The sequence below is a fragment of the Zeugodacus cucurbitae genome, chromosome 3 (assembly GCF_028554725.1).
Source record: "Zeugodacus cucurbitae isolate PBARC_wt_2022May chromosome 3, idZeuCucr1.2, whole genome shotgun sequence".
Classification (NCBI taxonomy): Eukaryota; Metazoa; Arthropoda; class Insecta; order Diptera; family Tephritidae; genus Zeugodacus; species Zeugodacus cucurbitae.
In genome coordinates, this window is record NC_071668.1 from 4,703,806 (window position 1) to 4,992,163 (window position 288,358).

The 288,358-nt window shown below is 34.9% G+C and overlaps 8 protein-coding genes, 1 long non-coding RNA gene and 6 other non-coding genes across 27 annotated transcripts in view; 6 read left to right on the top strand and 9 right to left on the bottom strand.

Annotated features, from left to right (window-relative positions):
* Positions 1-52,814: 52,814 nt before the first annotated feature.
* On the bottom strand, positions 52,815-52,887 carry Trnar-ucu (transfer RNA arginine (anticodon UCU)). Its single transcript has one exon. It is a non-coding gene; the product is annotated as a tRNA-Arg (tRNA).
* Positions 52,888-55,037: 2,150 nt separating this feature from the next.
* Positions 55,038-55,111, bottom strand: Trnar-ucu (transfer RNA arginine (anticodon UCU)). Its single transcript has one exon. It is a non-coding gene; the product is annotated as a tRNA-Arg (tRNA).
* A 12,814-nt stretch (positions 55,112-67,925) lies between these two features.
* Positions 67,926-199,284, top strand: LOC105214210 (uncharacterized). Its single transcript, XM_029041600.2, is given in 12 exon segments — positions 67,926-68,741; positions 83,691-83,825; positions 86,869-86,982; positions 96,859-97,055; positions 97,627-97,747; positions 98,985-99,122; positions 101,804-101,935; positions 108,181-108,324; positions 120,700-121,033; positions 121,036-121,387; positions 139,480-139,646; positions 198,955-199,284. Coding segments are annotated over 12 exon segments (2,277 nt in total). The 5' UTR covers positions 67,926-68,369; the 3' UTR covers positions 199,026-199,284.
* Trnar-ucu (transfer RNA arginine (anticodon UCU)) lies at positions 91,816-91,888 on the top strand. The gene has a single exon. It is a non-coding gene; the product is annotated as a tRNA-Arg (tRNA).
* Positions 199,285-203,340: 4,056 nt separating the features above from the next.
* On the bottom strand, positions 203,341-204,480 carry LOC105214154 (U-Kazal-Dg21.2-like). The gene is made up of 3 exons (XM_011187400.3): positions 204,061-204,480; positions 203,822-203,998; positions 203,341-203,478 (listed from the first exon to the last, which is right to left on the bottom strand). The coding sequence occupies exons 1-3, from the start codon at positions 204,290-204,292 to the stop codon at positions 203,441-203,443; spliced, it is 447 nt and encodes a 148-aa protein (XP_011185702.1). The 5' UTR covers positions 204,293-204,480; the 3' UTR covers positions 203,341-203,440.
* An 879-nt stretch (positions 204,481-205,359) lies between these two features.
* On the bottom strand, positions 205,360-205,441 carry Trnas-aga (transfer RNA serine (anticodon AGA)). Its single transcript has one exon. It is a non-coding gene; the product is annotated as a tRNA-Ser (tRNA).
* Positions 205,442-206,032: 591 nt separating this feature from the next.
* On the bottom strand, positions 206,033-206,114 carry Trnas-aga (transfer RNA serine (anticodon AGA)). The gene has a single exon. It is a non-coding gene; the product is annotated as a tRNA-Ser (tRNA).
* Positions 206,115-207,455: 1,341 nt separating this feature from the next.
* Hydr2_4 (abhydrolase domain-containing protein 2) lies at positions 207,456-216,647 on the bottom strand. 9 transcript variants are annotated; one of them, XM_054227042.1, is made up of 9 exons: positions 216,489-216,634; positions 216,363-216,411; positions 215,943-216,288; positions 215,539-215,884; positions 209,915-210,084; positions 209,689-209,856; positions 209,431-209,617; positions 208,972-209,321; positions 207,456-208,501 (listed from the first exon to the last, which is right to left on the bottom strand). In XM_054227042.1, the coding sequence occupies exons 4-9, from the start codon at positions 215,829-215,831 to the stop codon at positions 208,317-208,319; spliced, it is 1,353 nt and encodes a 450-aa protein (XP_054083017.1). In that variant the 5' UTR covers positions 215,832-215,884; positions 215,943-216,288; positions 216,363-216,411; positions 216,489-216,634; the 3' UTR covers positions 207,456-208,316. The 9 variants fall into 9 exon arrangements, with proteins under 9 accessions (XP_054083017.1, XP_028897417.1, XP_028897416.1 ...); XM_029041584.2 differs by lacking the exon at positions 216,363-216,411 and having other exon boundaries at positions 215,539-215,768; positions 216,489-216,645; XM_029041583.2 differs by lacking the exon at positions 216,363-216,411 and having other exon boundaries at positions 215,539-215,852; positions 216,489-216,645.
* Trnas-aga (transfer RNA serine (anticodon AGA)) lies at positions 208,687-208,768 on the bottom strand. Its single transcript has one exon. It is a non-coding gene; the product is annotated as a tRNA-Ser (tRNA).
* Positions 216,648-217,034: 387 nt separating the features above from the next.
* Trf (TBP-related factor) lies at positions 217,035-218,078 on the top strand. Its single transcript, XM_011187404.3, has 3 exons — positions 217,035-217,194; positions 217,254-217,342; positions 217,403-218,078. Exons 1-3 carry the CDS (start codon positions 217,135-217,137, stop codon positions 217,920-217,922), a joined length of 669 nt encoding a protein of 222 aa, XP_011185706.1. The 5' UTR covers positions 217,035-217,134; the 3' UTR covers positions 217,923-218,078.
* A 162-nt stretch (positions 218,079-218,240) lies between these two features.
* Positions 218,241-227,579, top strand: LOC105214155 (protein MON2 homolog). The gene is made up of 22 exons (XM_011187401.3): positions 218,241-218,540; positions 218,882-219,013; positions 219,162-219,587; positions 219,648-219,773; positions 219,831-220,031; positions 220,093-220,327; positions 220,390-220,531; positions 220,602-220,728; positions 220,794-221,100; positions 221,163-221,464; positions 221,530-221,724; positions 222,517-222,905; positions 222,971-223,133; positions 223,193-223,618; positions 223,685-223,906; positions 223,972-224,126; positions 224,818-224,980; positions 225,044-225,328; positions 225,406-225,590; positions 225,663-226,136; positions 226,824-226,906; positions 226,970-227,579. Exons 1-22 carry the CDS (start codon positions 218,418-218,420, stop codon positions 227,164-227,166), a joined length of 5,058 nt encoding a protein of 1,685 aa, XP_011185703.2. The 5' UTR covers positions 218,241-218,417; the 3' UTR covers positions 227,167-227,579.
* Positions 227,580-247,452: 19,873 nt separating this feature from the next.
* On the bottom strand, positions 247,453-258,188 carry LOC105214162 (uncharacterized; the record flags this gene model as incomplete). The annotated part of the gene is made up of 7 exons (XM_029041621.2): positions 247,453-250,255; positions 250,333-250,527; positions 250,598-250,705; positions 250,834-250,994; positions 253,016-253,136; positions 255,800-256,957; positions 257,975-258,188. Coding segments are annotated over 7 exons (2,094 nt in total), but the record flags the coding sequence as incomplete, so codon positions are not given.
* LOC105214161 (uncharacterized) lies at positions 251,153-252,109 on the top strand. Its single transcript, XM_011187414.3, has 2 exons — positions 251,153-251,504; positions 251,582-252,109. The coding sequence occupies exons 1-2, from the start codon at positions 251,403-251,405 to the stop codon at positions 251,858-251,860; spliced, it is 381 nt and encodes a 126-aa protein (XP_011185716.1). The 5' UTR covers positions 251,153-251,402; the 3' UTR covers positions 251,861-252,109.
* Positions 258,189-282,349: 24,161 nt separating the features above from the next.
* Positions 282,350-288,358, top strand: part of LOC105214163 (CD109 antigen) — a 13,855-nt gene continuing 7,846 nt past the window's right edge. The window contains exon 1 of one of the 5 annotated variants that reach the window (XM_054227559.1): positions 282,350-282,489. The gene's annotated coding sequence lies outside the window, so the exon portion shown is untranslated. Of the gene's footprint in view, positions 282,490-285,966; positions 286,143-286,245; positions 286,464-287,763; positions 287,902-288,220; positions 288,349-288,358 lie in introns of those variants that run through there. The other 4 variants (XM_054227555.1, XM_054227556.1, XM_054227558.1 and 1 more) reach the window with 4 other exon arrangements.
* On the bottom strand, positions 286,340-287,616 carry LOC128920392 (uncharacterized). Its single transcript, XR_008470444.1, has 3 exons — positions 286,937-287,616; positions 286,569-286,872; positions 286,340-286,474 (listed from the first exon to the last, which is right to left on the bottom strand). It is a non-coding gene; the product is annotated as an uncharacterized LOC128920392 (long non-coding RNA).

A 288,358-nucleotide genomic window follows, 5' to 3' on the forward strand; every position in this document is an offset into this window, starting at 1 on the left:
CTTGTAAGTAGCTGTAGTTGCTGTCATGTTGTTCTTGTTGTCTTAATTTAAATGCAAAGCGTCATGTTGTATGACATGACTTCAGCAAAATTCAACAGCTCAAGTGTAGAAATTGCGTGCTCACTACTCGCCTGACTTGTAACTGTAAAATGTAAACTGTAAACTTAAAACAGGCAATTTAGCAGCAGTCACAATAAAGATACTATATTTAGTATTTAGTATTTACGTGTGTGTGTGTGTGCTTGGTCATTGCATTGTAAAGCTGAAGCTCTAAATGTGAAATGTCAGTTTTGCGTGTATTTATGGGCGTTTGAGCATCGGTTTGCTGCTTTAATGCTTTAATATGCTTAAGTAAGACGTTTGCCTATCTAACTAGTTTGTGTTAAACGTAAACAAAGTGCTTTATTTAGTGTATAATTAATTTATTAATATTCCGTAAGTGATAGCTGCATATTTTATGTGTGTAGTTGGTAGCTCTCATACTACTTAAAATGGTTTATGTTTGGAATAAAGTGAATGTGCATTTCTAACTACAATTCATTTGAGCAGAATTAGATAATAAATAATATATAATAAGTCAAGTAATAAGTTCAAGTGACGTACATACATCCGTATAAATGTTAATAAACCAGCATGTCTTAAGGTGGAAAGTCTAGGTAAAAGCCTAAAAATCGGCAATTTCTAGAAAATATTTTTACATTTAATAAAGTAATTTTATTGTTTTTAAACTAACTAAAACACAATTTTATTGAATTTTTCTAGAATTAGGTTAGATTAGATTGTAGCGCTGTTCCCCAGAGGGAAAACATGCAAAGATTTTGAAAGACAGTGAAGTAAAGATGTGCCTCTCGATTAAATATTACGATTCGATAAAGCGCACGGACCTGCAACAAATCTGTAAAGATATTTCACTTCTATATCCGCTATTTCGTGCGTTTGTACGAAAAAGTGAGATCCGAGAAATCTCTTCAAAATTTTCAACATGGACGCGGAGAGACTGATGGGCCTAAAATCCATAAAAAGTTAGATTGAAAATTACTAAAAGTGCGTTAAGTCACTAACGGAAAACTTTATCACTACGATTTTTCTAAAAACTACTCTGCCTATTTCAATGATATTCAGTACATAATACTTTTTAGGCACCTTGATGACACGAATGTAAAATGAGGGCACCTCACATCCGATTACCCCACATCCGGTAACATCATATCTGGGTGACCCGGGAATAATATTTCGGGTTCCGGTTATCTTATATCCGGTTCCCGTTGATCCATTTCCGGTTCCGGTATTTCCGGTCCCGGTGTTATCATATCATAGCTACGGGAGACACACATCCGGTTGTCCAATTTCCGTATCCGGTTTGTTCCATTTCCGGTTGTCATTGTGTCGTCCCATTTTCGGTTTCTCCATATCCGGTTCCGGTTGCTCCATTTTCGCTTCCGATAACATCATATCCGGATGTCCCATATCCGGTTACCCCACATCCGATTCCGGTAACACCATATCAGGGTGCCCCAAATCCGAGAAAATATTTTCGCTTGCAGCCGAACTTAGCTTTTCCTTACTTGTTTCTCTCCAAATGGCGGCTCAGCATATTTTTTTGCTTGCTACCTTCGATGTGAGTTCTCAAACTGCTCTATTTTGCACTCATCAAGCATTGATTTGGAATTAAAAAATTTAAAGAAATATACTTATGTATAAGCAAGTATAAAATTCCATATACTAAAAAACATGTTTTGGATAAAAAAAAATAAATTAGGTCTAAATTTTTGAATTTTTTTTGTATATTATTAACGCGAAATACCTGAAGTTATAGGTTTATCCATCTAATAGTAATACAGCCTCCACACAAATCGGTACCAATATCTTTTTTAGTTACCAGAAGAGCCGGCTTTTCGAAACACAGTTTCGATATAATCACATTTTATTGGTATCCTGGTCCACTCCACATTAGCTATAACTTCGTGAAAATCTGAGAATTTTTTTCTCTCCTCAGTTCAACATGCTCAACATACTCGGTCAACATTCTTTTTCTCGGGTTATCAACTAAAAAACGATTTTTTAATTTAAAATTTTTTTGGACTTCCTTCCTTAAACTGAAACAGTCTCATTTTGTTAGAATTATTTATTCATGCCTAAGCTATAGATTGGTTTTATGTATGTGCACTTTTCTTCATACCCTCCACAACCTTTTTGAAGTGTTAGACTCAGTACAACTTTAGTGGAATACATAGACTAATCATCCGTAACTGCAGTTTACTGACAGTAGTAAGCTCTTTCTCATTAACTAAATGATTACAGCAAAACCACTTTCAAGTAAAATCTATCTTCAGTTGAATACGGAGAAACCTAAAAGCTTACAGTGACTTAAAGTCATTAACAACACTCTCAGATGATTTAATATGAAGCCTTAAGCAATATAGTTATATAATAAATGTGTTACCTTGTATATATATCATACAAACTATATCTTCAATATACATATAACATAGTTACCTTTAATATTTCATGAAAGACGCACATTTACTTTTGTACTAAAGTCATGCATTATAGAAGAGTATCTTCGACAACAATTAATCGCCTGCAAACACCAAAATAAGTAAAAGCCAAACACACGCATACAAACAAATGCATGCTATATATGTATATTGTACGAATATATAAGCTTGGCGTGCTTTGCGGCTGTTTGACTTTGCCGCTTACACTCTTTGCCTAATATATTATTATCATAAACAAAACATCTACAATCCATGTATATTGATACATGTGTTTACCTTTGCACACTTAAAGTCTTCTCTGTATATGTGTGTGCTTGAATGTGTTTAAAGTTCAAATAGCTTACTACTAACTTATGTCCATGGTAAATTAATGACAACTCATTTCTTATGATGGCAAACATTTTTGGTCAAAACGCTTGACTTCCGTTTAATGTCCGGAAAGATAGTTCGAATGCGACTTTTTGCTTGCGTTTGTCTTCGAGTTTTTCGCTTCGAAATAAATATATGCAGGCTATTGCTTGAAGCACTACATATATGTGCGTGCTTAAGTACAGGAAATGGCTGTTATTTGTATGACTTAGGGTGTTCACATATTGAAAGCTGACTTATGTTGTGTAGTGAAGCACTGGCTCCTTTTGGTGGACGCTCTTAAAGGATTTTTGTATGAGAATACTATTTTAAGAAGATCAAATAATCCAATATTTTTGTTGTAGATGCTTCAAATTTTAAGTAAGAAATGTTTTATTGCTAGACATATTGATAATTTTCATTTACAGTGCCTTTAAAAACAGTTTAACTTGTCTTTGGTACACCAGTGCGTATACGTAACATTTGACTTTATAGAAATATTAATACAAAATCAATATTTTTCTTGCAAATTTGTTATAACAAGACACTTAATTTTGAGCTAAAATATTTTAAATCCATATTAAGATCTAATAAGCTTTTAAATTTTAGGTTATATTAAGAAAATTCATTTAAATAAATTCATTAAATTATTCACCATTTTGTAATTACATGCAGATATGATTATGCAAATTACATTACTACTTACATGTATTGATTGTAATCACGTTGTAAATACTGCTCTCTCACTGTGTTTAAGTATATATATGTGTGTGCATGTTCATCTTTCCAACATGATTGTCATTGCCAATAGCAAGCTTATCACTATCGCTGACTGACTGGTTGACAGCCCGCAGTGCCTGCATTAACACACACACTAGCTTGGTAGTTCGCATGTAAATAACTGTGCATACGTGTGCGTGTCAAAATGCATTTAACACTGACGCATTGCTCTTAATAACCATTATGTTGGCATCGTACTGTAATTATGAATACTGCCGAGGCTTTATAGCGCCAAACTTTGCTGGTTTGCTGGCAGCTGGCAGCAGCATAATGGCATTAAAGCACTTTATAGCATAGTGCAACATGCGTTAAAACGCAGAATTAAGCGACATAAATGCATGACGTCTTATGGCGCCGCAAGGCATGTGTGAGTGTGTGTGTCTCCTTATAATATAGAACTACTTGTACATATTAAGTGCAAGTGCGAGTATGTGTGTTTGGTTTAATATACTGAACGTTAATGTGCAGCTTCTTGCGGCTGCTTTAATTGCATTTAACTATTTGTGCTTTTCGCTACTTTGCACCCACAGGCATGCGAATACGCTCAACGACAACGTTTCAGTATATTTAATAAATGTAAAGCTGCAGAATATGTCAGCTTATACTCGATTGTGATTCGATTATTCAAACTACTGCTGAATATATGCTGACATATGGAGAAGTGCAGAGACATTTCCAATACTTTTCTTCAGCATTATCTTGCTGCTCCGCCAACAAATTGTCCGATATTGCCTGTCAACAGTGCAGCTGTTGATGGCCGCCGGCTTTAAAGTTGTGTATGCAATGTAAAAAATTAAATAAATTAACAGCAATTTGATATGCAAAATTGAAATACATTAAGCGATTACAGCAATTAAAAATTATTTAAAAATTGTGCAAGTGTGGCAGCTTTCGTTCGCTTGTCGCTGGCTTAAAACACTAGTAGTGCAAGAGCAAGTGCGCTCAGCTGCACTTAAGCCATTGCAAAGTGCCTTAAGTATTAAGCTTTTACACAGAAATCACTTGTAATTTCTTGTAAAAAGTGCAGAGGATGCCTGGTATGAGGATGTTACGTATACGACATGGTGGCCTTCAAAGCACTTGCAGACTTTATAACGGGTGATTTTTTTGAGGTTAGGATTTTCATGCATTAGTATTTGACAGATCACGTGGGATTTCAGACATGGTGTCAAAGAGAAAGATGCTCAGTATGCTTTGACATTTCATCATGAATAGACTTACTAACGAGCAACGCTTGCAAATCATTGAATTTTATTACCAAAATCAGTGTTCGGTTCGAAATGTGAAAATCCGCTTTTTTATCGACAAATTTTGTTCAGCGATGAGGCTCATTTCTGGTTGAATGGCTACGTAAATAAGCAAAATTGCCGCATTTGGGGTGAAGAGCAACCAGAAGCCGTTCAAGAACTGCCCATGCATCCCGAAAAATGCACTGTTTGGTGTGGTTTGTACGCTGGTGGAATCATTGGACCGTATTTTTTCAAAGATGCTGTTGGACGCAACGTTACGGTGAATGGCGATCGCTATCGTTCGATGCTAACAAACTTTTTGTTGCCAAAAATGGAAGAACTGAACTTGGTTGACATGTGGTTTCAACAAGATGGCGCTACATGCCACACAGCTCGCGATTCTATGGCCATTTTGAGGGAAAACTTCGGAGAACAATTCATCTCAAGAAATGGACCCGTAAGTTGGCCACCAAGATCATGCGATTTAACGCCTTTAGACTATTTTTTGTGGGGCTACGTCAAGTCTAAAGTCTACAGAAATAAGCCAGCAACTATTCCAGCTTTGGAAGACAACATTTCCGAAGAAATTCGGGCTATTCCGGCCGAAATGCTCGAAAAAGTTGCCCAAAATTGGACTTTCCGAATGGACCACCTAAGACGCAGCCGCGGTCAACATTTAAATGAAATTATCTTCAAAAAGTAAATGTCATGAACCAATCTAACGTTTCAAATAAAGAACCGATGAGATTTTGCAAATTTTATGCGTTTTTTTTTTTTTAAAAGTTATCAAGCTCTTAAAAAATCACCCTTTACTAGCCGATGTGTTATTTATATATTTTTTTGTGTCTGTGGACATTATTTGTCATCTGGTATATATATACTTATGCATATATATCTAGTAAATATATATATATATATATATAAATGGGATTTGTCTATTATATTATACCAGTTTGTGAAGTTTATACCAGTTTTTCGTTCGAGCCGCTACTTTGCATAAATATTATCGCACTTTTGTATGAATTAATCAATCCTGTATAATCTGACTATATTTTATTATACCACTTTATGCCATTTATACCAGTTTTTCGTTCGATTCACTACTTTTCGAAATATGTCAAATTAAAGACAGCAGTTTGTTAAATTAGCTGCTATCATTTCACTAAAAATTAAGCAAATTTTTTGAAACAATAGCTTAAAGAAAATCATGCCACAACTTTCACTTGCGCACATATCAAAATTAATTAAACACAAAATTACAGTTTATGGCTTCATAACATGTGTATGCATTTTAACTGCAAAAATTAAGAGAAGCTTGATAAACAAAGCAATAAAAACAACAATCCACAACAAATCGACAACAAATCTTAAGTGTGAAAAACTGATGTCTTCAATTATTTCACACACTCTCGTGTATAGCAATAATATTAATTTAATTAAAATTTGTAATTGAACTAACGGTATACCACAAAAAGTACAATTTATACAACCAACACAATAGAGAAGCTATAAAAGTTGAGCATATGTAAGACAATTTTAGCTCAGCAAAAGTATTTTATTTATTAGATAATAGTTGATTGCTTGGCAGACAACAAAGCGTTTCTCACTTTGTCGAAATAATTTCATGCCACAATCGATACCGATGAAAACCATATAATTTAAATTAATTTTGGTATTTTTAGCAAGTTGGCAAAAGAAGCCAGATTGCTTTGAAGACATACAATTTTATCAGAAATTTGAATAAAAAGCTCTACAATTGTAAAATACGATATACAAAAGTGTAAGAAAATAACTTGAATAGAATTTGCTGAAATCGAAAGCTAAGAAATAAATGCCGTATTACTAGATTTTAGTAAATTTAGGTGAGTAGAATAATATTAAGAAAGTGGTTAAAGACAAAATGTGAAAAGCGAAATTAATCTCTATGAGATTTTGATAGTTTCTGCAAACCGATTGTCTAAGCTTTTAACAAAAAACTAAAAATCTCAAAAAGTAGATAAAAAATCTGAAAAAGTAGTTTAAAGAATTAGCAAAATAAGCTTTCTTCAGAAAAAATCAATTCTATCGAAAATACATTTAAATACAATCGATCAACAAAGCTAAAATTTTTGAACATTTCCAACACCAAAAAAATGCTTTACAAATTGCCAGCAATAAAAGCAAGCCGCAATCCCATACAACATACCAACAAAATTTACAAATTCACTTGGAAAAACTGCCGAAAGAAATTGGCTAAAACCATTTAAGCTAATGTATCGATAAGAGTCGGCTTTTGTTATCAGCAGCCATGGCAGTAAACGGATACAAATGGAAATGAGTTATACAGGCAGCTAAACCCAAAAGCGCTTAACCGAATAGGCAACGCGCAAAAATACAGCAACTAAGCCAACAATGGGCAGGGCAATTTGCGTTCGCACACTAACACACACACACACATGTATACATAAAAAGCCACGTGAAGAGGTGTCTCGAAGGACAAGTTAGAATAAAACGAGTCTCCAGTGATGAGTGAGTGAATAGCTCAATAGACAATACAGACAGTGTAAAAAACTTTCAAACGTTTGTATGTAAATTGCAAAAGCATACATATACATATTTGCACAAGTGAACGGCCGCTGCTTTGTGTGGGTGCTGCATTTGCATGACTCACTTTTCGCTTTGGCTTTACTATTTCAGCGCTTTTATCCAGCGCAACACATATAGTGCTCAATAACACCATCGCAATCATATCCCCTCTAACACCCTCCAAAAGCTTGTGCGACCGTCGCCGCCGCCTAAGCTCATCGAATCCCTCCATTGAATCACGTTCATTGAGTTTTCAATTACCAATTGCCATGGTTAAATATAAAACATTAAATAGCCTCAATTGATTGGAAGGCAAAAGCTGCGGCTATGCTTCCTTTCAGTTCAATAAATGGGATTTCTTTTAACAACTTTTGTGTGCTTTCTTTCTACGCTTTTACTTTATTCACTATATTTTTCATTTTTTTTCTTATTGAATCTACTAGTACTTGTGTGACTGCTGAGTGATTTCTATGACAAATAAATCCAATGCAAAATAATTCTAAAGCGAATGCGATTATACGGATATGAAGGGAAATTAAATTAAACGCTCTTAGCTCTTAGGCGCAATTAGGTGGGTAGCTTGAAGCCGTGGCAAAGCTAAGTGCAAAGCCAGCAATATATTTACATGAAAATATATTTACTTTTGTGTGAATGTGTGTGTGGCGCTTAAAACACATTTGGTGTTAGTTATTGGAGAAATCTAAAAATAAAAGCGCGAAATCGAGATTGGCAATTATGTTTTAAAAGGAAGTAGGAAATGGAAATGGAAAAGCATTAACTTTGGTTAACAAAGCACTTACTTTACTCGCGTATAATGTGCGGAAGCCTTATTAATAAAAGATTTTATTATTATTACACCACGTGCTGGTTGGGTTGGTGTATCAAGTTTACTTATTGATTACCAAAAAATTGGTTTTGGGTGAAATATCTCAAATTTTTTTTTTATTATCATTTGTTCTATATGAAATATTGGTATAGAATAATCATATAATATGCTCTTAGTAAGCTGGGAAATAGGTACAATTGGATGAAATCCACTCAAACTTTCCCTATAATAGTTTTTCTAACTCAGCAGCCAATCTTATTTAGCAATAGAGCGCTAGATAATCAGTTATATATCGAAAATTATACGAGGAGTGTTCAAAAAATAACGGGAATTTTCTTTTTTTTTTTTTTTTAAAAAAATCATTCGTCTACACTAATGTTGATAGCTTCAAAATAGCCCCCATTCGCCCCATATTAAGCATTAATGTCAAAGCTTCGTCAATCGTCGAAACACTTCTCAAGCCCAATATCTTGGATAACCTTTATGGATAGGTTCGCCTTATTTTTGGAAATAGAAAAAAAGTCACACGGAGGCATGTCTGGCGAATATGGAGGCTGGAACATAGTTATTCGTATTGTTTTTCGTAAAGAAATCAGGAAAAAGTAACGAAGTGTGACCTTTTCACAAACGAAATGACATCACAGCCAAACCTTAGATCTTTGGACTATTGAAGAATTGGGATTTTAAAATTCCCGATTATTTTTGAACACACAATTTATAGTCTCCTTAACAAAAGCAAATGCTCTTCCAGATGTTGTCGAAAACTGTCTCTAACTCTCACCAGCTTTCATGTAGCGAATATCATACACTCCCAGTTCATATGAAGTCTCTCAAAAAAAACTGAAAATTATACACGAAGACATCTTTTTTTTTAAATCCAATCAATTTCGAATAATTTCATAAAAAATTTGTATTTACAGTGCCAACCAAAATATCAATAACATTAATAGTGTATGCATCACTGCTAAATTGAAGCCTTAGCAATGACTCACAAAGCAACAACCACAAAGCCAAAAGAATACATGCGCCTTTTGGCAATTAAAAGGCCACTCAAAACAAGTCCAAAGAAGTCTGAAAATCTCATAATATACAATTCAAATAATTACAAAAGCCGCTGCGCATTTACCAGCTACACGCGCTACACACACACACACACACTTACGATCTCAAACAGACACTTATCTCTCTTTTGAGTTTCGCTTCCACTTGATTTCTTTTTAAACACCATACCTTGCGGCTTGTTAACACTTCTCCAGCGCCGTATCTGCTTGCAAATCTACATAGAAATGCTTCAGACTTTAATTTCCCGTGAAGTAACAACATACAGTCGGTCAAACAACTACACACGAACCAACAGTTAGAGTGTGAGGCTTGAGCTAAGAGTGTGCTACTGTTGGTGGTTCTTGGTGCTGAGTATAGCTGTTGGTAAACACAAATTCAATTACTTATTGTCAATTTAATAAAGCAGCATATCGAGTGGATAACAGGATTATGCTGTGCTGAATATTTATTAGAAAAGTTCGCCTCAATGGCTGCTGCTTGCTTGCTTGTATGCGAGGCGGAGTTAGTGTAATGAGGCGTAGGCAAGTAAGTAAGCGATACTCGTAGGCAAAGATATCAGTAAGAAAATCGTTTACAAGCTTGTTAGCCAATGGAGGTGCACAAGCTGGCGAACAACAACAACAGCAATAATTTGTTGCAAATTTAAGTGAGAGAATTGCTGAGTATATTTTCTACATTATTGTTTGCGCTTCAGCATTTTATTAGTTTGCAGTGCACCTTCAGTAAATATTTGCGGCAAAAAATATAAAAAAACAAATTTTTGTATGTTGGCAGATAATATTTTATTAAAAGTTTTTTGACAAAGAAGGTTGTTGCCAGCTAGACTTCATTAAGAGATTTACTTAGCTTTTTAGAAAAAATATTAAAAATTTATAAAACTACTATTCAAAAAAAAAAATATCACTTATTAAATGATTGACAAGCTGAGTGCTTAAGTTCAACCCTCAATTACTTGCATACACCTTTATATACAAAAAAATCATATAGTGACCCTTATATATGAAGAGAAGACAACACCCACCCCCACAACTATTTGCCAGACACATTTATTTGTTTATCATATAGTTATTTTATTAAGCCACTACAGACTTCCCATACAAAAGCTTATATGGCGCATAAGCTTACAGACAGTATCGGCAAACGAGTATCAAACAAATATTTATCAACAACAAAAAACTTTCGCAATCAACACAAAATTGAATATAAGTATTGCAATAAACTTTTCTCACAGATATGATATGATGAAAAAGTTTTGATCGGATTAAGTCTGCTTGGTCAGCGGCTGTAGCTTCGTGAGCGGGCATACAGTTTAGCCCATTGCAGTATACTCAGTATGACTTCGATTGCTGTATCAAGCAGATTAAATAGCGCTCACTCCACTAACAAATTAAAATAACCAATGCGCAACTCATCAAATTCGTGGTAGCACTCACAATTGTCTGAGTATGGCAGCAGAGTCTCAGTTGAAACCTGAAGTTTGTTTCCGACAGATGTGATACGAATTCCATATAAAGTCATATACACATACCCGCAGAGAAATATATAATATGTTCATTTGTAGTGCTAGGGATTTCCCAAAAAGGCTCCTCTTCTTGCCTCAAATTCAAAGTATTTTAATCGCAACAACTATGAGCGCTGCCCCCGCCACGATGTCAAAATCGTGCTTGGCGATTTTAACGCCAGGGTGGGTAAAGAAGGTGTCTTTGGCACAACAGTCGGAAAATTCAGCCTCCATGACGAAACATCGCCAAACGGCCTGAGGCTGATCGACTTCGCTGGGGCCCGAAATATGGTTGTCTGTAGTACCAGATTCCAGCATAAAAAAATTCATCAAGCAACGTGGCTGTCCCCTGATCGAAACACGCGCAATCAAATCGATCACGTTGTGATAGACGGAAGACATGTCTCCAGTGTTTTAGACGTGCGTACGCTCCGAGGACCAAACATTGACTCGGACCATTATCTAGTAGCAGCAAAGATACGCACTCGCCTCTGTGCAGCAAAGAACGCCCGTCAACAAACACAAGGAAGGTTCGACGTCGAAAAGCTGCAATCACAACCGACAGCCGAACGATTTTCTACTCGACTTGCACTCCTGCTCTCGGAGAGCACTCATCAGCATCTCGATATAAGGGAGCTGTGGAACGGCATCTCAAACTCATTGCATACCGCTGCAGCCGAAACAATTGGTCTCCGGCAACGCCAAAAAACCAGTTGGTACGATGAGAATTGTCGTTCCGCAGTGGAGAGAAAACAGACTGCCTACCTCGCAACGTTGCGATCGACCACAACACGTTCGGGGTGGGATAGATATCGAGAACTGAAGAGGGAAGCGAGACGCATTTGCAGACGTAAAAAGAAAGAGGCCGAAATGCGTGAGTATGAAAAGCTTGAAAAGCTGGCCGACATGGGTAATGCTCGAAAATTTTATGAAAAGATGAGGCGATTAACAGAAGGTTTCAAGACCGGAGCATTATCATGTAGGGACCGAGAAGGTAATCTGGTAACGGATGTCCAGAGCACACTGGGATTATGGAGGGAACACTTCTCCGACCTGCTCAATGGCAGTGAAAGTACAACACCAGGAGATGGCGAACCCGATTCCCCAATCGATGACGATGGAATAGATGTTCCATTACCCGACCATGAAGAAATTCGAATAGCAATTACCCGCTTGAAGAACAACAAAGCGGCGGGGGCCGATGGATTACCGGCCGAGCTATTCAAATACGGCGGCGAAGAACTGATAAGGTGCATGCATCAGCTTCTTTGTAGAATATGGTCGGAAGAAAGCATGCCTGACGATTGGAATCTTAGTGTGCTCTGCCCAATCCATAAGAAGGGAGACCCCACAATCTGCGCCAACTACCGTGGTATAAGTCTCCTCAATATCGCATATAAGGTTTTGTCGAGCGTATTGTGTGAAAGACTAAAGCCCACCGTCAACGAACTGATTGGACCTTATCAGTGTGGCTTTAGACCTGGAAAATCTACAATGGACCAGATATTCACCATGCGCCAAATCTTGGAAAAGACCCGAGAGAGAAGAATCGATACCCACCATCTTTTTATCGATTTTAAAGCTGCCTTCGATAGCACGAAAAGGAGCTGCCTTTATGCCGCGATGTCTGAATTTGGTATCCCTGCAAAACTAATTCGGCTATGTAAGCTGACGTTGAGCAACACCAAAAGCTCCGTCAGGATCGGGAAGGACCTCTCCGAGCCGTTCGATACCAAACGAGGCTTCAGACAGGGTGACTCACTATCGTGCGACTTCTTCAATCTATTGCTGGAAAAAATAATACGAGCTGCAGAACTAAATAGAGAGGGTACAATCTTCTACAAGAGTGTACAGCTCCTGGCGTATGCCGATGATATTGATATCATCGGAAGCAACAACCGCGCCGTTTGTTCTGCGTTTTCCAGACTAGATAAAGAAGCGAAGCGTATGGGTCTGGTGGTGAATGAGGACAAGACGAAATATCTCCTGTCATCAAACAAACAGTCAGCGCACTCGCGTCTTGGCTCCCACGTCACTGTTGACAGTCATAACTTTGAAGTTGTAGATAATTTCGTTTATCTGGGAACCAGCATTAACAACACCAACAATGTCAGCCTTGAAATCCAACGCAGAATCACTCTTGCCAACAGGTGCTACTTTGGACTGAGTAGGCAATTGAAAAGTAAAGTCCTCTCTCGACGAACCAAAATCAAACTCTATAAGTCGCTCATTATTCCCGTCCTGATGTATGGCGCTGAAGCGTGGACGATGACAACATCCGATGAGACGACTCTTGGGGTTTTCGAGAGAAAGGTTTTGCGCAAGATTTATGGTCCTCTAAACATTGGCAACGGCGAATACCGCAGACGATGGAACGATGAGCTGTACGATTTATACGACGACATTGACATAGTTCAGCGAATAAAAAGACAGCGGCTACGCTGGCTAGGTCATGTTGTACGGATGGAAGAAAACACTCCAGCTCTGAAAGTATTCGATGCAGTACCCGCTGGAGGAAGCCGCGGAAGAGGACGACCTCCACTCCGGTGGAAAGACCAAGTGCAAAGTGACCTGGCTTCACTTGGTGTTTCCAGTTGGCGCCAAAAAGCAAAAAGGAGGAATGAGTGGCGCGCTCTGGTGGATTCGGCTATAATCGCTTAAAGCGGTTCCTACGCCAAATATATATATATATATAGTCGCAACAACACTTGTCTGATACCATTTGATGATTTTTTTCTAGTTTCTTACCTATCGATTTTCGCTTGGCTCACTTTTTCCTACCGGGTATTAACACTCCTCACTATGTAATCTCTATTATTGTTACTTTATTAACTCATAAATAGCAATCGATGGTGTACATATACTCAAGTTAATTCTTTTCCACTTTTTCGCATTAATACTTCATTTGAGCGCCGGACTCAATTGCACTTTTATCTTAGATAATTATGCCGCTGAAGTTGTGAAATAATTGAAATGGACGCTGCGAAAGCTGTGGATAAGAATAACAAAGCATTAAAGTACTTTTGGTTATAAACAAAAACAACAAATAAAATGATATATGTATATACTTGCGAAGAAAGATTTTTCCACGAAAGAAATTATTGTTATACTATACGAGTATACCCACCAAGATAACCTTTCTGTTGAAATATCTTTCACTTACGAAATGGATTTTCAGACCTTGGTAGCTTATCAGCTTGATGATTTCACTGCTATAAATATCTTGTGGAATAAAATATTTGAATCTGTACCTAATATTTGAAATTTAAGTTTCAAGTCGAGCTCAAACATAAAATTTAGCTTAAATAATCTAAGACTCAGATCAAGCCCCATAAGTCTAAAACCACACACAATCCGTTTACGAAATTAAGACAGGTCAGAAATACATAAACTGAGACTTTGATTCAGGCTCAAACACAAGCTTAATCCAAACTGAGACTTAATCCAGACTCAACTTCCAAAATAAGTTAGCTTTGTAAAGAGTTGAATTTTACCCAAGAAATTATGAACACCTCACTAAAGTGGCATCACTCTTGAATGCTAAAATGTTCTTTTCAGCTCTCCAGGATGTCTGTACAACTGGTATAATGTGTTAGATTCGCTACTCTCCAACCCATGGCGAATCGAATACAACTTTTACCCCAGTAATTGGCACTGCCATTCAACTTTCGCAATCCACTAGTCTCACCTCCACATTCTCACAACAAATTAACATAAATTACAGAATAAAAATTGCAATGCTCACATAAGAATGCTTAATTACTTATATATATATCTAGTATACTATACTCGTTTATACATATTTAAGTATAATATAATCCATTGCATTCGCATTAGAAGTAATTTCACACAATTTGTTAGCATAGAAATTAACACTTGTAAAGCAAAAGCAAGACGCTTACGCACACATTTTCTGAATTTATTATTATGTAAGCCAGGAGTTAAGCACTAATACAGCCACATACAATACATACATACATATATATATGTATAAGCATAGCATTAACATGCCATTCGAAGCCATAAACCACCTTAATGTGCTGCACATTTCGAGTGACATATGAAAAGAACAATTTTCGCCACAGACATCTTCAGGGAATTGAGATAATAGTGCAAATATACAGAAATGAAAGTGTAAACGAGTGTAGTATAAGACTAGCAACGGCTAAATGGAAATTGGCGCACACTAAACAAACACTTAGACGGCACAGAAATATGCAAACTGGCAAACCGACAGTCAAGTTGAATAGCGCAGCCGGCAGCTGTGGCAGGCAGTTGGAAGATGGAGAGGAAAGCCACAGTTCACAGACAGTGTCTTTCATGCCTGGATAACTATAAATATAAATATATATATTTATAAGTGTACATATGTATGTCTGGCATGTAATTAACACGCCTTCGCACTGCCGTCTGTCGTTTGCTGCCTGGTTTCACTGCCGCTCACCTGTTTCTGGCGCATTTTTACAGCTGAGTCTCTCTCTCTGCCACTGTCATGGTCCATTTAAATGCGCTGCCTTTGAACTCGGCAGGGCATATGTTTGAGACCGTAATTAAAACTTTAGTCATTAGATGTGTGCAGCGACGTCTAGACAAATGTGTAACACACCGGCAGTTTGTGACTTTGACACTTTACAAATTCTAGACTCTCTATATATAGGTACCCACATGCATATATAGTATAAGCAGAAATAAATGTGTGTAAAGTAACTCTTAAGCTCACTGGTGAGTAATCTTGAGTTCTTTATATACATATATATTTGCACGTGACATATCTACAGTAAGTGCTAAGCTCATTTTCTAACCTCAGTATAGCAGTTATAAGCACTCAATATTGTAGAAAAAAAGCAAAAACAAAATATTTTTATATCGAACCAAGGCCTAAACGTCTCTGATGTTAACATTATTGTCTTTATTATTGTTATTGCACACATAAATAAACATGAGCGCTAAAGAATTCTTGTGGCATGCTTCTTCTTCTAAGTAGCAAACATGCACGTGTAGCCCCGTAGGTGTCTGCGTCGCTAAGTTTCCTTTTCTGTGTGTATGTAAGTATGTGTGTGTCTGCTATGCGTGTGACACCGTCTGAGGTGTTTATTTTTATCCACGTCCGCTTCTCTTTTGTAATGCTAATGAGGCTGAAATATGGCAGAGCTCAATTGTTTGAGCTGCCGACGACAGCTTCCTCAAGTCAAAACTCAACGGTACTTCAATGTATGCGTGTGTGTGTGTTTGTTGCGGCGCGTCAACAAGCAACTTAATGCCATCAATAAAGATAAGAGATAACGTTGGTGCGTAGTGAAAAAAAGTTATCAGCAGGAAGTAGCCGAGCAACTGCTGCTTATTTATTTAGTTAATAAACTTAAGCGACATTTTGCTCTACATTAGAGTACTCATAGCAAATGTACATTATGGAAATGAGAATGCAATAAAAATTTGTTTTGAATTACTTTCACATTAGCGCAGTGACAAATGCATGTTAATGTGTTCTTATTTGCAGCGAAGAAATATGTTTGCTTGTTATTATGCTTATTTGAATTTAAAAGTTAATTTGTATATGGAAAACATTTTTTTAAGTTCGCACTTGACATCGTCTCGGAGTGGCGTTCTATTTATATTAGGAATTATTAAAACATTATTTTTATATTTTTAGCTGTCTATTTTGGGCTCAAATATAAAAATGTTTATTGCGGAGTATAGGAATAGCAGTGACACAGCAAAAGCCTTGACTTTTGATTACAATTTTACATATTTGTCTATAAACAGAGTGCACATTCTTATATGTCAGTGTATTAGCTCAGAAAAATAAAGAAAAAATAATATTTTATTTTTAAAGAAACGAATATTTAAACATTTATAACTTTTGCTAATATTTTAGGGCTACTAATCTACCAAGCAGCTATAAATAGTGAATATGAAAACTCTATGTGTATGTACATTCTCTACTTGTATTAAAACTACCTGTTAAAACCAATAATTTTCATAAATAATACATTCCAGACCTTAGCAACATGTTGCGCAACATTTTTTACAGCAACATTTGTGTTAATATGCAACTGGAGCATGAAAGGTGAAAGCAAAATAATCATATTATACATTATTGATGCAAATCAAAGCAACATGTTGCGCAACATTGTATGGCAACATCAATATTTGTGCAATGAAACTGGAGCACGGGAGGAGAAAACAAAATCATCTCATATTATTCATTGATAAAGCAAATCCAAGCAACATATTGCGCAACATTGTATGGCAACATCAATATTATTGCAATGAAACTGGTGCACGGGAGGAGAAATCCAAATCATTTCATATATCATTTCATTATTCATTCATGATGCAAATCCAAGCAACATGTTGCGCAACATTGTATGGCAATATAAATATTATTGCAATGAAACTGTATGGCAACATCAATATTATTGCAATGAAACTGAAGAAAGAAAGGAAATTCAATTCACATTATACATTAGTGATACAAATGAAAGCAACATGTTGCGCAACATTGTTTAGCAACCACATTCATTGTACTATGCAACTGGAGCAAAAGCGGTGCAAACAAAATCATTTCACATTATACATTGAAGATTTTTTCGGCATATGCCCCCCAAATTCAGCACATTGCAATGTAATGCTCGCCGACAACAACAAAATGTATAACACGTGCCACATTTTTTGGATGTTAAACACACCAGTAGAGACTTCAATTGCACAACTTGCATTCTTGTGGATGCCATGCGCCAGGGAAATTACCCCTAACTGTGGAACGACGAGTATGCACGAGTGCTTCGCTACTGGCACGATTACCGTTACACACAGCGAAGACAACAGCATCAGCAACAAAGGCAGCAGCAAGCAGCAGCAGGATATTACGGCATGTTGAATGTTGGTGCGGTAGTCCTAAACAGCTGCTCGTGGCGTACGGTACACGTGAGAGCGCGGCAACGCTAACGGTAATAGTAGCACGCGTATAACGCTGAAGTGACGCGCGTTGAAGTGCGTGCAGGCACGCGATCGGTGCGAGTTTGTGTTTCTGTTTTGTCGTGTTGTTGCAGCAACAATTAACGCCACATATGGCTTTTGTGTGGCGCGCGGGTGTGTGTCTCAAATGCATACAATAACGTTGCAATGCAATTGAAATGGCATGCAAATTCCGTTATGAAATGCAATATGCGTTAATTTTTTAATTCAAACAAACACATTGTTATGCTGGCAGATAGCGAACAGCTTTTGTGCGTTGGCGCTAGCTGTGTAGAAACAATTGCTTTAATTGCAAAAATGTGGCAGCCAATAAAATTCGATACGCAATGAATTAATTGTGTATATAAATGAAATGAAAAAACAAAATTATTTAAAATTATGAAAAAAATAAATCATATATTTCACGCTTAACAAAAGGTTGCGTATACGCCGTGTGCAACATGCGCTTCACTGCCTCGTAACGCGTTAAAATGCTGTTATTAGAATGCAAGCACAGTCACAAATGAAAAAGACAAAAGGCACTGCCTGCTTGCCGTTTGCCAATGCAAACTGATCTGCGCCGGACAGCAGCAGTGATGCAGTGAAAACGATTGTTTAACAGTGTCGCGGTTGTGGCAGTTGCCATGTGGGTGTTGCCAATAGCAAAAGTAACTGTTATCAATGCAATGCAACTGCAAAAGTGTGCGTCTGTATGTGTGTGTGTGGAAAATAAATTGAAAATATAAACGCTTATCGGCAGCAATCGAGCACAAAACGCAGCTAGCAACCCATACATACAAACAGAAACGTAGTTACCACGAAAAGCTCTGCTGCGTTACATGACAATGCGCATTGCGGTCACAGCTGCACGTTTTATTATCAAACGCACACAAATACACACAGCTAGCAATCGCCTGATTGGCAAAAAAAATCTGAAAAAATATGAAAAATAAAATAAAAAAATAAATAAAAAATATAAAAGTGAAAAATATAAATGTAAATTTGTGGAAAAAGTGGCCTACCGAGGCAAGCCAGAAAGGTATTGCAAAATAATAAATACGAAATGAAATGGGTTTGCATTATTTATTTATAAGTTTGCACAAGAGAAAACAGGTGCGCGCCAACGAGAAAAAAAAGGCAAAAATTCATTATACATGTGCATGTTAACCGCAGTGTTTTGTAAATAAATATGTAAATAAATACACACACACACACAAGCTTCTCAAAAGTGAAATTTATATACATACACTAGATGGAAGTGAAAAATAGCAAGCAAATATAGTATATATGTCAGCCTCTGAGTCTAAATAAATAGGCTCGTTTGCGTTGCTCTTGTTTAACGCTGATTTTGCCACATCAATATTGTGGCCTTGTCGGTACACAGCACACCGCAGGGACTAGACGCATAAATTGCTTGTGTGTTTGTGTTTCTCTCACATTTTGTTACTTTTAACGCCTCGCTGGATTGCGCATTTCAATTGAAAAACACGAAATCAGCTAACCAAAATGTAAGCAATACCAGCCACAGACACAATTACTTAAAGGTAACCACACCAGTAGCAACAACAACAGCAAACATATATTTATTGACATCACACTGCTGTTGGTCGCATGGCGCGCCACTAGCAACACGTCGCAGGCAAATAGAGTGCTCCAACACACGGTTGGCACAGCGTTGTCAGCAAATCATTTTCAACCGAAGCCAAATATTTACCGACAAAGCGTGTGAATTGCGTTGGTGCAACGTGTCGGCACGTTTACCGATTACCTTTAACAAACGGCGGCAAGCAAGCACACATATATATATGCGTGTCGCTGTGTTTATGCGCTTAACAAGTAAAATATACAAGCGTAACGGTGTCTCCATTCATTTGGTATGCAAAAATTGTATAACGTAAATTTTGTTATGGCGGCGTACAAAACGCGAATGGAATACCGATAACAAAGCGCGAGCAACACAGCTGTTTGCATGGTGTAACTACAGCAAATAAATGTGTTATCTATATATATATCTGCATATATATAGCATATATCATAAATTAAAACGCATCCCATTATGTAAATGAATGTTTCAATTGGCGTTTATTAATGTGTTTGCCTTCACGCGTACATATTAGTGTTGTTGCAACATATTAGTTGGCGAGTATTATGCCAATGTATGCATTCAGCAATGTGTTGAGCATTCGCCAATACTAATATGCGGTGATAAATCAGAGGTAAGTCTTAATTTCCTTTTATAGTGAATAATATGTTGATATGCGTACAAAAAATGTATGTTGCGAATACGCCGTGGTGTTGCTTTCAAATGGGCACTGTGATTAATAGCGCTAAATGAGGGTTATACTGATGAATAGCGCATTTTAATTAAAACGAATGCGTGGCAGAAGTAAAAAATGTTAGAGAAAATAATATTAAAAAATTCGAAATTTATGTTCGAAAATTCTAAATAAAATTTTCTTAAACTGCGAAACTACAGTAAAAAAATAAAGTAGGAATAATAATCAAAAATACGAAACTCGGAATTTAGTCTCCAAAATTCGAAGTAAAATTTTTTTCGAAACTTAAATGCATGTCAAAAGTTAATAATTTAGTATGAATAATATTAAAAAATACGAAATTTACATGTTTACGAAAATTCGAAGTTGATATTTTTTCTAAACATATGTAAACGAAACAAAAATAAAAAAATATACGAAGAATAATATAAAAAAATCGAATTTTTAATCGAAAATTTTAAGTAATTTTTTTTTTCAAACTTCAAATGCGAGACTAAAGTAAACCATTTATTAGGAATAATATACAAAATTTCGAAATTCAAAAATACAAGACTAAAATAAAAAAAATTATAAGGATAATTTTAAAAAACTCGAAATTTATATTCGAAAATTCGAAACCAAACCTTTAAAAAAACGTAAATATGAAACTAAAGTAAAAATATTTAGTAAGAAAAATATTAAAAAAAATCGAAATTCATATTCGAAAACTCGAAGTCAAAATTTTTTCAAACTTTAATGCGAATTTAAAAAATTCGAAATTTACATATCTACGAAAATTCGAAGTTAATATTTTTTCTAAACATAAATATGTAACTAAAATAAAAAAATTTTAAGAAGAAAAATATAAAGAAATCGAAATTTATATTCGAAAATTCGAAGTAAAATTTTTTTCAAAATTCAAATGCTAGACTAAAGTAAAAAAAATGTTAAAAAACAATGCTACTTGAAATAAGAATGATTTCAAAAAATTGCTGATATTAGAAAATTCGAAGTAAAGGTATTTTCAAAAACAGCACTGACCTGTTCAAAACTATTTTTTTTTTTAATTCCAATATTATTCATAATTCAAACCAAATAACTAACAATTTTAATCCAAAGTATACACCGTGCTTCCACTCTTTTATTTCGACTCACTTAATTACATTTCCAACAACCGTAAATTTGCCGGTTATTCACTATTTCCATATATTTAATAATTCCCCATAATCCCAGTATTATATGCGCATTGTCGGTTTTAACTGCAAACATACTGAAGTCCACCATTTTATTTAACTGATGGCTGCACAACAGCTTTATTTCCTATTAAACTGCAGCTGAGTGTTTAGTTAGCGGCGCGCCATATGCGTGCTAAATATTTGTGCTAATGCTTAGCTATACATGCGCAGACATCTGCGCTTTTAATAGCGCACAAACACAGCTTACGCATAAATCCACATATCGTATTGAAATCACTGCATTTCGCTTGTTTACAAAATGGATTAAAATTCGCTTGCTCGAACATTTCCACTTTGACGCGCTAAATCGCATGTCAGCTGCTGTGTGTATGCCACATGCCAACCCATTTACATGCCACACATGCAGGGTATGCTCAAATTTTGAAATAGGATTAACATATTTACGCAAATGAAGGTGGGATTTACAGATTTTTACTTTATTATATTTAGTATTTTTTGTATTGCTGGTATTTTTAGAGATTTTTCAAGCCTTTTTGGTAGTATTATGGAAAGCTATACTATTTTTTTCTAATTTTTCCACATACTTTACATCTGCTTGACTGTAAATTTCTCTTTCTACTTCAAATTTCCATAATTTTTAAAAGTGTTTGCTATTTAATCCCACCTAAATAAACACACATGGGGTTTGCCACCTATGCAAATAAACATTCCAGCATCATTAAAATTTGCATAAAACACGTAATCAATTAACACTCGTGGAAATTGCTTAGCATTTGTGCATCAATTATTAATAGTACCGTTATGAATGCGCCAAATTTAATTAACGAATTGCAGCGCATATTGATAAGTTATGCATATTAAATCGAATAATATTATGTTAACGGAAATGTAAATGTTTAAATAATGTTTTACACCATCGAAAACGAATATAAGTAGAAAGTGCGAATTGATTTGTGAAATAAATAAACATTTTATATTTTTACACAGTAGAAAACATTATAAAAATTATTTAATTTTATTATTTACTTAAAATATTTTTTTTTATAAAAAAATATATTTTTTTTTTATTTCTATATATTTTTTTTTATAAAAAATATTTTTAATACATTACATCAGTTATACTTTTTATTTTTTATTTTTTTTTTGGTTACTATCACTATATTATACTTAAGCAAATGGCTTTGGCCACGAACCTTTCAAAGTCAAACCCACGCTCTCAAATTTACTCACGAATGTCAATACATCACTTCCATCATTATAACCAATTTTGTCTCAGCTGTATTTTGAATTAACACCCATCGCATGGTAGTCATACAGTAAATTCGCATACCACTTCTATGCTTGCATAAATTCTCTCAGTAATACTCATGTATATTGGTATTAAGAATTGCATTGCCTACATTTAGGATGCAACAGAACTTTAACTGTTATACGGAAGCAAGCTAGGTGTTACCTACATTTAGGATGAATCAAAATTTCAACACTTCAATAGAAAAACAATGTATTGCCTACATTTAAACTGTCATCGAACTTCCAATTTCTAGAATAAATATATAAATTAAAGGAGCCTACATTTATGATGAAGTAGAATTTCAAAACTAACATAAAACAGCTAGGCATTGCCTACATTTAGGATGTCATCGAAGTTCCAATTTCTACAATAATTCTTTAAACAAAAGGAATACGAAAAATTCCTTTAAAATTCTAAATCCTGATAAATAACAGCCCAGTTCAGGAATTATAGTCTTCCAAAGTCTAAAATTGTTACACAAAAACTTTTTCTAAATAGTTTCCTGAGTAAACGTATACCCACAACACCATAATAAATCCATATTAATAGATAAATGCATCGATGAATTTCGCTGTATGAATCAGATTGGGAAAAAAAATAAGAAAAAGAGAGTGCAACACAAATCTTCCAACAGCAAGTGGCACTATGTAGCACTCATTTTTCATGCCGGATATGTACACAGTGAGACAGTGCGCTCATTTATCAAATCAAGTTTTATTGGAACACAATTTTTAGTTTTCTTTTTTTCTATTTTTAAGCTGTAGATTTCCTTTACTTTCGTAGTGGTTTTTCGAGTGTTTTTATTTAGCAATCTTTGGCACATGTCATACGTCATTTACAGCAGAGGTGTATTAAATGACTTCTAGAGGAAATCGAAAAGCAAATTTAGTATACTGCTGTCAAGTTTATGGCAAGCAATAAATAACTAAAATTTCCGAACTCGTTTTGCTGCACAAGTTTAATATTTATAATCTCATATCTGAAGCGACCATCTCTAAGTGTTAAAGACAAGCAAAGTATTTCTAATTTTTTATAGTCTTATGTGATTATAAAAGTTTAAATTCATTAAATAATCATTTTATGGTACTTTCTTCTCATATTAAAATTAATTGATTCGTTTTAATTCAAGTTTAAAAGTGTGAATTGAAATTTCTTTTGTATTTCCATACACACGTGTGTATGTCGCCAACTTGAAGTCATAATAAAGTAGTTAAAAACAATAATAAAAAGCAAAAACAAAATACGCATTTTATGCGTCTTCAAACACATGTAGACCCCCTCAACAACTATACACACACACGCATTGTACACATGTGAGTTGACATCGTGAGCCGCCTGGATGCTGAGAGTGTGAATGTCTAAGCTTTATTTTTTTTTTTCTACACCGCTGCCTTTGGCTGTTTTATCGCTTAGATTTCTCTTTTGTTTCACACTTTTATATACTATAAATTTTTTATTGTGCTTTTCTCCTCGCTTCCTTGCCTCAGCAGCGCCTCGTCTTTATGGGCTTTGTTCTGTTCGGTAGGGCGGTTAAACCGGCGTTAATGTTGACATTGTTTTGACAGCGAGCGACAATTTGAGTGCAATATTTTTAATTTTGCTGCTTTTTTACGCTTTTTTCTGCTTCTTCTTCTTCTTATTCTGCTCATTGTTGCGGCTGTTGTTTTCGTTTTCGTTCATTTTTGTTGTTATTGTTTGCTTCGGGGGCACAAGTGCGACATTTTTATGATTCTATTGTTTGTTGTGCTCACTCCCTGTGCGCGTCGCCGTTGCTTGCTGGCAGTAATAATGCTTAGTAATAATTTTTTTCTGTGTTTTTGTTGTTGCACTTGCTCATTCATTGTGTTCCCACGCTTGTAATGCACCTTTTCATTCGTTTCATTTATTGTCGTATTCAGTTTTTCTTTAGCGTTTTTGTTTTCGTTTTGTGCTTTTCAGTTTTCTTTGTGTAATTGATATCGCCATAGCTGCGGAGATAAGGAACTTTTTAATTAAATTTTATGTGTTGAACTGTAATAATAATAATTTCATGTTGTTGGAGAAATTTAAAAATTACGCAGAATATTATATCAGACTTGTCTGAGAAGAGTGTGCACTTGCGTTTAGAAATGTAAGTGGTGATGAATTGGATTCTTTTCATATTAATATCAGACTATTTATATTTAATAATAATTTAATGTAATAAACAAGTGCATGAAGGGCTTTTTGAAAAGAGAAATTTTAGGTCTTTACTCAAAGGGAGTAAGTCTCAAAAGAGAGTAGTTATGCTGTTATATGCAGACGATTATGGTTAGAAACATCCCTTTTTAATTTTTAATAACCTCTGGAGGCCTTTAGGTACTACATTAACTCCTTTATTTATGTTAGTTGTTTCTGTTTTTATTACGCGTTTAGATTTATGAGCGGTCACTTGTCTATTATTTACTAAATGATGCTTACAAACTTTATAGCGTTAGAAAGGCTTAATTCAGAGGACTGTATTTTCTATAAACGATGAATGATATTACATAATTATGAAATTATTCTCTACTAATTTATGTTATGAACCGAACATTTTATTAAAAAAGACAAATCTGTTAGTTTTTATAAAATTCAGTTTAAATTTAATACGCTAATGTTATAGTTATGAAAATTCACATTCATATGACACCAAGATTATCAAAATAGGATCTATTCAAAGTGTTAAAGTGATCCACACAGAAGCTCTGCTCTGCTCTGCCGGGTTACCGGAACCGGAAATGGGACAACCGCAACCGGAAACCAGGACCACATATAAGTTAACCTGATATGATGTAACCTGGCTAGGAAATGATGCAACCGGAACCGGAAATTATTTTACCGGAACCGGATATAGGTTCACTGGATATGGGGCACCCGGAACTGGATATAATGTTACAGGGACTGGAAATGGGACAACCGAAGCCGGAAATGAGGCAACCGGAACCGGATATGAGGTGGCCGGATATGGAGTAATGATGCTACCGAAACCGAAATGAGTCAACTAGAACTAGATATGGGATAACCGATGGAACCAGATATACGATTTCGCTCATTTTCATTTTCATTGAAATCGGTCGAGTAGTTTTTGAGATGTGGATTTTGACCCATAAGTGGGGGCCGCCATGCCCATTTTTAATTTTTTCTGAGTTTCTGCACTCTTCTGTCATTCCTTCTGTAAAATTTTGTGTTTCTGACGTTTTCCGTTTGTGGGTTAACGCACTTTTAGTACTTGTTAATCTAACCTTTGTATGGAAGGTAAGCGTGGTTATTTTCCGATTATATAATTTGTAATCGTGTGTAATGGGGTCCGTAAGGAAAACGACTGCAGAAAGTTTGGTTTATATCGCTTTACTGGTTTCCGAGATATTCACAAAAAACTTTTTAAAAAGGGGGATCGCGCACTTTTCTCACTTTTCTAAAAAAAATTACATCCAGATATACTTCTTCCTAGTGCGATCTTTTATACCAAATTTTACTTGTATAGCTATATTTATGACTTAGTTATGACATTTTATAGGTTTTCGGGTTTCACCATTTTGTGGGCGTGAGCGTGCCACCTATACTTCGCCCCTATTATTTATACAAAGCAAGCTAACTACTTAGACAAAACAACTTCAAAATTTTACTCCAACAAGTAATGAAATATAAACAATATCATTACCATAACCTACACAATCGCACAAAATCGTTTTCACACCTCATTCTCATGCACATTAATATGAATTTAAATGACATTTGGAAAACAATAAAATAGCGCCAAATTATATTGAAACAAATTTGCCATTATTATGAAGTCATATCTCACTTTTATTGCCCGACACACTTACCGGCCGACCACACAGCCGGCACGCATTTGGCTTTTATCACTAGCACGAGTGAGTTATAGCCTTTGAAAGAGAGCGCATTATTTATACATCAGCATTTATCAAAATTAAGTGAACAACAACTCAGCACTTGAACAAAAAAGTGCAAAGAAAGAAAGAGAAGATAGCGCAAAAGCAGCCACAAGCATGCACACCTAAGGAATTATAAAATCAACTCGTAAATAAATAAAACCAAAATTCCTAATTTTATTACCACAATAATGGGCGACAACAACAACAGTATCTAGAGGAAAAGGAGTAGAGCAGCAGGGATTTCGAACAGCTTAAATGCCAAATCCCATTATCATTGCCATAATCAATCTTAAATAAATGCGTTCCGCAACTCATACATACTCACGGTTTGTTTTCATATGCAAATAGTCAAACGAAGCCAATAAAGCCCTAGCATGCCACCAAGGCAACCCCGTGCAGCTGTTTGAGTACCGAGCTTAATAAACTCTAGTACTACCACAAGCTGAGTGCAAGGTTGACAGGCAAAAGGCAAATAGACTGCCGCTGAATCAACTAAGCAATCTGCAAACGAGTATTTAACTCAAGCCAACAACAACAAGTACGCAGTCCAAAGGAAATTATGTTAACAACCGCCGCAGCAAAATCGCTAACAAGTACCGCTGCTTGTACTGCGAGCACTGGCAACTGATCATTATTCAACCGAAAGTAAGCACAAAATAAAAACAGAGCAACGCCTACAACAATGCGCAACACAAAAGCAATTTAAATATTTATAGCGGTGGCTTGAATGTGTTGTACAGTGAGGGGAGATAGGAGAGCGCAGCGAATTTCTAAGAAAAATAAATAAATACGCAATCGAAACGACTCAGCGCCCGCAGCGCCGAAAGCAATAATAAAATAACAACTTCAAAGCAGATAAGCGTCTGCGTTGCGTATACGCCATGTATCACTCGCACGCTGGATTGCTGGATTTGCCCAAAACAGCGCTGGGGCGTACACGCCGCGCTTAATGTGCGGAAGCAGCGTGAAATCAGATTACGCACAGCGCTGAAACCGCAAAACCACGCTGCAGGCATAACGCCCGGCCTACCGGCAGCAGTTGAGCGCGGAAATGCGAAAACAATCAGAATATAATTTCGCGTCAGTTCTATATTTTCTCAGTGGTTTTAATGGCATTGCTGTTTGCTTACGTTTTACGCTTTAAGCGCGCGCATAATTTTTCATAATGCCAGTCAAGTAGTTAAGCACCACACGGCCACACTACAGCCGCCGTCGCTGAGCCAGTCAGTCAGTCAGTCAACCAGCCAAACGTAGACGCGTCCTTCACCGCGTGCGTGTGCGTACATGTTGCGCCAGTCGGCGCTTTCGTTCGCACTTATTTTTCATGGCTTTAGCAACTTTCTATGTGTCACATAAATAAGCGGCGCGTTACGGACGCTTTAGAAAACAATGAAAAAATTTGCGCAATGTTATAAAAAACTTGAAAATTGTTTGATACCCAAGCGCAGACAAAGTTGTTAGGCGGCATAAACAATTACCGTCGCGTTTGTTTTTATTTTTTATTTTTTATATTTTTGTTTTCTTTTTTTTTTTTGTATTTTTTCTAGCGTAAACTCAAGCATTTATGGCATGAAAAACAAAGCAGAATGCGCGAAGACAAATGATTATATCTAACAAGTAACGCATACAATAAAGTATAAACACATATATTGGCTGGGTGTAACAGCGTGACGGGTGTCAGCTGCAGTTGTAACCACCGTTAAGCAGCTGTGCCGTAAATAAAGCTTTAAAATCCAGCAAATGGCAAATGATTTATTGAATTCTCAAGTGAACTTTAGTCATTTGAGTTGGCAGGTATTACTTATTTAGTATCAATTTCTGCAAGAATTGCAAGTCAGCGCGCTTAGTGAGGGAAGTTAGTGAGTCGAACTAGAAATAGTAAAAAGTTTTTCAAGATAATATAATGATCGATTGGATTTTACTATTTTTTATTCTTTTGCAGGTTCTCAAGGTAATATAAGTATATTAAGTACATTTCTAATTCAACAAATAAACTGAAGGCTAAGCTCAGACAGAAATGAATATTAAATTCGCTCGCAGTTTGTAAAAATAAGTTTAATGTGGAAAATATCAAAATCGTGCAACCGAAATCTGTGTTATTTATCCTTTATTATTTTTAATATTTATTTACCGAAGAATTATATTTACTTTAGGTTTCAGCTTATTTCATATTCATATCGTAGTAAATTTGCTATATTTTCTTTTAGTTTAGAAAATATCTTCAAATTATCACATACAAAGACTGACCTGTACAGTTTGAAATCAACTGAATGACCAATCAAAATATTCGATAGGAAAAGAACCTACAATATCCAAATTTATTATTCAACTTGATAACTATGGTGGGTGTTGTACGGATTATAGTATTTTCCAGCTTTCCAATGTAATTTCAATGTAATTTTTTGATACATGGGATTAGACTCGATGATGTCTGTGCAGTTTTAATTATATAAAAATGGAAAATAAAAGGACAGTAGGTCACATTCGGAGAATAACGTGGAAGCGAAAACTATTCGAAGCTCTTGAAAGTTGAGTCATATTGACTGTCCATTAGACGAGATATGTTAAAAAAATAACGGGAATTTTCGATTTTTTTGTTTAATACTTATCTATACTCTCGCAACAAATGTTGCTAAAGAGAATATTATAGTTTTGTTCACATAACGGTTGTTTGTAACACCCAAAACTAAACGAATTAGATATAGGGTTATATATACCAAAGTGATCAGGGTGAAGAGTGGAGTTCAAATCCGAATGTCTGTCTGTCCGTCCGTCCGTCCGTCCGTCCGTCTGTGCAAGCTGTAACTTGAGTAAAAATTAAGATATCTTGATGAAACTTGGCACACTTATTTCTTGGCACCATAGGAAGATTTCTTTCGAGCAAATGAGCAAAATCGGACCACTGCCACGCCCACAAAATGGCGAAAACCGAAAACACATATATATGCCATAACTAAGCCATAAATAAAGCTATGGAAATAAAATTTGGTATGAAGGATCGCACTATGAAGTGGCATATGTGGAGGTAATTTTTTTGGGGAAGTGGGCGTGGCCCCGCCCCCTACTAAGTTTTTTGTACATATCTCGCAAACCAGTAGAGCTATATAAACCAAACTTTCTGCAGTCGTTTTTTTAAGCCACTTCTTAATACAGTCCAAAAATCAAAGAAATCGGATAATAACCACGACCACCTCCCATACAAAGGTTAGGTTGAAAATTACTAACGAAAAACGTCAGAAACACTAAAATTCACATAAGAAATGGCAGATGAAAGCTGCACTCAGATTTTTTTACAAAATGGAAAATGGGCGTGGCTTATGGGTCAAAAACCATATCTCAGGAACTACTCGACCGATTTCAATGAAACTTGGTTTGTAATAGTATCCTTACATCCCAATAATATGTTGTGAAAATAGGCCAAATCGCTTCACAACCACGCCTACTTCCTATATACCAGAACTTTGAAGACAATCTGAATCGTTTACATTACAATATATAAAGTAAGCACTAGTGAAGATATCGGTGCAGAACTTTGCACAAATACTACCTTTACATTGTGGCAGCCCCATTCTAAAAATCGCCAAAATCGGACCATAGGTTTTCAAGGCCCCATATATCGCATATATCGAACACGAGGGCCTCGGTGCTTCTAACCTAATATTATGGTTTCCAACTTTCAATGGACTTTATACAATATATATGACGAATATGTGGGTCAAATTGTATATTATATAATATAAATAAAGTTAAATAAATAAATTATGAGAGTATAAAATGTTCGGTTAAACCCGAACTTAGCCCTTCCCTACTTGTTTTTTCATTAATTTACATTAATTTTGTCGCCTTCAAATCAAATCACCATTCGATAATAGGCACTTATGCCAGCGCTTCGTCCAATTGTCCAAACACTCCTCAAACTCGATTTTTGTGATAACCTTTGGCTCTTTCAGCGATTTCTGGTATGTATGTAATACGACGGCCTCTTAAGGTCTTCTCTTTTTATTTTGGAAATAGAAAAAAGACACATGAAACGATGTCTTGAGAATAAAGAAGTTAGGGCAGTATTGGTTTTTTAGAATTTTTTCTCGACCAGTATGTATATACAGTGGCGTGCACAAATGAGTACATAATTCATTTCTTTACTTTTTTGAACGATAAAATAAGTAATAACACTGAAAATAAAACCAAATTTTTTTTCGTTTATTCGTTGCTTCATTCTAAATAAAACAACAAAAAATTCAAAACATAAAGCAACAAATTCATAGAGATAAAAAACCATAACAAAAATAACTCGCATGTACTCAATTTTGCACTTTTGTATGTAGTCAGCATAAAACCAGTTTATACCGTTAGTTTTGAATTGTTTGCTATCTTCTTCGACCAGTAATGCAAATTTATGTTTAAAAACGTGTGATTAGTAATAAATAAAGTGTTATATCAAGTGTGCCGCAATAATATTCTGTATTTAAAAAAAAATTAAAAAGTTATCGCGTGTGGGGAATGTGGGGAATAATATAGTTTCCTTAACAAATAATGGTGCTTCATCTCGGGAAATAGCCAAGGAGTTAAATATTAGTCAATCTGTGGTCATTCGCGTTCAAAAAAGACGACATACTGCTCCCAAAGAGCAAACCAGAGGCCGCCGCAAACTGTTGACCGACGCGGATGCACGTTTTATGATGGCAGAAATGAGGCAGAACAAGACCATTACACCGAAAAATACTTTAGTTGCCAAAAATAAGCACGTTAGTGAATGGACAGCACGGCGAGCGCTCCACAACATTGGCTATATTTCAGACGTTAAAAAAATAAACCTGGATTGTCCAAAAAGAACAAAAGGCGCGAATGAAATTTGCAAGAGAGCATACAAATTGGACTATAAATGATTGGCAACGAGTTATTTGGTCAGATGAATCAAAATTTAATCGTTTCCAATCATTTATAGTCCAACGTTTGAAAAACACAGTTTTGAGAAAAACGCATTCAAAGTTTTCAGCTACCAGTTCAGCGCTCGAACAGCTCCTTCTTCTAACTGCTGTATCTATAAATCTTTATCTATTCTAGACATGTTAAAAAAGCAATTTATGAAATAATACAAATATCGATTTTGAGCCCATCACATGGGATAACCCCCTTACGTTTCTACAAAATCTACTGTAGTATTATAACGGGTGATTTTTTTGAGGTTAGGATTTTCATGCATTAGTATTTGACAGATCACGTGGGATTTCAGACATGGTGTCAAAGAGAAAGATGCTCAGTATGCTTTGACATTTCATCATGAATAGACTTACTAACGAGCAACGCTTGCAAATCATTGAATTTTATTACCAAAATCAGTGTTCGGTTCGAAATGTGTTTATCGACAAATTTTGTTCAGCGATGAGGCTCATTTCTGGTTGAATGGCTACGTAAATAAGCAAAATTGCCGCATTTGGGGTGAAGAGCAACCAGAAGCCGTTCAAGAACTGCCCATGCATCCCGAAAAATGCACTGTTTGGTGTGGTTTGTACGCTGGTGGAATCATTGGACCGTATTTTTTCAAAGATGCTGTTGGACGCAACGTTACGGTGAATGGCGATCGCTATCGTTCGATGCTAACAAACTTTTTGTTGCCAAAAATGGAAGAACTGAACTTGGTTGACATGTGGTTTCAACAAGATGGCGCTACATGCCACACAGCTCGCGATTCTATGGCCATTTTGAGGGAAAACTTCGGAGAACAATTCATCTCAAGAAATGGACCCGTAAGTTGGCCACCAAGATCATGCGATTTAACGCCTTTAGACTATTTTTTGTGGGGCTACGTCAAGTCTAAAGTCTACAGAAGTAAGCCAGCAACTATTTCAGCTTTGGAAGACAACATTTCCGAAGAAATTCGGGCTATTCCGGCCGAAATGCTCGAAAAAGTTGCCCAAAATTGGACTTTCCGAATGGACCACCTAAGACGCAGCCGCGGTCAACATTTAAATGAAATTATCTTCAAAAAGTAAATGTCATGAACCAATCTATCAAATAAAGAACCGATGAGATTTTGCAAATTTTATGCGTTTTTTTTTTTTAAAAAGTTATCAAGCTCTTAAAAAATCACCCTTTATATACACTTTAATCGCACAATTTTATTGTAGCAAAAATAGTATCTGAAATAATCTCATATTTAATAAAATAAAATATTAAAAAAGGAAAAAATAATATTTTTTTTAATATTTTCACTTTGCTAACTTCATTAAAAAATAGTTTGAGGTTATTATTCCATATTATTGCATAATTACTGCCAGCCAATGAAAACATTGTGATAACCAAAACAAATATTTTTGTTGACCAAATATTGTATTTGCCGTTTTTTTAGTATCTTCAGCTATTAAATAACGGATTTTTAAAACGCGCAATTGTGTAGCTTTATTGCCAAGCAATTATTGCGATTGCCACCAACACTCATTTTGTGGCTGTGTTAAGCTGCTTTAGCAGCAATTAAAAGTCATTTATTGCCTTTGTTTTAAATGTTTCCGCATACATTTGAATTTTTTTCCGCAAGCTGTAAATTTTTTCAAATGTTTCACTTTGCTGCATTAATTGTGACTATTGGCACTGGAAGAGGCTTGCAGTAGTTTTGAATGCCACAAACCAGCTGCAAAGCGCTGAAATACAATTGCAGCTTTTGTTTTAACTATTTTTACCAGAAAGATGATTAGCAAAAAACTGAGTGTAGTAAATATATCTGTATAACATACATATAAAGCTTTTTATAGAACATCAATATTATTTTTTTCTTACCATTGCTGCACTCTTCTCCACACATAAAATATTCAAATCTAATATTTTTTTACTTTTTTTCGCTTTTCATTCATTATTTATGACCCAATTTAACGCCATGCAAATTTTATGAGTCGCCTCGATTAACCCTTGCACAATAACTTTTGTAATGCAATTAAGTTTTTATGCTTTGGCACGAAAAAGTTTAATTCAAATGGCGTGGGTTTAATTTAGTTAATGCACCAACGCAGCCACACAGCTCAGCAGCGCACTTGTAGAACGGAAATGTAGTCTCAGCGAGGGCGGCACTCGAGCAGATTCACTGCGCATTCAACTCACTCAATTCTCATTTAATATATATTTACTTGCGTGTGTATGTGTGTGTGTGTGCCATCATTAACATCTCCGAAAGTGGCTTCATAAATAACCCTTGTTTAAATATGTAACTTGGCGCCTTATCTCCTTAGGCAGCGCACATTTCACGTACTTCCCTCGAAAACACACCCATTCCGCCCATCATTGCTGTCAGTCAACGTGCTCGGGTGCTCACATTAATACTGCTTGACCGCTTGTTTGTTGGCGAAAAACAACACTCCTTTCACTACCCGTCCACGCTACAAGAGTGAAAATCTGCCAACCAACCGACCTTGCCGCCACTTCCATCCATCTGAGCGACAGTTAGGCCGCCACTTGCTCAAAGCATATTACGACAAGCAATCATAATTTGTTTCCTTATTTATTGCTGGCTTCATTTCGCTGCCACCACAACTTCTTTATACTCACTTTGTTTACTCGTTACTCATTTACTTCGAGGTTGTAACGCCCCTCCCGCTGCTTGTTGTTTTCGCGCTTGTTTGTGCAGTAAACTGTTAAATAAATGACAACACTTGAGGCGGCAGCAGCAGCAGCGTCGTCCTTCAAGCGGCCGAGTGCGGGTGAAGGCCCTTGGACGACGGCACTCAAAGCGGTCGCGGTTGACAGTCAGCTCGTTGCGGAAATTGCCAGCACGCGCTCGTACAAGACGAAAGAGCTCATAATATCCTGTGTCCGCGCGCACATCTTATGAATAATACCGTGCTCATACCTTCAAGACCACGATTAACGACCATGTCGCCAGCGCAGCTCGAGAGCTCAGTGTTCTCAGTTTCCACAGCAAGCAAGTGGACGTGGCCATCAGCAGGTCAAAGTTTCGTGTTGGCGGCCATGCGCTGGCCAAAGCAAACTTTGCTACTTCGGCCAGAACGTGGTGATTTGTCGCGCATCGCTGGTCCCCAGCATGCACGGCGGCTCCGTTACTCGCTGTTATGAAAAGTTTATCTAGCGCACAGAGTGTCTTCTCTTGCTTTTACCTTTTCATAAGCATTTATCTGTATTATTTACATTTTTTATATTATTTACTTTGTATTTGTTTCGTATTTGCCAAGCAACGTTGTTTGTTCAATTGGATTGCAATATTTAGCGAAATCAAGTACAAGCACAAACCGTTGCTAGAGTCTGATGTCATTTCCGCTGCTGCTCACCGCGGCAAAATGTGCTCATCACAACAACAAGAGCAATTGGCCTCCAGCAAAGCGGCAGAATGCAATCAAACTTTTCGAATTGTCCATTTATTGCCTCTCGTGCGCTTGCATTGCAAGCGAACGTGCAACTTTTATATGCCAAAACGACAACAAAAGTTCCCAAGTGATATCATGTTTAATGTGTTTATTATTCTTTCGAAGCTGTAAAACCGCGGTGCAGTATATTGAAAGAGGCTGCAGTGAGTGAATATATAGTATTTTTTGTTGAAGTGGGTTGAGTTTTTTTTGCCACTTGTTGGGTCAAGGGTTCTCAAAATTACAGTGATGGAACCTCACATTATTAAAAAAATTTTTGAGGCGAACGTCCCTAAGCACGAAGTTGGTCGTCTTTTCATGTAGATCTCATATTTTCTCGATATATTAGTCTAGATTATGTCAGACTATCTAAAAATATCATCAACGAATACATAATTAAACGAAGGCCTTACTTGAAGCCCTCCCTCGACTCATCATTTCTACGAATAGGTTTGTTATTAAGGTACTTCATTGTTCTAAAGAAATTATATCTGACAGACGGGTTCTTCTTTCTAAGCAGATATCTACCCCTAAGTCATAATGTAATCATCAGTGGTATCACAGATCCATATGAGGACCTATGGCGCCATTTTTCGTTATCATTGCGAGATTTAGGTATCGAGTTGTTTAAGAATATCTTGGAACACTTCAATAATATAGATCTTATGATATTATCTATAGGGCTGGTCCTTTTAATATGCTAAGGATAATTAGTAGTCTACCAATGGCACCAACGCTTAATAATTCTGGATAGAGAATGTCACCTGAGCTTTGTGATGATATTAGACTCCTTGGATAATACTTTAAAGAGCTGAAAGAATTTACTAAAGGTCAAAGTTCACAGTTTCTCTCCACCGCTCGTTCAAATTGAAAATCAAGTGTTATCGCCATATGGCTACATTTATAAAACCTCGAAATCGCTTTAAAGTATTTAATTGCATTTCAAAATTAACATTTACTCACTTCGTCACGACAGCCTAATTAAATAATGTGCGCCAACAAAAAGTTAAAATCAAATCAATGCCGAATTACACTTCAAGGTTCTATCAGCGACTTTAATCCGCTTAAACTTTAACAAATGTTGCACTTAGTAACAAAGCAAAATTTAATTAGATCCCTCTCCAATATGCGAGTAAAATTGCCAGCGATGCACGTGTCTCCCCCACCCCCAAAAGGCAGTGCGAAATCAAATTCACGACAGTCGATAGCAAATCCGATCGTGTCATTGTTGTAGGAAAATCAATACAAATGAGTTTAAGCGCGCACAAAGCGAAATCCAGCAGCAAATACAGCGAGTGTTAAGACAAAAGAAACGAAGCAGCACAATAAAAAAACGGTGTATAGAAAAGTGCGAGTAAACGCGGCGATTGGGAGACATTGTCTGCGAAGCTGCTTGGCTGCTTGGCTGCTTGGTCATAAAATGAACTGCCGATTTGCGATTAGATGCCGAGATAGGAGCGCGAGGTGTGAGCCGGAGCGCTGATAAAAGCGAAAAGGTCGCTGAAGGAAAACAAAAGTAAAGCGCAATGGACCATGCAAGCGGCAAATGGCAGGCGAAAAGCTGGTGTGCGGTGAGAAGCGCCGAAGTGACACAGCTGTTAAGGACTCCGAGTACAATGTGCGGCATTTGGCGGCGGTTTTTGTTTTGTTTACCAGCTTTTTTTTAAAAAGCAGTGTGAGGGCATATATATATATATATAAATATAAGGACTGGAATGAGAATGAGGCTAGTCTGTGAATTCTTAAGAGTGTATGTATATGTCTAATAGTAGTTTCATGTTCGCGTGTCAACTCGGCATTCTCGTTCAAAAGCAAAATGCTTGATAATTTGCGCGTATTAGCGCTGAACAAGCCACTACAAGGCTGTGGATTTCGACAAATTTGTAAATTCCGAAATAAAAATGGTAGCTCAGAGCAATTTTTTTTGTTGGAAAATTTTTTAGACTACTGTAGACTATCTCTCACAGTTATTTGTAAAAAAAATTTTACTTTTTTATTTCATGCTAACATTTCGCTTTGTTTCCCTTATTGCGCTTTAATTTAAATTATTTTCCCCTCCATTTTATGTCTCCAACTGCGTTCTGATTATTGCTTGACACGCGCTTTTAATGTCTGCTACAACATTCGCGCGCCCAACCAAAACTTGTCAGCCCCTGTCAGTCAGCACTCCAGTGTAATAATGCTAATAAGTTAAATTAATAAAAAGCGGCTGAATAACGGCGGTCGTTTGTAAGCACAAAGGAAATGTGTGACAGCACTTGAAAGTGTTGTATGTATTTGGTGGTTGTGTGAGAAAATGGTGATTTTACTGAAAAAAATATGTATTTAAAGCTGTCAGAAAGTTCAACATCAGCATGAAGTCATCGAACTGAAAATTGTACTAATTTTTTTGACAGATGATAATGATAATTATGTGTTATTGATACTTATTTTTCTTTCAAACATGAGTTAGCATACTTGAGGTCCAATAAATACAACGGTTAGTCGACTAATTGTTATCTGTTTTTAAGAGTATTACTATAATTTAAAATACTTAACCCCTGAAGTCACCTCCCTGCCTTCTCAGATTGACTCTGTTCTTTCACTTAAAAAAATTCATCGCTAGGTGGCGCTGAGTTAAAATTTTAACCAAAAAGAGATTTATAGCACGATTTGACCCAGTTAAACTTGAAATTTTTGTACAAATCAGTCAAAGAAATGCAATAAAATTATTAATGCAGCTTTTAAGCTAATTTAAGCTTTTATTTCGAAAGCTCTACTATTCAAGCAATTCTGGAGCACAACGAAATGGGTCACTTACAACAAAAGAATTGCTTCTAGTGATCAAAAATTCTTTAGAATTCAACAAAACACCCAAAACTCGTCAAAGAAATCGACCCCTGTCAGTGATGGCACCGGCAATGACATTCTCAATATTTCACTTTTGCTTTGTTCGTTTGAAATCTTTAAGATGACATTGATCGAAAGCGGCAGCGCTGATGGCACAGCATTTATATATACCAAAGACGACGCTAAATTATGCGGAGGAAAGGAGCAACAGCCAGCTGGACGAGTATTTCACACTTGCCTGTGCTGCTGCCACAGCTGCCACCGCGTTTGTTGGCAATTTATGTAAATCACATGCTTTTTCGTCAGCGCACTCTTCCCACCGCTGCTCATTTACATACCTTATATACAGAGTGAGTTTTATAAACAAATGAACGAAAAGGAAAGCGACAACAACACACCAACCAGCAACAACAACAGCAATAGCTACAACAAGCAACAGCTATTGCTTAGAAGCAACATTGAAAAATAGTTGAAAAATGCAAAGTGAAAAGCAAAAATTCAGTTTGGAATTTGAAAAGCACGGTGCGTTGGAAATTAAGTTTATGCATGATGTCCCTTAAACCTTAAACCTCAAAATCGACAAAAAACGAGTGTCTAGCATTAGCATTGCTGAAAAATCGATGCATAACTTTCGTGTAAAATGTTGAATTTTGGGGAGAAGCGGCGAAAGTTGGGGTAAAATCAAGGTTTTGCTGCAATTGCTGTTGAAAAATTGTGGCAGACAACGTGGAAAGTGAAAAATGTTCGAGCGCTTTGTTATTTATTATTATTTTTTTTTTAGAAAAATTGCATGAAATGCGTGGCTTTGCTGGATCCACATTTTGAGGAAGCGCGTTGTTGCTGCATGCCACATCAGTGAAGTGCAACAAATGTTTCGTGAAATTGATGTCACAGCGCTTAGTAATGGCTTTAGTGTGTTGCTTGTATTGCAGCCAACATCAATATTTACATTCGGCTTTCAATCCACGCATCCATGTAACGGTAATGATACTTTAGTTGTTGTGCTTTTGAAAGCGCTTTAAATTGTTGTCAGCTCGGCAGGATAAATGAAAACTTATTTCCGGCATATGAAAATATGTTGTGTTGGTGATTTTAGTTTTCGTTTTGTTCGTCAAAGCCAAAAAAGCTTTATAAAGCACTTTTTGGGGGATATTGATTAGATTTTTGATTCAGGTATAATTTGGGTTCGTATAAACTATTGATGACGGAATTTCAGTAAAAGTTTTGGCCTATTTCAGAAGATTCGGAATTGTTGGCAATAATATTAGAAATCAAAGCATACATTTTGGCGGATTTATAAAATCCGGAAAAAGCGGAATCTAACTGGAAATTATAATGAAAACTTAAATTTTTCAAATGGAAACAATTTTGCTGATAAATTGTACATCCGAGTCTATTCCGATTAAGCAAGTCCTTAGCCCGAGTTCTGATACTGTCTGTCAATTTCATCTACAATATGTTTCCGTGAATATTCAATATTCAAAATAAGGCCTCATAAGTATAATACCATTTCCAATCCCCAGACATGGTAGTGCCTTTCAAGACAGCTCCTCTCCTTATAGACTATTTTTACCCACAACACAAAGAACTTTTCCAAGATGTTAGTAATAAAATGCAAAGCCAATTAAAGATCAAAAGTAATTAAGTAAAAAGCAGTAATAAAGCAGACATTAAAGCAACAAAACAGTTAGCAAATTGAAAAGTAAACAACAACATACTAGTACTCACGCCACGAGACAAGTGTTGGCAAGGCAGACAAGCATGCAGACAGCCTGCAAAACAGCGAACAGTTGACGATAGAAGCTACTACAAAGCCAAGTACATGTAAACGTGTATTTATAAGAGTGTCTTGTCTACATGCGGCATGTAAGTTGGCAAAGATCTGCATGCAGCCGCAACATGGCCAGTATGCCAGCCTGTTGGCGTGAAAACATGTGTTGTCAAATAAACGAACGACTTAACAGTCTGTTGCAAAACAACAAAAACAACTGGGAAAATGTACAAAGTACAAATACAATATAGACTAGATGGCACGTACACCTGGCAGGTAATACTTTGTAGCATTTGTCGACCAACTTGGCCAGTTTTCACATGCATACATTCATAAGAATGTAGGTGTGTTTCGATGCAAAAAGTTAAACAATACAATTACGCTTGAGGTGTACCAGAAAACATTTGTTGGCGGTTGCAGAAAACAAATTATCAAATTATCAAGTGTAAAATTTGTTAAGACAGTGCTAGTGGCTGGTTGGAACTTGAATATTCGTTTGGAATTCACAAATTATCTTTCACACAGTACAAATAAGATCATAAATATTGCAAAAAGAAACTCAATTAATGCTATTGTCTATTCAGAGATAGCGAGAGCGAAAGAAAGAGAAAGAGACATCTAGTTCCGATAGAGAGTGAATGAGACAGTGACAATGAACTAATTCCGATAGAGAGTGAATGAGTCAGTGACAATGAACGAATTCCGATAGAGAGTGAATGAACCAGTGATAATGATCTAGTTCTGACAGAAATTGAATAAGAGAAAGAGACAATGACCTGGTTGAGATAGAGAGAAGAAAGAGACCGTGGCTGATATATAGAGAGAGGAGAAAGGGACCGAGACCGAGACAGATATCTATTTCCGATAGAGTGAGGAAAAAGGGACCGAGACCGAGATAAATATCTATTTCCGATAGAGTGAGGAAAAAGGGACCGAGACCGAGACAGATATCTATTTTCGATAGAGTGAGGAAAAAGAAACCGAAACATATATATATTTCCGATAGAGTGAGGCGAAAGAAACCGAAACATATGTCAAGTTCAGATATAAAGAGGATAAATAAAAAGTAAGAGAACCTGTCTGACACCTAATTCAGGTAGAGAGAGGAGAAAGAGTTAGATGAAAGAGATAGAAAGATATCGATACCAACATCTAGTTCAGATAGACAGCAAAAAAGGATAAGAACCCGAAACAGACATTTAGTTCAGATAGAGAGAGAGAGAGGGAAAGAAAGAGACAAAGGCTGACATCTAGTTTAGATAGAGAGCCAGAATGAGAGAGAGACAATGAGAGGTAGAGTGAGAGTTTAATTTTAACAAATTAAATTTAAATTTTCTTAGAAATTTTTTTTTTCATAGCTGAATGGATATATAAACGGTAAAACCACTTGTCTTCGAAAGAAAATAATACCAAGTTGTTACCAAGTTAGCTTCAAAATTCGGAAATAGTTTAGAAATATTTATTTAATTTTCCTATAAAATTCCTGACTTCTGACAAAGCATAGCGACTAAATAATGCAGACACAGCGATCATTGCACCAAAAGAGTCAAGAGCCCAACATACCGTTATTTTACGAAATTACATGAAAACTCGCGCACTTCTCTGTGCACTTGTGAGTGTGTGTCATGTGTCAGGTTACCAAGCCGTACAAAGTTTTAACTTAACCCCCCGCATACTTTCGCTTGCAGATTTATCTAGCACTTAAACTTGATGCCCGTTATGTTGCCGGTTTCTAAGGAGTTTGTTATCATAATAACGCTTTGGAGAGTCATAACAAACAATGTGTACACAGTAGGTATATACATATGCAGCGAGCAATTTCGTCTAACAAGTGGAGTTGCAGTAATTTAAGTAGTCGCATGTTGCATGTAAAATTGCATACATAAACTTGCAACAGCAGAGGACACAGCACTCGAAACAGTTATTGCTACTAGCTGGCAATGTTTTGAGTTGGATGCGTGTGTGTGTGTAGCATTGATATATTGTTGTTGGTTATTTTGGTTGCAGGATTTTCATAAAATTGCGTATGAATTTGCATATTTATAGCGTAGCAGATATGTGCCACAATGCGCTTATGTGGGGGTCGCAAGCGAGTCATTAAGCCAGAGCAATGTCAAAAATTGGCAATGGCAAAATTACAAGCGTACAACGACTTTGCCTACTCTTTCTCTTCTTTCATAATTTCTTTTTTCGCTTGAAATTTTCGGCAACTTTCACTGAAGTCTTACTTTTGCTTAAATCGCTTACGCCGCTAAGCGCATCTTCATGTGAAATCCACGGCTTCTTGGCGCAGCATGGAATTCACGCACGCGAGTAATATTGCCTACGCTGACAGAAGCGTAAAAGCTTATCATGTCAAAATAAATTAATATTAGCCCGATACACTTACAAGTGCTTGCGTGAAAGCAGGCGAAAACTCAAGCGCAACTCACACTGAGCACAAAAGCGGCACAGCAGGCGGTGCGGGGGTGTGCTACCACTGTGGCATAGAAATTGCGAAAAGCAGCCAAAAAGTGTGTGCGCTCAAATCGATTTGCTTAAATATCACCTATGGCGTGTCTGCGTGTGTGTGTGCGTCAGCATTAGCTTGTAATCAAAGCGACAGCCTCACATGTGCGCTGAACTTTGTTACGTATACGCCCCGTGTTATGCTATCTGCCCGCAAGGCAAAGCAAGGCAAACAAATAATGTCTATGTTGCGAAAACAGTAAGCGAAACATGAAATTTTAGTATTTTAGCTGATTTTTAGTGTATTTTTTGGATTATTTTTTTTGGTTTTTATTTTTGTGATTTTTTCTTTTTTTTTTGTGATTTTTTTCGTATTTTTTGGTTTTTTTCCTTGGCTTATTTGGCCGCTCTTCCTTGTTTTTCATAGCCAAGTTGAAGTGTCTACTTCGGAAAAAAAAGTTGTTGTTCTCATTTTGTTATTTTACTTGTATCTGCCACACTTTACATGCATATGCATATGTACGCTTGTCTCCCTTTGCTGTCTTCTTATTTGTGTACTCACATATTTATAAGTGATTTTTACGCGATTGCTCGCGCTATCGCGTTGTTATGTTATGTGTGCTGATACTCGTATCGATGTGTCGCTTTAGTTGAATATATTTACATACAAATATGTCTTTTGGTGGCGCTATAAATGTTATCGTGAACACTTGAATGCTTCCCCGTAGGAATATAGATAAGATGATAAAAAACAGCTTAATTGGTCCGCATAGAATAATATTAATTTTTTAGAAGAATATTTTTGATATATTTTTTTAATCGTTCTTAATGCCAGCGCGGCAACGCTAAGAAGAATAGAGAACTCTTCATTCCATGTCAGTTGAGTTTGTCTAATCGGAACGGAACCGAACATAAGTACAATTCTTCATCTAATCAGGCACTGTCACACGTGAGGATATCTCAAAATTATCTATAAATATTTCCAGCCGCCACAACAACAATAATAGTGTATATTCCCCAATACTTTATGTTGAAATTTGTCCCTGAGCTGTTAGTAGTACATATTTTTGAAGACTTTAGAAACCGAAAACTCGTGTTTAAGAGGGCTGCTATATATATTTCTGGCCTAGGCAACACTAAGTGTTGCCAGGTGCAATCTGACATTTCCGTTGGAAAGTTTGACATTTTTTAGCATAACATCACTCAGAACGTTTTGTCATTTAATCGTGAATTGTTTTATTTACAGGGAATTAAAAAATTAATCTCGGCCAAAAAATGCAATTAACTGGTGAACATTTTCGTGCGATCATTTTTCACAACTTTCGACGTGGATTATCGCGACAAGAGTGCATCGATGAACTAAAATCTTTGTATGGCTATAAAGCACCATCCTATAGCACTGTGAAAAACTGGTACAACGAATTCAATCGTGGCCGACGCTCGCTCAAAGACGACCGTGAAGGTCGTCCAAAAACAGCCGTTGTGCCAGAAAACATCGATGCCGTACGTGAACTGATAATGCAAGATCGTTGGATCCCGCACAATTTGAAAATCGCTCAAAAAAAAGGCTCAAAAAAAGTGCTTCGAAAATTGGTTTGAGCGCATGCAAAAGTGTATAAATCTTGATGGAGAATATTTTGAAAAACAATAAAACCATTTTCGTTGATAAATATTCCTATTTTCATTATTCCTTTCCATCTTATACCCTTTTTTAGCTATGTTATATTTTTTTGCAATCTATGCTTTTATGCTGTTTATGAGGTGTGTTCAAAAAATAACGGGAATTTGTTTTTTTTTATTATTATTTATTTATTCGTTTATTTTAATGTTCAAAATTGACCTCTTTCGATAATTGAAAATTTTAAAATTCCCGTTATTTTTTGAACACAACTCGTATATCTCAAATTTATTTGGAAAATGTTTTCTGACGCTACAACAACAACAAAAGTATATTTAAAAAAAAATTATATTGAAATTTGTCTTTGAGCAATGAAGAAACTCTTTAAATACTTTTGAGTTCAAATACATTTGGTTCTCAATGTCAGAGCTACTAACAACAAAGTCACCTTTGACTTAACGATACAGTATATCCATTTTATATGGTATATAAATAATAAAATTTAATGTTCTATACTACATAACCAATTTAACCTATCTATACTTTGGTACTGTGTATATACAACCTTTTTCTACCTTCTTTTATAATATTATTGTATTTTCTAGTAATCTGTAATCTAAATAATTGCTGATATATTACTGTATATCTTAGTAATTAATTTGCAGCGAAGCAAAATAGATTACTTGAAATCACTTATAAGCAAAAGAAAACAGCAAAATTATGTAAACATTTCATAATATTTGTATCTGTAATATTTTCCTGTTGAGAATATGGAACAAAGATACATATATGACACGCATGGCACACACGCAAGCACGAAATTTGCCTCAGGCGTACATTTTGGCTGCTTGTAACAATTGTTTTGCTTCCTGCCTGCCAACAATATACTTGCTACACAACAACAACAATGCCAGATTTTTTTTGCAAGCAAATACTGTTGTTGTTGTTACTATGCTCTTGGCAGCAATCATTTTTTCATCATCTCCTGAAGCAGCGCATTGATAATAATCAGCTGTTGCGTATACGCCATGACACCGCGCACACATAACACAGCTATCTAATCGAAAAAGTTATGTATATGTAATGCAAAAATCTTGTCAATCACCATGGTGACACACACACACACACACACACTTAATGCGCACGTCAACAATGTTACAGTGACACATAAGTAGCATTAGTATACAAAAACAATAACAAAATGTGTGTGATGATATACATCTAAAACGGCGAGGCAATCAAAAATCGTGCGCATTGAAACAAATGGGAAATCGTGTATTTGTTTGTGCACTGAAATGTATTGATTATGTATAAAAGTGTATTTTTGGCGCAAAAGATGATTACTTTTCGCATTGACGTCAATAATGCAGAGCAGCAGCAGCAGCAGTACTGTGCAACGGCTGCCAGAGAAATCAAAAATATCCGATTTTGTATGAGTTGATTGCGCATATCACACAGCACTGTGTTTGATAGGCAATATTTATTGGCTCACTTTTTCATTGCCACACACGCTTAATTTCAAATATTTCACATTGTGGCCTTTAAATTGCTTTTCTCACATGCACAGGGCTGCATATGTGTGTGTGTGTTTATGAGAGAAATTGCTTTTTATAAACACATGTAGACTGATATTAATAAGCACAGACATGCAAGTATGTAAGCAGCAAAATTCATCAGACTCAATTTCGTCCTCGGGCGGCTTGTTTGTCTTCAGCTCTTAATAAGGCACACACACATGTCTATATGTATATATGTATGTATGTACACATGTCTTCACTGATATTTAAATTAAAATTTAGATTGGAATTTTAACTAATTTGTTACATTATATAATCTGCAACCGATAATCATAATTACATTTTCTTATATTTTGTGCAAAATCTTAAGATTACAGCGCTACATATTAATTTCTTATCCTGTATATCTGCAATATTGAGCTGCTCTCACTCACGCTAATTGTCAGCGTGAGTCCCAGTGGAGCACTAGACGCGCTACAGCCATTAGGAAAACAGGCACAAACTCATAAATATAAATCGTCGCGTCACTTGAGTCCAATTAGTCAAACACTTTGCGGCGCCAGGCGGCACACACACACACTACAGCTAACTACACATGTGTGGCAAAGAGGCTGCAGACGCTATTGTTTGTTTCTCCATTAGCACGTTTAGTGATTTGGCTCTGCTTTTGCTTGCTTTTCAATGACTTAGAACTAGAAGTTGTGCTGAGAATACACATAGGAAGGTATGTGTTGTTGACAGTCGCTGGCACCTCTCAACGCCAACGCGGTCCAAGTAGCAGCAACACTGATTTGTCGTGGTTTAATTGTGTTTTTTTTTTGTTTTTTCGCTTTTTTTGCGGTTCTCGAATAATGTTTTCAATGCCTTCCATTGAAAAACTTATTTACCACCAATGCCGGGTGCTTCCGTTAAGCTATAAATAGCAGTATTCATAACGCACACTCAAACACATTTCAATGAGTACATCCTGTCGATTGTTTTTCCTGACGATTGTGCCTTTGATGAAGGTTTGTGTAAGAAAAAAAAAATATAAAAATTTACATAGCAACGCGTGTTCGTGCTCATTATGCTGGCACGAGATTATTTCCAGCGCTAATGGTGTGTGTAAAATGTGGCGATTGTAAGCTTGAGGGGCGCAAGGAGTGTGGTAATTGTGGTTGTTGATTTTAAAAACAAAACAAAAAATAGAATATTTTAGTTTTTTCTTTGTTTACCATTAGTAGGCGTCACCGTTGCGGTGCTGTTGTGAAAATTAAAACTGTCAGAAACATACCGTTAATCGTTTGTTAAAACCATTGATTAGCGCTCGACTCAAGTAGTTGTTGAAAGCTTACACCCATTTGCTGAGGTTGAGTATATTTATATAAATAGAAACATGCATTCGAGGTATGTTCAAAAAATAACGGGAATTTTCATTAAAAACCAGTGTGACACTTTCAAACAATCGATTTTTTTTATTTTTTACTTATTCGATAGTTTCAACATTGAAAAATATCTTGGTATCTTGGATAGTTTGAACAACAGCGTTCTAAATAGCGACCGCTCGTATGTAGAAGCCGCTCTAGTCGAAACTTTATACGCGTTTTTCTCGAAATGAAATTTCTCAAAATTGATGACATCATAACTCAACTAAACTTGACCGATCGACTTGAAATTTGAACTGAGTATTCCTGAATATATTTGCTATACAATGACCTACTATCTTTTTGATTTGTTGAAAATTGTCAATTTGGCATTACAAATTTCATTTTTTTTTTTCAAAACTACGCTATTTTGTTAAATTTTGATATTTTTCGAAAATCGTCAGTCATTGTATAGGAAATATATTCAACTTGAACAATATTTTTAAATTTTTTTGTTTCAACAACTCATTCGGCCGGAATAATGGCAGAAGTTGGTGAACAATTTTTTTGGCACCTCCGAAGACAGCACATAACTCCGTTATTTTTCAATATTTTTGTAAAAAAAAAAATCTTAAAATATACATACCTTATTATATCCAAAAAACTTCGAAACTTTCGATCGAGTACTTTATCTTAAAAAAATTCTCGAAAAACTCCTATTTTTTGATGTCTTACACTGATATAGCTCCTTAACGTTATCCCTTTCAAAATAGTCCTCATTTGATATTTTGCATTTATGCCAACGTTTCTTCTAATGGTCGAAATACTTCTCAAACTCGATTTTTGGAATAGTCTTTGGTTCTTTCACAGATTTGTTGTATGTTTATAAAGCGTCTGTAAGGTCCCCTTTATTTTTGGAAATAGGAAAAGTCACACGAAGTAATGTCTGGCTATTATGGAGGCTGGGGCATCGTTACAGCATTGTTTCTGGCCAAGAATCCACGAACAAGCAATAATGAGTGAAACATATTATGGATATCATATGGATATAATATAATAAATTTGACTGAAACCATCCCTAAGACCATTACTACCTTAAAACGCTATTCATTGAAGACATTAAAGGTAATCTCGGCCACTGCTGTGCTTCCGCTAATCTAAAAGGAGACTATTTCATAGGCTGCAATGAAAATTTTACGGAATGGTTAATTACATCCCATATATAAAGCCAGCCACTTTCACAAAAGCCTTCAACTTGCATGCAATGAGTCCAAAAATTTTCAATACTAACCGCACTCTGATAATGAAGCGCGTGCGTTTTTGTTCCCGAAAAGTATGTCAATTGATTTCACGTTCATTGAAAGCGAAACGCAAACAAATCTTTTCACTACAAAAGCCACATATGCGGGCGAGATTAAGGAAAAGCTATTGGAAAAATACCGCCCAAATGATTATTTCATGCAAGGCTGTCGTCAAACAAACAAGCCAACGAGCAGCAACAACAACAACGACAACAAAAACATTGACATACTTGTGCGCTTTGTGCACGGAACGGAGTATACGAGTATATAGAGCCATGACATTTTTCATCTTAATCAACGTACTTGTGCCGTGAAAGCGGAATTCAGGAAAACAAACAAAAAGCACAAACACAAAGGATTACACAGCGACAACACACACACATACACTCACGCATACTCACCCACAAGCACGAATGTGAAATCGTATTTTTCAGCCGCAAAACAATCAGTTATATAAAAGCTGGAGGAACAACAACGCCTACTTATTGTGGCAGCCGCCGCAACATGTAACGGAACAAGCCATAACGACAATAACAATAACAATAATGTCACTGAAAGCGTTGGAAGCGAACAAAACACAACATGGACGTGCTGCGTCACCTGAGCGGTGGAGAAGGCTGTGTTGTTGTTTTTGGAAAATACTCGTGATTTAAAGGATATAACAAGTGTGGGAGGCTTGTATACATATCAGGTGAAGGTGTTTAGGCCGAGCTTCGAATTCCACAGAAATTCTCTTTTTCATAGCTAAAAATTGGATAAATAGTACGCTGAGCTCTTATATGAAAATGATATCAACTTCAGATAATAACTGTAATTTCGAACACAGCATGCTCTAACAGTAAATCAAGCACAAACACACTTACATCGCTATTGTTTCGGCGAGACCTTTCCAGAAACACAATGCCTCTTCATGATGTATGGCCGCCGAATTTTGAAGAGTACAGCTGTATTCTGCCATATTGAGTTATATAAAATATAATGTAGAACATAATATCATATAACTCGCAGATTGTACGGGTACAGGGTATATTTAGCTGATGTACTACGCCACAGGTCGTAGGTATTATAAAAATAAATATTTGCCACATGTGACATGCATTTGTCTACAATTTTTGGGCACCCAGGTGTGCGTCTGACACATTTCAATTGATTGTGATACATTTCGTGTTATCTGCTGGCGATTTTGGTTTCGATTTCGTTCTCATTATACTATATGTCATGTTCCACCAATCAAACAATAACATTATTGTGTGATGTAAAATGAAAGAATAAATTCGAAAATTTTTAAAAAGAAAATGTCTGGATATTATTCTGTGTGGTTTAAAAGTGTGTTGGGATCTTAGTATAATCCAGATTAGTGGGATTGGAAGTTGACTTTGTTTGCTTATCTTTAGTATAAGAGACCTTTTGAGACGATGATGTTTTTAGAATCGGCTCTCTCATACCGAAAAGTTACATCTAGAGGTGGCGAAGTCGAATACAAATACAAGTAAGGAAAGGCTAAGTTTGGGTGCAACCGAACATTTTATACTCTCGCAATTTATTACTATAGTTTTATCAAGATAACACGCAATTTGATCCATATATTCGGGGCCATAAAGTCCAATAGAATAACGAAAATCATCATATATACATAGTATATGAGGGCTTAGGTAATTCCTGAACCGATTTCATTAATTTTCACCAGCAAGGTGCACTACATATCCACGACTATACGCTCACTTAATTTTGCTAAAATATCTCACATATTAACCAATACATATATACGGAATAAAGCACACCGTATTTTTATTTTTTTGAAAACCCTATAATTAGGTATATGGGAGCTAGAAGATGTTATCACCCGATTTTAATAATTTTGGACACAGTTCACTATTAGAAGAAAACAATTTCCTCTGAATTACATTAAATTATCTAAGAGATTTACCCATATTTTCGGTTAAAATTTACCCTTAGGCGCTGAGTTCAACATGTTCGATATCTGGGGCCTTGAAAAGTTAAAGTCCGTTTTCGACAATTTTTTACAAGTGATGCCCCTCAGATCTTATACACTATTTGTGTAAAGTTTTATTCCGCTATCTTCATTGGTTCCTTATGTATACATTATAAAGTGAAGGAATGAGATGGAATTAAAAATTGAGTTCTATGAAAAGTACCGTGGTTGTTAACCGATTTTGGTCCGTGTTATAAGGGTGTCTAGAAAATATTATATACCGAATTTAATTGAAATCGGTCGAGTAGCTCCTGAGTTTTTGACCCATAAGTGAACGATGCCACGCCCATTTTCCATTTTGTAAAAAAGTGTGATTGTAGCTTCCTTCTGCCATTTCTTCTGTGAAATTTAGTGTTTCTGACGTTTCTCGTTAGTGAGTTAACCCACTTTTAGTAATTTTCAACCTAACCTTTGTACTTCAACTATTTTCATGGTGTGTGGTGGGGTACGTAAGGAAACCGACTGCAGAAAGTTTGGTTTATTTAGCTGTATTGGTTGATTGGTTTAGCGAGATACATACAAAAAATCTATTTGCGGGCGGGGCCACGTCCACTTCCCCAAAAAATTACATCCAAATATGACCTTTACTAGGGTGATCCTTTGTACCAAAATTTACTTCTTTCATAGCTTTATTTATGGCTTAATTATGACACTTTATGTGTGTGATATTTCGGTTCGTGTTTCGCCAATTTGAGGGCATGGCAGTGAACCGATTTCGCCCATTTTCAATAACAACTAACTCACGGTCCCAAAGAACATTTGACTCGGCTCGTCATCCTTACCATTTTTGTATATATAACCCTATATCTAAATAGTTTAGTTTTATGACTTACAAACAACCGAACAAAACTCTAATACTCTCTTAGCAACTTTTGTTGCGAGAGTATAATAATGATTTTCGGAATAATCGTCAATATAAGAATATCGATCACATTCAATGTGCTTCTTAGAAGGTATCCAGCTTAAATTTCTATGTCATCGCAATAAGATGAGCTACAAAGCACTTTCAAGGTAGCCGAAAACAATACTATGAACAAATCACCTAAATGATTCCAATGTCTTTCGGGGAGAGAAAGAAGCAGCATTGAATTCATCCATTTAATCCATATAATCAATACAAATTCATCATCGCATTAAATAAATCCATACAACAACACTTCTGGTGTACCGTTAGTTTATGTATATAAGTATATTCTATATTATATACCTAGCAATCGGCACCCAGACTGTATAAGTCTCCAACTAATCGCAGCAGCAGACCGAACAAACTGAAACACAAATGTGTTTGTTGCCAAAAGCTGCTCGATAACATAACAACAACTGTACGCCAAGCAAATTAGAGAGCACACAAATCGCAAATGTTGGAAGCAGCATGTGGTAAATACACACAAATATATTATATAATTATTGAGAAATTACTGCGGCAATAGACCAATTATGGCGCTGAATATTAATGTGACCTTAGGGTTATATATTTATGTGAATGTGTGAGTTTATATATGTATATGTGTGTGTTAAGGTCAAATATGTATGTAGGTGCAAATTAGGTGGACCTCACGAGCGTCTTATAGAACATTACAGATACGATGACATATATGTATGTATATTTGGGCAAGTCATTGATTGCCAAGTTGCGGCACAGCTTATGCTCTCCTCTCTCTCTCTCTCTGGTCGATTTCCTTACATTCTTCATGTACATATGCTTACTAATGCCTGCGGAGAATACATATGCAGTCTCATTTGTTGTTCGTGTCGCTAATGAAATTAATTAATTACACACAGGTTTCACAAATGCGTGAATTTTCTGGTGCCACATTGGCATAGTGAGTGAAATGAATTGCAACTGGTCTACATATACAACAACCACATGTGATAATTACTAATAATAATTATCGATTTGTTGTATATTATAAATGTACCCAAATGAGCTGTTCGCCTACAATTGAAGCACAGATATGTCAAAAATGGATTTCCATCGAATAAACTCCTTTCGGCCTGCAAAAAATATATTTTTTTTCTTCCCACCACTCAAACTTCCCCCTCCACCGGCGATTGGTTGCGCAAAAAAGTTCGTCGTCGACCTTTGGTTGCAATTGAAAAGTTCACTGCAGAGTTTAATCGCCATTTTACTACTTAATGGCTGGCAAATCAATACGCAATTGAAAGCCATAAAAATTTGTTGTTTGCACTCACACAAGGGGGGGTTGTGAATAATACCGAAAAAGTATTGAACTCAGCTTCGGCTAAGTGGTCATGGCCGTATTTTATAGTTTTCCAGTGTTAACTGTGCTGCGGCTGCTACTGTGCATGTTGCTATTGTTATTGTTATTGCATACTGCAGGCTAAAGGTCAAGTCACTTGTAGTAAAATGGCGCATTTAAGAGAAAGTTCTGCCATATATTTTACGAGTTGGCTCACACTGATTGCCTCGTGCGTGTGTGTAATTGATTTCGTTGTTGTTTATTTCACTTCGCTCAATGCCAGCGGTTATTTTAAATTATAGCGAAAGTTTTGTTTGCGAGTTTCCAATTGATACATGTGTTCGAATGTGTGTTGCGGTGTGTCCAGAGTTTTAAAACTTCCTTAAGTTATTGATTGTCTATAAATTGTGTTTAAATTAGTTAATGGATTGCGGTGATTGGGAAACTCATGCAACAGAGTTGCGCTGAATGAATTTTGTATCGTTGTATAATTATCGGGATTCCATTGTAGCCTTTTCGCACAGGAGTTAATTGTTCAATTAACCGATCTTTGCTCGATTAATGTACAAATTTAGATCGATTTACCATACAAAAGAAAATGCTTAATTTACTACATTAATTTTTAATCGAATACAAATCGAGTTGAAACCCTAAATCAGTGTGGGTTGTTGTCCTCACTGTAAATTTGTTTGTATTTATTGAGGAAATAACAATCAGCTGATAAAACTTACCAACTTTTTATGAACAGCGAAAAAAATGTATCTCAGCTGGTCGTTAATCCAGTAATCGGCAGTGCGAAGGGCAAAAACTAATTTCTCAATTATAATCTTATTGTACTAAATTTATTATATTTATTCATGTGCGAAAAGGCTATTAGGATCGTTACAATTTTGTACTTCTGGTCCCACGGGATGTCATGTAAAGCTGCCATTAAAAGTCACTTGTGCTCTCTAATTCATAAATTTTATAACAAAAGAGCTCTTTAGAACTTTAATACACAATTTATTTGTGTTATCATATAAAAAATATAATCTTCCAGCAGAGCCCTTGCGGGGATCGAACCCGCGACCTTTGGATTAGAAGTCCAATGTGCTATCCACTGCACCAAAGAGCCGTTGTATATGTAGCAATGATATTCGAAATAAAATTTTAGAAAATTCGTTAGTTTAAACTATCGACTGTATACAAAAACTATTGTCCAACTGTTTAAACAACCGAAAAGAGACGCATGTTCTTAAATTTGTATCCAAATATGTACGCAACTTGTTTACACAGCTTGTATTATATGCCATATATATACATACACACACTGTCTTCGATTAGTCGAAATTAGTCTTCGTCGAAAGTTAGAGAGTAGCGAATCGAACAAACTAAGCAGCTGAACAAACACTCTTGAAGTCTTACCCTAAGCGTTCATGCCATACGTCTTTTGATCAACAAAATAGGTTTCAGTTTAAGTCTTAAGTTATTAAAATCAAAACATAATTATTTTTTGAAATGTTAAACACTGTATTGGAGTTTTATACACATACTTTGCAGATCACTTAGAGAGTTCGACTTAGTAAAGTTCATACTTATCAATGAACAGTATGAAAATTGATTAAAGTTTATTCATCCTCTGACGAGCAGCTTGGGTCACTTAGGCACAATATTCGAAGAACGCCTCAACCTTTTTTTCGTGAAATAAAATAGTTAATTCATCACATAAATATTCCGCTATTTTACCAAGTATAGACCAGTTCTTAATTCACAAACTTAGCAAAAATGTTATTCATTTGAAAGCCACTTGAATAATAATGCTATAAATCTTCGACCACAAATCTTTACCAAAATTTCTCTCTTAACAAATGTTCGAACACAAAAACTGAATGCAAATGTTGAATATCATTTCAGCAGCAGTCGCGCATAAATTGACAAACAAAGAAAAGTAAAAGCGCCCACAAATTTGCCCCCCTTTTCTATCCAGCTCTATCTCTAACTCCATACAACATTCAACAAATGCAAATCGAATCAAACTTAAAGTATGACTACAGTAGCAATTTGAATGTACTTACAGCGACGCTAACAAGTACATCATGGTCGACAAAAGAAAGAGGCGAATGAATATTTCGGTAGGATGGACACTCAAGGCGAATTTATGAAGCACTTAAGCAAGTTTACAACAAATGTCCATATTTCCAACCCACCAACGAATCACGAATTACCATATTATTTGTCATACACAATCATAGACATATAATATTATGTCCCGAACATATGTGCCTCGTTAAATAAAGACTCACTCGCATTCACATGAAATTTTCACAAATTGAATTTCGTATACGCCAATAATCGACAGAAAAATGTTTGGTAGCGTAATGATTTCTTAGTAACTGATTTTCAATTCAAATATATTGGCAATCAAAGCTCTTTATCGTGCCACAAGCACTCGTATCTATGTGTGATTGCTGTTGGTGACCCTTCAGCACTTCGCACGCTTGAGCAACTGGCGGCCGGGTGGTCTTGATACGCCCTCGGTCGTACTACGTGCAGCAGGAAAGAGCCGCGCCTCCCACAGCCACTGTGGCTACATGCTGGCGCTGGTGCTTTCTTCTGCTGATTGTTATCAATATTGAATATTTTGATGTGCCAACGAAGTAACTGACTTGACAATTTACACTCACACATTTTCTGTGGAAACTCACTCACTTCGTCCTTTCATTTTAGGTTCGTCAAAAGTTTTTATTTTATGCGCGTGGGGGAGGAGTGTATGTGTCTGGTTGTGGGTGTTTGTGCTAAGTGCCGCGCCGCATATCATTGACCAACTTAGATTAGCATCGGTGACAACACTTGACTTTGGCAAGTGGCAACGACCATAGAATTAGTTATCAACTTAGTGGGGTTTTATATTCCAGCCGACGTGATTACTTTAAAACGCAATGCGGGAAAAGTTTAACGCTAAAGTTTTTGTGACGAACTTTAAAGTTAATCGGAGATGATGAAGGAAAAAAATTTGATGGGCTAAATTGCATGAGATGTAGTTGGAAGAGACTAGGTTAACATAGGTACGGACCGTCTCCAAAAGAGTATCTGTCTTAAAATAGCGTAATCCAACATGTGTAAATATTTGGTAGTTTTAATTTTGAAAACCGGTGATGAACCCCTTTACTAGAGTACGCTCTCTACAACGCCTATTTCAGAGTTGTCGCACATTCTTACACTCCATTCAACCCACATATTATCGTAAATGAAGCAACCAAAAAATTTATGTTTAGAAACATCTTCTGAGCCCTTGCGGGGGTCGAACCCGCGACCTTTGGATTAGAAGTCCAATGTGCTATCCACTGCACCAAAGGGCCGGTTAATTATGTTTCAAACATCTTAAAAAACATTAAAATTTTCGTGTCTTAAGAACTACGCACATACTTTGAAGCCAAGCCTACTTTAAGCCCAGCTCATATTGAAACAGAAAAGTACACAGTACATCAGTAAAGTCATACGCACCATCTGTGTAAAGGTAAACATAAAAAGTTGTCTTCTACTCGAATCTTGGCTCGGTCTACTATTTGCATGGCCTGAAATCTGAAACCAGCTGTGTAAATAAGCTTAACCAAGCCCGACTACACTACATGGTAATTCACTTTGTTTCTAGCTATCTTCCTTTATTCTTGTATTAAGTAACTAATATTAATATTAAGCCCAATTTATAAAAAAGTTTCAATGAATTTAGTGACTTAAGAGTACTCCTGCATTAATTTTACGTATTTACGTTTGACATTGCTAAAGTGACGTCATTGCAGCATACTTTTAGCCGATTATATTTGAGTTTGGAACATTTGACTATTTATCAGACAAGGTAAATGCTTTATAAATTTCTCTTGAGTTAAGAAACAAATGCTGGGAATACAATTGGAAAGCTCTGAGAAGAGTTAAAGCTCTCAACTCAATTGAAAAGCTCTCGGAAGAGTTAAAGAAGCTATGAATATATGATATGTATGTATGAAAACTTAATTACTTTGAGATTCGGACCAAAACTGACACATTCAAATATCTACTGAGCAGTAAAGGTATATATGTACTCACTGTTATTAACTCGATATGACTTAATATACTTAATAACTACCAAACATACTGCTTTCCTAGTGGGACACGCACCACAAATGTCATTGATCTTACGCATACTCTCAACATTTTAGAATGTCTACAAACCAACGCCAGTCTGTCCACCACTCCGCCGCTGTTGCTTAACGCGTGTATTATGAGTCTCTCAAGTGTACATTGCGATTACTTTTGTTGGTCCATTTATTCAGAGATCGTGTTTTGATTTTGCCAATTCATGCGACAGCACATGTTTACTTGAATGCGTCCCTTCTCGGTCACCACAAGCGTCAGCAACAACAAACATACAATAAACAAAAAAAAAAAAACAAATACATCCATAGAAATATATTTTGTTATGTGACTCGGTTATTGTGTGCGCCGTTGGCAAAAGCAATAAATTCATTTTTTCGTCTCCGTTTACTTTCAACTCAGTCCAGCACTGCGCGAGCGCCCTCCCATTGGTGGACGCCTTTTCACACTTCCTGCCATTACTCAGCGGCTTTTTTTGCTCCCCAATCACTTGCGTTAATATTTTCCTTTCGGCTGCGCACACACACACATGCATCAATGTAAATATATAAATTTTTTTTTTCTTATTTTTGGCCGTTGTTATTTGCCGCCGCCGGTCAACTGTGTGGTCGTTTCGTACACATGCCGCTGTCGCTAACAGTCACATGTAGTCTTTTATATAAAAAAGAAAGTATTTTCGTTTGGGTCATTGGTGCCACGCATTTGCTGCTCGATGTCAATGATGATTATGTCAATAATATTCGTAGTCCAATGACAACAAGCAAACAACCAACCAACAACAACAAACAGCAAATGGGCAAAAAATCGAAGCAAACAAATGATTATGCCATTTTGATTAGGCCTTGTTTCTTATTTCATTTCCAGCACTAGTAGCCAGCGCTTGGGACTCCACAACTGTCTCAAAGTGTTTACATGTTTTCTTAGCTGTCTGTCGACTCACTGATCTGAGCGAGGCGGACGGAGTGAGTGGTTGGTTGCTTTTCAATAGCTTCACATCAACATTCGGCTGCTGTCTTACGTGCTTCCTCGCGTTGAACTTTTTACATTGCTTCATAATGTCTTCTATGATTCCAACTCGCAGTGGTGTGAGTACCACAGTCTTGTCATTCGCTTTTCACAAGCTGACCACTCGTTTCGCGCGTGCAGCGCGCATAACATTCGGATTTGTTCTACAACATTTCATTACATATTTTCATTTCATTTTTTTACTGTTTTTTTCATGTTTTTTCTCTTGTATCTATTTATTTAGGCATATATTTCATTTTGCCAAAGCATATTTCATGCTTGTCATCCTCGTATTTGTACTGGCTTGGCTTAGTGATACGCAAACGATTATTTATGATTAATTTGCCGTACAAACATGGCGCGCAATCGTGCAACAGCGCAACTTTTCTATTTCGATTTATTTCACTTGACTTCATGTCATCCTTTGGGGGATTTTCGTAAGGCAATACATGCACGCACATACATATATACACATTGATTCGAGCTTATTTGAGACTTGTTTGTGGTAAGGCGGGCATTTCTATATGTGTTTGTGTGTGCTCTCTAGTACAAATATGAATTTATGCTGACTCGCTTTTAACTTTTTCGCATTGATGCGAGTTTCATAACTTAAATTATCCCTTCTTCTGCATCATTAAGCGCTTAAGTGTCTCAATTATAAATATTCAAGGATGCATATTTTTGAGAGATTATGTTTAATATATTTGCCTGAGTTGGTGAAATTAAATACAGATTTACAAAAATAATTCACTAAAAATATTATAATAATTTTTTTATTAGACTCAAAATTATTTGAAAATACTTTTTGCATATAAAAAATGGTTATTAAAAATTAATCAACTTGATATTTCCTATATTACTATTTGAGTTTCCTCAATTATACAGAATTCATTCACAATCGATTTTTTTACTCTACGACACTACTTATTGAAGCCAGTTCAACTGAAAGCGCTAATATACTCTAGCAACGTGTTGCACAGAGTACAATAGCTTTGTTCAAAGAACAATTGTTTGAACACCTAAAAAATACACATTGATATCATGAAGTATGATCAGGAAGACCAGAGGAGTTAAATTCGGATATAAAATTTGGACTATAACTTTTGGAGACCCAGATATCGATCATTTTTTTTTTAATAAAATATTATTAAATCCTCCATTTATTCTATAGAAGTTCATTTAAAATATTTTTCTTCTAATAATGTGCTTCTGAATCAAAACGCGTTGAAAGAATCTACCGGATTGCATAACCACAAAGGTCATCTGCAAAGAGGTAGATCTGAAATACACAAGTTTACTACTATCACTTGATAGAAAGGGCTGTAGAACCATGGTTGGCATGCTAATTGGTCTCAGACTAGTAGCGGCGCACGTCAATAAGATGGGGCTGTCAGATCGGGAGGAATGCCGGAAGTCTCAAGAACAGGGCACCAACGAAACAGTGGAGCATGTTTTCAACGATTGTTCTGCGCTAGCGAAAAAAACGCTTCAGGTATCCAGAGGACGCGCATTACGATAGGTTGAAGGAGATCGCGAGGCCTCATAATCTCTTCAAATTCGCGTCAAGCGCTGACTAAACGATGACTACTACTCAGGAAATACGTGACGCCACTTCAACTAATATCGCTAAGGACTATAACTGATCTATGTATGTGCGGCCTGTTGGCCCACCAGAATAACCTAACCTAACCTAATGTGCTTTTGTGCCAAAAATGGGTAAAAATCGTGTCATAACTTCCCCCGGCTCCCATATATCTATATAATGTATCATACTTCCAATAAGCTTATATCGACTTAGATCGATTAATGTGTGAGATATCTTTGCAAAATTAAGTAGCGGTGGTGAAAATGGAGGTGAAATCGGTTCAGGAATTATGTCAGCCCTCAGGTATTCTGTACAATGATTCTCGTTATTCTTGTAGACTTAATCTGAATATATGGATCGAATTCTCTGCTATCTTAGTGCAATCATATAAACCAATTGTAAGAATATAAAATGTACGGTTACACCCGAAATTCGCCCTTCCTTACTTGTTTTTTTTTTGCTGTTGTTGTTTATTTTTCAACCTACTATTCTTTTCCGTGTCGGTAAAAAGGGGAAGAATCTCTTACTTTGTGTATTGAACCAAAAATCATTAAGTTCACCAAAACTTGTTCCCAAATTCATTTCCCAAGGAATAAATGTATACGAAAATCTTACAAAAACAAATAAAAACGTGTGTTAAAGCTCCGAATTTCATTGTATGAAACAGCATATCATATGCTGAACGCAACTTTGGTCACTTTCATACCACCGAACACGAAATTCATTTCACTTTGGCGAATAGTTTTCATTTCGCATTGATGCTGCATGCCACAAACGTGAAGCAAGAAATGCCAAATGAGTAAAAGAAGACACACGCGAAATAAAAGAAAACAGGTATTTTGCGTGCCACTAATACTTGCCACACTTTGAAGGCACACACTCACCACCATAGCGGATGAGAACACACACACATACATGTAAGAAGAGACATGATATTGGGTCAGCGTAGGCAGCAGCAGCAACAGCAGTTATTACGCTGATTAGTTGGCTGTCGCATAAGCGTTGCATGTGGCATTAAAAATGCATTAAGTACGCCAAATGGCAACAACAACAACAACAACAACAAGCATACAAAGCAAAAATGGCACAAAAATAAGCAAAACGAAATTGGAACAGAACAATTTGAAAAGCAGTGAAAGCACGCTTGTGTAGGTGGCATGCCGTTTTGCTTGCATACAACAACAACAACAAGGACAACGCTGACAATAAAATTTGCGCGCTCAAACAAATACTGACCCAGAAACAGTGCCCTGGCCATTGAGCCATTGAAGCTGGCTCAAAGCGAGCCAACTCGCTTTCGTACAATTGGCATTCATCATGCGCTAAGCACCTCCAACGACTGAGCATGTAGGCCAGCATGACAACACATGACCACTTGCCGTTATGTACCGTTATGCAAGTGCTTGTGTCATTTGCATTAGATAAGCGCGCTGGATAAGCCATTTCGACGGATCGCCTGCGTATATATCAGCATATCGCTTGACTAACAGATAGTCACACAGACAGACTGACAGACAGCTATACACGAGCAGTTAGTCCAGCCGTAGTAGTTTAGTGTGGCATGCAAGTTGTCATTCACTTTGTTAGAGTGGCAAATACAGCAGTCGATGTGTGTCACACACCACTCTTTTTCTCCATATGTGTGTGTGTTGTTCTTGATGTTGTTATTGCGAAAAAAAACGCTTCGACACTTGGCCACTGTCACTCATACGAATTGTTCGCGTGCCAGCAGCTTTCTCTTCAGCACTCCACTTCCTCTTCTTTCACTGACTACTAGCTACATACCCCTCACCTCATCCGCCCCGCTTCCACTTAAACACTGCTGCTGTCATATGCATGACATTTGCCTTGCAAAAACTGCTTGCCCTCAAGCTTTGCATTTTTTTGTTTCACTCGCTACTGCTGTACTGCTTTGTTTATTTATTTGTGTCTCATGTTTTATTTGATGTTTCAGTTTCACTTTTTTCCTTTTGCATTCCTGACAAATGTCATTTGTCCATGCCTTAATTGCAACAAAGCACACACAATAACTAACACTGCCACGATTGCGCTCTTCAACTGCCAAACACACACACATACACTTGCAGAAGCTGTCACATGCCCACTTGCGCATGTGTTTGTGTGTGCTTTTTATGCGCTCATGGCTGTAAATTTTTTATGACTTCGCACAGTCAACAGAGTGAGGTTGCGCTACAGTACAGACAAGTGTAAAAAAGTGTGAAAAGAACTGCAGCTTGCAGCATGCAACATGTATGCTATATGTGGCAAGTGTTGAAAAAAATATCTTGAAAAAAACTATTTGCCAAACGAGCTCATGAAAGTGTTTGCCGACAGAAGTGTGTCGTTATAAATTATCTAATATACATATATGCAATTCTACTCTCTATTTTTTTGCCAATTACACTTGCCATATGTTGGCATTACTTTTTGTTTTTAATTACTCGCCTAATGACAGACTCTGTTTTTTTCGCCATTGCTGCTACTTAATTAATTTTTTTCCATGCTAAATTAAATTTTTTCAACTAAAATTTTTTCATATTCAAAACGCCAGCATATTAAATGCTTTGTTGCAATTACGCTTTTAATGGCTCAAATTGTATGAACAATTAACTTGAGAACTAAATAATTAATTAATTGTGCAATGCGAGCGGCTTTTATTGCCACATAGCACAAAAGCTTTACACTGCTTGAATAGCTGAGCTTTCGATGAGGTTACTGCAAGAAAAAAATATTGTCGGTCATAGAAAAACCTGGATTTACATTAAATTGAATATAAAAAACTCATGCTCCAATTACAATGGCATTTTCTGAATCGCTTTCCAGCATAGAACTACGCTTGAACAAGTTCAACACCTTTAGATGTCAGACTCCTCTCCCTTCCGCCTGTTTGTCTTTTGAATTTCGCGGCTATGTATAAAGCGCTACAGAGCTCGTATCTGGCAATACTATACATCTTTGAAAGGTCTTGACATAACCTACAAAACGACGCTATGCATGATTAGTTTTAGATTTTACGTTCAACAGTTATAGACGTGTAAACATGGAGTTCACTAACGCCGAAATTCGCGCTATTTTAAAGTCTTCCTTCATTAAAGGCAAATCCGCTAGAGAAAAGTTCCGTGAGATTAATAGTGTTTTGGGGGACGGTACTCTATCACTTCGAACTGCGAAGGAATGGTTTCGACCGACGATTCAGAGCGGGTGAAAACCATGGATAAGCCAGCCGGCGGAAGACCTGTGACGACCAATACCGATCAAACCAAAGAAAACATCGAGTTAGACCGGTATGTGGCATCTCGTAACATCGCCAAGAAGATGGGAGCTAGTCACCAAACCATTTTAAACCATCTGCAGAAGGCTGGATACAGAAAAAAGCTTGATGTTTGGGTGCCGCTTTTGCCCATTTTTGAAACGCATGGTGACTGGCGACGAAAAATGGATCACATACCACAATATCAAGTGAAAACGGTCGTGGTCGAAGGCCGCTGATTCGTTTCAAACAGTGGCGAAGCCGGGATTGATGGCAGGCCGGGATTGATGGAGGAAAGTTTTGCTAAGTCTTTGGTGGGATAGGAAGGGAGTCATCCACTATGAGCTGCTCCCATATGGCCAGACCCTTAATTCTACCAGCTTCCGTTCACTTTAACACTCTTTATAAAGCATTGAATAAAGAGCAAAAAAAACAAAAAGGAAGGGAGATATTTGCCAAACTAATATTAAACAAATTCAAATTTTTATTGCTTTTAAATAGATCAAAACAGAATGTACTGCAGAATGTATGAAGCGATCCATAGACTGTTTCAAATCCATATAAACTTGGATTGATGTTTCTAGTCCAAGTATAGTAAATCACTAGAACATTGGGTTGATTTGTATAGTAAATGAAGGGATCACTTTAATGTATGTAAAATATACTTTTTTGCATTGAAAATTCTTTCAATTAAATAACAAACTCAGGAGAATAATCCTTTTTACTATCTCACTTAGACAGTCAAATTAATTGATCAATTAAAATTTTCAATGAGAAACCCTTTTTTGTCTTTTATACTGCCGGCTACTCTATAACCAATCAGCTGTTATACATTTTTGTTTTTGCTTTTCATAAGAACTTGCTATTATCAATTGAATAATATTTTTAGCAGCGACATCTACCGTCGTGTCAGAGTTGCATTTCAATTTCAAGTCGATTAAAATTCAATTGAAATAGATTTTATGGTAAATCGATCTTAATTAGCGTTTTAATCGAGCAGATGCCGGTTAATTGATCAATTAGCTCCTGTCTAAAAACGCTATTACCTTCTTTGCACTCGTGATATTCAAGAACTAGCAATATGAAGAAGCTGGATTCTCACCCGCTGCCGCCAAGGGAGTAGCAACTATGGGGGGTTTTAGTGTTCATAAATTAATCGAGTGAAATTTTTAAATTATAGAAAAACTACCTATGGAGAGCAGAGAGTTGAACCCTAGTTCTGACTCTGACATTAATCATCATCTGGCATTTAGAGTCGATTTATTACTCATAGAAGTGACATTTAAGATGCTTCCTCAAACAACAACAAAAAAATGAACGGGAATTTTCCAAATAAAACAAATTTCTTGTGACCAATAATGAAGACATTCTACAGGTTTTTGATACTGTTCATAAGATAGCTGTTACCTAAGACATCAAAATACACATACGAGTATATATAAATTAATAAATTTATAAATTTAAACCTTGAAAAGAAAATCATAAACATTCCAATGCTGTCAAACTTCCCTTCCCTAAACAAATATTAATTTAAATATTAAAATATAGATTTTCCAAGAATGATAGCAGCAAAAAAAACTTAAATTCACTCAATTAAATTAACACTGCGAAATTCTGTCCTCAACTGCTTTAAAAAACAACTTCAAGAACCGCAAACTTGCCTCTCCTTTCTGATGTCCCTTCGTAGTAAACACCTTTTCCATGGCAAACAACATTACGGTATATTAAGTAAAATTTCACCACATTATGCGTGCTATCAAACGCCGGCACAAAGGACAAACAAGCATTAACGAAAGTAACAACAAAAACAAAAAATAATAATAATAAATAAAATACAGTTCAACCCACACAATTATCAGCAATATGTGTGAGGAACACACACATACACACACTGCCAGGAGAAAGTAGAAAAAAGGGTCGCCGCAATCAAAGTGAAAGTGTCAGGCCAGCTGACAGGCGCACAACAAAATTGACACTTTGCATACGCTGCAATCGAACGCTCAACACCCGGCAACGAGATGAGTAATATGGGCAACAACAACAATAAAAAAGATTGATGATAATGACATTTTAAGCGCCTAAGCAAACCCGTCAGTGAGTGGGAGTGAGCAAAAGCCAAGGGTTAACTAGCACGTTGTCGGTGACGACTAAAGGCGTCTTAAAGCGGACCGGCTTAGCTTTCTTACTTGTTAAGAAGGCGCAACAACAAAGCCAAGGCGTGAAATAAACGCAAAATTTTCAAGAATAAAAATATGGATCTATTGAAGAACCGTAGCAACGTATTTGTAACCCCTTCTTTCTTCTACTTATTTCTTCTACTTATTTTGTATTTGCATTCACTTTTCTCCGGTATTTTTTTTTTTTTTTTTGATGAAGTGAAAAGGTGCTTTTGTGCGAAACTTTTACGCAACACAGCAAAATTGAAAAAGTTATAAAATAAGTTCGGGAAACCGTCGTCTAAGCATTGCGTGTGCTGAAGAAACTAGTGAAGATAGTGAACTGTTGAATACACACACAGCTGAAGAATCACATAAAGAAATATTCAATATAATTTTATTAACTTATCAATATGAAGGCGAGAAACGAACTACAAAACTGTATTGAGTTAGTTGTAATATGAATATATGGAGATACCCCAGCAGAGAATTGTACTAGTGCAATTTCGTTACAACTAGTACAAATCATAAGCTCAACTAGTCAGCGGTGTTTTTTTATATAAAAACAACTGGTGGTTTTACACGAGACTACAAAATACTCCTATATATTCGGTCTACAAATTTGCTTCCGCCGTTTTTTTTTTTAATTTAAGGCTTTTTTGTAAAGAAACGGTTACAAAAATGTTATGCAAAGTTTGGCCGTCGCTAGCTACTACTTTTGATCATCTTTCTGACAGCATGCGTATTCCGTGCAAATTTCGAGAGTAACATTTTCACTTAAGAATGAGTTTGGGATGCAAACAGATCTCTACAAATATTTTGTTGAGTTAATGTTGACTCAAATGCTCAAGATCGATATAAAACGATTTGATCGATTTAATCGACCATTACCGCAAATGTCGAGAATTCGGCTCAAAAAGTGACATTTTGAGTTGAGAATAAGTTTGGGATGCAAACAGATCTCTTCAAATATTTTGTTGGGTTAATGTCCAAGATCGATATAAAACGATTTAATCGATTTAATCGACCAGTGCCCAAATTTGAGTAATATACATATACTAGTCTTATACCAGTTCAAGATTTTCGTAAATCAAATTCCATTACTTACAATGACTATAAGTTGTCGAAATTGAAAAATATAAGTAAATTTATAGTATTTTGGTAGTTAATATCATTTTTCGGAACACCATTTTGATACAATTTTAAAATCAAATTGGCCAACTCATTACTTATTTTCGAACAAACTGATTCTTTTTGAACTAGTTCATTTTCAGTTCGAAATTTTACTCTCAATCTGGCATACATATTGTATATTATATCTTCCATGTTGCCTCTGTCCAGTTTATATGTACCTATATATATCTGTAAAGTAAATATGTATGCTAACTTTTTGCACACCATGCTAAATATGTTTTTGATTGAAAGTATTCGGTGTGTATTGGCGAATTTTTTGCTCACAGCAGACAGCCAGATAAGCCAGGATAAAGTTGCATTATGTTACACTCTTCTGCTTTAACTTCTTGTCTGTTGCCTGTGGTGGCAAATTATTTGCTGAAAATGCTTTACATTTTTTGACTACTGTCGTTGATTCTAACCACGTTTAAGGCAAAGTGACAAATAGTTATTAATAAGACAGATTTAAATAATCTGACTTTAATTCACTAAGCTCTAAAAAAAAATCAATGAATATTCGATATTAACGATAGTGGTATAACCCATTAGTAATCCGTGCTGATGAGCTCATATTGAACGCTTCAAAGAAAAAAATATATTAAATGTTATATCCAAAAGGTATACAGAATTAGTGGTTAGGTGTCTGTAAGTTATTTTATATTATTTCTGCAGAAAAGAGGACTACCCACTAAAATATATCCTTAAATATATTTTAGGCCTTCACTTTTACTATGGCACAATTTCTATCCAAATTCTCCGTCCCACAACCTATATTTTATCTCCACCCCCAAACCTATACTCTTCACATTACTTAAGTACATAAGTTTCGCCAATTCTTCAACTTAATTTATTTACTGCACACAATAACAAGTCAATTTAGGTTATCTAGGCGATTGATAAGCTCCCACATATGAAGCTAGCTAAGCACGTACGGACATTTGAGAAAATTTGTTTCACTCTCACACATGTTTATAAATACTTCCGCATAGGCGTAAAGCCACGCAAGCTTAGTAAGCTTGTTGCTTTAATGCCTATTCCTAGCCGCGAAATTGTTCCCCAGCGTATAATATTCGAACTTTTAATGTCAGTGATTTATGTGTAGCGAACGCACGCACCTCCATATGTATAACGGCATTAATATGTTTAGTTCAGAGAATAAATAGAATTATGTTAAAGTAACGGTTGGAAAAAATCAATGAAGATACCACTCTCCTTATCATGAAATGGAATATTTGCTCAAATTGTTTAGCGGTCAGAAATTTTTCGACTCGACTCTTTCCTCTCTCACTCTTGCACTGATTGCATATACTCTCAAAAGCCTCAAACTACTCTCTCGTTGGCTATGTATTAGAATAGTTTTGAAGTTTGATCCCCCTAATCAAGTAATTTGAACCGTCGAAAGTATGATTAACTTAATTTGAAGAAAAAATAGTCTAAATTGACTCCGTCTCCCCTTATTTTCAACACATGAATAATCTTAAAATGACCTCAACATCTTCCATAGCCGCTGGGATACTTTAAAATTGTTCTAACCCCTCTTTGAACCACAATTCTGTAGCAATTTCTCCCCCTCGACCACAATTCACGCGCAGCTACTTAACATTTTGGCTATCAAATTTCATGCTCATTTTAAATTCCATATGCGTAAATTTAATTTGAAAGCCACGACAGAAATCACTACAACTCAACAGCAAGAGTCTCACTGACTTGCGAACTGCCATTTCGCCACCACCAGACCAGACCAGACCAAAGCAGCAGCATTCCTCAGTTCCTCACACTTCCCAGGCAATTGTCGATGTTGAGTGCTGTATGCGGTGACTTTGTGGCTTTCTGACCGAACTACTTATGTGCATATGAAATTTATTAGAAGACAAGCTTTCTGTATTTACATACCGTTAAGCGTATGTATGTATTTGTATTAAATATTTATTTATTTACATGAATAGATTTCTACATGTAAAGGCGTCAGCTTATGTTATTGCAGACGCTTTAGTACATCAAAGTAGACGTTGAGGCGTCTTTAGTAGCCCTTTCCGAGCTTCTTATCTGTATGTATTTCTACAAAGCTTGTTGCACGTGCTTCGCTCTCTTTTATTTACAGTTTATTTTTAAATATTCATGGCCTAAAGGATTAAAGGATTTTCACTGATTGCGGCAGTTCTGACTTGTTGATTACCATTCCCCATTTACTGTTTACGTGAGTTGTTTGAGAAGTGTCTGGTTAGATATATATTTTTATGAATTTAACTAAAGAAAGGATGTGTCTTTAAAGCAGAGTAGTATATTTTCCATTTTTGTAAACAAGCAATCGATAAAACAGTCGGCTAACAGATTAATAAGTATAGAAAATATGAGTCTATTCAGAAGTTTGATTTGATTTCAATTTCAGTATCCGACAGGTGGCGCTGTTTGCTGAGAACAAGTTTATCCTTACAGATTTATTGACTCTTTTTCAATTTCTGGCAGATATCTTAAGATGTTTCCTTAGAATTTATAAATTTAAACCTTTCTCGCAAACTTTCATTAAAAATCAGTATATTCTTGAATCCGACAGATGGCGCTCGTGTCAATAGAGAGACGAATCATCATATTGTTCTTTAAATTTCTTATATAACAAGCAAATGCGACTTTTGAACTTTGTTAGCAAGAAGTGGTTTTGGTGACACTGAATATTATAGTATATAAACTTGTTCTAATAGAACTTATTCTGTGTTGAAGAATTGTATTTATGATGGGGGGTATGGAAGAATAAGGGACATATACTAAAATAAAATTAATTGAAATAAAACAATTTTCAATGAAAATAATATAAAGTTCATATTCTCTCTATTTGCAGATGTGTTGAACTTCAGCAGAACAGCTAAAAATTCTCAGAAAATAAAAGAAAATTTCAATTAAAAATTTAAACCGAAAAACAAAATGTTGATCAGAACAAATTACTGGAAAAGCACTCAAAAACGGATTAAATAAAACATGAATGCAATTTCAAAAGTGAAACAAAAATATACAAACAAGAGCAACAATAGTGACTAATTTAAAAAAAATTAAAGTGAAATTCTGAAAATATAAATCGAAAAAGAAATCTCGAAATTAGTAAAAATGCAAATTTCCAATAAATCTTAAAAACAAAAAAACACACTCCTGCGCGAAATCGGAAATATCCGTTCTCCCCCACGTCAAAGATGACAGCACACCGGTGCAAGCGACACTTGAGCACATATTTCAACGCCCGCACATGTTGTCGTACGCCATCAATATTCCGCCAGTAAACACAAATGTCCGGCCAACGCGTCCGGACCCTCAACCAAACGTGACACATGGCTATGTACTATTATGCTAGTAAAATATCGGCAATCGCTTGTGGTACACGTTGCAGACAAACAGTGTTACAGAAGTCGCGCGGACAACGCGATCGCGATAAATATGTCACGGCGGACGATGACAACAATGCTGGCGGCTGCGGCGTTGGCGCCACGGCCACGGCGTTGGATGAGCATGGCGATGTTGTTGTCGTCGTGGATGGTCGAGGTGCTGGTGTCGGCAATGATAGCAACGCAGGTATGACCATATATACGACGGCGGCGGAGAGCGCATTCGCGGCGATGTCAGGTGATGGTGTACGACATCGGCGTAGGCATAGCGAACAGTTGGATGCGTACGATCTGGAGTTGGGGTTTCAGAAGCTCGAGGTGAGTAGTGGGGTATATTGAAGGGTGGAAAGAAGCTTATCTGGTGTTCGTGTAGCTTTAACTGGAAATTTTTTTTTTTTTATTTTTTTTTAATACCAAAGATGGGCCTACGGAGCGTAGAGCTTAAATTAGAGCTTTTTTGAGCTTTTTTATTTATTTATTATTATATTTTGTAATATCCAAAATGTCACACATTTTCAAGGAATAATTTGAACATTATTATAATATTGTATTCACAATAGAACCTACCAAAGCAAATCCAAACGAAAACTTGCACCACAAACTCAACTCAAACTCCGCTCAAAAGCTCCAACTCAATATTTGTTCAAAAGCTCAGAAAATGTCGCTACATACTTTTAGGCAAATATTTGTGACTTTGTGGGTAAGCTTGCTAAGTTCATTACGAAAATTTCCGACCACTTTAAATTTACATTCGGAAAGCACATACAACATTATGTACGAAGGTAACTGCGTGTGTGCTTTGGCAGGTTTTTCTGAACCTTTGCCAAAGTAGTTAGTGGTGTGCGAAGTGCCGGCACTCAACTTGCGACGAAGGAATGAGTTTTTAAACTGTATTTTAAACTGTGTACTTTTCGACACAAAGTTCCACAGCAGCCAGCTGTGTAAATACCAGAACAGTATTTTTGCGTAAATGCATGCTCATTCGCTCAATTTATGCACGAATCTGTGTGTGTTTGACGTGCCACATATTTGAGTAACTGCAACAACAGTAAACAGCAAACAATATGAGAAAATATTTACAAATTTCAAAAGTTACTCAAGTACTTGCTCTCGAACTCATTTCATATGCACTTTTATGTTGTAATAAACATTTTTGGATGGAAAAAGTAGCACATTTGGCTGTATATAAAATCCTCATATTTACTGAGTACATACATATGTGCAACATAAGTAAATTTAATTGTTATTAAATTGTAAGCAGTTTTCTGTTCAACTGTTCATGTATTCAGCACAGTTATATTTGTATTTATGATGACGGTATGTACGAACAAATATGAACTTATTCAACGTTTCGCACTTATAGCAGAACTTTAGATTATGAAAGTGCACATACAAACATTTAAATGGCAACCTTTCTGCCAATATGCGCTTATAATCTTAGTGTGTCATTGTGTTTGTGTGAAAGAAAACACGGAAATCTTATTTAGACAACGTTCTGGAAGGAAAAATAACTTAAACATTTAAGTCTATTTAATTAAAATTAAAATTAAAATTAAAATTAAAATTAAAATTAAAATTAAAATTAAAATTAAAATTAAAATTAAAATTAAAATTAAAATTAAAATTAAAATTAAAATTAAAATTAAAATTAAAATTAAAATTAAAATTAAAATTAAAATTAAAATTAAAATTAAAATTAAAATTAAAATTAAAATTAAAATTAAAATTAAAATTAAAATTAAAATTAAAATTAAAATTAACAGAAAATTAAAATTAAGATTAAAATTAAAATTAAAATTAAAATTAAAATTAAAATTAAAATTAAAATTAAAATTAAAATTAAAATTAAAATTAAAATTAAAATTAAAATTAAAATTAAAATTAAAATTAAAATTAAAATTAAAATTAAAATTAAAATTAAAATTAAAATTAAAATTAAAATTAAAATTAAAATTAAAATTAAAATTAAAATTAAAATTAAAATTAAAATTAAAATTAAAATTAAAATTAAAATTAAAATTAAAATTAAAATTAAAATTAAAATTAAAATTAAAATTAAAATTAAAATTAAAATTAAAATTAAAATTAAAATTAAAATTAAAATTAAAATTAAAATTAAAATTAAAATTAAAATTAAAATTAAAATTAAAATTAAAATTAAAATTAAAATTAAAATTAAAATTAAAATTAAAATTAAAATTAAGATTAACAGAAAATTAAAATTAAGATTAACAGAAAATTAAAATTAAAATTAAAATTAAAATTAAAATTAAAATTAAAATTAAAATTGAAATTAAAATTAAAATTAAAATTAAAATTAAAATTAAAATTAAAATTAAAATTAAAATTAAAATTAAAATTAAAATTAAAATTAAAATTAAAATTAAAATTAAAATTAAAATTAAAATTAAAATTAAAATTAAAATTAAAATTAAAATTAAAATTAAAATTAAAATTAAAATTAAAATTAAAATTAAAATTAAAATTAAAATTAAAATTAAAATTAAAATTAAAATTAAAATTAAAATTAAAATTAAAATTAAAATTAAAATTAAAATTAAAATTAAAATTAAAATTAAAATTAAAATTAAAATTAAAATTAAAATTAAAATTAAAATTAAAATTAAAATTAAAATTAAAATTAAAATTAAAATTAAAATTAAAATTAAAATTAAAATTAAACTTTGGAAGCAGATAATAAATCTCCTAGTAATAAGTGCTCCTAATTCCAACTGGGTTGCCTTATACTTCAATTACTTCCATTCCAAATTGAGTTATAATTTATTAAATCAACGACATAAAGCACATGGCAACAAATTTCAGTTTATTATTTACACAACCTTTCCACTTCATATTTCAAAGATATGTATGTATGTGTATCTGGTACATATAAATATTTATAAAACATTCATAAAATGGCACTTAACGCTGCAAAATAAAGTTTGGCGCTTAGCAAAGTTAAACATCACATATGCGAGCATATACTCTTATATTCATATGTATGTAATTGTAATTGTATTTGAATGTACGAAATCCTTGTGTGTATGTGCCTTAAAATATTTTGTACATTTGCCAAGGTGATTTCCAAATGAAATTTAATCAGCTTTATTACTTTTATATGCATTGTTGGTAGAGAATTATTTTCATTTTATATTTTAGAAAGTGAAAGCTTGAGAATTTAAAATGAAAATCAAATGAAAAGTCATGCTTTAAGAACAAGGGAAATTTATGGATGTTCATATAGATAGATATTTATATGTAGGTCGGAAGAAATTCCTGTTCAAGTTAAAGAAGAAAGATTTTATTGTTAGAATTTTGGCACTCGGACTTTCAGCTCAGTTAAAGTAGTACAAATACAAATTTAAGAAATTGAGTAACTTTTTATAAATTTTTATAGAAAATTTCTACAAAATCTCGATTTCGCACTCTCGAAGTTTTTAAAAATTATCAAAATATATAATATTCGTCTTCAGTAGAATTTAGAGTTTCTTTACATGATTTCTAAATATTTTTTTAACTCAAAATAAATAATATATTTACCAAAAATTATTAAAAAAATACTTTGTTGCCTCAAATATTTCTTTTAGCAATAATTCATAGATGCAGTCCTTACTACTATTAAATTTACATAAATAAAGTATATATATATATTTAGCGTAGGAACCGCTTTAAGCGATTATAGCCGAATCCACCAGAGCGCGCCACTCATTCCTCCTTTTTGCTTTTTGGCGCCAACTGGAAACACCAAGTGAAGCCAGGTCACTTTGCACTTGATCTTTCCACCGGAGTGGAGGTCGTCCTCTTCCGCGGCTTCCTCCAGCGGGTACTGCATCGAATACTTTCAGAGCTGGAGTGTTTTCTTCCATCCGTACAACATGACCTAGCCAGCGTAGCCGCTGTCTTTTTATTCGCTGAACTATGTCAATGTCGTCGTATAAATCGTACAGCTCATCGTTCCATCGTCTGCGGTATTCGCCGTTGCCAATGTTTAGAGGACCATAAATCTTGCGCAAAACCTTTCTCTCGAAACCCCCAAGAGTCGTCTCATCGGATGTTGTCATCGTCCACGCTTCAGCGCCATACATCAGGACGGGAATAATGAGCGACTTATAGAGTTTGATTTTGGTTTGTCGAGAGAGGACTTTACTTTTCAATTGCCTACTCAGTCCAAAGTAGCACCTGTTGGCAAGAGTGATTCTGCGTTGGATCAAAAGGGGGGTTTCTCATCCGAGGCTCGGTGTTTGTTTTCATTGGGGAAATTTTTTTTATGTGGTGGGTCCCAAGCCCTACGCACAACCGCAGAAGCGGGCTTCGCCTTCTCACTTTAGCTCGCCTCCAAACGGATGTCTGTTAGCTACCCAGGGGATACTTGGTCTAAAACCGGAAGTCGTGAGCTGCTTGAGTCATATGCAAAAGAATCGTTCCTGGCCACTCCCAAGTGAATGGCAATCAGAAACTTTCCTCACTTGCGTGAACTTCTACATATGACCCCATCCCCCAATAAATAAAGTAATTCTTCTAAAAACTGATATTGTTGTTAAGGCAGTAGTCTGCTTTAGAAGCCGAAAAAAAGCGTTTTTTAGCAATTTTTTTTTTAAGGGAAGGAAAACGGAATTTTTTAAAGAAAAAAATGACTTTAAGCTGTAAAACAAGTAGTTTAAATAATACTTTTGTCCAACTTTTTTAGTTCAAATAGAAGATAATTTAATACTGAAGCCAGATCACTTTGGTTCTTTTCGATCGGACATATATTCGTTTTGCTATCGCCGGCACCGTTTTCTAACACTTGTGAAAACGAAAACTCGAGAAAACGCGCTTTTAAGGTCTGCCTGAGCATTCGCACCTTCTCGACGCTCGGCCACTAAAACTGCTCTAGCTTCGAAAATATGTCGAATTGGTCTCTGGAATTATAAAGACATAGTCTTGGATATAGCTTTGGAAGAGATTTAAACCAATATATTTAAACACAATTTGATAAGAATTTAGTAAGTAAATTTTTTTACAAATAAAAAAAGCAAAAACCAGCAGCCGCATATTTTCCAATTAAATGCCACCTTTCAAGATAGCGCTTGATTTATGACCGCAACAACAACAAAAAAAAAATAAAAAAAATCCGCATAAAAATTAGCATCCGAAAAAAATATGAAAAAAAAACGCATGACATTAATCAGTGGCATTTTGTGCACCCTTTTGCGCTGACATTTTGCTACTCATTAATTCATTAAATGCAACATAATTAAAAGTACAGTAATAAATTTAATTTACAACGCCATCACCACAGTGCACAGAGAGAGAGCGCGAGCGATAAATGCGCGCAGGCATGCGATAAACGCCGAATGATATTAATTTTAAGGCATGTGTAGCATACATTTAGGCGCATTACAGCGTGAATCAGCTTTGTGAGCATGTGTTGTTGTTGTGATAACATTTTTAACACTTTTGCTGGACATTTGGAGCTTTTGCTTAATGTAGAACAATTTATTTAAAATGGCGCAACGCTATTAAACAGTTATATAAACAAATATGGCGGAAATGTAATAGAGAGAGAGCGGAAGAGAGAGAGGCAGGATCGCAGTGTGTTTTCATTTGCTATATAACCGCAAAAAACCAACAACAACACAATGCGCTTTAGCAACTTTAATGTGTTTATATAAAAATATAAAAATTCTTTGTTGTTGTTGCTTCTCTCGTTGTTGTTGTTGTATGCATAATAATACCGAACGAAATGCAATAAAACACTTAAATGACTTTTTAATGGCTAAAATGTAATTATTGACATGCACTTAATTATATTTAATTGAAATTGTGGTCGAGCGGCCGAGCAACAGCATTACAACAACAAAATTTTCTTTCGTTTTTTCACTTGTTGTTGTTGTTGTTTGCGCATTTTCGCGTTAATGTGACATTGTTTGCCGTTGTAAGCACCAAATGCGTCAATGATATTTTAAATGCTGCCGAGGAGAGAAGGGGAGGGGCGTTATGTACATACTTTTATAGAGTGGTGTTGAGCTTTAATGAAGTTGTAAGCAGAAAATCGGTGGAAATTTTATTTTCTTTAAATTTGAAATTTTTAAGAGAATATAGAGTTGGAAATTCCATTAAATCATGCATTAATCATTCAAAATCAGAGCTTGGTACCCTTAATTTATAATTCCAAATCCCCAAATAAGCTTCGAAAATACTTGAAAATATTTAATTCTCAAAAGTAAGCTTGCCATACCCATTTACATTCTTTCAACTACCAAGTATGCGGAAGTAGGAAACCTTCACTGGACCATTTTTACCTGTGCCTATATATTTATTTCTATATACTATATCTGTATTTACATTTAAATGAAAATGTCGAAAGTGCCTTATATACAAAAGTCAAATACGAACTTGCGGCAGCAACTGTTGTACCGTTAATGCAAATACTACTTGCAATACAATTTGGGTTATGTCAATAAAACTGTACTAGAGTTGCTAGAGCGCACAGCTGTAGCCATTAAAGCACTAATTTGGCAGCCATTACCGGCTGAAACCAGCACAACAAACACAAACACAGAGTGACCCAAATAAGTTGAATGTCAACAGTTGGACTTTTAAAATCGCATGAAAAGGTAATTTAAAATTATTTGGGGAAATTTGTGTGGCTTAAAAGTACTTGATTGGTATTTAATAATGCAGAGTTGAATTTCGATAGCAGACTATTGAAAATTCAGTAACTATTTTTGAAATAGACCAAATGCAGTTCAAAAGCACGATTTTGTCGGAAAAGAGATTTGGAAACAATAATCGAATACAAAATTCAATTTTTAGAAAAAAAAAAATATTTTTTTTTATAATTGTCCTAGCACCCTGTACCACCTAAATAGATTTGAATGTATATAAGTGTATTGCAGTTTCGTACTTGTATTTAATGCATGTAATTCAAATATCAGCACTAATGTCCAATGAATAAATGAGTCATTAAACAAAACATGCTAATTCGCTGCGTTTTAGTGTTCTCCTTTGTATGCGAGCTCATTCGATTAAAAGTGAAAGATTAGCTCGAATTCTATGTATTTAATTACTCAAAGTATACACGTAACTAATTCAACATGTGAGAGTATTTTTAAATGCAATTACATTAAACTAGCTGCAGCATGTTGGAGATTGAGTCAAATTAAACGGATTGACACCTATTTTCGTGCTTAAATTCCATGAATGATTTTCTATTCAAGGTGCTAAAAGCCGAAACAATGCTAAAAAGTATTGCTATGTAAGGTAATGTAAGAGTAATCATTACTATAGCAAATACTAAAATGTAAAATGTAATGTAAATGTAATCATTACCCACACCATTACATTTATTTAAATCGAGGTTATGATCATTACTATAGCAAATACTAAAAAGTAATGTTATAAAATGTAATGTAAATGTAATCATTACTCACACCATTACATTTATATAAATCGAGGTTATGATCCTTACTATACTAAATACTAAAAAGTAATGTTATAAAATGTAATGTAAATGTAATCATTACTCGCGCCATTACATTTATGTAAATCGAGGTTATGATCCTGTACTAAATACTAAAAAGTAATGTTATAAAATGTAATGTAAATGTAGTCATTACTCACACCATTACATTTATATAAATCGAGGTTATAGTCATTACCACACAAAATACTAAAAATAATGCTATGTAATGTAATATAAATGTAATCATTACTCACACCATTACATTCATGTTAATCGAGGTTATGAAAGCCACAAACCACAAAAATTAATTTCCTTCTTAATTAAATATTCGATAACACAAAAAAGCGAGCATTTAAATACATTTACACATTCCTTCAACCCAACTAATTGAGTTTTCTTAACCACAAAACGCATAATCATAATATCCACCACTCCCTTGTAGTTCGCATATCAGAGAAAGAAGAGCAGTCAAAAAGCGCAATGTCGGCAAATACTCAAATTAAATGCACTTCATGCATATCAATGAGTAATTGACTCTTAAGTGGTTACGTGTTAATTTTGGCGTAACGGTTTTTTTCCTTCTTTTCTGCTCAGCCCACGTTTTTCTTGCTCATTGCACTTACAACTTTTGCGGAAAGGCCAAGACAAACTCAAAGTCAATTTCTGTATATATATATATAGGTATATAGGCATAACGTTGTAAAGCGCTGTCGCACATTAATTTGCGATGTTGATTTCCATCTGTAATTTTCATTTGCCTTTCATTTCATTTGAAGTGTGCGCAAGAACAAAGAATAACAATGAGTTTGGGTGGGCAGAAAAAAAAAAAGAGTTTTCGTCGCATAAAAGAATTGGCGGCACAACGATTTGTCGCCAAATTTTTATACACCGAAAAGTCGAGTGGAATTCAGTTAAATGAAAAGAGGAAATTTGATAGTACACGCTCTTAATTGCCTGAGTGACTTGTTTGAATTGTTGCCGCTCACAATTAGTTAACTTCTCTCGCTTTATATTTTGATTGTGCAATGACTTCTCGATGATTGTCCATGATTGTGGGGTGGTTTAATTCGAGTGAATTGCATGTACGCCTCGAGCGCTTTTATAATTTTCTGTTGAACTGTTGTCAATTCATTCGTTTTCCTCTGTTTGTGGTCATACATACTTGTTCAATTAAATTGGCTAAAATACAGTTTTGGATTTTTGCTATTTCTGATAAGCTACACAGAGTTAGAGAGTACTCTAGAAATTTTATTTTTTAATAGTGGAGTAAATGTTTGACAGCAAAAAGTAAATAGACGAACAACATTTCTTGGTGTCAGAGAATTGGAATTTTAGAAAAAAATCCTTTAATATACTATACCTACCTAATAAGAAGACCTTCCTACTTTACTTTTCAAATTTTAGTTCTATAAATGATCAACTGCCTCAATAAAAATATATGATTAATGAAATGCGCCGAAAGGTATGCTTTAAAAAGTCAGATCTAACCTTTACATGCAGAGAGAAAAGAATAGCATACATTGCAGCGCAAAGTGTCTCGAAGTAATTTCAAAAGGAAGATAGAAATGGAAATGCAAATGTACATTTCAAATTAGTTACTATATATAGTATTTAGTATGAGTACTGAACACATAGACTCAATAAAAACATCCATACTCTCCTTATCTCAGCATTATTACTTCTATAAATGTTCAATGGTTTCGAAATAAGTAAATTATTAATGAAATGCGTCTAAATGTATGCTTAAATAAAATTTGGATTTTTAGTTATCAGCTACAGTAGCTTACTCAGTTTCACGTTATGAATGCAAGCAGCAAAGAATAGTCTGCAATTCAGCGCAAAGTGTCTAAGAGAAATGTTGACCAGAATATAGAAACAGGTGTCTAGAAGGCAAAGGCTTACTTATAAATTGTTGCTAAGTAAAGAAAAATAAGCATGAATACTGAATTATTAATTTTTCTTCTTTCTCAGAATAAAATCAGTCACTCATATTTAAATTTTCTCCTGACAAATTTTCGAAGTATGGATGAGTTTATACATCCCACACCTAAGAATCGAGTATATTTTTGCTACCAAAATCAACCGGTAGTATATTTATAATAAACTAATCTCTTCAAATTCACTCACGAACTTAGCGGGCACATCATTAATTTTCCACACAAAAAAAACATCAGCCGTATCACACACATATATGACATGTGAGCGAGCGCGGCACATATGAGCACTCACATATTCAGCATTCGCATGAAAAATGAACACAGATATTCGTCAAATGTCATGCCAAGTGGCGGCGGCAGCAGCGCAACAAAAAGCGCAATGAATGAATAGTGAAGACTTGCAGGAAAGGAAAGGGAAATAACACAAATCCACTGGGTTAACGTTTAGCCATATCATTTGCGCTTGATACACTGCTTGACAGTTACACTATGCACAACGCAGGCGAAGCGTCTTTAAAATCCATTTGCCTACAAATGCTGCCGGAAAATCCCCGTGTATTAGTTTTGCCAAGCGGATTGACAAAGTGGCGGCATAAGCGTACAGCTGTGCGCAAAAAATTAGCTGCATACCAACAGATGTATGTATATATAGAGAGTAGATTTCTTACAGTTTTATCAGTCAAGGGTGTGTGTTCGTTTTGCTGAATTTATTTTATTCATTGCATGATTACCATTAATTTCAATTTGTCAAAGTGTCAGAAAAGTGCGCGCGCACACACACACACTCACACGAATTTTGACATATTCGCTTGCTTTGGTCTCTGCGCATATGGGAATAATGTCGCTCATACACAGCGTACGTCACATACAGGCGCAGCGTATACACGTCTCGTCTGCTCGGTGTGGCAGTATCACGTTGGTATGCTTGCGATGCCGACACAAACGCTGCTGCTTTAGACACGCAAGCGAAACAAAGCAAATGCAATTTTGCACAGACACGAGTGCTTGCGTGTGTATCCTTTCGCAGATAGGTTCATATATATATATATATGTGGTTGTGTGTGTATTTTGACTTCAACCAACGGTATTCCTGTCACATAGTTCGACGTGCAACAACAACACGCCACTGATTGCAAAACTATTTCATGAATATATATGTATATATATGTAGATATATATAGTAAATCTCCTTCGAATATGCTGCTCATGAGCGTCGACAACGCTCACATTTCGTTATTGTTGTTGTATCGCCTGGATTTTGTTATCTTATTGCCATGCTTGTCTGCCTGCCTTTACTGTTGTTTCACAAGCTTTTTCATGCAGCGCGCGCTCAGGTACACATACATACATAAATACATACCTACTTACATATATATAAACACAAGCCTTCGAATATGAAGTAGTGTTTAAGTAGTTTTTTTTTTGTTTTCTGTTTCGCTTGCCACTTCCGTCATAACAATTTTGAGAAATAGCAGACATTTGTCTTAATGCAGTAAATTATTCGTGACATGCCAGCGCCAACATCCAAACACATCAACACACACATACACTCACGCGTTCGCTCACCTACATAGCGCCGCTATCTCTGGAACAACAGCAACGCTTGCTGTCATGCAAAATATGTTCAAGTACATGCATATACGCTCGATCAATTTGTCAGCCATTTGCCACACGCACACACCCCAACTCATTGCTGATTTCTAGCGCTTTTGCTTGGCATGGCACATCAACCGGCGCTTAATTTAGTTACTCGCATAGTACCAGCAACCGGCAACTAAGACAAAATCAAAAGCGCGTCGAATTCCTGCAACAATTTGGTGGCGGTGTGTGTGCCCCAACTACGTTCCGTTACATTCTAAGCCTGTCATGCAAATTATATTTTAGTTTTCATGCGCGCCTTTTGTACGTGACTTTGCCGCTTTTATTGACTGCTGTCGCAACAATTCGCTTCGGTGTATGTGTGTGTTTTTAGGCGCGCACAAATTTGTCTGTCCCTTACGCTGCTAGTTGGCATGTTGGCACTTTGCACGTTCGTAGCGTGAAATCTATGCTTAATTTATACTAAAAAATGGATTGCATATTTTTGGAAATAGTTGATTGAACTCACTGAATTTTTGCATGTAAAGAATTATTTTTCAATGGCGGCAATTTCCTGTTGGATAATAATACCACGACTAATCCAGAGCTTTAAAGGTGACTTGAATTAATATTTTTGGGTTTTTTTGTATGTCACATAATAAAATCTGGGAGATAAACTTCAAATTGGAATTCATTTCAAGCGAAAATATTATATGAAAATATATGTTCTTTAAAGTCAGACAGATTGATGAGTAAAGATATGAGCCGATTTTCTTGTAATTTATGGTATAGGTATCATTCTAAATTATATATTATCGCTAATTTTATTAGGTTAGGTTAAGTTAGGTATGAAGGCTGTTTCCTTAGAAAGGGAAACCCACTTAGACTATCAAGAGCTGTTTTCTTTTGTGATGCCATAAATTTCACTTATATTATGAATTGACAAAACGCTTAGGACCTATCACAAATTAACAGAGGTATCCGCTAATTCGCGGGGGTGCCCAAAACGTGAGATCCAAAGATTCTTTGTCTAGATCTCGCAAGGCGGGACATTCCAAAAGGAAATGCTGGGAGGATTCTTTTGCAGCTAGCATCCGTTAAAATTTTTAATTTGACCGCGTGAATCCCAATGGGACAATGGCCAGTTAGAACATCTATAACTTGAGAAAGATTGACCTTGTTTAGGGCAATTTGACCTCTTGCGATTGACTTTGGGCCAAAATGATCTTACGAACATCATCATCAGAACAGGTTCTAGTGACTGACCAGCGCCTGCTCAGCTGAGACCCATTCATCCAGAAGCAAGTTACAAGAGGACAGCGGCGCTCCTATTTGTTCTAATTCCCATTCCCATGTAAGTGAGACCGAAATGCCTAGCCTAGCAAGCTCATCATCCAATCCTTTACCAGCCTGGAGCGCGCAGTTATTGAACTTAAGGCTAATATTGCCGCCCTACTATCAGAGTGGATCGTTACCTCTCTGAAACCAGCTGCACTCCGCAGTAGTGAATCCGCTGCAACCTTTATGGCCGCCACTTCCGCTTGAAACACGCTAGAGTAGTGCGGAAGTCTGAAGCTGAATTTGATGAAAAGTTCCGGACAATAAACTCCTCCCCCAACCTTCCCCGCTAACTTCAACCCATCCGTAAAGAACCTTACCGCGCCTCTCCTCCAGCGACTCCTACCCACCCAACCCTCTCTTGATGGTATAAGAGCAGAGAAGAGATCGCCAGAGTAGGGCTCGTCGACATGATGGTAGTCCAGTAGCCTCGGAATGAAGTCGAAACGCTCGAAGATACTAGAGTGTCCAGGCACGCACTCTCCTATATACCCAGCCTCTTTCAGTCTGATAGCGGTTTTCGCCGCCATACACCTTCCGGCTATGTCCACGGGTGCTAATTTTATTAAGATATCTAACAATTTAGAATACAACTGAGATTAGAATATCAGTATATGAAAGCTAATAGCATTTATACACAGGCCGGTGATCAATTAACCGGCCTCTGCTCTCGAATAAAACGCTATTAAGATCGACCTACCATAAATAAAATAATTTATTTCAAATTGCATTTAAATCGACATGAAATCAAATCTGCGACAAAGACGTACGATAAACGTTCTTTGTCTCTTATTGCTGATTTTTTTGATTAAAGAGAGCTACGGTAGATGTCGCTGCTAAAAAATATAAATCTGCTGATGAAACTTACCAACCTCTTATGAAAAGTAAAAACAAAAATGTATAACAGCTGATCGGTTATCGCGTAGCCGAAGGCAAAAAAGGGTTACTCAATAAAAATTTTAATTGATCAATTAATTTTGCTGTCTGAAAACGCTATAAACCACTTATGACCAAGTTTTATAATTTTATTGATAAATGTATCTATCTCATTAATACGCGGTATCACCGCATCCAAAGGAGTGGAAATCATTTTATTGAACTCATGACCTTGCATATATCTTTCCATCAGTTTAATCATTTATCCGTATTGCTTATCCTTTAATAAATATTTGAAAAATCATATCTTTCACGCCAACATTTCCGCTATAAATATGTCGACAGCGGATCTAACACTTGAAATATTGTATAGAAGATAAAATCACTACAACCGAAATTTGTGGAATTTGCAATTATTGCTTTGATGGTTGGAAAAACTGTAAATAACGCGCTCTTCCTCTCTTTTCCACTCTGTAAATGTGCTAATGGCCCAAAAAACTAATAAATATTACAAGCAATTGAATGTTTGTGGTTGCAAATACTAATTTATCGCATGCAATTTCGGTTTTACTGTTGTGTAGGCAAAACAAAAAAAGCATTTAATTATTGACACTTATCTTTTTAAATAAAGCTATACATTTTTTACAAGTATTTTTCGTACATATATTTACTGATATTTATTTTTTGTTAAACAAATGATTAAACCATTAAGCTGGGCACATAGTGAACTGTGAGACAAAAGTAATGAGAAAAAGAAGCAGGAAGTGAAGTGAAGTGAAATGAAATGAAATGAAGAAGTAGACTTTAGCAGAGGCTTTTAAGCCCTCTCAAATAGATAGTGAGATATCTTAAAGCCAAAGTTAATTTTGTTTTTAATTTTTATTCTTTGTGCACTTAGCCTTAGGATTCATACAAGCAAACAGCCTCCAACAATAATAATTTAGAATAATGAGAATATTGAGAAGTCGCATGAAACATTATTTATTATAAAATACCTAGAAAACACTTATCAAACTTCCAGAATTTAAAAAATTCCTGTTAAAAATCCCGATAAAGAGTTTCTCCATGAGTTTCACAAGCTCCCAATCATCATTTAACCACAGTGCATTGAATATTATATGTTCCCAGCCTACAGCTATTCAGAAAATATTAATTTGAATGTAGCAAGAATTTAATATATTTTTCTGCAGTATTGCCAATTTTTTTTCGCTAAATTTACTAAAATAAATATCTTCAATGACAGTTAAAAAATGTAAAAATAAATATTTGTATCATAATTTTATATTTTTTCATATCAAAATATTCTAAAAAAATTCATATTTTTTAAATCAATATCCTACTTACATAACAGTACACTTCGATAATAAAAAATATTCGCTTATTTGTTTAACACTATGTAAGCAATTTTGTATGTACAGATCTATATTTTTTTGCAGCGTTTTCAATTTATATGATACATATAAAAATAAATTTCATATAAAGGGTGTTTATCACAATCAAAATAGAGAAAAATTGAGATAATGTATTTCTTTGGGTTATTTAGTGTTCGAATAGAATTTCGAATATGTAAAAATTCAATTCTGGATCTTTTTTTTTTCAGAATAACTTAATCAACAATAAAACGCCGAATGTCAAAAATTGGTCAGTTGTCATTGATTTGTCAGCTGTCACTTGTTTGTCAGCATAGACCATTAATTTAGCAGACAGTGCATTTTGCTGAATGCCAGAAAGACTAGGCCATTTTTCACACCAATGCAGCAAGCTTTCTTATTTTTCTAACCGATTTTTAAATATTCTTCCAGTGTAACTATTTGCTAGTATACAGAAATGTCAAGAACTTTACTTTGACAGCTGTTTTGACAATTTATTTGACAGTCAATCTGACAGCTACCAAATTATATGTTATACCCCTAAAACAACACCCTTTATTACTTACTATGTCATGTAGTTTTTCATATGCATTAAAACATAAATATTTATTTTACAAACGTTCCAAATGTTCCCTTTCAATTGCGACCGAATCGAAATTCATTTCTCTCGTATTAATTTCACACATTCTAAATAGACAAACAATTTCAATTTATTTTGCAGGTTTCATTGGCAAAATCAACAAAAAACACATTCACCGGTTATGGCATCGGCAGCGCCAATATGGATGCTGATATTGTGCAATATGACATACCGAAAAACTCCTACAAACGAGCCAATTCGGACATCAATTACGAGGTGATTCCATAGATTAATATTTACACAAACACAAACACAAACACACGAGACAGAGTTGTATTTAAATATTTAAATTGGTGCAAATTAGATTTTGCATTAAATATTTGCACGCCGGTATTCTCAGCGGAGATTTGCTGTTAAATTTTGAATTGATTTGCAATTCAATCAATAAATGCCATTTAAAAGCATTTGACATACATAAATTTCGCAATTGTATGTGGAGATATTTTACACAAGTCGAGGGAGGAGGGAATTTTCGCACAATTTATGTGATTAAATATTAAGCAAATATTGGGAAATATTGAAGAGTATTCTATTGAAAAAAGGGAGCAAATACGGAATGCTAAATTTGAAAAAATAATAATTTTTTTAAATAAATATTTATTTGAGTAAAAAATTATCAAAAAAAAAATATATTTTTCATTCGAAAACACTTTACATACATTGTAAAGCAACATTTACGCTTTTGCGTGTAATTAAAATTGTTTTTTTCTGCAATAAAAACTAAACATATCGAACCGCAAGCAGCAATATGTTGTAAGCCGCAATATTTGTGCGAATTTTACACAATTCTCTATTTGTAGTCGCAACCGAATTTCAGTGGTGTACCAGTGAGAGCAAACTGCTTGCATTTAATTGGCACTTAAACTGACACCGCACACCACTGGTGTTTTGGCAAATGTTAGCAATATTGCATGCTGCATGGTGCATATTATGCAACGGAAATAGACATTAAAAATTCATGCAAAATTAATATTTCGCCATTTGTATGCGAATTGCCAACCTCAGCAGTGTAAAGTGGGATTTCCAGCAGATTTACATAATTAAATTTAAATATTTTACGAGCGCATTTAACAAAACTTAATTAAATCTCAACGTTAATGCATTAACTGTAATTACCAAACAACAAATACAAATACTAGTGCAGGCATTAACAATTTAATTGCACATGAGCATAGAAGTGCATAGAATAATTGCAAAAAGTTAGTGTTGCGCAAAAAATATAGTTGTGGAATATTGTCGGATGTCGAAAAAATATTGCACAATAATTTTTTCACCAAATTAATTAGAATCACAGCACGAATCGCTATTGCGTTTGGCGTCCCGAAAAGTTGTGCAAATGATATTTTGATGCGAGAAGCAGATAGTTTAATGATATTAAAAAGTAGGCGTGGAAAAATTCTATCAAAAGGATATATATTCTATCAAGTCTAATGCAAATCCTTCTAAAACACTGAATGTCACCAACTTTTCTTGTGAATTGAAAATGGAGTGATAAATTGGATCATATTCCTTCAGATTGCCAAAAATATGATCGGTCTCCAACAAAGAACCAGATGAGAGTAATGTTTCTTACTTGCTTAAACTATAAATTTATTCTAGATAAATTGTATTGAAAATAAATTGCTATTGATTTAAATCTCTATATTCATAGGGCTCTTACAGTTTTCGAGATATGTTTACATAGGCCTCCGTATATTTAATGAAAAACCAAAATATCTTTCTGTATTCTGGAGGTCTCTGAATAAGGAACTGACATATAACGCCCTTTATATATGTATTTTTAAAACCAGACGTATTCAAGTCCCCTGCTCTGCTAAAAGGGTTTCGAATAGATCCAATATTAAACTGAGTCATAAGTGGAATAAAGATAAAAAGATATTTGTTCAAAATGACAAAACGTTGGAGCATTTAGAATTTCGAATACCAATTGATACTTCGATTTTTTTCATAGTTCCCATCGCCCGAATCTAAATCAAATCTAACTCTGTAAGATCTCTAATCTCTGTAACCTAGTTCATTACGAGGTTTGTTACTAAGTTGGTTAAAAATTGGATATAAATAGAACTTAATCATAGACGAAATGAAATATATTTTTAAAAATGACACATCGTTGGATCATTTTGAATTCCGAATACCAATTGAGACTTCGACTTCTTTTAAAGTTCCCATTGCTCCAATCTAAATCCAATGTAACTCTGTAAGCTCTCCAATCTCTGTGACCATGTTGGTTATAAGGTTGGTTACTAAGTTGATTATAATTCGATAAAACCAAGCAATAAATGGTAATAATTTAAAATCTCATAGGATCATAATAGATTAGAACAACGGTCCTAAGCGGATCGGTCGTATATAAGTGATATATATCGACCTATTCTTTCAATCAACCAACGAACTGATCAAAAAAAAAGTACATTTCGAAGACTCAAATGTGAATTATTTATATCTATACTAGCAGACCACTTCGGCTCCGCACGGGCTTAAACAAACATTTCAAAAGTTATAAGTTTTTACACACTTATACACACTCTCCCATACATATGTGTGTACTTTGCCGTTCTTGAAAAATGAGGAAAATTCGAACTTGAAATTATATTTTATATACAATGAGCTAAAACTTGACTACGACCTCTAGTATTTTGTGTCCGTTGTCTCTTTCTCTCTGATTTTGAAGGCGTTGGGAACGCTCAGAGTTCGACGGCCTAGTGCGAGCTTGTATATTTCTAATATTTTGTTCTTCTAGCCGCTGCACACGCTCCGTACTCGACTCTCAAGCGCGTACTTGGGAGGTTTTGAAATTTTGCTCAGCGAGCAGCTACGAGCGCTCTTTGCTCGACTCTCTGGCACGCGATTGCAATGCGAAGAGAATGACTTGCCAGACGATTTTCAGTTTCAGATTAAGATTCCCATCACGGAGTCTTTCTTATACCCTTAGATTAAGATTCCCATCACGGAGTCTTTCTTATACCCTTACCTGGGAACTATTTCCAGAAAGTTGAGATTCTAGCAATAACTACGTAATACGGTTAAGTTTTAATAAAGATATTATTTTCAAGCAATAAATATAACCTATGTTACTCGGGGTGAATGTAGCTTTCCAATGGTGAAAGAATTTTTGAAATCGACACAGTAGTTTTTGATTTTATTCATTAGAAATATACGTACAAATCTTTCCTCTTTAAAATAGTATAGTATAGACAATTACTTACCTTATAACATTAAATAAATTTTCTATAAATATATTATTTTTTTTTATTTTCAGAGCTCCGTACTGGGATCCGGTGGTATTATGTATATAAATGGTAGAATAGTTTCTGGACCCTTAGACTCGCTGATAGAAGTGCTAGTGCCAAAAAATCGCATAGATTTCGATAAGGTAAGTTATTGGAAATATTTAAATACACACAAAGAAATGTATACGCAACTTAGGCTCAACCCACACCGGATGAGTCAAGACGTCTTTTCCCCATAGCTTCATATATGAACAAGGCAAGACAACAACGTATGTTCGCTTGATGTGGGTTAGAGCAAAATAGGGTTTTGTGTTTTATTAGTCGAAGACATTTTTGACTAATCCGGTATGGGTTGAGCCTTATAGTGAAGGAAGAGACGAACATAGAATCGGAAACTATTGACAATATATATGTTTCCTTTCACAAGAAAAATCTATACCAGAAATAAAATTATATTTGTTTATAAGAAGGTCAAGGATAAGGTTGCCAAAGATTTAAAGAAATATTATTAACAGAGTTGCCACATTTTTTTAAAACAAAACAGCAGTTGGTTATAGCGTTGTCAACATTTTACAATATGAATTCGTAAGAGAAAATAATCTTGATAGGATGAGTTTGTCATCTGATTTCCAATCGCTTTTATAGGTGTGTAGAACTACATGACGATAATTTGTATATGTGGCTACTCTATATTAATTCTTTATTTGTAAAATGTTGGCAACCCTAATTTAAAAAAATTTAACGGAAGCTTTCCTTAAGAAACTTTCAGTTAATCAATTTCACTGTTATTATCGAATTTCTATTTACAAATTTTAAAAAGGTGGCAACATTGATTTTTTTTTAACTACTCGAGTATAGTACCGAATATCAAAAAAAGTATTAAAATAGATATATAATATGTATACTGAGAGCGTGACGAAATTCCATTTGTCACACGATTTCGTTGCAGTATTTCACTTCACGGCTTTGTCGTAAGAATTTTGAATCAAACAATTTTCACGAATTTTATTTTATTATTATTAAAGAACTATTAACGTGCAACCACAACTCGGAATTAATTAGTGTGAGTGTGCGTGGCCATTTCAATTGAAAATGCAAACAAATTCGCATTATGCAAGCGACATTTTAATAAAGCAACAATGAAATACAAATGAGTTGAGATAAAAAGTGAAATTAAATAGCAAACAAATATATCACAGACACACACACACACACATCCATACACAGAGTGATAAGTAATAATTGCGCTTTGGTCGCACTGTCTGCGCTACGGCAGTTTCGGGGGTCTGTCAAAGCGGGAAGGTCCGACCGCAGAACGTCAAACAAGCGTGTAAAGTGAGAACGCTGCGCGGCGTTGAAAAGCGGATGTAATTGCATTTCTATGTTTTGCCAGCGAAATCCAAAACCAATAACACATTACAATCAATACACCAGCAAATACACACAAGCACACGCACATACAGACAACAAATGCGCTGACGAAGCTCCATCATACACACACAACGGCAGCGCCATGCCAACGCGCTTATAGCTAGCTATTCATTATTGTTGTTGTTATTGGCATGCGAAACATAGAAGAATGCAGATAATATCAACAGCAACTAGTGCAGAGCGCGCTCTACCCCCGCACCCGCTACGCCCAGAAAATCCTTTTTGCTATAATAAAACTATATTGCTACCGTTACTTTGGTTGTGTATGCGTTTGTGTGCTTGAGTAGAGTTGGTGTTTTTCTGCAGCACTCAGCATCGATAATTCAACACTGCATTCACGCTGTGCATTCGCGTAGTTTTTACTTTACGCTTTGACTATTGATTTTTTCCAATTCATTTATTCTTTATTCATGCAATCAAACAATCGAATGTAGTGGTTGCGGCGGCGGTGGTGCACAACAGAAAAAACACAAAAACAAAAAACCAAAACACTTTTATTAATATTCCGCACAAAAAACGGTGAAGGGAAAAAAACAAGTTTTTATAAACATGCAGGTTTTATAAATACACACGAAGCGCTTGTTGTTTGCATTAACCCTTGGGTGAACGCAGGGGGACTACAAGCGCGAGCTGCGATAGAAATCTGCTTAAAGCAATGCTAACCACAGCAAAGGAAAACTAATGCAATATCGGTATTGATGCAAAAGTTGTATAGAAATATAAATAGAAGTATAGTTCAGAATAATTTTAATTTAGAGTTGCCACTCAGCGAAAAATAAATTGATAAATATTATAAAATTAAATATAAAGAATACAAATAAATATATCTGTGAAAAGCCTTTAATATTTAAATTTCAATATATTTTATAACAGAGTTGCCACCTTTCGAAAAAGGAAAAATGAGCAAAAGAATGTATCGAGTATTCTATTCTTATTTCAAAAATATTTGCCTTAAGAAACCTCCTCGAATAATTTCGCAGACTTTAATTTAAATATATTTTCGAACAGAGTTGCCACCTATCAAATAAATACAAATGGACAAAATATTATTTAGGTCTTGCGGAAAGTAGAAAGATTTAAAAAATATTCAAAGGAATGCTCGCTGTTTTAATATATGAATAATTTCGATCAGGGTTGCCACCTATAAATAAATAAAACTAACCAAAATACTATGAAATTTATGTGGAAAATTAGTGGAAATTATTTAAAGAAACGCTCTCAGAATATAGTTTCTAATTAAATTTGAGTGCATTTAAGAACAGAGTTGCCACCTAATAAATTAATAAAAGTGAGCAAAATAGTATAAAATGCTTGTGAAACATAAAACGGTTTAAGAAAATCTTCAAATGAATATTCGCAGCTTTAATATACGGATATTTTTGATAAGAGTTGCCACATGTATATAAATAAAACTAACCAAAATACTATGAAATTTATGTGGAAAATTAGAGTTAAAGAAACGCTCTCAGAACATAGTTCCTAATTTAAAATGCAACCAAATTTTAGAACAGAGTTGCCAACTAATAAATAAATAAAAGTGAGTAAAATACTATAAAATGCTTGAGAAAAATATAAATGTTAAAGAAAATTTTCCAACAAAAATTTGTGAGCCTTAATATAAGAATATGTGGAAACAGAGTTGCCACCTACTAAAAAATTACAAAAAAAGAATACAATACATTTATGTGGGAAACATAAAGATTTACATTCTTTCAATATATATCCGAACTTCAATTTTAAAACATTCTTTCAATATATATCCGAACTTCAATTTTAAAACATTTATTTTAGAACAGAGTTGCCACCTATTGAAACAAATAAAATATTTACCGGCAGATAAAACATTTAATAAAGTCTTCTAAAAAGAATTTGGTAAGACTTTAAGACAAAAATAATTTTAGTAGAAAATTGCCTATCTATAAAAGTAGAAGCCTGAAAATTTTCCAAAATATATTTGTGTTAATTTTATATGTATATATTTTCGATTGCTTCTAAAGTTTTTAAAAATATACAAATCTGACTTTATTATTATATATAGATAGATATGGCTCTAACTGAGTGTTAAAATGACTCAATCTATAAACAAACTACACTGTCAGCATATCCAAAGCCAATTCGTATGCACACAATTGCATTCGAAAAACACTTTTGATTATTGCCAATGCTTGCAAATTAAAGTTACTAAAAAGCGTTGGATTTTTTTTCCATATACTTCGATTATACAAAGCAATATTGGTTGCATAAATAAATTAAAATTCCGCATTTATATGCGCACGCACACATACATATAGACGAGTATAGTATAGCTGTAGGTTAGCTGGCAGCTATTAGCCGCTGCAAGAATTCCATGAGCCACTGTGCGCTCGGCGTAATTTTGCAGCTTTTCAATTTTCATTTTCTGTTTTTGTTTTTGCATAGCTTTTATTGATGAAATCAGCATTCTTTTTGAATTGCTGTCATTTTATTAATGAAATTGTTTGCCTAATAGATACTGATATGGGTTTTTATACCAAATAGACGCTTGTGATTGATTATATGTGTTTTGCAGTGCAGTTTATTTGGTATTTACTGAATTTCACTGTTATGCATATTTAATTTACTTAATTAAGAGCGTTCTTTATTTAATTTATATGGAAAATTAATATTTCAAGGTTTTTGTATTTGTTGATTTGCGATATTATTTCTGCAATGAAGTACTAGATTGAGGTTATAGCATATGTGTCTGAATGTTAATATTAATGGCGGAAAAAAATTATTATCGATTTCAATTTTTAAATTTAAGCAAACGTCTGAATAAACATGAATTATGTCAATAAACTGAATTTAGTGCTAGTGCTGATCTCAATCATCTCAATCTCCAGGGAGTATTATATCTTAGTTGGCTCAGCTTTTGTATTTATTTGTACAAGTGTGTAGAACAAATATTTGCTATACACTCATTGAAATCTTCATACTTTGCTGGCAATAAAATGAAATTAAATTAATTATTCAACGCATTTGTAATCAAACCTTTTCAGATAATTGATTCAAATCATGTAATCAATTGTCAGATGAATATTGTTTCATACATACATAAATATATATTTATATTTTATCCATCAAAACTAACAAATGTTACTTGTACACAATAAACGCTCATTGTCACTCACACATGAGTACATTTACATAATTGTAAGAACATATGTTTCTGTCAGACGACTGTGCAAATAAATCAAGCGACCACAATATAAGCCGAGTCACAATGTTTGATTAGTGCTAATTAAATATTTAATTACTAAGCAATAATGGAGGTCACATACATAACTCTTTATGCTCAGAACTTCGAAACAGTTGTGGAATATTTATAATTATAATTGTAGAATGGAGAAGCATACAGACAAATATATAACCATTTGACTTTGGAACATATGTTTCTGGTTCACAAATATTGACAACTTTATTTTTGTTTTATAGTTTGTATAGTTTTCATCAAATTTTATTTTTTCAACGAAAATATTTATTTAAGCCAAGTTTAATGTTTTTGAAACCAAGCTTATATTTCAAGCGGCCGTTTGGTGCAGTGGATAGCACATTGGACTTCTAATCCAAAGGTCGCGGGTTCGATCCCCGCAACGGCTCTAATTGTTAAATTTTTTACTCTATCCGACAGTAAAAATGTCCCGAAATGTTAAAAAAAAACACATTATAATTCTTTGAAAACAATTTTAAGAAAGGCTAGCGGTAACTGTGTTTCAAAACTGAATTATAACTTCAGAAAAGCTGTTTTTTTTTTTTAAGATCTAATTTTTCGTATCTGTATACAGTCAATAAGATCCGCTAGATATTCGGTAGAAAGTCATCTTCACTCAGCCGATTATGTCTTGAATTTATTCGATATATAGTGGTCTCTGGAAACTCGTAGACGCCTCGAACATTTTGTTTGTTCTTTATGAGGAATTTTGCGTGGCATAAATACACTCCGATAATTGCATGTTCACTGAAAAATAAAGAAAATCTGTCGATAATCATAAATGTTCCCTCAGTGGAGATTTCAGTTTTCGGTTCTTCGGAAATCTTTAAAAAATACATTATAATCCGTTGAAAACAATTTTAAGAATAGCTAACGGTAACTCTGTTTCAAAACTAAATTTTATTTTCCAATGCTCATTTTAATTATGATCTAATTTTTTGTAACGGAATAGCGTCAATAAAATCCGCTAGATATTCGATCGAAACTCATCTTCACTCTGCCGAGTATGTCTTGAATTTATTCGATATATAGTGGTCTCTAGAAACTCGAAAACGTCTCGAAAATGCTGATGGTTCTTTATGAGTACGTTTTTGGTGGCACAAATACACTCCAAAAATGGTCTATCGACTGAAAAATAAAGAAGACATTATGTTTTGAATTTATTCAACATATAGTCTCTGGGAACTTGGAGACGCCTCGAACATTTTGGTGGTTCTTTATGAGGAAATTTTGCGAGGCATAAATACACTCAGATATTTGTCTGTCGACTGAAAAATAAAGAGGACATTTCAATATTATAATATTTCCTCGTTCGAGATTTCAGATTTGGGTTTCTTCAATAAAAATTGCGAACAATTTCGTAGCAATATTTGTAACTCAAGAACAACTGGATCTACTTTGATGATCTCTGGCCTTCAGTATACCTCTCCAAGTAAAAAAATAATTCAGAATGATATTCAGATACCCAGATAATATTGTGAAAATACTGAAGAATATTTCTTATTATTATTAGATTTGATTCCTTGCTAAAGCAACTCAATCTACATTCATAAAAAAAAAACTTAAGCGCTGACATTTCTTCCCTCAAATTAAGCAAAGTATAGTAATAAACGAATCAAAAACGCTAATTAAAAACTATCTCTTGCACAACTTCAGCACGTAGCAATTAGTTAATAAACCATTATGAGCAGTAATCAAGCAAAAAAACTCATCCAGCAATGTGAAACAAAACAGCTGAGGACACAATGACAACTCATTGAGTAGCGCACAGAAATCGAAAGAATACATTAAAACTGGATTAATTAAAAGTTGAATTGTTATTGTTATAACATAACTTTTAGATGAGCATTCAAGCTGCTAAATGAGATGGGAGAAGGAAGAGAGAGTGAAAGCTGAGGAAGGAAACGTCAAGCTACGAAACACAAAACATAACCTCACCATATTTTCATCATTTCGCATTTCGGTTATTCCAAAAAATAACGAAAAGAAAAACAACAACAACCAACAGCATTTAATTTCCCACAAAAATGGCTGGCGCTCTTGGCGGCCTGCTGCCATTTGCCTAATTAGAAATGACCGTACACAAACGAGCGCTAATAAGAAAAACACTGAACACTGAAACACTGAAACACTAACCAGAGCCAAAATTTCACAAATGCACAACCGCAAGTGTGGCGAGTTGTTGTTTTTGTTGCCGTTGTTGTTGGGCATTCATGTTGCTGACTGAGTGAGAATGAATGAATGAATGAAGTTGAAGAAACTTGCCAACCTTAAATTGCAATTATCGCAATATACATTGCCAAGAGGCAGACGGCAAAGAAACGCAAGCACATACAGAAATACAGACATAAGCACAAGTAGAAAGCGCGAAGTAGTGCGAAAGGTTGGCGCGTAAAAAAAGCGTGTAAAAATGCGAAATCTACTTTTTGCCTCAACTTAATGATAATCGTCTTTTTTGTTGTTTTTGTTATTCGTTTTGTTCTTGTTTTAGTTTTTTTTTTTCTTTTTTTTGTTTTTAGTTTGACCGCCGCTGATTATATACGCTTTAGCTAGTGTTAGTTGTGGGCGTTATATATATATTTATACAATCACATAATTTACCGCAAACAAGACCAACAACAAAAACAACAACAAGTGTTTGACATTTGCTCGTCTGCTGATGCTGTGCAAAGTGTAATTAGTAATTCATTGCAAATACTAAGAAGCGTATGAATAATTCAAATGCCGTGTTGGGAAGCGGCCAATAAATTTCGCTGAGGCATACAATTATCAACAATGTGGGTGACTTTAAATATGCCAAGAATATTATAAAAAATGATTGATGAGTGTTGGAATGTTTTTAAAGCTTGAAAAAAGTCATTTTTGATATCTGAGATCAGTTCCTGCCGGCGAAGTGAAAAATGCAATGTAAAAAAAAAAATAATAATTTTTACAATACACACAAATTTTATTAAAACAAGTAAGGAAGGGCTAAGTTCGGGTGTAACCGAACATTTTATACTCTCGCAATTTATTTATTTAACTTTATTTATATTATATAATACACAATTTGACCCACATATTCGTCATATGTATTGTATAAAGTCCATTGAAAGTTGGAAACCATAATATTAGGTTAGAAGCACCGAGGTCCTCGTGTTCGATATATGGGGCCTTAAAAACCTATGGTCCGATTTCGGCGATTTTTAGAATGGGGCTGCCACACTATAAACATTGTATTTGTGCAAAGTTCTGCACCGATATCTTCACTAGTGCTTACTTTATATATTGTAAAGTTAACGATTCAGATCGTCTTCAAAGTTCTGGTATATAGGAAGTAAGCGTGGTTGTGAAGCGATTTGGCCTTTTTTCACAACATATCATTGGGATGCAAAAAAACTATTACAAACCAAGTTTCATTGAAATCGGTCGAGTAGTTCCTGAGATATGGTTTTTGACCCATAAGTGAGCGACGCCACGCCCATTTTCCATTTTGAAAAAAAAATCTGAGTGCAGCTTTCATCTGCCATTTCTTATGTGAAATTTAGTGTTTCTGACGTTTTTCGTTAGTGAGGTAACCCACTTTTAGTAATTTTCAACCTAACCTTTGTATGGGAGGTGGGCGTGGTTATTATCAGATTTCTTTAATTTTTGGACTGTATTAAGAAGTGGCTAAAAAAACGACTGCAGAAAGTATTGTTTTATAAAGCTATATTGGTTTCCGAGATATGTACAAAAAACATATTTGGGGGCGGGGCCACGCCCACCTCATGTCATTAAGATATCTTAATTTTTACTCAAGTTACAGCTTGCACAGACGGACGGACGGACGGACGGACAGACAGACATTCGGATTTGAACTCCACTCTTCACCCTGATCACTTTGGTATATATAACCCTATATCTAACTCGTTTAGTTTTGGGTGTTACAAACAACCGTTATGTGAACAAAACTATAATACTCTCTAGCAACTTTGTTGCGAGAGTATAAAAAAATTATAATATTCAAAAATAATTTTTATTCGCTTTATAGCCCATATAACGGATTTAGATTTAGATATGTGGAGCTATACTTTTTTTCGGAGTATTTCGGAGTAGGTCATTTTGACAGCTGTCATTTGATTTATACCCAGCTTGATTTGCGATTTCATAATTACTCCGAAATTCTCCGCAAAAGCATTTATTGCTAACATATGTCCCCAATTGCTGCAAAAAGTGGTCGAAAATCGAGCCTCTCGTTTGGAATTTATTCAGCCAGCCGCGCCGGTCATTTGCTCCAAATCATTTCTTTAAAGACAATAACAAACCCTTATCTTATAAAGCTATAATCATGACCATAACATTAAAGTGAATGCGTTTCATTTCTTCTTAAAAATCACATGTTGAAAAGAACACCCTTTACTTCGAACAAACAAACTGTACAGCCTAAAGCTGCCATTGTAAAACCGGCCTCGGGCAAATATGAAATTGTAATATTTTAATTTTTTGACTCAACAAAAAAATATAGGTCACAGTTTTGCCCAAAACTGCTGAAAATCACTTTCACAGGTTTTTCTTAAACCATTTTTCAAGTCCTCAAGCCTGAAAAAATTTTTTAAATATTTTCTTCAACTCTCTAATAATTTACAACTGCTTGCTGCCAAATAGTTGGTAACATTTAAGTTTCTTACACACAGCTTTAGCAAGTGCAAAAAAATATAAAAATTGGCATTCACTCCAAAAGCATACTTGGCACCACAGGCCCTAAAACAATTACGCACACATACATATATATACATCCAAACAAATGCCGTAGCATAACATTAGGCGCAAAGCGTGTTAAAATAATTAATTCATTCTTGCAAAACAAATCCGCTAGGATTAGCTTACACACTGCCAAACGAACACACACACATACCGAGTTGAGTGGCCAACAGCGTAAAAGCGGCTGTCTGCTGCCAAGTAACGCAGCGCACAAACCAAGATGGCGCGAACAAGGCGTGTAGTTGTAAGCCTCTGTGTGTGTGTTTGTGAGAAACAAATAAATTAAGCCTATTTAACGCTTTGAGCCATTTAAGTAACGCCACTTGTAATTGCACAGCCTGGCGGCTAACAACTGACCGCATTAACACACAAGTCTCTATATATATAAATATGTATATATTTGTATATTTGTACATTTCCACTTGTGCGCTTTTATACAAAATTATGTAAGTCTTTGGCAACATGACCTAACCTTCTTTGTATCGTCGCTATTTCTATTACTGTATCTCATTACAACTAAATAAATGCGCGCACACCAACAGAGTCATACATATGTATATGTGTATATTGCCATTTGTTTCACTTCATTATATAAGTAACGGTACAATTCTTTGCTCTTCACTTTCTCTATTCGCAGGAATTTATATTCTCATTTTTATTATCGTCACGTTTATTTTTACGACCCCATGAGCTGCTTGGCAAATTATTATCCTCGGTACCTGATAGCGAATCGTTAGAATCATTAGTCGCATTATTGGCCGAGTGGACGCAAAAGTTCCCCTACGATTATCGCGATGAACGTATGATGGGCCATGTTAAACATATCGTTGCCAGGTGAGTGTTACAACAAAATTAATTCTATTACTTAATTAGCTTAAGATAGCGTGAATATATTTATTCTGAAATGATTTTTGCTTTAATTACTGGTGTGAAGGTGTTACTAAGAATTGAAAATTAATTTTTTGAACCTCGAAGTACAAGGAAATCCCCTTTGTAATTCTACAACTGTATGAAAAATGTCATAAAATAATTTTTATTCTACCTAAAAGAAGTAAAGCAGAGTTACTAACATTTCGAAGTATTCCTAACCTCAAACTCAAATAAAACACTCTCCTCTTCAAGCACTCGCATTAAATCAACAGTAAATTTAATCTTCAATTCCACCTCAATGGAGACTTCGTTTACTTACTCATACCCCTTACTATTTTCCTTTGAGTCTAAGACACCTTACTAACTAATCTACAAAACCAGTAGTCCCCTTTGATAATTTCCAGTTCAGTGATTACTGAAATTCTCCATACTATTTACTACTAATTGGACTTGCAATTAATTGTTATCATTACATAAGTAAATATGTATATTCATATATTTTGTATATTTATTGTACTTGTATTTTGCCCTACAGATGTTCCAATACAAATCTAGAAGGTGTAGTTTCCGAAATACTGAGTGCCTTGTTGAAACAATTGACTGACTTGGAGAGACATGAAGAAGATCTACGCGCTTGTCAAAGTACAACTGAGAAGGTATGTATAAGACTATATGATTTTAAAACATATATACATACTTAAGTTCTTTGTAGGAATTTTAGTCATCCTTAATATATTTAAGACTTAGTTAATCACTACTGCTTCCTTCTTCAGAAATAGATAAAAATGTTTCAAACCAAAGGCATTTCACATTTGATTCTGGAATAAATTATAACGTCTTTAACGCCTACAATCATAATATTTTCAAAAATTAACCCTTTGTTTGGATTAAATTTCTTAACCTCAAAATATCAAAAACTAACCCTTAGTTTTACAATGAATTAAATTTATCCTGAAAGAAAAAGTAGATTAAAACGATTAACCTTTAATTATACATTAAAAATAACTTCTGTACCTGAAACTAAAAAATGTCTCAAAGATAAAAATATTAAAATCATTACCCCTTAGTTTGACATTGTCCTTTATCGCTATGGTACTCGATAAAGAGTTAAGAACTTACACTATTAACCCTTAGTTTTATATTGAAATTAATTTCACAAATTTTGACTTTGTGAAAGACACACATCTCTATTGCTGATTAAAGAAAACTTAGATTTAATCCCTTAACCCTTAGCTTTATATTGGCGTATCATCAATGGCTTTCTAGAGTAAAAATATTTAAAATCTTTAATCTTTAGGTCCATATCTATCTTTCATCGATCAAAAATCAGTAAGGTATCAAAATCATTAACTTCTAGTATCACACTGGCCTTCTGCACTTTGATAATAAGTTAAAAGCCTCAAATATGAACCCTCAGTTTCTATTTTCTAATTCTAATTTCTCTAATTTGAGCTTGTCAATCTTGTTCCTACAGGGCTCTATATATTATATTTACTCTGAGTAAATAAGCTCTAATTCTAATTGGAATTGTTTTGACATATTAGTACCTACCGTGCTGATTAGCACGAATACCAACTTGTACAACAACACATATCCACACATACATAGTTGTTAGTCCTGAACCAAATTGTATCTACTAAATCAGTTTTCATGCCAATTAAGAAATCCACCGACAATGTAACAAACCGTAAATACATATAAATTTATAAACCTACTAATGAGATGCCTTTAATTGATAGTATTTTGCAAAGTTTCCAAAATCATTGAAATTCAATATAAATGCTAAGCTTCGAATTACATAAATATTGTGCAATATTACATTAATATTGATCAATTGAATTTTTCATATTTATGCCAGCTAATCATACATATTTTTATGCATCTTTCTTGCAGCCTGAACACAACAAATTAGACTGCCCGACCGCTTCGCAATACGCACAAATACTCTGTCGGCTGGAGAAAAAGTTGGCAAAGCAAATTGGCCCCGAGGAGTTCCTGCAATGCAGCAGTAATGTGCTGCTTGATAAACAGGTGAAATATGCAAAGAATGATGTTATTACTATTTGTTGGCATTGAGCAGCTCTAAAGTTTGTGATTATTCGCTTTTCTGTACGATATTTGTATATTTCTATGATTTTTTTTGATATTATTTGAGCAACTCTATCTGCCTAGAAATACACTATTTTATTCAAACTGATTTCAGATTTATGTGCATATGGTTAAGAAGAAGAATATTCATATGTATGCTTTCAAAAATTATAGAAGACCATGACTACCACACAGTGAAATATCAAACTAGACAGTAAAAATTCAATGAACAGCTAGAATTAATCGACAAAAATCTGGTCTAAAAAGTGGCAAACTTATACCAAATTTTGACAATTTAGAAGAGGAGAGAGAGACCCAGTATTTTTTTTTTTTGTTAACAAGTACCGATAACTAGAACAACATGCAAATGAAACATCTTCCTGAGAATATAAATTCAAGTATACAATTTTTTTATCTACTTTGAGCCTGGTATATTTCCGCTTAAAACACGACAATCAACAACTGGCAGTAGAACAACATGTCCACTTATTTGTTTGGAAAGCCATAGCCGTCTAACAAGTAGTCGAAGTATGAACCGGGTGCCAGTTGTAAACCAGTCAGAAACTAGTTCCAGTCTACTTACAAAATATAGCTTTCTGTATAGTTGAAATTACCCATCTTTAATTGCCAAAAGCTCAAGAGACCTGCAACTGAATTCAATAAATTTTTCAATTTCAACTATCAAAGTACTTTCATTTATGCAGAAACCGACATTCTTCATGCAAATTTCACTTGATGCATTGATTGAATTTTCTTACGGAAATTACACATCGCCCAGAATGGGGAGATAAAAAGAAAGATAAAGAGAATTGTTGAGGAAGTTATGCAGGCAAGGTGTTCGAAAAGTTGTAAGGAAATACAGTTTGGTTTTAAATAGAAATAAATTGGAAGGAAATCAGTAGGCAAAGATAACCTTAAAAAATATAGAAATTTTTAAAGCTTTTGAAAGCTTTACTGATATATCTGACTAGAAAACAAAGATTTTGCTGATTTTAAGGTTCCTTTAATCGATATTTATACTGTTTCTAATAAATTAGTGTTATGTAACGGTAGTAGTGGATTTGCTAGATAATTTTCAGAAAGCTTTCGAAAGCAGAGCTTTTATAACAGTTAAGCGATCGGAGCTTCGATATTGATTCTTAAGATATCCTTATACGATTTTTTTAGTTCTACAATACTTTATTGAGAACCAAAGCCTTTTAGAGGCTTTTGAAAGCTTTACTCCTATATATAATCAGAAACTAATATTTTAATCTTTTGCAGTCTCCTTCTTATAATTTCTAATAAATTAATGTTATGCAACGGTAGTAGTGGATTTGCTAGATAATATTTAGCGAGACCTATAAGCTTTAAAAACTTTCGAAAGCGGAGCTTTTATAACAGTTAGGCGCTCGGAGCTTCGATATTGGTTCCAAAGATACTCTTATAAGATTTTGTTCGTACTACAATACTTTCTTGAGAAACAAAGCATTTCCAGAGGCCGGGTTATCATCCACAATTTTTGAACACCCAGAGTTACCACTTATTCTTGCAATCTTCAAGCAAACTTTTATTTGCTGCCTCTGAATATCTTCTTTTACATTGATTTTTCGAACAACTCCATACTTTAGAGTTGCATTTGCAACAACCTACCGTAAAATGCAGTTGCAAGTGCACCTTTCATATGTGGATAACCCAATATTGTGTAAGCTTCTTTGCTGTATCCATTTGCAAGCTGCTTACATTCGATGTATAAATGTAAATGCACTTCAATACACATGTAGAACAGATATACAGGCACACAACTTGAATGCAAACGCAATTAATAACTCTTTTAGATCTTTATCTCTCAGCCAGTTGCCGGCACATTCAACTGCATATACATATATGCACTTCTGTGGGTGTGCCTTGGTGAAAACCAAATTTAATTAAAAGCGGCAGTGCAAATTTAAGACTGCTTACGTAATTCGCATGTAATCAGAAATGCATTTGAGCCTGACTACTGCCTGCCATGCACGACTTTGAGTTTGCTGTCGCTTTTATTTACCTTCGGTTTTTACATATTTCTTTTTTTCGTATTTTTCGTATTTTTGTGCATCGCTTGTAATCTGATTAAAGTGACGGCCTGCTTTCGCAATGCAAAAAGATCTGTCCCAATGCACTTTTTAATTAAAAGAATTACAAATTTATTACCATTCGTTGCCACTTCATTTAAATTCACATACAAATATGGAGCGCGGCGAGCGCACGTAAACAAAGGCAAAAGGTGAGACCGCCACCAATTCGTAATGAAAGGCAGCTTTTGCTGTTTGCCATGCGGTGCGGCGACGTGTGTGTCGGTAAACTCGTCCGTGTTTGGAGTTCAAGTGAGAAACAGCAAGGACATTTGCAACGGCGGCTGCCGTTGAAAGCCGAGTCAGAGAGCGTGTGTAAAATAAACTTATTAGCAATGCTTCTTCTTCTTCGCATTGTGCTCAACGGCATTTTCTCGCATGTGCCACAGTTTGCTTGTTCACCTCAACATATATAGATTGCAAACATATATACATATATATATATATATATTTCTGAGTGTGTCTGTGCTTATAAATGTTCATGTCTCGCTTGCTTCTTCTTCTTTTTATCTCTTTGCGTTTGCTGTGCAGAAAAAGTGGGACCAACCGAGCACGTCCGGCGGCCCACCCGGTGTCCAGGATCCGAAGAAAACGTGCAATTTGGAAACCTATCTGGATTGGTCGGCACGTCTGCGCCTGTTCGTATGCAATGAAATATTACAGGTAAGTCACACGAACTTTATAAATGGCATGAAGCACCAGTGTGGTGGCTAGTGTTGTTAAATGTCTCAGAATTTAAACTTGAATCGGTATAACGGGATTATAGATTAACGGTTATATTGAAAAGTTAGCAGGGATTGCATTTACCAATGAAAATGTGTTTATCAACATGGTTTCGAGTGTTTTCATTGCTGAAATATTTTTTTTTAATTTTATGTGTTCAAAAAATAACGGGAATTTTAAAAGTTTCAAATTTTCCAAAACTTTTTATCGAATGGAGACTCATTTAAAACGACAACATTAATGTAGACGAAAGAAAAAATTATTTTTTTTTTCAAAATCGAAAAATTCCTTTATTTTTTGAACACACACCTTTTTTCAAAACCTCAACTTTTTTCAAAAATTTCGAAATTTTAGTTTAAACTGAATATTTTTTAATAAATAAAGCAAAATATTAAAATAATTATTTATTGAATAAAAAAATTCCGGTAAAAATCTGAAAAAAATGAACTTCGGGTTCAACACCACCAGACCAGTTGTCTTCTTTCCATAGCCACGTGTGTGGTTTCACATTTACATAAGTGAATGCGGTGAATGGACACATACTTGTATTGTTGCCATGCTTCTAGGAGCAGCAGACTGATTGTACACGCGTGTGTGCAAACAGAATCAATTGGGAATACAGGTAAATTAACTGTTTCTACAATTTCCGTGCTGTTATAGCTGATGAATGGGCTTAACACGGTGGAAGAGTAGAATTTACGACGACATGCATGTGTTGATGGCGAAGACACCGAGGTACACGAGGAACACAAGTCACACGGGGTACAAGGGTGGCTTAAAGATATTTGCGAGTGCAAAAATAAAGCTCAATTGGAGCTCAAGAGGTCACAGGAAGTTGTATGTGAACTATCAAGACTTCCGAAGTCACCGAATTTTTTTTCTTGTATGGCTCTCAATGGCTCAAACTTTTAAATTTTAAAGAGAGTTCAGACTCTTCTGTTCACAACAACATCTCAGAAAATTGTTCCTACACCAATTTTCCATCAACTCTTCCATTCTAGCCTCACATATTTATATATCTAAAACACTTGCGCCTTCACCGCTTGACAGCTGCTGAGTTCCGGCTATCAACAGCTTTATAACAACAAAATATACTCCACCCATTCTTTGGACGCTTAATTTTCGGCGATATGCAATTTTCATTTTCATTTCATGAAATTTAAATCACATCAACGCCACTTCACAATCGCAATTCAGTGCTAGTCATAAATTCGGTCAGTTGGCTGCCTTGCAACTTGCCACAAGCAGCTCTAGGCAACACATATGCCTGTCATGCAACACATGCGCTTACTCACACAGCGCACACAGCACTCATTACCACACTGCGCCTTCCTCAACCCGCGCACTGCATGCCACTAGCTGCTTACACTTCTTGCAACATATGTAACACTCTTTCTCTATCATATACATACATATAGAGTGAGCTATTTGTCTGCCCTAGTACCACATTAAACATTTCATATTCTGCTACTGGCCTTGTTGTAATGGAAAATTTAATTAAATCTGAGTACTACATGCGCGCTAACAGGCGAACACACACACACATGGACACAATTTTTTCATTTCAGTCTCTCAAATTGTGGCGTTAAAGCGAGTAAGTAGTCGGTAGTCTGTGGACTGTGTACCACAGCTGGTAGATTCAACCTGCTTGTATCCAATTTGTGCTGTGTTTACTCGTCGCTGTGGCAAAAATACTTCGCCTCTCCGCATAAATATTACTCTAACATAGATACGCACATATGTGGTGTGAAACTTAGCTACTTAATATCCTTTAAGCTAAAATGGAGTAGCAAGCTGGTGATGTATGTGCGTGTGTGTCTGACTTGTTATATAACAACATGTCACTTGTCCGCACAGTTATCAAATAATTCAATGAGAAAGCCAGTGTTCATGGAACTTTATTACATATATATATTTTTTTTCACCTTATTAGAGAGAAAGTGGCATTAAGGTAAACAAAAGTACCGAGTCTTTAAGCTTCTTCTACCGGAAGTTCAGTTCTAAATAGCTTCATTTATGGTAACGGGTGATTTTTTTGAGGTTAGGATTTTCATGCATTAGTATTTGACAGATCACGTGGGATTTCAGACATGGTGTCAAAGAGAAAGATGCTCAGTATGCTTTGACATTTCATCATGAATAGACTTACTAACGAGCAACGCTTGCAAATCATTGAATTTTATTACCAAAATCAGTGTTCGGTTCGAAATGTGTTTATCGACAAATTTTGTTCAGCGATGAGGCTCATTTCTGGTTGAATGGCTACGTAAATAAGCAAAATTGCCGCATTTGGGGTGAAGAGCAACCAGAAGCCGTTCAAGAACTGCCCATGCATCCCGAAAAATGCACTGTTTAGTGTGGTTTGTACGCTGGTGGAATCATTGGACCGTATTTTTTCAAAGATGCTGTTGGACGCAACGTTACGGTGAATGGCGATCGCTATCGTTCGATGCTAACAAACTTTTTGTTGCCAAAAATGGAAGAACTGAACTTGGTTGACATGTGGTTTCAACAAGATGGCGCTACATGCCACACAGCTCGCGATTCTATGGCCATTTTGAGGGAAAACTTCGGAGAACAATTCATCTCAAGAAATGGACCCGTAAGTTGGCCACCAAGATCATGCGATTTAACGCCTTTAGACTATTTTTTGTGGGGCTACGTCAAGTCTAAAGTCTACAGAAATAAGCCAGCAACTATTCCAGCTTTGGAAGACAACATTTCCGAAGAAATTCGGGCTATTCCGGCCGAAATGCTCGAAAAAGTTGCCCAAAATTGGACTTTCCGAATGGACCACCTAAGACGCAGCCGCGGTCAACATTTAAATGAAATTATCTTCAAAAAGTAAATGTCATGAACCAATCTAACGTTTCAAATAAAGAACCGATGAGATTTTTTTATGCGTTTTTTTTTTAAAAAAAGTTATCAAGCTCTTAAAAAATCACCCTTTATAATTAGTTTGCACAAATCAGAGTTATGAAAATATTTGAATTTTTAACAATTTTAAGAGTTTTAAATAGATAATGCGTTCAAAAAATAACGGGAATTTTCGGTTTTTGAAAAAAAATATTTATTCATTGTTCTACATTAATGTTGTCGCCATTAAAATAGTATTTTTTCCAATCGTCGAAACACTTTTCAAACTCGATTTTGCGAAGACGACAATCCTCATCATACCAGTTGTTTTTTGACTTCTCCGAAAGCCGAAAGTTGCAGCTGTACGTAAGGAATTTTATATGCCGTCCCACAGCTCCCTTATACCGATATGCTGATGAGTGCTCTCAGAGAGCAGGAGTGCAAGTCGAGTAGAGTATTTCGTGGCTGTCTGTTGCGATTGCAGCTTTTCGACGTCGAACCTTCCTTGGGTTTGTTGACGTGTGCGATTTCTACACAGAGGCGGGTGCGTATTTTAGCTGCTACAAGATAGTGGTCCGAGTCGATGCTGGGACACATCAGAAACACTGGAGACATGTCGTCCAGCTATCACAACATGATCGATCTGGTTGCGATTGATTCGATCAGGGGACAGCCAAGTAGTTTGATGGATTTTCTTATGCTGGAATCTAGTACTACAGACAACCATATTTCGGGCCCCAGCGAAGTCGATCAGCCTCAGGCCGTTTGGCGATGTTTCGTCGTGGAGGCTGAATTTTCCGACTGTTGTGCCAAAGACACCTTCTTTACCCACCCTAGCGTTGAAATCGCCAATCACGACTTTGACATCGTGGCAGGGGCAGCACTCATAGCTACGTTCTAGGCGCTCATGGAAGGTATCTTTGATCACTTCGTTCTTCTCTTCCGTCGGGGCGTAGGCGCAAATCAGCGATATGTTGAAGAACCTCGCTTTGATGCGGATTGTGGCTAGACGTTCATTCACCGGAGTGAATGCCAGGACTCGACGACGGAGCCTCTCCCACCACAAAACCCACATCGAATTTGCGCTCCTTTATTTGGTCGCTGTAGTAGATGTCACAAGGACCCACCTTCTTCCGTCCTTGCCCATCCATCGCATTTCTTGGATTGCGGTGATGTCAGCCTTTACTCTTACGAGGACATCAACCAGCTGGGCAGAGGCACCTTCCCAATTAAGGGTCCGGACATTCCAGGTGCATGCCCTTAAATCATAGTCCTTAATACGTTTGCTGTGCTCGTCATCAAAGTTGGGGTTCCTTATCCGAGGCTGTTGCTTCCTATTCATTGTTTATTCGGTTTTATATGGTGGGTCCCAAACCCTACGCACAACCGCATAAGCGAGATTCGTCTTCTCACTTTAACCCGCCTCCAAACGGATGTCTGTTGGCTACACAGAAGATACTTCGTCTAAGGCCGAAAGTCGTGAGCTGCTTGAGCCACTTGCAAAAGAATCGTTCCTGGCCACTCCCAAGTGAATGACAGTCAGAAACTTTCCTCACTTACGTGAACTTCTACATATGACTTCATCCTCCAAGTACAAAGGGCAGTAAACAATGCATACAGCTGGAAATTTTATCATACTTCATGGGAATTTATATCAACATAATAAAAACTAAATTTCTCAAATTTAACACTCCAAACCTGCGAAATTTTAAAATTCCTGTTATTTTTTTAGCACATCTGGTATTAAAAATTTATATTATGAATTATTCTTTCAAATAAAAGAATGCCAATTAGACATATTCCTTCTCTTAATGAAAGAAGACAGCGGCCATTGCTCATATTCAAAACTTTCAAACTTGGACTACCTTTAACCTCATACTCAAGCTAAAGCAAATATTCACTCCGCACGACTTGCGGAAATTTGTGCAAATAGTACTCTAGGATTGACAAATGCCTTATATAGAGGTATATAACTGTATATACAAACAACTAAATAAGCCAAATTGAGTTGGAATGCGCTGTGAAACAAATTGAGAAATCAATAGACAGCCAAAACTGCAAATCATTTCAAATGACCAGGGCAGATAGACCAACTTGAATATTGCATGACAATTTGCTCGTCAGTTGCGCTAAGTGTGAACATTTCAGTATACACGACTACAAAGATATTCACTACAACTGAGTTAGATACAAGTATATATTCCGTAAACAACTGCAGAGTCACGTATACGCCTAGTAGAGCGTTCATATACAAAATAGCATTACAACTACATATGCGCTTGTGTTGCTATTTCAATTTCATTGGTGTCTCTTAGTAACGAGGGCATTGGCAATTTGGCAGGCACTGCAGTAATTAAGCTATTTACGCTCTAGTGGCATACATACATATGCACGAAGATATCTGCTTGTGCTACTCGGTTGGTATGTCACAATCGCTTGTAATTTATACATCACACCGTAACTAATAACCGCAATGCCAATTAGTGAAAGTAATAGCAACTACAAAGAGCAATAAAGGTTCGCCAATATTGTGGGAAATATATCAAAATACGAAGTTATTACACTCTCACGCGCTTCACTAAAGATATAGCTCCAAGAGAGCTTAAAAAAAACTAAATATCAAAATTTAAATTTAAATACGATTTATATACCCTAAACTAATAAGTGGCTCACATGAGTACTAGATACATATGAATGTACGGAAGCAGTTTTCGATTCGCAAAGCGTTAAAGTGTAGCCAATCGAACTCACATTTTTAGAACAATTATCTTTTTTTTTTTTCAATTAAAAGCCAATAAAAAATATTTGCATCGCCATTTTAAACAGTAACTTGAGCCATTTACCATGGTAAAACTGGTCTAAAATGGTATAACTGGTATAAAATGTGTTAAGTAACACTTGGTAGCATTTAAGGGAGCGACCATACCACTTTAATGAGATATCAGCATACTCTCTTGCAACTAACTTAACTCAATAACTTTGTTGTTACTTCTACATGGAATTTTCGGACAAGAGATCATAAAACTGGTCTAAAATGTGTTAAATCTGGTAGCATTGAAGATAGCTATTATACCACTTTAGAGAAATATCATATTACTCTCTTGCCCACTACATATCTCCCTCGCTCTCATACATCAACTCCAAAAATTTGTTATTTCTTTTGTACTTTTTTTTCTTTTTTGAGACCAGCACTCCAAATAAGCGAGTAGTGAAATGGCGAATCGAAGACAGCTATACGAATGTATTAATTACTTGACCAAATATTTGATTGACTACTTTACTAATCAACTATTTTTATTTCTCTCTACCTCTTCTCTATTTTCTCACAGTGCATCGGCATACGTGATCGCAGTAAAACGGTCGAATTGTGGAGTGGCGTCGCACAGTACTGTCTACTCGTGGGTAATTACAATAGTGCCACAGCGATACTCGAGTCACTGGAATCGCCGCCCATAGCGAGACTGAAAATAACGGTAAGTAAATAACCTTTGAGACCAGAGCGCCACTAATGGGCGCACAGTTCAAAGCTAACTAATTGCCAGCAAAGCAGGAGCGCAACCCAACGACACAAATTACAACGGAAAATATTTATTTAAAATTCCAGCGCGCAAATGTTTATTCAAAATGCACGTGACAACTAACTATGCCATTATAGATAGCTGCGTGGGTCAACTCTCTAAGTGTATATGGAGAGATATATCCACTATGATAAATACGCGCACTTAAGCGAATGACACTGGCTGCGCGCTAAGTGTGCGCGCGTAATGAAAATTAGCGCTAATTCAAATGCATAATTCTCCATGACTTACGCCCGAAATTTATGTGGAGCGCGGCAGGCGAAGTGAAAAATCGCATATTTTGTGTGCGCGAGTTAATATTTATTAAGGCCGCAATGGTTTATGGTAGGCAAAATGACTGGGAGGAAGCGGTAGCTGTTTGTATATGCGTGAATGCGTGGGCGTTGCAACATTTTCGGCGCATCGCCATTTAAATAATAACAAATTTCATTAGCGCATAGTTGTGCTTAGTTGGCGGTGGCAGCTGTGCTTGTTACCTAGCGGAACGGTATTATTAGGAATTTCCGGCGCGCTTTGTGTGCGTTGTTAAACGTACGTGCGTAATTAAATTTCACAAAGCACACAACAGTGAAATTATATTTTATAACAGCCGCGGAAAGCCTAGCGCGCTGACACAAGTTCAACACACGGCCTTCGCCGCGACGCACCACACTAACCCTTATGCTAACCTATTATTCATGGCAAATGAATATAACGGGCGGCGCAACAACAACAAAGCGGAAAGTGCGCGTTATAACGCACCTTTATGAAACGCGCGCGCCCAAACATAAACAAATATTTATTTACATTTCAGGCGCTCGATATATTTACCAACGCGCCGTTAAGGCGTTTGAAAGCGCTGCTTGCCACAACTTACGCTTCATGAAAGCCAACACGTCGCCTAAGCCTAAGCACTTAAGTTGTTGTAACCTGAGATTTGCTCCGAAGGCACGCACCGCAAGCGCCATAAAATGTCGAGCGCCGCCTCTTTACGCCAAACCACACACACATACACCAAGGCGCAGTGACCGCGTCAGACATTAATAATTACTATTTCTCCAGCGGTGGCGGCAATTTCCTTGCTTATGCGTTCAGCGTCAACAGGGCGTATACGCAACGCATATCTCCGCCGCCACCACCACAACGCATAGGTGTGTCTGCGCGCGCGTTTGCTACTTAACTGGCGGATTATATTTTAATAGAAAGTACGTGTGAATTTGCTGAAATAATAATTTGCCATGCATTAAGTGCGCTTTCATGTGCGCTACGTTTGGCTTTTGCCACACACATTGTTTACTTATGTTAAAATGGGTCTCATACATCCACCATTGGGGTGTGTTTACAAGCCATGCATAAAGCGAAGCAGCTTTCCCATTACATGTCGCCAGTTTCTCGGGGATTTCATACGCAAATTGGTACAAGCTGCGAAGGTCGCACTTCGTCATGGTCCATTGTACCTCTAGATAATCAGTGTTACAATGAGCGCCTTAATGTAGGCCATCCCTTTGTGTTATTTCCTTTTTCACTTTTTAAGGGCTCAGGAAAATGTGCAGACACATTAAGTATTAGGCTTTCATTATTATGGAAATGTGTGTCAAAGCATTTGCATAGTGTCTCATTGTAGGTATTACCTTAATGGCTAATTGTTGTTGCGCTGTTGAAAGTGGCTTTAAAATTTGTCACGAATTGTATGCTTTATAGAGTATATAAATCTGAAAAATAAGCCGTAGTTAATAATATTTTTGAATTTTAGGAAAATCTGGTTTCAAGGCAAGTCAGCCCATTCAATTATAGAATATAAGCCGCTTCATGCTTCTCTAAAATTACTGTACTCATACAGATATAAGAATTTCTAAATCCTCCTTGAAAGAAATTCCAAAACCAGTAGCGATAGCTCACCATACTTGAAACCTGAGGCTACTACTCTTCTCATTTGACATTAAGAGGTGATGTTGGACAACTTGCAACCCTTCAAAAGTACTTTTTGAAATTTTTAAATTTTTAGAAATTTCTTCTTGAAATATAAATAACTGAAACAAAATTAGAAGACTAAAATTCCCTGTGATTATATTTTTCGAGAAAAAAGTTATGCTTAAATAATTTTTAAGTATTTAGGATTATCTCTAAAGGTCATCACATCGAACAAATGATTCTACCTCATATTAGCATGAATCTCAACAAAGATTTTACCAAAAAAAATCAGAAAAGTTCCTACAAATTGTATCCAAAATAGTAAAACTAAATTCTGAAGTCACTGAGATTTAAATTTCTCCATCTATTTCAATCAATTTGATTAATTATAATTTGTAATTTAAGGTGTTAAGCTATTTCTAAATTCCAATTAATTACAATAACTATATTGAAATGAGTAAAGTTAAGAATTCACACTTGCCATTAACATAAATTAGTTTAAAATCTTTAATATGGCACAATTTGCATTCAAATAAATAGCTTTAGCAATTTAATAACATTTTTGGCTCAAATTTAAATGCAAACGGTAGAATTTGAGTATCCAGCACACAGAATGCACTTAAAGGGTCGCTAACAACATAGACAACATATGCACATGCTCGTAGGTATGAGAAACTATATCAGTATGTACCACACCAAGAACGCTGCCATCGACTTTGCCACAACTTGTAGCAAGAGCATACTTGAATGAGCACACACTTTGACAAACCAACTCGTAACATTTTTGCAGCTTCTTTATAGTAACTCACATACATATTCACATTAGAATTTACTACCACAGCCATGCAATCAAAAGTGATAGCTACCGACAAAATATTGTGAAGCACAGCGTCGTGTAAGAATTAAGTAAACGTATTAGACAGCAAAAAAAACTTGCCAACATGAGCGCCAGTTCCAGCCAGCTTGCTAACATACTCGTAGAGGATGACCCACTCTCTATTAGTGTGCCCATCCGACAGCTAGACAGTTATACTGACATAACAGCAGACATTTTTACACCACTCAACGGAGCAACTGCACACTTTTGCAACTTGCAACAGAATGTTAGAAGCCAATAAGGGTATTCACAATGTAAAGATTTCATAATAAATATTATATGACATATTCATCGCTCAGTTGACTAGGTTTTAATGAATCAATCATTAGATTTCCTCAAAATATGAAATGAAATGATTTATGAAAATATGGTTGGTCTGTCGCTGGACCTTTTTCAATCAAATCGAAACAGTCGTTTACATTTTGATTGATTTTGATGGATGTTGGTTCGGTTTTAGCAAAATACCATCCCAAATCTCATTACATACCAAACTAATTGGTCTCTGCAACAAAAAATCCGCTGGAAGAGCAGAAGAAATGGACTAACCATCTATATCTCCAGATTTGACCTCTCCTAGTATAATCTATTCATTCTATTTAGATGCAGTTATCTAAGAAGCATAGCTCCACCAGACATCATCGAACTATTGACGATTTGAAATGAAAATTTCTCACGTGATTTTCAAAAAAGTTGGCGAAAACGTTACAAAAAAAAGCCAACGGACAATAAATAATTTTTTTCGGAATCCTTCAATATGTACATACCAAAATACTATTTGAAGCTCCCTATATTATTGATAAAATATATGAAAGATTAATATAAGAAGACCTCTGATATCCCTATAACTCTGCCCTTTGTAATTTTAAGTTAATTTTGTTAGTTAAATTTATTTTAGTGAACATCGCTTAAGGTTAAGTTAACCCCAAACTAAAGCAGTTTTCCCTTGAACAAACATATATAATTTTGATCACGCTTGTGACATCATAATACTAACTATATACACGTACTACTTATATACACGTCCCGCTTTATTTATGCTCACAAATGTGCAGGTATTCAGGTATCTGCGCCAAACCAAACTTGGAAGCAAATCACAAAGTAGTAAAAACTTTCTTAAACGTAAAATTACGCAAATCATCGCTTTAACGGCTGAAAAACTGCAAAGCTTTCACACGAAGAACTGTAGAAATATCTCAAGCTACCTACAGACTGATATTGAGATTACAAGCAACACGTTATCTCTAGCAACACACCAGGCACACACTCTACCCCACATCCCCTTGGATGAAGCGAGAAACGACACACTTGCAACAACACCAAAGCAAAGGCAAACTCAGAAAGAAAATCAAAAGACTCCGCAAACACGACACAAGAATCAAGTGTGAAAAAAGATGCTGAAATTTTCACAATCACCAAACACACACACACTCGTACACACAAAAAGGCGTAAAACTGCTAAAACCCTCGTAAGTGCTGCAGTTTAGAGGAGACATGGCTAAAAGTGCATTTAGAGAAGCTAGTGAAAGCAGGCGCCCTTGCCGAAGTTGTCGCTCCGCTTCCATTTGCCTTAATCTAACGCAATGTGGCAGCCAAATTTTAAAAGCGTAAATAGTTTTGCTTCAACAACAACAACAACAAACACGTCTTACTGCATTATAAGCGCGACGCTGAGTAACAGTAGTTGGAGCTGGCACTTCAACATAAGCGCGTCTTAAATGTGTGTCGCTTAAGCGCACTTATCGCGGCGGCAAAGACGAAGAGACGCAGACAACAAATTGCATGGAATATGCAACACCCGCCAATGACAGTAATGACAGAGCCTGCTTTGCAAGGAGGTTCCTCCAAGCAGCGCACTTAACAGCTCGCCGAAATGGCAAGATGAATGGCGGCCTCAGTAATGCGGCACGCCGAATGCACCGTTATATAGTAAGTAGTATGCAACTGGCTGCTCAGAGCGGCCCAAGCAGCAAGCACTACGCACAGTGCATAATTACCAAAATGGCGGGCTTCAAATCGAATAAATTACTGATTTCAACGACATAATGCGTAATGAAGGCTCTTTATTGCATTGGCAGTGAGTAAAATAGCCTGTGGCAGCCAGCTAATAGCACGGAGTCCATATAACACATTATAAACTGCAAAGGCTTAGAGATCATAATTCTATTATTTAATCCACATGGCAACAACTCAGTTTGATAACAAGTTTAAAGTTAAATTCAGATTGGTTATTCGTTTTTAGATGAAATCGTGAATCGATCTAAAGCAAAATCTAGAATAACGAAAATTATTATATCTAGTTAAATCCCTAATCCCTATCTTGATCTTATATAACCCCAAACTTCATCCCTGCGGTCTTTTGAACACCCCTGAGCACGTTTCATACACCTGACCTAGCCTCAGCTTTAGCCTTCGCAATGCAAAAAAAACTTACCTTATGTCATCCTTCAGAATGAAAATAATCCACATCATATAATCCCGAAGTTTTTAATCAAACTTAAAATCAATTCACGCTCCAAAATGTCTACAAACTTTACCTCACGTGATCACCAAAATTTTAAACAAACCTGACATCACGTGATCCCCAAAACGTAAACAAGCCCAACATCACGTGATTCCCCAAAATGTAAACAAACTCCCCAACACGTGATCACCCAAAACGTAAACAAACCCCACATCACGTGAACCCCCAAAATGTACACAAACCCCATCACGTGATTCCCCAAAATGTAAACAAACATCACGTGACACTTCTTTGTTTACGTTTTGGCCAAGGTCATTGACCTTTGGCCGAGGTTTGTTTACCTTTTGGACGAGGTCATTGACTTATGGTTGCGGTTTTTTTACTTTTTTAAGAGCACATGAGCTCTCGATCTGAGGTTCGTTTATATTTTCAAGAGAACGTCACGTGCTACTTTTTTATATTTGATTGTTGATATTTTGGAGGACCACTTGAGAATTGTCTATATTTTAGAGCTCACGTGGTGTCAGGTTTATTTAAAGTTTTGGGGATAGTATGAGGTCAATATTGTTAATATTTTGAGGAGCTCGTTAAGTGAGATTTTTTTATTTTTTCGTGGATCACGTGGGGTAGGAATTATTTCAATTATCGGGGATAGTACGAGGTCAGTTTTGCTTATATTTTGAGAAGCACGTGAGGTCAGGTTTATTAAAAATTTTGGGGATAGTATGAGGTCAATATTGTTAATATTTTGAGGAGCACGGGAAAAGAATTTTTATTTTATTTTTTGATCGATCACGTAGGGTCAGGATTATTTAACTTGTGGGGGATAGTATGAGATCAGATTTACTTATATTTTGAGGAGCACGAGAGGCCAAGTTTATTTAAGATTTGGGGGACAGTTTGAAGTCAATATTGTTAATATTTTGAGGAGCACGTGAGGTGGGATTTGTTTATATTTTGGGGAGCACTTGAAGTCAGTTTTCTTTAAGTTTTAGAGGCACTACTGTAGTACTAGCCATTATTGCATTATTTATTTATTGAGCGCCTCGGAATACTCGTAGATCTCTACACTAAATGCTCTAGTTTCAATAGCTTCGTATGCATTACGTACGTTGAACCATCAATTTATTAATTAGCAAATTGCAATTAAATCATTGAATGCATTTTCGTTGGCAGCTCAAACAAGTTTGCACAAACACAAGCGCAGCATTCGCAGCGCGTTCGTGTGTATTTCGGTTGATGGTGTCATAAAAAGGAATTACCAAAAATTTCACAGCAACAATGAGCATTCAGCATCAGCAATGCAGCAGCAGTGGCAGCAATGGCAGCAGCTTTCACAAAACTAATCAATTATACACGAATAGTTGTATAGTTTGCGCTGGTCACTAGCTCAAACAACCTGCAGTTGCACACAGACATGCACCGATATGACGTAAGTGGTTAGACGGCCATTTCGAATGAAAATGGAAAATATCACAGCAACAACAATTACTGAATGCAAACCCATACCAACACATATGAGCGGCAACTGGCAAACTGACAAAGCAGTTCGTGCGAGCACACCAACACACACACACATGCAAAGCAGAGTGCATTATATACAAACATCAGCGAATTTTAGATTACAACTGCTACAGCCACACCTCTCACCGATACTGGCGATGCCGTGGACCACTACTTCAACTTCGTCGGCTCCACTGGTTAACCCTTCCTTTGACTGGTTATTTGGCATTTGGCATTATTTATGCCACGAATTGGCATAGCGACTGTCGGTGGAAGTCAGCATTGGTGGTCTGCGGGTGGCGTTGACTGCACCGCACTTACACACACAGACTCCAACAAAGAAGCACTCACACAAAGCGCCAGCCACCGCCAACCACATTGCAAATCAAATTGGTTGCTGTTTTCGTATGTCACCATTTTGCTGTGACCCCGTGGACCCCGCGGTCGCCCCACTAGCACTCACTGCATAGCATTTTGACTTTTACTTTCACCGCCTTTGCTTTGGTTTGGCCAAAAGTGCAGAGCAGAGCAGAGTACTCCGCTCGGCCGCTGCGCCCGCCTGCAGTTGTAGGGACGGCTGAAAGCCATAAGTGGAGCAGAATAATATCGTTGGTTCTATTTGTCATCAGTACACACAGCATAGTTAGCATTTGTATGCCGCGCACACTCACTCATACAAATGTGTGGTTGCCTGGTATATTCATAACTTTGGTCTCTGCTCCCTCAGCGCTATTTGTCCACACACATGTGTGCATGATAGTGTGTGTGCGGTCCTCGGAAAGCTTCACATGACGTCTCGCCGATATACATTAAATCAAATTAAATTATTTGCTCTGATAAACACTTTTGCGCAAATATTGAATGCTGCTGGCCTGGTTGGTGCGCACTCGATGTCTGTGACACTATTTCCCGCGCTCTCCATCCGCCGCCATCACGTTCACCACCTGCGTCTAAAAGCGCTTCAAGTATGTCGCGCAAATATTTGAAAGGGCATTAAGAGTGTATGCAAACCGCTTTTAATATGCCAATAGGGGCGCCGCATAATTATTGAGCAACAGTAAAGCTGATATTCGTGCTTTAAAGGCAGCTGTTGGTAGCTCGTCAGCGTGGTGAAATAAAGGGTGTTTAAAGTTGCGATACCAGGTTTCATGACTGGAACTGTTTTCCAGAAGTAACCTTCTTTCTTGTCTTCTATCATGAGCTCTCTCTCTGAATTGAACTCTGGTTTCAGTCTATCAGATCATTGCAGTGCCTTACCAGCTGAGGTGAGGGCCACTAAGAGGTGTACTAATCCTAAGTCCTGCATTCTCTGAGAGCGCGACCTACCTATTGTAGGTACTACCATACCTATGGGTACGCGACTACCTTTGGGTAGTTCAGGATTGTATGACCTCACTAGCGATTGCTTAAAGATACCTAGCTATACGACTTTTTTGGGAACCCAAGTTCACATATGACCGAATATCGCTGGACATTAAAAAGTTGAAGATCAGCTTGCATGGTAAGACACCGCGTTCGAGTTGCGACTGGGATTTGGAACGAGTGCGCAGTCCATTGTCTTCTTCCGCTGTAGTATTAGTTTTACTGATATCTTTCAAGAGCTCAGTGAGCCAACAACCAGAATTAAAGCGATCGTAAGATCCATCTGGATCAGAGTGGAGCTCAAAGTGTCCATAGATCTATCTAATCTCTATTTAATTTCTCTAAAGAAGGTTAATCCTACGCAATTCCGGAGTTTCTACTTAAACAAAGTCCTGCAGCAAAGGCATATAATACTAACGGCCCGAATTCGCTGAAACTGAGCTCGAAATATTTCGGAATTCATACCTTTGGCGAAGCGGGAAATCGATATTAGCCGCCTCAACAAATTTGTGATGAGCTCAAACGGGTCGTGGATATATGAGGGTCTGTTGATTCATACTGAGGACTTCCTGGCATAAAAAGGGAGTGGGGTACAGTGCATGCACTTGCCAAGTGGTCATCAAGGGTCATCAAAGTCGATCATAGCAACCCACTGACAGTCCTAAACCTAAAATATGTTAGATATTACTCTGTATCGAGTCAATTTTCACCAGCAATAACTCCGAGTTATGCGTTATCAATTATGCAACACAGTCATACATGTAACGGATAATTCTTTGTAATTCCAATAAATGTACGAGTCGTAAAAACCACGCTAAATAATGCAAAGGAATTGAAATGCATTAATGATTATTAAGCAAATTGGAGCGTCTTTGCATTCGTTTCATCAACAAGATGACACTTTGTACTCGCACACACGCGCATATGTGGGATTCATTGCTCTGCAGAAGAAACCACTTACGGCTCAATATTACATTGAATAAAACATGCGGCAATTTGAGGCGCCTTTTTATCTTTCCCTGCCGATAAACTGCAAATATTGGCGTTACTTTGTGCTATTTGCCAACACCGACAGCGCGATAGCTGTGTCGCTGTGTTTGTTGTCGAGCTCGAGCTCAAGCTTGTATGTCATTGTCATATTGGCTGTGTCAATAAAAAGTCAAGTCATAAAACCTTGATTAGCACTTGCGTTGCCTTTTATGAGCCGCCGTCGCTTGCACTTCGACGACGGCGAAGGAATGAAGGAATCACGAGCGCACAGTCAACACACATACAGACAGGCATTTAAATTGTTTGACGACCGACCGTAAGCTTTGCTTTGTGCTATGAGAATTGTACGTACATATGTATATATGTAGATGACCTAAAAATACCGACTGCCGTGGGGGGAAGTTTGCGCTTGTAAGTGCCGCGTGGCGCACACTACATCCAAATGGAATTTCCCTCAATTTGTTCACTTCGCACGACATTACACTGCACTTTTATGCCGCCACAATTACTCCAACATCAATGGCTCGTAGTAAGGCAATTTCGCAATGCCTCAGCAGCGTCACACAAACACACACACACACCCTTACGCGTACTCGGCAGAGTCGCACGACCTCCTTGTCTCCAAGTCTCGATGTCTTCTTGCTGCTGCAGCAGCACACTTAATATTTGCTCAAATAAACCCCTCCCCGCCACCAAGCGAATGCCATCAATGCCGGCTCGTCGGTTTGCCGGCGTCGCTCTCGTCGTTATCGCTTTTGGCGTCACCTATCATCATACACGACACGACGCGCGGTGCTTCGCTTTTGATGTCGTCGAAGGAGCACATGACGTTAACGTCTGCTCCTTTCTGTCATCATAAAATTCGTTTGTTCGTTTGCCTTTGCTCATATCGAATGCCATTTTCCAATCGCTGATTCGTGTCTCGATATGACAATTCGAAGTGCAATTTGTGGTCGGTTCCTTTGTTGTATGTGTGTGTGTGTTTGGCAGTTGACATGAGTATAATGTCAGCGGCATAACGTGTATGTATATGTATTTAATGTTTATTTGCTCTCAATAGAAATTGATACGATTTTTTCTATTATAAAGACTTGAGATTACTGGTAAAAATGTTTGTAAGGATTCTTCAGTGATTTATCGAAACTTTTCGTGTTTCGATATAGCTAATTTTTGGAAAAACGACTCGATATTTTTTTTCACAGAGAAAGTGAAAAATTGTTTCCTTATTCTCTTCTATTTCATAGCCGCGGAAAATTTTTTGACCAATGCCCCAGTGTAGTAGCCCGTTATAGATCCTAGCAGACATAGTATTAACTCTGTCTCGTATTCATCCAGAAAGGCTCCGACAGCTCGTCTGTTTTTTCGTTACCGAAAATGTTCCTGTGACCGAGAACCCAGATCAAGTCTAGGCGGAGTTCGTATTCCAGTGAACTCAATGACTTTTGCAGTTATGCTGCATTTAGCTTATATTTGCTGGAATTAATCATGGGCAAATACAGGGCCAGGATTGCCGCCTGGCTATCAGTGTATACGAGCTTTACAGTCCTTCTCTATGTCCAGTACTTTCGCTTGGAAGATGCTAGCCGGGTTCAGTAGACGGATAGAGAGGGAAATGTCTGTTCCAATATCATTATAAATTCGAATATTTCTTTGAACTGTCTTTGATGTTGTTTTCTCTATGACAAAGCTTGAAGTATTAATGGATTTTTCAAAAACATAAGCTTAAAAACTGAATAGTCCAGTAGTGTATTGCAATGTGTTATTTTAACCGATGGTATCGGAATATATCTGAGAAAACTTTTGTTTGGTCCCACATCCATCTTATCGGTCAAATATTGTAAAAAAAATAAATGGTCTATACAATCTTGGCAGTATTGCATTATCCATCCTTAAATGAATGCCGAGACCTTTCAAGATAGCTTTCATAAATAGGATCTTCCATACCACCATATAAGGATCGTCATTTATATGCAATGGCTTCATCATTCCCAACTTGAAGAGTCAAATGTAAAACACTACCAACACTGGTCTTCCAGTTATCTACAGCAATAATATGGCTTCTTTTTTAAGATATTAAAATATTTTGCCGATATTTGGAACAAAGATCCTATATTGAGACCCTGATATGTTTTCGTTGAGTTTACGGTTCCGTAATTGTATTGTCCCAACTAACAATGGAATTTTCCTAACAATATTATCACCTTAGTAGGACTTCATTGTTAATATTTGTCACCATTTCTGGGAAGGAGTAACTCTCAATCCATATTCCGTGAGCGCGAATTCAACAAACTGGGTTTCTAGAACGCTCTCTAATCATTTGCCTCTGTGGTGACCTCTTCATCGACTCTTTTTTGAGATAACCAGACTGCTGTAGTGCCATTCGTTGAACTACTCCAAAAAACTAAACTCGCTGAGACCGCTCTCAAAGGTAGTCAAGGATTTTGTGACCTCACTACCGTTTACTTGAAGATACTTTGTTGTTCGACTTTTTTAGAAACTCGGGCTCGATTATGATCAGATAGTCGTATCGCTCGGTATTCAAAACCTCAGAATGAAATGGGAAGGAAAGAAAAGTAAAATTTTGAAAAAGAAAATTTCCCCCTTCTGAGTACCCCGAAGTAACTACTTATATTTTTTAATAGCAGTCTCCCACGAAATTCTTTCAAAAATAAGAACGATTTTACGAGCGATTCTTTAGACAAATAACTCACTGTTTGACATACACATGCATATATACATCTCCTGATCTCCTTCACACTAGTATCCACAAAACTTGTTAGCTGCACGAATGTCTCGGAAAAGCGCCATTTTACGACTTGATGCTATGCCAAAGAGAATACGTCATTAATACCATCCAGTATTTTATTATCTTGCTTATATGCATATATGTGTGCGTTGGTATGTGTGGCAACAAAAGTTTATGCTCCGCCATAAAAGATAAGTATAAATAATGGCAAATCATTTCCGGCACTCAATTTGGACACAAAAAACGTAATGAAATCTTCGCCACCAAATTTGATTTGCTGCCGCATATAATTTACTACCGAACAACTAAGCGCATAAATGCAATTTCTACTTGTATTTGTCTATATGTATGTGTATAACTGTTGTTTGTTTCCTTTGCTGTATGCACACACTCAATCCACAATTTCTCTCTTCATTTCTACTTTTCTCTTGTACATTTTAGTGGAGCAAATTGCAAATGACGTGTCAGCAATTGGATTGCATGCAACGACATGCTGAGGGACATGGCGATCTGTGGCACAAGCAGGCGAGCATACTGAATGAGAGTCATCAAAAGACTGATACAACGAGTAGAACAACAACGGCGGCAGCAGCAGCAGCAACCGCACTAGCTGCAACAACAGCAGACTGCCCATTGGACAACACCTTGGCAGCAGCGGGCGCCACAATAAATGGCACAACGGTAACAACGGCACAATTGCTGGCAACACCTACAACACACGGCACTCAGGAGGCGCTCGCCCACTGTGTGGTTGGCGATGGCGTCGAACAGCAGCTGGCAGCAGTTGCGTGCTTGTGGCAAGCATAGGTGATGGTGTTGCAGTGGGAGTGCCGACAACAACAACAACAACAACACTCATAACACCGGAAATGACAGCAAACACGACAAGCAGCAACAATGGCAGCAGCAGCAATGACAGCACGGCGAGCAGCAATAGCAGTCGTGCTGTTGGCACGTGCAGAAAAATAATTAAAACGACAACAACAACAACTCCAGCAACACCGGTCGATGTAACGGTAACAAGTGGTGGTGTTGCAACAGTGACGAAACCAAATGATTGGGTTGTGATTCCGGTATTTGCGGATATTGTTAAATTGGCATTGGCCGGACGCGAGGAATGCCTGCAGCGGTAAGCCGAAAATTTACTCCCTAACACATTTCCGGTTTAAGCTTTTAGCTCACACACACACACATGCATATGACACATGACACAAATAACAACTTGCCACACATAATTCAAACACTCACACACATGAACATGTGTTTATTTGTAGCTTATTTTGTCATGTGTAATATGCCAGCATTTACGCCTCCGTTGCAGTAATTGTGGCATATCAATCATACGCCCAGTGGCACTGGCACTGAAGTGAGTTTTATGACAGCAGCTTACATACTAGTTACTTAGGCGTAATGTGCCTGTGCGGCATTTATAACGTAGTAACCATATATAATTAGCTCAAATCTCAGCTGCAATAACCGCAATTGTAATTGATATGCAGAGGTTACCTATACGCCCGGTTGAGCACTGCTTGTTGAAGTTGTAATAATTGAAGGAGAGTGACTTTGGAGTGATTTTAATGCACAAATGTTATATTATTTTATTATAAATGCATAGATATATATTTTAAAAAATATTTCAAGAATATACCCAGATATTTGTTACGAGAGAAAACAGGTTTCGTACCATAAGAAAAACGTTGAATTATTTTTATATGTTTCTGGTTCGGTAATAATTCTAAAAAATGCTAAATAAAGCATCATAAAAAAATTTAAATAGTCTACCAATATATGTATGTATGTTATTGGCGTTCAACCGTTTAGCCGGTTATAGCCGAATCGATGAGAGCGCGCCACTCTTCTCTTTCCTTCGCAGTTTGGCGCCAGTTGGAGATTCCAAGTGTAACCAGGTCGCTCTCCACCTGGTCCCTCCAACGGAGTGGAGGCCTTCCCCTTCCTCGGCTTCCTCCGGCGGGTGCTGCAACGAACACTTTCAGGGCTGGAGTGTTTTCGTCCATTCGGACAACATGACCTAGCCAGCGTAGCCGCTGTCTTTTTATTCGCTGAACTATGTCAATGTCGTCGTATAACTCGTACAGCTCATCGTTCCATCGTCTGCGGTATTCGCCGTTGCCAATGTTCTGAGGACCATAAATCTTGCACAAAATTTTCCTCTCGAAAACTCCTAGTGTCGTCTCATCTGATGTTGACATCGTCCAAGCTTCTGCACCATAAAGCAGGACGGGAATGATAAGCGACTAGAGTTTGATTTTGGTTCGTCTAGAGAGGACTTTCTGGTACTACAGACGACCATATTTCGGGCCCCAGCGAAGTCGATTAGCTTCAGGCCGTTTGGCGATGTTTCTTCATGGAGGCTGAATTTTCCGACTGTTGTGCCAAAGACACCTTCTTTACCCACCCTGGCGTTAAAATCGCCAAGCACGATTTTGACAACGTGGCGGGGGCAGCGCTCATAGAAAGCATCTTTGGTCACATCACCAATATATATTACTGCATATATAAAGAGGCTGATCCAAGTATAGGTACCTTTTTCAATAACCTTTTTTTGACCGATCACGCGTGAATCGTGTCAAGCTTTCATATTATTTTTGTTCAGCATTATTTGTCATCATTTCATAATGGAACGACTTATGCCTGAACAACATGGAAAGACTTATGCTCTTGAGACTCAGCATTCATTATTGGATAATATTCGACCGAATAAACCACATCCAGCACGCAGTCAAGAAAATTTAGCAGCCATTGAAAGCGTACAAAATACAGATTGTGTAAGAAGAGCGAAATCGGTCTTAAAGGTCACACCTAGTGTAATGGTCTAAAAAAGGTGATTTTTGGGAATTTTTGTTAAAAAAAAATACTTTATCAATTATTTCAAAATTTTAAGAATATATTTAGACATGTTTCAAGAATATACAGTGAAATTTTTGAAGAAAAAAATTAAATATTTTTAAGTTATAGTCGATCTCCAATGGCGCGAAAACAAAGGTCCGTCACTGCTGCAGTGATCCCGACCTTCTCCATGGATGAAATCTAAAAAAAAATTCTCGTTAAACTAGATAATATTGTCTGTACCATGACCTACGATAAAAAAAAATCAAAAAATGACGTTTAAAAAAAATAGTCGAATTTTACCCAAAATTATGGTCGTTTTTGGCCTGCCAAAATTCGATTTTTTTATCAGATCAAAAATCGATAGGTCATTGTACGGAGAACTATAAATAGAATATGTAAAAAAATTCGATAGTGATCGGATCTTTTGTTTTTGAGTAATCACTGCAGCAAATTCGGAAAATGTTGTTTCGAGAAAAACGCGTTTAAAGATAAAATGATCGTTTTCACTGTTACCGAGCGGCTGCTCTTTAAATTTCTATAACTCAAAAACTATATGAGATATCGATTTTCACACTACATGTGCCACTTAAAAAGTTCCAAGAAGATCCGACGTTTTCGTGTCAAATTATGTTCAGCGATGAGGCCCATTTATGGGTCAATGGGCAACAAGCAAAATTGCTGCATTTGGAACGAAGAGCAACCTGAGGAGAACGATTGGTATTGTTTGTGTGGAATCATCAAAATGATGCCGGTGAGAACGTAACTGTAAGTGGCGACCATTATAGCGCCTCAAGTACCGACTATTTGATGGCTGAAATAGAAGCTAGTGATCTCGGCGGCATTGGTTTCAATAAGACGGCGCCATTTCACACACATCGCATCAATCAATGGATTTATCGAGAAGAACACTTCGATGAGCAGATAATTTCACGTTTTGGGCCGGTCGATTGGCCACCAAAATCACACCTTTAGATTTATTCCTGAGAGGATATGTAAAGTCTAAAGTCTATGCGGACAATTCCGCTACGATTCAGGCCTTGGAGCACAACATCATGCATCATGCCATTCGCCAGTTAACAGTCGAAATGCTCAAACGAGTCATCGAATTGGATTGGACGGTCAAATTGGACCCAACGGATGGACCATCTGAGACGTAGTCGCGGCCAACATTTGAAAGAGATAATCTTTGTAAAATAAATGCCAAAGAGTTTTCTTTCGAATGATAATAAAAATTATCCATTAAATTTGAATTTTCTGTGTCTTTAAAATTTTAGGGAACCTCCAAAAGAATCACCCTTTATGGATGTATAATATCAACCCATCTCTATTCACTATACTATTATGCCATTTCCTCGTTGATTTAATTTGCGCAACAGCCTCTACTACAAAAATAAACAAAAATATATAAAAATGCGGCATTTATCAGCACATAAAAATGCAATAAAATTAACACGATAAACAGCTGGCAGCAATGAGGTGCAAAGCTGTAATGGCGACCAACTACAAAATAGAATGGAGTTTTATTATTTTAGTGCAAACAAATGCGAGCGCTAAGCAATACATGGAGAGCATTTTTTTTTTATTTTTGGCGCAGCGTATACACGTACCGTCTTTTAGTAGAGAGCACCATTAAACTCACTCACTCCATCTCCTCGCTTGATGTGTTGTTAAAATGCAATAAAATACGCTTTTATATCTTTTAAATGCAACAGCACTGCTGTTACAACAAACACAGCTGACCATGCCACAAGCCAGGGGCTGTCAGTGTTGCCCCCCCTTAAAAACAAGCAACGCACTGCGCTGAGCAAACGAAAACTGTTGAAGGCCTATGTAAGCATAGCCATGCGTAGCGCATTCTACTTAAATCCAATTTCAAGTGGCCATCAGGCGTCAACGCCACCAAGCATGCCGCCCGCTGTCATTTAGCACGACCTCATGCGACTTCACACCGCACTGCTACGCATAAATACGTATGTACTTACGTGCTTACGTTTAGCGCACATATTTATTTTTATTTTCCATAATATGCACGTACTGAGAGAGCTTGTGGCACTATTGCGTTTCTTTCGCATAAATATTTGTATGCAACGTCGTCTCATCGACCAGCTCAGCAACAACAAATATGTATAGCTAAAAAAATTATTGTTGCCATGCCAGCAGCTACAGCCTTGCCTTGTAGTCTCCGCTTGTAAATCGTTTTGCCTCGCTTTTAATATGCCAACATATGTACACACATGTATGAGTGGCGCATTCAACTCAAGCAAGGCCGCACTTACACTTCATGCCACACGCACACCACTATATTCTCATATACATATATACATATATTATGTGTGTGTGTGTGGAAAATTTAAATAATCCGCTTGCAATGAGCTCATACTGTGCCGATGAGTGTATTAAAAGGAAATTCGTTTAAGACGAACACAAATAAACGTTAGCTCAGCCGGCGGTCAATTTTACTTTACGAGTGCGTTGAGTCGGCCTCAATTGCAATGCCAACAATGCGCCACTTCCCAACAGGGTGAACTTGAGTTGAGTTGAGTTGTAAGGCGAAAGGCGCAAGGCGAGCGCTGGGGAAAAGTTTGAGTTTGAAGAAATAATCCATTTTAAAGTGGCACAGTACGCTCAGAGTGTTGTAGGATTTTTGCTAAATTATTTGAAGCTTGATACGCCGCTTGTAGAGTAACTCGGGTGCTGCTATTACGAATTAGGGAAGAGGGAGATATTAGAAATAGGAGTACATGAAATTCTTACTGTTCTTGAAGAGCTAATGTACTGAAGTACAACTACAAGCACAATGCGAAATTTTAGCGCATAATTTTAGAACAATAACAAAATTGGGGAAATATTTAAGATATTCTCTTTAGGCCATGAATTCATAGAAAATTATATAAAGTCGTGACTTCGATATAATTTATTTTCAACTCTTGATTAAGAAAGTACCACTAACAATACAGCTGTCAGTCTATAATTATGAAAATTCATTATTTAAAAAAAAATCTCCAAAGTCAAAGTTTTCCCACAGGTCACTTAAGCGCTTTCTTGCTGACCTCACGCGCATTCTGGGTGAAACATTAACAGCATTATGGGCATTAATGCCAACAAGCCGATTTATTTCATAAGCATCATTTATGCATTCGTGGCTGCTGGTTAACAGAATGCTGCAATGCGGAAAGCCGAATGGCAAGAACAATAAAAAATGTGTGGTGCCACAAACAGATTACCAGCAAATGACCAGCAGTTGGAACTGAAGCCTCGAAATTGAAAAATTAAATGAAATTTAAAAAGAAAAAAATTGACTAAAAATGTGATGAAATTGCAGTGTGAACTGCTGCCGCTAATTGAGTCAATTTATTGTCCATTCAAATTTGTTATAACTCAACTCCAGTTGCCGCTAATTGAGTCAATTTATTGGCAATTAAAATTTGTTTCGGGTCAAAACAAGTTGCCGCAACAATGCGCTTATCTTCATTATAATAAAAGTCGAATCCGAAGGCGAAAACTTTGCACACGAAAACAATTGTAATTAAGTAACTTAAGCCACGCCAATAGAGCGTTAATGCAATTCAACTTATAATTAGCCAAGTTCATAGCTGCAGATAAAGAAAAGAAGGCGGGCGAAAGCATGCAACAAGAAGGGAAATGGGAAGTAACAGTAAAGGCGAAGAGAAACGTAGCACAGATTTTCAACAAAAGCAAAGTTGTAGTTGTACAACTACAACTTCAACTACAACTAAAATAAAAACTTCGAGAGGCACAACAAAAGCGCTAGGTTAGTGGCATGCAACAAGAAACTTTGTATGACTGTATGCGTGTGCAAAAAAGGCGTTAATTGCATTATTAAAAACTGAAAGGCGTACGCTAACAAACAGTTTTACACTACCGTTAAGACGATCAGCAACCAGCCGCCCGCTTTGCGTAAGAGTTTCCTCGCCCATACTGAGTACTTGCAACTTTTCTTCAAGCAGCAAAAATGAAGAATGTGCTACGCCCGCAGCGGCGACCTGTAAGCCAAGTGGAAGAAAAATTTAAAACTGCAAAAACAATAACATTGTGGCAGCCGCAGCAGCAGCTGTGCCGACAACAACAGCCAGCAAGCTGCAGCTTAACAAGCGCCAACGGTGTATGAAATCGCTGTAAAGAGCACGAATATTAATGAAATGCATGCCGGCAATGTTGCAAGCACACTATATGCACGACTACATATACCGTTATGTGCATGTTAAGCCATGAGTGCAGCGTACACATAAGCTCCGAGGACGCGCAGGCTTTAAATATCGATTGCGCTTGCCGGAGTTGCGGGCAGCGCGCCGCAGTTGCGACGATGGCGTTGCATGCACAGCATTTAACCAAACAATAAACAGTAAAAGAGGTCATCGCGCGAAGAAGCAGAGTGAAAATTAAAAAAAAAAAAAACAAAATAGTAATAACAAAATATTAAATGAGATGTGTCCACAGCAGCTGCCGATTGAAAAGTGTGTTTCGGTCGTGCTCATAACGCACGGAAAATGTACACAAAGGCGACAAAAAAAAACGCAAATACATCTTATAAGTTGAAAGTGTATACAGTGAAGCTGCGATATAATGGATTTGTATATTTAACAGAATAAATTCATTAAAAAAAGTATTTTAATGCTATTAAAGGAGAGTATATTTCGAAAATCAAAACACTTGACTGTTCAACAACTCACCTTTAAGTGAAGAGACTTGAAAAAAGATAATATTATTTAAAATTTTCGATGAACAGACTAGCGTCAAAATATCACTAATCTTCGAAAAAATTCGAACATGATTTTTGAGGAATTTTATTTGGAATATCTAAATTCGGACTCACTAAAATACATACATATGTACATACGCATATAAAATATTAGAACATCAAAGTAGACTAAATTAAAAAACTTGTCAACAGTCATGAGTAAAAGTTTGTATACTTCAATTGTTCGCAATATCTGTAACTCACTCTTATTACTCTCTTAATGAGAATTTCCTTCAAATCACTACAATTTCCACAGTAATGTATAAGACAACTTCTTAAACAATTTACAGCAATCGGATCTACGAAGAGAATGGGTATTTCTATCCGCCTAAGGGCTGTCAACTTATTGCTCCACTGATTGGTCATCCCGCCTATTGAATTTTCCATACCTAAAGTTATTCCTTAGAGAGTTTTAGTCTGATCATTTGTTTTATAAAGATCACCAAGATTTGCAGTGATATCTCAAGTCGTTTATGAGAACATATATTACACATATCGTATTAGTAAATTGGAACACGTCCATTAGCGGTTGTTTAATTAGTTGTAGAACTATAATAACTTTTTCGCACAGGTGTTAATTGTGCAATTAGCCGGCCTTTGTTTCATTACAAAATAAAACTCTTACTTTACTAGATTAATTTTTAATCGAGTACAAATGGAGTTAAGACTGGAATGCAACTCTGTGGGTTATTGTCCACGCAGTAAATTTGGCTGTGTATATTGATTCATAATATTTATATTGGTTTCCAAATAGCTTCATTCCACCACTTTGGGTTGATTAATGGTGTTTTGGGGGGATGGTACTCTATCACTTCGAACTGCGGAGGAATGGTTTCGACGATTAAGAGCGGGTGTAAACGACACCATGGATAAGCCAGCCGGCGGAATACCTGTGACGACGAAAACCGATCAAATCATGGAAAACATCGAGTTAGACCGGCATGTGGCATCTCTTGACATCGCCCAGGAGATGGGAGTGGGTCACCAAACCAGTTTAAACCAACTGCAGAAGGCTGGATACACAAAAAAGCTTGATGTTTGGGTGCCGCATGATTTGACGCAAAAAGACCTTCTAGACCGAGTCAACGCCTGCGATATGCTGCTGGAACGAAACGAACTCGACCAATTTTTGAAGCGGATGGTGACTGGCGACGAAAAATGGATCACATACGACAATATCCAACGAAAACGGGGTCAAAGGCCGCAGAATCGTTCCGAACCGTAGCCAAACCGGAATTGACGGCCAGGAAGGTTTTGCTGTGTGTTTGATGGGATTGGAAAGGAATCATGCACTATGAGCTGCTCCCATATTCCCAGACGCTTAATTCTACCCTCTACTGCGAACAACTGGACCGCTTGAAGCAGGCGATCGACCAGAAGCGTACAGAATTGGCCAACAGGAAGGGTGTAGTGTTCCACCAGGACAACGCCAGACGATACACTTCGTTGATGACTCGTCAGAAGCTACGGGAGCTCGGATGGGAGGTTTTAACGCATACACCATATAGCCCGGACACAGCGCCTGTTCCTGTCCATGGCGAACTCCCTTGGTGTTGCAAAGCTGAACTCAAAATAGACTTGTGAAAAGTGGCTGTCCGAGTTCTTCGCAAATAAGGAGTGGGTATTATGAAGTTGCCGTCTATCGATCACTGTAACACTTTTTAGAAAGCATTGAATAAAGAGCAAAAAAGCGGAAGGGAGTATTTGCCAACCTATTATTTAATTCCTCATAATGTATTAAATTAATTTGGCTGTGCGAAAAGGCTATAACACTCTCGACTAATACTCTTTTGTTGGTAGAACTGTTCCGATTGCATCCTCTTGAAATACTTTGGTAGGAAACTGTGCTAAACTTCGTGAAGACATCTTAATTTTGAAAGAAATTATCGCCTACCGGAACCGACCGACTGATGGACCTTTTTCTCAGATTTTCTTGACATATGTAACCCTTTATCGGCTTCCATTCTTTAAAGTCATTATGTTCAACCGTGTTGCCAGCAAAGAGAGCCACCTTATTGTATTTTCAAATTGCAGAAAGATTCATGAATTTCGAAAAACTTCAAATAAAGTTTTCACTAAGATTGCGCTGCTAGTCCCAATGCACAGCTGAAACCCAAAATTAGTTTAGTACGAACACAAAACATATGCTACCGAACTTTGTAACTTTTTACACTTTCAACTAGGCTGACTAACATCTAAATTTAATGAAATCACATAAACAATCAATGTGAAAATTTCATTTCGCCAAACATTTTTGCAGTTGTTGTTGGTGTAGTCTTTTTTTATTAAGCATAACAAATTGCAACGACTGGTAGTTGGTAGTTGGTAGCGTAGACCAGACGCTGCTGTTCGTACTAATTTCAGTAGACGACGAATGTTGGTTGCCATGCCATGAAATTGGCAAAAGTTTTCATGTAACAATAACAACAACAACAGCAACAACAAATCGGCAACTGTCAAAACATACTAAATGGACTACCTTTACTACTTGCAAATTGGCAAATCGTAAACAATGCACAAGCAAACTGTGATATATATATATTAAAGCCTATATACAGGTGTATATATGTAGGTATGTCTGTGATATATACTTTTTGTATAACGGCAAAGCATTTTTATAACTCTGGCAACATGTGACAGCCGCAAAAAGCGACAAACAACAGCTACAACTTGTAGCTGTAGTTGCAACAAGAAATCAACAACGTTTGCATGTCACAACAACAACAACAGCAATGAGGCAGGTAACAACTTGCCAAACAAAGTTCATATGTAAATCAAAGCGAATTGCAAACGACACAAAAGCCACTAATACCATTACCAACACACACACACGGACGCAAAGAGTTGGCCTCAACTTACCGCCATGCAAATCTGCTACGCTGAGAAACTGCCGCAGCGCCGCTTGCAACAACTTTTCATGCAACAAAAATGAGTTACGAGTTGAATTGCGAGCGTAAAATTACATAAATTCGGCAAAGCTGGTTAAGCTGCAGAAAAAGTTGGAAAGCTCAAGATATTAAGAAGTATTGTTGCAACATACATATTTGAAGGCAAAACAATGGCCGAAAAGCCGGAAAAAAATGCGCAAAAATAAGGTGAAATGAGGAGAAAAGCAGAGAAACCAAAGCGTGTTTACGTGCATGCCACATGCTTACTTTGCTGCTTGCAACATAGCCGTCGCCAATACGTGCTGCAACAGCTGACAGATGAAGTAGAAGCACTCAGAAGGCACAAAAAAAATATTTGCGAAATTTGCGCACTTTACCACTCAAGGCAAACAAATTTTGCAGCAATGAGCTTGTCACTCGTAAGCCAAACTGCCACAGACAGCGGCGCTTGACGGGCATGAAGAAGAGGAAGGGAAGAGAGGAAGAATGGAAGGGAATGGAGGTAGAAAACAAACAGCAGATGCTGGAGAATCTAGTACAGTGTGAACCGCCGCTTGATGTTGCTTAGCGCCATCTATCTCTTCATACCAATAATCTTTCGCCTTCACTCTCACTCTCTCTCATATTCACACTTTGTCTCCTTCATACCATATCACTCTCTTTCACTCACTCTCCCCTCTCACTTACTCTCCCACTCACTCACACCTTCTCTCGCTGACTCGTCAACCAGCAAGTTGTTATTAAGCAGCTATTGATGCATTGACAACAAGAAAGTTTTGCCAACGGGTAATAAAGGATCAACTTTACGGCGTCAAAATGCAACGGTTGTGCTGTGAGTTAGTGCGCCATAACTGTAGTTTGTGCTTATACGCGCGGAGTTGGTTGCGCTTTGGCGAAAATGAGTAGTTTGCGTGCCAGCAAGTTTCTTAATCAACTCAAATTACCTGGCATGCATACGGTGCAGCATCGGCAGCCGTCGCTTGTCACACAGCACAGATAACTGCATGCACTCAAGTGTGAAATGCGTGAAAACAACCGTTATTATTTTAAATGGCTCGCTATTAAAAGTATTTAAAAGTGTGTGGAAAGTTGTTAAGCGAGTTTTTTCGTGCAGACAAAGTGTGGGATTTTGCTTTGACTTGCTTTCTGGGAAAGTTATCTGCAATTTTCGCCAATTTATGTTGGTTGCATCAATACTGTTGACATCAAGAGGTGTTCGCTTGGTATTGCAAACGATATTTTGTATGGTGCCGATGTTGTTTGTGTTTTAATGAGATCAACAATAGAAGTGTGGAAATTGTTTACTTCTTCATCGAATGCATCGAAATTTAAACCATGAAGAACATCACTTTTTATAAGCTCGATAATACGGAGAGCAAATGGTACAAAAATTTCTTCAAAATTATTCAAATATTCGAAAATAAATTTTTTACAGTAACTCGACTACACTCTGTCTTGAATAAAGACGGCAACTGCGCAATAAGTAGAGATGAAGACTCTAGCATAATTCCGTAAATGAAATACGAAACTTTCAGTAGTCAAAATGAGATATGAGATATCCCCTGATAATCCGTTCTCCTTTGTTCTGCCGACTTAAAAGTTATTGTACTTGCTCTTTTTTGTTGTTTTTTAACGATCTTTTCTTTTCTGTATGTTTTTGAGGACATTCTCACAAGTTGACCTCCAATAAGCCGATTTTTGATTGCGTTTTGGTTTAGATCTTACTGTCTTGGTCTGTCTTTGTGTACTAGCTGCTCAAGCGCTTTTCGACAATTTTCCTTCTCTAAATTTCTTCAGGATTCCTTGTTTTTTCTTCCTGACTCTTTGTCGCTGCTACTTTTATGGTTCTGATTATTTTCTTTACGGCTGAGCATCTCCCAAACTAGTTGGAGGACTATTCCGACCCATCGTATATTTGAGTTGTAGTTCTTGCCTTTACGTAGTCCAAATTTTTTTTAAAGCATTTTAATGTTCGGTATAGCGGACAAGCTTGCTAGGGAGGGTACGCTAGCTACATTGACGTCGAAATGGGGGTGCGTTGGTAGTCCATGGTTCACCTGCGCAAGAGCGCTGGACATGCAGACTACGCATGAGCACGTAAAATGCTGGTCAACTACCAGTACTTGCGCAGTGGCGAGGTCCTTTTGGCCCTCTGTGGAACGTAAGCGGTCCTTTCAACTGCTTTCTCTGGACAAGGTCCATCTCAGTGCGATCATTGGTGTACTTACTGGACATTGTCCAATTGGTACCCATGCGGTAAGACTTGGAATCGTGGCAGATGCAAGTTGCCAAAGCTGTATGGAGGAAAGCGAGGTGGAATCATCTAAGCATTTCCTTTTTTATTGTCCAGCTTTTGTCAGACTGAGGTTGAAACACCTCGGAAGGCCCTTTTTCTGCGATCAAAGCGAATTTGCTAGAATCGATATTAACCGTCTTAAGAAATTTGTCCAAACGTTTTGCTGAATCTTAAATGTCTTTGATCCACAGGGAGTTTTATTGGTTTTGGTACTGTTTTTTGCAGAGATCTGCCTACAAACCTAACCTAATGTTCGGTACCTGTCTGAGAAAGATTTAATCATATAAACTCTCTGAACCCACTAGCGGCATTCTCTGGAACCCCATAAAAGGATATCCATATCCGTTGAATTTCACACACCTTCATTGGAGGCGTGAAGTCTTTTTAGGCAAAACTCTTCACTCTACCAACCTAAAGACCTAATTTAATAGCATTTAAAGCATTTTCATAAATTTTCCAAAGACTTTTTATATTCGGCTATATCAGATTGTCTTTTCATTCGTATTTTCATTATACACAGCTTGGTTGGATACCGCTCACATAAGTGTGTATGTGTAATATACCTAAAAATTTCAAAAATATCCCTCAACTGCCATATAAATGATCACCAAAACGTCCCTAATTATTTGACATGCGCTAATTAAATTACACCCCTCACTGTTGGCCCAGCTTTAACTGAATAAACAGCTAATTTCATGTAAAATGTCATACCAAATTTAGCAATATATTTAACCACGGCAAAATCAACAAAATATAATTAAGCACAAATGACTGCTTGAATTGGCAAATGGCAAAAATTTAACGAGTTACCAAATTCAATTTGTTATTGTACCGATGCTGGATTATTGAAGCATAATCCCATCAGAGGAAATTAGTGTGCATGTAAACCCACTGTGTGCTTGTATATGTATGTGTGTTCGATATAATAAATCGTGAGCTTCAATATTAATACGCGAATTGAAAAGTCGTTTATCAGATTTGGCGTTTGCCATTTGTGCGGCAACATTTCGCGTATCCATAACTGCTTTATGCAAAAGTGCAACCGCTTTTAAGCACAAACAAACAAACACACACACATACATACATACATACAAACACATGCAGATTAATACAAAATATGAGCACAACAAAAACAACAACAATACGTCATTACAGTTGAATAAATCGAAACTTTGAATTGGCCACTTAGCTGCATTTCATGGTTAATTAGCACAGTACGTGGTTGGCATGCAGCAACAACAAGAACAACACATACACTCATTGCATACATACAAACATAAGTGCAACATACACACAGTACTCCCCTGCCGAAATGCCGCTATGAGTGCGCGGCCAAAGTGTGCTTGCGGTTAACGGCACCGCTGGCCTTTGCCACAATTCGATATCCGCCCACTTAAATGCGTCGCGCTAAAAGCCACTACCAGGCAACTGCTTCAGCAGCGCATTGTATTTGTGCGCTCGCAAGCTGACTCACACATGCAAAGGCGTTTATCGAAATTCGGCGCATAAAATTGTACACTCTTTCGCTCAGTGAAATTAATGCACAACTAATGAAACCATTGTGTAATATGGGCCCTTTGTTGCAGCCAGCAGAAGACCGAAAATCCAGGTGACAGATGAACTAGCACTGTCAAAGTATTGCTGCTGAATATCTTTTAAATTTTTTCAGTTAAACTTTGAAAATAGCTAGATCGGTAATTTAAAGCATCATTTTGTGAAGATTAGCATTTATCGATAACAAATAACAATAGTTCGATTTTTATAGATAACTGGTCCAATATGAAATTTAGATATTAAAACTGCATTTTTAACATTTATCGATAACAAATATCGATGTACAATTTGTCGATAGTTCGATTTTTTTTAATCGACAACTGATCAAATATGAACTTTAGTTATTAAAACTGCATTTTGAACATTTATCGATAACGTATATCGATTTATTCTTTATCGATTGTTCGATTTTTAATCGATAACTGATCAAATAAGAAATTTAGATATTACAACTTCGGTTTTATCGATAACATGTTTCGATTTATAATTTTATAATCGATAGTTCGATTTTTTATCGAAATTTAGTCAGAATTTTTGACATTTATCGATAGTTCGATTTAAAATTGATAACTGATCCGATATTAAAACAGCATTTTGAACATTTATCAATAACAAATTGTACAATTTATCGATAGTTCGATTTTTTTTTTAATCGACAACCGATCATATATGAACTTTGTTTATTAAAACTGCATTTTCAACATTTATCGATAACGTGTATTGATTTATTATATATTGTTTGATATCGATAATCGATAACTGATCAAATATGAAATTTAGATATAACAACTTCGTTTTGATTATTTATCGATAACATGTTTCGATTGATAACATATCGATAGTTCGATAACTGATTAAATATGAAATATATATATTAAAACTGAAGTTTGAAGTTTTATCGATAACATGTTTCGATTGATTCTATAGTTAGATTTTTTTAATCGACCGTTGATTAAAAATGAAATTTAGATATTAAAACTGCATTTTGAACATTTATCGATAACATGTTTCGATTCATAATATTATATATAGATAGTTCGATTTTTTATCGAAATTTAGACAGAATTTTTAACATTTATCGATACTTCGATTGTTTAATCGATAACCGATTAAATATGAAATATAGATATTAAAACTGAATTTTGAACATTTATCGATTTATAATTCATCGATAAATAATTTTTTATCGATAACTTACCAAAACTTTTTTTCGACTAATTTTATTTTTACCTACACTGCTAGAACTGTGAAACATCGTAATTTTTCGTTGAAATTCATCATAAGCCTCGTGCACTGTCATTTAGCGGTATCTCTAACCACCGCTTCAATGCATAAATGCGCCAATATGCGGATATACCTACATATCTGACGTACGCTGCGGCCATTCAATCACAGCTCATTTTCACGACTCACATTTCATTTTCATTATTTCACCTTTTTCAGCAGCGCGCGCGAGTTAGTGAGCCGACAGCAGGCAGCCGCTCGGCGGTCAGCGGTTAGCAGTCAGCGGTCACATATTGCCAGCAGTCAGTGTGTTATTACGGCCGAACTCGTGCGAATTTTTCAAAGTACTGTTGCATAACAGCTGAATTCTCGCATGACGCTGCGGATACTTTGTTGGGTATACATATAGGCTTGTGTGAGTAGCTGTTCGTATGCGCTCTGTCATTTCAACTGCAGTATTGTGGTGCAACAGTGCTGCGGGTGTGGTTTGCTAATGTTGTTGCGTGTGTATGTGCTTTTTTGGTGATAAGGTAAACCCTGGAGGCGGTCACAGCTGACTTCGGTTGATTTTTGGCCAATGTGTTAGAGCTGTGTGTGTGTGCGTGTGTTGGTCAACTGTTGAGCGGATTAAACAAAATTTACATTCGAAATATTGTATGAAGAGGCGAGCGAGGAAATTGATGAACTGCTCAAATAATGCAGCAACAAAATCATTTTCGAAGAGAAACCTCATTATAACTACAATATCACTGCAGTTCCTTAGTACGCCGAGAACACTTGGAAACTTTTCTTTGAATTTCAAATTACAGGAAATTCTTTATTTATCTCCTTCTTACAATCTACTGCCTCAAAAACCGTAAATGAGTTCCACATTGACCTGCGAACAAATCACAGCAGTAGTTTGGCAACAAAGTCACGTGCGCATGCGCAATTATCACTACTGCAAGGCAAAATTCTACTCCCTTGGCAACGTAACACAGACACATACACCAGCGTTGCTCTTAATATAAACACAATAGTGCCGTTATGGCAACTCTCAAGACAACTGTGAGTGTAGTGCTCGTTGAACAACTCGACATCTGTAACTGTAAGCCACTTTTGCACTTCACCGAACCGATTTGTACTCACTTGTAATCTGTTTGGCGTATGCACACAGACACACACACACTCACATTGACTCACTCACTCACTTGTTCCGGAAGCACTGAAATGAACACGATATGAAATGTAACCATTTAGACAATTCGTGTACACGAACACTCACTCACACACTCAAGTGGTGAACACACACTTACAAACACACATACACACTTCCCGGTGCATATGTTCGACACTATAGCTGATGTGAGTGGTGTATCGTGCGTATATATGTGTGGTTTGTGCGTGTATTTGAAGCTGGATTAGTTGGTTTACAAGTTAGCTGAACAACTCTTATGCACCAATAGAGTAGAACAAGAAGCAGCAATCACTTAAGTAAGCAAGCAGCCAAAGTATCCACTCTCAACTTGAACGCAGCGCACTACATATGTTTGTGGAGTGTATTTAGACGCTTACCAAATGCTTTGCAGTGTGAGGGACAATCAGCAATCACTTACACAAACTAATTTGCGAATCCACTGAGTGAAAATGAATTGTACATTCCTTAAAATCGTATATGTATATGATATGTAAGACATTGAATCGTTGAGATGTTGAGGTGCTCATAACTTACTATATATAGTCCATATATTTGAATCGATCCGACTTTTAACTGTTCAGGGAGTAGGATTTTTGGAACTTCCTAAATCTACGTGTCCTCTTATCTGTTGAGGTTAGAACTTAACCTCACCGCATCATGGCGAAATAAAAAAAAATTTACGACAGATAAAGACCTCCGGTTCAGCTTCGATTTATGTTGACAATGTGTGTGGAAATGGGTGTGTCCACTGATATAGAAAAACGCAAAAGAGCACTATCGGCCTGTTACATTATTCTTACTGTTGGAAGAGAAGTCGTGCAGGGAAATGAAAGAACGCTTCAAAGTTGACTCTTCTCCTGCGATGGACACCGTCAATATTTTGCGTAAACAGTGTTAACACGACTGTTTTGCCAAGCCAATCCCAGGTGTTCCGAAAACGCAGGACGTCAATTGAAGGGACGCTAGATAGCTGAGATAGCAGCAATCTTAAAAGACTGCGTGGGTCATATCTGGCATGAAATCTTGGGTTTGAGAAAGCGCGATGGATGCATGTTCACTCCCACCGGAAAAGAAGACGCAACATTGAGACCACTTCACAGCTTATCGCAGTTTAATGCTATTTAAGAGCAATCCGAAGAAGTTTCAGCGAGGTATCGTGACCGTCGACAAATATGGATCCCTCGGACAATCGTAAAAGTGAACTTCACAAGGCGATTCTGATCTGTCCTATCGTCAGGATCCGTTGTTTTCGGAGATTCACAAAGTGTGATCTACATCAATTACTTCGAGAAGGGAAAAACAGTCCCAGAGCTCTAAAATACCGAATTAGGTGGACGAACCCATCGTAACCAGATACCTATTCCACAGTCGCCATTGGTCGAATTATACTTCAAACTACTGTCTCAGTCACGGTACTGACCAAATTTGACCATTGGCCTTCTACTCCTTTTTTCCTAACCAAAAAATTACTCACTGGGCAGAATTAGGCTCGTATGAAGTTACTCTGTAGACCTTTAGAAACCGTATTTCTCATATGGGTTGAAGAATTCACTTGTTTCCATTTTTATGTAAGCTAAATACGTTTCAATAAGTAAGGAAGACAAAGTTCGGCTTAAAGTATATAAAACTGTAAAAGCTATTATTTCAATAAAAAGAAAGGTCTGCTTTTGACCATAATCGTTTAACCAGAGTCCATATGGTTAAAAAATTAATGTACTCTAGTAATATAAGTATAGTTAAACCAAAGCACTTCTCCATTCATGACGCAAAAAGAAATAATAATAATAAAGAACAAAGTAGCTTCAAGAATGCGGACATACTCGCATTTTCCGCCATATTTTATAAATTTAAGCCGGTCATGTTCAATGCGAACGGAATTTTGTGCGCGTTCGTCTATATAGGAATGCCAATGTCAATCCAATCAAAGGCTCATATAACAAATACCGATGTAGACAATGGAATAGCGGCACGTATGGAGAGCACAAACTCACACTAACTCTCATATATCGGTTATACCAACACATAAGCATAGCTTAACTTGAACGCTATGTGCTTGTGCAAACAGGAACTCTTGGATACTTTAGTTACGTGGATACGGTGTTGTGGAAGAAATTCCGCAAGCATGCTGTGGATGGAGAGGCGAGCAAAGAGAAAGTTTCTTAGCAAATGTAAACTTTCAGCGCCACTGAAGTTAGCTGAAAAGTATCAATACTATTTTTGTACACCTTTTTACTAAAGGCTATTTTAACTTATTGAACTATATTGACAGACACACACACATACATACAGTCTACATATATTTAAAGTCCATATGTAACACTTCTGTTGCATCCGCACACACATTCCACTTGGCATTGTCGACATGCCGTTTGCATTCCTTTTCATTATATATAAGCACAATATACTATATGTTTTTCTACGCTTTTCACTTTACCGTTATTCCATTGTGCATTGTCTGTTCTTGCTCTTGCAGTTTACCAAACGGGCACATCAATATTATGGCCTTCGATCGCATGGCAGCCATTGTTGGCGCCTTCACCAAGCACATGCATGCCGTTAAGTCGCCGAATGAAGCACCACCTGGCGAGTATAAGACCTTTTGCCAGCACATGCAACGCTCATCGAAATTGAGCGAAACGGGTAAGTCACATAAAGCGCTTATAGAGTTCATATATATGTAGCAGTAGTTGGATGTATGTATTCAGAGAGGTATTTGAGAATGAAGTGGCTTTACTGAATTTAAAGTGAAATGCGAAAAGTTGGCGAAGTTTTAAAGAGTTTCAGCAGAAATTGAAACTGTAAAGTGTTGAAAGTATCAAAAAATCGAAAAAAATATTTTAGATTAACAGTTACTTACGCTGGAAATTTATACTAATTATTACTAAGTCTTTAAACAGTTTTTATTACTCTCCCTCCCTCACTCCCTCTACTACTTTATAACTCTATATTAAATTCCCACAAATATTATCGCGCCTTTAAAGCATATGTATGTAATCAATAAAAAATCATGCTCGCTCACATTAAATGAAGTGAACGGTATTTAAAATGCCGCTATAAGCCATTTAGTTGCTCATTGAACGACGCTGAGCTGGTCAGCACATTAAATGGCATGAAAACGGCTAAGCAATCAAGCGGCAAATAAACCTACTTATCAACACATGGCAACACAGTTACGCATGTACACTGTATGTACATAGCACACACACACACACTCTCACACATAAAAAGCGAGTACTCATTCCCTTGGCGCAGAGCGACAAATGGAGTGAGCTAAAAAAGGCTGGTCAAAGTGAGCTGGTTAAAGGGAGCACCGGGCACATATATACACACTTGTAAGCCAATAAGAACTTGCTTCCTTGTGCTGAGCACTGCAAAAGCGCAAAGTAACAACAACAGCAGCAGCGATAACCTCAGACTAATGGTTGCGCAAAAATTTGCCAAAGTCGTGTGGGCGTTGTTTAGAAAATTTTAATTGGTTCAAGCAACAAAAGCTGACTGAAAGACTTCATATGTTTGGTGTATGATTGCACTAAGTGCATGAAGTTAAGTAACGCAACGAAAATTAAATTACACTGGTTAACAAATTTTATTATTCTCTAAATTTTGTTTAATGAAATTATATTTAACATTTTGAAATTGACTGTAGTTAAAGACTGAGAAATATTAAATTCAATTATCTTCAAGCAAATACTATGACAGAAATATTTGTAACCTTTTAAAATAAATATAAAAAACACAAAAACTAATTTTTTATATTATTTATAATTTAATACAATTTTAACGTGGATTTATCTTATACAATTCAACTTTTATTAATTTACTTAAAATGTATGAGTCAAACAGAAAAGCATTTAAGTGTATAAATATTATATCAGGTTGACCAGTGTTGCTTTAGAAAAATTTGTTATACTCCCTCTCTTTTTTAATTTGTTTGAAGTAAAGTACATGTGTTCGCAAAGTTTAATTGAATTAACCGATTTCGTAAAAACTTTTAAATCAATTTCAGTTCATTATTCTCAACATTTAATCTTTAAATCTCAAAAAGAGGGCTGAACTTGTGGTACAGCAAATTAAGTTCAAATGTTTATACTAGTTTCATGAATACGCACGATTAAATGAAATTGTTTAAATTTTGCCTAAAATTGGCACAGTAGTTAATTGATCAATTAACCGGCTTTTGCTCTATTAAATCGCTGATTTGGATATGTAGAAAAGAAAAATCTGAAGTTACTAAGAACTTTTGCTTTAAGGTTGTTTGTTTTTGCAATTTTTTAATTGAGGAGCCTTCCCATTATATATTTAAATACTAAGAACAAAAGAAAAATCTTATTTTACTACATTAATTCTTAATCGAATACAAATCGAGTTGAAACTGGAATGCACACTATGTGGGTTGTTGTCCACGCTGTAAATTTGGCTGTGTTTATTGCTGAAATGGCAAACGGTTGATGAATTTTAATCATTACTAAGAATGCAATTACAAGTAACCTCTCAGAAATAAGTTTGCCGACTCTATAATTAAAATGGTATTATTTGTAGAATGACAATGGCTGTTAAGTTCCAATTCGAATTTCCAACTTCCAAAAGCACTTTTGAGTAGCATGTCTCTTCAATAACCCTATAAGAAATGACTGCTCTCTTCGGAAAGGTTGTAATATTAAAAAGTTTTGTCTTTTCCAGATTTAAATAAAATCAGTACACGATCGTAACTAGATTGCACTGACGGCAAGAAAAAGCGCATTCAATTCTAAATTTGTTTTCCATTTCCCAACTTCCTATGTACAGCAAAAATTTATAAGAGCTGATCGTTAATTGAGTAGCCGGCTGTGTGAAAGACAAAAACTGTTTTCTCAATTATAATCTTAATGTACCAAATTTGGCTGTGCGAAAATGCTTTTAATTGTTTGACCTTAATAGAGTATAATTGAACACTAAATACAATGAAGTCATTTATATCTTAATTGTCTTTGCTAATTGACTTGTTTCAACGTGGGATAAGAAAACCACTTATTTTTAATATTTTTCTTCTGGCTTAAAATTGGTTTAAGGGAAGGAAGGGTAGTTAGATAAGAGAAGTTTTAGAGCACTAAATGTTACTAAATGTTTGACGTTGATTGAGTTTTTTTTTTAATTGATTTCGAACTCTAATTACTATGAAGTCGTTAATATATTAATTATCTTTGCTAATTGACTTAATTAATGGAAAACGAAAACCATAGATTTTTGATATTTATACATATATTATAGTTTTGTTCACATAACGGTTGTTTGTAACACCCAAAACTAGACGAGTTAGATATAGGGTTATATATACCAAAGTGATCAGGGTGACGAGGAAAGTTCAAATCCGGATGTCTGCCTGTCCGTCCGTCCGTCTGCCCGTCCGTGCAAGCTGTAACTTGAGTAAGCTGTTCCTTGGCACCATAGGAAGGTTGCTTTCGAAAATGAGCAAAATCGGACCACTGCCACGCCCACAAAATGGCGAAAACCGAAAACACATAAAGTGCCATAACTAAGCCATAAATAAAGCTATGGAAATAAAATTTGGTATGAAAGATCGCACTATGAAGGGGCATATTGGGATGTAATTTTTTTGGGGAGGTGGGCGTGGCCCCGCCCCTAAATAGGTTTTTTGTATATATCTCGCAAACCAATGGAGCTATATAAACCCAACTTTCTGCAGTTTATTTCTTTAGCCATTTCCTTATACAGTCCAAAAATGACCGAAATCGGATAATAACCACGTCCCCCTTCCATACAAAGGTTAGGTTGAAAATTACTAAAAGTGGGTTAACTCACTTACCAAAAACGTCAGAAAAACTAAATTTCACATAAGAAATGGCAGATGGAAGCTGCACTCAGATTTTTTACAAAATGGAAAATAGGCGTGGCATCGCCCACTTATGGGTCAAAAACCATATCTCAGGAACTACTCGACCGATTTCAATGAAATTTGGTTTGTAATAGTTTTCTTACATCCCAATGATATGTTGTGAAAATAGGCCAAATCGCTTCACAACCACGCCTACTTCCTATATACCAGAACTTTGAAGACAATCTGAATCGTTTACTTTACAATATATAAAGTAAGCACTAGTGAAGATATCCGTGCAGAACTTTGCAAAAATACTATGTTAATAGTGTGGAAGCCCAGTTCTAAAAATCGCCGAAATCGGATCAGAAGTTTTTAAGGCCCCATATATCGAACATGAGGACCTCGGTGCTTCTAACCTAATATTATGGTTTCCAACTTTCAATGGACTTTATACTATATATTCCACGAATATGTGGGTCAAATTGTGTAGTATATAATATAAATAAAGTTGAATATATAAATTGCGAGAGTATAAAATGTTCGGTTACACCCGAACTTAGCCCTTCCTTACTTGTTTTCATTTAACTTCGCAATTTTTATGGACTTAGTACAACAGCGCCTTCTTCTTTTAACAGTCAATAGTTCTTTATTGTAAAGAAACAAGTTTTCTTACCAAAAATAAGAACATATTGCCAAGAGCTAAGTCCAGTTGAACGCTTATCATCACTTTTAAGCCAATTCGAATCGACTAAGAAGTTGAGAGATTATTTAATGATATTAAGAAAAGCTTTAAAAAGCTCTACAGTCTACATTTTTTATCGTTTTAATACTTTATAAATCTTATATTTTATATTTAACAACGATTGAGTCTCAAATTCATAGTAAATTTGGTTTGAGGTTTCTCAGTCCACCACAATAAGCTCATCAAAATGAACTCACAAATCAACAAGAATTGCATATTTCGACCGAAACTTCTATATATTCTCAACATGCACGCACATATAAACAATCCATGCATAAACATATACATATATATGTTTGTATGTATGTATGTGAGAGCAACATAAACGAAAATAACTTCGCCCGTTTTTATGCTGCCAACAACAATGCTAATGCAAATGTTGATAATAAAGCTATAAACTTTATATAAATATGCAAACGAAACAAAAACAAAAGCAACAACAATTGCCGAGTAACAAAAACGCCGCATCAGCAAGCAAACACAGGCACACACACAGCTGACACAGCAACACCAACAAAAACTGCGACGAGCAAGCAAGTGTTAACAGCAGTTTAAAAGCACTTTTTTTGGCAAAATAAATAAAAACCAGAAATCAACAACAAAAAACAATAGCAAAAACAACCACAAAATACAAGCGAAAAAGCAGCCAACCACAAAAGCGGCGCTGACAAACAACGGCTGCTTTATGCAACTGTTGCTGTTGCTCCAACTGTTTTTGTTTTTGTTAGTGTTATTGTTATTGCAACTACTCGGGTGTGTGCGTTTGTTTGTTATATGCCGCATGCCACATTTAAATCTGTTATAATTTAACGCAGAAATTAAATGGCACGAGCCGCAAGGACATAAGCACAGCAGCAAGCAGCAGGAGCATCACTAACTTTAATGCACACGCACACGTTCACATAATAGCCGCACCACAGCAGGATAACAACACTTGCCGGGCCGGGCGCTACATTAATGGCCATAACGATAATTGTCTGACGGCATAAGTGTAGCGATATATGCGTGTGTGTGTGTTTACAAAACACTTGCCTTGCTTATGAGTGTGTGTGTGTGTCCGCCAGTGTCCTTACGCCGACCATCCTTGTGTGCTAGTAAATGTATTTTATTTGCATCATTTAGATAATCTGTCGCATTTTGACTGTGTGGCAAAACAAAAATCAGCTGGGTAGGCGCTTGTGTATGTTGCTGCTGCTTCCTTATGTGGGTTTAAACGATTCGCAGCCGCATTTTATGGCGGAAAAAATTTCAAAGCTTCATAAGGCATTTAGTAAAATAATTTATACTCGAAATTTCATACTAAAAACGGTTGTCAAGGCAATTTTTTTACTCGTTATTTTGGTTGAATAGGTTGTTTTGGCTCAAGGGTTTAAGTGCGTGCTGTTTAGACGCTGAACTTTAGCTTTAAGTGAGTTGGTTTTTGTATTTTTTTCTTCACCTGAAGATCCTTATATATTAAAATACTAAGAAATTTCTTCTTAAGATGTCTCAATTTTTTTTCTCCAGGCATATTTATATGTCTCGAATATTTTTATGTTTGTTATAAAGCAACCAATTCGAGTCAAAACTATGTAGTTGTAACCTTAAGGGGCCAGTGAAATTGTGTGAATTTATACAGGGTTATCAAAGAGTGTACAAAAAATAAAGGGAATTTTCGTTTTTTTGAAAATAATCGTCTCCACTAATCAAAATTCGCCTTCAAAATAGTCCCAATGCGATATAATGTACTTAAGACAGCGCTTCTTCCAAACGTCGAAACACTTCTCAAACTCGATTTTTGGGAGAAGCCTTTAGCTCTTTCAGCGTTTTCTACTTATACGCTTGTAAAACGACGGCACTTTAAGGTTCTGTTTATTTTTGGAAGTATGACAAATCACTCGGACTCATATCTGTCGAATATGGGACGTTGGGGCAACTATATAGTATTGTTTTAAAATTCCCGTTATTTTCTGAACACACCTTATTACACATTATTTCCTTACGATAAAATCAACTAAAAACTTTCATCTTTGAGTATCCCTCTTCTTATTCTTAAAGACCAATTTCTCTTTGCTTGAATCTTTGTTCATTTAAAAAAACTTTGCATGTTGTAAAGCAGTCAATTTTGGACTGGAAATAATGGAGTTATGAACCTAAGAAGGCCATAACAACTGTCTGAACTCGTAAAGTAATATCCAAGCTATATCGATAAACGGTTAACATACACTTCTTGGAGGTCACAGCAAACAGAAGTTTTTTTAAGAGTTACCCAATCTCGAAACTTTCAAAAAAAAAAATTTGTTTTCCTCTTTTTAAAGTCTATATTCTAACGAGTATTTTGAGAGGTCTCCGAAAACAATGTCTCTATAATTACGAATGTTATGATATATGAGGAGTCAGCGTGGTGGGAACGCGGTGATAGTATATGTTTGTTTCTTTTTTTGCGTTTTTCTCAAAAGCTATTCAACCGCTTGACTTGAAAATTAAAAAACATCTTCCTGAATAGTTTTTCCACAGAGTGACGTGGAATTTTTTCGATTGAATTATTTGAAAAATTTTGATCAAATTTTTATACGGTATGTTTAGCGCAAATTATAAAATAAATTTTTAAAGTGCTTCCAATTGCGTAAAAATTAATTTAAAAAAAGGCCATGTCACACTGTTCATTTATCACTTTTTAAGAAAAATATTATTTTACTTGTTTCACACAAAAATTTAAATGCCAATGATGGTGTACATGTCAACAAGGAGTGCTATGGAAAAATCTACCCTTATATCTCTGCCATTTTTTAACTAAAAAATATTTTTTTTAATATTTTTAAAATCAGCATTAAATGTAAAAAACTTCTTCATCAAATAGTTTTGTCAACAAAATCCTAAAAAACCATCCGATTTGCATGCGTTCAGGTTGACGTAACCCCTTAACAGCCCTTAAGACAATGGTGAATCAACTACTCCCACTATTCACAACAACTAAAGATAGTATACCAACCAAAATAGTATACAGACTTGATTATATACATATATACAGATACTCTTTTATAAAGGACAATTGCATGCTGGACTTGTTGGAATGGCTCATGCTTTTCGTTTGCACTATTATCTACCATTTGTTGCCAGAACGAAGACACAGTTATTTATGAAAAAAGTATTCAGAAATAAATGAATTATACAAAGACATACCAAGACATTAAAGCATGCTCAATCTGTAATTGCGGAAATTCTCCACGGCCAACCCACAATCTCAAATGAACACAATGTAATTTTCTTTTTTATCAACGTCCAAAGTATTAATTTCACAGCAAATACGAAATGTTATAAATAAAAGGTAGCAAAGCACGCGAAAAACTCATTAATTTTGCACAAAGCATAATTTCAACTGACTGAACTAAATGAAACTCATGTAATCGAGCGGAAATAAAGGAACTGCCATGCAGCAGTTAATAACTTCATTAACTTGCCGTAAACAAAATGAAACAAGAAGGAAAATCTGTCAACATGTTGAATGGAATGAAGACACAGTGTTGCATTGGCGATTGAAAAAAATAAATAGTGAACAAGTAAGGAAGGGCTAAGTTCGGGTGTAACCCAACATTTTACACTCTCGCAATTTATTTATTTAACTTTATTTATATTATATAATACACAATTTGACCCACATATTCGTGATATATATAGTATAAAGTCCATTGAAAGTTGGAAACCCTAATATTAGGTTAGAAGCACCCAGGTCCTCATGTTCGATATATGGGGCGTTGAAAATCTATGGTCCGATTTCGGCGATTTTTAGAATGGGGCTGCCACACTATAAACATAGTATTTATGCAAAGTTCTTCACCGATATCTTCACTAGTGCTTACTTTATATATTGTAAAGTAAACGATTCGATTGTCTTCAAAGCTCTGGTATATAGGAAGTAGGCGTGGTTGTGAAGCGATTTGGCCTATTTTCACAACATATCATTGGGATGTAAGGAAACTATTACAGACCAAGTTTCATTGAAATCGGTCGAGTAGTTCCTGAGATATGGTTTTTGACCCATAAGTGGGCAATGCCACGCCCATTTTCCATTTTGTAAAAAATCTGAGTGCAGCTTCCATCTGCCATTTCTTATGTGAAATTTAGTGTTTCTGGCGTTTTTCGTTAGTGAGTTAACCCACTTTTAGTAGTTATCAAAATAACCTTTGTATGGGACGGGGGTGTGGTTATTATCCGATTTCTTTCATTTGTGGACAGTATTAAGAAGTGGCTGAAAAAAACGACTGCAAAATGTTTGGTTTATATAGCTCTATTGGTTTTCGAGATATGTGCAAAAAACCTATTTGGGGCGGGGCCACGCCCACCTTCCCAAAAATATTACATCCCAATATGCCCCTTCATAGTGCGATCCTTTATACCAAATTTTATTTCCATAGCTTTATTTATGGCTTAGTTATGGCACTTTATGTTTTCGCCATTTTGTGGGCGTGGCAGTGGTCCGATTTTGCTCATTTTCGAAAGCAACCTTCCTATGGTGCCAAGGAACAGCTTACTCAAGTTACAGCTTGCACAGACGGACGGACGGACGGACAGACATTCGGATTTGAACTTTCCTCGTCACCCTGATCACTTTGGTATATATAACCCTATATCTAACTCGTTTAGTTTTAGGACTTACAACCAACCATTATGTGGACAAAACTATAATACTCTCGTAGCAACTTTGTTGCGAGAGTATAAAAACAGCTTAGAGGAATTAAGACAGCGTTTTTCGAGAAAAAAAATCAAAAGGCAATCTCCTTTTATACGAAGGAATAATAAATTAGTGCATTCCTATTTCTAGTTAAATAATAAATGATATTTCTGCGCACCTCTATGTTTAATTTATTTAAAATGGAAATTTTCAAATTAAAATGCCCACCCATTAGCTGGCAGCTATATTTGGCTATTTTTGGGTCACCACTGCGTATACGCAATCTCATATTCGCTGTGCGCCTACAAACGCCTGCGGATGGCAATATGTAAAATTGCTATTTCTGCTGTACGCAATTGTAAATGAATGTAACTACAAAACGCGAATCTAATTATAAGCGTTTTACGCACATAACGGCATACGAGCGCAGACAGTTAGTTCGAGCAGATATGCAGCGCGCTAGCTATACGAGCGCTAGTAAAACATAAAAGCGCTCTCGCACTTACAGACTAACGCTGGCTGGCGCTGTCTAAAAGCATTCGGGCCATTTATTAAAATTTAATTAATTTTAATTATAGCCTATCCGCAGGCGCTTGATTGCCATTACATTTAATACTCGCTTACGCGTATTTACATTGTCTATTGCCGGAAATAGCATATCTTAATTAGTTAAGTTAAAGTAGAGCGCACATACATATATAATGCAAATGCTTTTTAAAGCCGAAAATGTCTGCGAGGCTAATTTCTACAGCATTTAAATACGTATTTCCAGTTAATGGTAATTTAATACAACTCATTATGCGCATTTCGGCAAACAAATAAGCAGCAGAAGTGCACACAAAAAATATTTACTTCGTGCAAAGAAATATCTTTTTTTCCAGAAAATATTTCGCTTTCTTGCTTTACTCATCATCTTCGCTTCATTCTCTTCACTTGCGAAATACGCATATCAATTGCGTGTGGAATTGAAAACCACTTGCTCCGCATTTCTTACTTAATTCCTTTGATTTCGCTGTTGCATTTGTTTACTGCTTCTTCAGTTTTCATTTTCCCAGCACATTTCTCTTCAGCTTCGCCTTTGCTCTGACAGTTTGCATTTCGTAGTTCTTCGCTTGCTGCTCAGCTGTTGTACGTGCCAGCGAAATTCCATAACAAATCGTGCAGCAAATTTGATTTTACCACCCTTCGCTCTTGAGTGCCTCCTCAGTATAAAAATAACAAAAAAAAATAACAACAACAGCAGCATATGTCATTCGAGTACAAATTTGCTGCATTTGGCATGCAAATTGCAAGCAATATTGCAGGAGTGTGTATATATAAATAAATAGAGTGAATATATATATATATATATTAGTGAGTTTGAATATTGCAAGAAAATATTTTAAATTTCCTCTTCTCCTTTGTTTACTTCTGAACTTTAGTTATTGGCTTAACAGTGTCTCTGCTGCTGATAGCAAGTAAGAGCGGAAAATTTTTAAAAATATTTATTAAATACATGAAAACTATTAAAAAGCAACAAAAAATATAAAGGGTATTCTTTAGACATGTGCTTTTCAAGAAGAAAGAGGTTAGGTTAGTCTGGTAGGCCAATAAACCCTACATAGACCAGTTTTGATCCTTTGCGATACCAGATGGACTGCCGTCACGTAGTCAATGAGGAGTAGTCTAGTATTCAAGGATGAAAGACGAAATAAAACATATATATTTTATTGTCTTAGAGTCCAAAATCTTTAGCTTTTTTTATAAAGATAAAGCTTTGCCATTTTGTATTAAGCATGATTTCGGCCAAGTGACTGTCGCGTCTAGCTAGAATAAATTCAAGCTGAAAAAATCAATTTTCGACCACTTTTTGCAGCAGTTGGGGTCATATGTTAGTCAACAAACTTTATTTCGGAGTAACTGTGCCAGAAGGGCCCTGGAGGTAAAGGAATACGCTCTCATTACCTTCCTGGATATAGAGGGAGCTTTTAACAACATCCAGCCTAAGGCCATTATCAGCGCGCTTAAAGATCTGCATGTGTCAGAATCACTCACAAAGCTTATAGAACAGATGCTTCTATGCAGGTTCATAACTTCAACACTGGGGGTTTCAACGATGTGCAGATCTGTCCAAAGGGGTACACCTCAAGGAGGCGTGCTATCCGCCCTTCTATGGATCTTAACAATGAACAGTATGTTGTTACATCTAGAGAAGGGGGGTGTACATGCTGTGGCCTACGCTGATGATGTGGCGGTTTCAATTAGAGGAAAATTCCCAAGTATCCTCGCGGACCTTATGCAAACAAGGTTAAATGAGTTAAATTGATGGGCTAAATCTTGTGGATTAAGCCTGAACGCAAGTAAAACTGAGATAGTGCTGTTTACTAGGAAACACAAGATCCCAGAGTTCACACCACCCTCAATAAATGACACATCACTAACAATAAGTGAGAAAGCAAGCTATCTGGGACTAATTTTAGACAGGAAGCTATCGTGGAAACCAAACTTGGATGTTAGGGTAAAGAAGGCAGCTTTGGCCTTATACACCTGTAAAAGGATGGTCGGACCAAAATGGGGGCTAACACCCCGCATATCGCATTGGCTCTACACAGCTGTGGTAAGACCGATTATGACATACGGTATATTGGTCTGGTGGCCAATAATCGACAAGAAGTACGCAGTAAAGAGTATGGGTAGTCTACAAAGAGCGGCATGTATATGTATCAGCGGAGCTCTCAGCACAACGCCGAGCCAGGCGTTAGAGGCTATTCTGCACTTACTGCCTATAGACATATTCTGTAAACAACAGGCGGCGAAATCAGCACTTAGACTGAGAGAATCTTCACTACTGCAAACTTGCAACAGAGGACATTCTAGTATACTCGGCAAGTTCCAATTTCTACCAAATAGGACGGATTTTCGCAATCCTATTGAAATGAATCTAAAATCTGAACTACATATATCATTCCCCTCTAGAGAGGAGTGGGATATGGGAAAAGTAGACACAGATTCAGCAATAAGTATCTATACGGACGGGTCAAAACTAGACATACGAGTTGGAGGTGGGGTATTCTCGGAAAAACTAGATACCAGAATCGCCTTCCGGCTACCGGATCATTGCAGTGTATTCCAAGCAGAAATCACCGCAATTAAAGAAAGCCTTCTCGTTATGTCAAAAAGAGTATTAGCGGCCAGACAGATATTCATATTCTCGGATAGTCAAGCGGCTCTAAAATCATTAAAGTCTCATAGAATATCTTCTAAGATAGTGAAAGAATGCTTGGATTTATTATTGACAATGACGTCATATTTCACGATACACCTACAATGGGTCCCAGGACATAGTGACATCCCTGGGAACTGTGTAGCAGATGAACTAGCCAGACTAGGCACCACAATGCAGTTGGAGGCCGATAAAGAGGCAACCTATATACCTCTGGCAACCTGCAAATACTTAATTGATAAACATGCAGTAGATACGGCTGATTCACAATGGAAACAAGTAACGACTTGCTCCGTAAGTAGACAAGCGTTGCCAGAGTGGAATAAGAGCCGTACTTGCCGCTTATTGAAATTTAAGAGGAATGAAACAAGAACCCTTGTAGGGGTGCTAACGGGACACTGTCTGATTGGGAGACACGCCAGCAGACTAGGCCTACCTTTCAATGATTACTGCAGGAGCTGCCAAGAAGAAGAAGAAGAAGAAACGATTACACACCTTCTCTGTGAATGCAAGGCTCTGTACAGAAAAAGAATCGCAACTATTGGACGCGGTTTTCTCGAGGATGTGGGCGAAGTAGCTAATGTCAAACTGTGTGAACTTTTTCACATCCTTAGGACCACAGGGTGGTTTAATGATGACTCGATAGTGTGAGGGATCTCAGTCGCAGTGGTATCACAATGGGCCTCCCAAAGGCCTAGGTGCGCTGTTTGGCAGCCACTCTACCTAACCTAACCTAACTGTGCCAGCAATAAAAGAAGTTTCGGAGCATTTCGGAGTAATAATAAAATGGCACACCAAATCACGTAACAGCTTTCAAAATGAACAACTCCGAAAAACCCCGAAATAAGTATGGCCTCATTGAAAACCATAGGTAAAAAATCACCCACTAGATACGCTTTAGTGGTGGCTTTTGCTAATCGAAAAAGACGCAAAAATATACGAAATCTGGAAATACTGGAGTACAAAAGTATGACAGCTCAGTTTAAATGCAACTCTGATTCTAAAAAATCTCAATGCTGTAGGCTTCAAATGTTGAACGGTCAGACAACAAAAATAGTTGAGCTTGGATGTGATGTGAAAAGAATTAGTCACCAATCAGCTAAAAGGGCTGCTCTTTAATATAAATTAAATATTTGCACAGTTTGACTGGACATAATATTGTACCCTATCTCAGCTAACCCAAATACTAATAACAAAGATCTATAAGAGAGCATCGTGTAGTGGTAAGAATTATCTAATCCATTCATACAACCCATAACCCCCTTCTTATCTCAACCAATCAATTTACTAAGAGTTTTACTTAATAGTTTGAGCCTTTAACTTTTACCAACAAAATATTTATTAAAGCAGAAATATTTTTCTTTTCGAAAACTTCAACAAAAACTTTAGCAAATTTATATTTATTCTTTAAACAGAGCAGCCACTTTCAAGCGCACACAACCGTCATGCGGCACAATGAGTGAAATGTTAATGAAGTTCCATCACAATTGCTGACAGGTGACGTGCCGCACGCAAGCGCATGAAGTTGACGATTTTATTTCGAAAAATAAATAAAATAAAACCAAAAACATGCAACATTTCACAAATGGCATGCGCACGACAGCGAGACGAAAGCAAAGTTGTGCAAAAGTTTTTTTTTTCCTCACACAAATACACCTGCAGGGCGTATAAAAGCATATAAATATTGTACAAGAGTGTCTTCATATATCTAACATACTATGTACTCGTATTTATGCTCATACCTATACCTATACTCATACTTGTACTCATATTCATAATATAAGGAGTGTTTGTATATTTATGTAGGTGTATGTGTACTTTAATCGGTTGCATGTTCAGCATCAGACACTGTCACAGCAGCAACAATAATAATAATAACAATGCATATGAGTGTATAATGCCAACAAAGTATTCTTGAAAGTACCATAAGAGATGCACAGGCACTGGTGACACACACTGTGTGTTAGTCGTTTTGTTGTGTCTTATTTTCTGCTAGCAATTTTAATCTCGCTTAACAAATGTTTAACTTAAAGCTTAAGCTTAGCGGCGCTTGGAATTTAATTCCTATTTTCATACTCTCGCAATATGTGGCACGGAGTATTATGGAGATAGCTTTCTAAAAAATAGAACCAGACACATTAAATATAGTCACAAGAGTCAAACAATACAAATACGATACAAATACAAATTACTCCGAATTTGAACAATGGAAGTTTCTTAGGACTTCTTCTTCTACCCCTAATATGTGGTAAACTCTTTTTAAAATATCTTGAGATCATTTATTTTCGACAGAACTTAAGATTTGTTTCAAAGAAATAAATAAATTAAAAAATTTATAAAAAATAAATCTGGCAGCACTACAATCCACTTTCACTTGAGTGAACAGTGAAATTCATGTCATTCTACGAATCTCGAGCGCTGTTAGCATACTATTCCACACTCACACAAGCGAGAAAACTTCAGCGAATTCAGCTGAGTACGGGGTACACCTGCTCATTGAGATGTTCGAGTTTGTTGTTGCTGTAGCGTCAATGCGTCTTTTGTATGCTGCCGTTGCACTCGTTGCTGCTCGAATTTTGAATGCACAACAAAGCAACTCACTTTATAGCGGCGATTACATTTGTGAATATATTTATATGTCGAGCGGAATTATGGGAATTTAGTTTTTACAATTGCGATTGCTCGACTTGTAGCCTCTTCTGGGCAGATGAGTGCAGATCTAAGTGTAAATATAGAATAAAATGTCATTGAGTAATAGGAGCAGTAGCGCAAACTAATGTTTTGTAGGTCGTTGTAGGCTTAACTACAAAATAAAACATTTGCAAAGGGTTGCCAGATCGTTTAAAATAATTTTTTAAACAATTATTAAAAACAATATTTACAAAATTAAAGTATTAAAAAACTAATAATAAAAATAATAATATGCGCGCTGAATTATAAACATGTACAGTGTTGCCACATTTTTTTTAATTTTTTTAATATTCAAAAATTTCATAAATTTCACATGTGTATATTATGAACTGATTTTTAAATATTGACAAAAAAAATTTAATGGTGTTGCCACCTGTTTGAAAATAAAAATATATATGAATACTTTATTTTATTATTTATTATATATTATTTTCCTTGCCTTCACTTACACTTACCGTTACACCATGCGCCAGCTTCTTGAACCGCATTCTCATATCTTTAGCCGCATGCAACATCGAGTGGATAGCGTTCAAGCCGGCTTAACTGTGTATCATAAGAGCAGATTTGCGATTGCACACCAATGTAGGCACGGAGGAAGCGCGCGCGAGCTCATACGTGCAACATTAATGCGCAACATCGTGTACAGTCAACTTGCCGCATACACACACATTCGCATTTCTGGGCATGTTTATCTTTAAATGCAAACGCAGTTAGACGCAATACAAACCATTGAGATGATTCTGTTTACTGTGCACGATTGCACGTCTCACACATACACACATACATATATGCGTACCATATCACTTGCCACATACGTGCATGCAATTGCTGCAGCCGGCTTAATGTGCGCGCTCATGCTCCCGCGTCATTGTTGCTAGTAAAAGTGTTGCGATCACGTAAAATTGCGAAAGTTAACTTTGACTTTTGCAGTAACAAAACAGCGTTGCTTAGCAAACTTGCGGCCTAACGATAGGCGCACGCTCAAGCTACATACATATGTGGAGTTGAGAAGTGAGTTCACTCAGCGAATTTGCTGTTGGGTGGCGGCTGGATGGTCAGGCCAACGCACTGGCACACATTAAACGCGCAAGCAATCAAAAACGAACACACGCACACACAAAAAATGCCAGAAGCAGGGCTCATACAGGTGTGTTTGTTGGCGAATCAGCAACGTCCGCTGGCAGTAATTTTTCGCTTGCTCGCAGCGTTTCTGAAGCAGTAAATGTGTTATGAAGTGGAAGCACAGTTTAGCAGTTTCCAGCGGCAAACAGTTCGATGTTCTACAACTGAGCAAGAACTCTTTTTTACAGTTAATGTGTGTGTATGTATTTTTGTGTCAGTGTGCGTGTAGTGGTGTGCCAAAGGGCAACACGCATTCCTTTAAAGTATTTTAAATGTTTGAAATCATTCCAGATTTTTGTTTGTATACCAGCTCTTCTTCCTTCACAATATGAAATGTTACTCATACGCCCTGTACGACCATTAATGCAAATAAATGATGCTGTTAACTTACTGCAAATACCTATTCTGGTATTAGTACGGCTATATAAATGGATTATTAATTGTTAACCTTTGCACTTATTTAATATTCCCTACTTTCGATGCTTTAGCTCATAGAGAGATGACAGCCTGAGAGCTTAGAAATCTCCAAAAATCAGTAAATAATATTAAAACAAAATATTTTTAGTGTGGAAGCTGATTCAATGCAGCCAATTTATTACTTTCTCATCCAAACTAAGGGCAATTTTCTCTTATCAATATCCTAAAAAGAGACTTAAGGAGATCAACCCATGTGATGGGCTCAAAAAATCCATATTTTGTTTTTTCATAAAATGCATTCTAAACAAGTCCAGAATACGGTGGTAAAGTGATTTTTCGTGTCTTTTTAAAAATACAGCAGTTAAAAAAAGGAGAAGTGCGATGCGCTTAGTTGGCAGCTAGAAACTTTGAACGTTGTTTTCTCAAAACTGGGTTTTTTCAAACATGCCTCCATCGTATCTCAAAAACGGCTTGACCGAATGACTTGAAATTTTAAATTTTCGATTTTTTATAGCTAAAAAACAAAAAAAACTCAAAATTCGCAATATTTTTCAATTGTGTATCAAAAGTCCTATTTTTGGTATATTCATTTGGTAATAATCCATTCCATGCATTTAAGCTTACAGATCAAACGGACGCTAATTTTTTTTTATTTCCTATAAGATAATTAGCCGGAATCGTGGAGTAAGTGCGAGTCCATTTTTCGAAGCGGAGATGTTCAGAACGCTGTAACTCACATTCTACACAATATTTTTATACTCTCGCAACAAAGTTGCTATAGAGTATTATAGTTTTGTCCACATAATGGTTGTTTGTAAGTCCTAAAACTAAACGAGTTAGATATAGGGTTATATATACCAAAGTGATCAGGGTGACGAGTAAAGTTCAAATCCGGATGTCTGTCTGTCCGTCCGTCCGTCTGCCCGTCCGTGCAAGCTGTAACTTGAGTAAAAATTAAAAAAAAAGCACGAATCGTACCACTGCCACGCCCACAAAATGGCGAGAACCAAAAACACATAAAGAGCTATAACTAAGTCATAAATAAAGTTATGAAAATAAAATTTGGAACATAGGATCGCATTAGGGAGGGGCACATTTTAATGTATTTTTTTTTGGAAAAGTGGGCGTGACCCCGCTCCCAAATAGGTTTTTTGCATATAACTCGCAAACCAATAAAGCTATATAAACCAAACTTTCTGCAGTCGTTTCTTTCAGCCGTTTCCTTATACAGTCCAAAAATGACAGAAATCGGATAATAACCACGCCCACCTTCCATACAAAGATTAGGTTGAAAATGACTAAAAGTGCGTTAACTCACTAACGAGAAACGTCAGAAACACCAAATTTTACATAAGAAATGGCAGAAGACAGCTGCACTCAGATTTTTTTTACAAAATGGAAAATGGGCATGGCGTCGCCCACTTATGGGTCAAAAACCATATCTCAAGAACTACTCGACAGATTTCAATGAAATTCGGAATATAATATTTTTTTGACACCCTGATCACACTGGTGGAATATAGACGAAATAGGTTCACAACTACGTCTACTTGCCATATAACTCAATTTTGAATCCTTCTGATTCGTTCACTTTATTCACTTGTATTCATAAGGAACCGATAAAGATAGCGAAATAAAACTTTACATAAATACTGTATTTGAGCCGTGACATCACTTGTGGAAAAATTGTCAAAATCGGACCATGACTTTTCAAGGCCCCTGATATCAAGCATGAAGTACTCAGTGCCTAAGGGTAATTTTTCACCGAAAATATAGGTAGATCTCTAAATAAATTGCGAGAGTATAAAATGTTCGGTTGCAACCGAACTTAGCCTTTCTTTACTTGTTGTCTTTAAATTTATATTTATACCGTTAACAGCTCTAAGCTTTAAGCTCTATCTATATTATGGTTGTAGAAAAAAATTCTAAATAAACCCTAAAAATCAGGTCGTGACGTGGCATAACCCACTTATTGACGAATCTCGCAGTTTTTTGTTCACTGAGAGACGATTTTCCTTGTATATTTATAAAATTATAGTCATATCGATTTCTGGAACGTATTGGTGCAAAATAAAATAGAATTTTATAATATTTTTTTGTTTGTTTGCTTTTTCAAAATTTTTTGAATAGTGTAATTGTCCTTTTTTATCAATTATATATATGAACGGCGTTGCCATATTTTCGAAAAATATTAAATAGTAATTTAATAATGTAATTTTCAGTATTAGTGCTTTTTGAACATTTTTCTAATAAAAAAAATTTTGGTGTTGCCACCTGTTTGAAGTAAAAAAAAATTATTTATTTAAAATTGTTTAAAAAGTTGTGCTAGCATATGATTCCTAAAGCAATTTATCATAAATGATTTTAGTTATTACTATTTTATTAAATTTATTACTTCAACTTAATTATAAATTGAATCCATTAATTTCAACTTCCTCACATAGTATGTGTAAATATGTATCTGTATCGCAAAAACTTCTAAACTCACATAGCGTCCATGGCTGACATGCAGCATACTTGCCTTGTCTTAATTAAAAGTGCTGGCATTAATATAAAGGCAAGAGTTTATCACGTGACAACACAGCACATGCAAATATGTTTCATATATACTTCGTATATATATATATTTGCAAGCGTGTATAAAACTAAAATGCAACTCTATCATGCAACCAACTGTGTACCTGAAAATTTCCACAAATTGCCACAAGGCAAGTGATGCAATGAAAAGAGTTTGCATGTAGCTATAGCAAAGCAGAATAACAACAACAACACACACACACACACATGCATATAACGAGCCAATTGTTCTAAGTGCTGTTACTTATGTGCGACACAAAATTGTTGCTGCTGCCGCGCCCCACTAGCTGCTAACTGCTGCCACTGCCATTAAACAATAAAACTAATTATAATATAATTATTTGTCGGCAACAACGCACGCACACACACACACATGTAGCAGTTGGCAGCTAACAAGACAGCAGCGCGCTCTCTCTCTTTCACTCTATCACACTTTCACACACTCCCTCATGCTGGCATATTGTTGCTGGCATAGCAAGTGCAATTATTGTACGAATATTCACAGCGGAGTCAAATGGCATTTGGAAAATTCCTCCGGCGGCAATGTGTTACCTTGCAACAATTAACAGTTTAAGCATTCTTAATAAATGCATATTCGGTTTGGAGCATGCGAATGAAATTGCATTTCTCATGCGAGCATTTAAAACCAAAATGCCGGTAATTGTAAATATTAATTTAGATGTCTTTTGGCGCTGGGAAATTTAATGAGAAATTACAGGCAGATGCAGAAGTAGTTAATTACATTTTAAGGTTATTTGTAACACTTTTAGATAGTAATAACTGTTGAAGAGTGAATGCACACGAAGAAAAATGATACTTGGGTGCTTTAAAGGTTGGGCACCCCTGTAAGCTTTATTGTCTCAATACGAACTAATTTAATTTCGACCGTTTTTCATACATCCTGATATTACCGATGGCAAATTATTGAAATCGGTTAACAACCACGCCTACTTCCCATATAATGCAATTTTAAATTCCAACTGAATCGTTCACTTTAAAATATACATACATGTACATCAAGAACCAATACAGATACCCGAAAGCAACTTTACACAAACACTGCATATGAGGTGTGGTATTAAATAATTAAAAATTGTCGGAATCGGACAAGACCTCAAATATCGAATATGAAGATCACATATCCACTTGCACGTTAATCTTTTGTCGTAAATAAACGGAAATCTTTTTCTTCTATTAATGTGTCTCTTTGGATGAAATCAGATCACAACTTCCTACAGCTAATAAAAGAGTTTCCAAACATCCGGAGTGCCGTATATATTGATTGATATGTAAGATATCTTCTCTTCTTCTTGACTGGCGTAGACACCGCTTAAGCGGTTATAGCCGAGTCCACAACAGCGCGCCACGTATCCCTCCTTCTGGCAGTTTGGCTCCAATTGGTTATACCAAGCGAAGCCAGGTCCCTCTCCACCTGGTTCTTCCATCGGAGTGGAGGTCTCCCTCTTCCTCGGCTTCCACCAGCGGGTAAGATATCTTAGCGAAATTAAATAAGCGTATAGTATAAAAGTGTTACAGTGATCGGATTTATTTTAAATATGCGCCGTTTCGTTCGATAATCTGTTTCCATCTAGACGGCAACTTCATAATACCCCCTTGTAGAAGTCACTCTCTTTATTTGCGAAGAACTCGGACAGCCACTTTTCACAATCCTCTTTTGAGTTCAACTTTACACCATCGAGGGCGTTCGCCATGGACAGGAACAGGTGGTAATCACTTGGCGCTATGTTCGGGCTATATGGTGGTTGCGATAAAACCTCCCATCCGAGATCCAATAGCTTCATCAATCAAATTTGTGGTCTGGCGTTGTCCTGGTGGAACACCACATCCTTCCTGTTGGCCAATTGTGAACGCTTCTGGTCGATCGCCTGCTTCAAACGGCCCAGTTGTTCGCAGTAGATGGTAGAATTAAGCGTCTGGCCATATGGGACGATTTACCTGTCCTCGACCACGACCGTTTTCGTTTGATATTTTCGTATGTGATCCATTTTTCGTCGCCAATCACCATCCTCTTCAAAAATTATTAGAGTTTTTTCCGTCTCAGCAGCATATCGCAGGCGTTGATTCGATCCAGAAGGTTTTTTTTTTTGCGTCAAATCATGCGGCACCCAAACATCAAGCTTTTTTGTGTATCCAGCCTTCTGCAGATGATTTAAAATGGTTTGGTGACTAACTCCCATATCCTGGGCGATGTCAGTAGACGCCACATGCCGGTCTAACTCGATGTTTTCCATGATTTGGTCGGTATTATCGATCATACATCCGCGAAATTCATTAGCGGAAGGGAGATATTTGCCAACTTGGTGGTTAAATTGAATGTAAGCGGTCCAAGAATTACCCCATCCCTCATACACTATATATATTAATTTTCATTATTCTAGTGGACTATATGCCGTATATAAGGGAAGTGTGCGTTATATTTATAACATTAAATAAATAAATTGCGAGAGTTTTTTATATATCATATTATTTGAAAATATTTTTTTTATTAAAAAAATTAGTATAATTAATAAAAATATCTTAAATAAAAAAGCATAGTACCTCATTTACTTCCTCAGTAGCTGCTTCGTACATGTTTTTCCTTTCCTGCCTTGAAATATTAAATCAATTCACCAAACTTTCCCAAACCTTTCAAGCTGTCAAAGTAGATAAAACTATTTTAACGCAATCATTTTCGCATTGCAACGCACCGCTCACAAGCTGCCAAATAAACTTTACACCGAAGAAATTATTTTTAAACAAATATTTTTACGCTGCAGTCCAGCGATATTTATATAGACGTGTGTGTAATATGAACAAAACTGAAACTCTTTGATAAGAAAAATGCAAAAGTTCGACAAGAAAACTTCAAGCGAATCCGATATCAAATACTATATGCGGATGTGTTGAAGAAAACACAGCGTGAAACTACGAGTTTTGAATGAAAAGAGTGGTTTGTTATATGTGCAGGGTGGCCAGATTGTTGCGAAAAGTGGCATCAAATATCATTTACTGTATTCATATACATGTTGTTGTGATTTAGAGATGAGCTCGAGAGATGGAATTATTTTTAAGTAGAATTCTTTGAGACTGCGAAATTGTTAAGGTTGCCACAAAGGCAAAAACAATAGAATTCTGACGATAAAAGCTTCTGTTTATAAATAGTCTGATATCCTCACTTAAGAAACCACTAATGCTCCACAATTTTACTCAAACTTAACCTAAAAGAAAACCCTCTATCCGAGTCGTGACAATCCACATACATACATATGTATATGTATCTGTCGTGGCAAGTATACTTAAAGTTGGAAAAACACAAGATAACCACATCAAAAAACTTTTAGCCGCAAGGTGTAAAGCAATAAAAATACATGCAACCCACATTTAGTGGTTGGAAAATAGTACACAGAATTTTATTACACGCATTTCCCGACAGGCATAGACAAATGAGAAAGCAAACAACCAACTGCAACGAGCAACAACAACAACGCAAAGAAATACAGTTAAATGGAAGCGGAAATCAACAAAGAAAATTCCATAAAAAAAATATGGCTGCCAACAAAAAGCGAAGCAACCGCATAACAACAACAGCAACAGCAAATAATGTGGCCAACTTTGGTGAGCACATGTGCTGCACACGCACACACACCAGCGCTTGGATATAAAACACAGCAGCAAGTAAACAATGCAACGCAACGCAATCGTTTTCCTTTTCTATTTCCACTTTTATCACTGCTGCATTATTTATTTGTTGTGGTTTGCAGCAGCTGGCTGACGCGCAGCTAACTGGCTAAAACCCCAGCACAATTCCGCTATGATAAAACAATAACAAAATGTGAGCATTTAAAATGCAATTGCGATAACAAAACCCCAGCATAGACTCGGCGTACAGCGAGAGCTGTGACAACAAGCTGGCAACACATACATGTGTTAGTGTGAAAAGCAACAAAATACACAATGCAACATTGAAAATGTATAGCAAAAGCTGCAAATACAAGCAAACAAGCTGTTTAGACTGGCATGCGTAGGTGTGAAAATGCATGCGAGGAGCAGAAATGTAGCATACTTTAAGGCGTTGGAGCAAAATTATAAATGTGTTAGTAGTTTTGATGATGCAGCTAAAGTATTATACTGGATAAACACAATTGGATTGATGAAAATCGAGTTTTCCATAACGTAAGTAGGAGTCTTGATGAACTGAGAGTAATCATACGAATGAGATATTGAGTGATGAAGATAGAAAAGTTTTTATGAATCGTTGCTTGCTTGTGAATTATTGGCCAAAAATAATACTGTGACGATGCTCCAGCTATGGAGGCTTCTCTATTCAACGTTGCCAATGTTTAAGGGGCCGTAAATCTTCCGCAAAACATTTCACTCGAAAACTTCATAAAACAGGACGGAAATGATGAGAGATTTGTGCAGTTTGGGTTTTATTCGACCAGAGAGGACTTTACTTTTCAATTGCTTCCTTAGTCAAAAATAACATCCATTGGCAAGAGTGATTCTGCGTTGGTTTTAAGGCTGACATTATTGATGCTGTTGAGCTAGTTTCAAGACAGACGAAATTACCCACAACTTCAAAATGTTGTTTCCAATGACATCGATATCATCGTCGTACGCCAGCAGCTGTACACTCTTATACGAGGGCTGCTATATATATTTCTGGCCTAATAATGAAAATAGGAATATTTATCAACGAAAATGGTTTTATTGTTTTTCAAAATATTCTCCATTTAGATTTATACACTTTTGCATGCGCTCAAACCAATTTTCAAAGCACTTTTTTAGAGTCTTTTTTTGAGCGATTGTCAAATTGTGCGGGATCCAACGAGAACAAACCTTTTTTACGCCCAGCTGTTCATGCAATAGCGATTGTATGCTGGTGGGAGAAATGCATAGGCATGCCTCTATCTGAAAGTATGTTACATGACGGTCTTGCATTATCAGTTCACGTACGGCATCGATGTTTTCTGGCACAACGGCTGTTTTTGGACGACCTTCACGGAATTCGTCTTTGAGCGAGCGTCGGCCACGATTGAATTCGTTGTACCAGTTTTTCACAGTGCTTTAGGATGGTGCTTCATAGCCATACAAAGATTTTAGTTCATCGATGCACTCTTGTCGCGATAATCCACGTCGAAAGTTGTGAAAAATGATCGCACGAAAATGTTCACGAGTTAATTCCATTTTTTGGCCGAGATTAATTTTTTAATTCCCTGTAAATAAAACAATTCACGATTAAATGACAAAACGTTCTGAGAGATGTTATGCTAAAAAATGTCAAACTTTTCAATGGAAATGTCAGATTGCACCTGGCAACACTTAGTGTTGCCTAGGCCAGAAATATATATAGCAGCCCTCGTAGAAGATGGTGCCTTCTCTATTTAGCTGTCTTCGATTATTTTTTTAATGGTAGTTGCCACATATCAGTAAAAAATCACCATTAGCCAAAAATGTACTGCAGAATTTTTAAGTCAAATATATTATTTGAAAAAAATAATTTTTTTGCTTCACAAAAATTCACTGAAGAAAGTATGACCCGTGCAACGGTTGTTTAATAATTTGTGAGCTTATTAACCAACCCAAAAGAACGCCAACCCAAACTTACGACATACATCAAGGCCATTAAACATGCAAACTATAAATTACAGACATTCATAAAAATCTGCAAGGAACTTTGCTAAGACGAATGCGATTATAAGCACACACGCACACACATGCATATAAATGCACGCTCACACACACATATATGTATTTGTTTATACTTCGTTGGACGTGCGAGTGTGCATTTCTACTGAGTTTATATAAAAGTAATTGATTGTGTGAAGGGAATAAAAGTTTTTAGAGCGAAACACTTTAAAAAATTCAAAAGAAAGTGCAAAATGAACTGGTAAAACAGAACGAACGTACCAACGAACGAACAACAACAACAACAACAACTTAACTATGTTTTTCACATTTTATAGCTGCAAAGTGAAAAATAGGTTAGATAGTTTACGAGGTGAGCGCAAAGCAATGGGAGCAGCGTGTAAAGACGGCAGCTGCAACTGCTGCATAAATGCCGTTTCGGGCGCTGCAAGGAACTTAAACAAAACACAATCAGACGACGCAGCAACGCACAGCTGAGAATAGGTGAGGAGAAGACGGCAAGTGTTAGCAACGCAATCAAGTGTTGTAACTGCTCGCTTGCGTTTATCGCCTTTCGATTCGAGTGCCACAGCAACTGGCTACAAAGCCTAATGTCGAGCGGAAATTCCCAATTGCATTTGTATTAGTTTTAGCTCAGTTGGCAGCGCACGGCAGCAAAGTGCAATTGTCGATGCACGATTTTTTACGCTTGTTTTCGTAATGCCACACTTACTTTGTTACCGCAAATTTCTTCTTTTTTATGGTGTTGACTCTACTGCTTCACTTCTTTATGTAACACATTTTGAGCTGGATGTGTTTTACAGCGATAGATTGATATTTCAAATGTTTTAAAGTATTGAAGAGGGTTTTAAGGCTTTTCAGTGAAACTTTTAACTCGGAGTTTAACAAAAACAGGAATCGGGAGTAACTCTGCATCCATCTTTGGAGTATCAAGACTTTTTGCAGACTTAAAAGACTTAAAGCTTTTAAGAAGATTATATTTAGCAAAGACACACACCATATGCGAAAATAATTTAACCATGAAAGTTTTTGTAAAGGAATAATGAAATTCGTGATAGAACGTTAAGGTTAATTAACGGAAAAAGTTGTTGCCTTCCTTCAATTCTCTCAAATTAAAAGCAATGCCAATCCCCAATATCTTCCTAAGCATGCATGATTTTAACTGAATTCATATCTGACGAATGTGTAGGCTGAGGCATCGTTACGGTATTATTTTTTGCCAAGAATTCACGAACAAGCAACGAAGTGTAGCTTTTAACAAACGAAAATCGCCAAGCTCATAAAAACACTTTAAAATTCCCGTTATTTTTTGAACACACATCGTATTCGATACGTCGTTTTTGAGTTCATTTCCGACAAACGAAATTTTTTTGCTAATTTGTAGGAATTTTCTTTTAAAAAATAGTCGAAAAGTATCCACATACGGCCGAGAAAGAGTATCCAATACCACATTTAAATGTGTAAGTTATAATAAATTTACCAGCTGTTCAGGGAGACAGTCGACACTGAAACAGAAATGTCATTCTAACAATAATTTTGCTGATGAGCTTGCAAGGTCAGGGACGACGGACTCACTATTGGAAGCATGGAAGCATATAGGGCTTCGGCTGAGCTGGGTAGGCGCTGGTCAGCTGCCAACACATGCTTAGTCGCAAGATCCTTCTGGCCTAAGGTTAACCGCGGTAGGTCTGCTGAACTTTTCGCCCTAAGTAAACCTCACCTCTCCTTAGTCGTAGGGGTTCTTACTGGCCATTGCCCCATTGGGATCCACGCTGTAAGGTTAAAAATCTTACCGGATGCTAGCTGTAGAAGTTGCATGGAGGAGGATGAGATGGAATCGTCTCATCACTTTCTTCTGGAATGTCCCGCCTTTGCGAGATCAAGAAAGAGATTTCTTGGCTCTCACTTTTTGGAGCAGGCTCGCGAAATAGCGATAATAGAGGTTAAGAATCTCTGCAGATTTGTAGTAGGTTCAGGGCGCTTTGTCGACTCCTAACTTTGTTAATCTGAGGGGCATCCAGGCTTCACAAAGGACTATATTTTAAAGTCTACGTGTGTTTTTCCATTTGGGAAACAGCCTTGCAACCTAACCTAACAATAATTTCAGCCATTGACAATAGTAAACAATTATATTAAATATTTCAAATTTAACTGCAGCATCGCCTCATACCAGTTTAATGAGTTATACACAAACTCTCTTCTATTGCATTCAACTCGTTATTGCTATGACATGTAAAATGTTTAATAAGTGAACAGCGATGTGAGTTATTTTAATAAAGTTCATAGAGAATTTTTTTGCAGAAATATTTTTGTATTCCATGAATATGTAAATACCCCAGATGCTTTTAATAAATACAAAATATTAATAAGCTGAAAATAATTTCCACACGGAACACACATACAATTCTATAACCTCTCTGGTAAACCGTATATAAAGAGTAGAATGTGTAAAATCCCTTGCAAAACCACATATTATTTATGAACTTTATTTCATAAATTTTTACTCGCCCACTCACTCAAAGAACACTAAAAATACGGTGGAAAATATTAAGCGTTCTCAACACATATAGAGTAGAAGACAACTCACACCAATATATATATGCGAGTGACCACATGAGGCGACATAGGTTGAAGGACACACACAGAAGTAGGAAAGGAAATGCTTACTTATGAGCGCACAAGTGGAGACAGCAGTGTGGACAAGTTGCTGCTGCATAATGTGCAGCGACAAGACTGTCTTTGCTGACCATAGTAAGAAAGCTCGTGTGTTGCTTATATAAACTTTACACATGTGAGTTTATGGTTGCGCCGTTGAAGTTTATATAAAAAGACAGTAGTGTCTTCTACACTCTTCTTTTTTATTATTATAAACACACATTTGAGCAGCTCGGTGCCAAGTTGACAAAACCAAAGTTATTCTCAAATTCTCTTTGACTTGTCAACTTTTTTACTCGCCGTGTTGCTGGTGAAATAACTTTCTTAGCACTTTCGTAGTCCGTCCGTGAGCGCAGCCTCCCCCATTCTCGGTTTGTTGGCGAAAGCAAGCTGTTAAAAAATTAATTCCTTAACAAAGTGACAGTTGCACATTAGCACATGTCAAACGAGCGCAACTGAAAAACTCTAAATATATACTTACATATATGTGTGTATTTGTATGGTCTCATCTTGAGAATAACAACTGCATTTTTTTATAACTTGTTAAAACAAACAAATCTTATTTTCTGACGGTTGCCAAGATTTCGTGAGCAAAAACATTAGTACACATATACAGGGTGTTCTCGTATTAAAATGGTAGTTTGATGGGTCATAAGACCACTCTTTTTGACTATAAATTTGAAAAATAACACCATTCGGGTTCTTGCTTCAGGAAAGCTCTGAAACTGAAATACTTCTAGATGGCAACTACTGTCATAATTCATTACTAGCGTGGGTTTCAGAAGACTTCCCCCAAGTGATCTCGATATGCATACATCTAAATCTCTTCTATTAGGCGAAAAATCGCTCAACGGTGAGTGTCCGTTCAAGAGAGGTTTCACTGTATATACAATTGATTCATGAAATCGTCAAAAATAGTTTTGACATCCATTTATCTAAATGGGTCCTTTGAGCTAAGAAAGTATACTCTCCTTTTTATATATATAAAATATAATTTATTGCAGCACCTTGTAAATTGTTCAGCCGCATACTGTTAGTTGTTTCAAGGCCTTCTCTAAACACATTGTCGGCTCTTATTTCAGATTGTCATACTGCTGTTGGCATCTTTTACATTTCGCTTTTTATTTGCAAATATTTGCCACCAAGTCACTGCTTAATTTTAAGTTTTTTAGCTTCTTTTATTGTTTATTTGTTGAGTGGTCATCTCTCCTACTGCGCAATTAAAACGAACTTTCTTCTCTTATAACTTTCTTCTTACTCACATGCTGATAAATCCCACAAAGACTGTTGATCCATAGAGAGTTTGAAGGTTTATTTCGATTAGTGTTTTCTCCAATTTGAATACTAAAAACAATAGGAACGCAGCCTTTTCTACGAAGTGTCTTCTTATAATACAGACATCGTTTTACGATCTTTTCAAGTCACTACAGCCACACAGAATCATCTCTAATAATATCAATATAGTATTATGCGAACAGTTATAGTTGTTTCCTTATTTGATTCAAAGTGAAAGCTTCCGTAAAATCTCCCAGACTATCGCCTTGTTTATCGCCATGAAATAAGAAGTTCAAAATGCAATTCTGAAGAACTGAAAGAAATATACTAATTCTAACGAATAATTTTCCGCATATTTTCCTGAAGAATCGATCGTAATTTCAATTACAGTAATTTAAAATAATTTATTCAAAAAAATTGGTGCCACTTTTGAATATTATTTCAAGATTAATACAAAAGAAGTAATACAAGAAACCGATGATAGAGGGCGCGCTGTTAAATAAAATTTCAAAATCAATATAATATGTATACTGGCTTTAAAGCACATATATGTATGTGGAAGCCGAGGAAGAGGGAGGCCTCCACTCCGATGGAAGGATCAGGTGGAGAAGAACCTGTCTTCACTTGGTATTACCAATTGGCGCCAAACTGTCAAAAGGAGAGATGCGTGGCGAGATGTTGTGGACTTGGCTATAACCGCGTAAGCGGTGTCTACGCCAGTCTAGAAGAAGGAGAAGTATGTATAAATATATTTTACTGAACAGATCTTGCAGCAACTCAGAAGTACTGAAGAATTTTAAAAATATTTTTAGTATCAAAAATTAGCTGGACCTAAATTACTGATTTTATGCCAAATATACATATATTATACTAAAGCAACAGTCAATTTCAATGCAATCCTCAACTAAATTTACAACTTTAATTATTTAAGAAACCAAACTTTCATTACAATCAATTACATTTCCAAACTGTCCAAATAACGGGAAACCACAACGAAATCCATCACACAGTTTACACTCTCTCTCTCTCTTTGTTATTAATCCACTCTTACCGCACACTCGCACAACAACCGCAAAATAAACTCGTAATTGCTAATGTCCACTGCTTGACCTGGGTGCTTGTTTAACCCCGAGCTGGCAGCAAGCTCTTGAAATGGTATGTCAAAGCAACGCTAACCAACTTTCCAATACAATTTGCGCCATTTACAAACTAAATTATGTTTGACAGTGTGTTGTGAGACAAGCCGGGGCACAGGCACCCACATATGGAAGCATAACGTCATCGAGAGTACACCGACGCCGTTGAGACACAGCTATACTTTCTTCACCCACACAACAAATCCACAAAAGTGTACAAATGGCATTCCGCTACTTTTAAAGCTTTCAGCGTGGCTGCCAAATGACTCAGCACAGCTAAAACTACAATGAGTACGAGCTAAATGGCATGGCAAAGAAACCAGTAACTAACAAAGTAACCAAGTCTTGCAGTAAAACTTATTCTTTCGCCATGCATAAGTAGTGTTGGCGCACATTGTTGCATTATTCTTCTGTAGCTCTCATTCATTCATTGTTGGTTGGCGCTGTCAATACGACTGACTGGACCGCCACGAAGGACACATTACAATGTGGAAGTGACGCAACTCAACCAACAACAAGATAAACATGAACTCAAAACGAACTTTAATGCACAACTTGGTAACATCAGCAAGCAAATAGTTTTACAGCAAATGAATCATTCGCCTTCGCCATATATTCTCGTATTTTTGTACGTTTCTGCACATAATCGCCGTTGCAATCGACCTTGCTCGGCCAACCATCGATTACCAAGAAACAGCCTTTGGCAAGAGCGCCAACAATCACAAGAAGGCCTTTGCCACCACCAACGCCAGCTTGAAGTGCCACAAACCAGCCTCCTCCATTTTGTATTAGCACCGCAACAACGGTCAGCAATGCAATGTCATCAATGTCATTTGCACAAAAGTTGGCTTCCAACTATTGCCATCCATGAAGAAGGGTGAAGGCGTAGAAGAGAAAGGCGAAACAGCTGAGGAGGTCGCAGCAGTGACAGTCATAGCAGCTGAGCCGAAATGTAATCTCATGCAACGGCAACTGCGCTAGAAGATGGAAAAGCGCAGCGCGAGGTAAACGCTTAAGCCCGGCCGTGGGGTCTCTGCGGTGTCTGAGTCGCCCAGGAGTGTCTCACAACTACGAACGCTCACCCTCACGTAGTTTAGGGAAAGTGAAAAGTGCTGTTAGCCAAGTTGAAATGCGAAAAAATGAAGAAACCACAACAAAGTGTAGAGTGTAGCAGAGACATGAAGATTGCACTGTCACTTCGTTGAAAAGATATTTCGTTCGTACTTCGTTTTATTTCCGTTCTTTTTGCATTGTTTTTGCTTTTGCTGCTCTGGTTCTTTTGATTTCGCCTTTCATTGCACATGATGATCGCTGACACATTAAGTTAGTCAAAAGTGCACGCTACACATGACAGTCGAAGACTATACGAAGTGTGTCTTAAAGCTTTTGAGTCGTTGATGTGACTTGGTTGCTAAAGTTTCGACGATTATCAATGTTCTAAGATGTGTTCTCAAGATTTCTAGAAAAAACTGGATCTGTCTTTCGAATATATTTTCAGAGATGTGACTTGACTGCTACAGTTTGGACGACTCAGAATGTTCTAAGATGGGTTCTCAAGATTTGTAGATTGGTTATTCCAACATTTTTTCTTTGATGTGACTTGACTTCCAAAGTTTGGACGATTATCAATGTTCTAAGATGTGTTTTCAAGATTTTGTAGAAAACACGGGATCGATTTTTCCAACATACTTTCTTTGATGTGACTTTACTTCCAAAGTTTGGACGATTCTCAATGTTCTAATATGGGTTCTCAAGATTTTGTAGAAAACACTGGATCGATTTTCCAACATATTTTCTTTGCTGTGACTTGGCTTCCAAAGTTTGGACGATTCTCAATGTTCTAAGATATGTTCTCAAGATTTCTAAAACCACTGGATCGATTTTTCCAATACATTTTCGAAAGTATTTAATAAAATTTACTTCAACAGCGCTTTATAAAGTTATCTAGACGACCTTAAACCTTATTCTTCACCAAATCTCAAATATTTCATACTTCCTTACTTCGAAGAGCCACTCATGCCGTTTGTAGCGCACAACACATGCATGTATTACGGTATTTGGTTTTGTCAATTCATCAATCAATTATTATTGAAAAATCGCGTATTCGCCAAGTCATCAAACGTTGCTGCCCTGGTCGCTTTGTGCTTGATAAGTTGAATTTTTGCACAACTCTGCTTTGCCCAAACTGATTTCACTATTAGAGATTGCAATTTCGTTATGACTTTGATGGATTTCCAATGCGAGTTGGTTACAAAGTAGCGTGCAAAGGTTTGAGCGAACATTTTAGATTAGTTTTTCTGAACCGAAAAATTACTATTTTTAAACATCGACTAAAGTCAAATGGAGAATGTTTCTCTCAAACCTACACCTGTTGAGAGTTGAGTTTTCGCAAATCTGAAATCGATAAATGATATATTTCGAAAGTTTAAGTATTAAATCTCTTTGGTGGTAGGTGACTCCGCTAAGTCTCAAATTTTACTATTGTGAATGGATTATATATGAAAGAACCAAAACAAGGTGGTATATAAAGTATTTATTTATTGGTTATATAAACCTTAGGATTGAAGCTAACATCGGTAGCACCGCCAGTCGGTTTGAACAGCTGACATTGCTTGTTCGATTCGCCACTCTCTTAAGCTAATCTGTGCTGTATGTAGCGACTACATAAAGCTATACAAGCATGAAAATTTCCACCACCACAAGCATGGAATGAGATTCGACTTACCACTCTCCCACACAAATCGCCTGCCATTGCGTCTTAAGCTCGTCTTTAAGTTTACGATATTTGTGTCAATTGATATTGGCGTAATTTTATCGCCACTTTTGTTTACAATATCGCTGCGCTTGCCCTTTGCTACAATACAATGTGTGCTGCATTGTAATTTCGAAAATGTTTCCGTTGGCTGCTGAAGCTTTCAAGCGCGCCAGCTCCTTTAGTAGCTGTCCCCTTCACTGGCTACACTTAAGATAAATGAATGTCGTACGTGTTGTCTCGTTGCATTGCTCAATTTTGCAATTACTTTGTTGTCATTTGCGCGGCGCTCAAGCTGGCCCTGTTGCTCTTGTTGCCGGAGCTCCTGCTGCATGGCTCTCATTACGGTTTTGTTTTTGGCGAAGAACGTGCACATATAAACCGGTATATATATGAAAGGATGTGTGGCGTAATTAAGTTAAGCAGTGGTAAAAGCGAAAAAGAAATGCCATATCCTCTCATGCATACATATTAACTTTCACATACAAAAGCTTGCTGGCTTCCATGCTTGCTTGCTGCTGAAGCTGTTGATATTCCTCGCTCTCTTCCAATATTGTCGCTTGTTTTTCTGCTGTTTTTCCGTAACCTTCTGCATACGCTTACACCGCGTTTTTGCTTTGTTTTGTTTTTCACTGCTACATTTCATTAAAATCTTGCATCAGCGTTGAGCTTTCAACGTGCGCAACGCCTTTACCGAAGTACGCGCGTGGATATATGCTGAAGCTTTCACTTCAAATGAAATTAATACAAAAATCATACGGATTTTTCTCCATTTCACTCATACGTACCGTCAAGCACACAAAGAGCTCCATTAGTGGATGGAAGAAGCAGAAAATTTAATCTATCCCCGAAGAAAGTACTGAAAGCATATTGAATGTGTATGTGTGTGTGTTTGAGTTTGTATTAAAATATGTATGAAACCTTGTGAAATTAATTAATTTAAAGAGGGTAGAGATTTTCTACGAAATTCGCTTCAGGGTTGATTTTGTAGCAGAGTAATTTGTATTAGTGTTTTTCTCTGTAGTGTTAGCTTTTGAGGGTATTAAAAATTATTTGAAAATCATAAACAACAACAACAATGTTATCGTATTCTTGAGATGTCTCTTTCATACAACCCAGAAAGCAGCCAATTGGAACAATCTATAACGTTTCGAACCTTACGAAGACCGTAGGACTAAGATTTCATGCCTTGGAACCAAGATCGAATAAGATACTTCTAGATCATATATGCGCAAGATGTGTTCAAAAAATATCGGGAATTTTCGTTTTTTGAAAGAATCATCCGTCTACATTAATGTTGTCGCCATCAAAAAAGTCCCCATTCGATATTAAGCAATTATGCTAGCGCTTCTTGCGATCGTCGAAACACTTCCTAAACTCGATTTTTTGAGATAGCCTTTGTCTCTTTCAACGTTTAAAGGTTCTTAAAACACGGCTCTTTAAGGTTCTCTCTATTTTTTTAAATAGAAAAATATGACAGACGGAGCCTAACGAAGTATAAAATAATAATGAGCTGAAATAAGCTATGAGCTGAAAGCTGAAAAGTGTTTCGTGCTTCAGGGTTATGTATATCAATATAATAAAAAATAAAAATTTTGACAATGAGACTCTCTTCGTAGTCCACTTGGTTCTCTCTATGTTTTGAAATAGGAAAAAGTCAGACGGAGCCTAGTCTGGCGAATATGGAGGCTGGGAATCGTTACAGTACTCTTTTTGATCAAAAATTCACGAACAAGCAACAAAAGCTCAAGCCAAGCTCATAAAAACATGTCTAACCTAATCGACTGTTACGGATAAAATAAGCAATGAGCTGAAAGCTGAAAATTGTATCGGCTTCAGGGTTATGTATGTATATGAATATAATAAAAAAATTCAAATTTTGACAATGGGATTCTCAAAACTTGTGAAATTTAAAAATTCCCGTTATTTTTTTAACACATCTGGTATTATTCGATACGTAAAAGCAGAAATAAGCAGACGGTTCGACTTTTGGAAACTTGAAAAGTAAGACTTTAGTTGCTTACTCTTTTGAGCGAATTGGCCACGAGTCGGAAGCCCGTGGTCCACTTGCGCTCGATCCCTAGAAATACAGATCTCGCGGGAGATCGGCAAACGCTGGAAAATAACGAACACGTATGCAGCTGCGAGGATTTTTTGGCCCGGAGAGGAGCGTAAGAGGTCCTTCGAACTGCTTTCTCTTAGCAAGATTCATCTCAAAGCAAGTAGAAGTCCAAACGGTCCTTTGAAAAAGCTTAAATTTTCATCTTTTATCCATTTGCTTTAATGCTCCTATTATTCAGTGATTTATTAGCAATTACGCCAGTCAACTGCCACTGCATGCACATTCCCATTAACATTAACGCCAACAACTATTAAATGCTGCAGAATTATTTGTTAAGCAAAGTTAAATTAAAAACTCAAGTCCTCCGTGGGGGCATTAAATTACCGCACGCAGCGACAGATAACTCGCCAAACAAAGGCCAACTCAACAGTCAACGAACTTAATAACCAAACAATACGCTTTGCCGCACCCCGTGTGGCATATAAATTCCATGCACATATGCGCTCTATGGAAGTCGTGTTGAATATATGCTGCCACATTGTATGTCTGCCAGCCGAACTTTTTTGCTTTCCTGCCTGAGCACACCTGCCTGCCTGCCTGCTGCCGCTGTTGTCGCTTTGTGGTAGCATACAATCAGGCGCCTGATGCATTGTATGACTGTCGGTCACAACAACAACAACAACGCAACTTTGATGACATCCCGTCGGGCGACAATTGTGCACTTTGAGCTGCAGCATGACTCTCTTACAAATATACATATATATGTATATATAGGTATGTATATCTGTTCGCATTAGAGTCGACTTTTGGTTTATGCGCAATGTTGCTGATTACTAGTAGTTAGTAGCAAAACTAGTAGTTGCACTATCATTGAGTTACGCGCTGTGCACGACAGCGGAAAGCTTTTGATTTACAAGGACATGCATTGAGAATTGCCTGACTGCGTTGCGCTCCACTTCTATGTCTCTCTGGTTTAATGTTTACACAGACTCTGAATAGCGGTGTTTACCCGGCGCTGTTGCTTTGCTTCGTAGCATATAACGGTACTCATAGCGTGTGTTGTCATATTTAATTTTTATATTATTATCCCTATAACTTCCTCTGCGTCTTAGGCGCGGCCAGCAGACGTCTCTCTATCTCTCTCCTTCTCTCTTTTAATTCTAACTGTTTCATAGCCAGCCGTAACCGTTATTTATCCGTTGCACTTAACAACTTAACGAAGCGTAAAATCGTCAGTTTATAAACTCACATTCATCTTTGGGGGGTCTCGTTTTGCCTCTTTTGATACTCTGGTAACATGTTGTTAAAGTTACAATTGTATTATTACATAATACTAACGGTTGTTTAGAGAAGTAGAAGTGAAGTGAGTTGGACATAGATAGGATTAAAGGTATCAACAAGTTAGGAATGAAACCATGAAGCGATTCAGTTTAGTAATTAATTTAATCCTCGTTTTGGCAGTTTGGCGAAGTCTCCCTCTTCCTCGGCTTCCAACAACGGGTACTGCATCGAACACTTTCAGACCTGGAGCCCTTTCGTCCATTCGAACTACATGTCCTAACCAGCATAGCCGCTGTCTTTTTATTCGCTGAACTATGTCTATGTCGCTATGTCGTTGTCAATATTTAAGGGAAAGTAAGTCTTCCACAAAACCTTTCTCTCGAAAACTCCTAGTGTCGCCTCAACGGATGTTGACATCGTCCACGCTTCTGCATGACGGGAATAATGAGCGACTTATAGAGTTTGGTTTTTGTTCGTCGAGAGAGGACTTTACTTTTCAATTGCTTCCTCAGTAGCAACTGTTGGTTGGAGTGATTCTGCGTTGGATTTCAAGGTTATGGCTGTCAACAGTAAAGTGGGAGCCAATAGACGAATGCGCTGACTGTTTTTTTGATGCTAGGAGATATTTCGTCTTTCATAGCTCTCTATTAGCGTTTAGACCTCACAAAAGGTATAGCGAGATATCGAAAAAAAACCCTGTAACATTCTACCACAAACGATAAAAATCGGTATATATTTTTCCCAAGACCCATACAAAGAATTTAGGACCTAACATTCCTGCAATCGGTCCATACTTCGCTCAATCTCCAAATTCTAAGCGAATGTACTGATTTCTGACATTATTCTTTGACTTTGAATATACTCAAAAATCTCGATATATAATTCTTATTGCGATAACTACAATTTCTGAGAATCTCCAAAAGTCGATTCTATCAGAACTCATACACCACCTTACTCATTTTATATTATATATTTTCACAAATTTTGTAATCACGCTCGACCACTGCGCGCATTCTCTGCAAAATTGCTCCGACAAGCAGTTGGAGCTGCGCTTAATTTTTCAACCATTGCTTTTCGCGCAGCTTTTGCTTTTGTTAATCACACCGCATGCAAATTTACAACTTATTTACTCACTATATATTATTCGACTCAGCAGACTGTAGACTTTGTGTACATCTTTTTTTCGCGCTCTCACTACTTCCTCGCATTCTGAAGACCACGCTAAGCAATGCTTTCAACTTCGCACCGCGCCACAGCGTCTCAGCCGTTTAGCGCCGACTGCATTGCTGCAGCAGCTCGGCATGCTCCCTGTGGATGCTGCTTTGTACTCGCATCAAAGACGAGCATACATCTTTATGTAAATAACTGTAAATAAATTGTTCGCTTACATGGCACACACACACACATACATATATATATATCTCATTAAATTATCTTTATTGCTTCGTTTTATTTAAGCTTTTAATTTCGCCCGTCTGTGTGCGGTGAGTGCGTAGCGTCGGAGCAGAAATTTAGCCAAAGGCTTTATTTGCCACAGCCAGCGCAAACGCTTGAGGGTTTAATATTGCTGAATTAACCGAAAGTCGTTAAGTTTGCAAGGTTTTAAGTGGATGTGATAAGTGTTGAAAAAATGGACCGTGACTTTGAAAGCGCACGCTTGCAACTTCGCTTATTTCGGTGAAAGCAGAGTGTAATTAAAGTGATTTAGTTGGAAAGCATGCTGGCGGGGTTAAGCGCTTTGAACGCTTTGACGAAGCTGCTACAAACAAATTTTTGAATTTTAACGGGTAATATTTAATGAGATTTATTAAAAGTATAAAGATTATAATGTAAAGAAATCAAAGGAAGAGTGGAAACAGAAATCTTCACGAGAGAGAAGGAGAGAGAGATCTTCTTTTTGTTTGAAAAAGTCTCTCAAAGCTCACAATTCCTTATAATTCTTTATAATTCATTTGCACCAAGTAAATCACAAATAAAATTATAGTCAACAGCACTTTCAAGCCCGTTGTATAGTCCAAGTCCAAGAGGCCACATAAGCGAAATTGCGGTGAACTTGTGGCGCACACCAAAGACAAGGTCTCCAGCTGCAAATAAAAATCGTTAAACAACAAATTAGAACAAGAACTCATAACAACAGGAAACCTCTCTCTCCAGCGACGCATTCAAATGCGCGCAATTGTTAAAATACCGCTGCAACTCCACCAACTGCAGCGCGGTGCCCAGCGCTAGCTCACATACCGCTATGGTCAGCCAGAAGTCGAGCGTATTGATTATGAGCACATACCAACAGTAGATGATATTCAGCGTATCGATAATGGAGCGCCAGACGAACAAAAGTATGACCAATGTCAGCACATTCAACGACGCAACGCCGGTGATGCAGAGCAGCATTTGCTTGCCGTAGATGCGGCCGAACTGCTGACAGACGCGCAGTATGCGTATATAAACGCCGGTGATTTCATTGATCTCACGCTGTATAGCGCCGCAATCTCTTCTCTGCGTTACAAGGCGGGCTATAACTTTGATGCGCTGCTTCATTATCCAAATATAACGGTAAGTGGCCAATATGAATATGTAGAAATGAAAGACCACCAGCGAGATGATATTCACGAAAAGCATTGCGATTACATGCACCGCGGCGACAGAAAAGCTCATATCCTTGAACATGACCAGCACGACATAGACGAAAGAGAGATTCTTCAACAGCATTGACAGCCCTTTGAGTATCATATAATTCGCAAATGGCACACAAGTTTCGGCTAAACGCGCGTGTCTCGCGAAATATGTGCGTTCCATTGAGGCAAACTCATTGAAGATATCCATCACGCAGGTGTACTCACTCCAGTTGTTCCACATAATCACAAACAAGGAACTCACATTCACGAATATAATGAATCTGCTGAGCAGTTCAACGAATGTCCAATAATATATACGCTCCATATTCACCAGCTTCTCCTTAGGCCAAACATACGCCGTCAAGCAAATGATCAGCAAATCAACACAAATGCTGTAGATCAAGCAATATCGCGAGACCACAATTCTGCGACGCAACCTATTGTAGCCATAAGGAAATATGCCCAGCGCAATGGAGGCAAAAATTGTAGAATTTATAATTATGTCGGTAATAGCGCCACGCCAGCGCGACCACATGTCTACCGCCGCGTAAGTCGACTGTCCTTTGAGTGCGTATAATATTGGTATCCTTCATTGTATGGTATTTGTACTTCGTCGACGTGGTGTTATCAATAATCGACAGCTTTGACATATTGCTCGTTGCACTCCCTTTATCTGTATGACACATTTCAATTAAACGTATCGTTTTAAATTAACTCATTGGTGTATACAATTTGCATTGTGGACGCTAGACATTTTTTAGTTAGTATTAAGGAACTTTTTTCATGTGAGTTTTAGAGCTCGTTCAGACCATATTTTTTAAGAAAAAGTAAGAGTTTATTAAAAACGAGTCAGTAGATTCAGTGTTGAATAGAAACAAACCATAAAATGTGAAGGAAATCAAAATAATTCGATATATCAATATATTACTCGATGCTATTCGCCACTAACTCGAGTTTAAGCAACTTCAGTGTTTAGCTTTAAACACTACTCACAAATACTTAATAAAACTTGCCTTAAATATTAGCTTTATTGAGCCACTAACTCGAATTTAAGCAACTTCAGTGTTTAGCTTTAAACATTACTCACAAACTCAGAGTTTGCCATATAAAGTTGATTAAAAAATAGCATTTTTCTACCATTTGATCGCACAACCAACTCGAGTTTATAATAATTTAGTATTTAGAATTAAACTCTTCTCACAAACTCGTAGTTTATCATATAAAATGTTTATTTAAACTCGCCTCAAATGCCACTTTTTCCACCACTTGATTGCTAACTTGTTGAGTTTGGTTTTAGTTCGCCAAGAGAGTACCATACTTTTCCCATTCCTACTCAGTTCAAAGTAGCAGCTGTTGACAAGAGTGATTCTGCGTTGGGTTTTAAGGCTGACATTATTAGTGTGGTTGAGCTGATTTCAAGAAAGACGAAATTATTTACAACTTCAGAGTGATGTTTGTCAACGGTGACGTGGGAGCCAAAATATGAATGCGCTGACTGTTTGTTTGATGACAGGAGATATTTCATCTTGTCCTCATCCACCATCAGACCCACTATGCTTCCTTATCTAGTCTGAAACAAGCAGAACTAACAAATAGACGATACAGGAACAATATTTTACACTTATAGATTCTCAAAATTTTTATTCATCCCATTCATTATAAAAGACTACATAGTTCACCTGTACCAAATAAATTAGATGCAACATAATGGTGAAGGAAATGCTTAAACCTATTGAATAGTCCAAGTTCATTAAGCCACATAAACGGAATTGCACTTTGTTCGTAGCACAAAATAGCGCCAGCACTTCAAGCTGGAAATTATAAAAGGTTATAGGCTACAAAGAAGTAATACAATAGAAAGAACCAACCTCATGCGCCGACATGGCGTCCAACTGCGCGCAATCATTGAAGGACCTCAGTAGCTGCGACAGGTCGTAAGCAACGTTCAGGTTCAATTGACAGGCGCCCGCGATCAGCCAAAACTCAACGGTATAGTTAACCATTTCACATGAAGTATTCACGACAAACCATGAAAAATCGGAATCATTCCAAAGCACTAGCAACATAAATGCGGTGTTGATACTATTAGCCACAATGTAGCTGATGTAGAGCAACACTTGTTTGCCGTAAATTCTATTGCACTGCGTGGATAGACGCTGCAAACGCATATAAACGCACACAATTTCAACGATTTCATGCCGCAATTTATCAGCATTCAAGCGCTGCATGCCACAACTGATCAAATACTTCAAACGCCGGTGTAGTGTCCAAATATTACGGTAAATGACCAATACGATCGTGTAGAATTGCAATACAGACAACGCCTGTACATTAAACAAAAATGCTTTGTTGAAATATGGGAGCAGCATGTAAGGTCCTATACGCCCAAACTTATTGAATATTGTGTAAAGAGTAGCAATGTGATACAGTATCGCAAAAAACGCCTTCAATGCGAGATAATTGTAAAATGTCGCACATTTTTCGGCAAAATATTTTGGCTTTACAAAATACCCGCGTTCCAAGGCGGCAAATTCATTGAAAATGCTGAGCACCGTGTCATACTCCTTCCAGTTAGTCCACAATATCACCAAGAGTCCACTCAAATTCGCCGCAGTGGCCAGTTCAGTAAGCGCCAACCCGAGCGACCACTCGTTTACATCATCCCAGTTCCCAACCATTTCTCTATAAAATCGGTGTAGCGTCAGCGATATAAGAAACAAAACTACTAACGTACTGTAGATGAGCGAGTAATCCGTGGACACAATTCGTCTGCGTTGTCGGTTGTAGCCATAAGGCAACGCGCCGAATATAATTGATAACCAAATTGTAGCGTTAATTAGACAACGTGAGAGATCGACACGACACCGAGACCACATGTTCACGCTAAATGACTTACACAAATATTTTCCAAAGCGCTGACAGCATTACTTTTCAATTGTTTACAATTATTTGCTCACATTTTTGTGGCGCAAGTTGACAGTTTTTGTTATTTGATATGTAGGATAACACCTATCGCTATCAGTGGGAGACAGCTTTGACAAATGACATGCATATTAATATATAATTAGCGATATTGGACACTGAAGGACTTCATATATGCGTTGTGGGACAATAGGCAACAGTAGGCAATTTTATATAGATTTTACCTACATCTCATATAAAAATAGTGTTTCGAAGCACACAAAGTCACAATCTTACTGTAATTATTAATATTTAATGCATTTTGCAGTTCATGTGCAGAACGCGCCATCTGTGATGTCGACTTGTAAACCACAATTCAGTCCAAGTTTGCCTTTGATTTCATAAGCTCGGAAGTTAAACAGTCGCTCAATTGGCTGTTACTGAAACTGTTTTCTGAAAGTAAAATTTCGAATTTAGTGACAACCGGATCTCCAAATTTTACTTTCCACGCTTTGTGGATCCCCTCTGTTAAATAACACATAAGGAGTTGTATGTATTTCTCCCCTAAAAGAGTATTCGTTCACCTACATTTAAGTATTTCGAATATTCCATATATTTAATATTCATAAATATGCAAATAATTTTTTATAAACACACAAAGATTTATTTTCGATTTATGTTTGGTGTTTTATAATTGCTTTTAACCGCAAAAACAGCTGCGACAGTTCATTAACTCTGCAAAGTGCTTGGGGGTAAAATACAGTCTCTTTTTTTTTGAATTTCCACAGCTTTTAATTTCCGCGCACAACACAGTAAATACGGAGAACGTTGTGCTGCTGTCAGTTAAAGAGAAATTTCACAGCGAGGGAAAAGTACGAGTAAATTGTGCAACATTTTAAAGGAAAATGTCAACACTTGTTGAAGTTGGAACGAGGGTCCAGGGGGTATATGCGCGCAGAAATGAAAATGAAAGCGCATTTAGCGTGAATTTAATTGAATATTTAAAGTCGAATGGGGTGAAGCGGAAATAGTTTCAATAATAAAATGGATTGAAAGTGGAACTTAAGCTATTTGAGGGACATTTCAATGAAGAGATTGGTGGATTTGTGAGACTCTAGGGATTCTACAATCGAAATGGTTGGTATTATGGTGGATAATATTTTTAGAAGAAAGGATATAAACTAAGGCTTGCTTTTAAAAATTTTTTTTTAAATTAGTAAAAATATGATTATATAGAGTTGCCACCTATTTTAACCAAATATTAAAAATAAATTGCGTTTAGGAAATTTAAAATACTTTTAAAAACTCGTTCAAGTGTATAAATATAGACAGGGTTGCCACATTTTTCAATTTTTAAGAGGTAAAATAATGTAATAATTTTTTTTTGGTGTTACCACCTGACAAAAATTATGAATTTAGTGAAGAAAATAGAATAATTTTCTTTTTTTTTTTAATTTGGAAAAGTCATTATAGATAATGGATCCATTATTATTTTTACATGGAGTTGCCACCTATTTCAACTAAATATTTACAATAAATTGCGTTTAAAAAACTTTAAGTGTTTTTAACAACTTTTTAAATGCATAAATATAAACAGAGTTGGCATATGTTAAAAATTTCTAAAGCTGTAAAGTCATATATTATAATTTTGTATGAGGTTACCACCTAAGTACAATTAATAATTTAGTGAAGTATAAAAACTAAAAATTTGGACAATATGTCTACAGATAACGAAACATTTGGATATTTCTTGCATCATTCGCTCTAAGACTCTTAATATCAAAAGGTAATTTAAAACGACGAGTCCTCGAAAGATACTAAAAAGAAGGAAATATGTTGAACAATCGATATCATGAAAATTATGGATAAAAGGTGGAGGAGAAGATTAAAATTTAAGGAATGTTTTTTTGATATCTTCGACTATAATACCGTCGTCTAAAGGTCCAAGATTTAGAAATTTGATTTCCAATTTTCCACACAAAGTATATACGAATTTGAGTGGGTCAAGAAATAGTTCCACAAATGGGCCTTACTACTTCTAAGACCCCACCTGGTGGATTTAAGGTGAATACTTTGTATTTTAGGAGAACACTCGATATCCACATCTTTACTACCAAAAAAACCTTTTTTTCGTAATCTTAAATTTCGGTTTACAATTATCTTCAACGAACGTCCCAATAAGTATGGGTGAGAGTTTATTTTTGCATATACAAACACTCATAGGTAGTTATGCATGTAAACACATATTGTCGCTTGTATTCCTTACAAATTGACCAGTGAAATCACCATGAAAATTGCAAAATTGCACAGATGATAACCATGAACTGTGACCGACCGCTGCTGCTACTTGTTGTTGTTGAAAAATTTGCTAGAGAAACTTACAAGCAGAAGACTTTACGGCTAAACAGTGTCTGCTTGTGTGTGGTCTCATGTAAAATTTATGTAAGCATGCATGTATGTGTGTATTTTTATATAACAAACCATATTTCATTGTATAAATAGTAAAATAGTTGTACACTGAGTGTACCTGAGTATTGCAACAATTGCAGTTGACAACTGCAAGCAACTAGATACCTGCTGAGTGGCAAATACACACACGTTTTTCGATCAATGAATCGCCTTATGTAGAACGGTGTCGGGTTTTTGAAAAATAACAATGTCATTTTCCACTTGCGTGGGATTAGACCACACAGTCGACCAAGACCAAGACACATGGCGGTAACTCAGCTGTAATTCGGTCTTGCAATACAATGACAAGGCAAGCAGTTAGGACTACGCTCATTGCTTAGTATGCTTAGTTGTCGCACTGTTGCTATGACAATTTCATTATTCTGCCACTGTTCTACAAGTGTACAAATGGCATGGCCACAAAATAAAATAAATATTGAGCATTTAGTTAAATTGTGCACACAATACAATCCGTACATTGGCAATTCACTTATGTTATGTAACACTGTGGTAGAGTTAAAGTGTCTTTCGCACTTGTCATGCGACTTGCTATTTTGCCTATGGTCTCTTAGAACAAATATTGTTTTGCCAACATTTTCGGAAATAATTCATGCATGACATACAAATATACACGAACACTGAAGAGATAAACCAATTAGAAAAATATTATAGTTTAGTTTACAACTGAAAAGTCACTGTTGTTAACGAACTGCTCCAAAAAGTACTAGTTTGTTTGAGGAATTTTACTTAATCTTGCATCAGTCCAAAAAATATCAGACTTATAACAACTAGAAAAGAAATTTTTAGGAAAATTAGACTTTATACCAGTTTGTTTTCGACCATTTTAAACTGGTATAAAACTGGTATAATGAAAATCTGACCGTAATCTGATAAAAGAACAACATTTTTTTATTTTTTTTATTTTGGAGACTTTATACCAGTTTGTTTTCGACCATTTTGAACTGGTATAATGAAAATCTGAACGTAATCTGACAAAAGAAAACATTTTTTTTATTTTTTTATATTTTGGAGACTTTATACCAGTTTGTTTTCGACCATTTTGAACTGGTATAAAATGGTATAATCCTGCCTGAAATCTCATACAAGAATAACTAATGGAGAGAGTATCAGAATGTAACAAACACCCCCTTCTTTTATGGATAGTCGCCTGACCAATTGGGTTTACGTCTCTTACTACTTCAAAGTAAGCTTACAACTTCTTAATTCGTATGCCGGGTATTTCCAAATACATTTCAGTTTGTACGTAAGATTATGTAAGATGTTTTGCGACATTTTGGCAAAAGCTCCTGAGTAGATTTCGAATTGATTTTCCATTAGTAAATAAGATACGAATTAAATTTTTGTTTCTTTTGTGGTATTTGATTTGTGTAAATTGTATTCTTGTAATCACTTTACTAATTGCATTTTGTAAAATAGGACATTTAATAAATGTAAGCAAGTCAGTCGGTAAATTGAGATACATTTGTGTGGTTTGTTAGAATAATACCATTTCCAGGCAAGTTGTGTTGCAATGTGAGTACAGTTTCAAGTTTGATATGGAAATTCATTGGGATACAGGGTGATTCGGAGGAATTACAGACATTTGATACATGAAATGCAAAAGTTACAGGTAGAAGACTCGTCTAGTTAGAGCTCAAACTTCTATACTTCGAATTATATCCAATTTGAAGCCTACTTATAGGATGAGTGCAAACATAGATTCAATACCATGCTCTAGTGATTTTGAAAGTATATAAAAAAGGCTCCCCAACTACCCAAAAACAATTAAAATATCTGCGCCTAGTCACAGACAACAAAAGAATCGAAAACAAAAATCCGTTGCCTACATTTATGAGCAAACATTAAATTTCAAAAAGTACAATAAAGCCGAGGACACCGAGGTGTAACGAACTACCTGCCATCTTTCGAAAATTTCGTCAGCAGGAATAAAGCGGTAATAAGCGGCATGACGTTATTTTCCTACCCACAAAGTGCACCAACAATCGTCGGTTCCTATATGTGGTAAAACCGTTGCTATAACAACACACTTCACTCTCGCTCCTCCTCCACCACTCCATCTGTCTTTCTTCACATTCGAGCAAACTGTTGCTGTGGCCACTGCTGCAGGCATCCCAATGAGACAAATTAAAATTGCAGTCAGCGGTAAATGGAAAACTGAAAATGCAACAACAGCAAATATGCGCATGCGGCAACTCCCACGATGCCACAAAGCAAATACTGCTGCTGCTGCCACGACGACTGACGATGAACTCATATTCTACAACGCTTACAACAACAAACAGCCTTTGTGTTAATGTGTCTAGTAATGGGACTGCTGTTGCTGTTGCTATAACTGTGCTGTAGTGAGTTTTGCATATTTTTGTTGCTGACGTAGCTAGCAATAATTGCAACGACGACGCAGCAACTACTACTAGCTCTAAGTCCACAACCCGCCACAATACACTGCATCCACTGACTGCGTTATGAAAAGTGCCAATGTGTGTCAGGGCGGAAGCGGCGCGCAGCAATGGCTCAGTCGGCAAAGTCTGTAAGTAAGAAATCAGCAAAGCTAGTGTATCCAGACTGTAACCAGGCCACAACCAAACTAACTACGACAGCAACTGCTGGCGCAACCGCTCAACCGAAATGAACTGAACCACACCAAACCAAACACTCAGCACATGCATTGAGTCAATGAGTCAAAGAGTCAACCAGCTGACTAACTAACTCAGCAAGAATCTAAATGCGACAAGAAACTACACTCTAGTTGACAATTTCCGGTTATTGTTGCCACCAGCAACAGCAACAATAGCACTTATGAAAGCAGTTGTTACAAAAAGAAAGCAACAAGAACAAGTCTAACTCGTACTGCGGACAGCCGTTGCCAGTAGTGTAATTTGTGGGGGCGAGTTGCTTGGTTAGCAACAAAGTTCGCTGGAGAAGAACTTATTCCACAATTCAGGAGGGGGTTCTGTACTGAAAGCTTTGAAAATATACTTGAGCAAGTTTATCATATGGTGTTCTACTTCGAACATGTGCTTCATTATGAAAGAGGTGTCCAAGTCTCAGATTGTATTAGGAATAACTCCGAATTAAAGAGATCAACGCCTTAAAATTATATTTTCTTTGTGAGAGCTTTAAGCTGAACTGATACCGATCGACCTAATGGAAGACATCCATAGTGCAAAGCCTTTAACTTTTTCGAAAAAGTCTAAATTTTTTCAGTCTTTAAAAGAAGCTGAGCAATCCCAAAGCAACTCCATTTTAGATCCATCCACAGAGCAAAACCTCTAATCTCGATTTGAGAAGACCTCTATTTCTAGCAATTTTCCGCACCCGTTAGTCTAAAAAGTCGAAATTTTAGAAGTCTTCAAAAACTTCAGCGCAATCCTAAAGCTCTTCTACGCCGAGTTTTTCGGGTACCAGCTGACTTAAGCTTTCCCAAGCGCTCACAGTCTTTCGCTATAAGCTAAGAACTCGCCTTAAGCCCACGCCTCGCTTGGGTCCTTCCACAACCGCTGCAAGAATAATAGCGGAACTCCTTTGACTCAACTGCAGAGACAAATATACATATTTAACTAAACCAACAGTAAAACATAAGCGCTTACCGCAGCAGAGGTGGCAGTAGTGGTGGGAACTAACTCCGCATTGCTTATACCGTTAAAGGCTTCGCATATTCGCCAGATCCTTTGAAGCGTCTCTGCGGCATTTATTTATCTTTTACTTTGCTTTAACTGCTTTGGCGGATGCTAAGTGAGTTTAATTTGTGCGCTGCGTACATCACTAAGACAGCCACTTAAGTAATCAACGGCAAAAGCACACCCCAACACACATATTGAAACCGTAGATCTGGCAGCACTGCGCGCGCTCCTTTACTTTGTGCATACATAAAATGTCACTACATCAAGTTCACTTCCATGTTGCCTCGTTTGGTGCCTCAATTCCCTTCCGCTCTGTAAGGCATTGCACTCTGTGGTTACATAGTATAGTAATATAGTACCGTTAAGCTTAAAGGATTTCAAATTTCTTACATTTCATGCACTTTTATTTGGCGTTGTTTATCTTAGCTCTCTTGTTTATTCTTTATTTTAACGCCATTTTTAATGCTTACAATAATTATTCTTATTTTCCATTTTCTTTTCTTTGTTGTCCACAAATTTCTTCTTCTTGACGACGACATTACTGCAACGAATGGCTGTTCATTGTCTCTGGCTCTACATAGTATTTCGCTAGTTTCTTTTCATTTTGGCGCCGAAATTTGAGGGAGAAAATACAATTAAAATTCTCAATTTATGCAAGCGAATCTCAAAGTGCCAAGCACTAAAATATCATACTTGAGTGTGCTGATTGCGAGCGAAAATTTAAAGCTTTTAAAATAGTTAAGGGAAGCGGAAACACGGATATGCTAATTAAAATGAAATAATGGCTTCACTTTAAGCGAATTAGTGCAATAATTTCTAGAGAATCCGACAATGATTTAATGTAGAAATCTACAAATAGATTAAAAGGAGTTTGAGTATGAAGATTTTATAATATACATCTCTCTCTCTCTCTCGATTATCGAAGCCAATTATGAATTCCATTTAACTGTATTCAAATGGCTTCTATGCAAAGCAGAAACTTTTCCGTTGAACTCTTAGTCGTTTCAAGCAAACTTAAACTTAGTCCTCTTATCAAAAGCATACAAAACTCAATATTTTTTTAATATACACATCATAGTTACAAACAGTTGGACTTTGCAGTACGCAACTTCATCTTTCACTTTCAAAAAGAAAAATATACCAAACCGATGCTCGTAATAACATTAAGTTAGTAGCATTCAAGTTAGGCGCACATTAGGGTGGGTCAGCAAGAATATACTTACTCAGCCATTTTGTAATCCGACTTGGTCCCCGGTCACCGTAGGAACGCTGGAAGCTGCAGAGCGGACCAGCTTACAAGAGAGAGTACCCTAGTAGCAATGATGTCGGAGTGGAAGCGGGTGTGGAAGATGGTGGGTGGGTGGTTCCACTTGCGCAAGATACTCTGATTTCGCTTGAGCTCGTCAAACGCTAGACAACAATCAGTTATTGTGCAGTTGTGTGGTCCTTTTGGCTTGTCCTTCCGAAAGCAGTCCTTCCCACTGCTGACTTTAGGAAACTAAATCTCGCCGCAAAGATTGGAGTTCTTACTAGTTATTGTCCAATAGGTTAGGGATCAAGACAAACGCAGGTTGTAAAGCTGCTTGAAGGAAGACGAAGAGGAATCATCCAAGCACTTCCTCCTTCAATGTCAATCATTCGCCTGACTCAGGCTTAAACACTTCGGTACCCACACCTTCGGCGAACCCAGCGAAGAGACTGGTATCGACGTTATCCGACTTAAGAACTTTGTAATAAAGACCAAACATTGTCTTGCCAAATCATGAGGGCCTTGGCGATCCGTTAGGAGGACTCTCTGCAGTCGTGAAGATCTACCTAACCAACCATTCGTCCTTGATCTCAAAGAATTTTTGGTTTACCAACTCAAATTTCTGGTAAACTGAAGGCAGTCATAATATCTTGTGAACTCCAAACACCGAAGAGTTCCTTGAAATACCAGGGAGGGTTCAGTGACATTCTGACTTTGTGTGTGATCATAAGGTTAATAAGAATTGAAAGCCGTCAAACTTCATCTGGCTCATCTGACTTTCTAGAGAAGACGATATCTGCAGAATGCAAGAACATATTAAGTGTTACCCTATCGGGTATGAAACTTGGCTAAATATCGGTACAACGTTGGTTCATGTCTTGGATAAATATTTGGGAAATGTTTACAAAATCTAACTCCAAATAAATTTCTCGCATGAGATAATAAAAAATAATATAAAAATACCATTTTTATACACACCTTAGTGGCTATTAAATATTTAAGCTGACCCCATCAACTGGGCTCACATGCATTGGCACAGCCTTATCTTTTGTAATTACCATTCTCCATTTAAACTGTGTACCTAATACAATTTTCTTCTATGTGAAATGTGTGCTGGCAGATTTGAAAACAATTTTCGACCGCCTCCGTCTCTCTCTCCTTACACCCCGAGCTGAATAAGCTTTGCACATACAATCCAACTGTCGAAAGACTATCAAGCAACACTTTGTCACCGAATACCACATCGAGTTCAAATGTATTAAAGCTTACCGAATGAAATGAAATTTTAAATGAACATGTACACTATGCAAATGCATATAGTATATTTGCCACACTGTAGAGTAGTGTGATTTTTGGACAATTTTTATGGCTTTTAGTGCACAGCACTCATAAACGCCTTCTCATGCTCATGCACACTTTACAACAAATTCGTTGCATTTAAGGTATGGAGCATACTCACTTACTCACAGCGCAAATACACGTACTGTCTAGGCGCTTAAGCCTACAATGAACACTCGCAATTCCAACAGAATGCACTCAAACACACACACACACATGTGTGCTACAAGTGCAGATCTTACATCAACACAAAGTTTTCACACACACACACACACTTGCAACAACAACAAATATATGTGAATATGTATATATGTGTGTGTGCTCATATGAAATATGCCGAGTAGTAGGAAACTTTAAATGCCTTCTGCATGCATGTGTTGAGCTCGGGCGCCAGCAGATGAGGCCAGGGTCATTTTTGGCTGACTGCATGGGTGCGTGCATGTGGCGCTGCAACGCAAATTTAGACATTCATTCAAACAAAAACACACACACTCATACACACGTAACGGTAAATATATCACAACAGTTCGTGTGTGCGTATGCATATGCTTGGCTTACATGTATGAATTTTCTTGATGAATGCACACACCATGACTCCATTAAAAACATGGAAATTCTTGTAATTCAAGTTGTGTGCTATGATTTTGCACTTTGGCCATGCACACCAGGCACACACACACACACATACTTGGATATAGTGCTTTCGCATTATAAACATTCTCAACTTTTCACACAAACACACACTCTTATAGTTAGCCAAACACACAGGCACTCTGCTGCTGCTTAATATTTCCTACTGTGTAAATGTGTGTGCTTGTACTCTTTTATAGCCACAGCACACATTTGCACGCCTTTAAATAAGTATATCAGTAGCGGTTAAATTTTATCCGAAAATAAATTCCGCTCAGCCAACAGCGTTCGGTTAGACGAGTGCCGTTTATTTTATACCAGTGCATATGTGAGTTATACGCTCGCACTGCTAAGATTTATACTCGACAATATATATATGTGTGTGTGTGTTGGCTACTTTAAAGCCACCATTGGTTTTTGGGTGCGCCTTTCACACACAAATTTGGTTGGACCGCAGAGATTTTCAAATCTTTTTTTAACACATTTCTATATTTTACTGTTCTCTCTCTCTTATATTCACGAATAGTAGTCACTGGCTATTGTTGTTAACACTAGTATAAGGCTTAGTAATTTAGGTTGCCTGAGTGAGGCTTTCTAAAGCAAAAATCCTTGGATTAAGGTTTTAAAGCTTAAATAAGGAAGTTGAGTAGGCATTTAGAAGATGTTCTGAACATAATCTCAGCATGACCTTCTTCTCTGTTAAATCGAGGCTTGATATTAGACTTAGAGTATAAGATATATGTTATGCGTGTATGTTAGATATAAAATAGAGCAATCTGTGCCAAAATTCAAAAAATCAAAAAATAACGGCAATTTCTATTTTTTACAAAAAAAAATTCAATATCACAAAGTTCTTCTTGACTTCTCTTCATTTTTGGGATATGAAGGCGAAGGCATCATTACAGTATTGATTTAGTCCAAAAATCCACGAACAAGCAAACGAAGTGTGAGCTTTTTAGGGGCTAAAGGGGTGTGACATTTTCTAAAAATCGAAACGAAATTTTTCAAATTTGCTGACATCATAACTCAACGAGAAATTGACCGATCGACTTGATTGAAACTGAGTATTCTTGATTATTTTTACTATAATGACCTACGATTTTTACCTAAAAAATATACTGTTTTCAGAACCACGCCATTTTGTCAATTTTTGATATTTTTCAAAAATCTTAGGTCATAGGAAATACCTTCAACTTTAATGACCTTTTTGAATTTTTTTGTTCCGACATATCCGAAGACACCACATAACTTCGTTATTTTCAATATTTTTGTAAAAAAAAATCTTAAAATATAGTTGAAAATATACCTTATTATATGCAAAAAATTTCGAAACATTTGATCGAGGACTTTCCTTTAAAAGAATCACGAAAATCGCCTAATTTTTCCTGGGTTACACTGGTATAGCTTCTTAGCAAACTAAAATCGCCAAGCTCATAAAAACAAGTCCAACTTTGGCGGCTGCATGTATAGGTGTCAGGTTCATGTATATCAACATTAGAAAAAATTTTTAAAATTCCCGGAATTTTTTGAACGCTTCTCATATACGAGTGATAGCTTTATCTGAACTTTATCATGCTTTACAATGCTTATTATTACTTCTCCTAGAAGTGAAAACACATTTTAACGCTTCTCTTGCAACGCCTTCAGCTTTGTGTTTATCGTACATGGCGTATGAGTAACCTTTTATCCATATCCATATCCATATAAATATTATAAATGCGAAAGTAACTCTGTCTGTCTGTTACTCTTTCACGCCTAAACGACTGAACGGATTTTGATGAAATTTGGTATGGTGATGGATGGTTACCTAAAAACGGATATAAGATCAAAATGATCACGTCATCGTACTTAGGGGGTAGGAAGTAGGCAGAAAACTGAATTGAGTTAGTGATTTTTTATGGTTTTTGCAGGGAGTTTTGCTCTATCATGCCTAAACGGCTGAAGGGATTTTGATGAAATTTAGTTAGGAGATAGATAGTACTTAGTTACATTTTTATTATTAGGTAGCTACCGGTAGTTAAGGTAGCTGTTAGATGTAGGTATTTTCTTAACCAATCATCTTTATTTTTTGCAGTCGCTCTCATTTGTTAATTCTCAATTCATGTACATGTTCATATGTATGTAGCATATTGTTTATGCTACATGGTATAGTATTGTTTTCAAGTGCGATTTTAGACAGACTTAGCCGGTTATCACTAAATGCATCCCTGCAGAAGAAATAAATGCGTGTTTAAAAGCGTCAACGTTATGGGTGCACGTAAAAACTTTTAGTCTGTCTACAAATATGAGAGGGCAACTACCACAGTGATGTACAATCTGGACAATATGCTGCTGCTCTTCTTAAATTGGAGAAGATCGTATGGCAAAGGATGGTAATGGCATGATTACATTGGATCGTGAATTCTGCAATGTTGTGCATAATCCAGATGATCTAAATAACTTCGTCTATAGCGAAATGCTAACTAATATGAGGAATAGAGAATGGTTATGTGAAAGAGCAATTTTAGCGAATGAAATAGTGGGACAGATAAACGAGCAAATTATGTAACGCGTGGGAGGTGATATTGTTGAGTTTTTGTCTGTAGACACTGTAATGGATACTGAACAAGTATCATCATACCCTGTAGAATTTCTTTATTATTTAGAACTGTCAGGAGTATCTTCACACAAACTGAGGCTGAGGCTGGCGTTCCTGTCCTTTTGATGCGAAATTTAGGTGCCCCAAGACTGTGTATTGGCACACGGTTGCAAGTAACACACCTCGGTCGCAATATTGTAAAAGAATGATTGCTTTTGGAATGATTGGACTGGAATGGCAAAAGGAGAGAATGTTTTAATCCCCCGTATACCCATAATTCTAACAGATTTGCCATTCAAGTTTAAGAGATTACAGTTTTCGCTGAAAATCGCATTCGCTATGACGATAAATAAAGCTCAGGGGCAAACATTAAAAGTAGCCGGCATTAATTTAGAACAGAGTTGTTTTACTCACGGACAATTATACGTGGCTTGCTCACGTATTTCAAGTTCACAGAATCGGGGGTTGGCAGATAGTAGGTAGTATTTTAAACCGATTTACCGATTTAGGTTGCTTTTGAAGAGATTTTGATGTGAAGTTGAGGACCGGAACACGATAGTTGGACATTGTTGCAGGGGGACTTACAGCCGGGAGAAAACGAAAAAACGTATGCGGACGAAGCCGCGGGTAAAAGCTAGTAATTGATAAATAAATAAATTGAAGAAAATCTATATAAAAAGTATAAGAGGGAAGTAAAAAATCATATTAAGCAGAAGATTTCAAAGGCTTTCGATGCACTGAATTTTTATTATTTTTATTATTTTTTACATTTGTTTAAACAATCATTTTCTTACGCTTCACAACAACTTGAAGCCTCTAACAGACAACTATTTTCTTCCACATACCTCTGAACAACTCGCTGGAAATGCCAAGTGATGACACTGTAAATATGTATTATCACATTTTCGTGCATAACTTTGACTGCACTCATACAAACATAGAAATATACATAATGTACAAATGTACATTATTATATATGTAAGTAGCCACTCGCTGTGCACTTCACGACTCAACAAGTTTTCAACAACAATGATATTGTTTACAACTCGACAGTTGCAACATAAACCATAGCTACAATAACAACAGCACAGGCACAGCAATACCGGCCTCGGTCGGTGGTCGAGCATATAATAGGGACAGTACAGTGGAAATTAAGTGAAAACAACAAATATGTACATATATAATTTGAGGCACATAAATTATGTCGCAATGTGGCTGAGATTGTATTAAAAAAATATATATATATATATCAACTTGCTGGAGTACGCTGGGTGTTACAAAAACAATAATAATACTTGTTTATTATAGAGCTTTTTTTACTCGAGTTTATTTAAGATACGATCGAGTTGCTTGCGATTATAATGAGTGTGGAAGCATCTCTGTGTTATTTGCAAGGCACCTGTCGCTTTGCCGACCACCTTAGTCCAGCTCATGCTCACATTATATTTCTTACGCACGCAGCAAAGTGTTTTAAAACAAAATAATTAAGTCTTCCGCGCCCAGCATAAACAATTTGTCACCATTGTGGGAATATACTTCAGCCGTACGTGACATGTGAAGTGAACATTGCCGGACCATATGCCTCGCTGCAGCGCCGCTACTGTCATCAGCTCCACTTGTGGGCCACTTTATTTTGGTTATTTTCATTATTTGCCTCGTTTGCTGCTTCAGCTTGTTTGTATTCGCATATTTTTCATTATAACCCAGTGGTGAAAGCAATTAGTTGTAAAGTATAGATGCACTAGTGAGCCGATTATCACTTCTACTTGAGATATTTTCTGAAGATAACCAAAAATATTTCAAATCTTGTATTGGAGATCTCAGATCATAATTAAATTATAATTATGGCAACTAACTTTTCAATAATTCTTGTTATAATTGGAAAAAACTGGTAATTTTCGGATCAGTTTGTAACTAGTTCTGTTTGGACCAGTCTGATATCTAACTTCGCAAATATTAAATAACACGTGAATAAATCGTTTTAAAGGGAGAAAGAAGGAGGCTGATGATTTCTGGAACAATTTGTAACTAGTTCTTTTTGGACCAGTCTGATATCTAACTTCGCAAATATAAAATAACTCGGCAAATACTCGTTTTTTAATTAAAAGTAAAGTGATGATTTCCAGCCCAGTTCGCAACTAGTTCTTTTTGGACCAGTCTTTTAACTCACTGCAGAGCTTTTACTGTATATGTAGGTTTATGTGTCAGCATAAATAGCGGAGGGCATTCTCACTTAAACACTGTAGCAAAGATAAGTAAAATTATACAATTTTTATATGCGTTTAACCGCAGGCTTAAAGTCAACGAATTACTCGTATATGCATGGAACAAGCGAAGAGAGGAATTTAAAGCATGGGCAAACGCAGTGCTGGCCATAACAATGTAATCTTAAAAGGCTAGCAAATAATGAGCTGAACTTTTGTTTACGTTAAGTGGCTGTAAGCGTTGCAAAAGATACAAAACAAACATATACCGTTATTTACATATGCACGCACAGAAACACGGGCAACCATAAGCGCGTTCATAAGCATGCGCCTTTAAACTTATGCCTCGCACACACATTCATTCATTTTTGCCGCGACTTACAAACACACACATATTCACATACATATATACTCGTATGTAGCGCCCAGCTCTTAACGATGTATGTGGGTCAAGTAGCTTAAATGGCTACCAACAGCCACTTCTACGTTGGCATTTCGCGTAGCCTCAGGACACAACTCACCCGCGCAGCCACTCACCACACAGCCGCCGTGTGCCATGTCCCCTGCTGGTTTAGGTCGGCACACCAGTCGCCACAACAACAACAACAGCTGCTAATATGCAGCACATACCACAGCATCAACTGCATAGTTATAACAATAAACTTAACTTTCGTTTTACTGTTATACTTCAAGTTCCTGCCCAGTCATCCTTAGTTATGCTCGTCGTCGTTGTCGTCGTCGCCTGCGTCACTGCAAACTTTGGCTGCAAACTTTACTTGGCAGCTAATAAAGTTGAGAAATTCTGTTGTTATTGTTACTGTTGTTGTTGTAGCAAATGTTTTACGTGCCTTTTAGCAATTACCCCCGACGTCAGCGGCAAAGCATAGGATATAGGAATTAAATGCGAAACGAAACTAAATTCTGAAATAATTTTAATTTAATTTAATACTTGTAACTCTGTAACTCTGTAACTCGGCAACAATTTCAAAGAATTTATTTGTGTGTTTGTGCGCCTTCAAGGTTCACTCGCTTCCAGTTCTGTGTGTTTGTTTATCGTATTTTCTCTTTCATTCATAATTTATTAGAGCGTATTTTCGCTATTATTTGTTGGTATTTACACAGCGGTAGTGCGGTAGTAGGCGCAATGTAGCAACAGGTCGGAAAAGTATTTGCGTCGCAAATAAAGTTTTTGAATGGAGCCTTTCATTGTTTCGAAACAATGGTTTGGGCGTTTTCAGCATTTGCACAGCTTTGCTATTTGTCTAAAATGCAGGTGAATATAATAGTTGATTGGATTTTGGAAATTGGAGTACATACCACATATAAAGGGTATTTCAAGAAGAGCGCTGAAAAAGTTTTTCAATGTCATTATGTATGAGGTCCCGACGCTGAATCCAATTTTCGACGATTTATAAGCATAAATCGGCCGATACTGTTGCAGTTTCACGTTCGATATTCGATCGAAGTTCATCAATCGTTGGTAGCCCCACGGAAAATAGTCTAACGGCATCAAATCGCACGACCAAGGCGGCCAATTGACTGAGCCATTTGGTGAGATAACCCGTTCACCAAATTTGGTTTTCAATAAATCGATTGTGACATTCGCTGTGTGGCTTGTGGCACCCGTTTCAATTGGAACCACATATTGGCCAAATCCATATCATCCAACTCGGGTCAAAAATATTCGGTTATCATTGAGGGGTAGCGATTCTCATTCACAGTAACGTGCCGGTCTTGATCATCACGGAAGAAGTGCGACCCATTGACGCCGCCGACCCATAAACCGCTCCAAACCATAATTTTTTCGGGATGCAATGGTGACTCATGACGAAGCCAGAAATGAGCTTCATCGCTGAAGATGATTTTTCGATTAAAATCCAGATCATTTTCTAGTTGTTGCTCAGCCCAATTCTCAAATATACGACGATTCTGGTGGTCAAGCGGCTTCAGTTCTTGCGTCAGTTTGATTTTGTAAGAATGTAGGACAAGATCTTTTCGCAAAATTCGTCACAACGAAGTCACAGAGATGCCGTGTGAACGACGTGTGAGAGACTGCTTTGGGTCTTGCACAATTGATGCGCTAGCGGCTGCAATATTCTCGACACTACGGGCACTTCTTTGTCTCATTGACACGGGAACATTTTGTACTGTGTCTGTGTTTTCAAAGGTATCCACTAGACGCTCAATTGTTGATCTGAGAGTACGATTATGACAATCATAAATTGGACGTAGCGCTCTTAAAGTTGAAGCCACTGACAAGGAATTTCGGTAGTAAGTTTTAATAATTTCGACTTTTTGTTAGATCGTATATCTTTCCATGATGAAATGGCAAATCTTATTGAAGAGAAATGTCAAAAGAGCGGGAAAATGACGTTTTGCTATCCCTATCGGACTACTTTTATAGCGACCTATTAAAAACCCCTTAATATATATATGCCTGAGAAATAATAAAAACTCCGACCAAAACTCAAACGGTTATTAGGATACAGCAGGCACTTGGACATCAGATTCTCCAAAAATAATTTCTTTAATATTTTATAATATTACTCGGTTCGGGTTACCAACACAAGATTAGCTATCGATTACCCTCACTATTTCTTAAATATCTGCAATACCTTGCAGTCTTCGCCTATAAGTAAATGCAATATTTATATTAAATCTAGTACTAAGTTATTTCATTCGGAGTTGAATTTAAACCTGAAATTCTCAACCGCTTCTATAGCTTCCGCCAAACCCTTCCCTTAAATTATATATACCATATTTAAGGCAAAAGTAACACTATCTACACCGAAATTGCCATTGTCATTTATTATACTGCAAGTGAGCAACGCCAACCATCTTTAAGCCCCTCTCCACGCTGCTTATTACCCGCAAATGGCGGTGCGTGCGCAAAGCGCTAATGATTCATTTGAAAGGTACGTGCAAACGGAAATTGAAAATAACTCACAGTCATGCAATTGCGATTGCACGTTAAGTGCTTATGAAAAGGTTTAGCTGTGTGTGAGATTTTCGAGGAAAATCGCCGGGGCCACGAAATAGAAATTTCGAAGAAATGTTACACATGCAGCGTGATAAGTTATACAATTTCAATCATAACTAAAACATATTGGAAATGTTCGGTGAAATTGCATGATGCTTATAAGCATCTAGATACTATATAAGTATGTATGTATATAACTTTTTGATTATGTAAGTACGTAAGTACCTAGGTGTATATGCATACGTAAGTGTGATACTCCACACAATGGCAAATATTCTTAAATGTCCGCAAATCGATGGCATGCAATATTTGTCCTTCGATTAAGCTTTACTTACAACATTGAGAAGAGTCTTCAATTTCCCCGAAAGCACTCAAGCATTTAATGCATTTTAAACATTTCCGTTTATATGTGCTTAACGGTACTTATGAGCATGTACAAAAACGTTAGACTTTGTGAACAAGTGGCAGCACCCACACCCACACCCATACAATCTGTCGAAAAAGCGACGATTTCGTCACACGCCAAGACAAATGTCCGAAAGTAACGAAATGAAAATAAAGCAGTCCATAAAGAAATAGTCTAAGTAAATAACAAGGAATTTCAGACGAAAATGTCAGCCATTATACATTGTAACCTAGAGCTACTTTGGTCCACACACACACCTAGACACACACAAACTGGCTGCCAAGGACAACCAGAGCGAGCGCTGAACGCAGCAACTACTGCTCTGATGAAAGAGTAGATGAGGCGAGGAGCCAGCTCTGGTGGGTGGCTCGTTCCGGTGAAGTGTCTCAATTTGATGTACAGCTATTTGGTTGTGTGTTTTTGTGTCAATGCTGGACGACATTTATGACATTTTATCAATAGATACTGAAATTCCAGCTTATTTACCAGCAGAACAATGGCAACGCTCACTACAAGTTGCTGCGTGTATTGTGTGTTCGGAGCGCGCATTGAAAATCTCTGTAAGCGAATGAAAGGATTCCTGCACGCGCCATCATTCAAAGCGAAAACAAAATGGTGCGTGGACATTAGTTTAGCTTATTCAACATATTCAACCGAAAGTGGTTTGGGAGTTATAAAATTTATGTACTAAACAGCAGGCATTTGACCTTGTTAAACAATTCTAAAGAAACAAATGAAACTTTTGAATTAAAGCTCTGCAAAAGTAAGCCACTTTTGTTCGAGATTTCTAAGAATTTAATAACTTTGTATGAAAGCTTACACTTTGTAGCTTTATTATGCATAATTTCAGTTGCATTTATGATTCATGAATTCTTAATTTTATAGAGTATAATGAAATTTAATTATTTTACTTTTATTTGTCTATTTTCAGAACTAATGATGGCCTCATTCGATTGCGAGGAACCGAATAATGCCGAAAAGCTTATGTATGATCTCAATTAAGACCAGCAGGAACGCATCCAAAGTAAATATAATTGTAAATACAAAAAATAGGAAAGTTCAAAATCGAGTAAGCTTTAGTAGCGAGTTCACAAAGCTTTCATGCCGAAAAGCTCATTTCAACTAGAAACGCACAAATAACTAAATCAAACTGTAAACTGGTGTGAGCTTTCGTAGCGAGTTCACAAAGCTTTCATGCCGAAAAGCTCATTTCAACTAGAAACACACAAATAACTAACTTTAATTGTAAACTAGTATGAGCTTTGGAAGCGAGTTTGTAAAGCTTTCATGTCGAAAAGTTCATTTCAACTAGGAACGCACAAATAACTAACTTAAATTGTAAACTAGTATGAGCTTTGGAAGCGAGTTTGTAAAGCTTTCATGTCGAAAAGCTCATTTCAACTAGGAACAAATAACTAACTTCAATTTGAAACTGCTGGAATTCAGAGTGGATTGGACATTCTTTGTACATATGTACAGCATTAAGATAGTAATTGTCGAAAAATAATATGCGCTTTCGGAGCGAGGTGGTAGAGCTTTCATGATAGATAGAAAGTAAAAGTAGCGGAAGCCTGCAATATCATTTAAGATATTGAAAGTAATGTGAGAAGGAAGAGGAAAAATTTAAGAAACCTTTAATGCATTTTCTTCGCAGAAATATTCACAACATTGTTTCACAAATTTAAGCCAGTTCTCGAAAGCTTTATCAAAGGGATATTCTTGAAAAATAATTATTAGATAAGCGAAATTATAGTCGGTGACGTTCAGATTGTACCGAGCAAGCTGAAAAGTTCGTAGCTATCCAGTTTGTACCTTTCACTGTTCTCAGACTTCAAAAGAATGGACGCTGGAGAGTTATCGCCGTGATGGAGTTCTCTTTTGAATCAAAAGACCAATCGTACTAGAAAAATTATGTCATATAGTTGGAAGAATGGTATGAAGACTTGTGTATTCTATATATAGTGTCCCTTTACATCATCTGGAAATTGTCGTATCGGGTATTGTAATATATTAAAGAGAGATGTGATGATATATGTATGAATTTACATTTACAATAGAAACATTTGAATTCAAAGCATGGTGGCAACTCCCAAATTGAATTTAATTGAATTTTCATCCATTTCATTTATTATTGTGTTCACTCAACTGTTTGTAAATTTGTACAAATGCATTGTGAAACTCAATTAGCTGCGAAGTAAATAATGTTTAAAGATAAGAAGATACAATGCTTGTAAATTAATATTAATAATGTACAATAACGGTGTATTTGTATTTGTTATTTTGAATGTGATAAAAAAAATAATAATAGCATACAAACATTTTGTTGTACAATAAACATAAAATTTAAGATTTAATAATGCCAATGGCGCATAGCCTAACATTACAGAGTTGCATGTTTGTATGTAAGTATATGTATGTCTGTGTGTGTGTGATTGCATTTTTACACACGACTGACTTTTGTTTACATATTTATGCAGTCGACTGTAGGCTGCGTTTTTTATTTACCTTACACATTACACTTGCAAGTAAATATTTTATACACTCAATAAATGAATGATTTATGGCGTTTGATTTGTGTAGAGATTTTTTAATTGTCATTTATTTACTCATGCATGGTTTAATGTAATATTTGTTGGCATGCGCTAATGCCTGTTGGTGTATTAGTAGATATACATATGTATCTATACATAGAACCACGACTTGTATTAGAATGCGCTGTATATAGTTACATATATGAATAAGTAAATATTAATTATTCTGCAGCAACTTTGTAGTTGAAACTGTAAAAAACAATACTTATAAATATATAACTGTAAAAATAGTAATATTGAATGTTGAATATAAATGCGATATAGTTTAAAGTATATTTTATTAAATTTTGTAAACTGATGTTAATGCTGCAATAATGTTTATTTAAGCACAAATCGTTTGTGTAAAATATAAGCTAATATTTATGTGGAAAATACAACATTTTTTTTAATAAAAATTATTATAAATTTATATTTCAGTGTAAAAATGTACATATTATTAATTATTATAAAACGAAAGCTGCTTAAAACGATTTATTTACTATTGAATACACTTTTTTATTACTTTACTTTAATTTTTTTTTTAATCTTTAAATTCGATTGTTTTTTTTTTAATATTTTATTTAATTATATTTTAAGATTTTTTTTATTTATTAATTTTTTGTTATTTAAATACACATTTTTAATACACATTTTTTAATTTTTTGGTCAAAAAATTTTTGAAAAATATTTTATTCCACTATATTTTAAGAATTCAAAAAAAAAATGTATTTAATTATTTTTTTATTATTAAATTTTTAAGTAAGAAAGAGCTACACTAAAACTATTTATTTAATATTCAAACATTTTTTTTTAATATTTTACATTAATTTTTTTTTTTTTTCAAAAATGTCTTTGAAAAATATATTTAAAATTATTTCTTAAATTTAAATATTAAAAATTTTTGGAAAATATTTTTTTATTTTCGTATTCCATTTTTTTTTATTTAAATACAGTGGAACTATAACTTGAATCACCATAATCCACAAAAAAACTTCGAGTTAGAGAGACTTCCGAGTTACAGAAGGTAATCAGTTCGAGTTATGGAAGTTCAACTGTACTTTATTTAATTATATTTTAGTAATTTTTTATAGTTTTTATTTATTTTTTTTTGTTAATTTAAATACATATTTTTAATTTTTTTATTTTTTAAGTCAAAAAAATTTTTTTTAATATTTTATTCCACCATATTTTAAGATTTTTTTAAAATAATTTTTTTTGTGTTTTCTAAATTTTAATTTTTTATGAATTTTTTTTTATTTTAAATAAATTTTATTAAAAATATTTTATTTATTTTTTTATACTTTTTTATTTTTAGTTTTTGTTAAACCTATTTTAAATATAATATTTTTTTATTCCTTAGTCAAAACATTTTTTTGAAAATTATTTTATTTAATTAATTTTTTGTATTCCTTTTTATTATTTATTCTTTTTAGTATACATTTTTAATTTGTTAATATATTTTAAATATTTTTTTTTTAAATATTAATTTTAAATATTTTTATTTTATTGTTTTAGTCAATATTTTTTTTGGAAAAAATGTTTTCTTTAATATTTTTTATACTTTTTTATTATTTTAGTTTTTTAGTATACAGTTTTATTTTTTTAAATATATTTTCAACATTTTTTTTTTTATTTTTTTTGTCAATAAGTTTTGCATAAATGATTTATTTAATAATTTTTTTGACTCTTTTTTATTTTTTAAGTTTTTTAGTATACATTTTTAATTTTAATTTTTTTAAATATATTTTCAACAATTTTTTTTATATTAATTTTTAATTTTATTTTTTAGTAAAAATTTTTTTTTTAATATTTTATTAATTATAATGTTTTTTAATTTAATTTTTTTCATTTTTATATTTTATATAATTATTTTTGAGTTAATTTATTTAATTTTTATTTTTTAGTTTACTTTATTTAATTTTTAATATAATTTTTTTATTATAGAAACTGTTTTATATATTTTTTTTTTAATAAATTTTTGATAATATTTTTTCTTTGAGCTTTTACTTTTTAACTCAAAACCAATAAACTCTGACATATGTAAATAAAATTGTGAAATAACAACTATTTAAATAATTATTTTTAGGAGCTTACAAAATGGTAGATAATAACCATACAAAAAGCCACAACTATGCTCAAAACACTTGGATTATTTATAAATAAATTTAAGAAAACACATAAAAAATAATTAGTCAATACATAAAAAGAGTTACAGGTTCGAAAAATATAAAAAAAAAATAAATAAAAATTAGACTCAAGCTATTAGAGAAGTGTTTATAATAAGTTGGCAGTAACTGTAGTTAAAAAATAAATAAAAAACTAGTTGTAATTGTTGGAAAAATTATATTTAAGCAAATTTTAAGAATTTAACAAAAACTAATTAAGTATTTAATGTCATCCTAACTAAAAAGTAATGAATTTGTATTGTGTATTGGATATGCTGTAAATATTGTCATAAATTATAAAAAGTATAAAGGAAGGTAAACAACAATTAATAACAGTAAATAATAATGTAATTAAAATTAAATATAGTATATAATGCACAAAAAACGATGACTATAGTAAAGTGTGTAAACTGAGACTATGTATTAGCGGAAAAGAAATTAGAAATATTGTAAACAAAGCAGAAAAAACAAAAGTAACTGTAACAATAAATATTAGATAATGTTTTTGTATAATTTCTGAAACCTTAAACAGGAAATGAGAATAAAATAATAATAAAAAAAAATTGTGAATTTTTATGTGAAATCAGTTTTATTTAACGGAAGTTTAATGGTAATTATTTCAAGTAGAAATTTGGTAATCACTTGGATATATTTTATTTATATAGTAAGTATATTTTTGCAGTTACAAGCCACACTCGCTGTCCGCTGTTAAAGTCCAAGCTGTGGAAGAAAAATAAAAAAAAAAAATATTTAATTGAATTTATTGATTAAAAAATACCACAAAAAAATCGGAATTTCCAATTTTTTTTTCAAAACTTTTTTTTAATCACCGAATATTGAATGAAAATTTGTTAGAAACTTCCTATTTAGTTAAAACTTCGGTACTCCCTCTCTCTCTCTCGCTCTGTCATTCTCTATATCTCTATCTCTCTCTTTCTCTTTATTTATCTCCTTCTCTCTCTCCCTCTCTCTTCTCTATCTCTCTCTTTCTCTTTATTTATCTCTTTCTCTCTCTCCCTCTCTCTTCTCTATCTATCTCTCTCACTTTATCAAAATTACTCACCATCAACTGCGAGACAATTCTCCACTTCCAGAACGCAGCTATTGCCGAAAATCTCCTTACTCTTGCCGTTGGAAGCACAGATTGGCTCATAAATGAAAGGACAAGGGCGTAGACACTGTTCACGCACCAAGGGATCGACATGTTGGAGACAAAACGACAGAGATGTGATGCGCCAAACTAGAATAGAGGTAATAAAATATTGCAAAAACAGAGAAAGCAATCAAGAAAGAGACTCTCACCCGTGCCAGTGCTGCAACTCGCATAACGCCGTAAGCAGTCGTTATGGAAGTAACGGTATACGACGCCTTCACCTACTGCACCCTTGTCAGAACCACTTTCCTCACCGGCAACTGCACAAACAGGATCCAAATGTTTCGGGCAAGCATTCGTGCAGCGCTCGCTAATATTCGCTTGTTCGCTTTTGACCGAAGATAGCACGATCATAAATAATACCGTTAAAGCGAATTTCATATTTATGCTTTGTTTCGTAACTGTATAACGTTTCAACTGTGATTTCGAACAGATTATAGCGGTGTTTTATACAAAATCGAGTTTACAGACAGACGCATTTTTATCAAAACAATTTACTGTTGTTAAGCATGATTTTAACGGTAATGCATTCCATATTTGTTTAGCAATTCAGGCATCCAACGCAGTCTTATCGGTTACGCCGAGTGTATGCCTAACCTTGGCACTGAAGTTGATGCGGAACGCAGCCGGTCAGTAGTGAAGTAGTTAGTCACTTTTTGATAAGCCGAAATCATTACAAATACGTGTATACAGCTTTATTTTCAAAATTAAATGCAATTAAAATTTTCCAGGTCATCGGTCTACAAGCTGATAACAGCGTTTAATAGCCTATTACATGGTCGAACGTTATCGAAACAAGAAATAAATGCAGTTTTTATGGAATTGAGGTTAAATACTTAAAATTTTGTCAGGTTATATCCTCAATAGGCTTGATTTAATATCCTAACCTCGTCCTTGTCGTCGAAAGTTCATCTAGTAAACCGTTATACCAGACAAGATCCATAGTTTACCTTACTTGCAGGGATTGCGCGGCTTTGTGACGAAGAGTGTCTATGGGCAAAACATCAGCATAATAAAAAATAGAAGAAATGAGAACAAAATGAGAGGTTTTTAGTAGTGATATTATTGTTGTTGTAACAACATAAAATTAATTTTTCGATATGCTGCTGAAGAGGTCGACTTTTCTTGTGAATTAGGGTGACCGTTATTAAATTTTTTCGTGCCATCTGTGTGTGAACTCTATATACATTCAGATACTCAATAGCTTACCGCCAGATGGCGCCACCAAACTACAAACCCATTTTCATACGAGAACACGGTTTTCTACCTTAGATGATTAGCATGTTTCACCTATACGTGCCGCCTTCAGCCTCTTTACTTTGACCATTCCGAAAACTGCGAAATGTTACTTTTCATTATCTTCTAATTGGCGATTATTTTAGTAACTTATCATAAAAAAACAAATTTCATCTGTTGGAAAAAAATATAAAAAATTTGCTCGGTTGCTGCGCAGTCGGTAGGATTCGAACCTACGCTCCCAGAGGGAATCTGATTTCTAGTCAGACGCCTTAACCGCTCGGCCACGACTGCATGCTACATAATGGTGCGTAATGAGCCACAAAACTGCGATGACATGCATTTTCATAAATTATAGGGTTGGTTCGATAATCAGCTTTCTCGTACCCTTTAACATATAGACTACCCTACCGAATTTCCGTGTTATATCTTTGTAAGTACAGTTGAACTTCTCTAACTCGAATCACCATAATCGACAAAAACACTTCGAATTAGAAAGACTTCCGCGATACGGAAGAATATTTCTTTGAAATTTCACTTCTATTGCCAAATCAAGAGTTCGTGTTATGGAAGTTCAACTGTATATTTCGAACAAGTTAAAAATTAAGGATTTATAGATAATATTCTCGATAGAATTCGAGCGTCAGAAATTCATATTAGTGTACCACCTCCAATAGAGGGTATATCAATGAGATGGCCATGACCTAAAGTCATCTTATTACAACGCTCCAGGCAACAGCAAAAATGATACTCATAATAAATTATGGCGTCTTCATATCCAACATCACGTGCTTATTATTTTTTTGTATTTTTTTAATATTTTCATGCATCTCAAAGCTTTTTCTATTCTGTGGAAAAAAATAAAAAAAAAATTACGCGTTTCTGCGCAGTCGGTAGGATTCGAACCTACGCTCCCAGAGGGAATCTGATTTCTAGTCAGACGCCTTAACCGCTCGGCCACGACTGCATGCCACACTAAACTCTCCATTGTGTTATTTAAGCGTTGTACAATTTTGACTGTCCATTTGTAGATTTATACATGATTTTAGACAAATTAAAAAGGTTATTAACCATTTTCGTAGCATTAATCTCTTGATAGTTATTTTTTTATTGTCTACATACATTGAAAATCTCTTTCATTACTCTACGGTATTTAAACTCTCCTCACTTAGGTTTTGGGTTCATTAAATTTAATTGTATCAATCTTGGGAACCATCAGATTCTATTAATGCCATACAGATATTGAATGTTTCGCAACCAGGCATTAGTAATAATATTAGCAAAATGCTGAGATATCAATTATCAGCACGTTAGAACAAAAAACAAAGTATTATTTGTAAGTTTCTTCACAATTTTCTTTATATATATTTATTTAATTTTTTTTTAACTTTATTTTTTATATTTTTGTCGAAATACATACACAAACATTTGTAATTTAAACTACTACAATACTTTTATAAGCAACTTTTGAGGTTATTATCTCTTTTTTCTTGCTTATCAAATTTTTATGAATACTTTCATTTATCATAAGCAATATAACAAGACATTTATCAAAGTACTAGTTTAATACGGCATTTAAAGGTGAACATTTTCTTAGCTATGAACCGGTGGAAAAGTTAACTATTGTCGCTATGCTACACTCTGTGACTATAGTTTGAGTTCAAGGCCAATATTTTATTTTCAATATTTATCATTAAGCGCTGCAGCGTTAGTTGTCATCTGTATTAAATTGTTTTTCAGTATTAAATTTTTTTTAATTATTTTTTTTATATATTTTTGATGTTACTAAAATAGACATACATATATTTATAAGTTTGTTTTACCTTAATAAAAAATAGAACAATAAAATCACAATGTGTCTAAAAATCTAAAAAATGTCATTTCAAAAAGAACAAGTTTATACTACTTATCAAAATAAGGCCTTTGCAAAATACCTTGTTACGTTTATTGTTGGGGTTTCTTACGCTGCTGTTTACAATAAATGACTGCTAATATTGAGTTTTTTGGTTAAATGTGTGCAAGCTGGCATGTAGTTATATAATATACTGTTTCTGCAAGAGTTTTTGTGACAAAGTATTTTTTATAAAGTGTAAACTTAAATATTAGATTATAACTAAAAATATTAACATACGTTTAAATTAAAAAAAAGCTTCTTTTAATTTTCATCACAATCATTTTATAAAAGAACTTAAGTACAAATTTCATCTGCAAATTTTCATAAGAAAGTTCTTTCAAAAAAGTCCACACTTTTCACCACAGTTTTGTAGCCTTTCTTGGCGAAATTACTATTTAGAGACTATAATAAACGTATAACTCTTATTGTGAAATGCAGCTGAAAGCAAATGGACTAACTGTATACTGTTTTACGTCAGGAGTTAAATTTTTATTTAAAAACAAAATTTTATTTTTTTTAATTGAGTCATTTTTGCTGTCTTCGTTGAAACAATTAGACTATAGGTTTTCTACCAAAGTTAATTTTAAATAAAATATTTTTCAAAAAAATTAATTTTAAGCATTTAAAAAAATTGTTATACATTGTTATACATTGTACAAAACGCTCATTAAATGCTTAGCTATAAATACAGAATAAATAGTTAAAAAGCCATAACAATTACTTTAAAAGTAAAAGTGAAAAATTCTAAAGCTAAATGGTCAATCAACATAAAGCAGATTACGTATACATCTGTAATCATCATTTTTTGTTTCACACATATAAAAATACATAAATAAGTGCGTGGCAAATGCAGACTTAATTTTACCTAAAAATACATTTAGGAGAAAAATGGAATTTTCGCACAAAGCCTTTGTGTAGCTTCATTATACATTTGAGTTGTCTTCAATTCATTATGCACAATTATAAAAAAACAACAAATGCAGAGAACATTGTATTGTTTTATTATTTTTCTTTTTTTTTTGTGAATTTAAATTGATGTTTGTGTGAACAAATACGAATTAAAAATTCAACAAAATTAAACATTTCAATTTTACAAAATTTATCAAAGGAAATGTCCATGGTTTGTGCATTTTTCTTCTACATACATACGTGTACATATGCTTAGAGAGAGAACTTAGTTGTACTGTGTTGTCATTCCTCATTCGCATTATATACTTATTATTTAAGTGCAATTTCCATTTATTTTTTGCGAGTGCGTGAAATCAGTTGTTTCACCTATTCATAGCCAACTTTTTGTGCACCAGCTACAGCATCCATATGCAGCATGACTATGGAGCCAACCATGGCCACCACAGTGCGGTCCAGCCATGTAACGGGGTTGGGGTAAATCAAACCGCCTTCATAGAAACCCAAGTGACCACCGTGAGCCAATTCAATGTATGCCACATTGGGGCGGGATGCTGAAAAAAATATTTTATATTAAATTTAAGTTTAAATATTTAATTAAAAAATAAAAAAAATTATATTTTATTAAAATAATAAAAAAAAAATAATATTTTATTTAAAAAATAAAAAAAAAAAAATTTTATTTTAAAACTAAAAAAAAAAAATATTTTATTTAAAAAAATAAAAAAACATAGAACTTCGCAGTCGGTAGGATTCGAACCTACGCTCCCAGAGGGAATCTGATTTCTAGTCAGACGCCTTAACCGCTCGGCCACGACTGCTTTTTCCTAGAATTTACCCAAACAGTTACACAAACCTAGCCAAAGCTTGTGCGGGCAATAAATACAATACGACACAAACAGGGTGTCTCATATAGCACAAAAGATAAACAATAAACCAATTATTGTGGATTCCATTAACACTAAATAGATTTATCTTTCAAGCTTATAATTGTTATAAATTTAATTTAAATAGAAGCACTCACATGCAAATTCTTTAATGGGTGGCAGCAGCTCCTCTGGCACCAATGGATCATCTTTGGCATTAATGAAAATCATCGGCTTGTCGATATTGTCCAAAAAGTGTAGTGATGAGCTCCACTTATATAGCTCCTGTGTGGTGGAGAAATTGTGCACACGTCGTGTATAGGCCTCATCTAATTCTGGCAGTGTAGCGGCAGCGATAATCTCGCGTTCGTTTAGATTGTGACGTGCCTTCACCTCATCCGACAGCAACACATGACGATGCTTGAGTATGATACTTTTCACATTCTCCGTCATCACATACAGATAGAAACGGCGGAAATTTTGCCAATTCAAAAGCCACTTTGTACCTCTGCAAATGAAATGCGGCAATGTATTAGTATTAATTCTAAAATTCCATGAAACAATTGACATGCAGGCAGGCAGCCCGCTATGCTGTCGCGCATATGTGTTGTACTTACTCCTCTGCGTTGTAGCCCTGACAAATCGATATGCCACCGAGTATGGTGTGCGGTTTGGACTTCGCCGATTCCCCCATATATTTAGTCACCAGATTGCCACCTAAACTGAAACCGACCGCCACAATGCGGCTATTTGGATATTTCTTGTGTAAATTGTTAACCATGTCGGAAAAGTCATCCGTGTGACCTTGTTGGAAAGTGAAAATAATGCAAATATATAGTTGAATTTATATAAAATAACCGATTTCTTGAACCTACCATAACTGAAGATGCGCGTTGATGTCACCTGCACACTATTCAGCGCACCGATGTGATTGAGTACGGCACAACGGTAGCCATGCATTTGTGAGTAGTGCACGAATGTGCGTATATACACACTCTCCGATGTATTGCCAATACCTGGACAAATAGCAATGGTGATATCATCTGCAAATAACAAAATGTTTTAAAGATTTTGATATTTCTTGAAGTATTCGGTGTTTACCCTCAGCCTCATTTATCGGTTGATAGAGGTCATAGGTGAGTGTGGAGCCATCCTGTAGCAGCAGATATACACGTTCGCCCAATGGCCAAGGACATTTCACGCGGCCTACTATGCTATGCAGCACCGTTTGTACGTGACCACTAAAGCCCCATAGACGCGTGGGAACATAACTGTAAAATAAACAAAGAAAATGGTGGTTATTCCCTATGTGAACAGGTGTTTTCAAAAATAATTGCAAGAGAGGTATAATTTGATTTGTGTGGTACATTAGTTGTTGGCTACAAAGCGTGGTATTAAATGTTTTATGGGCCACATGTCGCTCAAAGTTCACCAATTTAATTTATAGGTTATGGTTGACTTTTACGACAACTTTTTCATGGGAAATATTCTCATGATAGTTATTAAAAATTTTCAATAGCTCATGCTTAATTTATTAAATCGATTCTAGAGCACTAGAGAGGAAAGAGAGAGATTTTGCAAATATATCCCTTTTTTATACCGAAATATTAGAGAAATCCCATTTTTTGGTGAAAGTAAAACGGGATAAAGCGTAAATATTAGAAAAAATACATTTATATTATATTTTGAACTAGTATAATCAGTGACTCAAACGTGATATTCAAATTGCCGGCTGCCTCTGCCTTTATGCGTCAGCCGAATCACGTTGCATTTACCGACTAAAGGCATGACCTCCATAAATTTATTCAATTTACGGTCATTTTCATTTGTACTATACTTACTACTAACGAGTACACATGTACATACATATGTAGTGCATTTGCGGGCTGATGTGTTTGGGATACCGCTCTGGCAAATTGTTTTCCGGCTACATACAAGCTAGTGCAAGCGTTGATCTATGTCGAAAAGGGGGACAACAATCAACATGTGTTGAATATTTGTGCAGACATGTGCTTGGTTCATTAAAAGCACGATTATTTTTAGTTTCAATTGTAGATAATGCTTTTCTAAGTAAAATATAATCACAGTATTAAAATATTCTTTGGACAAATTTCAATAGAAATACTTGAAGTTGAAATTGTTTGTTCTGCGTGGGTATGCCCTAGAGATCATCGTGTATTCGAAGGTCGTAAGCACGTCACACAACATTTAACACGAAGCAATAAGCTACACACAGATTTTGGAGCTTGTTTCATTCAATTAACATAATGTGTAATATTTTAGTTCTGTATATTGCACATATGACTTCATATATGCACATATAAATTTTTATTTTAATGCATTTCTAGAATTATTATCATTGTTTTTGCCACTCGCCTACTTCCTTTGCGACCTTAACGTTTAAATTATATCTTATTGCTGTAGAATTATGTCATTAAAACTTCATGCATTCATTTTGTTTTTGCTTGATTGAGTCCCTTGTGCTCGTTGCATTAAAACGAAACACTCACAATTTGGCGGCAGCGTTGAACTTGAACTTTTTGTAATATACTTAAGTGTCATGGCATTGTATTATATAATTTGTGTCGTATGTGTTTTTATCCTTGTTGTTGAGAGCTTGCATTTTCAAGTTGCATCACTACTACTCAACCGGCAAAGGATGCTTGTAAAGGCGTTCGGCTCTCTTCTTTCATTGCCATTAGTGAAATATTGTAATGCAATGGAAGTGGTTGTTGTTGTTATTATTACGGAGGTTATGCTTAGTCTGTGGCCTATACAACGAGAAGTTGTTCGAAAACTACACGAATTTCAAATGATTTTGAAAGATTCTATGCTCATAGATGCTAAAAGCTAAGTATTTACATATTAACTGCCGAAACTTATTGGAAAATTACCACAAAATAAAGTTAAATACATATTTACACACAAATTCCTAGACATATACATACTATATATACATATATTATAATAAATCATAGCATACTAGATTTAACATAGATTAAATTTCGAGCCTACAATAGGAACTAACAACAAAAAATTAAGATTACGCAATAAACAGAGTCATAAAGTCAAACAAACTTATCTTTTCGTGAGCGTGTATTCTAAAACGTGGCTTGAGAAATAATAAATTATTTCATCGCTAAAATCACGAAAAGCTGATTAAAAACGGAGTAGGATTTTGAGCCGGAGCAAGGAGTTAGTAAAACACTTAACTGGGTTGATATTATGCTTTCATGCCGAATATGAATTTCGAAAACGATTTTATTCTTATTATTATCGCCGCTAAGAAGAAAACACGCATATGCGTTGTAATTCTTGATACTTCTTTTCATCATTAAGATGAAAATTATAGTAATTTCAAGCCATTAAGTCATTTCAAATATTGCTAATGCATGTAACGTATAATCATTATTTTTTTAGTACAAAATCGTTAATTAGCAATTATTTGAAATAATGAAAATGTTAGTAAACAACGCATTTTCCATTTACAAATACATTGACAAATGTTTATTACTATCATAAGTTGTGCCTTCAGTATTGAAATGGTTTTCTATGGAATTATGGCAACTTATAGATAATGTATATAAATAAATATATACACTTTATTTAATAGTGCTTTTAGATGTAAAGAGACTACTGACAATACATAGATAGCCGTATGTACATATATCTTATCAGCAGCCATGTCTTTCGCTTGCTAATTATTAGCACAATCGCGAATGGTGAGTGTGAGATACAAACAAACGGGCATTCATACGTCTGCGGCTACAGAAATATACATACAAACAGTAGACCTAGAGTCCAAAGTACAAAACGCAAAGATTGGCAATAATAATAGAAGAAATATTTATTTAAAAAAAACCAAAAACAAAGAAAGTAAGATGTTTGAAAATATTCTATCTAAAACGTGTATAAATAAATTAAAACAAGAATATCAAACCACAACATAAAAAATATAAATTTTTTGTTGTATTTTGGCTGCGGAAACCGGCCGGAAATTTTTCGTATATATTAACTTGTACAACAAAACATGAAATCATCAAAAAAAGTATTCAAATAAGGTCTAGAGTTCAGTCATAGTTATTTTATTTTATAATAAAATTAGCTAATCGAACAGTGTGTAATACGCGGTTACGAAAGTTAAACTCTGAACTGAGTACCGCGGTTATGGTAATTACTTTGCCATAAAGTAATATCCATAAAAATATATTGCATACAAAATATTTTAGTTTTTTAAACAATTAACTATCGTTTAAAATTATTGCATAATATGTAGAATATACTTCCATAAACACATTTTTATATATGTAAATATGTATTTTAGTACGACGTAGGTAGGGGAGTAGAAAGAATAGCCGAAGGTATACAAAAAAACCCACACATTTAAATGAGTCACGAAAGTGCATGCAAATGGTTATGAAATACAAATTAAATTGCGTTGAATGTTCAACTACTATTTTTGAAGTAGAAAAATGAGCACTATTCTTATACGCATTTTTATAAACATCTAAAATTTTATTGAATTGAATTACTTACATACATAGGTATTATGCAGATATTGATGAAATTTGCAAGAATCTGTATGAGTCATCCTATTTGCAGTTCAATAATGTTGTGTCAGTAAAAAAATTTACACAAAATTTACTTATTTGACTTCGTCTTATAACGCTTTAAGACTCTCAGAAGGTAAACAATAAACTGGGATTTGATTTTAAAGCGTTCATTGATTAACCTCAAAATAAAACCGAAATTACTTCCTCTAGCACGAATCATAACTATAAGAGTAGAAATGTAAATACTTGGAAAACCAATTATAGATGAGTTTTCAAAAAAAAATCCAAAACATTTGTAGGTGTTTGCAAATACAAGCTACAAGTGCTATCAAAACATTCATGTATTACGCAATTTTTTGTTATTAAATAAAATCAACTTTTCGTTTGATTTAAGTGGACGTGTGAGCTTACATATGGATATGTAACAACTATTGAAACTTACATATGTATGTCTGTATATGAGCTCATGCTCATGCATATTCCACTGGCGATTTGTTTTGCCGGCATTTAAAATATTATGTCATGTACAAGAAAACAAGCTTAAATACATATGTAAATCGTTTTAAACATTTTAGTCATGCGATCAACAATCTCTTATTACAATAAACAGTAAAAATAAAACAAAAATGTGCTACGTTTAAAATAGTTTTGTTTGTTTTACTAATCAATCACATTGTTTAACGCCACCGTGTCTGAGTTGTATGTATATGCAGAAATTGTTTACAAACATAGAATATAAAGTGCTTGCGCTGAAAAGAGCATTCAAGCAACGTTCTCTATGACTTTGTATTTGCCCATGCGAATGCTTTCTCGGCTTTATTGGCATACAAACCATACAAGTATGTACATATGTTTCCAGAGAGCCATTAATCCGGTTTATTATAATATCATTGCATGTGATTTGATAATATTTTTATATAAGAATATTCGATTTGACGCTGTGTAAGCAATAATATATTTATGGCAAATAAAATATATGGAATATAGAAGGTTTGAAATAGCATATGTAATTGAATTGCTAATATAAAGAATAAATTCGCTAAATTTTTATTGCTTCCGTCTACTAATGCTAAATGTGCTGAAACATAACAGCAATATTTCAAAACAGCTAGATTAAAATACAAATGTAAATATTTTTATTATAAACAACATTTACCACAAGAAATGATCTTTTGACCAAAAGTTGGCTTATCAACCCAGCAAGTCTTTATTATTTCCGCTTGATATATGTATTTACTTACATTCGGAATAAAATTATTTTATTTTTTTTATATGAATATGGTACTAAAGACAATACTGTTTTTCATATACCTTTTACAGGTAAGACTCAAATTCAAATTAGCATAACAAGTAACTTTGATGCAAAGGTGTTGGATAATTTATTTATTTTGGACACGATTAGAACAAAAGTTATTTCACTATAATAATGCTACAGAGGATATAAAATAATAAAAGGTGTCTAGTAAGATAACTAATATATGCACATATCAGCCAGGATTTGGAAAATCTACATGCAGAGTACGTGTTATGCATAAGTAAGATGTGAAAATTAATGCTTATAATTACAAGCATGTACCACACTTCCTTAGTATCTATAAATTATTACTTCAATATGAATAAAAAAACATACATATATAAATAAATAAAAACCTATAACTGTTTGTACATACGATAAAAAAATTATATGTATGCATAAGTGTCTAAACACGGTAACACACAGCGACCAGCTGTTAGCAATAAATGTTGATTCATAGTATTAGCTTCAATTGGAAGCTAGCAACACAATCGTTTGAATGTTTATAGGTTCAATTTCTTTCAAAATAAAAACAAACAAACATAGGTTTTATTAAAAAAATAAATATTTAAAGTTCCACTGTTAGATTTAAACCGACCAATAGGACTATCACTTTTTTATGGCTGACACACTTAAAGGCTATTTATGGCATTGATTTATAGTATGCCTGTGATTACATATATATGTACATAAAATCAAATTGTTTAATCCATCTCCATAATAAGTTCAATAGAGTGTAATAAAAAATATGAATGTTATCTTAAAAAATTCCTTTTTCCAGTTAATTTAATATTCGCAATGGCACATTAGAAATGAATGATAGTTAGTGTGCAAAAACAAATTTGTTATACGTAATTCAAAAATGTGTTTGTACTTACGGTTCTCTTAGTACTGGTGCAATTTTATAAATACAATCCAGAAACTGTTGATCCAAACACCAAACGCTTGGTTTCAATGGCTGGCTGTTCACGTTTAGTATTCGAAACAGGATGCACATAATGACCGCTATGGCGGTGAGGAATGCCGTCGACATTTTGGCTATGAGTTTTATCAGGTGCAGATGATCGAAGGAGAAAAATGTAAAATCGGTGACAATTTGAATTAGTTCCTTTTTGGATTTCAATAAGTCATCAAGAAATAAATGTAGTCGTAGCCACAATTCCGGAAGCATGCACGAAGAATTTGTATGAAGCTTTAGTATGTTATACAAAATAGCAACTGTTACTAATAAGAATAAGATTTAAATATTTTATAAAACTAAATTTAATTCATAAAGACGTACTGCAGTTTGTTGTTATATTTTGATATTTCAACTATTATTATCGGTTTTGGCGCATCTTTAAATCTTTCACAAAGAAATTGCATGCGTAAATAATCTATTAACCGGCGCTTTTCCTTCTAGTTTATTTTATTCTCTTCGTCAATTCTTTGCTTTCTGGAGTCTTTGTATATTTCTAGTTTTCTTTGTTCGCATATCACACAATCATCGAGTGAAATAGATAAATTTTTGCTCGCAATTTAGTTGATTTGGTTTTTTTTTTGCAACTGACAATTAACTCTTTTTGTTGTATATAATTAATTTGTATTGTTTTTTGTTACTTTTTGCTGTTCCGCTTTACATTTCTCTACTGAAAATTTAAGACATCATTTGATATTAACAATGAAAATTTAAGCCAATGGAATTTTTTGGAAATACTCGTACAAGTCACTCGTCTCTTCTTCGTTTTTATTTATGCCCGCTGGCGTTTTATCTATTTAGTTAAAAACACGAATGTGTTTCCAGAATATTCACTTAAACATGCTTCATAGCAGTTTGAATAAAACTCACATTTAAAATTCCACCGGCCTCACAAATTTTGATTACTTCTACTTGAAAATTTCGCACACCCAAATGTTTTAATTTGTTTGTACTTTTATTTTTCCGGAAAATTCACTCACAACCGCTCACAACCGAAGCGCTCAAAGATTCTCAAACTTATAATACAACTCCAATTGGTTTTGGAGAACGACTGGATTTTGACAGGGTTGCATTGCAGTGTATATTTTCACATATATTATATTCTGGTTAAATATCGGCATATATTACACATAATTATAATTAACAATACAATTCGCGTTCAGTTCCCAACCATAAACTCTTGGTAATTTATTTAGAAGAAATTCATTAGCAGGCAGCTCCAAATGTTGTTACCAAGAAAAGATATTCCGTATTTTTATATAAATTAATTTATTTAAATATTTTTGTAAACAGCATGATTTTTTATATCGTATTATATATTCTCATTCCAAGCAATTATCGGTTCTAAACCTTGATCCAAGTAATAATTATTGTACTGAAAAATAGCAACCCTGTGATAGTTGTTTGCCCTGAAGAAGAGGAAGCACAGTTTAAACAGCTGGCACTTTTGTGTTCCTTTTGTGCTCACTTTCTGACATGCGGATTTTGTGATTTTGTTTATATCGGCTAGTTTGCCATGGATTCACCGAACGATTCATCTTTACGAAATTTATTACAAACTACCTCAAATAATAAAGTAAGTATTAGCAGAAAATAATTGTAAACCTTTTATTTAATCATCACGCGAAATTGCAGCAAAATCCGCACAATACATTACAACCACAACAACCTGCTGGCACGCCTATCGTTGAGCCGAAGGATGTGCAGCATGAGGTGAAACTACAGTGAGTATTCTTTGTAAATAAATGACAATAATATTTTATTCATATATACTATATTTTCAGGAACGTCGTAGCTACGGTTTCCGTGGCTTGCGAACTAAATCTACAGGACATAAATTTCCGCACACGCAATTCAGAATATACCCCTTCCCGCTTTCATGGCGTTGTAATGCGCATGCGTGAACCACGTTGCACGGCGCTAATTTTTCGTACTGGGAAAATAATTTGCACTGGCGCACGCAATGAGACTGAAGCAAGTTTGGGTGCAAGAAAATTTGCACGCATACTTCAAAAGTTGGGATATCCCGTGAAGTTCGTGGACTTTAAGTTGCAAAATATCGTTGCGACTGTGGATCTCAGGTTCCCCATACGGCTGGAAAATTTAAATCAAATGCATGGTCAATTTAGCTCATACGAACCTGAACTGTTCCCAGGACTTATATACCGCATGGTTAATCCGCGTATGGTGCTTTTAATATTCGTGAATGGTAAAATTGTGTTCACTGGCGCCAAAGCACGTAAGGATATACTGGAGTGTCTGGACAAAATATATCCCACCTTGCTAAGCTTCCGGAAGAATTAATGCTGTTTTAGTGCAAAATTATGATTGAGTCAAATGCCGTATTTTATGTTAGCCTTATTTTAATATTGCCTGAAAAGAATATTAAGTTATATATATTTATATAGTGACAAGAATAATATACTATAATTTAAATAATAAACAACTATTTTATTTAATTATTTGTGTAGTTCATGACTTTCGGTACTTTTTTGGGTATTTTTTATAATTAATCACACTTGGTATCCCTGTTCTTGGCCATTTGTGAAAACTACATTGGCTCTTCAACGGAATGTTGTCACGTCAGCTGTCAAAGTGGACAAAAACAACACAACCATACAAACAGAAAAGTAAAGATACGTATCTGACAAATTTCGTGGTTTTTCAATTGGAAGAAAATAGTGTTTGGAATTTTATACATCAAAGCAAAACCATTATATTGTAATGCTGAGTGTAAAAAGCAGCAGAAAAGTACTAATAATTGATTTGTGAATTACTAAAATATAAAAAGACGTGAAAATGTCATTCGTACGCACCTCGACGGGTGGCAATGAGTCGGTGCATAAATTTGTTGAGGCCTTACGGGCAGACTTTAAAACACTTTCCCTGGAAACTAAAAAGAAGTATCCATTAATTAAGGAGGTGAGCAAATAAACATAAAACATTGCTATAGCTAATATAGTTAATTGATTGAAAGCGGAATACGTCGAAAGAACGCGTACGAAAATTTGGTGTTGTGTCACAATTGGGTGCGGCGTGCGTAGGGGGTGGTGTTTCTACGTTTAAGTTTTATGTACATACTTATCAACGCTGTAATTGTTTTTTCGTTCTCACCAATTTACATACAAACCTACGTATTAAATACCAGTCAATAATTTGCAAACAATATCCATAAAATATTTTTACATTTCAAACAAAAAAATGTTCATTTTATTTGAGCTTTTGACATTCCCACTAATTTGCTTAATTTATTGTCAATATAGTCATGCGAAGAGGCTATTTCGAAACTGAGTGCAGCAAGCAATAATCAACAAACTTCTGTCTACTACACGGTAAACCAAATTCTCTATCCACTTGTACAAGGATGCGAAACCAAAGACCTAAAAATTATAAAGGTGAGTCATTTATCTTTATGGTTACATAGCATATGTATATGTATATGTATGTATGTGTTTTAATACCGTCGGCAACTATTGCCAGCTATCTTATCAGTACCCACCTTAGGTGTGATTACCCTTACTAATGTTATGTTGTATATTACAGTATTGTCTGGGCATGATGCAGCGGCTTATCACCCAGCAGGTGGTTGATCAAAAGGGTGCACGCTACATAACCGATGCATTATGGATGCTTATGGAGAATAATATAGAAGAGGTTAAGGTCTTGCAAACTGTTACGCTGCTACTAACTACCAACACCGTAGTACATGGCGAAACTTTAGCCAAATCGTTAGTGCTATGTTTTCGTCTGCATTACACCAAAAATTCGACAATTGTCAACACGGCGGGTGCTACAATACGTCAACTTGTGTCATTAGTTTTTGAACGTGTTTACTCGGAAAAAAGTTCTATGGCAACGCTACAGGGTATCAATCAAAATGCAAATAAAGAAGCGTTGGACGCTGATAACAGCACTGGCGCTAATGCTGAAATGCAGACTTTTGCAGCGGATGCATTTTTCCTATTTCAAGTAATTGGTTTAGGTTTTAACTAGTGCTTGCTTTAACCGTAAAAAAAAACATTTTTTTAGGATCTCGTGCAGCTAGTAAACGCCGATCAACCATATTGGCTTATCGGTATGACTGAAATGACACGCACTTTCGGTTTGGAATTACTCGAGGCAGTATTAACTAATTTCAGCGCAGTCTTTCATGAGGTAAATAATATGAAATTAAACGCTTGCGCTTTTTACTAATATTTTTTTTCCGTTTAGAATAACGACTTTCGTTTGCTGCTCAAAGAACGCGTGTGTGCATTAGTAATCAAATTATTCTCACCAAATGTCAAGCATCGCCAGGTACCGGCGCCTAATAACGGCAATACGGCAGTGCCTAACGATAAACCATATTTTCCAATTAGCATGCGTTTATTGCGTTTGGTGGCAATACTAATACAGAAGTATCACACGATATTGGTAGGTGGAGATTTTCACTTTCCATATGCTATTATTAACAGCTTTTCATTTACATTTCTAGGTTACTGAGTGTGAAATTTTCCTTTCTTTGATCATCAAATTTTTGGATCCTGACAAGCCACACTGGCAACGCGCCTTGGCATTGGAAGTCATACATAAACTAGCCACAAAACCAACTTTAATCGCTTTCTTCTGCAAATCGTATGATTTAAAGAATCATGCCACCAATATTTTACACGATATGATCACGTCGTTGGGCACATTCGTGCGTTACTCGTTAATAAATGCTGCAGCTTGTACGTGAGATCTATTTTATTCGAGTAATTATAATTTTTAATTTATTTTACGGTTTTTTCAGTGCAAAATGGTCAACCGCCTGCTGCTAATCAAAATAATCCCACAGCTGCGCATAACGCCGGCAATCAATGTGGCTTCATGTTTCGTGGCGTTTACTTACCGCTAGTCACTAATTTTGCACCAGGCGTAGCAAAAGCCGTCTAGTAATTATTAATTGCAATTTATTACATACATACATTCATTTAAATATATAAAATTCAATTTCATTTACAGTTTGGAGATGCTTGATAAGTTGGAGGCACCCAACATACCGGACAGTTATGGTGTTTCTGTTGCTTATGCCATACTTTTAGATGTGACGCGCTCTATTGGTGGCGTAATACAACGCACACCCGAAATGGTTGGTTTTTGTGTTCAAATACAATAAATTTTTTTTTAAATTATTTTTTTTTTTTATTGTTGCAGCAACAAACGATACACAGCGCCGATATTATCACCGAAGAGGAACACAAACCGCTCTGCATACAGTTGATCAACTCCAGTTGGAATGGCTTGCTTTCAGCATTCGTGCCACTTATAGACGCCTCAATCGACGATGCCACAACGGATAACATACTGAAAGCCATGCAGAGTTATGCTGCACTCTGTGGTCTGCTAGACTTGCTTGGGCCGCGTGATGCGTTCATAATATCCATGTGCCGTGCCTCTTTCCCACCGCACTATGCCGCGGCGATTTTCGCCAACAACGCGCACATGGATGCCGATTTGCGTGGTATTACACGAAATTAGCAAATTTTACTCTAAATCAAAAATAACGGTTTTTCTTTTTTATAGGACACGCGCGCAGCAACAGCCAAGATCTTAACAACCAGTTCATGAACACTTGCAATGAGGGCGAGTTTCGTCAGCAGATAGTCGCTGTGGGCACGCCATTGCCCAGCGCCTCGCTGCCGCACAGCATCATGCAAGCGCCGGTCATGTTGACCAATAAGAATCTGCAATGTATGCGTGCAATCTTGTTTTTGGCGCGCAATAGCGGCAGCATACTCGGCACCTCGTGGCACATTGTGCTGCAGACACTGCAACACCTCGTCTGGATTTTGGGTTTGAAGCCCTCCACAGGCGGCAGTTTGCAAGTGGGTGCATTTGAGATCTTTTTTGTATTTGCAGGCGTGTATTTATATTTTTATTTACCATTTAGGCATTCCCAAAGCCTGCCGTAGAAGCAAATGTCGGCATACAAACGGCTGTCATGGCCGACTTGCCTGTGCTTTCGCAAATGTTGAGTCAACTCTTCGAATCCAGTCAGCGTTTGGACGATATAGCGTTACATCATTTGATCGATGCTTTATGCAAATTGTCGCACGAAGCCATGGAACTCGCTTATGCCAATAGGGTAAGGAAATATAATATTAGTTTTTTATAATTTTCAATGTTTTTTTGTAATTTTCAATTTTTTTTTAAATTTTTAATTTTTTTTTATAATATCCATTCTTTTTTATTATATAATTTTAAATTTTTTTTATAATTTTCAATTCTTTTTTTATAATTTTAATTTTTTTTTTATAATTTTCTTTTCTTTTTTTATATTTTTCAATTATTTTTTTATAATTTTAAATTTTTTTATTATATAATTTTAATTTTTTTTTATAATTTTAACTTTTTTTTATAATTTTAAATTTTTTTTTATATTTTTCAATTATTTTTTTATAATTTTCAATTTTTTTTTATTATATAATTTTAAATTTTTTTTTTAATTTTGTTTAATTTATTTTTTTATAATTTTAAATTTTTTTATTATATAATTTTAAATTTTTTTTATAATTTTAAATTTTTTTATTATATAATTTTAAATTGTTTTTATAATTTTAAACTTTTTTTAATTTTCAATTCTTTTTTATTATATAATTTTCAATTTTTTTTTTTAATTTTAAATTTTTTTTATAATTTTAATTTTTTTTTAATTTTCAATTCTTTTTTATAATTTTCAATTCTTTTTTATTATATAATTTTCAATTTTTTTATAATTTTAATTTTTTTTATAATTTTCAATTTTTTTTATAATTTTCAATTCTTTTTTTTATAATTTTAAATTTTCAATTTTTTTTTTAATTATCAATTATTTTATTATAATTTCAATTTTTTTTTAATTTTTTTTTTATAATTTTCAATTTTCTTACCTCACCAGGAACCCTCCTTATTCGCTGTCGCCAAACTGCTCGAAACCGGGCTGGTGAATATGCCGCGCATTGAGGTGCTCTGGCGCCCACTCACCAACCACTTGCTGGAGGTTTGCCAACATCGTCACATACGCATGCGCGAATGGGGTGTGGAAGCCATTACCTATTTGGTTAAGTCCGCACTGCAGTTCAAACATACCGTGCCACTGAAGGAGAACATGGAGCTGCAGACCATGTTGCTGAGTCCACTTTCGGAACTATCGACGGTCATGCATGCGGATGTGCGTCAAAGACAACTGGACTGTGTGCTGCAGATACTGAATGGCGCTGGTGAAATATTGTCCTTCGGCTGGCCGGCCATAATTGAGATAATTGGCGCCGTAAATGAGCATCATGGGTATGTGTTTTAACAGAAAAAGGCAAAAATAATATATTTTTAACATAACCTCTTCCTACTTACAGCGAGCCCTTGATACGCACCGCATTCCAGTGTCTTCAATTGGTGATCACCGACTTCTTAACTGTTATGCCTTGGCGTTGCCTGCCTCTATGCATTCGTACCGCCGCCAAGTTTGGTTCGCAGACGCAGGAGTTGAATATCTCGCTCACGGCTATTGGTTTGATGGTGAGTTCATGTCAATTTTTGTTTAATTATTGTATTTAAAAATATTTTATTCACCACAGTGGAACATCTCCGACTTCTTCAATCAAAATCAAGACAAATTAATGTCGGCTCAGGTAGATGAGGTTGCCATATTGCCTGACTTCCCAGGCACCGTGAAAATGCCGCAATTCGACAAGCTCTGGATGTGTTTGTATGCCAAACTGGGTGATTTGTGCGTGGATTTGCGTCCAGCGGTGCGCAAGTCAGCGGGCCAAACGCTTTTCTCAACCATTTCGGCGCACGGCAGTCTGTTGAATCCACCCACTTGGCAAGCGCTGGTTTGGCAGGTGCTATTCCCGTTGTTGGATAATGTGCGCGCGCTCTCCAGTTCGGCCAGCAACGAGAAAGTGGACGCCAGCGGCAATATACTGATACACCACTCGCGCAACACAGCGCAGAAGCAATGGGCGGAGACACAAGTGCTCACGCTCTCCGGCGTGTGCAGGGTATGCAAGGCGTATTGAAGGGTTTCTAAAGCAATTTTTAAACAAATTTCTCATAAATAATTTCAGGTGTTCAACACCAAGCGCGAATTGTTGCAAATGTTGGGTGATTTTGATCGCGCTTGGTCGCTGGTCTTGGAATTCATACAAAATGCTGCTTTGAGCAAAAATGGTGAGGTCTCGCTGGCCGCGCTGAAGTCGCTACAAGAAATCATGTACCATAATGCGGATAAGGCGGCCTCACTCACGGACGAGGAGACAACACGCGTGAAAGATGACGAAATTTGGACGGTGAGTGTGTTGGTATAGTAGATTTTGTTTAAATTAGAAAATATTAAAATTTCTTCTTCATAAAGATCGCTTGGAATATTTGGCTAAATATCGGCATTGAGAGCACCAAGATCACAACGAAAAACAACGACACCCAAGAGGAATTCTACGTGCCCAGTCAGGCATTTTTAACCGCATTGATACAGATTTTCCCGGCAATATTCCAACACATCCACCAAAGGTAAGCAATTTACATATATTTTTGCAAATTACACTGTGCAACACTCGGCTGGTTATTGAAACAAACATACTTGTTCCGTGAGACTGAGACATAAGTAAAAAACATGTGTTTTTCGATTTTCGAAGTTGAAGTTCGAAAATCAAAATATTTATCTTCGAAGTTTGAAATATGGATACAATCTAAATTTACTCCTTAATTCAATGGTGTATAAAATTATTCAGTCAAGTTTATATGACAGATGTTATTAGGGGTTAAAGTTGAATGTTCGAAAAAAATAAAAGCTTTATAGTTCGTAAAACACCATTTGAATACGAAAAAGAGGTAGGAGTATGTCTATAGTTTTACATTACCCACTGGCGCTCAAGCTATACGTCAAATGTTATTTGGGGTTAAAGTTGGATGTTCGAAAAAAATAAAAGCTTCATATTTCGAAAAAAACCTATTTGAATAAGAAGAAAAGGTTGATTATGTCTATAGTTTTACATTACCCACTAATAATGGCGTTTTAAGTAAACCCAATTTCGAACTTCGAATGCGAATATTTCGATTTTGGAAGCTAACTTCGAAAAAAAATATTTTTTTACTTATGACTCAATCTGCTGCAAAATGTTTATTTGATCCAATACCCAGAGAAAAAGTCGAATTTGCCATATAGTTTTATGAATTCTAACCTTAAAATTTGTACCAAAAGGTTCACCTTAGAGGACTTTGAGAAATTCTGCATTGTGCTGACAAATGCGGTTTGCATACCCGTACAAACTGATGCCGTTCCATATATGATGTCCGCTGTGTCCGACTCGCTACTCACACCCTTGCACGATGGCATACTCGACTGCATGGATCTCATACAAAAGGTTTGCTTTACACCCAACCGCCACCGAAAAACATTTTATGAAATTTTCATTAATTTCATTTAGGAGGCAACTAAGGAGGGCTCCAACTTGAAGCATATGATTCCTGTTATATTCCGTCAATTGCTGGTATTCAGTAAGTTTGCTTGTGCGCCGCCCGCATACACCGGTGTCGAGCACAAGTACGTGAAGACCGCAAATCATTACACAAACAATGCTTCCGTGGAAATGGTCAGCATGAATTTCATACCGTTCGGCGAGAAGTCAATAAGCATATGCGTGAAATTGTACCAGGGCACAGCTACAGAAGAGTGCGTCATGCATGAGCATATTTTGCATGAAATCATTAAGGTGGGTGACACGAAATTATTGAGGGTTCTGACATGCAAGCATTGAATATTTTTATATTTTATATTCCCTTTCCATAGGCGCTGCGCACACCGCTCGCCATGAAGTACAAGTGTCTGTCGTCCAGCACATGGAAATTGGCCATCTCGAGTTTGATTACGGTGCTACATACCGGTTTGAAGGTGGCACGCGCCAAACCCAGCTATTTCACCGGCATGTGGGATGACTTGGCCGATACATTTGATAAATTTCTCTTTCCTGCAAGGTGAGTTACCACAAGCACACACACTTGTCAGTCCTCAATTTCAAAATTAATTAATTAACTATTGGCTCGCAGCGTTTGTACAATTGAAGATCGCGGCCTTGATGAAATCGTGCTGGACGAAACAATTGATTGTCAGGTCATCGAACTGTTGCGTGACGAGGTGTTGCCGCACGCACACGAAATGCCGCATCAATTTATCATGCAAATTGTTGTGCTGCTCAACAAGGGCTCCATACATTCCGCATCTGACTCGAATATTTGCTATGAATCCGATTGGAAATTACGTGAAATCTTCGCCAAGACCTGCTTTGAGACGCTCTTACAATTCTCGCTGTTGGACGACACTTGCAATAATAATCGCAATAGCTTAACAGCGGCAACGGCAACAGTGGCGGGCATAAATGCATCGCTGAGTTCGAATGTACTCGGTGGTGGCAAAGATTTTGCCGGTCGCTTGGCGGTCACAGCTTTGCTACATCGTTTCCAAGAGGTCTTGAAGCGTTTCAACGATGACGAACGACAGAGTGGAAAGTGTCCGCTGCCAAGGTAAGGAATTTGAGGAATTTAAGGAATTTCTTGAGTTTTTGGTATGCGAGGTGTGTTCGAAAAATATTTTTTGAAAAAAAAAAAATATTTAAATTTTTTTGAAAAAAAAAATATTTTTTGTTGAAAAAATATTTTTTGTTGAAAAAATATATTTTTTGTTGAAAAAAAATATTTTTTTGAAAAAAAAAAGTATTTTTCATTCGTCTACATTAATGTTATCGCTTTTAAAATAGTCTCCATTCGATATTATGCTGTTATGCCAGCGCTTCTTCCAATCGTCCAAACACTCCTCAAACTCGATAGATTTTGACTATTTCAGAGATTTCTCATATCCAAACCACGGCACTTTAAGCTTATATTTTTGTTTGGAAATAGGAAAAAAACAACGTTACAGTATTGTTTTTGGCCAAGAATTTACGAAAAAGCAACGAAGTGTGAGCTTTTAACCAACGAACCTCGGAAAGCTCATAAAAATACGTCTAACCCTAGCGGTTGCTACAGAAAAAGTAAACTAGGAATACAACTGAAAATTTGATCACACTTCCGGAGCATTTATATCGACATAATAAAAAAATTGGATTTTTAAAAAATTCCCGTTATTTTTTGAACACACCTTGTACATGCAAAAATTCTATAAAATATTAGAACTCAAATCAAATATAACCTATTTAACCGAATTTTCTTCAGATTCCGCCTTTCGGAAATTTCCTTCGTACTAAAGGCAATCGCCACATTGGTTGTGTCCATGAAGAAAGCACCGCCATCGAAAGGTAACAAAGTCATCGAATACAAATTTTCGTTTAACTTATTTTTCTTTGCATTTCCATATCTAGTAAATAAGCCGGCGTGGGACCAGCTTATCGGTCTATATCCGTATCTCGTCGATTGTACGACCACAACATCGCCAGAGGTGTCGCGCTCGTTGCGCGAAGCCTTGTTGCAATACACAGACCTACTGCAACCACCCAAGTGTCTAAATACTGAAACTGCAAAACTACAAAATGCCACGCAATCGAATGGACAAGAGTAAATTAGTGCGAAATGTAAGACAGTGAAATATTTATGTACACAGACACAGCCACAGACAGACACACAGAGCTGATGATTAGAGCCGTCAATTAAATGACGTTTATGGGACTTTTACAATAACATTTGAAAGCGTATAAAAAACATGAAGAAAGTTTGATATTTATTTTGGGCATGCTAGATAAGCTAACTATACATACATACAAGTACACACACACACACACACACTTATTTAATAAACTGTAATAAATTATGTATTCACTTGCAGCCGTTTTGCTGTTAACCTATGCGCGTATATTTTTAGCTGTATTTATGTACAGGTATGTTGTTGCGTTTGTACCGTCAAAATATTTTTTATGCAAAAAACGAGAAAAAATTCCAAATTTCACTTTAATAATAAAATGGCAAAAATCTGAATTGCAACGGTGCATACATATTTATTGTTTATGCTTTGGCAGGTTTTATATGTTTAATGTTTGTTTATCGCTTTTGTTTTTTTCTGTTTTTTGGTTAGAATGTACATTTTTATTGAGTCCAAATTTGTTTTTTTTTATACTTTGTATATTATTACTATTATAATTATAATTACCATAAAATTATTATTACGTTTAATTCCTATTAACACGTATTACAAAATAGCATAGAAATATTTAGTGCATTAAAATGCAATTAAAACGCAAGTTACATATATTACCTATGAAATATTTACTATACAAAACTAATTATATTTAGAGATCTTTGTAGTGAACGTTTTTAATAAGATGAAATCGATAAACAAAAAAAAATATATAAAAATATTGATAATATATATATTATATAGTATACACAATTTCTTGTCCTATTGTACTTTCAGCCATTGATAAAGTAAAAAACAAATAAACACACAAAGTATTAGGCAAAGAAAAGCAAAAACAAAAACAAAAAAAAAATTAACTCGTTTCTCTTTCATACACTGCAACGCGCTTATTGAATAATATATATGTATGTATATTCAAGTATTATACGTAATAAGTAAGTACATACCGTGAAAGAACCTCTCGTTTTTAGCAGCCAGCAAGCACACAACATCTTACGTAAGCATACACGCAGCGTGATGACGTCAGCGTTGACGTCATTAAATTGTGTGGAAATTTTAAAATATTTAATTTGATTTGAATTTGTCATACTCGAACAGTTGTTGTTGTTATTATATTTGGTTTGTTTGCGCGCAAGTCGCTCTGATAGCCGTGGCCGACAAGTGTATTTATATACATATATACCTTTATTTATCATATAAACATACGTACGTTTAGGTACGCAGAATTTTGATTTGAGCATAATTTGCTCTTATGCGAATAAAATACTTGTTTGTGCACTTCAAACACGTTTTCTTTGTTTTCCGAGTGTTCTTAATGCGACATTTCATGCGTGTAAATATTTGTTAACGTGATTGATAAGAATGCTTTATATTATTCATATGTATATATGTACTTACGTTTGAACAAATATTAAATTTGAGATATGAAATGTGTTGATAGGAATTTTCAATTTAAACAGCTGCTGAATTCCTTGAACTCTATATGTACTAAGTAAAATAGTTTTCCCCCTAGGTATAGCTTCATAAGCTTCATTGTAGCATCCTTTAAGCTTACCCATGAAGCAATACTTCATCTTTTGTCTTGAAAACCCAAGGAACTTACTGTTCCTGAGGCGTTAGAAAGCATGCTCCAAATTATTTTGAGGAATACTGTCAAGTTGCTTAGTACCGACGAAGACTGGTATGGAAAGCAAAGTAGTTCGAACCATCAGCACTGTTGTTCTTCCACAAAGCTCAAAAATAATTGAAAATAATATTTTCCATAAACCATTTTGCAGAAATCGTCTCGAACTACGACAGTAATTTTAATGTCATAACAGTGTTTTCAGAAAACATTCGCCAGCGCCATGTTGTCGTGATTGTTTTTAGTGCGGCTGAGCCTAAATTTTACTAGATCTCAAGTGATCCTTTTATACCGCGTAGATGAGAAGTCCTACTTGTAGTTCAATTGAAATCACCAGTTACCGATCGAAAACATCCTTGGAGATCGTTTGGGTAAATGTAGATCCCTCGGTCTATATAGTGTCGATATAGTTTAATAAAAACCGACCGATGATCGTTCATCTCAGAAAGATTTTCTTATTTATATTTATTCGAGTGCTGGGGCTAGTGACGAGTACAAAGAACACTTTATCCCAGCTACGGATCAAAAAGTTGCTCATTACTCGTATATTTCCTGAAGAAGAGGAAAATGTCTACGACAATGGAAAAAGTTCTAAGGTGATAGCTGAAGGAAGGTTTTACGCTACTGACCTCAGCTTTTAAATATATATTTCCTACAGTAAATAATCTCAAGAAGTTCGGACTCTTCTTATTATTATTTCCGAACCATCTGATAAAGCTTTTGGCATACTATGAACCATATCAAATTATACATTTGCGATTCCCACAATAGCCTGCCTATTCAACGTCACCGGAATATATACGAATTTTATACAGCCAGGGGCTTACGACGATCTGAGCCTGTTTAATCAGTAAAGAAAAAAACATTTATGCACCATTGTTTTTTTCGTGCATTGACGACATATTCAGTGCTTTGGATTCTTTAGACCTTAGGATTAAGGAGCTGTCGGAAAAGTAAGATCAACAGTTCCTTATGGCCATATTATCTATTTATTAGAGTACGCTCTACCAAAACTCAGATCTAAGGATGGATCGACAAAGCGGGATGTTCCAACCAACCTAAGCATTTATTTAAAGCATTGTCAAAGGATAAGGAGGCGAAGCGAATGGGTCTGGAGGAGTATGAGGACAAGACGAAATATTTTTCTGTCATCAAGCAAACAGTCGGCGCATTCGCGTCTTGGCTCCCACGTCACTGTTGATAGTCATAACTTCCAAGTTGTAGATAATTTCGTATACCTGGGAACCAGTATCAACAACTCCAACAATGTCAGCCTCGAAATCCAAAGCAGAATCACTCTTACCAACAGATGCTATTTTGGACTGAGTAGACAATTGAAAAGTAAAGTCCTCTCTCGGCGAACCAAAATCAAACTCTACAAGTCGCTTATCATTCCCGTTCTGCTTTATGGTGCAGAAGCATGGACGATGTCAACATCAGATAAGACGGCACTAGGAGTTTTCGAGAGGATTTTGCGCAAGATTTATGGTCCTCAGAACATTGACAACGGCAAATACCGCAGACGATGGAACGATAAGCTGTACGAGTTATACGACGACATTGACATAGTTCAGCGAATAAAAAGACAGCGGCTACGCTGGTTAGGTCATGTTGTCCGAATGGACGAAAACACTCCAGCTCTGAAAGTGTTCGATGCAGTACCCGCCGGAGGAAGACGAGGAAGGGAAGGCCTCCTCTCCGTTGGAGGGACCAGGTGGAGAGCGACCTGGTTACACTTGGAATCTCCAACTGGAGTCGAACTGCGAAGGAAAGAGAGGAGTGGCACGCTCTCATCGATTCGGCTATAACCGGCTAAACGGTTCAACGGTATCAATACATACATTGTCAAACATAGAGCCTACATATTTCTGACTAAAAAAAAATTCGGATTGGAAGTGATTTAAAAAGGAGGTTCTTTATTTTGAAACCTCAATTGATAGTCTAATTTTATGTCCGAATTCAAATCAGTTATTTTTGAGGTCGATTGCATGCCTTTTGTAAATACTTAACCTGTACTGGACGAGTTCTTTCAGAAAAAACACACTTCTAGTAATCTAAATAAAATTTTTTATTTATTAATTTTTTTTATCATTAATAATAAGTATAATAACATTTTTGTTTGTTTTTGTTTATTTTTTTTTTTTTTAATTTTATTTTTTAGTATTTTTATATGTATATATGCGATTTTTGTTTTTGTTTTACTTATTTTGTTTATATTTATATTAATTAGAATTAGGCAATCAAGTTTTCAGTAATATTTTTTTGTTTTGTTGTATTTGTTTGTTACTGTTTTTTTGTTTTGTTTTTGTTTTTGCTCTATGCATTTTTAAATTAATCTCTTAACTCATCTTTATGCTGTATATATATTATATATATATATATATAAGTATATATATATACAATGTATATATATAGCTATACAATATTAGTTTATCGTTAATTAATACTACAATTTTTTTCATTAATTATGCTTTTTAGCATTTAATTAATGCAACGATTTTGTGTTTGTGTTTTTGGTCTTATAACTCCTGTTTTTTGTTTTTTTGTTTTTTTGTTTTTTGGTAACTCATCATCATTTAATGTTACTAGTTGTATGTTTGCGGTCCGTTAAACGCCGTTGGTATATTTTAACTGCAGTACTGGAAAGGAAAAACGCGCGTCTGATGTATTGATTCTGTTTCTGATTAAAAAAAAAATAAAAAAAAAACTAAAAGTATAAACTATAATATTATTTTATTTAACGGTCTTATTGTTCGTATTTACGGGAGATGATTTTTTTTAATTTTTTGTTATTGTTTTTGGATTTTTTTTTTTATTTTTTTTTTTCAAACTGTAAGGAATATACATGTGTAAGTGTTGTTGTGCCAATATCTTCCAATATTCATAAATAATGTTTGTGTCTGTGGTTGTTGTTGTTGTTGTTATTATTATTGTTTTTTTTTCGAACTGTTGTTATACAATTATTGTTGAATACACTGCGCACAACTGTGTTGAGTTTATTGTAACCGTTGTTGTTGTTGTTGTTGTTAAAATGTCGTCTTATTTTTGTCACATCGCCCGTTTTCGCTAGTCTTGTTGTTGTTGTTGTATGTTTGCATGTAAATTTTACACAATTTTCTCAGTTATTCTCACATCAGGCATTTTAATACTCTAGTTAAAGTCGTTCTAACTTATTTGTGTGTGGGCCTTGTGTTCTTTTTTTAATTACATACTTAATTCACAGTTTTTTTTTATTTTATTTTTATTTTTAATTTTCTTTATTTGTTGCTAAACTTACAGCGTACATTGCAATTCATTTTCAGCTGCATTTGCAATATTTTCGATTTCGTTTTTTTAATTAGTTTAAATCTGCTAATTTATTAGACTATTAACGGTTAGTTTTTTCTAATTATTTTTAATTTTTTGTTTCTATTTTAATTTTTTTTTAATAATTTTTATTTTTATTTTTTGTTTATTTATTTTTTCTCTGAAATCGGTTTAGTTAGGTGTTTTGGAGGCGTGTGCTCTAGGGAAAGGTATAAATCATCAACTACAATCAGCAGTTATTGTGACACTTCTTCTATGTATATATGTATGTATGTATGTATAGCTTGTGGACCTATTTAATTATGGAACTCTCTTAAGTATAATACATTTCATTTTATAATGTCTTTTACTCATTTATTTTAATTTTAATATTTTTTTTAATTTCACCACTTTTTATTGCATTGCATTTTAGACTAAACGCTTTGTTTTTTTGTTGTTGTTATTATTTTACTCAGTTTTGTGTTGAATTTTGTGTAAATAACATTTTACATAAGTTTTAGTTAAATTTATAATGTACTCGCCTATAGGTTATATATATTTATGCATTTGCAATGATGGGATGAGTTAGTGTTTTTTTCACTTTCTTCACTTCATACTCAGTAACTAGCAATGGATTTAGTATATATAAGTGAGTGTGTATGTAAGTGTGTTACTTTAGTGTTAGTGTTTGTGTGTGTGTGTGTGTGTGTGTGTGTGGCCATGATCACACTTAACAGTAATTAATTTGCGGTAAAAATTTAACAATACATGGATCATCCATCTCCACTTTGCATATCGTTATATAATTATGTATGTAGTATGTACATATGTATGTGTGTGTGTGTGTGTGTATGCTAGTGTAGCAGCGTGTGTCTGCATGTCTGTCTGTCGCACGAATTTACAATAATACTTAGTTAAGAGTACAATAGTTTAATGCTAGCAAGTGTTGTTAATAGTACAATAATCATAATAATCATAATACATAATAAAGTAGTTACGCTACAACAATACAAATATAGTTGTTGTTGTTTTTAGTTTTAATTTGCATTTTTTGCAATTTTCAAAAAGTTCGAAAATTCAAAAATTCGAAAAAATCAAAGCTGCATATTTGGTGCTACAAACATAATTATCTAGATAGTAAGATAGTTAGTATATATATACATACATACATGTACATCCATGTATATATATACATATATAGTGTATGTGTCTGTGTGTTTGGGGTTAATATTTTACAGTAAAGTTGCACTTGTTGTTAGTATAAAGTATGTAGGTATTATGTAAGAGTAGTTATCTAAAATCTAGAGGTGGTCTCATTACCAAAAAGCGGCAACTAAAATGATTTTTAGGTTCTCTCTCTCCCGGCTGAGTCAAATTTCAAAATTTTTGCATTTTTGCTGCAATTTGTTTAATTTTCTGCTTTTGTTCTTCTAATTTTTATTTATATTATAATTCACTTTAGTTAAGTACAATAAGTGTATTGTTGTTGTTGTTGTATTAGGTTAATGAACACATCACTGGTTCAAAAATGTTGCGTTCCTTTGTCGGAGGTTATGAATTGGGGGACTAGATTTTTTGGTTGACATAAAGAAATAATAAAAAATAATAATTTCAGATTATTTAATTTAATATTTTAATTATTAATTTTATTATTTAATTTAATATTTGAATTAATTATTATTTTTTATTTCATTCATTTATTTATCATAAATATTTTCCAAAATTCAGTTAACCTATAATAATGTTCCAAATTTGTATGCAAACAAGGTCACTTCTCCTTTCATTAGGCCGTAAAAGCGATAATAATAACAAAAAAAAAAAAAAACACTCTTAAATTTCATAAATCGAGTTCATTTAACATTTACGAACATTTATAAGAATATTAAATACATACATATTTATTATAAGTATATTCATATGTAGATTATTACACTTATATACATTTGTACGAAGTATATGTATGTACTCATTAAGTATATAAGCAAACGTTGTCAATATGATTACGAAATCGATTTTCGAATACGCTTTAAGTAATTGTAGTACTGACGTAAGTATATGCCGTTATGACTGAAGTGTTTTGATAAGATATTTAAAGCATTACTATTGACACTTTGATAATGCCCACTTGTAGCTATGTAGGTGAATAATAAACTCATTTAAAGTAATAAAATGGATTTTTTAAATATAGTCGGAATAATATTTGACTGTTGCCATACGACTACTCTATCTGATTAAATCGAAGAATATAGTATTTTTACTTTCATGCTTATATTTATCTTCGAAATCGCTGCTTTTAGACGGAATTGCAGAAATTTGAACACGGAAAGTTGATTTCCATCAATCAGAAATAAATATCTCACAAACTACGTATACCTCGAAGCATTAACTTTTTGAAATTGATAATCAATTTTTCAATTCCACACATACCTGAACTGTTTTAAACTTATTGATTTGAAAACAAACTCGTGGTCAAATATTGAAGAAAAATATGCAAAAATATCTAAAGATGTGTTTTGAGATCTAACGAAGAAGCAAACAATGTAATTTGGTGTTTTAACGTAAACTCTAGATAGTTATAGCTTACTAAAGTCGTCCTCACTTCCATCAATACAATATTTAACCGTCCAGCAGTAAATTAATTAAAAATTGTTTTTTTTTTTTATACACAATTTAAGGCCAAAATTGTACCAAAATTATTCTAAAAAGCAGCCATTTTGTCAAAAAATATTGTTTTACGGATTCCTTCGATTAATGACAAGATTATAAATTACTTTAACGAAATCCGTTTGATTTTTTTATTTCAAATGATCCACTTTAGAGATACATATTGTGGTCATCGCAAAACGCCGTTTTTGAGAGGGGTTCCTGGCGATCTGCTATAGCCGCTTCAAAAATCCGTTATTTTTACAAATAAAAAATTATTCAAAAACTCTTCAAAGTTACCATAATATTTGTACAAATTTTTAGGATAATTTTTGGGCTCTTAACTAGATGTAACCTCTTAAGCTTCAAACAACACAAAACTGGAGTTAATGAATTAGGTTAGTTTAGGTTATACTGGTAGGCAAATAAGCCCTACATAGACCAGTTATGGCCTTAGCGGTAGTAGAGGGAGTGCCGTCACGTTGTCCACGAGGATGCCTCTGCTTGACGCGAATTTTTAAAGTTTTTGTGGCTTTACTTTCGATACCTTTTACAGATTCTCATATTGTGAGGCCCCCAGGGCAGGTGCTCAGGAGATGCTTCATTGTTTCTATTGCACCTTGCTCTTGACATTTCCTGCAGTCATCTCGATCTGTAAGTCCTATTTTGTAGGCATGTGCCGCCACCAGACAGTGGCCTGTGAGTATTCCCACCAAACTCCTACAGTCCCTTCTATCGAATGATAATGAATTAAATCTCCCTTGAAAGTGTCTCATTGGTTTTACTCAATATTTATTTTTCGTTTGATTGCATTGAGACCAAGATTGTGTCGGAATTCTCAAACGTTGCTCAATCAGTTTTATCTGGGTTCCAATGAAATTTCTCGAGGTGATAGATATCGATAGAACGATAGACTGATTCAGCAAGCAATTATAAAATCAACAAGAGACCCAAGAGTATAGAGAGAAATACTTTAGATTCAATTTTGAAGAAGCTGCAGGAAAAGGTATGATCGTGACAAAACTAATTAAAATTTTAATGAAAAAATTGTTGTAATTGCAGAAAATATATATCTGGATCTGAAGTAAGAACTGACTATGTATGTATGTTCTTGTTGAGTATATATTAAACTTTTTGAGTATATTTTTAATTAAAATATAAATATAAAAAATTCACCCAAAAAAATCAAGTGCCCCCTCAACGCCTCCCAAACAGCTTTTAGCACTTTTACAAACATTCAGTTATTATTATTATTATTATTATTTAAACTCATTTATGTATTTGTATGTATTGCGTGCAAGTAGATATATTTTTTTTGAAGTATCTTCGTTTTGCACTTCTGCGCGCTTTTCGCTGAAGCCATGGTTCATTTACATATACATATATATGTAGTATGTACAATACAAATATATTTTGTTAATTATAACTGTTTGTTTGTGTAACAATTCAAAAGCGTAATTAAGTATGTGTGTGGATGCACTGCAGTTTTTTTTTCATTTTTGTTTAATTTTTTTTTTTTAATTTTCTGTGTTAATTTTGCATAATTTAATCGCTTGCGACTGTTCGCAGAGTTTTTGGTTCTACAATAACGCGGTGTGTGTCTCATTTAAAATAACACGTTTGTATGTATGTATATTTTGAGTATTTTCATGCGCAATTTTCACACTTCAAATTCAGTTAATTATGAACTTTTCGCGCTTTTCGGCTTTCAAAAATTCGCAACGCCCAGACCCGTTATGCATTTTGTTCATTCAGTTTATGTTTCCTAACATTTTTTTGAAGACATTTGGAGTAGTTTTTTTATATTTTATTTATTTATTTGTTCTATGCTTTTATGTATGTATGTTTGTATGTATGTATTTGCATTACTATATTAAAAACGCTTGATCTCCTTGCATATATTATGCTTAGTTTGATTTTTTTTCTTTAATTTATTTTATTTTTTTTATTCAATTTATTTAATAATACTAAATGTAAATGTTTTTTTTTTCGTTATTTTCTATACAATTTGCTCTGATTTTCTTTTTTTTTGGTCAACATAGCAGTATATGTTTCTTGTTGTTGTGGTTGTCGTTGAAACTATGCATGCCTGCGTGTGTTTGTATTTATGTCTCCTAACAAATTTAATATTATACTAGATGAGTATTTATTCTGCCTGCCTATCGTTCGGTTGGTTGTTCTTATTGTGTTCTCTTGTATGCATGTAAATTATGTTTGTAGTATATGTGTGTTGTTGTAATTTATTTATTTATCTTTTTATAAGTTTATTACCCGTAGTATGTAGTAAGCATTAACTTTATCAATTTATTTCACTAATTTACTTAAATTATTTTAACTTTTTTTTTTAAATGACTTCAACTTTAAATTGCATAGTTTTTATATATGTATGTATGTATGTGGGTATGTTTGTATGTATGTTAGTTTAGTAAGTCTGTTTGCCTTTAAAGTTTTTAAAAAACTTTCTTTAATTTTTTTTCGCTATTTAATTAAACATATGAGTATGACGATCTGCATAAAGCTGGTATATGATATTTTGCCCAAAGGTGTACTATGGTACTATGTTTGTTGTTGTTGTTTTATTTATAATTTTTTTTTAATACAAAAACCAGTATGAAACACGCTTCTGCTAATGCAGATTTTATTTGAAATGAATTTGATGATTTTGAGTGTGATGTTCACAAGTATGTAGTTTGTATGTCATGTAATGACTGCGTGTGTGCTATGTCATGTCTTCTACATATGTCATGTTTGTTACTATGTGTGTAAATTTCTATTTAATTTACTCCTCCTCCTCTCACTTCAAAATCATGCTTATGCCTAATTAAAAATATATGTCTTTACTTACAACATTACCGCTTGTTTTTGAGTATTATCAATATTCTATGCTAAATTTCAATATTTTAGTTTTTTTAAGTGGGAAAATTTATGTATCTACACGTTTTTTGAATTTACATTATCGGAAAGTTCAAATGTTTAAGTTTTCTATGAAATATAAATTTGAGTTCAATTGGCCACCATCCGTTAAGCAGGAGTGTTTTGCCAAGTCCAAAAAAAAAATAATAATAATAATTAGATTTCTAACAGTAAATTAATTTAGCATACGCATATAAAGTTATATGTATGTATTTATGTTTATGCAATTTTACACTTGAACTAAATCAACGTATTTTTTTTTATTCAATTTACAACAAATTATACATACTAATTTATGTATATGTATATAGTGAATCTTTCCTACTTGTATATTTTTAATTAACACATTTTTTTATTTCAATTCTCATTTTTTTATTTATTTACTCGTATTCATATCTTTTATTTTCATTTTATTATAAATTATAAGGCAGAAGTTTGGGTTGAACAAAGTTTTAGACGCTCATTGCCCCCGACATCAATATTACAAATACAAATTAGCTAACATCTGTTCCACCTGCATTCATACGTTCGCGTTGAAATTTTAGACCATTTTGAGCTTTTGAAAAAACACTCACGTATAGATATACATATATACAGGTATATATATATATATCATATATTAAGAAAAACTCTCGAAAATAGAAGATTTTAAAATTTTGAAATGTGAGTTCCATGACAGTAGATGTCCGCTATTCATTAACCCTTAAAAGTACATGGCAGTACAGCATGATCACGAGTCGAAAAAAAACAATAACAATAGGAACACATCAATAATTATCATTTGGGTCCATTTAAATTTTGGGTTTTAAAGTGCACAAGCTTTTAAGCTCTCTTTCGAAATTAAAAGCTCGAGCTAAAGCTTTCACTTTAACGGTTCATCATTGAAACATACTTAACTGAATTAAAAGCTCGAGTGAAAAGCTTTTACTTTAACAGTTCATAATTGGAATATAATAAATTAAATCAAAACCTCGAGCAATAGCTTTCACTTTAACGGTTCATCATTGCAACATACTTAACTGAATTAAAAGCTCGAGTGAAAAGCTTTTACTTTAACAGTTCATAATTGGAATATAATAAATTAAATCAAAACCTCGAGCAATAGCTTTCACTTTAACGGTTCGTCATTGCAACATACTTAACTGAATTAAAAGCTCGAGTGAAAGCTTTTACTTTAACAGTTCATAATTGGAATATAATAAATTAAATCAAAACCTCGAGCAAAAGCTTTCGCTTTAACGATTCATCATTGCAACATACTTAACTGAATTAAAAGCTCAAGTAAAAAGCTTTCACTTTAACGGTTAATCATTGGAACATACTTAACTGAATTAAAAGCTCGAGTAAAAAACTTTCACTTTAACGGTTCATTATTGGAACATAGTTAATTAAATCAAAAGCTCTAGTAAAAAGCTTTCGCTTTAACGGAACGGAAGTATTTTGGAATTCATTTTCAACTGAAATATATATATACGTAACTGTACATACGCGTGTCTCACATGTGTGGCTCAAATAGTCAAATAGTTTAACGCAGCTTTGTCATTTTTTATATATTTTTAATACAACAAACTTTTAGTTTCTTTCCACTAATTGTAAATACACTCATTATAACCAATTTTAGAATTGAAAATAATAACATTGTTTTTGTTTTTATAATTTTCACGTTAAATAAAAGTTAAATCTTCAATTTCCAAATTTTAATTTCGTTGTAAAAAATGTTCACTTTGTTTTTTCTTTTTTTTTGTTGCTGTTTTAATCATTATACTTTCATTTATGTTTGCAAGTGTGTTGTTATTATTTAATAATAGTTTTTTTTTTAAATTTATTTTATTTACAAACAAATATGTGTGGATAGAATAGAAGGAACAATTTGGTGGCACCTTTAACAGTGATTTTTTATTTGTATGTCTACATTAATTATAGCTAATATACACACATGTATGTAAAAGAATATTTAGAAAAATGGGCACATAGTTTGTAAAAAAGGATAATAGTAGTAACAATAATGCTAATAAGCTTTCACTTTTCACGCGGCTGGAAGCTTTCAGCTCAATATACAGACTGATAGGAAGCTTTCACCTCAATATACAGACTGACTGGAAGCTTTCACCTCAGTACATAAACAGACTTGCAAAGCTTTACTGTTTCCAAAAAGCTTTCACTTTTCATGTGGTTTCAACCTTAGTCTACAAACAGACGGTCAGAGCTGTGCTGCTTTTCCTAATAGTTTTCACTTTTCATGCAGTAAGAAGCTTTCACATCAGTACATAGACAGACGGACAGAGCCTTGCTTCTTTAAAAAAAAACTTTCACTTTTTATGTGCCTAGAAGCTTTCACCACAATACACAGACAGACGGACATAGCTTTACTGTCTTTTTCTAACTTTTTCACCTGTCTAAAAGCTTTCATCGCAATACACAGACAGACGGACCGAACTTTGCAGCTTTCAAAGCTTTCATTGGAGCTTTTATTCTAACTACCGCTAAAAAGTGCATGAAATTAGAATAATTTATTAAATAAAGTAATTTGCAAACTGCATGTTAACATTTGTTGAAGTTACTGGGATAGCTGTATAGGTGAACAGCAGACCGAAAGCGTGCTCGAAGGTTACTCTCCATATACGAGTCAATAGAGTTGCTAAAAAGAATGGCATCGTGTCTACATAAATAAAAAAAAAAACACATTCAGACGTCCGAATTTTCGAGTGCTTGGTTTAGTTAACTTTGTTTTTGTTATTTCTAATTCTTCGGACGGTCCGAAAGGGCAAAATTTATTTAAATTATCGGAATCTTCTTCGACCATAGTCTTATATATGATTTAACTACAATTTACACACACCTATAAATTGTTTGACGAGTATTTCGAATCGAATTTACTACGACTTGTTGTAGTTATCCGTATATAAGTAGTTGGAGAAAAATCGCGTAACTACTCGTAGAAGCACTAATTAATAATCAATATTCAACAATTTGTAGACGCTAACAAGCGCCTATATACTTCTTCTACGAAGTTTACGGTGAAATCACCTAACTACATGTTAATTTTACTTTTTTTCTATGGGGCATGTATTATTTTTTTAGGTTATTTTATTTTCAACAAATTTGATTTGATCTGCTATAAAAACAGTGTTTTTCTTTAGCGGAAATGGCTGAGTCCTGTTTAAGCGGTGTTGTAGCCAAAAGGTCTGAATTTCTTAAACAAAAAAAATTAACGGAAATAATTTTTGAAATTTTTTTAAATGTTTTTGAAAAATTTCGTTTGAAAAATATTTTTAAATTTTTTTTAGAGAAATTTATTTTTGAAAATGTTTTCGAAATTATTTTTTGAAAAATAGTTTTGAATTTTATTTTTGAAAATATTTTTCTTTTTACATTTTTTCGAAGTTATTTTTTGTTTTTGAAAAATATTTTTGATTTTTTTTTTGAAAAATGTTTTGTTTTTAAATTTTTTTCGAAATTATTTTTAGAAAAATGTTTTCGAAAATATTATTGAACATTTTTTTTTGAATTTTTTTTTTTTTGAAAAATGTTTTGTTTTTAAATTTTTTTCGAAATTATTTTTAGAAAAATGTTTTCGAAAATATTATTGAACATTTTTTTTTGAAATTTTTTTTTTGAAAAATGTTTTGTTTTTAAATATTTTTTCGAAATTATTTTTTGAAAAATATTTTTGAAATTTTTTTTAAATGAATTTTGAATTTTTTTTTTTAATATTTTTTTGAAAAATGTTTTTAACAAATATTTTTGAATTTTTTTTGAACATTTTTTTGATAGATATTTTTTAAATTTTTTAATATAAAAATACTAAAATAATTTTTGAAAATTTTTCTGAATTTTTTTTTTGAAAAATGTTTTTGAAAAATATTTTTTAATATTTTTGGAATTTTTTTTCGAAAAATTATTTTTTGCAAATTTTTTCGAAATTATTTTTTGAAAAATATTTTTGAATTTTTTTTGAAAAATGTTTTGTTTTTAAATTTTTTCGAAATTAGTATTTTTTGAAAAATATTTTTTGAATATTTTTTTTAATATTTTCGAAAAATATTATTGATTTTTTTTGTGAAAAATATTAAAATAAATTTTTTTTTTAATTTATCGCTCAAATTTTGGCTACAACCGCCACTAGTAGTTTTAAAAAGTAGCTGGGTGTAACAAAAGGGCACATGTGACTCGCGTTTGTGTTTCTGATTTCTAACGTTTTGTTTGGAAAACACTAAACTATGCTCTGAATAGGTAAACCCGCATCAAACTTCGCCGCATAAATTGATTTTTGCAATGGGTTTCTTATTTTCGTAAATTTTGGCCACTAATAACAAAAAAAAAAAAAAATTCAAAAACTAAAAAACATTTCAACTTTCATAATTTTTAATATTTATTCACATAAGCTCTGCTTTAAATCAAAGTGCGTTTTAATTATCAATTTCAAATTTTCAATACTATTGTTATTGTTATTAATATTATTATTTTTTATTTTTTAATAATTATTACATTATTAACTTACTTATGTTGTAGCCTAGTTTTCTGTTTTATTTATTTGTTAACCGACAAAACTGTCCGGAACTTTTAAAGTTTTGGCAGTTTTTCTTAAACATATACATTGGGTGGGGGCAAATTAAAAACGCCGTACGTACATAACCTGCAACATGATATTTATTTTTTCTTTTTCAATTTGTAACTAATGGATGCCAACACGCCAACGCCAATTTTTAATTTGCCCACATGCTAATTAACTAATTGGTTAATACATAAATTATATATTTTGTAATTACAATTTTATATTAAATTTGTTTTGTTTTTTCACTATTTAAATTATACAATTCAACAGTTTGCACCATAAAATTAGTAAATATTGAATTAACTCTCCAAGTTGTTGTCAATAATTGTCAATTAATCAATTTTTTCGCAGTTTTTCTTTTACATTTGTATTACAAAATCTTCATAATTATTTATTTGCTCACACTTTATATGTAAATTTTTTGGTTTTTTTTTTAATTCTTTCTTTGCATTAAATTTTAATATTTTAATTGTTTTTGTTTTAGGTTTTTTTTTTTTTTCTTTGTTTAAACATATTTTATTTATTTACTTTTCATAATTTATGAAAACATTTTCGCCACTCTGCGCCCAACTCGTGGCGCAAAGTTTTCTGCGCGAGTAACGACGTCCGCCTTCGTCAATTCGTCAGGTCTTTTGCGTTAAGTTTTACAGTTCTTCAGTTTTAAACGATTGCTTCGTATGGTTTCGCAACAAATCTTCAACTCATTCATGCTTTGCAAGAAATCTTTGTTTTGTTTTTGTTTTTCTCAGCGCGCTCAGTAGACGTGTGTCTTTCGCTCTTTTTTTGCATTTTCGCATTTTGTTGTTATCTAATTTTCGCAATTAGTTATATATTTGTTTTTGTTTTTTTGTTGGGAATTTTATCACTTTCGGCTTCGAATACACATTTAGGTACTACAATACACAATAAAACAATTGATTTCAACATCTTCTTCTTCTTCTTCATTATCATCATCATTTTCATCTTCTTCTTGTTGTTGTTGTCGTGTTGTTCTTATGTTTTTTGTTGTTTGTTGTTGTAGTAGTAGTAGTTGTTGTTGTAAGTTTTCTATATGCTAATGCTCGTACTCGTTACACACGCGTTTTTGTTTTAGATTTGGATTTGTTCGGAATTGTTCTAAGCTTGACGATTGCAACAGTGAGTGTGTGGGTGTGAGTCATACATTCATTATGTATGTCTGTATAATTTCTAGGAAATCTAATCATAATTTCTCCTCTTCTTCTTCCTGTAATTATAATAAATAAGTGATCTTTTAGTGTAATAACAAACTTACTTGCTCAAACTCTTTTATTTTTCATTTTCATTTTCATTTTTGTTTTTGTTTTTGTTTTTATTTTTTATTTTTTTATTTTTAATTTTTTTTATTTTTAATTATTTTAATTTTTATTATTTTTAAATTTTGTATTTTTGTGAGTATGTTTTAGTAGGTATGTATGTAAGTATGTAGGTATTCAAGGTAGTTTTTGTATATATTAGGCTGAAGGAAATTTGCAAAAATCTTTAAGTTTAGCTTAAAAGTACGATTAATTTGTTTTATAACTATTTATACATAATAATTTTACTTGTATCATTGTGTTATGTATGCTCTTTCAACACACTATAGGTTCATAGGTGAGTGAGTCAGTGAGTTAGTTTACGACTGCTTAATCATAATTTTGTTAATTTTTAACTTTGCCTTGTGGGTAGTTTTGCCCAAAGGGTAGGGGTAAGGGGGGAGTAAGGGTTTTTACCTACAATTGCGCATGAAACATTTTTCGCTGGTGCTTAAGGCGGAGGGAGTTTTTTTAAATAATAATAATAATAATAATAATAATAATAAATAAATAAAAATAAAATAAAAAATATTAAAAAACAAAAATATCAAATGTTAACTAAATGCTTTTAAAAACTATTTGGATCTTTAAAGCAGGCTGTTGCCAAGAAAGCGGACAAAATATGCTCTAAAGTTAAACAAAATACAAATAAACGAAATAAAAATAATAATAAATATATATTTGAAAATAAAAATATATATTTTTTGATATTCGATATAATTAAACTAGAATTACTGCAAAAACAATTTAAAAGTAAGATTAAAAAGTTTAATCGAATTAATTTGCAATTTGTTGTAACAAATTGTTAAAAATTTATTTTCGAAAATCTAAAAAGTTTCGATAAAAAGGTTTAAGATTCGAATAAAATCCTTCTTGAGTAAACAAATTGCCTCCAAGTGCATCAGTTGCTTTGAAATGCCTCTAAAATATATATATTTTAGATCTACTAAGTGAGCTAAAAAAATAACGGTAATTTTCATATTTGACCCCGTGAAACTTTAAATTTTACTAAATTTTACCATTAGTTTTTGAACACAATACTCATGAAGGGTAATCCAAGTATAGATAATTTTTTCAATAGCCTTCTTTTGACAGATCACATGTGAGCCGTGGCAACCTTTCATGTTATTTTTGTTCAGCATTGTTTAGCATTTCATTTTATTTTCATGGAAAGACTTACGCCTGAACTACGTTTACAAATTGCCGGTGGAACCATCGGTCCATATTTCTTGAGAAATGATGCCGGTGAGAACGTCACCGCGATCGTCAATAGCGATCTTTATAACGCCTGAAATTGAAGTTCGTGATCTCGGCGACATTTGGTTTCAACAAGACGGCGTCGTAACTTCCCACACATCTCATCAATCAATGGATTTATTGAGATAACATTTCGATGAGCAGATAATTGCACGTTTTGGGCCGGTCGATTGGTCACCAAGATCATTTGATATCACACCGGTAGACTTTTTCCTGTGGGATAAGTAAAGTCTAAACTCTATGCGGACAATACCGCTTCGCTTCAGGTCTTGAAGCAAAACATTACGCATGTCATACGCCAGTTACCAGACGAAATGCTCGAACGAGTCATCGAAGATTGGACTCAACGGTTGAACCATCTACAACGTAGCCGCAGCCAACATTTGAAAGAGGTAAATTCCAAAAGAGGTTCTTTCGAATGATAATAAAGATCCCTCATTACATTTGAATTTTCTGTGTTTTTTGTTTAAAAAAGTAGGAAACCTCGACAAGGATCACCACCTTTATAAATCCAAGAATCAATATAGTCCTTACGAGCGTAACATTTCGAACTCTAATGATAGGTTATTGCATCATTATCTATCATCTTGAAATCATCAAAATCGCAATGCGAAGTAAACACTTTCAAAACAACTGGAATGAAAACGAACTTGTTAAATATCGGATATCTGCGCTTTGGAAACATAAAATAAATTATTTGGTAAAAATGTATTTTTATTTAATAAAAAAATTTAAGTTAAACAAAACGGTCCGCCTTGCGCCTTGCGCAATATTTTTTTGTTAACAATAAATACTGTTTGGGTAAATAAGTGAACGAAAAATGCTTCTTCTTCTTCTTCTGCTTGTAATATTTTCCAACTCTACACTAGTGTACACGCAAGTGCAACTAAGTTTCTTAAACAAATTTCTGTTTTTATCAATATCAATAAATAATAAATTCCATTACATTCTTAACAATACAACAAACAAATGCTTGAACAACATTTTTCTTAAATTTAACAAACTAATTTACGCCATATGCTCATCGTAAATTTGGTAAAACTAAGAAAATGCACACATACATACATACGCGTATGCATGGTATGTAAAACATTCAGCTATAGGTTAATCGTTGGTCAATTGGTTGATGGTTAGTTGGTTTATTGGTTGGTCGGTTAATTTGGTTTGTTGGTTGGTTGGTTGGGTTAGTGATATAACATTGATGGATTTTTGATGGTTGGTGGCGTTGGTGGTACATGTGCTGGTGATACTTATTGGTTATATGCTGTTGATGTCGGTGATGGTTAACGCTTGGAGTTGTGTCATTTTGTTTTTCTTTTCTCTTTTCTCTTTTATTGATTAATTTGTTTATTCGTTAAATCAATTCTGTTTAAAATTTATGCTTTTACTCGACGCTTGCATCACGTTTATCAACTACACACATTCCACGTTGGGGTTTAATTGCAATTACAAGCAGCACATTTGTTGTTGGGTTGGATGTGACGGACGGTTGGTTGGTTTATATATATATATTTTTTTTTTAATAATTTATTTGCCATGATTTAGGGAAAAGAATTTTGTAGATAAATAGAAAAAAGGGTAATTTTAATATTTTTCTAATCAATTACAATGCAGCACAAGTTCTATACATTACACTAGAAGTACACAAGTGGAAAATTATAAATTTTCAATTTACATGCATGTTTTCTGCTTCATACTGATATAAATAAAGAGTTTCAATAAAAAATAATAAAAAAAAATAATAAAAAAAATTTAAATAAAAAAAATTTAAATAAAAAAAATTAAAAAAAAAAAATTAAAAAAAAAAAATAATATAAAAATACACGAAAAATATGGTAATTTGTAGAAACTAAAAATAAATTAAATTTGCAATATTGTTTTAAATGGTGTTATGTGAAATTTTATTTTCAAATGAATTATAAATAAATTTGTTTTATTTTAGTGAAAATACAGCAACTTCATATATATTTTTTTATATAGTTGAGTACCAATGCATGAGTAAATACATATTAAAACGGCTGAAATATACACAGTTTTTGAAAAAATAAAATAAAATTTAATAGTATAATTTGTATTATAAAACAATTTGCATTAAATAAAATATAAAAAAAATTTAATAATAAAACTTGCATTAAATAATATATAAAAAACATAAATATGTGTAACAAAACCAAATCAATAAAATCTATACAAACCCATATAAATCAAAAATAAATAAAAACGCAAAATATGATTTTTTATATTTTATTTATTTTTTTTTTAATTTCTCCAAAATGAAATTGACAGTTTCATTCTAAATTTTTACCTTTACTAAATTAAAGAGAAAATATATCGTATAATGCTCGTGAAAATAATAAATAATATTAACATAACAGGCCCGTTGGATATACATATATGTAAAATTTTATTTGTAAAAAATTAGCATAATCATAATTATTAATTAAGAAATTAAGAATTCCGCCAAAAAAAAAATCAAGTAGAGTACATTAAAGCGCCGAAAATATTATTTAATACATACGAGTACATACTATAAACATATACAGACGTAAACAAAAAGTGGAAACGAAACGTATTGATTTGTTGTTGGCTTTTGTTTAATCCATTTTTTTGTTTTTATCAACATCATTACGAGCTTGATTATCATTCGCATGACCATGATTACCATTGACATTACTGACACGATTACCATTGTCATTACTGACATGATTATCATTGTCATTACTGACATGATTACCATTGACATTACTGACACGATTACCATTGCCATTACTGACACGATTACCATTGCTATTATTGGCTTGATTACCAGTGACATTACTGCCACGATTACCATTGTCATTTGCATGATTATCTTGCCCGTCATTTCCGGTATTTTGTTTACGATTACTTGTCGTATCGTATGTATTTGCATTAACATTCTTTCTATGTCTCTTATAGTATGAGTCTGAATGTAATCTGATTATTTTGACTGGTTCATCATCAATTTCAAATGTTTCTGTATTTTCAACTGTTTCTTCGATTACTTCATTTTCACTGAAAAAGCATACGAAGACGTTGCACGATAACTCCAATAAGTTCAAATAATAATAATATGAATAATTGTAAGAATAATCATAATAAAATTGAGTATACTGCCGCCATTACTGAATTATTAGAATGTTTATTGGTATTTTATTTAAGAATTTAATTGAAAATACAAAACTTGAAACACAAACGAATTTTTCTTGTTTTTCTTGCTTTTTAACTATGCTGCAGCTGCGCAGTAGCAACATATGCAACAATATAATATACAAATGCATTTCGAAAGTGTTGAATGAATGATTTTTATTTTTTTTTATATAGTTAAACTACTGAGTCTGCACAAAATCATTAAACTCCGCTCAATAGTTGTTGTTTTTTTTTGAATTTTTATTTGCATAATTACTTTTCAGTTGCTTATGCTTGCTACAGCAGCATACAGTAACAGTTTCTGTTTTCTGTTTGCATTTGCATTTTCATTACGTTTGCGTATACATATCTATATATATTTAGAAAATAATAATCATAAAAAGTGTAAACGTGTTTAAAAATTAAGCAATAAGTACTTAAAACAAAATTAACACTCTTTCATTTCATATTTATGACGCATGATTTGCATTCTACATTTACCACTGCATTACAAAAACAAACAAAAGTCATGAACTTTTCTTGCTAATTACTTTAATTTATTACAAACAAACAAAAAAAAAAGAGAAATAGCAAAAACACAACTACATGTGAGTGAAATTCAAACAAAATTGAAATCAAAAATCTGATTTATTACAAAACTAGTACACAAAATTATAAATTAAGCACAAAGTACTGATAAAGTAATCAGTAATCATATATCAGCTACAGCAATACATATTTGTGTGTAGAATTTCTTCAATTTATTTTCAACGTGTATTTATCTGCTAAGCAAAATTGCGTGTGCCTTCTAGTATTATAACAAACAAACGAAAAAATTTCAACAAAAAAATGTGTGTGTTTTAGACTGAGAACTGCATTGTCAAAATGTATTAAGTCTCTCTTTTTTCAACTGCAAATGTGTGTGTGTAATTAATATGTAGCGTATATACTATATAGTATGCTTGTGTGTCTATGACTTCTGTTAAGTGTATTTGTTTGTTTGGTTGTTGTTGTTTGTAACTTAGATTTTAAAGAACTTAAGTGGTTATTACTAGCGCTTCTTCCTTTTTGTACGTATCAAAAAGAGAAAAATTCATGCAATTTTTGCATTGCGGAAATTACATACTTTTTTTTATTATACAATTTAATTTACAATTAAGTAAATCAGCTTTAAATTTGTTAACTAAATTTTTTCTCTTCTTTCTTCTCGCTAAGTTTCATATTTTATATATATAACGTTTATTAAATTGATTTCGTACTTCCTCTCCTCAACGTCTTGTATTTAAGTTTACACACGAAAAACATGTACGCCTCTCACAAAAGAAATATTGGACATAATAACACTACGGAAGGAGAAATCCTTTTAGAACTAAACGAGCAGCGCGTAGCAATGTGTAAACGCATTTGTTAAGTTATAACCGTTAGATTACGGCATTACACGTGACTTTAACTTTACGCTTATAAACTAGTGATTAACAAACGCCAAATTACGTTCAACGCTCGTCGACTTATTGCGTTCGACTAGCGCGTCAGTTTAGCGACTAACACAAAAATAAACGTACGAAATAGAACCAAAAAAAAGAATATGTTGCTTTTGTGACAAACGACATTTTCCATATGTCCATTGTAATGTGTTGTGTTGTCTTGTTTGTTTGTTTGTTGTTGTTGTTGTTGCGTCTGAATGTCCGATTATTTTATTTTACTATTTATTTAAAGTACATAAGTATATTCTGCGTATATAACTGTACAGGGTACCTGCCTTCGATTAGCACAAACTTAAGAACTGTTGTTTTAATTTATATTTTTAATTGTTGTTGTTGTTGTTGTTCTGTGTCTCAACTCAAAAAATGGTAGTGTAAATTGTGTGTGTTTGATTGCTTGTGAATTAAAAACAAAAAAAAAAAAGAATCTTTACACCACTAACTATCTGTCTGTTGTTGTTGTTGTTGTACATACATGTAGCGTTTTAACTGGTTGGCTTTTGGTTTGATTTTGTAACACTGCTAACACAACTACATGTCTGTTTATACTTGTTTTGTATGTACATATGTGGGTTGGTGGTTTTGATGGTAGCTGGTTTAATTGTGGTGGTGGTGGTGGTTGTTGTTGTTGTTCTTTCTTTCATTCATTGTTTCTACAAAACTTACTGATCTTGTGGATCTGTATCGCTTTCTTCCAATTCACTCTTGTTGCGTCGCTTTTCGTAGATAAGAATGATCGCACAGAGGATCAGTACTTCGGCGCAGATACCCAGGAAAGGCCATAAGGCGGCGAGTTTGCCTGCGGTGTGCAAATGAAAAGCAATTGTCATAAATATGTATGTAAATAATATGTAAAGTAACGGCAAGTTAACTCACCCTTAACACGAACATATGACATATCACTAGCCTTATCATAGCCGGCATACTCATTGGCGTCATTACGTCCAATGCATATATATTCGCCTCTATCATTAAGGCTGACATTTTCAATAGACAAAATTGCGTTTTTCACTTGATTATCATCGGGTTTCAAAAAATAACGTCCTGTGCTGTTTGAGAGTGTCAAATTACCTGCGCAAGAAATCCAACAAAGTTCAAAAGAAAGTCAAATAAAGTATTTGCAGTTAAGCAGGCAACATACCAATCTTCCAGGACAATTGTGGGTCTGTACCAATAGATGTGCAGACAATTGACAATTTCTCACCCTCTACAACACCGGTATTCGAAGGCACTCGTACAATAACGCGAGCTACAGGACGAAAAATCAATTCAAGTAATGAAACAAATAAGAAATTCCATTTTTAACGAATATAAAGTCTCATCTCTCTCTCTCTCTCTCTCTCTCTCTCTCTCTCTCTCTCCCTCTCTTTTACTTACCAACTACATTAAAATCTTTCTTCTGATCATCGGCTACACAACTGTAGAGACCATCATCGGCGACATCTGTTCGGTCAATAATGAACTTTCTCTCGGCCGCAATAATTCTATAACGTCCAGCAAGTTCTTTGACTTTCGCAACATCCGTACCGTTTTTCTCCCTGGAAAAATTGTAAAAGAAATGAGGTAATGTTAGCGTAAATTAACCGTTAATAATATGCATTGGCATGTAGTATAAACACTTGGACCAAAACAAATTGCTGCTTACAAGACTTAAAGCAGAATCGAGTAAACTGTACGGGTTATTTCAGAAAACTTCAAAAAAAAACTTTTATTCAAAAAAAAATTCATCGTATGCAAAACGATTTTTCTTTGTCATATAGAAAATATAGCAAAAGATACAAATTCTACGTTCACATCGAAAGCTGTGGTAAAAATCTTCAAAAAATTCATTTGAATTGGCATAGAGGCGTTGCATAAGCGGAGCGAAAATTTTGACAATTTGATATTGACCAAACCGCTGGTCATTTCGGGATTTCGAAACGTATGTGCCTGCATTACCACAGAGAATGGCCAATCAAAATGGGCAATTAATATTGCAGGCTTTGCAAACTCTGGAAGAACCCGCAACGGTCATGAGAATTGTGACACATATCGCCGACACAGCTGGCGTAAGTAGCGATTCGCAAACTGATATTTATTTATTTTTTTTTTTTGCTTAAGAATTTGAATTAAATTTTCCATGCAGGTTCATCCCAATGATGTGAAAGAATCAGTGCAAGAGACATTGAATGGCGGCGTACGTTACGGCTATATACAGCGCTCCAATCGCAAATACTATGCGGCGCCTGTTGACTTGGAAACCATAACGGGTGAGGAGTGTAGTGATCCGGAAGCTGAAACCAATAAGGATGATAACAAGGATAATGGCGAAATGGAGGATCGTGGCGGTAGGCGGCGTAGAAGACGTGCAAGTCGTAGTCGCAGTCGGAGCCGACGTGGCTCACGACGTCGACGTCGACGTTAAGCCATTTTTTTGAAAAAAAAGGCAAAAACAAAAAAAAACGCCCAATTAATAATGAATAATTTGAAATTTTGTATCTTGATGTGTCTCGTCTCTCTCTCACTCTCTATGTAAGATTGTCTACGGTGTTTCTATATATATCCATGTATATTTTGAGAAAATTATGATAATGTTTACAAAAAAACAAAACATATTTTTCTGATAAAACTCGTATAAATATAGAGAAAAAATAACTGAATAAGTGTGAGAAATCTTTTTTTAATTTTAATGAGTTAGAGGTAGTATAATTTTAGTGGCACCAAAGACATTGAGCTTAGGCAGAAATTGAGTTTTAAAGCGCTCAGTACTATTTGAATAATCGTAAAATTGTTCACTGAACCTTGCTTATATACTTTTTGATTATTTTTGTTTTTAAATGAAGAAATGTGGCCAAAATAATTGAACAATTAAAATTTTGATTGAGAAACCAGTTTTTGCCCTTCACACTGCCGGCTACTAGGTAAACGATTAGCTGTTATACATTTTTGTTTTTGCTTTGCATAAGAAGTTGATAAGTTTCATTAGCATGCAGACGAAGAACGTATATATAATTCCAAATACGGTCTTTGTCGCAGAGTTGCATTTCATTTTCAAACGGATTCAAATTCAATTAAAAATCAATGCAGATTTTTATTTTGTATGGTAAATCGAACTTAATCAGCGTTTTAATCGAGCAGAGACCGGCTAATTGAGCAATTAGCTACTGTGTAAAACGACTATTAACGAAGCAAATTTAATATCGAATCATATCATCAAATCGAACGAAACTTTATAAACTCGACGCTCTCTTGAGACCATACAAATGGTTTTTAAACACTTCGCGATACTGAAAGAGTTGAAGAATGTTCTTCGAGACAATTTTATTGGACTTATGTTATATAATAAATATAGTAACTTTTAGCAACGCCTAGCGTGTTTAATATAATTTAATAAAAATTGTGTGCGTAATAGAAATTGTATCAAGTGCAAACGTTTTTGGTAACTTTATTGTTAAAATTAAAAAAAAAATATTTGAGGTTATGTGAAAATTAATTTTATTTATACACTTTAAATTTTACCAAACTATTTTTTATTTATTTTTTTTTTTTTAAATAATACTAAATAAATTTCGACACTTACCATTTCAGTACATAATCACCAGCTTTGGTTATGTTACAGCTAAGTACTAGAGGTGATCTGATTTCATATACTTTTAACTGATGTTCTGCATTATCATAGTTTGGCACCAAAAATTCAGTATCTGTAAGAGAATTGTGCGAATATGAAATTATTGCCATTGATATATTTAACTACATACGTATACGTATGTATGTATATGCATAAAGAAAATATAAATTATGGTTTTCCATTAAATATCCATTAAATACATCATAAACTCATCGATGGTAAATGAATTTAATGTTGTGCTTAAATTTTTTTTTATTTTCACTAAGAAAATGTTATGATTTATAAATTATGTATATTAAAAAAAAAAATAATAAATAAAAAATAATAATAAATTAAAATTATATTTATACATAGTTTACTTAGAAGAAAAGAAAGAATAATTACCATAAATACATAAGTAGAAAAGTTAAAATAAATAATCAAAGAAATCGGCACTAGCAAATAATTAAAATAGTTTAACAAAATACATTAACTTACACATAGTATTGGGGGAAATTGGTGGAAAATAAAATAGTAAAAGCGTAATAACACTACATTTACATATACATATAGACGAGTATAACGAGAACGGCATGATATTATATAGTTAGTTAGATAGTGTGTGTGATCGAAGTTGATGTGAGAATATTGTTTTATTACATAAAAATAAATGTGTGCTTAAGAAGTGTGTTTTGTAAACGATTTTGTAATTTTCAGCAAAAATAAAAATAAAATTAAAATAAAAAAATAAAATAAAAGAAGAAAGTACATAGTTAATGGAAATATGTAAGCATTTTTTGAGCGTTTTTGTTAACGAAAATTTGCACTTGCTCATTGATATAGTTCAAATTTTGGCTATGAATCTGTGCACGGCTATATACAAATATACAGATATGTAAATATGTATGTATGTATGTATGTATTTGTGAATATTGACATTTTTTTTGTTGCTAACCATGCTACATACATATGTAATATGAGTAAGCATACTGCTTGCAGTTATTTGTATTGTTGTTGTTGTTGTTGTTGTATGTAGACATTATGTCATAGTGGTGGTGATGGTGATGATGATATCACTTTCGACGAGTTTATTGAATAAGTTGCGAATAAATGACTGCTAATAAATACGTTGGTATGTGTGTATGTCTGTATATAATAGTATATGGCGGCTGGCACAGAATTTTAAAGACACTTTTATGGTTCAAACTTGGCCTGAAATCACATAATTTCGGAAATACTTTATATTTGTAGTAATTTGGTTTTTGTTTTTGTTTTTGTGTGTTTTGGGCTGTACATACATATTTCTTTACTTTGTGGCGTCAGTGAAAAAATGAGGTTATATAAACTTTCGTTTTGTTTTATTTTAGTTTTGTCTAATCAAAACCGAGCGCATTATTATGCGATTAATCATACAATTGATGGCACTAGCGAGTAATTGTGTAAATAGCTGCAAACTTTGCCTATTGGTGATGAAGCGAATTTCAGCCAACTCTTGTTTTAACGGTAAATGTATGCTAACCTCAAAATGATATGTGATATTGCTCCTCAATAACTATATATATGGCATAAATTCTATATTTTTTTATAAGGTCCGTGGCATAATGTAATGATTTTCAAAAGATTTAGCAATTTTTCAATGAAAATATTTATATTTTTTATATAACCTAATGATTTTCATAAAGTTTCTAAAATTTTCAAATAAAATATTTCTATTTTTTACATAGTGTAATGATTTCCAGAAGACCCTTCATTAAAAAAAAATATTTTTTAGTTATTTTTTTCAGTTTAGTTTTCATTAGAAAATAAGTATTTATATCCTGGTGAAATTTGCATTGACTAATTGAGTTCAATTATAAACACAGGGTGTCAACTGTCTTTAATTGAGATGAATATTCCTATACACACACTTCATAAATAGTATTTCCAATATGTTTAAGCTTTCGCTAGAAGCTGCTAAAATCCTTTTTATTAAATACAGATCCAATTTAGATGTTACACAAGTCCTCTTCCTTCATTTTCCTAAAGCGTTAATTAACAATAAAATATTATATTTTTTCGATTTTCAAATATATTTTTAATAGATCGCACGTTTTAAGCAAAGCAAATGTTTATACGTACAATTACAAAGCTTTTGTTGGTTATTTTCAGATTTTAATAATAAACTGCGATATAGCGATGAGCATAATGTTGTTTACCTAAATATTTATAATATTGCTAAGTTTTCATAACAACAATAGAGTGATAATCAGAACGAGTAAGTTTGCTTAGTAATTAAATAAGAAAAAAGAATAGAGGCGCACAAGCAATAGCGAAGGAGAAAGAAAAATTAACGGCTTATAAAACCATATACAAAAAACAAACAACAAAACAACGAAACAACCACATTAAAAAACATTTTCAAATTTAAATAGAAAAGTTGAAAAAAATGAATATATAAAACGAAACATTCGAAAGTTTAAGTGATAAAGATGAGAACCAATTTCAAATTCGTATCCATGGGCACGATGGAACGATGGGCGAAGAGAGATGGCACTGTTTGGTAGTGGTTGTGGTGGGGGGTGGATTGATTGTGATGACGTTTGTGAAAGCAAGTGAACACTGAGACTGAGATTGAGACTGAAATGCGTTGATGCGTTCGTTTTAACTGAGTTTTATATTCAATCTTGTTTTTATATATACTTATATTTTTTTTTTGTTTTTTCATTTATTTTTTGTTTTTGTACTTTTAGCGATAAAAGCTAAATGGTTAAGGCTCACCCTTGCGGATTGGTGGCACTTGTGCCATGCGTGTGGGTTGTGGTGACAAAGATGTGCCCGTCGTAACCGCGGTCACACCAGCTATTGAATGTCGTTGTTGTTGCTGCTGCTGCTGATTTATAAACTGATGCGGTGGATAGGTTTGCAGTTGATTGCGCTGCTGCTGCTGTTGTTGTTGTTGTTGCTGCTGGTAAACATCCATTGGCATCATCGTTTGCACACCAATTTGTTGTGGCGTGAACATTTGTGTCGGTTGTTGGTAGTTTGGCGCGGCTGTTTGCAGCGGAAATGTGGATTGTGTTTCGACCAGTTGATAGCCGTGTGTCGTCAAAGGATTGCTATTCATGTTCATGTTATTGCTATTGCTGGCAGTGATCCCGTGACCGTGATGCTCCACATGATGATGTGGAGGTGTGAAAAATTGCGCGACTGGCGCTACTGTGGTGGATAGCATTGTTGTGCGTGGTGGTGGGAAGTTCGGCATTGGTGGATATTTGGTGTTCGCACCACCACCGCCACCACTCCCAAAGCCGCGACTGGGCGCCGTTGTTAATTCACCGTACTTTTTTGGCGGCGTCATATACTCCAGATTGATAAGGCCTGTGTCCAGTTCACTGCCTATGCTGGCGCCTTCGCCGCTGCTATCCGGCAGCGTTAAGGATGGATTACCATCGAAGTTTGTAGCGTTTATATAAATCAGTTTGTGTTGCTCGTCCAGTTTCGTTGTTTTCAGTTGTGGCCTTTGTTGTTGCTGCTGCTGCTCGTGCTGTTGGTGATGATGATGATGCTGTCGCCGGTGTGTTGTTGTTGTTGTGGTAGTTTGTGTTGGCAGTGGCATGGCCGGCGATACGTCCACCTCCATGTGTGGCTCCCAAATGCGCGTGAAAATATCATCCGCCGAACTGGGTGTCAGATCGTGTATCGTTTCGTAGGCCGAGAGCGTCGACAGATGGCCACCGTCACTGTCACCGCCGCCGCCGACACCACCCGCTGTTACCACAAACGGTGTATACGTTTGTGGATGTGTTGGCGCCTCATTGGCGCTGCGTACGTGCAACATATGGTAGCTTGTGTGCAAATTGTTGCACTTGTACTGACCCTCGTGCACTTTCAGTGCGTGACGCACGGAAAGATGCGCCTCGATTTTGTGTTTCTCACCTTGAGTGTGGAAAGTTGGAGTTTTAGAGAAAAGATTTAAATTTGGTGTTGAGTTTACTTTTTAGCTAAATTTTTCTTTTCTAAAGACACAAATCATTTTTCGTTTTCAAAACTATACCTAAACAGAATACAACTAATTTTGAGGGTGGTGGGGGTTGGGTCAACAAAAAAAAAATTATTTAAAAACTACGCTGTAATATTTTCAATTGATTTGGAAAATAAATGGTAATGTGTGCCAGGTGAATCAAAAAGTAACCGGTCGAAAAAAACCAAAATCGAGACTTATGCATAAAAAAATCGTATAAAAATGGCGGTGCATAGATTTGTCAATGATCCATTGTAAGAGATTTTTGAACGATCCATTGTCAGATTTCGTTGAGCGAGTTAATGAACGAAACGAATCCGAAAATAGAGTTCCTCTAAAAGTTGTATGAACCGGTTTTCGAAACTCATGATTTCTAGAATTTATATCGATTATGCAGTTTGTTAGTTTTTAAATCTTATAATCTTATATGACAATACAAAAAAAATGATCGACGAAAAGGTCACATTGAAGCGAAAATTGCAATTTTTGCAATTTTTATTATTCATAAGTATTTCTATACACTTAACCACAGTTAAATACAAAAATGCCTCAGAAAAACATATTGAAAAATTAAAGAAATACATTAAAACCAGAGAAGTAATTACTTTAACCGCGATCTCGTGGCGATTTTTGTTATTTCCATGGAGTTTGATCCAAGCTCAGATTATTCGCTAGTTTTTGATTCACCCTTTGAACATTGAAACCACACACACTAAAGGCTACAGACATTAGCGAGCAAAAACTGCACTGAAAACTTCGATTTTTTTAAGTGACTATGGTACTACTTTGCTAGATCTAGAAAAAAAAACGTAAATCTTAATCTTTGGAATAATATTGAAATCATTTAAATTGGCGCTTCGCGGTCTACACACAGCTAATTTTGAACTAGAACCAAAAATGCCTAAAAACACCCACAGCATGGTTATACTCACCCTCAATGGCACTCTCCGACAGCGTGTAGGAGTGCTCATCGCGTCCGTGGCGTAGATTGTGTCGCGTTATTGGCTCGCCATCTTTTAGCCAAAATATGGGTTCGGCCAAGGGGACTATGCATGTGATTGAGAATGGCTCGCCAATATTCACATTTGAATCGCCATAATAAATCGCTGTCTCATAGTCGAAATCTGCCAAATCTGTGTTGACATTTCATGAGCACACACATATCGTTGTTGTTGTATGTGCATATTATATTTATGTAAATTGTTGTTGTTGTTACGCGTAGTTGTTGTTACATTGCATGTCATGTGATAGAAACGCAAAAAAAAAGATTGCGTGTTTCAGCATTTGAAAATTCGCCATTTAGTTGGGACATCATTTCGTTTCGTTTCGTTTCGTTTTGTTCGATTTGATTTGGTTTGGTTTGGTTTGGTGGTTTCGTTTCGTTTCGTTTCATAATCCACAAGAAATGTTTGCATGAACGATTCGCATTTAACACAGATTTCAGTACATACATACTTGTAATTCAATTCAATTCAATTCAATTTAATTTGTTTTTGTTGGGCTAATTATACGTTTTGCAGAAGGTTGAAATTCGAGGAAATAATTATAAAACCAAAATGAAAGAACATAAAAACTTGACTAGTGAAAAATTAGAAAGGAATACAAAAAAAAAAAAATGTAGAAAAATAAATCAACAACAACAACAAAATAAACACACACGCTACACTTACTCGGGTTTATATAAATAAGGAAAATTATTAATGAAGAGTTAATTAAATTAGTTTATATATGTATGTAGATATTATAAAACAAATTGTATACATATGTATGTGTGTGTATGCTTTGGAATGCGTGTTGTAAACAAATCGTGTCTAAACGTTTCTATGGAAGTGACGTAGTGAGGAGTAGAGTTAAAAATGGCAATAATAATAAAATATTTTTAATTTCAGTATGATTGCGCGTGTCTGTATGTATATTTAAATATTTATATTTTATGAAATGTTGCTTTTATTTATGTTTAGTATACTAATATAAACCAATTAATATGATTGCATATTTAATATGCTATATAACACACGATTTAGCTGAATTTAATGTTGTAGAATTTCAATTAATTTTTGTCAAATTTATTGGATTTCAGCACCAAGTTGAACGTGTCAATGATCGTTTTTATGAATAACAAATCGTAAATATGTATCTATGCATATATGTAAATGACGTATGAGCAATTTGTACATATGTATGTACACATTCTTGCAGCATGAAATAAAAAAACATAGTCCCAGGTATTTTTGAACGCAAACCCAAAAAAAAAAATAGACTACGAAACGTAACAGATGTGTTAAAAATAACGCGTCAATACATTAAACGATGGGCGTTGAGTTGGAACATAAAAATGTGTGTTTAACAATAATGAACGGTACAATAGTTTTTTTTGTATGTAGCAGAATTAGAACAAGTGATTTTATATAAACTTTTATTTAAATAATAATGTGAGCGCTTTATACTAGAGTTTATGAATTTTGTATAAAAAGTATTTAAATAAACAAAATAAACTTTGTTTAACCAAAAATTTCACAGCAGGCGACGAACACGTGTGTTTAATATTACACACTCTTTGCACACCGGACCAAAAAAATTCCGAAAATTCTTTGCTTATCACACAAGTATTAGTCATGACTATAAATTGTAGTCAGTTTTGTCGCGTGTTAGAAATGAAGGGGTTAGGGGTAGTCAGGATTTTCAAAAAACCATTTTTTGTTTTTTGCATTTTCTATAAGTGTAATATCTTAAAAATATACTCTGAAAATTTGAAGTTTAACCGATAATTGCTTTTAGAGTTATTCGACAAATAACAACGAGCTCTGGGCACTCTAACACGCTAGTGTGAAACTTTAAATGTTTTTTTCTCAAAACTATGTTTTTTGAACTGCTGACAACTGTAACTCGAAAATCGCTCGGTAGATTTTAATGAAATTTCTACAGCTTTTAGAATGCATAATAAACTCAGGCCTGAACCAAAGTTTTTTTTCAAAAATTTCGATTTTTAAGACCAATTAATTTTTTCCAGAAAATCTAGAAAAAATTTCCTGAGGCCGCCATTTTGTTAATTTTTGAAAAAAAAAAGCTTCGAACAGGGCCAGGATTATCTATTTATAAAACTAATTTTTTTATTGGATTGATTTTAGATGAATCTCCAAGGGCTTATGATTGTCACAGCAAGGACCTTTTTTTGAAACTGGGTCAACTTATAATTTTTTTTTTTCAAATTTTCGTGACTTTAAGTCAAAACATTATATAATATTGCCTTAGTATTACTTTCGTAAAATAACATGATTTAATAGCAAAAAAAAAATTACTGAAAATTCTCAATTTTTCGTGTCTCTACCACTAACCTCTTAATTTAACGCTTTGGCAAAAAATATTGGAGAAGTAAGTAGTGTTTGGTGTTTCAGAAAGTTTCCTCTTTCACTTGAGTATCACTAAAAGACACTTAAGAAGAGCGGCAGTAGTATGGTCTGCTAAGTTGTATAGTAAATATTATGATAAACAGACTTTTCGAATAAAATCGAAAACCAGACGTTAGCAGTAAAAGAAAATAAAATCTAACCTCACTATTAATTATAATTATTGTACACTTGAAACTGCACTGCTGCAGGCTGACTACTAATTACCACATTTCAATTAATTTAGTATTCAAGTAACGCATTGGCTTAACACAAAATATGGTCACATAATATATATATACATAAATATGTATGTATATCGAGGCACAGTAGCCTAATGACAAGTAGTGCGACCGAAATTCTATCAAGTTTAAAATTTGCTTTACGATTTTCTTTGCTTTAAATCAATTCCTCTACGACTACTAATTAGTTTCTCAACAAGGGCGTGAAGGCGTACACTTGAATATGTGCGAGCAAATCGCTGAAGTGTGTTTCACACTCTTGAGAATTTCGGCTGTATCGTCGTATACACTGGTATACTATATAGCAGTTAGCATACAACGTCTGCATAATGAGTGTAGCTGGTGTAAATATGTATGCGAAATGCCCCTTTCACATGACACCAAATAATCTAATTTATAATTTCATAAAATAAAGAGTATACGCCTATAACTGACTCGAGACAAAAATTATGTGAACGTCGATAGACACACGAGTATATATTTAATTATAAATATATATACAGATGCGTGTATATAAATAAATATTAATACATAAGGATGTAAAATTTCGACCGACTTGCGTGGGTGCCATTAAAGCCAGCTTAGAACTATTTTAGTTTATCAAAGAAAGTATCAGCGACACTCTAACTTACAAACACTGAATTTTGAATATAAAAAATATAAATATGAATCGATTTTTTAAATGAGAGATTAAAGCTCATGACAGGAAGTTTGTTTATCCTAAATATATTTTCCTAATATTTTTGTACAAATTATGTTGATGACATCACACGAAAAATACTCTCAATATTTGCCACAATTAACTAAGCCAACATATTTTTAAAGGTTAAATGTCGCTGTCGACTTTTTAAAGCAAACAAAAAATATGTTTAAAACAATAACAATTTGTATTTTAACTATATTTTTATGCACAACTACAGGCTTGCAGCTTGTTTTACTAGCGAGTGAGCATGAAAGTCTCACATTAATTTTAATTAAAAAGCATACATACACATAACCATGTCTGTCTCTCCGTGTGTGTGTGTGTACAATATATTAGCTGTGGTGAGTTATGAATGTGCTATAAATTTTGAGTAACTCGAGTATGCGACAAAAATATTTAAGAGCGGAAATAACATGTAGAAAATATGGCTAAAGTAAATGAATATAAAAACAAAAAGCCACAAACAATTGGCATTTCGTAGCACCATGGCAGCTGGTTGGCCACAAGATTACGAGCATACAGAAATACAATAAAATCCCTGTAGAGAAAATCTACTAAATTCATGTTTAAGATTTCTTTTTTCATTGAAGATAGAGTTCCAAATTGTGTAAAGAGTATTGCAAAAGTGTTTTTTTAGGTTAGAGTAACCTCCTTCAACATTTTTGAGCGAAATATACGAATTTTTGTGTGAAATAACAGTTTTATGGAACATTATTTATCAGGTACTGAAGTACAGTAGTTTTCCGAAATAACGAATATTCGTTTTAACGAAAACCGCTTATAACGAACAAGCAAATTTGTTGCATTAATAAAGAACATCGGGGATGCGTAAATACTCGGTTTAACGAACAGCATGAAGAAGACATATGAAGAAAGAGAAAAAAAAATCAAAAAACATCGAGCCATAATTAAAAATGAAACTTAAAAAAATTCAAAAGAAATGTGCAAATTGAAAAAATTTTGAATTTTATAAAAAAGCTTAAAATTATTTATCAGCACCAAATAGAAGTATAAGTGTAAGAATTGGTCCATTTTGGAAGAATTTATTGGATTTGAATTGTTTTGTTAAGGTTTTTCATTATTTAACAAATAATTAATAAAACAATTTATAAACTGCAATTTACGAATATTTAACTAATTTTTATTGAAAAACATACCTCTAAGTGAGTACTCGAATTAACGAAAAATTCGATGTAACGAACAGGCTTGACAATTAATGTGTTCGTTATTTCGGAAAACTACTGTATTTGAATGGCAGAAAGCCTTCGCTGAAAGACGTAAGATCGTAAAACATATGAGACTTGTAAAATCAACTCTGTTGTGACGATAACCGAGCCATTTGACCATATGATCTCTCCATATGATCTCTAAATCAATGAATTCAAAAAATAGTATTTCAAGTTTTGGATAAGGCTGGGATAGTTTAGGTCAAGGGGTAGTTTTCGAAATTCACTTAGACAGCATCAATTGAAATTTATACTCTAAACGGATTGTCAAGACCCTCTCGACAAAACGCTTGGACTCTATTACAAAGTTCTTAAGTCCGATAATGTCGATTCCAGTTACTGGGTTCGCCGAAGGTGTGCCCCCCGAAGCTTTTTTTTTTAATATTAGTCTAGCGAATTCTGTACATTTAATGAGGAAGTACTTAGATGATTCCACTTCGCCTTCTCCCAATCAGCTTTGGCATCTTGCACCTGGCTTGATCTCAAATCTCAACGCATGCATACCTATTGGACAATGACCAGCAAACACACCAATGATAGCGACGAGATGTACCTTCTTAAGAGGCAGCAGCTGGAAGGACCGTTTTCGGTTCAGCGCGGGCCAGAAAGACTTCGAAACTCCACAGATGCTGGTTTTCGTCCAACGTTTGGCGAGCTCACGCCAAGTCAGTGTGTCCAGCGCTCTAGCGCAAGTGGATTACGGACTACACGCCCGCCTCCTCCACTTCGAATTCATTGTCGTGATGGTACCCTCTCATTCCAGCTGGTTTGCTCTACAGCTTCCAGTTTTGGATAAGACTAATAAAAATTCTTACACCCCTCATTACCCTTAATGAATCAACATTTCTCTGAAAGTCAAATATCCGTAACAGTGAATTAGTCAGTTGAGGTGAGTCAGCTGAATTGCCGAGAGGGATGCATACTCAATTCTACTCTCAACTATTTACATAATATTTGAGGGTTAATATTTCTATTTGTGTTAGCAAAAATTATAAAATGCTGATGAGACAGTAACAACAACATTACCCCTCCTACATATTATATCTAAAAGGAACAAAAGTTCACAACCGAGTCCAGAGAGTTCGAGATAAAAGCAAGAACCAGCACAAGATACGCTAACCACTTATCAGGCACCGACTGGTAAGGGGCGAGGGACCACTGCAGCGCTGTGTGCAAACAACACAATGGACATTTGTAAATAATTTTAATCAGTTTGCAACGACAACACAAACAACACGAGCAATAGCGTGTATGCAGCAATAATTAACAGTGCATGCATGTTATCGCTAATAAGTCAGTTTAAAATAGAAAATAATAAAAACAACAATAACAATGGCACATTATGACAAATACTTGAGCGTTTTGTACGCGATAACATTATTGCGGAGAAGGCAAGTGATAAGATACGAGCAAGTCAGTCAAGAGGAAACAAGAAAAAAATAGAAACAAAATACATAAATAATAAATAAGTACCGTTACTGGAGATTGACAACAAGCATGGGTACAAGCAAAAACAAAAAAAGCCAAGTACGCGATAAAATGTAGAAAAGTGTCTGTTGAGCTGACACATTGAAGACGCAGTCGCAGACGCTGCAGAGGTGGGTAAACAGTTGTGTATGTATGGAGGTCGGCACACAAATTTATAGCGAATACCTGTGTTTACCAACGTACAAGCAGATTTACACAAGTACCACATGCACTTAAGCACACACTAAGTATGTATGTAGCTGTGTACATAGTAAATGCAAGAAGAACGCGCGGGGACCCGAGTGTGCATACAAAATAAAGTGATAAATTTTATCAAAGCATTACAAGGTGATTTCATCGCCGTACATATGCGTAATTTTACCGTTATAAACGAGTATATATGTATGACTTCCGCTGCCTGCGTTACTGCGCTCTCCATACACACTCCTTGTTAATTAACTTACGGTTCGCGCGTCTGCTCATAATCGCATTGATAAAGTCAAATGATTAGTTGATTGGCGGTGCTGATATACGATCGCCTGCCACTTACCCACCGCCACATGCTACGTCTCACGCCACAAAATACATGGCGGACAAGCTGTGTATCCAAGCTGGCATATTCATATTCTGACTATCTCTTTTCTTTTGCTATAATAATTATGTATACGCAGTGGTATACATTCTTCTATGTTTGAGTGCGAACGGAACATGTGCTCCGAAATTATCTCGAAATCGAAATTTATAATTTTTTTTTACTTTTTTTAAGAATTGCGCGCATTTACGTAAACCACAAATCAATTGAATTGATCAATCAATCAATTGTTTAAGTAGCTTGCTTTCCTTCGTGTATTTATGCTGGCTTAATTGTTGGTTTGGTAAATTGTTTAATTGAATCAATTTAGCAGCAGACTGAATGCTTAAAATTATAATTGCAATTAACTTTCGTCATACTCTAGGGAACCAAGTAGTGTGTATGATAAATGCTTTTAGTTTGCATAAGACATTTTTAAATACAATAAATAAAAGAATTAGTCGAAAATTTTTGAAGAAATGTCGAGCAAACAATGTGCGAACGCGGAAATAAATTGGCTCAAAATTTTGTTTGAGGAAATTTATGATCAAAGCTGTGCGTTAAACAATTGACTGATGTGCGTAATTTTTCAAAGTAGACATATACACTTCGGTTATAGTAAGAATAGACTATAATATCAAGTAAAAAAATTAAATTTTATTTTTAAATTTTTTTAAATATTTTTTTTAATAAAAAATAATAAATTTAAGTGTAATCTGACTAACCTTGTATATATTTTTATCAGAACTAACAGAGTTTTTCTATTATAAATTAATAAAAAAAAGTTTCAGATCTCGAGGTATGTTCAAAAAATAACGGGAATTTTCGGTTTTTGAAAAAATATTGATTTATTTGACTACATTAATATTGTCGCCTTAAAAATAGTTCTCATCGATATAATGCACTTATGACCAGCATTACTTCTAGTCGTCAAAATACTTCTCGAACTCAATTTTGGGGATAGCCCTGGCTCTTACCGCAATTTCTCGCATGCTTGTAAAAAACGACAGCCCTCAAAGATTCTCTTTATTTTTGGAAATAAGGAAAAGTCACACGGAGCAATGTTTGGCGAATATGAAGGCTTGGGCATCATTACATTATTGTTTTTGGTCAAGAATTCTCGAACAAGCAACGAAGTGTGAGCTTTTAACAAACGGAAGTCGCAAAACTCATAAAAACACAGGTCGAACCTTTGAAGTTGCTACGGCCAAAGTAATAGTCTTTTCGCACAGCCAAATTAATTTAATACATTACGATTATAATTGATAAACCAATTTATGTCCTTCGCATTGTCGGCTACTCAATTAACGATCAGCTGTTATATGTTTTTGTTTTCGCTGTTAATAAGAAGTTGGTAAGTTGCATCAGCTGATTGCTATTTCATCAATAACCACAACCATACAGTCAAATTTACAATTTGGACAACGATTTGGATTCGATTAAAAATTAATGTAGAAAAATTGGATTTTAATTTTGTATGGCAAATCGTTCTAAAGCGCTTAAATGGAGCAAAGGCTAGCTAATTGCTCAGTTAACTCCTGTGCGAAAAGGCTACAGGCAATGAATACAGCTGAAAATTGTAATGTACTTCAAGGACATGGATTCATGGCAATTTAACTCTCTAAAACCTACGAAATTTAAAAATTCCCGTTATTTTTTGAACACATCTGATATATACTTCATAACAATTTGGAATATTTATTTCCCTCTATTGAGATAGCGAAGCGAATAAATTTGTTGCTATTTTCACAAGTGTAGCACACAACAACAATGCGCGCGATAACTGTATAAGCTGTAAATTAAATATTGCCATTACATGTGTCGGCATTGTCGTACAATATTGGCATATTTAAGCGCGATAACAAATCGATCATATAGAGACATTACATAAACACACGCTAAACTGATGCTCGTACGTATGTATAAAGCCTATTGAACTGGCTAAAACAGATAGTAGGCAATGTGTACAGAACCTATAATTGAAATGACAATGGCATATAAAAACAACTACGTCAATTCAAGTTACTAGCTCCGATTAGTATAATGTGAATATGTATGTGTGTATGTATGTAATGCCTGTGTACACACTGCTTTGCGCCTGATAAGCACTACACGAGCAAATTAGAACGAAAAACAACTTTAAATAAATCGAGTTAAATAAATGTATGTATTATGTGCCACGAAAATACAATAAATACACAGGGATATACATAAATATGTATGTTTGTATGCTTGTATGCATGTATGCCTCTCGTATGTGTACCGTATGCATTATGCGCTTATGACATGTGCTAAACAGAAGCAGCTAAATATTTATTTAGTCAGTAAACAACGCAACAGGTTGGCAAGTGCAATGTGGAAGCTCATTTTTATTTTTACAACAACAACAACAAAAAAATAAAAACAAAAAAGTGAAATATTTCGCGCGCATGTGTGTGTGTTCGAGGAGCCAGCAGGCAATCTGGAATTGCAAATGTCGAAAAACACCAACAATTGTGGGTGTTGTTGTTGCTGCTTTCGCGCTGCAGCGATCAAAACATTACATATAAATATATATAATACATGTGTGTGTGTGTGTGTGCGTGAGTTTTTTCCACAAGTTGTTTACAGTATTATTAGCATGCAGCACGCATTCAGTCATCACATGTACAGCAAGTACAACCGCCGCGAGGATTATATACAGTTGTACCTATATGAGTGTGTGGCAGCACAGGTATAATAGACCGTTATACATATGTACATACAAACACAAACACTAACATTGTAAGACAACCGATTGCAGCTAATTTCGCTAACAAATAATATGGTAGCGAAAAACCGAAAATAATTTTGTAGTGATTCTGTGTATGAAATGCGCATGCCTCCTCGCACATTAATACAGCCGACATAATAGCCAGGGAGCCGGAGGCACATTCAATTTAGTTAACACCTTTGCATGGACGCGATTTTATTTCAAATAAGCCGCAAATCTATAAATTTGTATACAATAAATTGTTGTAAACAATGCCGCGCTGTGTACATTCAACAAAGGCTGGGGCGGCGCGCATTAACGCCAAAAAAAAACGTTACATAGCAACCGACCACTGAGGTAAATAGCAAAAAAAAAAAAATTCAAAAAAACTAGCAAATTGACGTCGGTCAGCTATGACAGACAGTGTGCTGTGATTTGATTTCATTCTAACAGCGTTGGTGGGCGCACGCTGATTTCATTGCGGCGGCCATTTGCATACATACAAACTGCCCATATACTAGAGATCGGACTATGAGTCAGAAATATTTTTTTCTTGTGTATTATGCGCTGACTACTGCTGCACACACAAAGTCCACTGATTAAATTGTATGCAAGCGTTTAAGTCTTGTAGGCAGCAATCTGGCAGCATTGTTCGACACAGCTGCACAAAGAATTATTGAAATATAAATGCGATGACGCTTTTGCGTAAATAAAAGTAATGAAGAAGCGAGAAAAAAGTAGGAAGCGTTCACAAACGTCATTGGAGATGTTCGTACACAAATTGGCAGGTCAAGAATGCGATAAAAATAAATAAAAAAAATTAAAACATATATACAAAATTAAAAAAAATTACATAAATTAATTAAAAGATTAAAAACGTCATCGAAATGCTCGTACGCAAATTGACAGGTCAAGAATGCGATAAAAATTAAAAAAAATTACAAAAATTAGATAAAAATCCAAAAATTTAAAAAAAATTACAAAAATTAAAAAAGAAAATTAAATAAAATATTAAAAAGAAATATTAATAAAAGAAATAAAAATATAAAAAAATTAATTAATTAAAATATTTAATAAAAATGTTAATAAAAAATTAAAAATTTAAAAAATAAATAAAAAAATTACACAAATAAAAAAAATTTAAAAATTAAAAAAAATTACAAAAATTAAAAAAAAAATACAAAAATTAAAAAAATAAATTAATTAAAATATTCAAAACGTCATTGAAATTGACAATTGACAGGTCAAAAATGCGATAAAACTTAAAAAAAAATTAAATAAAAAATAAAAAAAAATTAAGAGAAATAAATGAAATAAAAAATTAAAAAAAAAATTTAAAACAAATATACAAAATTAAAAAAATTACATAAATTAATTAAAATATTAAAAACGTCATCGAGATGTTCGTACACAAATTAGCAGGTCAAGAATGCGATAAAAAAAAATATAAAAAAAATTTATTAATTAAAATATTTAATAAAAATATTAATAAAAGAAATAAAAATTACAAAAAAATATATATAAATAAAAAAATTACAAAAACAAAATTACAAAAAAAAATTAAAAAATAAAAAAATTACATAAATTAAAAAAATAAATTAATTAAAATATTCAAAACGTCATTGAGATGTTCGTACGCAAATTGACAGGTCAAGAATGCGATAAAAATTAAAAAAAAATTACAAAAATTAAAAAAATTAATTAATTAAAATATTAAAAAAAAACTAATTTAAATATTTAATAAAAATATTAATAAAAGAAATAAAATTAATAAAGGAAATAAAAATATTAAAAAAAAACAAATTAATTAAAATATTTAATAAAAGAAATAAAAATTAAAAAAAATTACAAAAACAAAAAAATAATAAAATAAAAAAAATATTAAAAAAAATTAAAAAACTTGTAAAAGCACGTCACTCTGTAAAGATAATGAGCACAAATGCTGCTTTGTGTGCTTCAAAAGCAACGCTGTTGTTAAGAGCAATTAAACTCAATTAATGCAGCACGGCTTGACTTGGTTTAAAATAACTCAAATATACGATTTATTTAAACACTTTCCTTAAAATCCACACACATGTGCGCGTTTCGTATAAAATTTGTAAACAAAAAAAAATAAAAAATTAATAAGAAATAAGAAATATTAAAAGATTAAAAATATCATCATAATTCTAATTAAAATATTAACTTGCGATAACCTCAACGCGCAGCACGGCGAAGCAAGTAAAAAATAAACATAAATAATAATAAAAATCAGCGCAAAAAAATGCAAAAATTACAGCAATAACAATACAAAAACAAAAAACGCACACACAAGTACAAGTTCATTAACACAAAGAGTGTAAAGCACAACTTCAGGCATCATGTATGTATGTAGGTGTATCAATAAAAAATATGTAAATATGCACGTCCAAATATACATCATGAACACATATGAACATGAAGTAAAACCGGCAAATATGCAATTGCGAGAATTCCAAATGCTTAGTCAATATATGTATGTATGCACACGTATGTATGCATGTAGTTAGACCGGTTTGCGCTTTTCGATTGCAAGTTGCACAAAAAACGCTGTCGTTTCCAACGTAGGCATACCACGCATTTGTAAGCGCAATGTTTAATGCATATTTATGAGTTTGAGTTCATTACTTCAACCGCGCCACTGACTGACTCGTTGATTGAATAAACGCTTTTGCTGGACACACTTCACTTTTGCGCTGCATTTATTGAGTTGGGGAGTAATAACAATGTGGAGGGTACACTTTGATTGTGGAACGCTCGCTCGATAAAAAAATTACAGTTGAAAACAACAATAATAAAATTATTCACTTGAATTTAATACAACAGAAAGTAGTTGACTCAATGGAGTCTTTAGTTTTTACGCGCTGTTCAATTTTACCAATTTATGTGAGTTATGCCAGTTGCTTGTTCGATTCGCCATAGTTTCAAGTTTTAGCGATATGAAAAAAAACATTTAAAATGCAACAATAACAACAAAATTATTCAATTGAATTTAATTCGAAGTAGTTGCCTCATTATAGTCTTTATTGCTGTTCAATTATACCAGTTTAAGGGAGTTATGCCAGTCGATATGTCAAATTTTCAAGTTTTAGCGAATTTAATGGAAGTAGAAACTTCATTAGTCTTTATTTTTTCAGCTCGGTTTAGTTATACCAGTTTACATGACTTATACCAGTTGCTTGTTCGTTACGCCAAATTTTCAAGTTTTAGCAGAAGAAAGCTCGTATTAATTTGATACATTATAATAATAAGCACATAAAATAATTGGTATATTCATAAGATTTAAAGGATTTTTCAAAAGATATTGTTGTATTTGAAGAAGTCCGTCACAAAAAATTTATGAAAAATTTAACTGCCTGACGCTTTGGTCTTTGCTTTCGCCGTTTTCCAATAGATGTCTCTAGGGTAAAGCACTGGTCGATTACATTGATTAAATCGTTTTATATCGATCTTGGACATTTGTGTCAACATTAACCCAACAAAATTTGGTAGAGATCTGTTTGCATCACAAACTTAGTCTCAACTGAAGAAGTCGGTCACAAAAAATTGATGAAAAATTTAACTGCCTGACTCCCAATTAATAGTACAAAATTAAATCTTTCATGCTTTACAATCAAGTCACATACCAGACACCCGTCTGAATTAAGAGAGCCCATTTGAAACCCATACAAGCGAATCGAACGCTTGTGGCGATGAAAGTATTTACAACAGCGCTAATGGGCAGCGCCGCGCAAATGTACAAATTAAGTGTGGAAAAAAGACATTGTCTGCTTGTCTTTTAGCACCACGTGAACAATTTGTTATAAACAAATTAATAATGAAAGGGCATACCAAAAAATCAATTTAAGTAAATTCACATACCGACACTCTTTTATATGAACAATTTACTGGCATATGCTCATAATAAACATATTTACATATACTATAATATATATTAATGTGTGGGTATTGTGTGCCTGTAGTCTCATGGAAATCTTCATGTAAATTGATATTTTATTTGTTTATTCAATACAATTGATTTGCAGTGAAATTCACAATTAAAGCTCTATACGCTCCAATGAAAATGTGCACCGCACCAATACTACAAAAAAGCAATAATAAAGTACATATACATATGTAGAGGAATAAAGGCACATACTATAAGTGCGGAGATTATTTGTCGGACGCTTTGTTTGCATTCCGCTTATCATTTGATGTGATACAATTTCAGTAAAAATAAGCAATCATAAAATAATAAACACATCTGTAGCTGGACACATGTATGCGGCTAATAAATGTATGTAGTTGCACAACAGGCAGAATGACTTTATGAAACTCGATAAAATGGCTACAAATTATATTTCATATATATTTTATATATGTATATGTATGTATATATGTACTGTATGTCTATCTAAATTTGTGCGATGGACTTCAAGCTTGATTATTTTTTTATTATAGATATAAGTAATTTACAATGAACTTTGCTATGTCTCATATAGTACATGAGAAAGAGGGTGGCACGAGCGGCAGACGGTCGGCACAAACCATTGAAAAAGCGTGCAAATATTTATTGTTTGCGTAAAACAAAGTGCAAATTCATAACAAATATTATTACTGTATTTCGATCAAAACAAAAAATTAGAGATAGCAACAAAATGAATTGAACACACCGTCGAGGTGTAAATGCGCGCCTGAATGAGGTGAGAAGTGAATTTGCTATTTGAGCGGCGAAATGCGTTCGAAAAATGTTTTATAACTTTTCATTTGTACAAATTAGTTGTTAATGGTTTAATGAGCAGTACAATGTACTTAAATATCATTTTAGATTACTGCTTGAGACGGTGAAGGGTGCGTAAAGAGTTTGGGAATAACCAAAAATTGAGGCAGATGACGCGTTAAACGTTTTGTAATACAATAAATACACTTTAAATAGCTCGCTTAATATATTTTTATTGAACAATTGTTATAATTTGTGTCGGCATAAATCGTTGAAAATTTACAAAAATCTTTTCAATTCAAATTTTTAAAATTATTGTTTATCAATTAGCTCAAATTGAAATGAAAAATTGGCGTATTTTCATAAACATCAATTAGACTGACTTATTAAATTGTTGCTTGGCAGTTGTTTACATTAAAATACACATAAAAATTTGAAAAATAAAATTTAAAGTAAAAGAAAAATATATAAAGAAATACATATATAGAAAAATGAAAAGAAAAAATATTAATAAAAAAATATTTAAAAGAGATTAATATGAAAAAATTTAAAGAAAAAAATTTAAAAAATTTAAAAAAAATATAAAAAATAATAAAAAATATATAAAAAAAATAATAAAAAATATATAAAAAAATAATAAAAAATTTTATAAATACAAAAAAATTAATTGTGCAATAATTAACAAAATATAAAATAATTAAAAAATTAAAAAAAAAATATTTTAAAAATATTAAAAAAAAATTAATTATGCAATAACTAAAAAATATAAGCAAATTAAAAAAAAATATATAAAAAAGTTATAAAAAATAAAAAAAAAAAATTTAAAAAATACAAAGAATTAATTGTGCAATAATTAACAAAATATAAAATAATTCAAAAAATATTAAAAAAAATTAAAAAAATATTTAAAAAAAATTTAAAAATATTAAAAAAAAAAAATTATTGTGCAATAATTAACAAAATATAAAAAAAATTAAAAAATACTGAAAAAAACATTTAAAAAAAAATATTTAAAAAAAATTAATTATGCAATAACTAAAAAAATATAAAACAGATAAAAAAGTAAAAGAAAAAAAATCAAATTATATGTTTAGACATTTTTATTAGCATACGCATTTTTCTCTATACATAACCGAAATTTCTACCTACAGTCTAGTAAATTTTATAGCAAAACTTATTTTTTTATATTTTTTAATATCGTTTGGCGAATGGACAGCGAAGCAGTCAAGGTATTAAAATACGCGGTCACAAATTTTGATTTCTATGAAGTAACGCTAGAGAGATTCAAATAAACATCAGATCCCTACACCTCCCTCTCTAAATAATTCACTGCTCCCCAAAAGTGTTTCTGGTATTGAAAATAACTTTCATGCCAATGACCAAAATTTTTTCGAAAATCTTTGAACTTTGCACTCAAAATTAAAAAAAATAAGCGCTTAATGAACTGATATGATTGCATTGTGTGTATATTTTATCTTATTTACTGCTTTAATATGTGCAATGCGTTGTGTTATGTTCATGTTTTTTATTTTTTTTTGTTTTAATTTTTTATCGTCAGTTTTTGAGGTCGAGAAACGCGCTGCAATTTATTGAACAGCAAAATGTGGATATGTGTATATATATGTATGTAGCTATGTAAACACGTACTTATAAGTCTTATATACGAGTTATAGCGGATATATGTATGTGAAGAGATTTCCTTAAATGTGCACAAGTAAATGAGATTAATAACAAAGAAGGAAAAAAATATAAATCGAATGAACTGACTGTGGCCTAGTTGAATGACTGAACGATTGCCAGCAACGATTTAAGACAATTGCATAAACAAACTGACACACGCACACACACTTGGAAATTACATACACACATATACATGCACGCATTTGAGTTGACGCTGTAAACCCTTGCCATGGACAATGGTAGGTGAGTGTCGAGCTTCCTGCGCACACCAGCACCATCGTACTCATTTGGACTACAGACATTTTAAATACATTTCAGAATTTCATTTCCTACAAGCAATGAAAGACTTGACTTGGTTAAATATATGTGTCTGTGGCATAGCTATGCATTTGTTTATATAAGTCGATATGTATCTATGTATGTGGGTGTGTGTATGTGTTTGCGTTGGCATTTAACATGCATACACATTGGCCGCCGCCACTATTACCGGTCGGTGTTGACAGTGTTGGTGTTCGTTATAATTTGCGCTATATAAAAAAGTTGTAATTCAATCATATCATGATGAGCACGATATGAAAGTTCACAAGTTGATTGTGATACCTTTTATAACTACAATAATACACACACATACTCAATGTAGATATATATATATAAGTGCATTTTCGCAGCGATCTATGATGGCAGGTCCTCACACACGAACACCTTCCCCCTTCAAACACACCCACCTCTGTATGCATATTTGTTTATGTGTGTGTGTGTGTGTTCAACAAAAGGATGCGCACAAAGGTGATGCGACTAGGAAGCTTGAATGAATAATGAAGTGCATTCTCTGGCACGTGAACTGAACGTAACTTATGTCCATATGCTGGTGGGTAACTACAACGGCAGGCAGCGGTGGCGGCAGTGAAAGGCCACTCTCGTAGCGCGGCACAAGTGGCTTTGTTTGGTAATAATAGTAACAGACGAGGAGAACGTTTCATTGTCGAATGTCAAAACATTGTAAACAATATATAATATAACTGAACATACAGACAGACATACATATACATATATACTATGTATGGCATTTGTACAAATGTAGCAAGCAAAAAGTGAGCAGTTGGACGCGCCGCGCAATGAATTGTGGCTGCTAGAGGTCGGTCGGTAGGTGGTTGCAGAAGAAGAAGGTTGCATATTTGCGACCAACACGACTTTATAGTCGCGTGCATTGGTACATTAATAGATTTGGGAGAGAGCGAGCGAGCGAGCGCGCACAACCACAGCAAGTGTCGAGGCGACAGGCGGCTCTGAGTAGGAGAAAGAGCTGCATAAATGCCAACTAAATGTAAACTACAGCTATATAGACATATGACAAACAAATAAAGAGGTGCAGTAGAGAAATAAAACACAGAAAACAAAAAGAAATAGAAAAGTAGACACTACTCGTGGGAGACACTGATAAGTATGGTTAATAATAAACAAGTAAATATAGGTAGACAAGTAAAGTGCCAAAGAGTAAATAACTGATTGTATTTCTGTGTAGATAATGCCAACTACGCTAACCTATACAGTATACAGTTAGTCTATCAATTTAATTTAGAAAGGTTGACACTTGAAATGTCTGTGTGTGTGTGTGTCGGTGTGTGGCATAGGCACTTCGGCTAAAGAGCGAATGAGAATTTCGGGTTGTACGTGTGTGTTGGTCTGTGGCAAGGTAATAGCAAAATGCTTTTAATGATATCGAGTGCAAGTTGAGATGCCACAAGGGAATAATTGTTTAATACGAATTTGACATATGTAAACGTCCAAAATAAAGGCACTGAAAATACTGTATGCGAAATAGGAAAATAGTTTAAAGAGTAAGCATAGATTTTTCTCTTTTTTACTGTTTCATACTCAAAATAATAAATATAATTTTTGAATAAAAAATTGTACCATTGAAGCATAGATATTGAAAATTTTTTTTTAATATTTTTTAATATTTTTTTACTGAAGATCTTCAATATTTTTGAAGTAGCATTATCGAAATACCAAATAGAATATTTATTTTAAATAAATTTAATTTTCCTATATTTCTTCAAAGTAAATATCTTACTACTGCATGTTACGTATACGACATGTTGATCTTTGAATATTACTCATACGACCTGTCAACCCAAAATGTTACTCATACCACCCGTTCCTGCGTATAAGAAGATGAAATATCAACGTTTTAACAAAAATTCATAGTTTGAATGAATCTTAAATAGAAGTCAGCTTTATTAGCCTTTGAAGGTATATAATTTAGTATATCCTGTCTTTGTCCATAACTGACCTCCCAACAAAGATGTTATAAATCTCTCCAAAAAAAGAAAAGTAGGTTATAAATCTTGCGTACAAACTACTTTTCGCATATTTGCGATTACTTAATACATTACTTAGTGATGACGACAGCATTATTTGCGGCTACTATTTTATAATAAAGATTCTACGCTAGGTTGTTGTGCGATTTTATCAGCTTGATAAGATATGATAATCAAATGTCGCAATGCGTCACACGTCATGCAGTTCAAATTAAAAAAAAAAAAAAACAACAACAACAACTGCACACTATTATAACAATAAACAATTGACAGCAGTAATCTTGAACCGCGAACCAGTGGAAACCGCTTAAATTGGAATGAAGCGGCGCGGTTTGTATTCGTAATAAAGTAATGGCGTACGGATACAAGTACTTACTTATGTAGACACTATATAGCATTGGTTAAAAAATCAATAACAGATTTAGAGTGCATGACAATCAAAATTTTTTAATTGTTAAAGCGTAGCAATTGAAGAGTAAGCAGAAAATTGGTGTCTTCAACATTATCTGATATTTATTATAGCAGACTATAAATCGAAGTGAAGTTTCTTTATCCAAAGTATGCCATGTAGGTGAAGGGGGAAGCGCCACAAATTTTACAATAAATTATGTACGGCCACAGCAACAGCAACAAATCGTTTACAATTGAATAGTTCGCACGGAATTTTTATATTTATATATAAATTATATATCATATAAATATTATGAATTTCATATTATTTCCCATCAAAATTAAAAAAAAAAAAAAAAATTGTTTGCATGTTATCGCTAAGGAAATTAATTTCGCAACTTATTATATATGCGTTTGCGCTGCTCGCCATTAAAAATAAATTGTCTTCAAGATCACGCTGTAATATATGTATGGCATAACTCGAAATATTATATTTGAATATATTCGAAAAAGAAAAAAAAAAATTGTCCCAGACATTGGAAAAAAACTGAAACGAAAAAGGAGCATACGAATCTCTTCTAGTCTTTGGTATGTCTGGCGAATTTTTCGACACTACACACACACATCTCGACATACATACATTCATCAAATATATAGCACAACTCGGTATTATAATATACTTATTCGCACGATTGTTTTGACGTCGTTGGTTGTCTAGAAACGCGATTTATTTTTATACCACATAAAGACAACCAGTCGAAAAAAAACAATGAAATAAAATGAAATAAAATCAAAAAAATAACAGCGAAAAATTGCAAATGCCGTGAAATATTCATACACACTTTGTGTCAGTTGATGTGTATATGTATGTGTGCTAATGCTAATACATATGAATATGTGTGTACTGTAGACATTATGAATATAAATTTTAAAATATTTATATACTATTTATGTGTACGTGTCGACTATATGCAATGCGAAATGGTTTGAAACAAATTTCTTTCGATTTACAAAACACGAAAATCAAACATAAAACATTTTTATGCACCTTCAATGCGCGTAGAAACACTTAGAATATATAGAATTTTACCTACATACATATGTACATATGCGTGTGGCATGACAAATGAAATTCATAGTATATAAAATAGTGGAAAAAAAAAATCAAAAAATTTTGAACTAAAAGACATTGCGAAACTGACATAATGACATAGTTGGTAAATACTATGTAATTAACGTTGTTTTTTTGTTTTTGCATGTGAGATGTGTAATGTAAATATTTGAAATAGTTCTAAAACTGATTGAGTGAGAGAATGGGCAAATTCAATACATTAACATGAATTTTGATGAAATTTACAGAGAATATTAATTAACAAGGCAATAACTAAGGCAAGAAGTAGAAAACTACATACTAAAGGTTTTTGATAACTAGAAAAAAATTAAAAAAAAAAATAATTACAAGAAAAATTTTTTAAAAATTAAAAAAAAAAAATTAAAAAAAAAAGAAAAAAATTTAAAAATATAAATAAAAATAAGAAAATAAAAAAAAACAATTAAAATAAAATAAAATAAAAATTTAAAAATATAAATAAAAATAAGAAAATAAAAAAACAATTAAAATAAAAAATATTTAATACAATTTTTTTAAAAATTATTAAAAAGTTATAAAGAAATAAATAAAAATAAAAAATATTTAATACAAATTTTTTTTAAAATTATTAAAAAATTATAAAAAAATATATAATACAAATTTTTTTTAAATTATTAAAAAATTATAAAAAAAATTTAAAAAAAATATATATAAAACAAAAATTATAAAAAAAAATTGCAAAAAAAAAAAATTATGGAAAAACTTTTTTTCATAATAAATAAAAAAACTTAAAAAAGTATGCAAAATATTTTAAAAATAAAAATAAAGTATCCTTATTTACAATATATTTTATACTGAGTAAAATAAAATTCAAATAAAATGTATATTATATAAATTACAACAAAAAGTGTGATATACATATTTTACAGTTATGTATGTAAACATGTAGATCATTAAGAAAGGGAACGCTTATTAAAAAAATTATATTTAAATATTTTTTAAATCTTTTATAAAGTCCGCTGATATTCAACTTTAACCTTTAACGCGTGTTCAAACAATACTGAGTTAAGCAATCACTAAACTTGCTAGAAAGATTTTTGAATAAAAAATCTTATCTTTTTACAGACAAATAACAGAACCTTGAAGCACTTATCAACCCGATATGCAGATTACTAACTATAGGAAATTTAATGGATTTTTTTAATGGTCGTTCCCATACGAAAGAGAAAGATATCCATTAAGATTTTAGAATTTATATTTTACTCATTACAATATGAAAGAGAATGAACAAAATTTTTTTTTTAATTTTCAAAAAAAAATTTCAAATTTTCAAAAAAAAATTGTATTTAATTTTAGTTTTAAACGCAAATAGTTTGTTATACCGACTCATTGATTAAAATATTATAAAAATAACTTTTTTCAACTGCATTTTCTCCTCCACAACTGTATATTGAGCATTTGTCAATTTACATAAAATGCAAAATAAGAATCGAATGCACTACGTTTGACAGTTGAAATGCGCACAATAATCGACGGTGACGAGCGCGAAACATTGAAAGTGATTGAAACTAGATGACATATAACGGTAATGTAAGGTTAGGTGATAAAAAGAAAACAAAAAGAAAAGAAAAAACAAGTGCCTTCGTCTTGCTTTTGCCGCTACCTTTGCATTGGCACAGGCGATTACTACACTGCAGCGAGAGTGTAAAAAAAAAAAAAACACGTGTGGGTTAAGTGCAAAATGAAAGTGAAATTGAAATTGAAATTAAAATTTAAATAAAATTACGGTATATTTAAAACGTAAAACGTATAATTGTACGACATACATATGTACACTTAATTGTACACAACAATGGCACAAACTGTATACAAAACAGAAGAGAAAAAAAAAAAAGAAATTAAAATTCAAGGAAATGAAGACATGTAATGGAACTAGGAAACACTTAGTTAAGTATTAAAAAAAAAAACACACAAAAACAATAAAAAACAAGGTGAAGACATAAGAAATGCGACAGACAAATAGAGAGATTTTGAGAGTAAGGGATACTGTAAAACATAGAAACTGTTCTGTATATATATATTGGTTGTACTTTTATTGTGGTTGTGTTATTAGTTCTTATACTTATTGCACTTTTACAATTGTGTTGTGTTGAAAAGTAGTTGTTAAAAGACAATTTGCAATGTAGTATTACTTTTGTAAATTTTTTGTTATACTTAAATAATAATTTATAAATATTTATATATAGAGGTATGTACTTGTATACAGTAGGTATAGTAAAAATATAAATATATAGACATGTTAAAATATTATACATATAAATAAATAAAAATAAAAAAATAACATATATTATATATTAAAAATCTTAGTTATTTTATTAAAATAAAAATAAAAATATTTTTTTTTTTTCAAATGTGCAAATTAATCAGTTAATACATAACTATGTAGTGTGCAAATTTGAGTTTCGGGTACTCACCAGCATAAATCGCTAAAAATATCGAGAGGAATGAAATAACGCTTGCCAAGAATTTCGCCTCCATCTTTGGTATTGATCCGTGGTTTGTACTTTTACGCTTATTATTGTAATTATAACAATTGTGATGTTTACAATTCTTTTAAACTACTATTGTTGATGTTGATTGGTTGCTTGCTGCAGCTGGTGTTGTTGATGTTTCAATGTTGCTGTTATGATTTGCTCGTTATATTTTTGTTGTTTCTTGTTTTAGAAAATATTGCTGCCACGTCTGTTGTTGATTTTGTTTTTAATTTTTGTTATTTAATTTAATTATTGTTTTGACTTTTGTTAAAAGTTGTCGAGATATTGATCTTGTTCTTGTTGTTGCTGTTGTTGCTATATAGTCGTAAGATAATCGGTGTTATTTACTTTGCTTGCATGTATTAGTGATGACCTATGTATGTATATTGTAACATTAATTAACTTTCAGCTTTATTTTATTTATTCTTGCTACGATGCATATAATTTTTAATTTGAATTTCTTTTCTTTAAATTTTAAGTGATTAATTTTTTTAACTCGTTTTTTGCCTTTTTGTTGTTGTTGTTGTTGTTTTGCTTTAATTTTATTATCAAACGTTGGTTAACCGTAATATTGATGCATTCATTACATTTACGCTTAATTTGCTATATTTTTAATCCAAAGTTGATCGTCGTCTTCGTAATAATCGTCGTCGCAATTAAACGAGCTGCATTTTTGTACATGCATACATACATACATACATTTGAAAGAGAACAAATATGTAATGCATTTCGTGAGAACAAAGAATCGTTAATCGAATAGTGACGGCAATGACGAGGACGACGGCAACAGCAACAGCAATAGCAACAGCGGGAATGATGACGATCGGTCAAGATATATATGCACATATGTATGCATACGTAGGCGTTTGTCGCCAGTGATGACAGTAATGTCAGGGCGCGAAAGAATTAAAAAAAGAAAGAAAAAAGAACACAGAAAATATTTAACCTTTGCTCTAAAGACAATGACAATTTTTTAAACAACAATTGTATATTCATTTAACAATAATTAATGTCGTAAGTACGCTTCATGTGTTTTCGTGTGTAATATATATCATACATTTTATTATAATTAATTATTGCAAGTCATTTGAAGAATTCTTGGATTTTTGGTATTGCGAAAATATTTTGTGAATGACCTTAAGGCGAAATAGTATAAGCTAAAACAGAATAATAAACCATGCGACTGTTCAATTCCCGCGAGTCTCGTAGGTTTAAAAAATTTTTAAAAATCCATGTTCGATTTGACGTCCATATATATATCTATATTCAAACTTTATTAACCAAAAAAATCTATATATTATAGCAAAATTAAAGGCCAAAACCGTCTAAACTGTCGAGCAAGCAGACAGTTGGAAAAGTGAACAGAATGATGATCATAAAAATCTTGAAAACACTCATGAATGAATGGAGAGGAGCGCAGACACTATTTGTTGACCGTCAGTCACCTCAACCGTACAGAACGAAAGAGAAAATGGCGCGTTATGTGGAGACGTGAGGTGAAAGCTCTCTAGAGGCCAATATGCACGCACTGTATGTTATAATTTTGCTGGGATTACACAGTTCACACTGATTTCTTATGTTAAATAGATATATATTTCTATTTTTTATTTAAATTTTGTAGTTATATACATATATTTTGGTATATGTACACCGCGCATGTACTTTTTTTGCTTTTGGAAGCATGAAACCGTGAACGAAACCGTACCAGCAGCAAATAAGCGAAAAAGCAGGCGGACACGACAATGACGAGCACAGTACTGACTGAATGTTTTCACAAATTGAAAATCGCTACGCGACAACAAGGAATCAAAATCAGCAACGACAGTGACAATTACAAGTTGTAGCCAAAAAACAAAAAAAAAAAAAAACACACAAAATACCTCTGTATGGATTATTTATACAAGACGGCGAAGCGATAACACAAATGGAATGGCGATAAATAAAGCTACGATTGTATTATCGGCACAGACGATGCAAGGAATTTTAAATTACACTAACAAGAAATTCTAATAAAAACAGAAATAACGTCGCGACACGATGACTCTAACTGAAAACCAAAACTAATTGCAGCGGTGACAATGACGGTAGCGGCTGCGAGCACAACATACGCGAACGACCACAAAAAAGCGACTAATCAAGACCAAAAAACGCTATATAGTGAGTAGCCGTCGACACTCATACAGATATTGCCACTAGCTAGCAGTCGCTGGCGTAAGGCCACGAGCTCGAGCTTGCCAGTGTGATTAGCGAGCACCAAAGGTAGAACACAAAACAGCGACGAACAAGCAAGGTAAAGAGCAAATAATCCGCAGTACTCATTGGGGATCGGCTGTTGGAAAGCGAGAGAAATGCCAGAACTTTGTCATCATAACCAGAGCTGCGCAGTGCGGTATTTACATTTGTGTTAAATATGTATTCATTTTTTTTACTCTTATTAAACACCGGTTATTATCAAAATTTAGTTAACTACACAGCCAACTTATTTAGTTAATATGTAGTTAAAATAAATACATAAATATTTTACAAGTTGCCACTTTGACGTATGCAAGTACAATAACTTTGTTGGTTTTATTTCTTCCTCATCATTTTAGTATTTTTATACAGATCATTTCCAAGCAATTGCATTATCATCGACAACATAATTGAAATCGAAATGAGAAATCTGTCGCGTCCATATGACGACTATATCCACACTTTCCTTCTTTCACAAATAACTGGTTGACCGGTCAACACAACTGTGGTAGCAACGTATACAACTCTGGCATAAACGTTAACGCAATAAACAGGCACGTGTACATCTAGCCTACACTTCATATATACATATGTCTGATGTAGACAATAACGGCGAAAGGCGTCGGCGCCAAGAATGTTTCATGTATGGCAAACTTTAATTCGGTGCGCGAAAATTTACGGTCAGTGCCGTTGAATCAACATCACATATCTACTTATTTGCATTCATTCGTCAGGGGGTCGTCTAGGTTTGAGTAAGTGATTTTTATCTCCCACCATGATTTTTGGTGTAAATAAATTTAATATGTAAATTTTTTCTATGAAATTAACACGCAAGCCAGTGCACTTCTTTGGAAGCAAGTTTCAATATTTTGGTATCGATTTGCGAGTGTGTTAAGCCCACACAATGACAATGGTGCCCTTAAATTAATTGAGATAATATATTATCCACAAAATGTAGTGGGGGAAATGTATGGCTCTACGAAATCCTTATCAGTTTCTTTTTTAAATACTGCATATTGTTTGTTTCTCTATATTATAAAGTTGTTGAGATATTGAATTGCAGTGATTGTTATGTCGAGCACCAGTGTACTATTATTGTTTGAAATTATAGGCATTGAAGGCGCACTAAATTTAAGAATCTGTAGTGCACATGTTATCTAAATCAGACACTGTCACACTGTAAAAACACTGAAAACACAAACTTAACGTAGCGTTTACTTCAATATCCAAGTTTTCGTTGCCAAAATTCATCCTTGTTTTGATGATGACAAAACTCCAAAACACTGACTAATAACACATATTGCCAATATGATATACATATACAAATACACTCATTCGGCACATTACATTGCTCTGATGACTGCTGAATACGAGATGGATGACGTTATTTTTACTGGACACGAGTGTAAACTACTGACGACAACGCGATTGAAGCGAAAAACGAGATGAAACAATAAGAGATGAGGTTAGCTGTTGGCTCCTTGGTGCTTTGGCACTTTGGCACTGCACAACTAATACAATGTTGCAGTAGTACAATAGGTTGTACCATCACCAGGCTTAAAGCTTAAATGAAGTCAGCCAGCCATTCAGCCTCCGACAATGCACTGCATTTTCTATACACATTGCTATGTATGATTAAACTGCATTCCAATAAAGAGTAGAACAAGTAGAAACAAATGCAGGCGAGCTAGGAGCGCCACAAATGACAGCATTTGTGGGTGAGGCGATGACGGATGCCAATATGTTACTATGTATTAAATGTTTATGTGTATGTATGCTGGCATTTATACGTGTTTGAGTGTCAAAAAAATTTGTGCGTATGCTTGTACTAGTGCGCTATTACTAAACGGTGAATCAAATCACGAGTTTACGTATCAGGAGAACAGCTATTGGAGGCGTTCAAATCGGTGGTGGTGATACTTCAATCTTTCTATTGATCAATTTCTGTACAGAACACTTACACTTATAGCTCAGTTGCATTTTCTTCACCTTTATTGTATTTTATTTCTTTGGAGAATCGAAAAAATCAAATGTGAACAGCCAATTGTTCACTAAACTCGCAGGCAAAAACAAAAATAGAATTGAGGTGCTCCGGGCTAGTTTATGGACGCAGCGTTTGCAAAGAACCATAGCGGTCAATTTTGGCCATAAAGGGGAGCACCTAAAAATTTACAGATCAGCTCCACCTTACTTTCAATCTGATGTGTGTCGGCCGATAGTAAACCAAATACCAAATTTACAAACACATGCACAAACACTCATTTTTTTTTACCTTACGGGATATACCCAATTCTCATTTATGCAATAATCGTACAACAACAGCAACTAAGTTAAGAACAACATACGAAATGATTTTTTTCTTTCGAAGGAAAATGGCACAAACCCCACGATGAAAACGAAAAATGATGATACACGAGAACGGGCAAAAAATTCCTCCGATGGCCACGGACGGCAATGACGAAATTCTTTGCCGTTCCCTTATGTTTTCCTGCTTTAGCAGATTTTCCGTTTTGTGATGGTATTTTTCGTAGTATGGTTAGTACAGGTGTATGAGTACTAGAGTGTATAGTGTGGATTGTGGTGGTAGAAGAGGATTTGCAGAACGGTAGTGGTTCTTTCTTCATAGAAATTTCATTTTCTTGTTCATCATCCGATTAAAAATTTTTACTTAATCCTCTCGTGTTCAATATGATTTTATTGCATAGCCATTTTCTTGCGTTCACCTTACTCTTTATCCTTTTTTACGATTGCTTCCTTCCTTCCACGTTCCTCTTTTTCTATCCACGTTCAATTCCAATTCACTTCGCCTTTTCACTTTTCGATTTTTTCTCGTCGAGAAATTTTTTCACATTTTTTTCTTAAACTCATCACTGCACTCTTATTTTCCCGCTGTTGTTCATAATTATTGCATTATGGCAAACTATTCGTCGTCAATACACCTCGCACTTTATAATTATTTTATGAATTTACCTAAGCACAGAATACAGAATTTTATTTTCTTCTATTCTCCCATTGATGATGAATTTTTCACTTCGCTCGCACTTCAGTCTGCGAGTGACCTTAGATGTGCGCAGGGTTGTAATAATTTAACTGTCAAAAGCAATCATGTACCAATATTGCAACGGAACGCTGGATTTTGTGAAACGAATACTGTTGTAAATAACTATAGGGACGGCAACACTGCCAAGCTTCAAGTTCATGGAGGAATTGCTACAAGAATTCAGTTAAAGGTACAAGGATTATGCTAATCGGAACAAATTTTTATTTCAATATTTAACATCAAGACAAGGCATTTGTCAAACTGCAATATCAACGACAATTAGAAATTAGTGAATTTATTTCAATTAAAGTTAAAAAACCTGTTTTTTTCTGCTTGTTTAGCGTCAAAATATTTATATATATTTTGTGTTTTATTGTATTAAAATCTTTACATATAGCTTGTTTAGACGTTAGCAATAAAAATGTTAAAACATATAATTTTATAAATCTCATGGGATACATATGGCCAATTGAAATAAACAAATGCCAATCGGATATTGAGGCATTCCACCTGTTAAATTCAAAATAATCGAAGCAGCGGCAACACTACTTTTGTACTAGATTCGTGTGAATGTAATAGATTGTGTTGGGGGAGGGAAAATAGCATTCATTAGTTTGTCATCACGGTAGTGCGTTGTGAATTTAGTGTGTGTTATTTTTGATTTGTTTTACAATTAATTATTAATTTGGTTTATATTAGTTATCCATTCGTTTACAAATAATGTTGGGCATTGTTTTAAATTATTGAATAAAAATTTATATTAATATAAGGTAAGTGCAACTGAGTAAAGAAAATATTTCTGTTGACAACGCCCGGGTGAAGATAGGCTTGACAAATACCTTAGCTTTGGTGCTGTTGTAATTGATGCTATTGTTGTTGGCACATGGGCGTTGACCAAAAATTGAAATTTGTTATTTTATTAAAACACTAAATATTCAATGAAGAAAATTAGTGAAAAATACTCAACTTATTTAAAAAAAAATATTCACATTAAAAATTGAATGCTGCAAAATTGGTAGCAGGTGTCAGTGATCACCACCACAACAGGAATATTCGTGGACTTACAAAGGCAATTCATGGCTTCAGCGTGTGTAAATATCTTCTACCTACATATATAAGCATATTTTTTTACATTATCCCCTTGGTTAAGTGGAATATTAAACTGAAAAGGTTTGCAAATTACATTTCCACTTCACCTACCAGCCAACCAGTTTGGTCATTACGCTTTGGCCCCTGGACGTGCGCCCTTCCTTAATTAATTCATATTATGATTCACGTAAAAGGGGTGAAAAATGCACTACACATATATGACTAGCGGTAGCACCTACAACAATAATTATTGAATGAATGTTCTTGCTGTTCATTGCAAATATGCAGCAGATTGTATATCCATAGCGATCGCTTCAATGCGCACGCGACAACATAGTAGTTTCTATTTTCCATTGTGTATTTTTGGTTGCATGTGTAACGATTGCAACACTTTCCAACATGCTGAGTTACCTAGTCAAGTGTCATAGAGCACATGAAATGCATATGATAATCTTCTTCGCATACAGATACATACACATATGCATGCATTGGTGCATAGCCAACATCCGTAAAGTTGATTGTAATAGATAGTGATGCAGCCGCAATATTTTGAAATTTAATCCGGTCTGGTTTGAAATGTTACTTAACTTAGCTATCCCAAAAAACATGTGCATTTGCATTTCGATTTGCATTTTGGTTGCCGCTTATTGAATATGTGAACTGTTAGTTATATATTATATGCTGGAAATAAGAAATAAGTACCTACTGATAACCCCAGATCACTTACAACAAGAGCATCAATTGATATTAAAGTAAAAAAATATCAATTTAGGTTATCTTGCTTTTTCGGTAGTTCAAGTAGTCCATCATTGCTTTATACATACTTATTCTTGCAGAAATTTTGAAAATAATTGCTTTCATAGTTTATGTAGAATTTTCAAACAGCACGTACGTATTTTATTACTCATCAACAGTCAACTGAATTGTGTAAATGATTTTTTTTATTACAATTTTACGCTGTAAATACAAATTTTTCTCTCCAAATCAATATTTTACTTAAAAACACAAAATATTATTGTTTGGTCTATATGAAAGTGGATTATTGTCTATAAACAAAGCGTTTCAGTACACAATATACAAAACATACATATTTATTTATATTAATCAATCACTACTGTTATGTGGTTGCGCTTTCGCAATTCTCGAAATCTATATTACGTAAATCATTAGTCCATTGACTTCCCGTCGCTTTACGCGCCTATTGAAATAAACTCTAAAAATACACGAAATGTTCTGATTTCCCAATACGATTTTTTTTTTTAAATTTTTTTTTGTATTTAACGGTGGGAAACACAGTTCTTATCCATAGGCATCCAGTTCGACAACGTGCCCAACACGCATCTGCCTATAAGAGAATTTGGCATCGACACGCACTAATTTTAGAGCGTGTTGGGTTTTAAGACTATACAGCGCAGTGTTTCGGAAACCGCACATCATTTGGTAAAATTGTTTTGTTTATTTAAACTGATTGATTGATTATTTAGAAGACTCACTTTTGTCTTTCATGTTTAGCTTTTAAAAGAAAATTACAGTTTGTTCCTTTTTGTTTTATTATTTGCATTATTTTTCACCATAACCTTTATATTGTCACCTTTTTATATAGATTTTTGATATTTGATTTAATTTTATTGTTTATTTTTATTGTTTATTTGTATAAATATATTCCTTTAAGTTTAAAAAATATTGAACTAGGAGACTCAGCAGTTTACCTTTCTTAGAATATTTTAAAATTAAATTTTCTTTTAAATTTTACATGATTCTGCTACACTGTGCAGTCTGTTTTTGAAAACATGTTCATTTGTATGCCATAGTGCAGTTCGTGCTGTGCGCTTGCACTAAGCAGAATATTCAAATTTCTTATTTAGTCGTCTTAACTCATTCACATAAGTGAGTGGTG

What these genes read in the sequence shown, in the direction of transcription:
- LOC105214154 (XM_011187400.3), bottom strand. Translation starts at nt 204,292, where the DNA reads ATGAAATTCGCTTTAACGGTATTATTTATGATCGTGCTATCTTCGGTC. An exon ending in GAGTTGCAGCACTGGCACGG is followed by an intron (nt 203,999 to 204,060) that starts GTGAGAGTCTCT and finishes CCTCTATTCTAG; the next exon opens with TTTGGCGCATCACATCTCTG. An exon ending in GAATTGTCTCGCAGTTGATG is followed by an intron (nt 203,479 to 203,821) that starts GTGAGTAATTTT and finishes TTTCTTCCACAG; the next exon opens with CTTGGACTTTAACAGCGGAC.
- Hydr2_4 (XM_011187410.3), bottom strand. Translation starts at nt 215,831, where the DNA reads ATGCTTCCGGAATTGTGGCTACGACTACATTTATTTCTTGATGACTTA. An exon ending in GCACCAGTACTAAGAGAACC is followed by an intron (nt 210,085 to 215,538) that starts GTAAGTACAAAC and finishes TTTATTTTACAG; the next exon opens with TTATGTTCCCACGCGTCTAT. An exon ending in CAGGGCTACAACGCAGAGGA is followed by an intron (nt 209,322 to 209,430) that starts GTAAGTACAACA and finishes TTTCATTTGCAG; the next exon opens with AGGTACAAAGTGGCTTTTGA.
- Trf (XM_011187404.3), top strand. Translation starts at nt 217,135, where the DNA reads ATGGATTCACCGAACGATTCATCTTTACGAAATTTATTACAAACTACC. An exon ending in AAACTACCTCAAATAATAAA is followed by an intron (nt 217,195 to 217,253) that starts GTAAGTATTAGC and finishes GCGAAATTGCAG; the next exon opens with CAAAATCCGCACAATACATT. An exon ending in CAGCATGAGGTGAAACTACA is followed by an intron (nt 217,343 to 217,402) that starts GTGAGTATTCTT and finishes CTATATTTTCAG; the next exon opens with GAACGTCGTAGCTACGGTTT.
- LOC105214155 (XM_011187401.3), top strand. Translation starts at nt 218,418, where the DNA reads ATGTCATTCGTACGCACCTCGACGGGTGGCAATGAGTCGGTGCATAAA. An exon ending in AAGACCTAAAAATTATAAAG is followed by an intron (nt 219,014 to 219,161) that starts GTGAGTCATTTA and finishes TGTATATTACAG; the next exon opens with TATTGTCTGGGCATGATGCA. An exon ending in GGCGTAGCAAAAGCCGTCTA is followed by an intron (nt 220,532 to 220,601) that starts GTAATTATTAAT and finishes TTTCATTTACAG; the next exon opens with TTTGGAGATGCTTGATAAGT.
- LOC105214161 (XM_011187414.3), top strand. Translation starts at nt 251,403, where the DNA reads ATGGCCAATCAAAATGGGCAATTAATATTGCAGGCTTTGCAAACTCTG. An exon ending in ATATCGCCGACACAGCTGGC is followed by an intron (nt 251,505 to 251,581) that starts GTAAGTAGCGAT and finishes TTTTCCATGCAG; the next exon opens with GTTCATCCCAATGATGTGAA.